General features: G+C 46.6%; 6 protein-coding genes across 12 annotated transcripts; 2 read left to right on the top strand and 4 right to left on the bottom strand.

The window, feature by feature from the left end:
• Positions 1 to 48903: 48903 nt before the first annotated feature.
• Positions 48904 to 54996, bottom strand: LOC126527482 (neprilysin-1-like). The gene is made up of 4 exons (XM_050175313.3): positions 53100 to 54996; positions 51734 to 52008; positions 50905 to 51062; positions 48904 to 50247 (listed from the first exon to the last, which is right to left on the bottom strand). The coding sequence occupies exons 1-4, from the start codon at positions 54896 to 54898 to the stop codon at positions 49882 to 49884; spliced, it is 2598 nt and encodes an 865-aa protein (XP_050031270.1). The 5' UTR covers positions 54899 to 54996; the 3' UTR covers positions 48904 to 49881.
• Positions 54997 to 58678: 3682 nt separating this feature from the next.
• On the bottom strand, positions 58679 to 79409 carry LOC126527165 (trypsin alpha-4-like). Of its 3 annotated transcripts, XM_055068597.2 has the most exons (8): positions 79238 to 79409; positions 79022 to 79119; positions 74441 to 74513; positions 73695 to 73768; positions 71117 to 71214; positions 68190 to 68449; positions 65694 to 65833; positions 58679 to 58908 (listed from the first exon to the last, which is right to left on the bottom strand). In XM_055068597.2, the coding sequence occupies exons 2-8, from the start codon at positions 79115 to 79117 to the stop codon at positions 58723 to 58725; spliced, it is 927 nt and encodes a 308-aa protein (XP_054924572.1). In that variant the 5' UTR covers positions 79118 to 79119; positions 79238 to 79409; the 3' UTR covers positions 58679 to 58722. The 3 variants fall into 3 exon arrangements, with proteins under 3 accessions (XP_054924572.1, XP_054924571.1, XP_054924573.1); XM_055068596.1 differs by lacking the exon at positions 79238 to 79409 and having other exon boundaries at positions 79022 to 79231; XM_055068598.1 differs by lacking the exons at positions 58679 to 58908; positions 79238 to 79409 and adding an exon at positions 62014 to 62299 and having other exon boundaries at positions 79022 to 79231.
• Positions 79410 to 98381: 18972 nt separating this feature from the next.
• Positions 98382 to 176908, top strand: LOC126527166 (complement C3-like). 5 transcript variants are annotated; one of them, XM_055068592.1, is made up of 44 exons: positions 98382 to 99306; positions 111547 to 111707; positions 116637 to 116837; positions 117625 to 117695; positions 118717 to 118860; positions 119946 to 119988; positions 120133 to 120217; positions 121171 to 121273; positions 121630 to 121872; positions 123421 to 123597; positions 124600 to 124728; positions 124864 to 124929; positions 126605 to 126805; positions 128827 to 128976; positions 129863 to 129992; positions 130697 to 130750; positions 131696 to 131887; positions 137139 to 137319; positions 138787 to 139015; positions 139770 to 139979; positions 140940 to 141039; positions 142717 to 142818; positions 143513 to 143701; positions 143768 to 143843; positions 145505 to 145661; positions 146717 to 146839; positions 147550 to 147747; positions 151367 to 151535; positions 152952 to 153118; positions 156036 to 156194; positions 157461 to 157571; positions 157652 to 157760; positions 157848 to 157877; positions 158835 to 158900; positions 159900 to 159971; positions 161872 to 161950; positions 163218 to 163305; positions 164010 to 164081; positions 164248 to 164353; positions 165718 to 165807; positions 170181 to 170285; positions 172016 to 172099; positions 173417 to 173561; positions 174995 to 176908. In XM_055068592.1, the coding sequence occupies exons 1-44, from the start codon at positions 99236 to 99238 to the stop codon at positions 175131 to 175133; spliced, it is 5577 nt and encodes a 1858-aa protein (XP_054924567.1). In that variant the 5' UTR covers positions 98382 to 99235; the 3' UTR covers positions 175134 to 176908. The 5 variants fall into 5 exon arrangements, with proteins under 5 accessions (XP_054924567.1, XP_050030876.1, XP_054924570.1 ...); XM_050174919.2 differs by having other exon boundaries at positions 151355 to 151535; XM_055068595.2 differs by lacking the exon at positions 147550 to 147747.
• A 7833-nt stretch (positions 176909 to 184741) lies between these two features.
• LOC126527164 (uncharacterized) lies at positions 184742 to 213544 on the top strand. Its single transcript, XM_050174916.3, has 8 exons — positions 184742 to 184981; positions 190405 to 190583; positions 191819 to 192044; positions 200390 to 200563; positions 201776 to 202113; positions 205115 to 205306; positions 206798 to 207014; positions 211883 to 213544. Exons 1-8 carry the CDS (start codon positions 184742 to 184744, stop codon positions 212381 to 212383), a joined length of 2067 nt encoding a protein of 688 aa, XP_050030873.2. The 3' UTR covers positions 212384 to 213544.
• A 34418-nt stretch (positions 213545 to 247962) lies between these two features.
• On the bottom strand, positions 247963 to 256499 carry LOC126527162 (uncharacterized). The gene is made up of 5 exons (XM_050174915.2): positions 256029 to 256499; positions 255249 to 255542; positions 254149 to 254475; positions 253030 to 253350; positions 247963 to 249288 (listed from the first exon to the last, which is right to left on the bottom strand). Exons 1-5 carry the CDS (start codon positions 256447 to 256449, stop codon positions 249047 to 249049), a joined length of 1605 nt encoding a protein of 534 aa, XP_050030872.2. The 5' UTR covers positions 256450 to 256499; the 3' UTR covers positions 247963 to 249046.
• A 519-nt stretch (positions 256500 to 257018) lies between these two features.
• On the bottom strand, positions 257019 to 288090 carry LOC129383705 (uncharacterized). Its single transcript, XM_055068377.1, has 3 exons — positions 287663 to 288090; positions 259399 to 259509; positions 257019 to 257901 (listed from the first exon to the last, which is right to left on the bottom strand). Exons 1-3 carry the CDS (start codon positions 288057 to 288059, stop codon positions 257588 to 257590), a joined length of 822 nt encoding a protein of 273 aa, XP_054924352.1. The 5' UTR covers positions 288060 to 288090; the 3' UTR covers positions 257019 to 257587.
• Between the last annotated feature and the right edge of the window lie 268 nt (positions 288091 to 288358).

Below are 288358 nucleotides of genomic sequence, written 5' to 3'. Positions count from 1 at the left end.
ACCGTCTTCCTTTGAACTTTTGCCTTGTTCGGATTTCACATGTACTGTAGTCTGCAGACGCTGTTCCCATTTGCACGCTTCAGATTTCAAGGTTGTCTTCTCTTTACACATAAGTGGGGAAAATATCTGCACTAATTATTTTCTTCGTTAGTTCCTTTCCACTCATTCTGTTTCTTTTTCTTTTTCAGACGCAGTCTCAAGTTCTTCAGCAAATGCTTCATTTTTTTTTCTTGTGATGCTCTCAACTCACCCACCTTGTTTATCAAGCATGCCTACGCGAACATCAGCGCGATCCGCTATGAAGGCGCTGCTGCGATACTTGAAAGACACGGGACTTTCTGACAAATTGTGACTGTACACTGTGTGACGTAGGACTGTACGGTGACACTGCGTAAAACTAGGAACGCCTTTGCGGGCTGCGTGACAGTGCCCACAGAAATAGTTCGTGTGTACGTGCGTGTGCGTGCTTCGGTTTTTTCCTTTTTGTTATCCTTCTTTCTTTCTCACCTATTGCATCCCCTTGCCCCTTCCCCAGTACAAGGTAGCCAACCGGAGATAATCTCTGGTTAACCTCCCTGTCTTTCCTTTGCCTCTCTCTCTCTCTCTCTCTCTCTCTCGCCCATTCGCGAAGCTCGCCATCACAGGCGCTACGAGGCTTTGAATAATGTTCGACGATGTCAGGCGCTGGAAGCGATCCTGGGAATGCGTGCGGTGTGCGCCTTGGGCGCAAATTTAGGCGGTGCGAAAACTCCGGCCGGGGTCGAAACCCTATAGTGTCGCCGAGAGAGAGAGAGAGACGGCCGCGCTCCAAACCGTGGCGACGACCGGCTCAGCGCGTGTCGTAAACAAACTCGGCTGCTTGCTCATCTTCTGGTGGGACAGCGACTCGCCAACTTCCGTGCAGTGCGGTTAAAGCTACGCTCCCGGTCGGTGTTCGGCGACGCCGTTCTCTGCATTCAGCGAAGTGCTTTGCCCTTGCCGCTCATTTGCCTCCTGTGCGGCTTTAGTAAGGCCAAGATAGTTGGGCTATAGTTAATCGAAGTGTATATTAGAAAGGCTGGGAAATGCACACACACACCACATAGAGAAGAAGCTCCGTGTCTCGTGGCCCTTCTCCATTTTATTTCTCTCTGTCGTACTAATAAGAATTCGGCTTCGTAGTGAAAGCTACTGGGATGGACAGCAGCTTCCGCGTGCGGTGATCAAGACCTTCCATGTCAGAAGAGCAGGAGATGGCTGCGTTAGCCAGCCGTCCATTCAATTGAGCGACAACGAGTTGAAGTACCCTGCCAGCAGGATGTAGAAAATGATATGGTTTAACGTGCATGTCCCTGAAAGAAGTATCTGACGAGGTGCTGCGACGTGTATTATTTCTTTTTGTGTGTGTTTTTTATGTCGTATATATGTTATCGGCCTTTCAATACAAATCTCTAATCTTGTAATGCGCTGTGCCGTGCGGCTCCAATGAATATGCGCTGCTGAATGCTATGAATCTGTCGGGTACGAACGAGATATTCATTACAGTTGCGAAGGAAAATATTGCAATAATAATAACAATAATCAAAAATTACGATCGTGAAAGCTAACTGTAAGGCAGGATCACATGATTTTTTTTTTACCGTGCTCAGTGATACCTCATATATTTTGTTTTACGAAGACCGTTTGTTCGCACCTCTCTTGTAACTTTTATGAAGCGACATGCATTTGCATTTATTGTAATGGCGTGAAACTTCACATAGGGATCATGTAAATAATCAAGGTGGAGCAACGCCAGTAAGATCCTTGCAAGAATTATCCCCAGTGTGCTCGCTCGCTCACTCACTCACTCACTCACTCACTCACTCACTCACTCACTCACTCACTCACTCACTCACTCACTCACTCACTCACTCACTCACTCACTCACTCACTCACTCACTCACTCACTCACTCACTCACTCACTCACTCACTCACTCACTCACTCACTCACTCGCTTGCTTAGCCTTTTAATGAGTCACTCGATGACCAAGTCATTCGATCGTCATCACTCGTTGAGTGATTCCATTCACTTGACCACTCGACAGTTATCTTACCTGGTTCGCTCACCACGTCACTCACTGCAACACTCATTCATTCGCTCGCCTACTCACTGAGCTGCATGTCGTGAAGCCGCGGTGTCCCACCACGCGTACAGTGAAGAAATTAAGCCATCTTTCATTCGCAATTGCGCAAATTCATTCCAGTGCAACAAAAGCATCACTGTTGTTGCGAAACACATTACGTCGACATGAAGGATAGCTTTTACAGTAACACGATTCCGCCCTGATGTCCTCGGATCAAAGCGGGTGGCTTAAAGGTCACAATGCATGATCTAGCTGTCAGCGTCAGTCACGACGGGATGATTTATAGCAGCAGAGCCAGGCGCCTAACCCCAGCGCGCCCACTGCACCGGCTGTCCAGGCACCTTTCCTTTTTTCTTCACCACGATGCATGAGTACGCACTGCACCAGTATGATCGGGAACACATAATATGTGTTCTAACAGCGATTCCCGCAGATGTATTGTCAGAACCCCACTATCTGCTGTTTGATGTATGGCTCTGGCTTTGAAAAACACTCCTTGTGGCTCTGTCCTTTTTCCCCTCTATCCATTTTTCTTTATTTGTTTTTAGGCGAGGCTTTCTTTGCGTTCCCTCGACAAACACCGGCTTCGTCCTTGGGACATGGCTGCGTCGATGTCTCGCCTTGTAGTACATCCGCACACTGCAATGACTGCATCGTGTTTGCTTTTCACTGTGTACACTGTGAGCTGCTCTATGAAATAAACATGGTGAACTACATGGTGTTTGCATGTCGGCATGGCCCGAGAACGCATAAGCTTAAACAATGCGTGACGTTAAAGTTGTGACGCGGGCATCGGATGAAAGTAAACACGGCGTGAGATAACACGTTGAATAGCATGCAAATGACGACAAATGTACGCATTGTATTTAGTCGTATAGCATTTAATTATACGTGCTTCCCGAAAACTTCGCTTCACAAGGATCCCAACACATGGTGTGCTATCCTCTGGCTATGTCATTGGTTGCGGTGAAAGGATATAACTCTTGTAAATTGGCGCGTGCTCTATTAATGATGCGACGCTCTTGTTTTAAGCATAATCGGAAAGGATGAAGCCAGCCGCCCAATCTTGCATAGATTCCGTGTCCCTGACGACGTATGCCTGTCCCGGATCCCGCATATAGTTGATGCGTGCACTCGAGCATCGCGCGGATTAGTGCAGCGTAAGCAAGAATGTAATAATACCAACTGACCCAGCAAACCATCCTTCTGTTGTAAGCAAGCTTACGTTTGTTAACTTGAATTAGTCGGTGCCTAATGATGTCAAGGCAGCGATTAGGTTAGCATCTGCAAAGGTGGCGTAAATATGATTCTGCTAGATGCAAACTCTTCTCCTTAGAGAATGATCTTGCCAATCACACGGCTGTGGCCCAACGTGTCAGCTTAGTTGTATAAAACCGTTGCAGAGGAAAACGCTTTTCGAAGAGATATCCCAGCCGCATGTGTGCGAGTTTGAATATTCATCTCTATCCGGCCGCGACCGTGAACGATGGGGAATCTGCCGCACGCGATCCCAGGCGACGTTTGCCTCACGTGCTTCCTTTCTATCACTGTCCACCTTGCTACACGAACCTCAAAGTGGACGTGTCGCGTAATCCGTATAAACAGCAAATGTGATTCGCAAGAAAGATGGTGTAAAAGAAAAAGGAGGAACAAAGCGCCCGATCAGTTTAATCGGCAGCCTTGTTAGGGGCGCCCGTCGGTTGCGCACCCCTCCAGCGCTCGTCCCCGAAAGCCGAGCACAGCGTAATTAACGCACCCCGCGCCTCGCCCAGACCAGCCTGCGCAGCCATTCTCACAAGTATTATCACTTCGCAGTATCTCGGGCGCGCAGGAGACGGAGTGTATAGCGGCGTACGTTAGAGTCGAGAAATCGATGTACCGAAAAGTTCCTCCGCATCATCGCATTTCGTATTTTATTTTTTTCCCTCCTTTTCCTCATTAAAGGTCCCCCACAGGAGAGACAGTCTATAACGATATACCGCGAAGCTTCGCCGGGCACTTCTCGTAATCGCCCCCGGGCCTCAGCTATTCCCGTCCGCCTTCCGGAGAAGCTCTCTTGCAGCGGCGACGAAACGAAGCGGAGCAAGGCGGCGCGCTGTATCGGATTGAGAAATGCGCGCGATGATGAGCGCAGGATCGAGAGAGAGAGAGAGCGTGGCCGTTATGGCAGCACTATACAGGGGACGGCGAGGGGACTGCACCCGTTACTGCAGGATCTAAAGTAACCGTCAGCCAATCAGACGTCGGTTGCGGCTCTGAACTGCTTGGATTAGCTAAACATTATGAAAAAAAAAGAAAGCTCTCTCCGTGTCCCTTCTACGTATCTTAATTCCGCAGATTTTTTTTTTTTACTACATCGTCGGAAGTTCGAACGCAATTGTTGGATTTAACCCTACTTTTTCATTTTAGATTCATAATGAAATAATGAGATTTAACCTGCCAAAACTATGATCTGATTACGAGGCAGGCCGTAGTGGCGGCCACGGGATTATTGCTACCCACTGGGTCTTGTGCTTTCTTTCTTCTTTTTTTCTTTACTGAAATGCAAATAAAAGAAAGAGATTTAGCCACCTTATAATGGTGATGGTTACTCTTTTTCGCATAGCAGAAACAAGAATAGAAAACATATATGTAGTAAGACCCACTGGGACTCTCTGACGTATACCTACATCTAATTGCACGAGGGTTCGTGCGTTTCGACCGATCGGTTCCAAACGAGTTATTAGGGACACTGTGTAAAGGTGATTCGCTGTTTAATTTCTTTTTCTTTCTCCCCCCCCTTCCCCCCCCCCCCCCCCCGAACTGTAGTAGAGAGGAATAGCCTCAACGTACATTTAGTCACGGAAGTTGACTCTGACCAAATGCAGACTCTTCTCGAGGTGTAACTCTCTTATCACTTGCGTGACCAAAGGCTTGCCTTTGTCTCACCTTAAAATGTAAAATATTGATATTTGCGTCGGTATTGACTGTTGTATCGACTTTATATGGACTGAATGTATTATGTATGTTAACACATCTTGTTATATGCTCTGTACCACCCTGCAAAAACGACTACCGTTGGGGTTAACAATATCGTAAATGAATAAAATAAATAAATTTCGACCAACCGGTGTTTAACGTTCACCTAAAGCTAAGCACACGATCGCTCTTGCATGCACCCAAGCCACTGCCTGGTGTCCAAACCACAACGTGGCCCTCGGCGGCGGAAAGCCACAGCCATGCAGTCGCCGCGGCGCGTCCATCGATCCATGATAGAGTGTATATATAAGCGCGACTGAACGAGGACGTAGAAAGAAACAGATATACAGACAGTGCTGTGTCTGCATATCTGTTTCTTTCTACGTCCTCGTTCAGTCGCGCTTATACACTCTACCATGCATCTACCAGCTGGGTCTATCCAGTTGATTTCAGTATGTATGTATGATACATGTTGCTGCGTACGGCCTGCTGCTGAATTGCTGCGGGAGCAGAAGCCTTCGTCAGGCCACATGGCCTTTAGCTTCTGCTTCCTTTCTGTTGTAAACAGGAGAAATAAATTCATTCATCCATTCATTCTAACCAACTAGCCCGCCAACGTGTTTTGACCAAGTTCATCGATCGTTATGAATTGTGCCGTACACGTATGAGTGGCCCAAACTTGTAAGCTCTCGTGTAGAGAACTGCCCACTCGGGGTGTAAGTGTACATTCGTTTCACGTGGCGTGATTGTTGTTTCGTTAATGCAAATAATTTAACGCTGTATCGAAAAATCGATGAAATACGTCTTTCTTTTTTTTCTTAGACAAAAGCGCCATGGAGTCATCGAAATGGTTGTCACATTCAATCGTGATGCGCTTTAGACGCCCTGAGTTTACGCCCTGAGACGGCCTGAGTTTAGACGCCCTAAAAAGCAGAATTTGGGAGTACGATACGAAAGAAAATTCTACAGCTGGGTCTATTATTGAATTTAGGGTCAAAGCCGCAGGGTGACACAACGTAAGTTTGCAATAGCGAAATGCGACACCGGAAAGCGTGCCACGTAACGGCTTCGTAAAAATCACGAGAGCTTCTTTCTCGCGTTTCTCCGACCTAAAAAAAGTCTCTAAAGAGAAATCTGGGTGTCCTTTAGGTGGGGAATCTTGCGTCTAAATGACTGTTTGCCGGTAGGTAATACGGAGGACGACGCACTTTGCCTGGTCGGCTGCCTAAACTTGAGACAGAAGGAAATCGTAGCGGCCGACAGAGAGTACGTAATTGCGACGGTCAGTTTTTTTGTTGTCTTGTTTCGTGGTCTGTGTCGCAGGGACGTAACATAAGGTTTGCCGCTTCGCAGTGCGTTTTGGGCGCTCAGCCAAGGGGCACGGTCGTCGACGACGGGAAGCGTACGTGCCCCAAGGGCACGCTTTGCGTATGCGCTGTCCGTACCATGAGCAACAACAGCAGTGTGACCTGGGATCGAATATTTAACACCAAACGAATTCGCAGTAACAACGTGTCATTATCAAATTGGTATGTGGCCGCCAAAGTGGCATCTATACCAAAGCGCGCCCCCCCCCACCCCCACTCACTCCCTCACCCCTTCCCTACTTCTAACTAGGCTGCCGTCCATATTTATCTATTTACGCGTAATGGGCGAAACAAACACATGATGGAACACCAATACAAAGCAGCACGGGCCAGTGAATAGTTAGTGGTCACATACACAGCGCCGAACACGACTATGTGGTCTTAACGCTAAACAGCCAACTACGCACGCATATACTAATATTTACCCGGAACTGTCGAGAACAACCTTGGACAAAGTTCCAGTGGTCATGGGTCAAGGAAAGTTAAACATTAACCGCGTATCTTCTTGCTTCGCTAATAATGACGTTTATGTGTAGGGGTGCTACGTCAGTGCACGGCATAACAAAAATATAGTCACATCTGTTTGTTTTCTTTCTTTTTTCATGGTTGCCGTAAAGTGGCGCACTGTTTTGACGCTGTTCCATTCTGTTAAGGGAGGTGCGGCACCAATGGTCGTTGCACTTCGAATAAGCTTCCGTGTAATCTTGACACTTTATACTGAATGCAAAGCAACTTCGGACAACAATAAAGTATACACGTGCTGACGTCGTCTTCTAAGAATGCGTATTCACGCAGGAGGCTCGGTCGTTAGCATAACAACTTGCACTGCTACATCACTCCAGCTTGAGTCCCGTGACTTCGATATCTGAGTATTTTAAAACGAGCTTAGGAATAGATTTAAACTACAAAATTTGCAGTCCCTTTGAATAACGCGAACAAAATGTTATCATGACAGAAATTATATTGACAAATTCAACATCCACATTTTGCGACAATCTAGGGAAATCCAGCGATCTTTTTTTTATCCGAGTTAGCGGAAAACTGGCCTCTGAGGTTGGCAGCACTGTTCGGCACCCAAAAGCTGCATTCCACCCAAGTTTTACGCCATCCAGTATTACACGTTTCTGCTGTAACGTTGCTGTCATGCCAAAGCTCTCTTTTGTGCACACCCATACGTACCATGAAAGGTATGATAAGTACATTTTGTGGTACCTATCGCCATTGGTAACGTTTGCGTTTCAGCGTTACTATTGACTGCAGGCGCTTTCTTGTATAAAGAGAGGCATGTATAGCAATGATAGCAATGTTAGCAGCATTTAAATTGGTCCACTCGGGATACCAATAAGGACGAGAGGCGAGAAAAGTAGAAAAATATAGGACTGCATTTATAATTAAGTCTTCGCAACTTGGCTGCGAGGGGAAGTGAAATATATGGTTAAAAAAGTGGTCTAGTGGATATAATTGGTGGTACCTAACATGGTAGCTCAGCGATACGGTAGGCAATGAAGAGAGAGAGAGAGAGAGAGAGAGAGAGAGAGAGATTTCATTCCGGCCCCCTGTCCGGGGCTACTGGAGAAAGAGAGAGAGAGAGCGTTAAAGGGCGAGGAAAGAAAACAACTCGGACAGCTTTAGTTAGGACGATGGCACTAAGGATTACGACACGAAGAGCGAGCTGCCTCATCGCGGTCGCAGAACACACTGATGGGCAGATAAAAGGCACCCACAGGGCCTTCATTACGCTCTAATTTGGCACCGGAGGCAATGGCGAACATTGATTACATCACGCGCATGACGGAATAGACGAATTAACCACGACTCTGGCGCATCCAATAATCGGAACTGGGCAAACGTGGGACAAAAACGAGCAAGGGCAAACGAAAAGGCAAGAAAGGCAAAAGAAATAAAGAAAGAAAGGAAGGAGGGAAGCCAAGAAGGCCAAGAAAATAACGTGCCCGTGACCGAGCCAACACAGGCGGTCGTCGTCGTATGGGACCGACGGTCGATAATTTTTGGCTGTTTCATGGAGGTCAGCCCATTTACCATTTACGTAGAATGGAGCCCTGCAGCACAAACCCTCGCGCACTGCAGTGCAATGTATAATGGCCACATGACAACGACGACGACGACACAGGGGAGGCAAGCGCGCGTTCAGAAGGCTTTTGGGAAAATGACTCGCAACGCCCGGTCTTTCTCGCTTTCTTGGCGGGCGCCTTGCGCGGCTTTATTGCGCTGTCTTTATTTTACTATTTTTGCGCTGCAGAAGCGTTGTGCATCCGCCGGGAGGCAATGGCAGTGCATTCGCCCGGCGTGCTGCAGGCTTGGCTTCTTGGAAAGCCCGGGAACCCAGCCGCTTGCGAACTCGCCGAATGGGCCCGGCTGTTCTCGGGCGACGGTACCTCTGTCGCCCTCTGGTGTTCAGTTTGCGAACGTCGGTCTGTTTTCGCTCGTATGCCGAGTGACTGGGTAGCTTTTTTGGGAGCCGTTTCGGAGGTGTGTTCTTCCTGTTGCATAGCGTTTTGCTGAATATACCTACTGTTGTATAGCTTTCTGCTTTTTGCTGCTTTCGCAGGCTCTTGTCTCTTACGACAGTTTTGCTCGGATTCGTTTCGCCTGCTGTTGCTGGCGGCTGATATGCGCCGTGTTCCTTTGCGAGCGCGTTCAACAAATATTTCCCACTTGTTCAACGTGCGAATCAACAGAATCGAAAAAAGAAAAGAACGACCACCTGCACAATGCCCTAGAATTTTGAAGTTTATCGCAGTTTTGACAATACGTGATTGTCATGGCACCGGAGCAAAACACACTATCTAGACTGCTAATGCCACGAGCGGTACAATTATACATACAATAAATCAATGAAGCACGATAAGTACAAGTGATGCAAATAAACAAATAGATGAAGGAAGAGACAGACGGCACATTAAGCCGTACCTCGAAATCGGACCCATGCCGGCGCTCCATGCAGAAGGGCAGGTTAGTGAGCGGTCTTGGCGATGGCAAGATCGCTTTGAAATTCAAATCAGCCATATCGCACCGTATCCAGTGTCGTACACTGAAACTGCTTTCACAGTCGGCCATTGGCGCGCACGCACCTTTTCCCAAAGGATAGGAGAACCTGACTCATACCCAGAAACGCGAATGCATGTAACGCACGAAAACACAATAAAGAAACCACAGCGTGGAGGCTGGATAAATGTTAATGGACTTTCTTTCTTTCTTTCTCGCGTTAGTTTGGCGGTGTAGTGTGTGAGTGCAAAAAAAAAAGCAAAGAACACTACTAAAAGTAATGTATATGAAACGCTGAAGTGCAAGCAGTGCAAGCTGAAGGGGCTAAGCTTCTAAGTGCGGATACCATGGCGCGCTTTTTTTCTCTCTGTGTCATGAAATCACGTTATACTCGCATTGTGACCTAGTGTTTTGTTTGTAGGTATGTCTTTTTCTTCTTTAATTTCTCGCTGAGTGTGTATGTATGTGTCGCAATATCTATAATAAAAACTGTAGAGGTTTGTCTGACGACACGCCTAGCATGCTAATGCAGGTGAATGTAATGATAAATGAACAAATGATAAACAAATTCGCTCTTCTCTCTCTCTCTCTCTCTCTCTCTCTGTGTGTGTATGTGTGTGTGTGAGCGCAGTTAATATTTTCGTTGATCTAACTTCCTTGTTTTCTTTTCCTAAGCTCGTTATCATCTATAACATCTTTAGTATCGTGCTATAGCCTGTCTCTACAAGCTGACATCTCCAGTTATCATTTAATTCCAGCGCGAGTGCGTTTTGCGACGTAGCGCCTTATGTATATGGTTTCCTTGGAACTTAATATTTCTCTTGGAATATACAAGTTTAACTGTAGGCGATGCGCTACGTGCTGTGAATAACGTGGCTTTTGTGCGAGGTCAGTGGTCTGAAATGACACACCGGAGCCCAGTAGTACGTCTACCCCCCCCCCCCCCCCCCCCACACACACACACACACACATATATATATATATATATATATATATATATATATATATATATATATATATATATATATACATACATACATACATACATACATACATACATACATACATACATACATACATACATACATAGAGAGAGAGAGAGAGAGAGAGAGAGAGGATGGATGGAAACCAGCGTCGTCGGGCGCTCCTCTGCAGAAAACCTGCGAGCAAGATCTGTTCGGAGATGGCGTTCGTTCAGGGTGCTGCTCCCCATGAAGCTCAGAATTGCACCCCTCTAGCTCTGCCTGCTCGGATGCAAGCGCTCTGCAACCGACGCTCAAGCGCCTCCCCACAAATTGCCAGAGCGCACGTACGCGCACGCTACAGCTAAATAATAAAGCGGCTTTATGCACAGCCTGTCCTCCGCGCATTAAAACCGTGCATTGCGCTATAAGGAGCGTGCTGGGGGTTGGCGAGGATCCCTGCTCGCCAGGAGAATCGCCACGACCTTTGGCCGTGCCGTGTGACCTTGATCTATCGACGATAATGTCTGAGTGTGCTTACGTATTTCGTTATTTATTAATGTATTTGATTGCGCATGTATTTGTTGTGCGTGCACCTTTTTGTTCATTTAAGTGATCTTTATCTGATAAAGGGAGAGAGAGAGATTTAGCTAAGGAATCAAGTGCAGAGAATAGAAGCATGTGACCTTAGCTGCTACTCAATTCCGCATATATGTGTGGTAAAGGTTCATTGAATGGTGAAAATTGTTAGAAAAAATAAAGAGCTGATTAACATGAAACTTGGCGTAAGATGCATCGTAATCGAGCTGTGCGCGAATTTTCTACAGTGCTGCCTCCTGGAGATAACTCGAAAGTACACACGCGCACGGCGGTCTTGGCAACTGTGACAAAAGCGTTCATACGGTAAAAAAAGAAACAAGGCAGTCGCCACAGCCGCCGAATGGTAACTGATGGCTTATGGGACCGCGTTCTTGTGTCTGTAGCTTCTTCCCACGGTGCGTCGAATTTCGTTTTCGTAAAAATAACGCTACATTTGGTACTCAACGGCCACCTGTAGCTACGGTTTTTCGGCTACAGTGTTTCTCTGCGTTGTTTTGACAAAGTTGATATTGATACGAGTAGCTTAACATTGTACACTTGTGCAATACGTGTCATTTCGCTTGCACTAAACTAATGGCGATATCAGTGCGTAGATTCTGGAGCGAAAAGGAAAAGGGAGAAAAACTGGGGAGGCGGGGGGCGTACTGTAACATTGCTGCGGATACCACGTACTACCTCGCTCAAGGCAAGCCAGAAGGCAAACGCGGCGGTAGCAGATGGACCACGTGTTCACACGTGATCTCCTTCCAGAGTGACGGCCGGCCGCGTTGCTGTCCAGCTGCACTGATCGCACTGGTACCGGTCACGCGTTTTGCGTAGCATTGCCAATCGACAGCACAGCTCCTAAGCCACTGCACGGTACTACGGGGATGCGCAGCTGTGTCCACGTGCTCGGTGCCAAGGGCCTCGCGCAACTTTCCGCGCGCGAGAGGGAGACGATGGCAGTCATTTCCGTTTTCGAGGGAGAGGAGGAGGAGGACGCGAAGCGAGAGAGAGAAAGAGAAAGAGAGAGAGAGACCTAAGCTCAGAGGCAGGCAGGCCGCTGCACCGGAAAAAAAGGCAGGAGCCGGCGCCAAGTTCGAAAATCACGCCACCGTAGAAGTCGGCGGCGCGCTGACGACATGCGGCTGCCGGTCCACCTTGCCTTTATTAGAAAAGGCAGCTGTGTGACGACTCGCGGCAGCAACGTTTTCTTTGATTCGCCACCTCGCGCGCGAGCGTTCCCTTGAAAGTGTCGGCGGCTGGGTCCCGTTCAAGGCGAGTGGGATATATAAGTGCGCGCGGATTTCGTCACCTCTCACCGCCGTCACAACAACACGGGCGGTCCGCTATTATACGGGCGCGGACAAGGCCTGCCTTCGCGCTCGCATAGTCTTTCTTATCTCCATTTTTTTTTCTTTTATCTCGCGGACAGCTCACTTTCCCCCTGTGTAATCTAGGCGGTCTAAATTAGAACCGGGGTGCGGGTTGTGGCGCGGTGCGAAGAGGAAATTCCTCCGGGATGGCATTATCGTAGTGAAATTTCCGTTTCACTGAGTATGCTTACGAGTTCCTGCCTTTGTCCTACGGCGTTCGGCTCATCTGCAGTGCGGCTGTGGCTCATACGTCTGCCTCGCTAGAGATGTTTGTACGCGTTGCAATACGCGTGTACGTGCGTACGTGTGTTGTGTGCGCGTGTGCGTGTGTGTTGTATGTGTTGTGTGTGTTGTGTACGTGTGGCGTACGCGTGTTATTGTGCCGAAATATGAGTGAACCATCTCTATCGATCGGGGATTTCGACGAAGTGTTTATGTACGCTAGAGCGGGGCGCGTTGGCGACGAAGTAACCTTTGCTTCCTTCCACGTTGAACTGCGTCCGCTAATGAATGTATCAGCTACGAAAATTAAACTTCGACGAAAAAAATAATTAGTCTCGAAATTATATGCCAATTTGTGAATTACCCTCCAGGCCGTTATTAGCGCGCTCCGCAGGTGCTTAAATATGATCGTCGGTGCACACTATAACTCCCTTGTCATTGGCTAAAAGGTGCGATGACGGAAATGGCAAGCAATCTTGTGAAGTTAAATTGGCCCGTCTAATGTCACGGATGGCGTTCTCAAACGCAGCCGGAATTACTTAAATGAGTCACGTACGGTGCCAAGACCGAAATGGTGGCTTAAATTGCACGTTTTCATCTTACTCCATTTCCCCTTCTCTGTTTATTTCTGTTTTCTTCTCCTTTTTTTTTTCTTTTTCGCAAGCGGTACATCGAAGGTTCATAGAATAACCGTAAAAGAAAGTGTGTAGACATCAACGATGTTGCAGGAAATTACGGAGAGAATTATGATTGATGCCGAGCAGCCCTTCCGCTTGAAGTTGGAGCCTTTGTTCGAGCTCGGTCCATCGTGACGAAGCGTTTGGCCGAGAAGGGAGGCCTCCCGGCCTGAGCGTTATGGGTGTAATTATATGACGCCCGCGCACGCGCACACACACGCGAAGACATACGCGAGGTCTCTGTTGAGTAGTTAGTCTATATAGCCCAGAGTATCTCGTCGGGACGTATATATACACCGCACAAAGCACGAGCGAGATAAGAGTGATACATGATCCTCGCGCTAGTTGGCATGCGTAATTGGACGAAAAATGGAAAACAAAAAAAGTGGCTCGCGATTTCTGACCTGCTCGTGGTCTTAATTTCGTGCGAAAGCACCCTTGCGGGCCATACATGGACAGCGCGATAAATAACGGCACCATTGCGCCAATGCAGAGAAGGTCGGGTACGTGCTCGATGGTTGTTAAGGTGTAGAGAGGCCCGTACTTTTCGTCAATTTCTTATAGGGTATCGGGCACGGGTTCGAAAGGAGCCGTTACCTGGGGCACTCAATATTTAATGGAGGAACGCCGCACCGCTGCTGCTCGCCGTATTCTAGAAGGGCACTCGAAGGAAAGCTTTAGCTGCCAAACGAAACAGCTATAGCCGCGCGTGATAACAACTACGACGGCACGATGACAGCATTTGCCACAGCGACGAAAATAACTTCATGGCGACGACTACGAGCTACCGGCAACAACGACGTGATGGAACGGGGTTGACATCGAGGCACCTACCTTAAGGTGACGTCACAGAGACGACAAGGGCATGGTGATAACGTTGGTATAGCAACGAGGACGATGACGGCAGGACCACGACGGTGACGGTACATGAATAACAGTGTGATTTCGAGATTCGAGATTGTATCTACGCTTGGGAGAAATGTAGAGCGAGTTTGCTTTCCTGGAGTATTCTGAGAGCGCAACATGTTGACGATTTCCTGCGACAGACGCAACCAAATCTCGTGATGTAACCAATTCACAACTCTCGCTGTAAAAGAAATAGCGTTCGCGTTAAGCACACTCTCTCCGAACTTTGTTTCGTTATCGACACGTCGGTTGTGAAATCCCGTGAATTCTAACGAAGGAAACACCGTTAACGTAAACTGGTAGTGATTGCGTCTGACCGCATGATGCGTACAGTAAAGAAGGTATATAAGCGCAATAAACGTTTGAAAGTGTTTATAAAGAAATAACGTACATAACTAAGACACAAGTTGACCTAAGAAAAGGCTGTATAGCGGTGCAGTTTAAGAAATGCAGTGCCCTGCGGTTTCGTTACACCGGGGTTTCGTTGTACCCATATCGATACTCCGGGCCGGTATTTTTACTCGCAATACCACTCGCTTTCGGGCGATGATCGAGTCTCGATCGCACTCGTATATACTTCAGCTCGTTCCTCGCGTGATGTGTCACGGACAAGAGTTTTATCAGGTTTTGAGGTTGCATGGCTTCCTGCGCCATCGTGTGCAACCTGTACTCTGAATTCGCAATTATACGCAATTGCGTCGTTGCCACGCTGGCCAGCTGGGAACGCTCGCCAGAATTTTTTTTGTGTTGTTGTTGTTATGACTATTGTTCGGCAAGCGGGGCGGCGCGCCCATTGTTATGGGCGCTAATTACATGCATACCCGCTCGTTTTCTTTCCTCGTGTTCTGTAAACCCAACATGAATATGCGCATTTGTCTCGTGCTGAGAAAGGCACTCATTTCAGAGGTTGTTTTTTTTTGTGTGTGTGGCATATATATACTACGTGGAGTCAATATGCTAAGTAGCACTTGTACTTTCTTGATAATATTCCAATTCTAGCTATGGGTTGTTCTCATCAAAATGAACTATGCCTTCGAAACAGGTAATTGTAAACTATTCTATGGTTATTACGTTTTGTTGCATAAGCTTTTTGCCTTTGAGAAAGCTTGCCACGTTTTGTGATAGAAGTCGTTTGTTGTTTTATACTTACTGTGTGGTTTATACATGAACTCGGCAGTCGTTCGCGCGGATTCTTTAATATCCATGCCACAGCTACCTGGCTCACCTGTACTATTGGTAACCAAGACAAATACTCTCTCTCTCTCTCTCTCTCTCTCTATCTATCTATCTATCTATCTACGCAAAGCCTAACCCTAACTGAACTTAAAGGCCGAGTGCAACGAAATTTCGCTTTGACTAAATTGGTTATCAATGCGTATAGTGTAGAAGCAGTCTTGTCTTCCCGTCTTTGCTTCCCCTTTCCCTTCCCCTAGTGCAAGGGCAACAAACCGGAGGCTTTAACTCTGGTTAACGTCCCCGCCTTTCTCTCATTTGCATCTCTCTCTCTCTCTCTCTTGGCAAAGCTGCAGGGCTGGTACTTGCCTAATTTTCTTATCACAAGCCTTTCAATGGCGCCCAAACAGACGACGTGTGTACCGCATGTGACACCTGTCCCATGGCACGTTGCCTCCGAGACTTTTTCAGCGTGCGCAGCACAGCCATGGGCGCCGCACAATCTCGGAGGTAATGCCGAGGAGCAGCGCTTTATAGGTGATGCGCCACTTCCGGAGATCGGTAATGGCGGCGATCTTTCTTTTCTTTTTCAGTTTTGGTGTCAAAACGACTATTTTTGCGAGCTTATTTCATTCCAGTTGGCCTTTGAATAACCCCTCACCAGGTCTGTCCATTTTGAGCTGGCAAGCGCAGTGCATACAATGGGCGCTAACGATCGTGTCTGCTGAGTATTGCACCGCTACGTACCGCAGAAAGAGCTTAAATTTTAAACCAAACGCCGTTTGCCCTTTTCCTCGCGGTCGCCGCGCTGCCAGCCGGAGAGTCCACGTCAATAGCACAAGTGTGCCATGCCGTGACGCCGTCATTCGCAGTGACACGTGACCTCGATGATTGTTCAATGCAGCATCAGTTATTTGTTTAACGCGTTGCTTCACTAGACAAACTAAAGTTTGGAGTAATAGTAAAGCTTACAAACCGAATGTATGCGTGTTTTTGTTTTACTTCGTACAGTAGCAAGAGACATGCACTTCCGTTTCGTCTGCTTGTTCCCACGTCGTGCAGTCGCGCGCGCAGAGAACGAAACTATCCATTTCTACCGTGTTCCAGCGCCGCGATCGTGCTCTTTCATCCTCTCGCTCCTGCCTCAGTGCTCGGGATTGTGTCATTGACTTATATCGCTAGTTAGGTGTTCTCGTGCGGAGTGCGCAGAACCGTCCGCTGCGCGAAACGAGACAAACGCAACAGGTCACGCGCGAGATCGTAACAGGAAGTGACGGTGTCGAGAGAGAGAGAGAGAGAGAAGGCGGAGCCCGTGACGTATGCGTCACGCGGGCCTCCGGCTCCAGTGCGGGGGAAGGCAGGGGAGGAATTTCGCTTGCTGAGGCTAGACGGGGCAAGTGGAGAGCGTGTCTCTTGGCCGTGCCGCTCTGCTCCTTAAATCATAGGTTCGTGGCACTTCAAATGTTTTAATCTCTGCTATTAATAAGTTAATTTGAAAGATTATCGCCCTAGAACACTCCTTAAAGGACATGTAACAACTTGCAGCGTATAACAAAAATTTTCGTTGTGGCCTGACGAGGGGCCCTTTAATGCAAACCAACCCAACCTAACTTGAAACGGTCTAACCTTACCTAGATTTGGAACAAATGAAATGTCTGCACACACACGAATTCTCCGGTGACAGCACTTTCATTCGATAAGTTTTCGTCAATGCTAACGCTCATTCGTTTTTGTCATAAATGGGATGTTGTGCATATACTGAGGAAGAAAATATGCAGTAGGTACAGCGCAGGCACGCGATGCGGACCGGAGTAGATACACACTCTGCTATACCCTCGTCCTTCTTTAGTTAAACAGGGAGGCAGATCTCTAAGCCCGCTCATGCGCGTACATGATCTTCTTCTAGTCTTCCTTCGCTTTACCTATAGTCATGAAGCACTGGCAAGCCCAACTTAACCTACTAGCTGCGTTTAGAGCACCGCAGGGACCGAATTTTACAGCCAGGGACCAGCCCGAGCACCTCGTACAAAGCCCGAGCCCATGAATATATATGAACGGGCCTGACACGGGCCCGCCTGGGGAACTGTCTACATACATGCCTTAAAACTGTCACAACCCCTACGGTGTGTAAGACGTTACAATAAAACTACATGCAGTGACAATAAAACACTGCCAACACTTTCCTTCTTTTTCCCCCAAAGCACGTGTACAGCTAACCTGAAATGGCTGACACGAAGCAAAACCTGTGTTAAAAACTTGCCGGCAAGGTATTTTATCGTACACAAGTGTACAAAAAACTTGTGCACACTTTAGCTTGTAAAGCCCAAAAACTATGCACGCTATAGTGAAATATGTGACAGTTTCGCCAGGTGGAGATGGCATCGGCAGTGACTACGAGGTTCAGCGATGCGCGCTAGCTTCTCGCACGCTCCTTTAACAATACGCGGAGGTGACATATGACGCTACGCAGCGCTTGAGACTAACTACTACAGCAGCTAAGCACGAGCAGCTCCTGTAAATATTTCTTGTGGAAAACAAAGAAAGAAACAAAGAAAGAAAGTAAGGAAGAAAGAAAGAAAGCCTAAGTTTATTGGTGCAACAGCAGCTGAATGCTCAAACGCGCATATTCTTACTTGGGCACGAGAAAAGTTATGGTAAGAAATGCGCTGTCGCACCAACCGCTTTGAGCCTGTGAAGAGACAATTATTATGCATAAATTTAGGGCTCATGGAGAACGCTGCGAATACTGTTAAGGCGGAAGCTATCTATGCGCACTGCGGTGGCCGTAAAGCAATCACAAGTGTGGTGCAATAAATAAAAATAAAAAGGACGTCAAAATGACGCAGTGGGAATAATATAATTTATCCAGAGCGATAAAATAGCGCAATCGCAGAAAGCGGCGACAGTGAGACCGTATATGAAGAGCGTTTCGTAGCATAAATTTTGCATTGCCATTTGTTGAGCGTGTTGGTAAACTGACTTGGAAAGCATATTTAGCGCCATCAAACAAGGACAGGCGCATTGTGGTGTCGTCTCCCTTCTGTCCTTGTTTGCCGGCGCTAAATATGCTTTCCAAGACATAAATTTTGCTTTCGCGAGATCAAACCTTTTTTTTTTTTTAGCGACAAAGCACCAAAAATAGGTAGAAACCACTTTACACTAATATATCTAACAAAGAGGAATTCGAACTTATTTTTTAATTTTGTTTGCTATGGTAATTAGCAGCCAGTCTTTTTTCAACTTGTCGCTTCACTTTTGTGCAGGATACCTCGAATCAATGCAGAGTGCCCGCGTGTGTTCGAAATTGAGAAAAAAAAAAAAAACGCCAGTGTATTTAATTTAGGTGGGCGCTGAAAAAACCCCCGGTGGTGAAAATTAATCTGGAGTCCCTCCCTACGGCGTGCCTCAGATATTGATCTCCGTTCTGGCGCATGAAGCCCCAGAATTTTTTTTTTCGGAAGCTCAACTTATCATTCTCTTAGAATTAATCTCTCTCTGTTGTACAGAAGAAGAAAAACAAAGAAAAAACGAACCGAGAGAGGTAGATACAAATACAAAAAAAAATATATACATATATTTAGTGTGCTTTCGGCCAATGCGTCAAATAAGGTAATTAAGCTTTCGTCCCGGTAAATCTACGTTGTCTATGAAGCAAAAGAGGTACTTCCATACCGCTACTTTCTCACAGGATAATTATGGCACGGTCACTGAATCCTTCTCGTCGTGGCTGACATCGTCGTCAACTGACAGCATCAGGCACTTTTTCTTGGTGCTAAATGCTTGGTGCTATGGCCACGTCGTTTGGTGAGCATGTTTGAGCACTCTCGAGAACGGCTTACTTTGTTTTACGACATGTTACCTAATGTTGCCTAGTTTTACCCCGATGCGTAATATCGCGTTTCAAGCATGCATGAAAACACCTGAGAAGGTGCTGTACACATGCAAAGGAAACATTATTGTGAATTTATTCTCTGGAACGTAGAAACGATGGTTCGACGCTCGTAACAAAGGCGAATCGAAGAAAAATTGCGCGCGTGATAACCTTCTGTCGTCGGGGCCTTAGATGCTTGTCTCGCATGGATGCTCCTCTTAACAATTTCTCACCTTATATATCGCGCGCGCTTTGGCTGTCACCTCAGGAAGGTGTCCATTCCGTCGCCTCAGGATATCGCCCGTCGCATACGTGCGTGACGAAACACGTAACGACCGTATTCACCGTCCACCCGGCACGACTCTCTAAGACAAAAGGAGGCCAGAAAGAAAAAAAAAGGAAGGAATTCGCGTAACTGCGTAACGACAGGAAACGCTACAGCCTTTGAGAAATGCCGTCCCATTGTCGTTCCTAAATTTTGTCGTAGCTTTCACCCGTCTTGTTTCTCTGCTTTCACCTTTGCAACAACGTTTCTCTTTCCCTATTTCTATCACCTTTCTTTCTTTCTTTCTTTCTTTCTTTCTTTCTTTCTTTCTTTCTTTCTTTCTTTCGTGTCGTTCCTCACCGTAAAGAGCCTCGCTGAGAGCGCTAATAGCCGTCGTGTCGACGTCTTCAAACACTCGACGATAGGCTTAAAGAAAAAAAAAGAAAATACAAAGATAGAAAGAAAAGAATGAAAGACGCATGGCCGATGGGCCTGAAGAGCCAGTCCGGCGCCTTGTCTGAATAGGCTATCTTCTAGCGGTAGTTAAAGAGCGGTGCGAGCTTATTGTTGTCTTCGGTTTTCGTCGGTCCCATGTTACCTTGTTTTTTTTTTTTTGGTTTCCTTCATTGACTTTTCATTTATTTATTGTTTGCCCTCATCATCTTTCCAACACTTTATTTTGCTCATACGAAGCCCTTAAGCACAGCCGGTGGACAAGGCTAAAAAAATAAAGGAAAAGGCACGAAGTCGAGAGATCTGCGCGGGGTTCCGGGAAACGTGGGCGATTTAGGATTTCCGATGAGGCGGCTAACAGAAAGAACTGCCGGGGCTTCCTCAGCGGCTGCCTTTTAATTTCCTTTTTCTTTTTTTTTTCTTTCTTTCTTCTCTACGTAGCTTATTTCTTCACTGTCTGAACTTTATTTCTATACTTCATCGCTTCCTTGTCCTTTCTTTCTTGGTTTACAAGTCCCGTTTCCTCCGCGCTTGGCATACACGTCTCCAAGGTTGCGCATTATGCGTCGTCTTTCGTGCCATGCCGTGCTATTTTCTTCTCTTGCTTTCGTCGAATTTTTCTTCTTCCTTTTCTTTTCTCTCGTGAAAGGAATGCTTTCGGTGACTTGCTTGTATGACGATGACGGTCGTGCGCCGTATATATCAATCGTAATTGACGGGACAACCAACAATCGAAGAGTCTTGTTTTATATAGCTATAGAAGAGGCCACGCATAATTTTTACACATGTTGGTGGGATGGTGATTCTGAAAAGATGCAATGATCAGACTGCAAACGATCGCTATTGGAATCTCCCGATAAAAGGAACTTTTTGGACCGCTGGTTTTTCTATCAGTTTCGATTGGTCTTAAGTGCTGGTGGCTGCGTCGGCATTGGGACGGGACGAAATTCAAGGTGGCTCCTGTACTTGAATTTAGGCGCACGTTACAGAACCCGCGTGGTCAAAATTAATCTGGTGTACCCCCCACCACGGGGTGCCTCACGATGAGATCGCGGTTGTGGCACGTAAAACCCCCGACTAAGAAAAAAGAAGAGCTTCGGTACTCATGTCATTTTGTTTACAAATTCGTGCGTCGAAATTTCCAGGGCCACACATCGCATTCTGAGTGGAGCGCACCAGCTGCTACAATACATATACAAATTGCGCGAACTTCGGGGCACGAGTCCCTGCGCGTCAATCAGCGCATGCGCACCAAGAGCCGCGAGAGGGTCACGCCGAGCAGTTCCAGCCCGAGCCGATGCCATTAACCTACGCACACAGCCTACAACACTATCGCCGTTGGCGAAGAACGCTACCACCGACTCATAATGCTCTCACGCGAGAGGAAGCCTGTAGTATGGCGGAAACTCCAAACAGAAACACCTATCCACATTTCAGCCTCTAAACCACGGCATACATGTGCATCCTAGGCTGTATATTTATAAATGCCCATCCTGCGATCAATGCCCAACGCTTTACCACGTGGTATGGGTTTGCGCAAGCACATCAGAGCTCAGACCCATAACACATTCCATCACACGGCAATGGGAGGCAGCGCCGCTCAGCTCCGACTCGACGAACCACCTCAACCTGGTCAACCCAACGGGAAGGGCAGCTATAAGGCCGCTGGACTCCTGGACTGAGCAGACCACCCACTTCAGGGCGGAGGAACTACCTACGCTCGCGTGCTCTTTTCTATAAAGTTTATTCTCTCTTTGTCTCGGCATCCTAAATAAATGAGTCTTATGTACCTGCCTATATTCTTGTCAATGTTTTTTTCGGTGTGTGTTCTCTTTAGTGGCAAATGCATATTTGCGAATACAAGTCGTCGCTGAGGCACAGAAGCCAAGAGCGAGTGCTTTCTTTTTCGTTTTATTGATTCATTCATTCATCTTAGATTGCCTAAAGAGAACATTAAATATAAACGACAACGAATGCTAACTACACCAAGTAGCAGTTCTTCGAAAGTCGCAATTTCGTTCGTGCTCACTGCTCTCTCTACGGTTCCTCCGACACTACAGAGATAACTTTCCTCAGCGCTCTTCCTTTATTTTTTTTTTCAATTTCTTTTTCTTGTTTCTTCTTTCTGGGACGTACGTCGTGGGGGATCTGCGGCGCGCGCGCAATACCCTCGAATAAGTAGCGAAAAATATTCGATAGACTTCAAACTGCAAGGGGAAAGAGATGGATGAAAGGCGGGAGGGTGTACGTAGTATTAGAGGCAGCTTTCCGAACGTCGTCCTTACAAGATCTGCTCATAAGCCTCCTTCCAAACCGTTTCAGACGAAACACCAATGTTGCTTTCACTGGCGAGTTCATTCACATTGTTCTTCGAACCCTTCTCTTGCCTTTCGAACTCGGGCTTCTGCTTGGTACGGTACGCTTTCCGTTTTCACTCAGTCGTGATAATAAGGTGCTGCTCTGTTCTTTTCTTCTCTTTGCTTTTTTTTTTCGAGAGAGAAAACTGCAGCCATTTTAGCAAGACGGATGACACGGAGAAAAGGCCCGTTGCTGGAGATGGAGGATGCGAACGCCTTCTTCCCGGCGTCTTCCCTCCGCCGGCTATATAGTGGTCTGTCCAAAAGAGATGAAGAAAGAAAGAATAAGAGAGGTGGTACGAGTGACGAATCTTTCGGGGAAGGCGCTCGGTCTTTCTTCGGCCCACCACAAAAGGAGCCGCCCCGGGATAATGCGCGAATCTTTTACAGCCGCCTTCACTGCAAAGGCGGCGGACGACTCAGAAAGACGCTGTTTCTTCTGCGCTGCTTTTGGGACGGGGAGAGGCGAGGTTCCCTGCTGTCCTGGTTATCTCTGCTCGAAATCAGCGAGAGTGTAACCGCCGGCAATGCGAGGGTTGTTAAGAGCGCGGAACACTGACAGTGAGCCTCGGGCGCTGTGGTGTGGTGTGGTAAAGAAGCCGTACGGCGATAAGATATGGTAGGGAGCGGGGCGACGGGCTTTGGTGCTGCGTACATTTCTATGAGACAACCCGTATGCAATTAGCAGGGTAGTGTTCTGAAGCGATGATTACGGATCAGATGACGTGTTTTGTAAGGATCGTTTTCTTCCAGCTCTATTCGTTTCTAATCAAGCATCCTTCCGCGTAGCCAATACCGGCCATAGCTGAGGTGCGGCTTCGTGCCAGTAAATGACGAAAGGCAAAAAGAATGGAAAATGAAAGGAATCATATATACGGGTCCTTATTTTGTGATGATAAATTACATTTGGCCATTCGTCATTGGTTCGCCCGGGCGGTGCCTAGCCGTCTTTATCGACAGGAATTAATTAAATTCTCGGGTTTCAAGTGCCAAAACCACAATTTGATTATGAGACACGCCGTAGTGGGGGAATCCGGCTTAATTTTGACCTCCAGTGGATCTTTAACCTGCCCCAATGCAGGGTACATGGGCGCTTTTTTGCATTTCGCCCCCATGGAAGTGCCTCCTCCGTGGCCGGGATTGTAATCCCGCGATCTCGTGCTTAGCAGCGCAACACCATAGCCGCTAAGCCACTGTGCGGCGCGTTATGGACAGGATACGCACCTCGGCGCGATGAATGATAAAAGATTGAAGGAAAATACGATTGGTCATTAGAAAATACCGCACCTGATTGCACAAGAAATATGCCAACTCCACGGGGTGTTTGAGTGACGCTTGGTATAAGTCCGCTGTTTTTTTTTTGTTTTTTTCTTTCGGTGACTGTTGGTGACTACGGGCAAGGGCGGCCCCGGCAACTTCCGTGACCTGGATCTGCGGTCCAAAGTTTCCTGCTCAAGCATCTACAGCGGGCATTCACCACGCGTCTGCACTCAACGCAGAGACGAGAAGTGGGCTATTCTATAGAGAATTAGGGAATTCTCAGAGCTGCCAAGCTGCGAACTGGACAGGCAGTGATATACTAATACGAGACGGCTTATGAACTGTAAGTCCTCTATGCCACTACTACAAGTTCTAAACGAGTACCAATAACTACGAAGGCATGGTAGCAGTTTCACTAATTGTTGACACTTTAACCGTGCCGTAGGGAAGTGGGGAAGTGGGGAATGGGTGGGGGGGAAACAGTCAAGGAAAGACTGAGAGTACGAGAAATTTGAGTGTGAAGTGGTGTAACTACACTTTCGTAGAAGGTTTTCTACTATTTTCCACCGGTGAGCGTTAACTACACATTACGCCTCGCAGTACAGTCACCGACATCGAAAAGCTAGACACAGGGAGTACGCAATAAGGAAAGAATGCAGGTTAGGCAGCGATTAGCTCAGTTAGCTGCCCTAACCTCTGGCATGCAGAGACTGATTGAAGGTAAGGAGAAGAAAAAAAAAATGCACGGGATGGCCAGTGTGTAGTGGGCTCTGTCGCTATCCACGTGTCTTTCCGCTGATAGGCCTCCTTGGAAACCGTGTTTCATCGCAGCACAATTACGGAACTCCCACAGAGAGTGCGAAATCACAGCACAATTGTTCTTCTTACCCCTTTCTCTATAGGGACAACCCGCTGTGATTTGCAGTTATCTTCAAAACTACAAGCTCGCTTGGACAGCAGTCGCGTGACACGCTTTCGTGACACATCGGTTGTCCACCTCTCGGCAACCACTCGGGAGAGGAGTCTTCTCAGCGGTGGAGGGTGTAATTTAGTCGTCGGAATGACTGTGCTCGACGCCGTCCTGCCCGAATGCTCTTCCAGAGTGTCGAGCGTCTACCCGCTTTGTTGAAGTAAATGCTACCGAGAAATCTTGCTCGACTTTGATGGCCAGAGATTCTCCGGAGAGAGAAGAGTGTGAACATCGAGCGAAATGCCCCCTATTTGCCCACTTGTTTAAGAACAATGAACTTGACCTTGGCGACAATGTAATTTGGTGGTCAACGGTCTCGCGTGTCTTTCTTCAAAGTTGCTTAAAGCACTGTAGGCGGTGGCTAGATTGTCCACTTCACCAGCTCGTTTCTCAAGTCGTGAAGCTCTCGTCGAATAATTATCGAGTTAAGCAAGCAGCGTAAGCCATCTAACACGCACATGGGGCCTAGTTCTAGCTTAAGACTTATTTTAGAGTTTTATTGTTCATATGATTGATTCATGAACTAGGTGCCTGGCTGGTTGATGGATAACTCGAGTGACCGAATGATTTCCGGACTCATTGGCTTATTCATTAATTGTCTGATTTTCCTAATGACCAACTAAACGGCTCGTAGGCTGGCTGGTTCTCATTGATTGGCAGACTCATCCGGAGCCGTATAATAGGCAGCTCCAGATCAGTGCTGATCACCCGAGGTTCTTTAACGTGCACCGCTATCCTTCGCGCCGCAGTTTGTGCCTTAGCCGCTCATAGCCGCTCGCAAACAACTCGAACCTTCCGAGGCTACACCCAAAGTAGCCTCGACAAAGCGAACTCTCACAGAAATTCATCGCAGACTGCCCGACGACTCCGGTCATTACCACCCTGCGGGAGGGACACACCCATGGTCGCGTTCCACGTCATGTGTCAGAGGTGGCAGATCGCTCTCGCCTTGCAATGACCCACTCTTTCCGCAGTATATCGAACTGATCTGTGGCACAGGCACTTCGAAACCGGGTTACAGAGACCGCGCCTTTATAAGAGATGTCAGAGAGAGAAAAGAAAGACAGACAGGAGGAAGGGAGGCATGCGTATACAACACGCATACGCGGGACGACTGATCCACAGGGGAAAATGGACGTGCGCCCACTTCTACTATAGATCCGTTTCGTTCTGACGAATACATATCGACTGCGCAGTGCGACGTTTCGAGCGTCTCGCACTGGCAATTCACGGCCCGCGATGCGTAAACGTTTCGATCAGACGATCACAGTGTTATTCGGTCATAGTCGAGCGACTCTCGGTTATCGCTTGCGGATCCCAGTGTAATCGGTAATTGGAACGTCGGGGTTTCGCGGGACACGCACAAACTCGCGACGACGCGGAAAGCGGCGGTCGCTCAGGCGTGAACGCGAGCCCTTCGCGGCTTCCTCGGAGCGAGCTGCATTCAACGGTCGTCCGCGCGATGCACACAGGTATTGCATGGCTCGCACTCTTATGCGCGAAGTTGCACTAATCCTTGTTACACGCTCTATTATGTTTCTTTTTTTCGTCGGGCTCGCGGTTCTTCCTTTTTTATTTATTTTGATTTTCATGCTTTGGCTGTGCGCACGGATAGCGACTGGCTGTTCTTGTAACGCACGCTTCGACTGAACATTCGCATGTCGCCTGTACAGCGCACTATGACTGTATGCATATTGCGCTGGCGTTTCTAGAACCGATATATCTATAGTAACGTCGTATTGTACGGTAAGCTATGCATGTCTGACTTCGGTGATGTTCTAATCTCCCGCTATTTTCTTTTTTCTTCTGACCCTTTCTTTATATTATTTGTTCCTTTCTTTTCTACATCTAGCCGCTAGAGATCATTTTTATGATGGGAATAACCGTCCCTTTAAATAGACTATTTGCATACTGTCTTATCAATGCATAAACAAAATTATGCTATATTATAGGGCGTTAGGTGCCGAAACCGCGATCCGATTATGAGGCACGTCGTACGAAGTTATACGGGGGCACTCCGTATTAATTTTCAGCATCTGGGGTTCCTTGCTGTGCACCCCGTGCACGGTACACGAACGGGCTGGGTTCGCGCCCGCGACATCGCGCTCTGTAGCGCATTGCAGCCCCCAAGCCGCGCCGATGGGTCATTTAATAAACAACAGCAATTTTTCGCAGGAATCGTGCGTCTTCTTGGAAGCTACGTAGTACCGAAGATATGATTCGCGCAAGTATTACCGAAACACTGGCGTTGGCGTCGCAAACGATCAAAAAAGAAAGGTAGTTAAGAGAAACGCAGTCAGTTTAGAATGGCAGCGTAACTTTTTTTTTGATAAAGTTTTATATTTGAGCAGTGTGGTAGCTTTACTTTAAGGGCTGGTCCAAGAAGATACCAAGACACTAAAGAAGTGGTTGCGCCATCGCAGGAGAGCACTGGGACAACCATTAGACGAATGCAGAAATAAAGCTTTTTCTTTTTCTTTTACGTTCATAAATATCGAGTTCTCTTAGAACTTGTCACCACATTTGTTGGTGTCCCTATGCGAACTTTCATTTTCTATTAAAGCTGCTAGCCTGGAGTTTCAGCTCTGCATGTCATCTGCACATTTAAATATTTTAGATGGCATCTGCAGTAACCGTAAATAACAATAAATAGTCAGCGTTATGCCACCAGAAGAAACTTAAAGACTGCCAGGAATGGGGGGACAAACAATGGAAAACAAGCGATGCAATACCAAGCAATGTGCGATTAGTTAACTCAATTGAAACATAGCTTAGATTTTGGCCTTATCAACGCCAAACTGTATTGTGCAGAACTTATACGGAAATTATATTATTTTTCTCTCAAGGCGCGAGTGCATAAGCTTTCTTTTCTCGCTTTTCCTTTGCTCCTGTATGAAAATTGTCTGCTATTAGCTGATTTTGTAAATGCGAAATATCGTCTTGTTGTCCTCCGATGTTGTTTTATCAAGCGTCAAAGGTGTTTTGTATAAGACATGTGTTATCTGTTGTGAACCACAGTTGCAGAATCCTTTTTAAGGCGTAGAAGGCGCGTTTTGCTTCTGTCCACTCTCTTGTGGATGTATGCAAAGGGGAGGATATATTAAATATACTACTACTACTACTTCTAACTACTACTACTACTACTTCTAACTACTACTACTACTACTACTACTACTACTACTACTACTACTACTACTACTACTACTACTACTACTACTACTACTACTACCACCACTACTACTACTACAACTACTACTGCTATTGTAAACCCTCTGAGAACGCTGAGTGACGTGACCGGACCAGAAATACTGAAACGCGATGGCATCTTGTTTTCCTTAAGAGAAAGCGTTTACACTCTGAATTCGAGTGACCTAGCTAGATCCACTGTGTTATATTCTTAGGGGGGGGGGGGGGGGGGGCGTAACTGATGCTTAAGCAGTACAACGCAGAGCGTCCTCGAAGTGCAAATGGAGAATAAAGAAAGTACAAGAAATGGGCTTCAGTGCTGCGGAGGAACAAATGTCTATAGAGAAAGGCCGAGTGAGCATTTTTATGATCACTCCTTAGCGCCGTTATTTCCACGCAAGCGGCTGAGTGAAACACCGTAATCCAAGAGCGGCCACATTCCGTGGAACAGCGCGCGCGTATTCCGAGAAAATTATAACGCTTAGAACAAGGCGAGAAGGCGTCAAGGAAAACGGGGAGGGTTGTCCGACAGTTTTGTTTGATGCGGGTTTTTTTTCTAGGGTTTTATTTGTATTATTCGGCGTTAAGGATCTGTCTTCTTTCTTTCTAACGCAAGCAACATAGAAACTTGGACACTTATATGGCTACTTTCAGGTGGAAGCGAGATGCGCACCACCAGAGGAGGAGGAGGAGGGACCAGGAAGGAGAAGAAGAAGAAAAATAGTTAAATGTTAATTTAGTAGTTGAATTATATTTTCGATTGTTTACTTTTATTTTTAAATTTCTTGCGGGACAGGAAGGTCCTGGACGAAGCGCAAGAAAGAGGAAATAGTGGCAAGGCTCGCAGTGCCGTAAATAGTTTAATACGATAGCTTTTCTACGAATCGCTTTCTTTCTTTTTTTTTTTCGTTTTCCTGGAGGTTAGTATGCCTTCCTTCGAAAGATGAAGCTCTAACAGGGACAGCACACTAAGAAGGAACAAAGACAAGGCGATACTTGCAACTGTTTATTGAAGTCAAAGCCGGCTGATTATATAGCCATGGGGAGAGAGGGAAGAAAAAAGAGGGAGCACTAATTATGTGAATGCGCACGCGCGAGAACACGGAAGATGTGTACGAAGGGAATCACGGTTAATCAAATCTAAAACTTATCTAAAAACATGCTTTCATTTGTGTAAATATTCAGAGACCGGTTGCTGACACAAGCGTCCCCTCTTTTCTTAATCTGGTTCGCCTCCAACAATTCACGCGCCACAGATTCGTCGCTTTTAAACATTATTGTTGTATTATGAATTATCGCTACATTACTGTGCCGCGATGTCATGACGCACAAGGTGTTCCCGTGGCAGCAGGACATCGCGGGACGTTTTGACACTCTCTCTGGCTATAGCTCGGGTCGGTCGTCTCAGATGCTGCTACATCGGCCCTCGCAACGACAGCATCGCCCAGCGGCGGCGTGTGCTCGTGTGAGGAAGACAACAACGGTGCAGAATCTTGAAGACTATGCTGTCACGTTGCAGGGAGTACCAGCGGTTACACTCGCCATGAAGTTTCCTACAAAAATTACTGTGAGTATGCGACTGTTCAACAACCATTTGTGTGACGGGTACTACGTATGGATTTGTCTAATCTTCATGCTTGTGGCTTCAGACGTCCCATATATATATAGTGGCGTTATTTCATATTAGGCGTTATCTTCGTTATTTCCAAGAAATCGTATTTTATAAATGCAAGAATGCAGTTAGCGTCTGCGCGCACGAATAATCATTGGGCATCGCTGCGTCTATAACACCGTATTCAATGGTCACGGCAACCATATTTCCATGGGCGCGAAATGCGAAAACACCCGCGTATTTAAATTTAGCTGCACGTTAAAGATCCCCAGATGGTCCAAACCATGCCGGAATCCCACACAACTGCGTGCCTCTAAATCTGATCGTGGCTTTGGCACGTAAAACCCCATCATTTAATTTTAACATTGTATTTAATGTATGTGATCTATTTGGAAAGTGACAAAGTCGTTTGAAGGCGCAAAAACAAAGTTTAGGCAAGTACATGTGCTACCCACTGTTATTCCGTAGGCGCTATAGCCGAACCGCATATATTGCAGTTCCCGTGGATCACTGATAGCACCAGAGATCTCATTAGTAACATTTGTAAGAAACTCTATATGGCACCTGCTGCTTGTACAGACGTAAGCTTCGAAGGGTACATGGACTGACTGCAGCCTGCTATTGTGAAATAAAGGCGCACGGACGCCAAGAAAGGACGCCTGCGGCATTGGACGATCGCAAATATCAGCGCGCACATATACTCACTGATTGTGTCAACAGTTGTCAGTCCACCTTCGACCAGTGTCGTCTGCGTCCCCTGTTGGCGTCCTTGCCTCCTTATTTCACAGCAGTGCACTGCCATCAGTCAATATGCACAACCAACTACAGCTCCATCCTCAGCTCTTCTCCAAAGTGCATAGTGGCGTGATGTTGCCACTCGTGGATGAGTCGAAGAACCTTGCAGCTTGCGCGACGATTTCGAAACTTTCGGCAATCCGCCGTATGTGAAGCCGAACTGCGCATGCGCAGCGCCCTAGCGGCTGAGGACCGAAGCAATTTGGCAGGCGCACCTGAGGGCGCACGGCCGGACTCGACTCTCGCCTCCGAGTGAGTCGAGTACGGCCGGGGCAGGCGCTGCACTGGTCAGTGGAATAGGGCGCCAGGCGTTTATCTTAGTCTTACAGACCGCACATATCTGTGTCTCGGCGTTCTACACGGTTTACCCCGACGTATATCGCGACGACGCCTGCCCGTCCAGCGGGCAGACCTACACTCTACAGCACATGCTCCGGCAGTGCGGGTCGAGATACCCCAAGTTCAGCAAGGGAGGGTGGGATTCGCGTCTGCGTGGCCCCGCTCTAGACAAGCAAATCCTGGCTATCCGGCGTGCCCGTGGCCGGGCCGGTGGGTTAGACCTGCCAGTCCCGATAGGGGCTAAACGGGTGAGCGACGAGTTCACGTCCTCGCCGGAACTCAAATAAAGTTATTTCACTCACTTGTCAGACTTGCCATTCTCGCTGCCGCGCGCACGGAACGCCTTTCGAACGGTATTGCCATCGAAATTTGGCGCGCTGCCAAAGTCGTGTCTCCTGTAAGGGTTACACCTACCGCGACCATCACAGAAGGGCAATGCAGATTTTCCGATTTCCATCGGTAAAGCGCGATCGACAGCGCCGAGAAGCCTAGAGTAGTGCTGTACTTTCTGACAGGTATGTATTGGCATATGCAGTTTACCTCTCTCTTTTTGTCGTTACTGACTCGTGCGAATAATCTCGATGAAGACGCAAATGTATGTTTGAGCTAGCGATACAAACGATCTCTGAGCTCGCGCGACCTGGCTGATGAAACTCGAAGTGTTTCTTTTTTTTTTTTTCTCTCTATTGTATATGTACGTCCGTCGCTAGAACGCCGTCATTTCGCAACTTCACCCCGTGCACACTTACAGCTTTATAAATGCTCAGCGAATGCTCGTGATGGTCGGCGTAGTTATCTGTACGAGCTAAGATCACTTGCACTCACGTGGGAAACAGCGTGCAATGTGGAAGTAGCTGATAGTGCTAGTTAGCAATCGTTGCTAGTTGTCGTTTCGTCATTCTTGTCGGCACAAAGTGATACTTACTTGCAGAAGGCTTTTACGTTCGTTTAGCGAATCGGGATGTAGTACAGTATGTAATCAGGCTCATTTTCCTGTGCGGCGTCTTCTGGAGTCGAGTGGCGCGTCTTATTGTGTAACTGACACCTTTCAGGGGCACCTTCGACTTCATACTGAGACGTGCACTTGTTTATCTTTTTCGGGTGATCGCTTTTTACCGCCAAACAAATGTTATCGCTCAGCGCGGAACGCGCCCGCTTGTATCGGACGTTTCTCGAATGTTATAGATCGTTCTATCCGCCGTCTGTTGTCGCCGAACCTTAAGTAATCTGATTGCATGTATGCGCGACGCCAATGGAGTAGAACATTCTGGAAGACACGCGGGTACCAGCGATTACTCTCGAACGTTCGATGGCTCATGTATAAAAGCTGACGCGCTTGACCCGCTGGTCAGATTTGGACGATCGCCGACTGCGCTCGCAGCTATCGTTGTGCTTTAAGTGTAGCTTGTTATTGTGGGCACATGTTCGGCCAATAAAAGTTAGCTTCGTCATTCACAGTATTGCTACTGCGTTCTTTGGCGTCACTACTACGTGACAACACCGACGCTGTTTGTGTACATGCACCAGTTAAAAAAAATGACGCGGTCGACCGCTATGTTCGTACCGCGCCGCGGCGCGTCCTAGAAAGGAAGACAGCCGCCCCACAAACAGGGAGGTATCACGGATTTTGGTCATTCTGACCATTTTTTCGGCATTTTTGTAGATGTACACACACTTTATGAGGGTAAATAACATATCCAACTTGGCATTCTGTTGGCCTCGCCACTGCCTGTGTATGTATATACGCCTAGCACTATGACACACCATAAAGCAAGACATGCAGTAGCGAAACGTGATAGTCACCCTAAGAACTACACCTCATGCCCTATTTGAATCATGCCTTTTTGTGCGTATACTCATACTGTTTTATTACTTGTTCACTTTACGCCACAGCTTCAGCGGTTTCAGGCCAAGGAGGAGCTTGTAAAGCGTTGCCGAAGCTCTTCTTCCAGCCGTTCGTCGCGCTGAAGAAACCTCCGTGTAAACGCATTCACCAGAGGGCTTGATGGCTAGCTGAAGATGACAAAATACCATGGCGCGTGCATGTTGTTTCAGTCTTGTCTCACACGCTGCTTGTTTGGTCGCGAGTCTCGCGTGGCGCGGCTGCCGCGGCGCGCAGCGGCGCCTGCCAGATTGTTTTTCGTGGTCACCGCACGATGGCGCCACAATTCGTCGCAAAAGGCGGATTACCACGCATAATGCTCACAAACGTTGGTAAGATCCTTCATTGTTTTTTGTAGCTGTAGGGTAGAAAAAAAAATAAGAAAGCACTCGGACATGCAGCATACGGCGCGCGGTGACGATGTTATCGCCCTTGAACTTTATACAGAACATCACGCCCACGGCGAAGACGACGGCAGAAATGTGCCTGGAGGGTCCACATAATTGCCATCGTAATAAAAGTGGGGAAAGGAAGCACTACCGCATCGGCCATCCGGTCTCCGATCAGCAGATCAGCGTAGTCTTTCACCTGCGACCCCAGAGCCTGTGGAGCGTGCACGCTCCGGTGCTCTACTGAAGGTGGGTGCAATTCTTCCAATCGTCCACACCGCCAGGGGAGGGTGGAGAAGCGGTAACTGGGGGTTGCGCGCGCACGAACTGGCGTCGAAGCGGCCATTACTGTTTACTGCTCACCAATACCGTGCAGTGCTGTCAAAGCTGCAGACCGCGTCAGACATGGCGGGAGCGTGCATAAGAAGGAAAGGAAGAGAACGCACCGGTTTCGGTGAGTTGGTAACCGAAATTCATACCGGCTGGTTTCTGCGCTCCAATATATTTGAGGGCGAAAGCGCGAGAAGTCACAGACGCAATTCTGTTAGGTAGGCATTGTGAAGTTTATGCACAGTCGGTACATGTCGCAATAGTCGCCCAACCGCTAGTTTGTGGTATCACCTCTAGGGGTGAAGTTCGAGCGCAGAGGTGATGTGACGTGCTCCCTGATATGACGTGATAGTGCCCCAAACCGGAAGTACGTGACGTCATCTCTGTACATAAACTTCACCCTGCCCCGCTAATAAAGTTCGATTGGAAGTTTACGCTTATGTATCTGCTACGCCGTATGTCTTCCCCCCTCAATTTGCGCGCAACAATCAACCGATAGAAATACCTCGACCAGTGTCCTCTGTTAATCCTCCAGTGCCTGACACCGGTTGGATATAAGAATGACGGATGGACGAATGGCGCCCAACGAAACAGTGGCCAATCTCTTTTTCATAGTTCTCGCTCTTCTTGATTGGCCGACGATATCCGTGTAGCCTTGAACGCACTGCTCGGATTTGGTGAGACGTGATCGTTATAGGCCGGCAGGCAGGCAGGCAGGCCTGTAAGAAAAAGGGGGTCAGGGGTCAGCGCATATGCGAGAGCAGTGACCCTAGGCGTGGCCTCCTCGCTGCTTTCTTCCCGGATCACCTTGAGGGCTCCCGAGCTGCCGCTGTTGAATCTGCACCGGACGCGCCCGTCGTTGTCGTGCCTCCCCTCCCTTCTCGTCATTTCGCTCTTCTTTTGTTGGGATCGCCGGGTTCGCTCTCGCTGCTGCAGGATCGGGGCGCGCCTTTCCATTGCCCGGCTCGAAAACGACACAGGCAAAAGTGCTTACCGCGTTTTCTTGCTTCTAAGAGAAGAAGCCGCCTTCTGTGCCCTCTAGCAAACACCGAGCACTGAGTTACAACACTGGCGAGTACTTTATTTTTTTTTTGCAAACGCTCAATAATTTAGCAAACAAAACGAAACAGAGACAGAGGTGGAGGCTTCAGAGCGTTTTCAGTGTATTTGTGTGAGTGATAAATATGTTGTTCCAATTTGCATACGAATTTCGATGTGCGTCGTATTTCAAGTGTATTCATGTGATTTATGAATATGTTACGTTATGCATTGTAGTCCGCATGTTTTCATTTCTGCCTTTTTTGACGGCGTACCTTAGTTTCTACCTGTGCATATTGTATAGCTGCAGCCATGTAACGGTCACCTGTGCCCCGTCAAGCCGTTTTCACGGCTTTTAGCCGAGCGGACCTTCCAACATATTGTCTGGCAAATAAACTTCAACTTGAATTGCGCCACAACCCACCGATAAAAGGAGCATTGCCTTCACCGAAAGATTGTGGTAATGCCAGACAAGAAAGCGAAGACCTCATTGAAACCAAGCTCGTCTCCTAGGACCTGGAACAACAACGACGCCTCGTCGTCAGGGACAAGGAGACAGCGAAGGCCAGATGGTTCGTGGAATCGGAAGACCTCCCACCTACAGTAGAAACGGGGCTTACCCCGGGATACGGCTTCAAAAATAAACGTTTATTCCTCCTCCTCCTCGACCACTGTCCTAGTGTTAATCTTCTAGTGCACGATACTGGTTGGATACTTTGATCAATAAATGAAATAACATTTATATTTGACAACAATGACGACGATAATAGGGACGTTTCCTCATTTCTGTGATGTTAAGGCGGAGGTGAACGTCTTTCTGTACCGGGGTCTTTCGGTACTATCCCCCGTATTCCGAAACGTCCCTTCACCAAACAATCCACCTAAACATAATGGTGACGATGATATAATGGCATTCCTTTTGAAACGGTTTCATCCTATCATTTTTGTATACATCTCCTCATGTTGTTCTCTTCCTAGATAAAAAAAAAAAGCAGATAGTTGCGCCATCTCTGGCCAGAAGTCGTTATTTCGTTTCATCTAGAATTCATGGCAGTTCTTGATTACGACAGCGTCTTCTTCAGTCGAGCGGCAGCGCTGTGCACAGCTCGGTGAGGTGGAGGAGGTGCTTCAAGTCCAAGATCATTTGAGGATACGGGGGTAAGCACTGAAGCGCGGAGAGCACGAGAGTTCTGGTACAGTGCAGGTCTTCTTTTTTTTGTCAGCGAGCTGCACATTGTATACAAGAACTCTGCCACATTGTACGTGGATCTTCACTAATTGATGCGTCCATAATATATATAGGTGACCCCGCTCGGCAAACAGCACGTACTGGCGCCTTAGATAATGTGCCATGGAACGAAAAATCAAGTTCTGAAATTTCGCGTGTCAAACCCACGAACAGAAACCTACAGGCACGCTGTAGTGGATGTCTTTTGATTCTTTTTGACCACCTGGGGTTCTTTACCATGCATATATATAAGAGTACACGAGCGTGTATTTTTTCTTTTGCACTTTTTCTCCAATCGACATGCGCTGCCGCCGCGGCCGGGGTCGCACCCGCGACCTCGGGCTCACTATAGTGTAACGCCATAGCCACTGGCCTGTACCGCGGTTGGTATTGGGCAGTTACCATTACAGCTATACTGCGTTAAGCTTTCTTTTTATTACTAAGTCAATTGTCCTGGACCCTCAAGGCGTCTTAGCGTCGCCACCGTTGGCGTTGTCGTGCTGTTACGGCATAGAAACCAAGTGGACGCACCACGCGCTGCGCTCAGTCGGCTCTGCCGGAGCCAGGGCTGCTTTGTGGCTCCTTCTGCTGGCACGAACACTGTGCTCTTACACACGTACCAGCATTCCTGCCCAGCCACTGTGTGGAATCCATTCCCTACCGCGGCGCACACGCTGGTCTGAGCGGAACCAACGCTAAAAGGCCGACGTAAGTCTATCTAATCCTTTATTTATTTGGGCGCTCATTGACGTTGATGGTATTCCTTCGGTCTCACCACGTGCATCATCGAAATGCGACGCCTGCGGTCGTCGTTGGCGGTGCCCTTCTTCGTGCCAGCGTTCTGAGACGCCTTCAGCGATACGTTAACAAAATCTTGCTTTCGCTTTGAATGCTTCGCCTTGGGGCGAGAACTGCCAATTATTTTTCTCACGCAGAACAGCATTGACGGCGTGCTGTGTTGCTTGATATTTCAAAAATTTTTAAGTGAACTATTTAGCCATTTTTCTAGTCAAGTTTTGCCTTCTTTATTGCTGCTTGTTGTTTTTTAATAACACTGTACCTGTTTGTTGAAGAGCTTGCGGCCCTTTATACGTAATGCCTCCCGAATTCAAGTGTGCCAGTAAGATAGAAGGATACCAACATTATAATAATGCATATTAAGAGAGACGCTAATGAAATGAAGAATTATAGGCTCGTTGGCTTGCTTTCTGTATCGTGCAAACTATTCAGCAAGATTATTTCCAGTAGAATCATGGTAACACTTTACTTCACTGAAGAAATAGAACAAGCTGGCTTAGGAAGGGGTATTTTACAATAAATCACATCCATGCCATCAATCGGGTAAACTAGAAATCTGCCGAGAACAATCAACCTATATTTATGACTCGTATATTATCAAAATGCATTTGATTTAGTAGAGATGCCAACAGTCATGGATGCATTACGTAATCAAAGAGTACAGGAGGCATACGTGAATATCTTGGGAAATATTGTTGAGATATTGACAACATCTACAAATTCCACAGCTGCCTTGCTTCTCCATAAGAAAAGCAGAAAATTATTTACCAAGAAAAGGGCCAGGAAAGGAGGCGCAATATCTCCAATGCTATTCACTGCATGCTCAGAAGAAGTATTCAAGGTATTAGACTGGGAAGACTTAGGAATGAGAATCGACGACGAATATATCGACGACCTTCAGTTTCCCGATGACACTATCCTGTTCATCAACAATGGGGATGAATTGCAACAAGTGATTATCGACCTTAACTGAGAAAGTGGAGTGGGGTTGAAGATTAGTATGCAGAAGACAAGAGAGCGAGAGAGAGAGAAGAGAGGAGAGTCAGGGTGGTTAACCAGGCGGACGTCCGGTTTGCTGCCCTGCACTGGGGGAAGGAGTATAGGAAACAAAAATTCATAAGTGCCAGTCAGCATCTAGAGCCTGTGCAGGAGTACGTTTATCTAAGTCAACCACTCAGCGGCAACCGGACCATGAGAAGAAAACTTACAGAAGGATAAAAATGGGTTGGAGTACACACGGCAGGCATTACAAAACCCCGACTAGAAGCTTACCACTGTCGTTGAAAAGCAAAAGTGTAAAGTCTTTGCATTATGCCAATGCCAAGATATGAGGCCGAAACTTGGAGGTTCACAAAGAAGCTGGAGAACAAGTTAAGGACCGCGCAAAGATCGACTGTACGAAGAATGTTATGCGTAAAGTTACGAGACAGGAAGAGACCAGTGTGGATCAGACAGCAAACGCGGATAGGCGATATTCTAATTGACATAAAGAAAAAGAAAACGGAGCTGGCAGGTTATGTATGACGATGGGTAGATAACCGGTGGACCATCAGAGTTGCAGAATGGGTGGTAAGGGAAGGGAAGCGCCGTCGAGAAGGGCAAGAAATGAGGTGGGGCATTAAAATTAGAAAATTTGCTGGCGCAGATTCGAATCAGCTAGCGTAAGACAGGGGTGATTGCAGAACGCTGGGAGAGACCTTCGTCGTGCAGTGCACATAAAGATGAGATGATGATGTTGATGTTGATTATGGTGATGATGATGACCTACTTGGTCACTATCAACCTGCCCGTGCTATGTCTTGTAAAACACAGCAGTACTCATTAAAGAAAACAACTGATGTGCTAAACTAAATCTAAACTAAACTAAACTAAAACTAAACTAAAAGGAAGAGAAACTAAATCAAGGAGAGGAAAGGTAGAGAGATCAACCAGATAAGTATCCTGTTTGCTACCCATCACTCAGGCCAAAGGGGACCGAGAGGGTTAACAATTTATTAGAGGTGACACTTTGGCCTAATTAGGTAAGGCAGAGGAGGGAAATGGTGAATAGAACAGGGAGAGATTGAGCACTGCGTGCAGCAGGTCGGTGCACAAGACTGAATCGATCACTGAGGCCAGTGATCATTCTGCGCCAGCGATGTAGTGTGTGGCTACGTCCCGTTAAAAGAATTTTCGTCGCAGTAAATGTTCTGTAGTCTATAGCCAGTTTAGTGCAGCCTGTAAACCAATGCTCCAGAAGTAGTACTGAGGGCAGCTTCTCAGGAGGATTTCGATGGTTTCAGCAAATCCCACAAGGGTGGCACGTTGGTTTATTGGGCATTGTAATAATGACCGCCCTCCCATGCCTCTCCTTGATCTCTCTCTCTCTTTCTCTCTCTAATAACTGCGAAAGTAAGCGTTCGTAGCATTCATTCCAAGCCATGAGCTGTAACATTAAACGTTTACTAAGATATTACTTGAGAAACCTCGATACCGCGATCATTTTATGAGGCACGCCGTAGGGGGTGGGGGTGGAGGCGAGACTCCGGATTAATTTCGACCACCTGTGATTGTTTAACGTGCACGAGAGCTTTTGCAAGTCGCCCCAAACGAAACGCGGCCGTCGCGGGATTCGATCCCGTGACCTCGTGTTTATAGCAGCGCTCCGCCACAGCCACGAAGCCACGTACCATGCATGGCTGGTGCCCACACACGCTCAACGGTGTGTGCGCAGGTGATTTGAAGGCGCACGAAGTGTTTAGGGAGCCTGTTTGGGACCTGTCCGCGAAAGTGGATACTCTGCCATGAGAAAAGCAAATCTTGATTATGGACCTAGTTTATTCTACCCGGCGTCGCCCGCGTATCGTGGGATTTCCTATCGAGGGAGAGAGCAGGCTCTTTATTGAAAATGCAATGTGTTTAGCCAGCGTATTTTCGCCTACATGCTACTCTGCAGGGAATGGGACCAAAGAGAAGAAAGGCCCTAGAGGAAGGTGGGCAGAAGAGAAAGGAAGGAAAAAAATCAGGTCGTGTGGTCCTATCAGCAGTAGGGTAGGTTTCTGATACGCGAAGGTACATGGTAGATGCAAAATAAAATAAAATGAGTCTTGATGAGACGACGTTCACGAGTCATAGTTTAGACAGCAAATCAAGTGACTCAGTATATAAAAACAATAAGTCCAGGGCTTTGCCCTGTTTTCATGGGCAAGGCCAGGGACCCAGCATCCGTGTCAATGTCAAGGGGCCTTGGTCGAACTTTTCCACGTTCATTTTATATCGATGTCGCTCGTCTCTGTAAGCGGAGCACTCGAGCAAGATGTGCTCTAGAGATCCACCGTACCACAGTTGTCACAATATGGATTTGTGGTCTGGCCATTGCGAAAAAGAAGTTTGTTCGTATATGCAGCGCTCAGTCGAAGCCGGCGATAGAAGGTCTCCAATCGCCGTGGTAGACATTGTGGTTGCCCTGATTGGAGTTCTGAGTCGATGTTGAACAAAAACTTGTAATTGACTGAAGGTGAAGCCCATTTCTTACGCCGTTCATTGAGTACGTATCGCTTCACCAGAGTTGAAGCGTCACTTTTAGCGAGAAAAAAAAAAGCTGTTTGATAAATTTTATGTGATCACGTCCTTTGCGAGCTGCCTTATCCGTGTTTACATTACCTATTATACCGCAATGTCCTGGAAGCCACTGAAATGCTATCACATGTCCAACGTTAGATGCCAAGTGGTGTAGGTGCGCTATCTCCAGGACCGAAATGTAATTGCTTGATTTAGTGCTTTTCGTGCGGAGACATTGCAATACTGCTTTTGAGTCTGTGAAGATTGTCCTAGTGTTTCCAGTGTGACATTGCAGTCACTCATAATTCCAACCGTGCGCTATGATAAGTGGTAATGATGGACTAGGATACAGTTACCATGTGATGTAACGTCCACGGCAGTCCTTCACTGTAGCAATAAGCGCTCGCTGGCGTCATCCTTAGAATAATAGAAATGTGACCAAGTTGGTGGGTATTTACGATAATGATTGAAAGGCGTGCAAAACACGGATACAAGGAGAACATGGACCACACACAAATGCCATTTGTGTTGTCCTTCCCGTCCATCTGATGTTCCTGTTTTGTACACTTGTCTTTCCTTACCATGACATCACGTTTCTGCTGCACTCATCATATTCGTGATATCGATAAACATGCGGTTTTGACATACCAAGACTTCTGCCAGCCCAAACGTTACGTTCCTCCATCGTAGCCAATCCTGCTACGGGACCTTAAACCCATGATCTGGTCTGATAATAATTTGCCGCGGCCGTTTCTACTCATTTTGCCCGACGCTACACGCGAGTATATGGAGTCTGTGATGCTGAGGTAAGCCTGCAATTTTCGAAAATCGTGGGTGAGCCTTTGGTTCCAGAACAGAACTCTAATCGGACCGGAAATAATAATTTTCATGCTTCGTCTAAAACTGTACCATGCTGTGCATAGGATTACGAACATTGTTTGACTGCTAGCTGAGGCAAGATGCCGGAGTGACTGACCGGTAAGATAGCGGGATGTACCAGTTCGTTAGGGATAATTTTAACGTGTGAAGCACCGTGAAACACCGCGCCACCAGCGCTTTTGTCCGTGTTTGCTCTGTTTCACACGTTAAAATGACTTTGTTGCGTTTGTTGTTTCTGGAGTAATAATTTTCTTGCTGAACAAACAAGAACACTAGGCCGTCACATTTTTCTTTTGTTTTTTTGCCCGTCTAGCAGGATTAGCTTAATATGAGCTAAACCAATTCAATTTTATTTATCCCACAAATTTGGGAGGAAGGCGAAGGCTAGAAAAAGAAGTATCCACGATTAAGGAGCTTCGAAACACGTTTACGTTGGAGACAGTGACAGTATGCAATTATTTTACAAAATCTGGGCATATAGCTAACTAGCAGAGACAGGACGGGATGTTGCTTTTCAGTGGCTTCCAGCCTACTGCGGCATCATGGGCAACGAACATGTCGATGAAGCTGCTAGCATTGCTCACGATGATGTGGCATGCAAGAACTCATCTCGTTGTCAAGAACGCACGCAGCAACAAAGTTTCGCATGCTCGCGCTTGATCTAACATTATCCATGTTGAATACGCCAGGTTTCCGGCATACCCGTCTGCACCGCCTGGACGCATCCCTCCGACTTGGCATTCCATCTGGACTACCCCGACCCGAGACAACTGTTCTCTGCCGACTGTGATTTGGAGTATCTTTCCCAAATACATTTGCTCGCCGCATCGTAATGGCTGACAGTGGCGTGTCTGCGACGAATGCGACAGTGAGAAAATAATCGAACAAGTCCTCTGTCATTGTCCTCGCTGCCGCTTCCAGAGACAGTCTGTCGGGCCAGCAACCTGGCACGCCTCGAAGATCTGCCGCTTTCCGAGCGGACGATATCGGAGTGCCGGTTTACACGGTTTTCAAGCTAGAAGGCGACGAAGGCGCTAAAAATAATGTTCCTCCGGTCAAGCGACATAGTTGAGCGACTCTGACAATCCCGTGTTGTTTTATGAGTGTGTGTGTTCAATTTTTCTCAGCTTGTGCATTCCTTTTTTTTTTTTTATTTAAATCTGTCATCCTTCCTATGCCATTCCTCAGTGCAGGGAAGCAAACTGAATGGCATTGTCTTCCGGTTGACGTCCTCGCCTTTCGCACCCCGTTTATCTCTCTCTTTATCTCTTGGTATATAATGCGTTCTGCAAACAAAGATACATTCCTTCATAACAGAAAGAAAGACAATGTTCTTTTATGCAGTTTTAGTTTTGTAACTTATGCCGCGTGTTTCAGTTCGTGAGTGTGGTTGTTCCCCGCGCTATACAGCAATAATTAAATGGTGGAAGTTTAACAGCTGCGGGCGAGCGAAATCTGATTCTGGGCAGAATTCCTGTTTTGCTGTTCGTTGTTGACACGGAGGTGTCGAGAACACTCGGCTCTCGTCCATATGTGTCCGCGTCATTGTATTCCGTGCTGCAAAAAAAAAAAAAAAAAAAAAAAGGGCGGGGGGGCTTTCTGCCTGTCGAGTTGACCCCACTGCAGGGCGTAAAACACGGTATAGCCCGGGCATGCCCTCCCCCTGCCCCCCAGCGCTGCCGACCTTGGAGCGGGCGCACTCCGACACTCGACGGCTGCTGCTGCGCCCGCAAACTGGTCGACGTCTTGGCTGCTGCTCCTCGCAGAGCTGTTGTAGGCCGCTCGCTCCGCCACTGTTTCCACCTCGCCCTGTCGGCCGGGAAAGCGCTCAGGCCCCCTAGCCCCCCTCTTCCTCCTCGCCAAACGTACACAACGCCCTCCCCTGACGAGCAGCCCACTAGTACCTGCCTGTTTCTTTCTTTTCCGGTAACGATCGGCGAAAAATTTATTGGGATAGTAATTACACGGATGGGGCGACGGATGCAGGAGAGGGCGGGAGGGGTTGCGGAGGCGAGATTCCTCCTGCTGGCCTGCCAGCAACAGCCCGGGGTCTTCGTTGGCGAGTTCTTGCGCGCCGCCTGCGTCGCAGTCTGGGTAACTGGGCTGTCGAGCATACACTTTCGCCTCCGGTTCCGAAAAAAAGAAAGAAAGAAAGAAAGAAAGAAAGGAAAGGACGCGGTGCCCGCACTTTTTACAGAGTGTCTGGAAGCGGAGCGCGCGATTGACGGCAGCAGGTCTGGGCGTGCTTAAAGGGAGCCTCGGGCACGTGTTCCTATTTTTCAAGGCCGTGGCTCGGGCATGCAGGTTCAAAGTGTGCTGTTCAGACGTGATGCACTGTTTGTGAACAAGTGGGTGGGGGAGGAGAAGGGGAAGGGGAGGGGCGGGTTCGCTTTCTTCTTTGAAACGTGACATATCCGCCCTGAATTCTGGGTCCACATAGCTTGCTATACGAGGCCATTCATCGGCATGAAATTTTGTTATTGGGTTCCTACCGATTAGCACTAATAGGGAACACCGGTGGTGGTTAAGTATCACGCAAGTGAACATTCGTCATTGCGGCCTGGGCGCTTAAACATATTTTTTTTCGGTGAATAAGAACAGTAACTATACTTCGGCCTCACCTACTTCTCGACGATCAATCTGGCGAGAGAGCACCGCTGATGGCCTCACGCAGCGTCTACTTGAAGAGTCAAAATTCGTTTCAAGACTTGCCAATACTCGTGAATGGCGTATCGCTGATTCGGCATGATGAAGAATAGAGAATAAAAAAAGACTAGCAGAAAGTGTGGAGAGGTCTGCATCTTTTTCTCTATATATTTATTTTGAGAATGTAACCCTGCTATTTGTACGTCGGAGCACGTGGAAATTTACAATTATTGACTTCGTCTTCAGCAGTTGATGCCGATTGCACAGGCCGGATCAGAACAGAGCTTTCAGCCGTGGTGAATAGGCAATGGTTCCTGTATTATGCATTTTCATATAGTACTTTCGGGCATCGCCATCTTTCTATATTCAATACATATCACCCATGCACCATTTCAGCACTGATATGGCTAATCCCTCTCTGCATGCTATCTACTAATGGATCAAACTACGATTACGAATGGACCATCCCTACAGGAAGCAACCTTTTATGTTGCCTGCAGGAAGCCGTTGCTTTCCCCGATATTGTTTCCTAGCTCTGATAATGGACTGCGCTGACTCCACCGCTTATCCGTGTGAAGACCTTTCATTTGAACCATTGATTACTCGTATTGACATTGCTCTTTTTATCACAATTTCCCAAATTAATTCACACCAGTACGACACCCTCTGTATACGCCTAATCTCGCTCATTGAACTTGGCGCAGACTGCATAACAGCTTTATCTTATCGCACGTGTACGGTGATACTGACGCGTTTAACCTGTTCGCTCTTCCACGCGCTATCCGTTTGTGGAATACTCTTCCGGATAACCTTGTATCAGACCGAGATCACGCAAACTTTTGCGATTATCTCAAAAAATGGATATGCTCCAAAATCTTATGTTCTGCATTTGCCACTTTGCCCATTGCCCTTTCGTACAGTACTGCTGCTGGTATGTCCGCCTTTCTTTATTTTTTATTTTTTACGTGAGAAGAACTTTTGTCAGTTGTTTTTCGTCCTCTGTGTCACTGGTGCCGTTGAGATATAACTTATTTTTGTTCGTTGTTGAGTTTTCCCTTTTATTTGTTCAATTTTGAAAGCTATTGTTACTCCTTTGCTTTTATAGCATATCTTGTTAAGTTATTTGGTTCATTCGCATCTTTCTGCACTAATCGAAGTTCAACTTTCTTAACGTGTTAATGTATTTTGATATTTATGTAATTGCTGTACTGCTCCCCTTGCAAAATGCCCCACGAAGCCCCTGTAAAGTACTTGCACGTAAAATAAATAAAATTAAAAAGAAATTGATCGTACTTTATAAGACTGTCCTTCGTTCGATGGTCGAACGCATGCCCTTCGCAAAGTTCTGAGTGCTTCGATGATAGACGTTTTACAGAGAGCGACCATTTGGGAAAATGTAGTATCGAGCATCAGAGATACGCAAAAAGCCACAATGCCTCTACCGTGTGTCGTGAAGTCTGTCGGTCTATATGTGACGGTTTGTGACGGCGAGACGAACTGTAAAGATTGTGTGCGCGCATTAAATCGTGCCCTCTTCTTCTGCTGATCTTTATTCACATTTCCCCACGCACTCAGTGCTCACTCTCTACCCTTCTTTCTTCTATCTATTCCCCTTTCCCCCACCTCCAGTGTAGGGTAGCAAACCGGATGCTCTTCTGGTTGACCTCCCTGCCTTTCATGTCCTTGCTTTCTCTCTCTCTCTCTCTCCCCGCCACCAGTACAGTGCATTCGAGTGAGGTGAGTCTAACTAACCTTCCTTTGTCGTTTCTCTCTCACGGTGCTTTCTTACCAGTCATGCTCACACCTAGATTTTTGCTGATTAAAGTTCTATCACGTTCTTGCTATAATTTTTTTTTCTGTCTGCGCCTGGTGTATGATGCTACTAAAACGAAAAACAGCTCTTCAGAGGACGCACTTAAGGCAGTTATTTGTCGTCTGCTGACGAACCACCGCGGCAGCATCCGAGTTTTCACCTCTGCAGCTGTCGCCAAAGACGAGAGAAAGACGGAGCGTTGGCAGATCACGTGTCTACAGAGTAACGCAGCAAACAGAAGGCGCGGCCGGCATGCCTCGGCGGTGAACCCCGCCGCGGGTAAAGGCTAATTTTATTCCCAGATGTCAAGCAGGCGGCGCTGATGGCCGACAGCACGCGAAGAACGATGCCAAATGGATGACGACGCTTCCTGCGGGGTTGCTCATTATTGGCCCCGCGCGTGATATCAGCGACTTAAGCAGATGAACGCAGAAGGCAGACGAAAAAAAGTTGCGGTCCTCGCGATATGTCAGCGTTCGTGACATGAGTATCACGATTTCGGAGCAGTCGTCTGTCTCGGTATGCACGATTGCCGAGGAGAGTGAAAGGGAGAGTAGAAAAACGGGGCGAGAAGGAGGCACCTGACGATTTGTTTGGAGCGTGTCCAAAGCAGTTGCAATGCGTCGGCACTGCCCGGTCGTCCAGTTCGCACGCTATAGTCGCGCATTAAGATCGCTCGAATGGGACAATTAAAGGCGCAGCTCTATAACCTGGACGTCGACGCAGAGCGGTTTGAAATCGCGGTATGAATCTGAAAGCTTTGGAATCGCTGCTTGAGCACGTTGAGCACGTCTGCGACTTTGCGAAAGAAGGACAAGGATAGAAAGTTGGGCGAGTTGGTACGGTAACATATTCTTGGATTGTAGCGCGAAGTGACACACACAGACTATAAGAAGACAGGACGAGCGCTACAAGTTCGTCCTGGCTCGTCTTGTCTCGTCCTGTCTTCTTCTAGTCTGCGTGTATCTCGTTTTGCGCTACAATACAAGAAAGAAGCACAGTCTAGCCTTTATAACGAAGTGTTTGGGGCCTCCGAAATAATTGTTGTACAGGCCACTTCGTTGTAAATGTTGGGCAGTGTTCACCTCACTATAGAACCGGGACAGAGTTATTCCTTCGATATACACTTGATTTCGTTGTAGAGGCATTCGACTGTATATAATATGGATTAGACTTCAAATGCGGGCAGTGGTGGTGGGCAGGCCATGCAGTGCGTCCAACAGATAACCTGTGGTCCTTTATAATAACAAAATGGGCGCTAAGTTAACGGGTACTCAATCGAGGTTTGCCAAGATTGAGAAGGGTAGATACGAGACGTATCCACAGATAGAAATTTTCTGACTCGTAAATAAGATGTGAATAGCAGGGAGGATAGTCAGAACATAATTTAGAGATTCTGTGTTTAGGCCGGTCTGGTTAACAGGCACGAGGAACAAAAGTGTACTGACGAATGGGGAGGAGGAGAAGGGAAGGAGTGGATACATATGTACATTACAGTGCACACAACAGTCCTACAAGAGCAGTTAGTCAATTCCCGTGGCGCGCAGGGACTCCGGTAACGCTTTCCTCATCTGCCTCGCATTTAATCGAAAGCGAAGTATACGGCTTTGATACCTAGACCGGGGGAGGGATAAGGGGAGAGAAGAAACTGGAAGGAAAAGAGAGGTCGCAGAAGATTACATGGTGCAGCGAGAGTATGAAATTTGCAAGCATAGGTTGAGTTCCGAAGAAAGGAGGGAAGGAAAACTTTATGTGGTCCTGCAAGTAGTGATAATTAACCACTAAGCGGGCCGCTCCCAAGTCGGGACCGGAAGGCCAAGCCTCACGGCCACGTCGTGAGCCTGCTGGACAGCCCAGAATCGTTAATCCAGGTCCGGGCTGCGAAGTGCAGCCTCTCACCTGGACGCATCCTTGATCGCCGAGTCTTCAATTCTTTCGCAAGACCAGAGCATGTGTTCGAGCGTGGCTAAAGCACCACAATCTTGGCAATAAGGCTCTGTATACGCATCCGGATAAAACATGTTCAGTCTCCGTGGGCAAGGATAAGTAGCAGTCTGTAGTAAGCGTAATGTAAGTGCCTGAGCCCTGTTTAGTTTAGGATGCGGCAAACTGTAAACCCTGCGATTAAGAAGGTAATACGTCGTGATTTCATTGTATGTGGAAGGGGAGTCTGTTCTCGGGGAGTACCGCCACGCCGTTGCGCGGGGCAGAGCGGAGGGTAAGATCTCGCGCTGCCTCATGAGCGGACTCATTGAGATTCGGAGGGGTTCCCTCGATCATCCCAAGGTGAGCAGGGAACCAACATAAGTAGTGTTAAGAGATCTCACATGTCTGCATAATTTTAAAAGCAACCTTAGCCACCGAGCCCTTCTCAAAGGCCCTGACAGCCGACTTTGAATCGCTATATACAAAAGGCCTGCGCCTGTCAACCAGGGCCAGCGCAATAGCCGCTTGCTCCGCGACCTCTGGCCTATCAGTCCGAACGGTAGCAGCGTTAACGACACTGCCCTCATTGTCCACGACAACTATGGTAAACACCTTTCGCTCCTCGTTCTGATTCTCCAACCTTCTGATTCTCATCACGAAGACGCAGGAAATAAGCATTACGATGATGATGATGATGATGATGATGATGATGATTGAAACCAGCAGCAATGCCACATGTGATAATGTGAACCTTTGCTGTCTATTGCGCCACACACTTGATATATCTGCTGGTTGCATTGGACGGTTAGAGGAATTTGTTCGAAAATTGGACCATAACGAAGCACTGGCCGAACAAGGACAAGCAATGAACTTGTAGCAATCCATGTTATATATATATATTTTAAATGTCTTTATTCACCATAAAATCCGGCTTAACGTATTTTGTCGTCACTATGTCGCGTGAGTCGACACTGGTGAATTTTTTTTGTCTGTTTTTCCAATAAACACCCCCATTCCGTGCGACGGAGGCCGTATAAAATTAATTCAGTGAAGTAATTAAATTTTGGGCCCGCAGGGATGTTTGCTGAATCATCGGAGCCAGTGCGCTCTCAACAAACATGCGAACGCAAATCACAGAGAAAGAACCTGCAATTATAATAGGTATGGTGAGCAAAAGTGCTTTTTGTAGATGCAGGTGTTGCCCAAACGAATAGTATAGAAGAAAAAAAAAGAAGAAGAAATCAACGCCTAGGAAAGCGAAGCTAGAACAGAGAGATCAAAACAGTAGCGAAGCGATCTGTGTTGTTTTGGCGCCATCTATGGAATACTACAGAAACCTTTCATTCCGCGTGATGGCGGGAAGCTTGAAACGTTCATTTGGGAATCCCATAACGTCAGCGTGTTAACAGTTAAAAATTAAAATTATATTGTGTGGTTCTGCTTGCCAAAACTACGACATGATTATGCGGCACGCCGTAGTGAGGGACACCGGATTAATTTTGACCGCCTGGCTTTCTTTAACGTGTGCAACGTGTGCGTTTTCGCATTACGCCCCCGTCAGTATGCGGCCGCAGCGGTCGGGATCGAACACGTGACCTCCAGCCCAGTAAAGCGTTGGCGCTGCAAAAAAGCAGTGCTGTATCCCTGTATGCAAAATTGCACAAGCTGTTCCTCTTAGCCCATTCCTTCAACTTCATCGCGGTTTCTCAGAACTCCTACATAATACATATCGCTGCATCTGCCCCTGGTGCGGCGACACACGCCCTACACTCTTTCACGTCTCGTGGTTGTGGGGGGGGGGGGGGGGGCAAACCTCAACACTTAGACTCCTAGCACGTCATTTGAGCGGTGGGAGGTACAGCTGACCGGCGATACCCTGGCGGGACAAGAAGCTCTCGTCCAGCAAGTACGTCGAGCAGCCATGGCCAGTGGAGTCCTGGAATGAGGACACCACCCACTCGACCCCAAGAGTAACCACCTCGATGGCCCGAATAAATGTTTTCTCTCTCTCTCTCTCTCTTTCAGAACTCCTTGAAAATGCAGTTTTTTTGGCACACTAGCCACAACGTGTGTTATCTTTGGAATGTCATGGTCATTTTTATAGTGAGCAGTGCGAACCTAAATAATCTATTCTCTGGCGTTGACGTAAAGGGACCATCTCTGTTTCAGTTGGCTTTTACACTTATGAGCGCTGGAGCGCTAAACATACCGCTGCCACTATGAAGAGGGTCAAGTTTGTTGTGTTCTGTAAGAGGCTGCAATGGTGCCATTTAATAACGCAAACCTCACCGCGGCATACAGCGCCTACACTACAACAGTTCAGTGACCAACAAGTCTTGAAAAGCCCCGTGCATTGACAGCGAGACTTTATGCCTGCCTACGGAAGTGCGAGTCCTGCGCCAGCTTGCTCTTTCTCAAGCCCGCTACGCGTGTAGCAAACCGCTCTCTGCGCGCTTGCTCAACCAATTTTAAGACTGCCGTGTACGATATTGCTTCGCAAGCTTTCATAGCGCGGCAGCCATAATCAGCGACGTTAAAGAACGCACAAAACTCTGCGGTGACTTCGAGCATTCGTTTCTCATGTTGTTCTAAATGAAGTTTCGTTTCGCGATGACATGACAGAAACTGCTGGAATTGTGAAAAATCTGTGGAAGTTGGGAAAAATGTGCATGTACTTTGGTGAAGAAACGTGTCCATGCTACTTTGGCGAGCAAGGCCTCACTGTATACACGCAAATGTCGAAAGCACCATTATGGACTTCGGTACAGCACAGGCGTTTCATCGTGCTGAGACCGCGCAGTGAAGGTTTCGATGTCTCACTCCGTCACAGCGTTGATGACACAGTCCACTTTTCAGCTGGCTCAACGCGGCGAAGTGGAGGTGATGCGTAGAAGCCCGCGCATCTTCTAGGACACCTCGGCATGTCTTGTCGGAACGTCTCGAACGATGATGGGAGGTGGTAAGTGTCCACCGAGTTACCACAACCTGCACTTGGCGCCGGGATTCATGTTGGTTCCTCTGTTGCAGGAGAAAGTTTCGGCGAAGTTGTCGAAGTGGCGCAGGGCGATGTTCACCCGCAGAGCAGACGGCAGTGCGACGCGGTACCGGAGCCTGCGCTTGTCGAGGGCCGTCAGCCCCTGACTGCTGACCGGGTCGCAGTGGGCGGCGGCGTAGTTAACGAAGAAGAGCATCTCGGGCGTCAGGTCGGGCAAGCCCGGGATGCGGAAGTTTCGCTGCATCGAGTGCGGCGCCACCAGGGCGCGCACGTACGCCTCGAACGAGGGTTGAATTGCCGCGATCTCGGCCATGAAGCTGCGTAGGAAGGGCGCCATCGGGGACTCCTGCGCGCAGACGAGACGAAGAACGAAGTCAAAACGGTGTTATCAAATTTTATAATGGAGCGCCATCGCGAAAAATCACTAAGGGTACTTGATTTTGAAGCTCCTATATATACAACGTATTCTACACATGGAGAAACATGTGCCCGTTTTGTCGCTCGCCAACGCTGACGCGATAATTTTTTTCACACAAATACCACTCCTGCGCAGGCAGCAGGGAGGTATATACGACTCCGCTCAAAATACCCGTTTCTTCGTTGACTTTCCGGAAGTTCCCCGTCCGTTTTCGTGTCCAGTCGTGCGTATAGTGATAATCACAATGACCGTTCAAAGGATTTCTCTAGAAGTCGCTTAACAGTGCTGTCCGTAAGGGAAAGAAAGGAAGAATCTCATGATGAAGATGACTTGAGCAGCGCCTTTCATACGAGTGGTGAAATGCGGGAGGCTGTACCAAGGTCGAACGTGAGGACATATCGGCCTCGGTATATGCACGCCGAGATGGGACAGGGCTTCGGGCTGACGTCGGAGGCCCTGCCGATACAAGACTGCGCGGTTGTGTGCGGCGTATGGGGACGGCATGAGTGAAACTTAAGCAGTAGGGAACGCCCTATAGCTCTGAAGATGTGGGGTCATCAACAAGTTGATCGACATGCCACTCGCCTGGAAGGTACCGAACCGCTGAATGCTGTCCAGGTAGTTCTGGGTGAAGCACTTCTGCTGCTGCCGGTAGCGCACCAGAGTCTCGCCGCTCCACCACGTCTCGGGCATGCCGCGCACGTTGATGGTCGAGCCACGCACGTCGATCGCCTCGTACATGCCTGTTCTCGCACGGTGCGAACCGTAGACAAGAGGAGAGAGAGGCATCGAAAGGTGTACACTAAAGGCACATGTTACTAGTTCAGTGCCAGGCTGACTGGTACACCCCGATACTCTGGTTTCTGTTAATACCCCCCCCCCCCCCCCCCGCTGTATATTCTGGCAGCGCTGTTAAAACCAATAAATATATAAATAAATGAACCACATGAAGGATGCATTGCAAAACAGGAAAGCGGTCGTCAGACTGTGAGCGATTGAAAATGAATAAAATGGAGACGAATAAAAAGAGAATTGTTGCGCCTCGCGCTTCCCTAATTGAGCAACAGACGTTCTTCCAAGTAAATGCAACTCGAGCTTTGAAAAATTACTTCAAATAAAACTCTTGCTTGGGCTAGTTGGTTCATGCTTGAAGTAGTAAAGGCAAGGCGCAGAAGACCAGGACTCAAGAAGAAGAAGAAGAAGAAGAAGAAGAAGAAGAAGAAGAAGAAGGAAAATTACTTCACTAGGCTGCCCCATGCAAGTCGACCTTTGAAAAAGTACTTGAGCAGACTACGCTATGAAAATCAAGTCTAGAAAAAAAAAAGAAAGAAAGCACTCGACCAGGACGCACTAAGTGTTGCGCGTGCGTGGCAGTGCCTCTTTAAATTTTAAACGCCAGTGTGGGCGGACGTGCCTTCCACGAGGTAGGGGACGATGAAGGGCAACAGGATGGCCGGGATCGCAGACTGGGCCACGCGCTGCTGCAGGGCGACCACGCCGAACGGCACGTGCAGCACGTTCTTGCCCGCGTTGTACTCGTACCCGGGCCTCAGGCTGGACACGTGGTAGCGCGCGTCGTAGTCGGCGTTGTCCTTGGAGAGCCAGTAGCGCGACATGGTCTCGTTCAGCAGCGCCGTGTAGTCGCGCACCGGCGCGGTGAACGATGCGTCGACCTTGCTCTGGTAATACCTGCGTGCACCATTTCGCAAATTCGTTATGTAGAGGAGATTGTTTGCGTCCGGAGACCGTAGGTGCGGCTTTCCGCGAACGTGTCGAGGACGATCACCGAAACGAACAACTAAATCGAGGTACTTTGTTCACTAGTTCATTGGGCGCCGCCATCAGACCGAGAAACTGGAGGTGTAAAGTTCAGGATATAAAGACACTGAAGTTTTTTTCATAATTATCTCACCTTTTTGCATAATTTCAAAGACTTTGTTGCTTTCCAAATCCTCGGTTTACCGGCTCTCCCCCTCCCATCCCTCCCCTCTCTTTTTTTCTTCGCTCATGAACGCTTTATGCGGTTTGACTTTCATGTGCAAGCTTAAATAAAACGAGCCTCTTGTGTGTCACTTTAGCGATTGTGTGCAGGGATCCGATGTCGTCATAGCATGACAACCGCTCACCATGTGAACATTGATCTCTATAATAGCCGAAAGAGCTCATGGTGGTCACATTGGACCTAAAGGTGGGGTGTACTCAAACATTCCATGACCCGATATATTGGCGTACATGGCGTACATGGCGTACGATACATTGGCGTACATGGGTTCACACTATGGCACACTTACGTGGCGCGACAGAGTAGGTAACTCAAGATCACCTCTGAGTGGCGTAATGGATAACATGTTTGTTACAGTTCAGTAACTTCGTTTGTACAAACAGCGAGCAAGATTCAACATTTAAAATGTGTTTTGCTATAATACACTTTTCGGATGTCAAAGCATGCTTTAAGCCATCATGCGGGAGTGACTAAACCTACCCAATATTCAAAAAAAAAAAAAAGAAAATTGCGAGAGCTCATGTACTCCCTCCCCGATGAAGCGTGTTCACTCACTTTACTCAAATAGCGTGCACTTGCTGCATAAACGTCGGACACATAGCAGAGTGCGGTACAAACAGCACTCGCTCAAAAGAAGTGGCGAATGCTGCATTTGTAGTGAGAGTTGAACATTGCTTTTCTTGTTTCGGGACCGGCCCGTTAAACAAGCAAGCAAGCAAGCAAGCAAGCAAGCAAGCAAGCAAGCAAGCAAGCAAGCAAGCAAGCAAGCAAGGCGTACCCAATTAGGACGTCCATGTGTTCCTTTGCGCCAATGAAGTCCACTTCGAGGCTTTCGATCTTCTGCGTTGCCACGTCTGCTTCGGCCTGTGTCAGCCACGGGGCACGGGCCACGGTCTGAGACACCACTCCCTTGACGCTGCTCACCAGCTTGTCGAGGTTGTGGTCGTACGCGATCTGCTCCATCGTCGTCTTTCCCATTGCGGACCTGGCGATCTTGCGAATCCCGTAAGGAAACAGCCGCTCCACGAGATGTATGCACGCCTGCAGCCTGGCGTTGTACTTGTGGATGTGGTCGTCGTAACTCAGCGGTACGAGAAACTCCGCTTGCTTGGGCAGTAGTGGCGACAGCAGAACGACGATTCGGAAGCCGATGTAGTTCAGCAGTGTGGACAGGGCCGTCGACGTCAGGATGCCGGAGAGCTTGTTGATGAAAGCCGAATTGAGAACGATGACCTTGTCGGATCCCGGCTGTAGGTACGTCAGGTAGGCGTCCCACTCCAGCTTGCCCGCACGCTTCAGGTTCACGATGGACACTGTAGAATTCAGTATGGACACGAATCGCTTGGGTGGAAGGGACGCCTCGTCGAGCTTCCGTTCAAACTCGAGGACGTCGTCGGCGATGTGGTCCGTTTCGACCTTGCTACCGAGGAGCGTAAAGGCGCGCTTTATGCAGTTCTTGTACTCCTGAAATCCCTCGTCGAGGAACGTCAGCTGGTGACGAACCATGGTGAGCTTTGGCGAATCCAGGTGCAGCATGTAGCCTTCGTTCTCGAAGCGCTTCCGTAGGGTCACGTGCACGACGGCCAGCAAGTTCAGCCTCTTGTCGACGAGCCTGAGTACGTCTTGGAACTTGACTGTCGGCGGATCAGTCGTGAACGGCCAGTTTGTAAGGGAATACGACTCGAGCACTTTCTTGATGTCTTCCCAGTCATTATTTGAAGAGCTCGAGTTTCGCACCTGAATGCACGTTTTCAGCAACATGGAAGACTGGGTGATGAAGCTTGTCGAGGGCTGCTCTCTCACCTTTTGCTGCAGCAAGAACTTCGCAATGTCAAGTATAAGCAGGCCCGGCCCGCTGACTACGTAGGGCCTGCTCTGCACTTCGAGCTCGCCGTTGTACCACCGGTTGGAGCACACGTACGCGTAGAAGTCCTCGCACGGGCCAATAGACTGATTGATCTTGTCGTAGATCAACCGGCTCTGCCATAGGCAGGCGTCCGTGCGGCATTCGTACGTGAAAGCAGACTTCCGCGGTGCCGGCTGCGCCGCTTCGGCCGTCGTCGAACTCTTCACTACTGTCGCGAGGTCTCTAATGGCGCTCATGTTGATCTTTTCCATAGGCGGCGTCACTTCGAATAGCGTCGTCGTGTCGGTCTCCTCGACAAGCACGCGACCCGGGATCCTGCGGAGGCCGTGAGAGTGTCCCGAGTGGCTCGGGGTGAAGGCGAACTTCATGAGAACCCCGAGGAAGGCGCTGGCCACCATGACGGCTGCTATGATCATGTAAGCTTGGCTCTGATTGTAGGCATCGCTCATGGACGCTGTTTTATCCTTGTCGCTGTCATCCCACCTGTCGTCGTCACCCAAGGAGTCCTCGTTGTACACCTCCACGATCTCGTACTCGCCGGAGGAGCTGCTGTCGCCATGCGTTGACTCTCTGGATGGGCGACGCGGACGGTCCGAAGGCGTGTCATCGAAGCTCACCGAGGCCGAGCGCGGCGAATGCCGTTCCTCGGACCGGGAACGCCTCCTATCGGCGTGGCGCCTTAGGGAGGACCGGCGTCGCCTGTCTGGCATGGTGACACATGCCTCAGGGACGCCAGGCCGGCGTCCACCGCTGGGAGTCTTGGCTAGAAGGCTCGATACCGCTTCGAGCGCCCATTGCGGACGCGGTGTTTTCTCTTCTTCGTCGTCGATGCCGCCATATATGTCAAACAGCTCGCTGAAACGGAACTGACCAAGAACACTGGATGACCATACGCTTAGCTGATCTCTCTCTCTCTCTCTCTCTCTCTCTCTCTCTTTTTTTATTACGTACCGTTTCTCGTCACTCCCGACCTCTTGAGCCATAATAATGAGAAGGAACACGGAAGAGTGCAGAAAAGAAATAGAGAAAGACGAAGTGCTCTGTCAAGATTATTATGAAAATCTTGATTGACATCTTTGAAAAAAGGGTTGATGAGGTCGGTACCCCTAGTCCGGGACTCCGTTGGTGCTCTGTCAAGGATTCATCTTTATTTCTATTTGCGGGAGGATCTTGAGGTGACGAAGAGTGACCTATAGTATGACGTGTAAGACAAGTAATTCCTCTTTCTAAAATGTATATGTGCTATGTTGCGGGCTTTGGTTTCGGAGCCAGTTTTACTTGTCATCAGGGAGCACTACGATAGTCGGCCGCCTCTATAAAACCGGCCGTCTCAAAAATTGATCAGTTCATCTCCTCGGTACCTAACTGCGTTTTTGCGTGCGTGCCTTCCCCCCCTTTTTTTTCGGCGTCGGCTTCCATGGCGGCCGCGCCGACACCACATTTTGGCGACGAGGATGAACCCTTCCATACTTGCTAAGCACAGTATAGGGACCTCAAATGATGTCGTCTACATTTACCGATGAGCCCTTGTTCTAATTGCGGACACCGGATGCTGCCCGGTCGCTACTGGTGTTGCGTCTGTGTCACGTGGACCATGTGACGGTGACTATTGGTCACCGCCTCGTTTCAAAGGGGATGAAAATAAATGATAGCCATCAACAGCATCGTATCGTAGCACGGGTGAAGGGATGTGACATGGGCGCCGCGTATAGTCTCGATACCTGTGTTTACTCTTCGGCATAAAGTTTCTCACTATAACACCTAGAGGGAAAACTGGCGCCACCGTCTATGGGAGTTTTGTAGGGGCGTCGTACCGTCATGGGAATGACGGCATATGCGTCTGCGAGGCTCGTGTTGACTGATGTTGTAAGAGGCTTCGTTTAAAACGTGGATATGGCTACACAAATAACGCGTTCTTAAAGTAAAATCTTCATCAAATGGTTCCATTCACGGAAATTGCATCTTTACTCACCTACAATGTATGATGAAGGGAAGAAAAGCAAGAACAGACGACAAACTGTTTCAAAGTGAACGCGAATCTTGTCGTCTGTCCTCCAACTTTAGCGGCCCGCTGATACTTTTTTCGCATCATATACATGCAATTTTGTACATGCAATAACACGTTCTTATAGCTAAACAAAACATGGTTTTGCGTAATAATAAAGCTAAAACAGCTTTTTACGTGCAGTTCTAGTAGAAAATGAGTCGATATGACAGACGGAACGTTGCTCAATTGCCTGGCTCTCCGAGAACGATGCCACTCCGAAGTCACAGTATACCGGCATTCCCATGCATACCACAGCGCAGCAGCGCCAGATTTCCCTCTAGGTAATAAAGTAAGAAACTCTATGCTCTTCGGTACGCGTAATGCTCGCAAGGTACGAATCCTCTACGGCGGGCTGCCGAAAACGGAGCTCGAGCGGAGCCGCTCCTACCGTGAGTGTGTCGCGTGTGCCGCACAGGCCTGTGACTCTTTTTTTGGTATTATTGACCCCTATCTCCCACCTACTGATTTCCTGGCCGATCCCCCAAAGTGGCTTGCGCCATTTCACCGAGGGAAAAGAAAAGAATATATGCGTCTCTAACAAAGATACACATCGCTAGCGGTACGTTGATGCTAAAACACCCCGCAAATAAGGTGTGCTACGCCGAGATATACATATGCTGTGCTACCAGTGAGAGAAGAAAAAGAGTTTATTGGTAAGAAAGACAGACAGGTCGGCCTGAGGTACATTCCTCTAGCCATCTCATATGCGCTTAGGGAAGGGGGAGAGGGAAAGGAAGAGGAGCCTGGTGGGTGACAATAATGTCAGAAGAATGATGCAAAACACGTAACGGTTAAGTCTACGCATAGGCTTGAACACAGGACCGTAGTTTTCAAAGAGTCTTCAAGGGCATGGATGAATTGAAAATTAGATTTACATAAAGCCAAGTGCGCACCGATATAGAGTCCCCTGACAGGGGATGACTGTCGAAACTGACAAGAGCATCAATCAACCTCCGCAATCGAAAGTCCATGTTTTGAGGGCAGTGACATAGCAAATGCTTTATAGATTTATGCACATCGTGCATCTTGATCGTAGTCTGAAGGTTTTAGAAGGCAGTTGGAGAGTGATCATCAGTATTGTTGACGTTGTATACTTTATAACACGGCACATACCCACGAAGGGGATTGGCGGGTTCCACCTAGAGGCACGAACGCTACGTTAAAAATACCTTCTTCCGAAATTATTCAAGGTAAGTGCTGATTGAACTCGTGTAAGTACACGCTGCTGTATTGCTAGACAAACAACAAGCAGAAAGGAAAATTTGCGTAATAAGGAACCATCAACAATGTTGCGACATTCAGGAAACCACCCCCATGCCATCACCGCTGCCGTCATCGCGATGATAATAATCATTATCATCGTTCTGTTTTGTCCGTTCGATCTTCTTGCCGTGTGAAGAGTAGCAGCCTGTGCCTTACCTTTGTGTTGTATCACGTCTATTACGCTACTGTTGGTCTCGTACACTCAATGCCAGCTGCAACTAGCCGAATTTTCTGTTCTGATAAGTCTAGTACGCACCTATTTAGTCGGCTGCACCTCTATTCTGGGACAGTTTTACCGCCGAAATTATTTATGGCAAGGTATTTATTTATAGACTTCCCGTTCAATGATGAAAGGGTAATGTCATGTTCAGACATGGCGGCTCGTTCCACGTGCCCGCTTCAGAACAAACACGTTCTAATTTCTGCACCGTTTCCTCCCTTCAAGGGAAGTGAATTGTGTGAATAATGTATTTCCTCCATCTTACATAGGCAGCCCAAATTTGGGCGCTACCTCGTCAGTCTTCTTGACATTGGTTCTAGATATCGAGGGATGGAGGTCAGGCCAGTCATGTGAATATGTTGCTGTGGTAACACATCTCACCGCGTCAATGGGCTGGATTGGCGCGGTTGCAGGCTGCATACATCAGCATAGGTCTCCTCAAGACGTGGCAGCCCGCACCTTGAAACGATTGAAACGCTAAGTATGGTCACCCTTTCGGCTCTCGCACGCTTCTGTGAACTCGACTCTGGATACGCTAAAACGCTCATTGACGCTCAAAAACGCGTCAGAAGGTTTTCTCGATTCCTAATTGATCACACCCACTGCTAACGGCGCACATCACGTGGCAACTACGAAAGCCGGAGTTTCAGTTTCGATCTCGATTTTATAAGTCACAAGAGTCGCCAACTGGATTAGCAGGGTTTCACAGTAGCCTGACGTGAATCCGTATTGAGAAAAGGCTGCATCAACCGAAAAGACGCCTGAGAGGTGGTACAGCCAGAGGAAGTGTCAGGCTGCAGTCTCTTAAAGCCTTTGAAAGGAACGTTGTGACCCTTCTAGTCGTGCAGACTGGAGCCTACACCGATGACGGCGAAGGTTATCGATGCGGGCTGCAGTGAAGTCTGCGATGGTCTACCACAGGCAAAGAAACACCTGCAATCCAAGGATGAACGAACAAGCTAGCCTTGCACAACCGAGGACATGATCGTGCGACTGTTTATTGTTCAGACATGCTCATAACTGCCCATGCCATATATAGAGACAGCAGTCTCAATCCATTCTCGGTAGTTGGATATATTGGTGTAGACTCCCGGCACGCCTTCCAAGTTGCATCTGTTTCCGAAGGAGACGAGGCCTACGATTTCAAAGGCGTCGCCCCGCTTCCGCATCAAAGGTGCGCCGGAATCGCCCTGAAACGCAAGACAGAGGCCGTGTAGTTATCTTACGGCAATAAGTATGCACTTACATATAGCGTATTATGCACACGGTCATCACTGACCATTGGGGTCGAAGCTTCGAGGATCACAAAGGAACCTCAAAGGTACATTAGCTCCTCGCAACGAGCGATGGGATGAAAGATAATGTGCGTTATAAAAATTATAGGCCTCAAACACGGGTAGGTGGTACAGAGAGGAAGGGGAAGACATGTAGTTGGCTAGCCCTGTGAAGCGTATAGAAAGGATACCTGATAGGCTGTTAGAACAACGAGGCACGTGCCAAGGGAAAAGAGCCGTACATACTCGAGGAATAATTACATGAAGAAATTTGCAGCCGCCAGAGTAGTTTACTGTATAACTTCGCAAGGGCGCTTTTCTCCTAAGTTGGCTAAATATGCTGACTGCCTTGATCCCGAGCTGCGATGCAGGATATCGCGCAACATCTAAAGCCACGCAAGCCCCACAGCCCGAACTATAGGTTCGGAAAAATAAAGTTGAAGGGGATTGTATAGAACGAATTTGCTTATCCCGTTTTAAACTTCTGTGTACTTCAAGTACTACATTGATCGCCCATTCTAAAGCACACAGACGCCGAATTATCATGGACGGGCCGCGTTCCTCGCATATCTATGACTTGAGACCGGTGGGGAGCATAGTGCGTGGCAGCCAAACAACTTCGTTCCGCAAAAGAAGCGCATATTGCGGCACCAAAGCCAGATATTCTGTGAATAAGTCGACGTCGGTATTTTGATCGAAGCGATTCGTTTCGGAACTCTTCGCAAACAGCCGCAAGAAAACGGCAGCTTCCGACAGCTGCTGCCACCTCTCGTCCAGCACCAGGAACAGAAGACGACTGACACGTGCTCCTGACACTGTTCACAGGTGGCCCCACGGACACGTAGCAACAGCAACGGGCTATGTGGCGCTTTTTTCAAATAGAGGAGGATCAGGGGTCCTATGGGCGATTGCTCTAGGGTTTGTTTCGTCGGCTCCGGTTTTCGGAAACTGTATCGTTCATTCGGATTTCTGAAAAAATTATTGTTTACTCTACTGTTGCGTGCTTTTATGGAATTCTTTTGTTCTTCTTTCTTTTGCTGTTCCTCTTTGCCGTTACAGCCCGCGGGCAGGCACGGATATTCCTCTCCCTTTCGCTCTCTCCCTTCCCCTAGGACAAATGAAATGGCTAGAGGAATGCACCTCAAGACGACCTGTATGTCATCTAATAAACTCTTTCTTTACTTCTCTCACTGGTAGCACAGCAGATCTATATCGCGGCATAGTACACTTTAATTGCGCACTTTAATTTAATTCTACCATCACCGTAGCGTTAGCGGTGTGTATCTTTGTAAGAGACGCATATATGGGTACCAAGAGAAGGGAAACGCAGTCGAGAACGGTAGAAGACTAGGTGGAGCGATGAAATTAGAAAATTAGCGGGCGCTGGTTGGAATCGGTTGGCGCAGGACAGGGGTAATTGGAGATCTCAGGGAGAGGCCCTTCGTCCTTGCATTGGACATAAAACAGGACGACGACGACGACGACGATGATGATGATGATGATGATGATGATGATGTTCTTTTTGTCCCTCGATGAATTGGCGCAACCAGCTCTGGGGGATCGGCCAGCAAATCGGTAGGTGGGAGGGCTCAATAATACCAAAAAAGTCACAGGCCTTGTGCGGCAGGCGCTGCCCAGTCATAGCGTAAGCTGCAGGAGCGCCTCCATAGGAGCTACATTTTCGGCAGCACGCAGGGTTCGTTCCTTGCGAGGAGGCGCCATAACGCGTACCGAAGAATAAATACAGGTATCGAGACTACGCGGCGCACATGTCGCATCCCTTGACCCTGACGATACGGTGCTGTTGATGACGATGACGATGATGATCATTTGTTTGCATTCCCCTTGAAACGTGGCGGTGACAAATAGTCACCGCCTAGTCACATTGTACACGAATGGCGACAGAACGCACAGTGCAGCTGGACGTGACACAGGCGCAACTCTAGTAGCGTCCGGGCAGGATCCGGCATCCACGGCAGAACAAAGGCTCATCGGTAAATGTATAAGACGTCATTTGAGCTCCCTACTGTGTGTAGGAAGTTCGGGAGGGTTCATCCTCGCCGCCAAAATTTGGTGTAAGTGCGGCCGCCATGGAAGCCGACGTCGCAAATGCAGGAATTGGACATTGAATGAAATGGTATTGAATAAACTGCTACGGGATCGGCGACAAACACCACGAGGCACACTAACACACCTTGAAAGTACTCAACAGTGGTCTTACAAGAGAAGACTGGGCCTACAGCCAGCGTTTCAAAAAGTGGACTTGTCAGGGCACCCTGAAGAAAGCGAGCCCCCTTGTTTGAAGACGCATCCCAGCCTAAGGCATCCCTTGTTTGGCGACTGTCGATAAATTCAAGTCTCCAGCTTCCAGTAAACTTTTGTCTTGCTTGAACTTTGCGAACAGGATCTAAAAACATTTCGTGTGGCAGTCTCCTGACTAGTCTATGCCCATCTCCTGGCAAGCTCACCCAAAGAAGCCATCTGCTTTGTGTTGCGGTGATAGGCATTTCGTCATCGTCATGCCAGCATCAGGCCGCACACGATCACGTGAGCACGGTTCAGCCCTCGCGGCTGAACCGTGGACCATTCAGACTGAAATCCAGGAGTGCAGATTTTTGGGCTAGTTGGTTCCTCGCATCAATTGAAGTCATAGCGCTGGATCGACATGGACAAGAAAGATGCACGTCCTGTCGTCTTTCTTGTCCGTGTCAATCCAGCGCTACGACTTCAATTGATTCATTCAGACTGTGTGCACTCTTTTGTCTGCTGCGATCAGGGCGTGCTGTACGCGCTACTTATCATGACAACATTCGGTTTGTGCTAGGATAGGCACTGCTAGCGGGTCCACACAACGGCTTCGCTGACAAACCCCGTGACCACCGCGTCTGTAGCAGTGGCGGCATGCTACTTATCATGACAGCATCATCCCACCCTTGTCCCTTTCTTTTCTCTTCCTGTCACGACCATGTGCGTTTCGTGCTTGGGCACGCCTTACTCACGGGTTCACAAGAAGAAACACACTCAAACTGTTTCCTTTATTGCACAAGCAACACGTGCAACGGCCTCTCTTTCGTGTGTGTTTGGTCACAAACTTAGTGTGACGTACAATAAATTTTAGTTTATTCGCTCATGTGTGGTCGTAATTTTCCGTTGCCTGGATGGCGTGGCGTATCCAGGGGACGTACGGCTCGATGTTTGTGTAGACTCCCGGCACACCCTCGAGGTTGCAACCGTCTCCGAAAGACACTAGGCCCACAAGCTCATAGGTGTTGTCACGCTTCAGCATCAGCGGTGCACCCGAGTCGCCCTGCAACGTCGTGCACAAGTTCTACACTCGGTTTCGCTGCAGCGCCATGAAGGTAGCGAGAGTTCTCGTTAAAACCTGCGACTACGGACAAGCGAGCCGAGGCCACACGGTTTCCTTTTTCTTTTTTAGGTGGCGACTAGACAGAAAAAAAAAAAAAAGAACGAAGTCCATTTGGATTGATAACATAATATTTCAAACATTGATTTTCGTTAATTTCGCGAAAAGACTTTTTTTCTCTAGAACAGACAACGTATTCCAAACTACGATTTATCTTAACTTCCACGCCGAAAACCCAGCACGTATACGTCGGTGTGAGGTTATGGATTTCAAAGTTTTTTCTCGTATTGGGACTATTCTGGATCAATAACCGTTTTCGAAACTTGCTGAGTTATGTCTTCAGCTTCCTTAGAATCGAATGTAGTCCATCTTTACCAATAAATATTTACTACGCCCGATTAGACGCAGCGGAAATCCATGAATCGGGAGCTTTAGTGTGGTGTCTGTCGCCGTACGTATTTGATTTTTGCTTGTTTTATGGCTTATCGAGTTTTCTTTCGTGATAAGAAGGCCTTTCCGACACTACAGCCTCATGTAGTGTCGTTGAGCGTAAATACGGGCGGCAAGAAACGGAGGGGAGAGGACAGACGCTCACTCACAACTGAAGTTTAATGAAAGGGTTTCCACGGAGCGGAGGGCCGGACATGCGCAGTCAAAAGGCTGGTACAAAGCTCATGCATAATCACATGCAAAAATTGTAAAAAAGAAAGTAAAAAATGCTACCGCCCAATGGAGATAGCCGCTTTTTTTATCCGTCAAGGCAACTGACGGGAAACTGACACACGTGGCAGATTGTGCGTATATCTGGCCAGCCTCAATAATTTCTCTTGCCAGTATTTTATTAGACTTGTTTAAAATGGATGCATTTCTATATAGCGGAGTGCAAACGCAATCTTTGATGTGTGCAGGTAAGTGCATACCACGCGCAACAGCCTTTAAAGACGCCGATTGCTCCCTGAGTCGGTCGTTCATACATCGACCCGTTTTGCCAATGTAAACGTTTACCGCAGCGGAGCTGAATCTGGTAAGCGACCTCAGCGGCGCAAGTCACCATGGGGTTTACGTGTCTCTTCTCACATGAATTTTTTGCACTTTTCGCTCCGATTGCGCATTAGAGAGCACAACTTCGCGAGCTTACAGGGGGCTGTGAAAATTATATCCACCTCATGCTCGCGTTATACTTTCTTCAGGTTGTGCGAAACTGCATGTATCTACGGCGTCACCACACCCTTTCTTGGTTTCCGGTTTTCCTGTGTGGTTGCGGCGGGTGCCATTTTGAGCTTCTTTAAATGTGAATCACCCACGGCCACCAAAAGACTGGAGGGAAAACCCGAGCTTTCGGGACGTGGCAGCTGCAAATTGAAGCTGTGCTCGACTTTGTGCACACGGGACTTTCTCAAAGCCGAATTCAGGCACGACAAAGCAATCCATCGTTTGACGAGCTTAGTGCGTGAGGAGTCGTAAGGTAGAAGGATTTTCTTGGAGCGTGGTAAATATTCCCAACAAACATGGTCGTCCCATTTGAAATACAAAGCGAGGACTAAAAACTGCAACACGCCAATGGCGGGAAGTTCAAGGGTAAAAGACAAAGAACATGAAGTATTATTAAAAAGATCTCACACGCTACTAGCTGCTGATGGGGGCGTTTGGTCACTCGGTACACTTAAAGAAAACAAGAACGTCATCAACGTATCTGTATACTTATAAAACATGCGTTTCTAAAGTTCAGGTTGCAAATGGCGGTCCAACCTTCTCAGATCGTTCCCGTTTTCGCGGAAACGATCTGAGCTGTCTGCCCATTGTCGACGGCGACCTGCGGCTTGTGCTCCTCTCTGCACAGTGGTCTGCTGAGCCCAACGTTGCCTGGTTGCAGTCGCGCGCGTAGCTCTACGAGTCTCTTCTCCAGCATTGTATTTGGAAAGATTGGTTGCGCTTTCTAGACGATCACAAGGAAGAAGACAGGACAGGCCTGTCCTGTCTTCTTCCTTGTGATCGTCTAGAAAGTGCAACCAGTCTTTCCAAATACAATGAACCAACTTGCCCAACAACGCATTCTGCTAATCTTCTCCAGCAGTGGTTCGTACCTTGCGAGGAGGCGCCATAATGTGTAGCGAAGAAGTAACACGGGTAGGTATACCGAGACTACGTGGCGCACGTGTCACGTACCTTGATACGCGGCGCTATACGATGCAAGTGGTACCTGTCGTGACACCTGCTGTAATCATGTTGTCACGGGATCGGAAACTTGAGCGACAAAAGCACTCTGCCAACAGCATCAGTAACAAGAACGGACTTTTTAATACCGCGCGCTAGTGACTTCTTCTTGATCGCTATGTTTTTTTTTCTCTAAATGCCCATATGCCTTCTTATCGTGTTGTCCTACCGCACTACCGACGCGGCATTTGCCCCCATTTCAATGGATGCGTCGTCCCAATGAGAAAGCTAAGCGTGTGCATGCGCGAAACATTAAAAGAATCACTAAATTGGATAGGTACGGCTTTATGCGCTCCACAATTTGTAACTGCAATGTAAAGTGTGCATGTGTGGACGCTACGCGGCGCGCATGTGACGTCGCGTGACTTATCGCGAGTCAATCTCGGCGTTAGCTGCGACGGACACCGAACACCGATGGCAGCGGCGGACACTATCGCCAACCAAAACGGCTATTGGACTGAGCCCATAACAGCTGTGTGAAACTGGTATGCCAGACGGGAATGTCGAACAATTTGCTTCTTCACCATCAGACTTCGGTCAAAAACTATCTGCAGTTGAAAGACTATTACGATCAAAGTAAGTTGAGACCGGACTGGCATCCTTTGCTGAGGAAGTGCTCTTGCATGCCTCCCTTTCGATTTTCTAATATTGAATGCCATGTCTACTTGGGTGGTCGAAGTGTTTACATTATTGATTGCTCTATACTGGATTTCCTTGTGCGTTTAGACGCGGCTGTGCGCCTATTTCTGCTTCTGTGTATGTACTTCATGCATGCATCTCTTCGTAGTAAGTATAACAAAAAAATATACAGGATGCATCGATTTGGTTAACGATGCGCAGCATGACTGGACATGAAATATAGGCGCGCTTGCAGATATAACCCAAGCTGTCCATACCACACTGGCTACAGCGAGGTACAGTGAACAAACGCCGATCCTGTGCATCTCGTTTTCTTCTTCGCGTTTGTACCGTGTTTGCATTGTTTCGTATCGCGTTTGTCCAGTGCCTCTCGCGGTGTCCCGTCAGAAATCGCACCGTAAAATCATTTTTTCACAATGTCCTTAACAGGGTGAACATATAAAGAAACAAACGAAGAATGAGACGAGCTCGTAGTTCGGCGTACCTGACAGGCGTCTGAACCTTTCTTGTAGGCGCATATCTGCTGCGGTTTGAAGAAGGCGATTCCTCCGAGGCCCTGTATGCATTTCTCCAAGCTCCAGACCACCTGGGTTGTGTACCGCAGCATAGGTGAGCCGGTACCATCTGCGAGCATCACGTCAGGTGTAGAATACAACAACAACAACAACAACAACAACAACAACAACAACAACAACAACAACAACAACAACAACAACAACAACAACAACAACAACAACAACAACAACTATGGTGCATCTGCCTGTTGAATTTGAGGGCGTGGTTCATTACTTCACAGTGGTTTATGCTTGCTGTCTTTCTCATGCACTGTGCGTCGAAAGTCAGTTGTGTGACGGTGAACTAACCCACACCGCGTGCTACTGTTTCCAGGTGTCGGTGAAGTGCGGATCTGTGGTTGACTGCACTACAAATGCAGTTGCCATCGTTTTATTGCGCTTCTTTAAATGCTTGTACATCGCGTGAGATATCCACCATTTTTCCTTCATACGTGCTCGGGCACTGTTTTGCTATTTCTGTCGGTGGCTGACACCTGAAAATTTTCCATCACGCTTTCTGCTGCGGCTTAGCTTCGTTTCAAGGTTTCTCTCCTTCGTTTACTTTCGTTTTCTCTATTATTCTTTCTTTATTAGCCTCAAAGTTTCATCGTCTCAGTATATGACACTGGCAGCACACATCTTTTTATATCATACTTTTCAAAAACATCGCAAGCTGTGTGTTCCCGCCAAACACGCTCCACCCGATTTTTGGAGGTTATTTAATGAGCCAGGCTTCCTGTGGCTACTGCAACCAGATAAAATCGCTGACGTTCTAAATGCCAACTAGCAATCGCCAACTGTCGCCCTCTCCGGCCATGATTCTGAACAGTACTTTGTTGTGGCGCATACTAATCTCCCATCCTACCGTTGAGCTTTGCCACGATAAACTTAGTCAAACATTTGTTGCAAATGTTCTCTACAGAAGAAAGTTGAGATTAGGAGAAGGGAACAGACTTGGGCACTTCATCTAATGCGTAGAGCAGGCAGTGGCGCAGCCAGGAATAATTTTCGGTTAAGGAGACGCTGGGCAGGCGGTATCCTGGTGCACTCAATTTCGGGGGAGGAGGGGGGGAGGAGCTGATGTACTCGTTGTGCCTCTCCCCCCTTACGCCGCTGAGAGCAGGTATGCAGCGGTCTGTTGTAGGAGCAAAATGTGTGCGAGTGGAATCTTCAGGAACTCGAGGGTGGCGGAGGATTCGGGGGGTGCGACGAGATCTGGAAACCTGCAGGCACACCGCAGGACTGAGTCAGTCTGCGCAACTGTATGAGGCCGCGATTTTATAGCGACGCCTTTTCCGATGCTTTTCTTTTTTTCCTTATTTCTCCTTTCGCGCTGGGCAGAGCGACCATCCGGCCGCGTTATCAATGAGATCAGCCAGCCGGGAACTACGGGCGTTAAGAGCGGGCGTAGATTTGTGCCGAAGACATCGCTACAAAATCGCGGCCGAGACTTATGGTGCATATGCGAAGTCCTGCAGATGCGCTTCCCCACAGAATTGGTTGTACCTAAAGGTGATGGCGGGTGTGGTCGTGAAAGTAGAAATAAAGTAGGAAAGCACGAGTTGGTGCTGCCATAGTTGCCACAATATTTTCCTCGCTACACCCTCGCTGTTTGCAAGCTTACCATCGGCTCAATGGTGCCGTGAGTGGGAGGTCTTCTACATTGTGCAGGGGCACCCTAATAGTCTGGAAAAAGCCTACTTCCCTCACTTACGGTATTCCCTATTAGAAACCCAAGAACTGCGACATATGTATACTGGCGTTGAAAACACGTTGGACCAGAAAGAGAAGCACGTAATACACACGACGCTAGGCTTTAACTGAACTTTCGTTTCGCTGAAACATAGAATTCGTTGGATGCGTAGAACGTAGCAGGACCCAGACGGAAGGAAGCAGCGTTCATTCTTGTTGTTTTTTCTCTTTAACACAGAAGCGAACTGAACAAGTCGATACGCAGCTTATCTTGCAGATAAGCAGACAATTTTATGGTGTGATCGAGCCAGTCACGGGTCGCACCTATCGCCAGCTTTTTGATGCCTAACGTTTCAAAATGTTTCTCTTGTCAGCCAGCGTATGGAGCCATCCAAATACACGAGTGCCGTGAAACAAAAGGGGCCCAGGTGCACGGACGGAATGGTCAGCCAAATGGCCACCAGCCGCTAAAGCGCCGACTTCTGCTTGGTGCTCTGCGACGTCTCGAGCGAGCACCTATTGAACACTGCTGGGAGACGCCTTCGTCCTGTCGTCTACGAATACACAGGATTATTATTGCCATTGTTGTTCTTGACCGGAAGTGTGCGCATATTATAGCTATTATCACATGCGCCAGTGCCAAGCCGAGAAAAGTTGTTCCTCGGCACGCTGATAAAATTGATTAATTGGTTGAGTGACCGTTACGTAATGATGGAACAAGCAAGCTCGCTCACTCTCGCTGGTGACTCCCCACCCGGCGACGACCACGGTCTCCCCGACGAGGCTTACGGGTGACCGGGGCAGGCAGATGGTGCGCGCTTTGGGGCCCAGCTTGATCGGTGTCTCCAGCAAGAGAACGGCCAGGTCGTTCTTGAACGTCTGGAAGTCGAACTCCTGGTGTCGGTAAAAGTGCTTCACCACTACTTTGGTGCCCGTGGAGAACTTTGATGCGCCGTACAGCATCACGATGCTCGTGGCCTTCTGTCCGTTGGTCCTGCACGCCAAGTGACGGCGGCATCTCGCTAAAGTCACGTGGTGGCATTCCTCGCGTGATCCGACGCACAAGTAGCCGTACCAATAACCGCATCAAACGAGCTTTCAAGATGCTCGAGTAGGACTTGTTGGCCGAGTTGGTACGGGTTAATTTTCAAATAAATTGCACAAAAGAAAACGACACGTAAGACTCGACAACGGGTCAGGTGCCTGACAAGAGAGACAACTGACTCACTTGTCCTGTGGTCTAGTTTGATATGACGCCTTCCTTGGTGCCATTTCTTCCAAGAAGGTTTGAATATGTTTCATTAAGTGCTATAAATCGGAGTAACTAATCTGAAGACACCCTCTGTCAAATGCCTACTGCGTCAAAGTGTATGCGCTTTTCGGGAAATTAACGTAAAATGGATGAAATTTGATTGACGTGGGCTGCCTAGTTTGTTGCTGATACTTGGGAGATTTTAGAGCTACAATTTTAGTGGAACTCCAAGTTGAAAATGCGAACAGCAGCGATGACATTGGTAGCACCATGTCTAAGCCAGAATGAATGAATTCTTTAATATCCTGTCACGCGGAAGTTCTTGGCTTGGAGAGGTCAATATCAGCAAGCTTGCATCACTGCGAGAGCCTTTGTGCCAGAAAATAACGACACACAACCGCGCAGTAACTAATCGGCTTACGCGGTTGCATTGTTCACAGTGTCACCAAATGTCAGCACTGCCATAAGCTGAGAGTTATAATTTTCTCAGGGAGGAAGGGGGGGGGGGTAGTCATTAGCCCATCCACATATCCCATTTTCTCTATTTTCGTTTCCCCCCTCTTATATAATTTACGCACACACACACACGTCTCCACAGTGCCCACTTTCTCACCCCTCTCCCATATATTGAGGAGACGCTGCTTTCTTTTTTGTTCGTTGCTTGGCCCATGGAGGTTGCAAACCCAATATGCAAGAACAAACGAAACTTCACTGCAGGTCGCCTTCGTGCAGATAATCACTTGATGACTTAGCATGGCGCAAGCATAGCCCAATGAATTAAAGACAATTTATTCTTATCGACATAATAAAGGGCATGTGGACAAGTGCACACAATTTCAACAGAATACAAAACAAGCTTTCAACAAAGAAACAAAAATTTTCAGCGACCATTCGGTGCAGCCACATAACTCACCGTTTTTTGGTCTCGTCGTCGATGTCTGCGGTCAACCGTAACTTATAAATTGCCATTTGGCCATCATGCACAATTTTCTTACTATGACGTCCCTTTAGGATTGCTCAGTGATGCGCTCTGACTTCATAAAGCTGCAGAGGAGTGTAGTAGATATGCGGAGGTCATTAGCAGGGCGTCTCACCAGGCTGCCCGAATGTAACAGCCGGCATGAGCTTTCGGGGTAAAATCTTCCCCTTAGGTTTTTCGCTTCGCCAATGTACGCTACCTGACAGCCGGAGCAGTTGGTTTTGTAGACGACCCCTCGAGCCCAAGGACCGTGCACCAAGAGAAAGCTCAAGAGAGAGAGAGCTCAGGCGGTCGTCTACAATACCAACTGTTCCGAGTGTCAGGCAACATACACTGGCGAAACAAAAAACCTAAACCAAAGGATCACACAACACAACACTGTGTCACATCAATGTCAGAACCGTCTCTCGACTGCACAACTGGGCCCCTTGTCGAACGTTCAGAACATGCGGATCACAAAATTGCGTTACAAACAACCAAAATTCAAACGACAGAAACCAACCAACCAAAACGACTGTTATTGAGGTCACGGTGTACTACGAGACCTAACAACCTGACGTAATCTAACCTAACCTAACCTTCAGAATAAAATGATATCGATGTATTTTCCGCTATTTGCTGGCACTATGAATGTAAAGCCACCAGTGGCAAACTTTCTCTCATGCGTTCTGCGGCACGCTGATCTGGCTTTGCACAGTAGTGCAACTGTCCTTGGAATTTTGTGAAACCTTTCTCCTTTAATTTCACTCCTTCCTGCTTAGCATAGCTTCCGAGCTGCCTGTTACATTGTGCCTATCTAGTATGTCGTTACTGCATCTCTGACATTAAGTAATAATTGTTTAAAACCGAGTGGAGCGCAGCGATTCGAGTTGACTGATGAAGGGACTCTGCTTCAAAAATGCTCCATGGGGAATCCTCTAACGAGGAGTTGCTTGGAATGGACACCTTTACTCCGTTACATTAGAGTAGATTCCGAAATCAATTTGCAAAGCTGGTTGCTCAGAAATCAGTCATTGAAGCGCAATAAAATTTGGGTCAAGAGGCGGAAGTGGTGTCACCAACTTTGTCACATGAACAACGGACCAAATCATCATCATCATCATCATCATCATCATCATCATCATCATCATCATCATCATCACCACCACCATCACCACCTTCGTCGTCGTCATCGGCGTCGTCGTCGTCGAGGATGAGGGCAAAGTAGATAAACACTGCATAGGCATTAGGACATCTTCCATGCGTCAACTGAAGCTGCAGTGTGGTGTATACTTTGTAGTAATCTGCTACAGCTCTGCCTTTATGTTTTCGGGCTTGCACACGACAAGGTGACTGAGAACCGCAAGAGCATACTGGCCGTCTACAGGTAATGATGTTCCTGTAGCGAAGGTAACGCTGCTCCTCTGAGCGCACGTGCTAGTAGCGCTTACCAAATGGTGCAGTGGCCGGCCGTGAGGATGTGCCTTGCAGTCAGAATTGATCCGGCACATCGAGTTAGTATGGTCCGGTAGCGGACTTGCAGGAAGACCTGCGCCACCGGGAAAGATACAGCCAATGCAAACATAATAAGAAACCAGTCGTACCGCGTGACAAAGTAGAACACGTGCCGCGATAATGTTTTGATTGTGAAGTGATGGGAAAAGATTTGGCGAGGCCAATGTGCCTCCACAATTGAGAGCTGTGGAAATTGAGCAGCGGGAAGTGTACTTGACCACAAAATCGTTGGATAGGTTCTGTGAACTCTGAATGCATATTTAAACAATAAATCTGAAAAACACGAAAAACTGCAAATTGAAAATGAGGACAACGGAGATGTCCTGGCTATGAGAGGCATGCATTAGAAATTTAACGAGTTGATAGATAGTTTGAAGAGTCTAAACACGTCAAGAACCTGTCAGGGGATGTGCCAAAAAAAAAAAAAGCTTCCCGTAATGCGGCTGGTGAGCGTGCTGATCGACAAGCGGCAGGAATTAATTTTTTTTTTTACTTCTCTCTGTCTCACAACTTTCATAATATCTGATACTGTGCCTTTTGTAAACAAATTCTACAGATTAGGAGAAATAAATTCTGGCAGGCGTTACCATGCGTCACTTGAGGGTTGGCGAGAAAGTGCAGGCGTCGGCCGCGAACCAACGCACCACCATGACTGGACAAAGTTGTTGCCTACCCCATAAATATGCGCATACCATGCAGGAAAAAAAACATAATATCGTCCCGCTGAAGGAACACCGTACGCTGAAGCAGCGCCAACAAATACGTTGTCTTATTTTTTACTTCGAACGCTCCAAAAGAAAAAAAAAACGCGAAAGTTTGTCGAACACGTCATTACCGATTAACGACGTCCCTTGGCGGATATCATTCGCAAGAAAAACCAAAGCAATCGATTCACTTATAAAACTACGTCAAAAGAGGCTTTCACCGCGAGCCGTGCTTCACAGTGCTACATGCGTAATCAGGTAAATTCAACATACTGTCACGTGTTAGTGACGGTGAAGAAAGCACCAATACTGGGAATGACGAAACTAGCGTTTTAGTGGGCGGACTTGCGCCCTCAAAAACAGGCTACACTTAAAGAACGGCGACAGCGGCAAACACAGTCGGCGATCGTCGAAAATCTGATCAGTGGGTCAAGCGCGTCAGCTTTTATACACGAGTCATCGAACGTTCCAGAGGGTGTGTCTTCCAGAAAGTTCTACACGATTCGCGTCGCGCATGCATGCAATCAGATTACAGAAGGTTCGGCGACAACAGACAGCGGATAGAACCATCAATAACATTCTAGAAACTTCCGATACATCCAGGCTTGTCCTGCGCTGTGCGATAACATATGCTAGGTGGTGAAACGTGGCCACCCGATAAACAAGTTCACGTGCCAATCAAGGCCAATTTTGTGGCTTAAATGGACGTTTTCAAATGTTGAAACTTAAAACTTAACTTTGATGACGATTTACTTCAGCTTTGTAAGTTTGTAACTGAGAAGTTGATTAATGTATTTAGTTTAATTCGTGAATCGATTGCTTTGGGTTTTCTTGCAAATGATGTCCACCTGGGCTCACAATTAATCTCTAGTGATGTGATTCGAGTAACATTTGTGAGATGTTTCTAAAAAAGTACTGGAAGTAAAAAAGGCGCCGTATAGGAGCCGAATTTTGCACTTCGCTCGTGTTGCCTAGCTAATTGTGAATTTAATGTGATTAATTGTAAGTTGATTGTGCGCGGCGATTCGCCCGGCAGAGCACGTGGCCAATTGTTTCTATCAATATGTGTAACGTAACCTCACAACTGCAGAGCGGGCCAGGTCGATATATATTTCGTCCATCGTAGTCACGTTTAGCTAATAAATTTTAGTTGTCAGAGTCAAGTAAAGAAACACTAATTGGCTGGGCTGAGTGAGCATTGATTAGATCTGAGACAATACGACTGCACAAAGTGTGTCGCCTCAGCCCGCTGCTTGGAAGGTGCATGTAAACTGAGACAGGCCAAGTCCGAGGCTCGTAGCCAGCAATGAAAAGCCGGATTCGCTCCCTGCACTCTCTGTTAGCTTGCTCCAACGGTTCGACAGGAACAAGTTGACGTAAGCTCTGTTGAGTCTGACAGTCTGACTTGTGACTCGACATGCCTGCGTCGGGTTAAAAAAAATTGTCAAACAATAATCCTCATCTACGTTGCATGAGTTTGCTTCCTCTAACAATCTTCGTTCGCTGCTTTCTTGTAGAGAACGCTCTCCCTCTCGAGATAATCCGCGCATGCCCTTGGGGACCTCAATGCACCCCGAACGCAGCGTTAAAGAGAGGAATGGTGCGCATGTTAGGTCACGATTATTATTTGAGGAGAAAATTACTATCAAACGATGTAAATGTTCAGTTTTACAACTTAACCACGTAAGTAGCCAAAAACAGTATCGTCCCTCCTACGAGCAGCGTCGCAGTTTCCTGATTTCACTTCCCTGCATCAACGCATCAATCTAGTTTAGAAAGAACGAAATATCAGTGACGAACTTGGTCTTACCACCCATGGGAACCTCTCGATGTCAGCTATGAGCCCGTTTACAATTCGGTAGTCGACAGATGCAATGCCGCATGCTGCAAAAAAAAAAAAAAAATTCCGTGCACGCGTGGTAAGTATACGTATGAGGAATAGCAATGAGAAAGCGCAGAAAGATAAGGAATGTTATTTTTGAAACACCTGAAACAATTTTCAAACTTTACAAAACTCACGCTTAATTAAATTTTGAGTTGCTGAACGTAACCCTAATGCTCGTTTGGTATCGTTGCGAATACGTTTCCTTATTATGCACACTTGTTCTTTCTTCAGTTTTACGTAGCTGCCACATTTATTTGGTACGGTATGTTGCTATGTAGGCTCTGTCAAAGTGAAGAAAGAGCACCAAGAACGCACGGCTTTTGCCAAAGGTGCAATGCCAAAGGTGCAGAAGCAACTTCTACATTGACAAGATGTGTCAATGGGCCTCACGACAGGCCTAATTTCGTGCGCGTTGTGCACCAAAGCTCGAAAATGTGCAGAGCTCACTTCCTGATAACCTGTGTGCATTTGCAACGTCACGACACCCCAGCAAGAGACGCGCACTTGCTGGTTACGAAACATGGCAAGTGCTGTACATCCGGGCTAACATTACAATACGCAAGTGTGTAAACAAATTATGCATTCCTAGAGTTTCTTTGTAATTTTTCTTTCACAGTACCGAATTCAAGATTAAACCACATTAGTTGGCTTTGGTACAGGTGGGCACGTACATTTGTGGTTCAGTCCGACTTCTCCAGGGGCAAGACCCTGTAGCGCGTTCGCTTGTTTGGACAGGAACAAACACTGAAAGTATACAGGCAACATTAGTTCTTTGCACTAGAGACCTACATATTCTAGTTGATCATCTCTTAAAAAAACTTCATGGCTTTCGCCAATGATCTCGTTGAGAATACGTTATAGAATTTGGATTTCCTTATATTTTAAATGCGAGAAAATTCATTACAATTGTTGCCCAACGCATCAATATTCAAGTGCTGGTTGAGTCGTTCAGAAAAGAGTTGCAGGGAGCTTAAGCTTCGCCTTTAAGAGTGGAATGCGATTGCGTTATCACGCCCCGTTCGCCTCGCCTTCTCATTCGCTTGCCAAACGCGTCCGATTGTTCATGTACGATGGACTATGGCAATCGCCTTTACTTTCCCGTAATAACCTCACTGATCCGAATCCATCACACGCGTCTCAAGAGCGAGCGTACGCTCCGGCGCTTTATACCCTAGCGCTTACGTCATCGCTCCTGCTGGCTCTTCCAGCTCCCTCATGGCTCGGTTGAGGCGTCCACCGAGAAGCGATACGGTTACTTCGCCTCTCCTTTCCTCCAAAATCGAATTTTTATGCGTTACAAACGCATCCGATTATTCAAGTACAATGAACTATCACAGTCACCATTCATTTCGCATAATTACTTCATTCATAATTAGGATATTCATAATTACTCTTGTACACTTGAGTAAGTGCCTCGAACACGCTTCATTAGGTTGAAGACAGCCACCCACTAACTAGGTCCCCCGAGTATCTACACATAGCGTCCGAGGCCACTGAGACAGACATGAAACGGCAGCTGGAGCAGGGGTTTCTGTTTGAGTTTCCGCGTAACAGAATTATGTTTTCTCGCATATTAAAATTACAGTCCGACGTTATCGTGTCTGTAGGGTGTGTGTAAGTCGTGCTTTACGAATTTTCTGACGCGTGTTACTTTGAGAAATTCAATTAGTTCGGCAACGCCTATGCGCCACGCGGAGGGCCGGCGTGTTTCGGGATGATTTTTTTCCTAAAGGACAACGCCGCTGACGTCGGTGCCGGCACCAGATTTCCTGTGACACGGGGCCCTTAACCCAATCGCACAAAACCGAAAGACTGCGGCCGAGCGTGGCTGGCAGTTGAACGACACCGCACGAGTGTTACCTCAGCAGTTTACCAGATTGCGACCGCGATTAGAGGTTGATTTCAATCAAAAAGCTAATCAAGAAAGAACGCACTGTAATGAAGCGTCAGTATACAATCACAACATGTGTGTTGCAAAACTTGTGCCAGCCTTCGCGAAATTCCGGGTCATAAAATGTCGTCTTCAGTCGCGATGAGGAAATTTCGGACTCGTTTTTGCCAGTGCTCTCCAATGGTATAGAAAGTAAAAAAATTCGGCTGAGACACTTAAGACTGCTTACGTATGAGAATGCGAAAGCATTCCCCTTAAAATTATGAGATTTTACGTGCCAAGACCACGATCCGATTATCAGACACACCACGGTGCAAGATTAATTTGAGAACTGGATTAATTTGACAACCTGGGATTCTTTACCGGGCACCTAAATCTAAGAGCACAGATGTTCTTGCATTTCGCCTGCATAGAAATGCGGCCGCCGTGGCCAGGATTTGATCCGCGGCCTATAGTAGCGCAATTCACCAAAGCCACTAGTCCCTTTGGTGAAATGTTTTTTTTCCGCGCGCTCCTAGATTGCTCAAGTTCTTGCCTGCGTTCAAACAGCGAATCGGTAAGGCTAAATCGAAACGGAGTTCGTAACTCAAAGGACCATTCAGCGGCTCACCACCTCTTCCCCTTTGGCAGCGCCATCACGTGACCAATGACGCACGCACTAGGCCGCACCTTTCGACGTGAATGAATGAACGAATTCTGGGGTTTTACGTGCCAGAACCACCACTTGATTATGAGGCAAGCCGCAGTTGCGGACTCCGGATTAATTCTGACCACCAGGGGATCTCTAACGTTCACCCAATTCATGGGACACGAGCGTTTTTGCATTTCGCCTCCATCGCGATGCGGCCGCCGCGGTGGGGATCTGATCCCGTGACCTCGTGCTTAGCAGCACAACACCGTAGCCGCTAAGCGCCCGCGGGGGGTTACCATACGCCGTGACGTGTGCAATGACGTACGCACGCGCTAGGCGCACCTTCAGTCAACCAGAACCGTGGAGGCGCCGTGGCGTCAAAACCTGACTTAACGTCAGAGGCATCTTCATACCTCGGACAAGCAGTTGTTTTCCATGCAAGGAACCCGAAACAATAGAACACGTATTCCTAGATGGTAGGGACCCGCTTTTTCGCTGGGATTTACTTGAGCGCCCATTGAAAAATCAGTTAACCCTCGACTCATATGGCATAGGGTTCTTTCCGGTAAGTGCATCAGACGAATGCTATGAGACCTCATTATGGTCCTGGGCCTCCGCGCGTTGTGGAAAGCGAGAATGGGATTTGTGCATGCAGACCCAGTTGTTCGTACTGTTCGCGAACCCTTCATTGAAAGTGTTGGGTGTCTGAGAGAGGTATACATCGTGTGCTCTCTGATCCACCAGAGCGAATTTATTTACTTGATGATTTCGCATCGTTCAAAAAATTTTAACTCCGCTTTAGCCAAAGTGTGGCTGGTACGTTTTGTGCCTTGCAACCCGTGGTTTTAATTGTCGGAATCGGCACTAAAGAAGGAAAAAGGAAAGAAAAAGAAAGCGGCAGTGGCGTCAGAGAAGTGCGCCCGCCTCGCATTCCGGAAGCTCGTGTTCGATTCCCACCCCGACCCGAAATTTACCAAAATTTCTTTAAAAGCGAATTATTACTTTGTTTACCGGAACCTCCTTGAGAAGTCTGACGTAAATCCGAGCATTTGTAACGTGTTGTTGCTGATTGCGTCGTCGGCCATTTTTGGTCGGATAGCTCGGTGGCGTCGTGGGCGACGCCAGATTTTCGCGTAATGGGGCATTTAAATGCTTTCGCATCAAAAAAAAAAAAAAAAAACTGGAGATTAAGCATCGATTAAGGTGGACGTTGACTGACGGTCTTTGTTCTATTAGCAATTGTGAATGACAAGTTATTGCGTTCTCGTAGTGCTTGTAGCCAATAATGAACTTGTGCGCGCCCCTTTTGCCGGTGAGTTAATGTTAACGCGATAACGTTAAGGTCCCCATCTTGCAGAAAATCCGGTGTCGGTGTCGGCGTCGCTGTACGTGAGCCAGCCTATCCGTATGTATTTAGGTATATGTATACGCCATGTATTGCTATATGACATTCGGCATATGCGCGGGTTATATTGCCACACCAATCTATCACTAAAGTTGCTCATACGTTGTCTTACATTCTTGACAAAGTTATTCCTCGTAATTTCGAGAACGACAGCCCGCAAAACAAAGCTCGTGCAACAAAACACAGGCACAAGGTGTCTTTTATGTTGAATCTTCTCAGAATTAAATATTAAAAGTGCGAAACAATGACAGAAACCTGATAATTATGTAATTTTCTTGTCGCGGCTGCGCACTCCCTCCGGGATCGGCATACACAAGAGGCCGCGTTTCTACCAGAATGCTCGCCTTCGTTCAGAGAGTTCGCCGCCAGCGTTCCCCGGTAAACATTACGGTTACATAAGCTGCAGTTGTCGGGAAGCGTGAGAAGCAGTCTGGGATCTTCGAATGGTGCCGCGTTGCACTATTAAAGGGCGAAGCTTAAGCGTCCTCCAATTTTAATATGATAAAAACGAAACACACATGAGTGTGAAATAAGTCGGTAGTTAATTATTCTGCAGGGCGGACTCCCTAGAATACGCATAAGACATCATCCTACCACCTTGAGTTTGTGACGATGAGGTATGCAACGCTTTGGAATGAAAGAATGCAACTTTGACATATATCTAATCATTCCGTCATAATTCCTGAATGCCGGGTATATGTATGCCCTCGTACGCAATTTAAGCTAGCGTACATCAAGCGATCGTACGAGATTATCATAAGAACGAAGAAGCAAACGATGATATTAGTAATTTTAATCGCAAAAGAAAGGAGAGATTTCATTCACATAGAAAAACGGGTGTAAGAATGCTTCAGGCAAATATTCCTTCAGGAAAATATTTGTATGGTGCTTGCAAAACGGGAAACAATATGCGATGGGCATGGTCAAATCTACGCTTTCTTATGTGTGTCTGCCTTAAATCTCGTTTATCTCGTACTCTGAAAATGTGGGAGTGAATCATGGGACTGTTAGGCTGTGTCAGGTTACAGTGGTATAAGTAAAAAGAAGGAGAATAAGAAGTCCATTTTACAAATGACATATACAGGACATATAAAAGATGGGAATGAGAGGAAAAATGAAAAATCACATGACTTTCAAAACTGAAATCGCTGCACGGAGCAAGGGCAGTGCAACTGATTTTTGTTATGGAAGTTTGAAGGAGGTCCCTAGTAATCAAATAACGCGCTTCTCCAATTTTACCTAGAAGCATATTTCATGCTTCTGGTTCTCACTCGCTGACTAAATAATAGCAACTATGTTTTTCACTTGACCCCCTTGGCACGTACCTGAGAAAGCAGAAGTAAAAATAAGACCCCTAATCCTGCGCGCTCGACGCAACCGCTCTTGAAGAAAGCCCGAGCCACAAGGCTGCCTGCAGACATGACTGCAATAAATATTACTTCACGTATAAAAAACTTATTACTTTCTCTTCATACACTTTATGCCACATGGCGTGCTCTTCCAGGCCGGCTGGCGTGAGCAGCATACGCGTAAGAACTCACGTGACCGTTGGCGGAGCGTTCACAGCTCAGGTTTCGTTAGCGAACGCGATGACGTGAGTCAAAAAAATCCTCGACGGGAGGCCAACACACAAAAACGTTTTCCTCGCGTTACAAGGCGGCCGTCCTAAAACAAAGCGCATCGCACACTTGCCGGCAGCGCCCGAAGAATACAAAAGTAGAACGGCGATCACGACTGCGCCATCTGGAGTGAGCACGTCATACTTAATACGCGCCGAAGAGCCGCGTCGACTCTTTACGACTTTTCAATTCACCCGAGGAAACACTAACGAGGTCCGCTTTGCATGTCCGCTCGCTACAACCCATTTCTGTAAGCGTTTCGACGGCCTTCTACGGTTCAGCGCATTATTCAGTACGTGCCACGAACTGCTTCGCTTTGTGACGCCCTTCGTGGAGGTTTGAAGGCGAATGCGGCTTCGACCACGCAGCTCGTGGTCGCAGCTGCTTGACGTGCAGACGTGAATTCAAGGAAAGCCGCTATTGTGAGAGATGGCTACAGGTGCAACTTTTTTTGGAAGGCGGGGAAGAGTGCAATTCCTCGATTGGTTATTCCCAGCATGGCGAATGTTATATCAACGGTGTCGCTCGCACATGTGCGCTGTCTGACGAGACCCCCCCCCCCCAAAAAAAAAAAAAAAAAAAAGAAAGAAAAAACGTAGAACACGTAGAGTTCGAAGCAGCTATATCCGACAGACAGGCAAAACCGTGAAACCTGCAGCGAGGACCATTGAGAAACGATTCCAATCGCACTCACTGACCAAGCAAGACAGGACGCAGACTCCGCAACTTAATGCCAACGACTGCGCTAAGCAGCTCCTATATGCCAGGAACACCAGTCGCACGATACACCAACTCCAATATCACGCTTTGTGTCTGACCCTAGGATGAAAGGTTTTACTGGCTGTGAAATTTCTTGGCGTTTCCTTCCCGTATAACTCTCCATTTAAATAACGCCTTCGGTGTGATTCGTAGATAGAAGAGATGGCCGTTATCGTACACCTTTTTATTGTATAGCTAAATTTGTACTATGCTTGCGCATTAATGTACTAGTGGCTTTGTGCAAAGTCCATGACAGTAGTAACTGTGCCTCACGTGCCACGTGCGGTTTTTCTTTCAATTGGGCAGTAAAAATGTAGTTACTGCATTTCATCATTATTCCTGACCAAACAAAGCTATGTCGAACCCTTAATGCTTTCCGTCGATATGATGCGAAATGAGTGCTATTGGAACGTAGTCAATGCCGATAGACCATGGTGGACAAAGGGAGAGAAGAAGGCCTAATAGTAAGTTAGCACGGAATGTTAAGGAAAGTTTGAATGCAAAAGGAAGGAAGCGAACGTTAAGGTTAAAGATATGGGACACGGCGGGCACAATAAATGTAAGTCGGATTTGTGCGCCCGTAGAAATCGGCCTCCATAAAAGGGGTGCAAAAAGAAGAAAAAAAAAAAGAAGCGCTAGAGCGTGCTAGAACATTCCAGTACGCTCTAAAGCACTCTAAGACATGGCATAGCTCATTCGTAACTCCGTCCTTGTTTACGCTGGGCCATCGTTACCCCCTGTTTCTCTTATGCGCGCCTCTCGGCTAAAGTTGTCTCACAAGTTACTTCGCATTGTGCGCATACCTGCAGCAATAATAAGAGAAGAGAGAGAGAGAGAGAGAGAGAGAGAGAGAGAGAGAGAGAGAGAGAGAGCTTTGCTGGGCCGCTTTTGTCGCCAAGGGGCGAGATTGCCACACGTGCGCACGCAACGGACAAACGCGGCGGCAATTTCGCCAGCGACGACGGCTCGCGGGCGAGAGCGAAAAGGGGCGAGAGGTGGAGGACAGAGGCGAGCAAACCTGGCGACGGTCGTCCCTCCTCCGTCCGTCTGGACGGTGGTGTAGGGCCCGCTCGAGAACAATGGCCATTGTTCGGAGTCAAAAGAGGCCCGTAAGCGGAGCTTTAGCGCCTGCTTGCTTTTGAACCACGAGAAGCACGCGCTGCCCTTGCCCGCGCGGGAACCTTCCGCTTGGCGTTCGCCTTCGGATGCAGATTTCGGACGCCCTGACGCGAGGGTGACGTGTCCGCGCAGCTCCTGAAGTAAAATGCCAACGGAGGAAATTATTTTAATACGTTTGTGGAGGCGGGTGAAGGGCTTGGTCGATAGGTTGATGGATACGTAGGTTGGGCTTAAAGTCCCCGAAATTAACACCGATGTAATGAGAGACACCGTAGCGCAGGACTACGGAGTAATTTTGACTACTAGGCATTCCTTCACGTGCGACTAGAGCCCGGCGCAAAGGTGGTTTTTCATTGCGGCCCCGTCGAAATACGGCTTCCGGGTGTGGATCCCACGACCTCGGATCCGCAGAAAACAGCCACAGTCACCGAGCCAACGTGGCGGGCAAAGTGGAGGGGCTTGGGGGTGGAGTGCGTTTAGTTTGTATTGACCCATGCTTACTGAAGAGTCATCATCAGCAACATCGTACTATCATTCTATCTTTATATTCACTTCAGGATGAAGGTCTGTATACCATCGACATCCAATTACTGACTCCATCCTATGCCTGTAAATTTCATAATTTCCTCGCACCACCCAGTTCTCTGGCGTCCTTGATTGATCTTCACTTCTTTCGACACCCACGCGGTAACTCTAGTAGACCGTCGGTTATCTGCACTATGCGTAACACGGCCTGCTCGACAGAATTTCTTGCTCTTATTCTGGACTAGAATGTCGGCTACTGCCGTTTGCTTTCTTATCCACACCGCTGTCTTCCTTTCGTCAATGTACCGTCTATCATTTTCATTGCAAAGCTCGGTGCAACGTCCTTCTTCTCGAGCTTCATTTCAGCCCCATATGCTAGCAGCGATAGGGCGCAATGATTTTACACTTTTCAAGAATAGCGGTATGCCACCCGCTTTTTTTCCTTGGTAATGCCTTCCCGTACGCACTCCAGCTCAATTTCATCCTTCTGCAGATAACAAGGTAAAGAGTTAGTATAATGAGTTACTAACTTTCCCAAGAGGAAGCTTTTCCAGAATGGCGTGCAAGACACAAAGGCGGTGCAAGACACACAGATAGTGCAGTAGAGAGTGACGGAATGCTGCCCAAGGATAGGGCATTGCGGTTGAGGACGGCACAAGGTTATGTTATGGGGTGAGACCAAGACATTTGCGTGTATGGGATAGTTCGGCAGGGGGAAGGCAACATTTTGGAGATCTCCGAAAAAAGGTATTCAATATGCATAAATTAATAAAAAACAAAAACAAAAAACAAGAACAACACAAACATCATAAGTCTGGGAGAAGGAAACCTTGGTGAAGAAGTTGTATGCTGTGGAGACGTGTCGAAGGGCCCGTTTCTAGAAAAACATCACCGGCGGTAGCGTAAAATATAAATCTGCTACGTGATTAGACTGCCAATGACAGTAAATGACAAGCAAAAATTACAGGTTGCCACGTAGGCTCGCGCCACAATATCTAAAAGAAGGCTGGTTGTACCAATTTCGTTTCCGCATTGCTTCAAAAAAATATTCTCGTTCTTTCAGTTCTGATGATGTGCGCTACTTTTTTAGCAGACACAATAGTAACCCTACACTAACATTTGTTTCTTACGAAATATTTGTTAATTTTTTAATATACACCGTATAGGTTCTCTTCGAGTACGAAACAAATAGTTAGGAAGAAATATTCGATTCGTATTCGAAATTTCGAATATTCGCCCATCCCTGATTGTTTTCTGTGTCGTCGAATTCATTTCCAAGTGCGGGGTTTTAGATCGCGTCAGTCTATTCCGTTTCTTGCCCGTAATTCTTTCCTGTAGATATTCTGGAAAATAAATAGAACTGAATTGAATAATGTTGTACTTCTAGTAATATTGTACACATATATTCTTCATAATTTGCACGGTACCTCCGTGCTGTGCAAAATTTTCGCTTTGAAAGGTATACAGTGCGCCGTCCATACACCAGAACACAGCGGAATGAACACACATTGCCCTCCTTTTCTTTTCCTTCGACGGGGACCCTCACGAAACACAAAACAGACTCTAAATTGCTGTAGTTGAACGCAGCGTTATTACTTCTGCTTCTACCGCCTACGTCCTCGATGTACCGGTACTGCGTAAACGGTGATACGCGGGCGGAACGGCAGAAACACTTGTGATAACCTTGAGTACCATTGTTTATGAGGACTCCGCATGCTTGAACGGGGAATGAAAAGTAAAATTTTCAATAATATCCGACTGCTTCGATGCTATCAAACTACCATATGACAAATTATATAGACACTTTTGTCCGGGCTGTGGTAGCAATGCGCTGTGGCCCCTGAAATTTCTGGTACCCGAGTTTGCAAAGAAAAAGAGAGTATTTTGTCCCGTAGTCGACTATGTTTTCATGTCTTCATGTGTTCTTGAGGGATAGAGATCGAGAGAGAGACAGGAAAGGGGAAAGGCAGGAAGGTCAGCCCGAAAAGAAAGAAATTCGGCAGAACACATCTCTCGATCACTGTCGACGGCAATGAGCTTAGCATTGAAGCCCTATTGCGACACAAAGTATTGCCACCGTCGAAATGTCTTATGTATGAGGCGTGTACTGCAGCGGGACTCCACTCTCGGGCTTCCCTGTGTACACCACGCCATCTTGTGCTGCCGTCGCGAAGCCTGCGCGTAGCCTCCGAAATGCATGGCAAGGAAATGAAAATGATCTTTTTTTTTGTCACTAAAGAGCAGCGCATTTCAAGTGGCCCTTACCTAGTTGCCGAAGTTCGTTGAAGACGTTCGTTGAAGAGCAGCACACACCTGACTCGCTTGAATTGGTCCAACGTCGGAGGCGTTGACCTGCGTCAACTGCAGCAACGCTTCATTTTTTTTATTGCCTTCACGACATTTCTTAATGGTGCCCCAAAATCATGATCAATAAACTGATAAAGACAAAGATATCATCCCTAGCTATTTCGGCTCGTACAGTTCTAACATGCTGAAGCATGAGTATTTTTTTTCTTGTTCTGGTTTTCAGCAGTTCTTGCAGCGAAAAATGATGGAATAATTTAAAGAAAATGACTGTTCCATATTATGATACATTTTAACTCTTTCATCTATAAATGCAATAGACCTTATCGAATTATGTGTAGCGAATACCAATGAAAAATATTTCTCCCTTCGCCTGTATTTACATAGTAAGACTCACGTATATTCCACTTAGGACCATATACGATGTTTGAATTTAGATTTCCAGTTTATTTCTTAAACCATAAGTGCATGCAAAGTTTGATAACACAGGTAGAAGAAAATTCTGCACAAAGGTGCCCTTGACTGGCCCTGTACCCCTCCCGAATATTAAGCACCACAGGTGGTTAGTGACTTACGTAAAAGAAGCAAACTCAGCCAATTATTATAGTCGAACGCACGTCTGTGTAACGAAGTTCTTGGTGCCTCCGAAATCATTCGTTATGCAGACCACTTCATTTTAAAGGTCGCGCCCCGCACACTTCACAATGTAACCGGAACAGAAGTATTCCTTCGTTATGCGAGTGATATTACTGTAGATGTGTTAGTCGTAGAGGCGTTCGCCTAACGCACATAAATACAGCGTTCACAAAAAAACTGAGAGTACATGCGAGGTATGTAAACTCAAATGAACAATCAAATGATCACGTTTACTGTACAGAACACGGTCACTGCACTGAAAAATGTAGATTAACAAAGGAGAACGGAATATCCAAAAAGAAAAACAGTTATTGAAGTGTATGATAGAACACCTTTGTCACAGAAGGAGGGATTCATGTTTAGCTAACTGAAATTCGTTAAGTGCGTTAGGAATGGCTTAAGAGGGCACCTGGAGGTCACAATAGGGGCTACGTCGCCACGCAACACACCTGTGCTCGCGACGCCTTGTGCAGCGCGAAGACGTATTCACTTTTAAATGAGTAGTAGATCGCAAGTAGACGTTAAAAGACGGGAAGATAGCGGTGGGTATTAGAGGGTCGATATTCTATTTGAGTTTAAGATGAAGAAATTGAGAAGAATGTACAGGTGGGCCGTCCAGAAAGGGAGTCGGATAGACCATGTAATGCGCAGTGTGGGTAACCGATGGTCTGTTAAGGCTAGGTGCAAAGGAAATAGAAGCGCAGCGGACCATGGCAGAACAATGCTATGTAGAGTGAGGAACTCAGGAAACTTGCGGGCATAGGACGGTGTCAACTGCGGCACGACAGCGGTAATTGGAGATCTCTGGGCGATGCCTTCGTGTTGCAGTGGACGTAAACTAGGCTGATGGCGACGACACCGTAAGTGACCAGATATAAAGTCAAAAGGGAGCTCCTAGAGCTGTGGGACGTCCGAAGCAAGCGACGTTCTTTGTCTTTCGCGCCGTTTACCTTCTGACGCGGGCTCCGACAACTTACTGGGCGCGAGCAGGACGTGCGGCGCGCCGGTATCGACAAGGCGTCGAAAATCGGCACCCGCCCTTCGCCTACAGGAAGTTGACAGGGCGGATATGCGTCGCGCTCGGCTTTAAAGCTGCGAACCTCGCTTCTGCACACAGAGGCCGCATTGCTCGCCCAGACGTATGCACAGACACGCTTCCTTAGTGTCTCGTGCGAGGGGATGTGCTTTACGGCTGTTCGCCGAACGAGCGCAGCGCAGCTATCACGTCAGTGCTGTAGTTGAATGGGCATCGGTGACTCGTGTAGCGGGAAGGTGACGTCATGAAAGGGACGGGCTTTGCGGATACATGTAGCCGACGTCAAGAGCTGCCCATGCTTTTGGCGAATTTTCTAGGCAAATGCGCAGGTGGGCTTTCTTCAATGCTATAGAGCTATGTAAGGGCACTCGCTACCCTTCTTTGTCGCGGTATCGGCAAAAAATGAGGTGTGCCGACCACGGAGGCAGTGTAATAGAAAGTGTGGGTGGATTGTCTCTGATACCACCAAGATATGTGCCTTCGCGTGGACATTAGTGCGGCTTGTAACGAGCGGATCCCAGAGGCTGTGTAATCGAAGGCGTAAATGGGCCGTTCGAAATGGCAGTGCGTGATATCGGTCCACGTAAAAGCTGTGATGCGATTTGTAATGTGCGCCGTTGCTGATAACGCCATCGAAATCAGTCGTCCAGCTGCAGCATGAGGATTAGTGGCTTTTTGTTTGCTTGTGTCATTGTTTGTTGTTGAGCAAGAGGCAGGAGAGTTCGATTATAGGGCAAGGTGACTGAATTCCGCATTCTAAAGAGAGAAAAGGAAAGTACACCCTAAAATGTTTTCGCACAATCTCTCTAGGCAACCAGCACGTAATGACATATAGTGTGTGAATGTTTGTACTGAACCAGCTGGCCACGACTTGTGTGCTACACACCTAAACACATACTTTGCTCCCTTTCTTGCTTTCACCAGCGGTGGCCGTCAATTCCTCATGTTTCCCGAAACGCGACGCTTAATCTAGTAGGTAAATTGTTAGAGCACAGTACTTCAAAAACCATCCTAGCCTACTTTGAGTCCCTAAACTTCTTTTACGCTTATAAACATCGGTTTCATAAGCAACGCTCATGCGACAGTCGACTGGGTGAATTCGCTCACGACATATTAGTCCTGGGAATGTCAAGCTGCACCTTGACTTCATATTTCTGGACATCTAGAAAACATTGAACCTTGTATTACATAGCCATCTGTTATGAAACCTATCAGGCCTCGGTTTCCCTGACTTTGATGTGTTATTATTTATCGTTGGCTGGAACACTTTCTAAAATAGCGCAAGTGACTTATTTCCCCCAACAGCCCAATGCCTCCTCTTACCAGTGTAACGTCTGAAGTTCCTCAACACGCAGCCTTATCACCTCTACTCTTATTACTATATCTAAACAACATTTGCCGCCTGATATAGCGATAAAACCAGCTTGCCTTCGAGTACGTCGTTTACAACTCCACCAAGAGCTTTCAGTACAATAACACCCTGTAACATAAAACATTAGGCGTTTGGCGTATTTTGGCGTTTACGTTGAGAATACCTCTGACCATACTTCCATTCATGGCTGCTCACAATCTTTTTCACTTTATTACGGCCGTCTTTTCTAAATAAGAAAGCATAGCATAGCTGGTTGACAGTTCTCCAGACATACTAATGTTCGGAACAGTACAAGTGTGCTGCGGAATGTTCGGACGCACGATCCTCTATGGTATTGCAACCTACGTTAAGGTATACAAACAGAAACCTTGAGGTATTGAAACGTTGTAGCCTGATAAACCAAATAATTCCTTGAGTCTTTTGAAAGGCAATAGAAATAGCCTATGGAATCGTATCTTTCAGATCAATTAGTTGTTAAGAGAATCCATCTGCGCTAGATCAGAGTTTGACGTTCAGCCTTGATAAGTCGAGTAAAATCGTGAGTGTTCTCATCGAAGGCGACATGAATGGTTCAGAATATCGCATTTCTCAAAACAAATAGGTGTTATGAGAGGCCACCGTATCAGACCCCCCCGATTAGGGTGGCTTTCTACGAATCTCGGTTTTCCCTCCTTCACCATGCGTGGCTGCCAACACCACACCAGCATCATATCCCATCGACAATGACCGATCGATCAAGTTGTAGCTGAAACAAAAAAAAGCAGAGTCGTGGCGCCGCGCAATCGTCCGTTTGCGAACCTTCGCGACCACACGGAAACGAGCAAAACGAACATTGTTATTAAGTCAGGCCCCATGCATCCGGGTATTTGCAGTTTCATTATCTTCGCGGCGTTCTTTCGAGGAACCGGCTCGGCTCGTCACTTACGCGGAAACCGCCCCACAGCTCCTCTGCATCACATATCGCCGTCGAAAGACAACAAGCAGACGACACCTAGACGTCCGTCTGTCTCCAGTTTCGACACTTCCCCGCTTCCTCTCTCTCTCCCTCTTTCGCCTTCTCGTGCTGGCGCACAATCGTAACGCCGGTGCCACTGTGACGTCGACGGCGGGTGACTCAAGTCGGCGACAACGACAAACGGTGAATCCGATCCCGCTCGGCGTTATGCCTCCCCCCGGGGGGTCGCATTCTTCTTCGCGAGCCCCTATTGACGCCAAACTGTCAACGTCTTTATTTTTCCTCTACCAAGTTTTCCTCCTCTCCCACACCGCGTGACCTTCCTGCTTTGTCTCCGCACCGCCCGTGAGAGTCTCACCGCCACCACCGTCTCCGTCAGCGCCGCCGCAGCGACGTCGTGCTTATATCAACCAGTGTTCCGAAGCCCTACGCTTTCTTTTCTTCTACGGCCAGCACGTGTGGGTTGTGTGTATGTGTGCGGCGCCGAGAGCTGACAGCTTGGTTGGGACGAGGGCCAAGATACGCTTCTTGTGCCGACGAGATACCTGGACAGCTGCGGAACGTGCGAGACGTAGTCACCCACCCATGGTACTCACTAAACAGTGATACGAGTTTGAGAATTACGACAAGGAATTATAAGAAGTTTGGAAGTCTTCTTGGCTGTGAAAGCAGTAAGTAAACCGAACTTCTGTGAAGTGCCTTGATTACACTTGTGTTACGTGTACGCTGCCAAATGCTCGCCTACACTCTTGGAAAAGAAGTCTGCGCATCCACTAATTGCTAACAAGCTAGTTGTCGCAAAAAGCATTAGCTTCATAGCAAGTGAAGGTAGCAAGAATAGTGTAGTAAGTAGCACTTGGTATACTTGCTGAAGTTAGTGCAGTGCACTAACTCAATGACACATACTGAGGGGAAAGATGGGTATTCTGTAAGTGTCCACCTAGTGAATTTGTCCATTCCGTCTTCTGCTGAAGTGCTCATTAGCTGGGGGCGCCGATATCCTTCTTCATACGTACCCTTCCAGCACAGACAATTAGACTTCAGCAGCAGACGAAATGGACATGTCCACTACGTGGACAATTTCGAAATACAACTCTGGAGTGGAGTGACGATATTTTCCAGCATCCGATGTAACTTCTGCGATAAGACGAGTGAAACTCTGTCGACGCTAAGGCGTATGCCGAGCAAGGAACTGTGTCGTGAACATAACTTAATGTCATGTGATATCGATGTGTAACTATTGCCTGGCGCACTATACATGTTTATTTCGGAACGTGGGAGTGGCGTCACTCACGATGCCTTCGTTATACGATTTGACAGTTGTTCGAAAGTTTGGTCTATATATCGCCCGAAACGCATGTGAAAGCTTCCGTTCGACAAATTGAGGCCTAAGCGTGTCCGATTTCTCCCGCGAGCCTACTCTGCGGAACGAAACGGAAGCACCCGAGACTTGATAAACGCGCTGTTTTGCACACAATGACTTCGGAACAGGAAGGCATGGAACAAACACCACACAGAGCGCCAACTTTGTCGTAACTTGGAATACAGCGCGTTTGTCCAATCCACTAACTAGCCAACCAACCAATCCCTACGTGCTCACTTTCAAGTTTCCTATGTGTTAGGTGGACACTTTGGTGACTTTCAATCTGCTGAAGCAGAATTGCTAAAAGGGTACTAAAGAGGGATACATTAGGCTATAACTAAGACGAAGTCGATGGGACTGTTAAAATATGTTCGTCTTATCGCAATTTCGTCTTAAGAGATACATAGATAGAATTTATTGACAGGAAAGACAGAGAGGTCGGCCTGAGCTAGTGCGCTCTAATCTGCTACTCTGCACTGGGGAAGAGGCAAGGGGAGGGAAAGTACTGGGATGGGTGATAGATGGTGAAGAGAACGAGCCGCGTTATGGCAAGTAAGACTCCCGAATTTAATATTTTGAAAATGGACCCATAAAACTAAAGATATCCTACTCTTCGTGCCCCGAAATATTATCGATAGAACGAATCAACAAAACAGCATTTAAACAAAACTTACACGATGAAATATATGTTTGTTGCATTTGCCGTGCTATACTGTATTGATTTATGCAATCTAAATTATCATTTAAGTGAGTAGTCATTGCTGCCTGCTGGTGCTGAAAATACCTGTGCGCTGCCACAAATGTTGATATTTAACCTAGCTTGCTCACATAACCTTCAATTTCGTCGTGTTCTTCAATAAGATGCACCAATGTATCTACGGCGTTATCAAGTGCATCATGTGTGAACACAATCGGTTTCTTCGGCTTATGGGCCATATTTATAAGCTTCTTCTCGACTCTGCTAGTGTGAATCGTGTAGTGTCACAACTGTAGTGTCAGTACCGCAGGTTTCCATGTGATCGTCGGTACTGGACTTGTAATTCATGTCCACATAGACAGGAGCTGCCTCTCTTGCAGCTAGCAGAGTCAGTTCCTCCAAATCTTTCGATCCAGACCTCTCGTTAAACTGAGTACCTGATTTCGGGGGGGGGGGGGGGGGGGGGGGGCTGCGAGTGTTCGGCTTAACGGATTTAGCGGTTCGTGTAAACAGTTTCTTTTTTGTTGTTGAATTGGGTCTATGAGAAGCTGAACACCTGTTCTCACATTGTTCCTCGTGTCCTTAAACATTGCTTGTCTGGGTTACTGCCGAAGGGTTCGTACAATAGTCTGGCTTATTCTTAGCGAAAAAATACCCGTTGATAAGGCTGTCAGGCAAAAAAGACACCATATCTCCAACGCTAATCACTGCACGCCTTCCAAATATTTTTAAAATGGCAGATTGGGACGGACTAGATCTGGTGATCAATATGAAATATTTCGCTGACTTCAAGCTTGCCGAATAATAAGTTGCATGCATTATTTGCTCGAAATGTATGTGAAGATTTCACTTGGAGATTACATTGTTCTATTCAGCAATGCTAAAGATCACATGCAAGAAATGATTGCAGTTTTTGAAACTGCACAAGCGTTCACTTACTTAACTCAGGAAAACATTTTCAGACCAATTAATATTGTTTCGAGCACATATGCCAAGTGCTTGCAACTCAGCATCTTTTTACTATTATTGAAGTGAAAAGCTAATGTCGACTTGTGCTGGCCCAGAGACACTCAAATACAATTTAATAACTCATATCTGTCACTTCGCGCGCACAAAAATATTGGCGCAGATCGTGCCTCAGAAGACAATGTGACATAAAGGGACGTGATTGTGACTCAATATGTTCGTGTCGTGTTTTGTTAGAGTAATGTTTTTTTCTAAACACAGAACACTTCTATGATTCATCACAATCATTCTCTACCGAGCCAAGCTTGCCTCACGTTACGCAGGTAACTGTAGTTGAGACTAAATTTTTTTGAAGAGGAGGAGGAGGAAAGAGAAAAGTAGAAGGCAGGGAGGTTAACCAGAATAACGTCCGGTTGGCTACCCTACACCGGGGGAACGGGAAAGGGGGGATACAAAGATCACAGGGAGAGAGAGGAGGGAAGGAAAGAAGGAAATTGCGGCGAGTTCGCTGACGCGAGTGGTCTTACAGAAATCGCGTTAATAGTCACAGATGGTCGCACAAACCCGTCGTCCTTAAGAAACACAAAAGCGCCTTCACCGCTTTATGGGCCGACGGGCGATGGGGGCGGTGTTCTAGCAGCACCTGCACAGAAAGCGGCCGATTGTCCAGTTTTTGGAAAGCTTTGGCGAGTTCTCGTCTCTCTGAGGCATATTTTGGACAGTGGCACAGCAGGTGGTCGGTGTTTTCTTCGGTGCCACAGACCTCGCAAGCTGCACTGTCAGCCATTCCAATTAATGTAGAGTATGCCTTTGTGAAGGCCACTCCTAACCAAAGGCGACAGAGAAGCGTAGCTTCACGTCGAGGAAGTCCGAGTGGAGGTCGGAGTTGCAGGGAGGGGTTTAGTCGATGCAGTCGCGTGAGTCGTAAGTTTGGTGAGTTCCACTCGGTCACTGTGAGACTGCGTGCCAGGTGTCGAAGCTGCTTTGCAGCATCAGTCCTCGAAAGCGGAATCGAAACGCTGTGCTCTCCTTGATGTGCTGTGCGAGCAGCGTTATCGGCGGAATCATTGCCACTGATTCCACAGTGACCAGGTATCCATTGAAAAACGACCTCGTGACCTTTTTGTTGGACATCATGGTAAAGTTTCACAACTTCGTATGTCAATTGGTCATGACATCCGTGTCGGAGAACTGACTGCGTGCCCTGTAGTGCTGGTTTTGAATCGCAGAACACAGCCCATTTTCTAGGTCTTTCAGAATCAATGAATTCCAGTGCTCGACGCAGGGCCGTTAGTTCTGCCGCCGTTGAGGTCGTGACATGCGATGTCTTGAACCGCAGTGTCATTCCTCGCGTTGGTATAACCACGGCACCAGAAGAACTGCACGACGTAGTCGATCCATCGGTATAGATGTGCACGTGGTTGCTGTACTTTTCGTGCAGAAGAAGTAAGCTCAGCTGTTTTAGAGCAGGGGCCGGTAGATCTGTCTTCTTCTGTAGTCCCGGAATCATTAGATGTACTTGTGGACGGCTCAAACACCACGGAGGAAACGCTGGCTTGGCCCCAAAGACGCGGGGCAGCAGCCTACCTGTACCTACGGCGGAGTGGCTGGTAGGAGACAAATTATATTTCGCATTAATAAACAAGCTTTTAGAAATCACACAGAGAGAGAGAGAGAGAGAGAGAGAGCAAAGAGGAAAGGCGGGGAGGTTAACCAGAGGGGAAGATCCGGTTTGCTGCCCTACGCAGGGGAAAGAGGGGAGGGGGAGGTAAAGTGATAACAAAGGGGAGATAAAGAAAGAAAGGAGCACAAACATACAATCACATTTGACTTGCGCATTGTGCCTTTGCACATACGCTCGTAGACGTCTCTGAAAGAAAGAATACACTCTCGAAGGAAATATGCAGAGGGACAATCAAAACTATAACAAAGAAAAAGCCGAATAAGTTGCCGATGGGGACGGGCCGAGAGTACACGCGGAGTCGTGAACTGGAGGCGAAACTAATGCGATGCATATGTTGACGGGCACCTGAGGTGCTCAGCGAAGGTGAATGTCCTAGTCGGGGAGAAGCGAACAGATAACGAAAAAAATTCTGCTTTGGGGGGGACATGACAGGAGGCTCACGAATGGCTTGGAGAAGAAGGCGGCTATGCCTGGGTGCAAGGCATGGACGGCGGAGACGCGGCTTTGGAGAATAGGCGCGGGGAGTCGGCAGACCGTCTGTCTATTTGATCTGTCGTTTGCTATATTTAGACAGTGCCGTAGATGCTGCGCGTCGGCAGAGCGCGCGCGGTCCTCGCGTCACGTGACCAATCGGCCGCGGTCCGGTCTGTCACATCACGGGGATCCAGCTGCGTCGCATCTTCCTCCGACGTTTGGGACTCGTTTCTGGCTCTTACGACTGCCGTGACATGGCTGGCGTCCTTCTTTGTCCATTGAAGACGAGGGCTTCTATCTCCCTTCTCTTTTGAAGGTCAAGACAATGGTGCTTCGATCGCTGGTCAGGCATCTTTACATGTTCAACGAGAGGGGGTCATTGAATGCGGCCGTCCAGACCACATGCAACCGCCGCCACCTACTTTTCAGCTGCCCGCGTCTTCCTCTGTGTCTCCCTGCGTCAGCCTTCCCCAGAGAAAGAAAAGCTTTAAACCGGCCCCGCAGAGACTCACGGGACACCTTTCTCTCCACTACGGCACGGGTTGCCGGCCGCAATGTCAGTGCATTGACCGCTGGTCATAAGTTCGGGAAAACGAGTGAGGGCACAGGGAACACAAGCGCCAAGCTTGTGTTCGATCCCAAGCTTTCCAAGCTTTTTGTTTATCCCAAAGCGATCCCAAGCTTTTTGTTTTATTGCGATAGCCACTATGTGGACACTCCAGGCGCATTTCCACCGTCGTAGTCGCCGTGATATTCCGCATAAATTCTAAGGGCATAACATCGTCGCCGCGCAACGTATATGCTGCATGTGTGAGTGAAAGCGTGCGATGGTGAGTCTACGATGGTGGCTCAATCTCGCGTGCGCAAGGGGGGAAAGCGGAGAAAAAGTGCGCAGTCTTCCGTGGCGTGCAAAGCACCGGAGGGAAGGGAGGGAGAGGCGGGATCGTTCTACTCCGGCGGCAGCTGCGTATGGCGCGGTTGCGCCGCGCGGGCTCTATCTTGAAAGAAAGCGATCTGCGATGGGGACAGGGTGCGCCGGGCGCTGAGATTTGTGGGCGCGGTGTTCTCGCCGCTTAGTTCGCATTGAAGCGAGAGAAAGCACGAAAGTCCATTCGCTCGCTGCTGCCGCGATTCCACGATACACCGTTTTGACAGCGAGTGCGCGCGGTCATCGAGTGAAATGATTCCACACTACAGCGTTTTGACAGCGAGTGTGCGCGGTCATCGAGTGAGATGTATTCATGTTTGCTTGTGCACGCGTGATGACGTGTTTGTTAATGTAGTTGGTAAGCGAACGTTTACAAGTTTATACGGGCGATAAAGCTTCCATCCTTACTTCGTATAGCGGTCTAGTCCTTTGGTATCGCAATCGATGCTTCGCCTTTCGGGCGAAACTGCGACTTTTTCGTTTTTGTTGCCGTGTGTTGAGCAGCGGACGTGTGCACGACACCGGCCTGGACGTCTGTAAAGAGGAGCGAATTCACAATGCTCAATATTGCTAGAACTCTTTTGTGTGAGGGATGAATTTGTTTTTCTTTTAAATGCGAAGTGTTTGTTGCTTCCCGAATGTTCTTCCTCACCTTCCGAACAGCCTCAATCGCACACTCGGCGCCCCGCTCGCGGAAGCTCTTGGGAGCAGGTGCCTGAAAGTGAAGTCTGACGTTTTCTCCATCACCTCCTCTCGTAGGCAGCAGATGCGTAGCAAGTGTTGCGTCTGCTTGTTACCTCAGCGACACGTTGTGCATTTGAGTACTTCCTGAATCGGTTGCCTCCGAGATTTGTCAGTGCGCGCTCTTTCCACGCAATCTTGGAGGTCACGGCTCTGCACTGATCCGATTTTTACGTAACCAATTGCGTGTAATTAATTACTCGTAATCAATTACATTTCTTTGTAGTTTCGTAATTTAGCCATTACTTTATTTGATCGGAAACGCTCACTGTAATTCAACTACGTTATTTAGTAACCAATTAAATATATCTAGTTACTTTATTGACGAGACAAGGTCTAACAAACGACGCAGATATGAGAACCTGAACTTGCTCGAAGCTGCAATAGAACGCCAGAGATCGTGTGCCACGCAGCATTCTCGCTGCGCAAGTTCAGGCAGGCGAGCCAGGGGGCTCTGTAGTTGTTTCTTCATGTTGACGCTACACCAGATTTTGGTCGATCAATTGAACTTGTATTCTCGGTAGCGAAGGCTACTTAGGCCGTAAATCCCAGGAATTCACGTGCTTCATATTTCATATTCGTTTTTTTCAGCTTTAAATTGGCCCACCCGGAAGCGTCTTCTCCAAGACCCAGCAACAATGGAGTGCTGTCCTTCACATAGGACACAGGTGGTGAGTAACTGCAATATTGTGTGCAAGATCCGCATCCGTTAGAACACCGCCTTACACCCTAGCGAGCAAATTGAACGAACTAGTCGACCTTTCCCTCCCTTTTTCTTCCTCGAGCAAGTTTTCAGTGTCGCTGCTGATGTAATCAGAATAAAAACAAGGAGCTATTACCAACGAAAATATTGTTACTGGAATAGCAATTGTTATAGCGCAGATAAGCAACATATGAAGGGCTGCAGGGAACGCACTGAGAAGGCCAGGTCAGCTTCTTCTCTTTACTGTGTCCCTACAACGTTAATAAAAGTTCACAGAAAAGTAATTACCGTAGCAATAATTGATTACTATTGAGCAATTCCTCAATTACTTTCGTGGGGCAGTAATTGGTAACTGTATTCAATTACATTCTTGACTGAAGTAATTGTAATTGCAATCGGTTACTTCTTTTCTGTAACGTGTACAAATCTGGCGCTGATGTATCGTGCTTTCTACTTCAGGTGGCATTACCTGCTCGCAATAATAGTTTTAGGCAGGTGTTTGAGAATGACGTCAGGCGTTATCACTCTCGTTCTCTCTCACACACAGCAGGTCACATGTTAGTTCAGCGCTGCCTTCGTCTGCGGGATTGTGTCGTCGTTATCATTGCACTGGCGTGTCCTACGTTGTACTCGCGATGATGTAACGCTTTCTACTACAAAAAACAAACAAAAAAGAAAAACAAAAATAAGGTACAGGGAAAATTCAAGTCAGAATCGCGTTGTATAAAAGCGCGCGCTTAGGGGCTATACTTCAGTCTGCTTCTGATGGTTCTTAAGCGAGTCCAAACAGCAGAGATGGCAGAAACAGCAGAGCCAGCAAAGTAAGTACACAGAAACGAAAACTATAAAACATTTGACAACGTGCGTTGTGCGGCAAATTAATCGCACTACCACACATTCCAACTGTGCGTGGGATATGCGTAATTTATGTTCCTTGGTACAGCAAGGTGTCGTCACAGACAGTATTTGTTTCGAAAAGGATTCATTACCGTGACAACTATCCCACGATAGTGTCTTCTCATGCGCTTTGCTATGAAGTGATGTAATTTCCACATGAGGGTGAAAGTGCTCGCGCTTGTCACAGGTCATACGCTGCCTATGCATTATGCATGATTTACGTATACATCTGCAATTTATATCAAGTTATCTTTCTATTTGCATAGTGCATGTGAGATTATTTCACGCTAAGCGATTTTGAAAGCTCTTGACTAATTTTTGTTCGTGTTCGTACTGTCGTCCCATGTAGTGTATTGAATATGTGTGTGTTTAGCTATGGTTTTGGGATAGCCGGCTTTTCAGTAGCCAAACTTCCAAACAAAAACTGCAGACAACCCTGCCTCTAGTGATACCTTCTGCACTGTTTGGAAGCGCTTAATATTGCCACCTGTCACCTTGAAAACGATATATTGAGCGGCGTTCTCTGCTGGAAAAGCAAGAGAACGCCAAAGTTCTCGAGCCTTTGCTGTAAAACATTCTGCCATATCACGTTTTCTTCGAGCACTTCTTGAGCTGTAGGCTTGATTCTTACACATTTTCGCTGATAAGATCCCTGTGTTTTGATCCAAGTTTTCCATTCTACATCCCCGCAATGTACCAGTGAATGGTTACAGCTCTAAATGGACATTGTTATTTATGACATAGTGAATCCATTTGCAAACTCTCCCATAGAATATCTCATAACGGCTGCCCTCAATCCGAGCGACCATGTATGACACTTAACACCTTGTGCTGTGACCATTTAAACCGGGCAGTTATTGAGACAGACATTCCATGTTTTCGGGAGTGCAAGATCTTTTTGATTCATTCCCAGAATCATCACCGGTAACCTTCCTGACAGTAGGTTATGTTACTTGAATAGTTGATACATATTCATTGAAACGACGAACTGCGAACGCGAACGGGACACTTTCTTCCTAATGAGAGGCTGGCAGGGTGGTTAGTTTGACGTGATTATGTGTCTTTGCGGCGCGTGCGAATAATGTTATTCCCGCCCTTCGTCAATCGTTCGTACGCGCAGTACAAGAGCGATAAACATTTTTTTCGTTTACCTTGTTGACCTGCGTCGTTACTCGCTTTACCATTCCGAGGGAGCCCCCAGTTCTTTCCTACTGAAACCACGAACGCGAGCACTTCATCGTGCCCTATGAAGAACGCACGCAGTAGGGCCCTAGTTTTTTTCGAGCAACGCGATAAGTAACGATTGCCAGTGCGCTCGGTAATTTGCGCGGGGCTGAGGCGTCGACGGTCTACGGGACGCAAGTTGCAGAAACCGCATCGCACGCCAAAGCGACCGCCCTGCCTCCAGCGCGAAAACAAAACAAAACAAAAGAAAAGAAACAAAACGTCCAACGGGTGGCGGCCGGTGGGAGCCCCATCTAGAAAGGGTCAAGTGTTGTCCTAAGCGTCCGTCCGTTCTCCCTTTCTCAGCGTCCTCCTCTCAGGTCTTCTCTCTCTCCTTCACTCTGTACCCTGCTGGTTGCGGCGGCAGTTTCGACTTGTCCCCTCACCGCCATCACCACAGCGCTGCGACTGGAAAGGGAGCGCGAGAGATTAGTCCTTTTCCTCGGAACGCAGGCAGGCCACGTCGAGAGGCACTGGCTTGTGGCTTCGTCGCTCCCAAACAACTTCCAGAAAGAGCCGGCCGCGCACGCGTCTTGAGAGCCGGCGCCGCGATTTGCTTGTTGGCTAGAGTTTGTTTTCGACTGCACGAAAAGACGCACGTGTCTCCGTTAACGTCAGTGTGCTTTGTGAGAAAGTGACACGCACCTCCTCTGCGCCCCCCCCCCCTTTTCTTTTTTGTCACTGACCTCGCAGTGATGTCGCCGACCACTACCAGGGGACAAAGATTGTTGTGCATCCACAGTGTCTCGTGCTGAACGGTGGGCCCGAGGGTTCCCATATTCTTCGTTCCAGGAGTGCATAAAATCGCCCTTGGAAGTGCCGCCCGCGAGGAAAACGACAGTCTGAAGCGAAGCGTGGGCGTTTTTGTGTGTGCAGAGACCAGGAACGCGCGCTGTCGAACAGCGTGTATGTGTCCAGCGCTGGACCTCTCGCAAAGCGCTGTTTCTTCCAGCTCCGGTCGCTCGTTCTTCAGAGAGCGCCCCCCAGGAACCTAGATTGTGTCCAGCCACATCAGGGGGATGCTGTGCGCGTCATCTCTCTACAGACAGTTTACGACGACGCATTCATGCCATACGGGTGCTACACGAAAGTGAACAAACCACGTGAGAGAGTGAGCGCAACTGACGGAGGGACACTCCGTCGTGGACGTCCGGCCGAAAGACCACAGTGCCTGAACAAACATTTGATATTCACTTTTTCTCAGTGTTTGCGAATTGTTGGCGTTTGAAGTAAGCGCGGTATTTATTTCATCGGGTAACCGTACATCGTCGAGCGAGGAAAGATTCCGTCAACGAGCGAGACAGCCGGCCGACGAGTTGAAACCAACAGCTCGTGCTCTCCGCGAAACACGAGACCCCCCCTGGAGAGATAAGAGGCCGACGCGCAGTACCCGCTACTTTCGTAACGCAGTGCCTGGCCTTATAGCATCAGCGCTTGGTGGAACAAGGAACTGAGCATTACGGCTGGCAACCCAGTTTGCCCCGAAGTGGCTCGCCAACTGTGGTCTTGTGACTGTGTTCGTTGGACATTGGCGAAGATGGAGTTATCCAGCGCCCGAGGGCTCTGTTGGATCTTTTGGATATGCATGGTCATCTGTGTGCCTGGAACGTAAGTACCCTTGATGAATCTTAGAGAGACATAATGTCTGAGCACCTACTTCAATACGACTGGCCACGGATATTCTAACTACTATTAGCAGTAGGTTTTTTTGTTCCTTAAAGTCAAGACTTAGTGTTCGAGAAAGACGACGTGACCTATCCATGTGAATGTTGCCTAAGGAAAATGTATGGGAGGTACCATGATGTATGTGCGGTACTGCCAATTAAGAATGATAACTTTGTTCAGCAATATATGTCGGGAGCGCGTTCAAGACGAATAAGAACTTTATGCGTCCAGCTTAACAGTCAACTTTGACCCTACATGGCGCAGCAGATGTCACCGTAAAAATGTAAGCATAGAGATTTAACTCCGGTCGATCACAATAAATTTGGCCGAGAACATCTGGGCAAATCTTGTGAGTGCTCGCTAAGTGCATCGTGTAAAAATGTACGACGCGCATAGGCGATGAATAGTTTATGGCGAAAAAAGAAAAAAATTTAAATGCTAGTTGGGCCCTCTTTAGTGGCCTCGCCTCTACTTTTATGCGATAGGGTGTCAGTACTTCGTAAAGTAGCAACATGTTTCAGAGATGAAAAGAACGCATTGACAATAACCAAACACATTATGTATCATTATGGCCTCCTTATTATATGGCCGACCTATATGAGTAAGGCGTGCTTTAATAAATCTTGCGAAAATTAATCGCACAGTCTGGCAGTTTCAACGTGGTTCCGGAGAAGGGCAGCTTCTTCGTTGTTTTATAGTTAAGACGTGAGATAAGACTAGTAAGCTCCAAACGGGGGGGGGGGGGGAGGGGGGGCGTAATCAGTATTTGGCGATAACCTTGAAACACGTTGCTCGGGGCCGTGGCGCACTTGGCTTTCGAGACGCTCCGAAAACGTGAGACGTGCGCAGTTCAACAACAACAACAACAACAACAACAAAAAAGTAAAGCAGACACACACGTCCTCGTCTTTAACGCATGCACGTCACAAATAACCACTGACTTCTCCATGCTGATCGGGAATCGAATACGACGGAACAACTTTTTCGCCCATGCTACTATAGAATGAAATTGCTCTGTCTGACAGCGTATTCATGAGTAATTCTGCAAGCGGAATTGAATGTGTCTTACAATGTTTCTTTCATTTTATTTGATTTTCCTTAAAAAGCCCGCTGGGGGTATTACATAAATCTTGTTGCGATGTTACAATATTTGTTCTGATCCCGAGCTATAAAGTCATTAATTTTACGTGTATGACAAGTCAAATGTTTCTTTTACAACATTTCTTGCTGTTAAATACATGACTCCATGCGGCGTTCCACGTTTCCTCTTCCAGTTCTTTCGTGGAGTGCGTAAGGTTGAAATGCTGTGTTTTTGTTTTCCATAGAAAAAGCCATTAGCTAACTATTTCGATAGACGGTGGCCCGCACATACCTGTGTGCAAGGATAATCACTGGCACAGAACTTGTCAAATGTCAACGGTCAACCTTCTCCAGAAATGGTCCTCCTGTCACCTTGGCCGCATCCTGTCGTCGGCTTGAGCCGTCAACAAATTCCTTCGCGATTAGTGATCTCGATTTAACAATTTGAATTGACCTTCGCCATTTACGTTCATACAAACTACCACCTTCGCCCTCATCATCAAGTTTTTTTCTCTTTTCCGAATTCTACTCCCGGTACCCTCCTCCGATGCCGAGTAGACGGTCAGAACGTCAATTTATACTGACCTCTAAACTTGTGCATCGCGATAAAGTTATCTCTCTCTTTCTCTAAAAATAAAATAAAGACTGAATAGAAAAACAGCATCTCCGTTTCAGCGGCAGGCAACTAATTTGCGTTTTCACAACGCCGCTCCACAACGTACGTTGCAATGCACGAACAGAGGAGACAGTTGAGATTAAGCGACGAGGAAGTGGTGGCATACGCACCGGTTCGTGCGTCGAGGCGAATGAATGTTTGCCTTCCTCCTCCTTCTCTTCCTCCTCCTCTTCCTCCTCCTGGCAAGTGTCTCGAGAAAGCGGAACACTCATTCAAGCACACCGCGCTCGCAGGGTGGAGACACACCGCGCGTACAAGGGCGGGTGCCTGCGATGACCGACGCTTCGGGCATTTCGCAGAACGACGGCACGCTACGCAAGCGGGACTCATGCAAGACGCTTATTTTTTTTTTTTTTCAATCAAATCACCGCGCGCACGCCACCATCTCATCGTCGCTTTGTTCGTGGTTCGCGTAAAACCGTGCAGCACAGTGGAGGCGAGAACTTGTAGCCGGATCTCTGCAGCCTTAACGCTCAAGCATATCGGCACTGCGTAAGTGAATCCTGGTGCGTGCGACTATTTAAGAAAAATTGAACCCAACTACGATAATATTCAATACACTGCGTGATCCCATTCGCGTAGGACACATACTTTATTGAACTTTCATCCCAGCCGATTCAGGAGAGCGTCACGGAGCATGCGTCCGTTTGGCTTCCTAACTTTTGCGGCAAACGTGCTGTGCGGTATTGGAATATGAAATATGAAATATGAATATTGAGATATGAAATAGTTAAATGCAGACACACGTATCTGTAACAGTAATCTTAGGTCTGTGCAGTCTATAAGGCAAAAAGTAACGCTATATTCTATTCCATAAGCTGGTTGCAGCACTGTGGAAGCTGCACGAATTCTTAGCCAATAGGAAGGCCGGTTGACCTTCGAGATGTGCTCATCCGCGCCACGTCGTCTGCTCAGCGTCTGTTTGCCATCCTGCTGCAGGTTCTGGGGTTGGTGGATTAATGCCAAAAATGTTTTGACGCCGTAACCGTATATTGCGTTTCGCTTTGCCTTTATTTTCCATGCGGTTACCTTGCAGCTTCCTTAGCCCGGGCGAATGCCCTTACAGATGCTCACCAGTGCCAGAGCGTCTGCTCGGCGTCTACGTAGCGTTTGCTCACTACCGTCATCTCGTACCATGCTAGCGCGGGGTAGCAAATTTATGGCGCAGTGAACAATTAGGCTGTTATAGCGTTCGGCATCGTCAGTGCTTCACCAATGCTAATGCTGTGGCGCCATCTGCTAACTAGAAATCAAACCATTTTTACGACTCGGTGCCATATGGGTCTGTATTATATAGTCCTAAGCAGTGTGAAAACAAACAGCCGATGTCAATTATTACGCCAAAACTTGCCTAATGATTTTATCTCAGCTTGAGATGAGACTTAGCGATGACGGATTTTGGCGTTTGTTTCTCGCTAACAGTGCGGAGAGCCAGTAACAAGCGCGAATTCGAATCGAAGCGGGTGACCGGTGCTGTATGGGCGTTGCCATTTTGCCACGGTTAGGGTGCCTATTACGGTTATTGGCGGTAACTGCCCCAGTAATTCTCGCTGCACGACGTGCATGTGCAAATTTCCTGACATGACACGTGTCACTGCATCATATCATGCAGTGAGCAATAATAAATCTCTCTAGTGTAGCCAATAATCAGCCAGTTACGGCCGGTACTATATACCGCTGCGCAAGGATAGTGCCTGTGTACGCCTCATACCTTCGGCAGTGCTGCAACCAGCTTGTGAGATGGAGTATAACTTTCAGGAACAAGAGGTCAGTTAAACACATGGTCACTAACTGTCACTGAATAAAAATGGCACGAAACCTCTTTAAAGCTTGGTGCCGAACAAGGTTTCCCAGAATGAATCGCTGCTTTATGACTAGCCTTCCAAAGACTTCAAATAAATGGTTGCTGAAGAAAGACCAGAAGTTGTGAAAAAATAAAACAAGACTGGTGAAGAACTTGTGTGTTGAAGGACACCAGCAGAAGGTGGTACGTTGCAGGGAAAACAATGTTTGTCACGTAAACAATAAAACTGCTAGGCGAAATGCGAAAACACCCGTGTGCTTACATTTAGGTGCACGTTAAACAACCCCAGGTGGTCGAAATTTCCGGAGTCCTCCACTACGGCGTGCCTCAGAAAGTGGTTTTGGCACGTAAAACCCCATAATTTTTTTAAAAATAAAACTGCTACATGACTCGAGATGCACTGACAGAATGCAGGCATAGGTTGCCTTGTGCGCATCTACCACCAAATCGAAAGCAGAGCTTGCATTACACTTTTTTTTTTCATTTTCGTTTCATTTATTTACACTCAACGCCGTACATGCATTACAGAGAGGAGTGGCAATAATAAAAAAAATGGCTTAAGTGGCAGCACATGATCACAGATAGCCAACTCTAACACATCGTGATCTGTGGTAGCGACGATGGAGGCGGGAAGGAGATTCCAGGCTTGACTTGTTTTCGGAATGAAAGCTTCTAGGTATGCTTTGCTTTTACACTGGGGCACCCCAACCTTCATTTGATCACCAATACGGGATGACAAATGGCTTGGAGGCGAAAAAAGTGTCATTCTTAGGTCAATATTAGTGTAGTATACTTTATGAAACAGAGATAAGAGGGAAATTTGACGCCTAGTAGAAAGGAGAGGAAGGTCAAGCTGTTGCTCCATGCTAGAAACGCTGGCTAAGCGATAGGAGTTAGATAGGATAAACCTAGCTAAGCGGTTTTGAACTGATTCTGTGGACTGCGTTAGTGAGCTAGCATACGGTTACCATATGCGTGAAGCGTACTCAAGTTTAAAACGCACGAGTGTTTTATATAGTAATAGTTTCAGCGAGGCAAAAATTCTGGCGAAGGAAACCAATGGTACTGTTAGCTTTGTTAGGAACATGGTGGATATGTTTCTGCCAAGACATGTTTTTAATGATATGTTCGCTTAGATACCTGTAGCTGTTCACGAACTTAAGAAGGTAGCCGTTAAGATCATAGCCTTGAGAAGTGGACTGGTTAATTTTTCGAGACACTCTCTTTGAATTAAATTTGTTAATGTTTAGTTTCATAAGCCATGTGTCAGACCAAAAGGAAATATTATTAAGGTAGAATTGAAGAACGGAGTAGTCAGACTCATCAGAAATTACGCGGTTTTGTTGTCGTTATTGTTCCTGCATTGCTTCGAAAACTTTTGTCGTTGTTTCGTTTCCGATAGTTTGGTTGGTTTCGATTGTTCGAAAATACCAAATAGTTCCTCTTCATATATGGATGCGACTCACCAGCGTATATTGTCACGTGGTCGTGACGTTCAAGAACACAGTAGCAATACTGTGAAAGACTAAACTAACTTTGCCCACAATAACAGGCTACACTTATAGCACAACGATAGCGCCGAACACGGTCGGCGATCGTCGAAAATCTGATCAGCGGGTCAAGCGCGTCTGCTTTTATACATCAGTCGTCGAACGTTCCAGAGTAATCGCTGGGACCCGCGCGCCTTCTACAAAGTTCGACATTATTCGCGTCGCGCACACATGCGATCAGATTACTCAAGGCTTGGTCACAGACAGCGGATGGAAGCATCGATAACATTCCAGAAACTTCCGATACATGAAGGCGCGTCCTGCGCTGTACGATAAATTTGTTAGGCGGTGAAACGTGTCGCTCGATAAAGACAAACAAGTACACGTGTCAATATATTGAATTATTATTGGAAACTTTGAATATTCACTCACCTCGAAATACAATACCAACATTAAGATTCATATATCAATGAAAAAATACACACGTTTTACGAACCGTGGGAACCAGTGCTATGCGAAGTATTTTGCAGGTCTAAATGTAAAATCGTTTGGGTTACCGCGAACTGCTACCAGGTGGTGCACACATAAGTTTAAGGCAGACAATTGTGTATGTGTGATGGAAAAGGCAACCTGACATCACAACAACGAGGATGTCTGGACGGGGACCTTCGTTCAAATCCCACCATCGAACGCGTATTTTTTTTTTTTTTTTTACTCAAGTGGCCCGGAACAAAGCTGGACAGGAACCTACAGCAAAGTGCTTGGTATCAAGCATAGAAAGCTTCGCACTAATGAGTGAACGAGCAGATGATGACGGGCAAGTGGCGCATTATACAGGACCATTCGGTCACTGATACAGAAAGCTGGGCTAGTTCGTCATTGAAATTATGAAGCGTGGTTACAGCATCAACGAAGACTTCTCAGGACATGCGATATAGACCAGTGCCTGGCCTGCGAAGTTTGTTTCGTTCCTTAGCGCTGTAACCTTGTTTACAAGAACATCTGGTCACCATCACTAAGCGTACAGAGGTGCGTCCCGGCGTTGATTCGAGGCCTGTTTCGCCGTTATCTCTCGAGGCCATCGCTCTGGGGCAGAGGCGCGCCCCCTTCTTGAAAAAGTTGAAAAACGGATGGCAAAAACGCCCTTCCCCGGTGGCGAAGCAGGGAGCGGCCGGCGCGTAATTTGCAGTAGCCTTGCGCAAGACCGGAAAGCCACTGAGCCGCAGCCTGTTCTTTACTTGGATCTGTGCGTGCCGGTATCAAAAGCGGTGCAGACACACGCGGCTTCGTTAGAGACGGCGCGTCTCGTTCGTTTCGCGCGAAAGAAAACCGCCCCTCTCCGTTTTCCATCCGCCTCGAACATCGCTTGACGTCACTTCTCCACAGACCCGGTGGCAGCTGGAGAGCGCGCTTTTAAGATGGTTGCTTTCGCGAGGGGCGGATGCGCGCGCCGCTATCGGGTGTCGTAGGTGTCAGTCGCTGGTTGTTACGAGAATTGCGTTCGTAGAACGAAAGGGACGAGGGCGTCGTAATTGGCGGCATTGCTTTCGCACGTGGCACAAGCGGGTTAGTCGTCCGATTTTTTTTTTTGCTCCAGATGATCTTAGAAACACGCAATAACACCTTCAAGTCTTTGTAGGGTAATGAGCAGTATGAAATTGGAACTTGAAATGTTAGTAACGTGTATGTATGTATGTATGTATGTATGTATGTATGTATGTATGTATGTATGTATGTATGTATGTATGTATGTATGTATGTATGTATGTATGTATGTATGTATGTATGTATGTATGTATGTATGTATGTATGGGGGTGTAGCCAGTGAAGCACGTGTCCCCCTCTCCGATATACCTGATCGACATATCCTTGTTGCCATCACAAAGAAATAAATGAGTATCTTAGTCACAGAATGAGCGATACGCATGCGAGGTTGTAATGCAGTACATTACCGGGATGGAGAGGGGTGGGGGAGAATATCACGACGTCTTTAGTTTGTCTTGAGCACACGCCTTTCATGGTATATATACATAAGTACCTTATTAACGATGAGTTAGCTTTAGACGCAGCGCACGAGCGACAGCAAACTTGTGAGAGCAGAGACTGATAACCAGCATACTGTTCTGAGATTGACAGCGATTTCGCAGCGACATTGCTGTTGTCGATTTCACCTGCTGTAGGAACGTGTGTCAATGAACTTACTCGAAGCAAGTATCCACCTTGTGTCCTTTCACTGTCGTACGATTTCCAAGAATATATTGAAAGACACGAGAGGAGCTTTTTCACAAATGAACATTTTCGTAAAATTTGGCGCAATATTGGCACCATTCGTGAAATTCTAGAACAAGTGGAAATTCGTAAACGTTACGAAGCATTCGGGAAAGTGAGCAGGTATGATTCTACAATTATTCCTTGTGTAGTAATGTGGTATTTGTGTCATGTCTCATGTGTAGTCATGTGTAGACATGTGATGTCATGTAAATTAAACCCCACAAAGCTCGAACACCATTCCACGTCAAAGAAAATGAAAACAACTTGCTCACACGTACTTCTGGCCACGGAGAGTATATTGGTATGAAAAACGCAGCGAAATTATAATTGAGTAAAAATTAATTAGTATGGAAACTACTTAATTAGTAATTCATTTGCTGAACTATTCACAACTCAACACTCCCTTCAGGCTAGTATGGGCTGTACATTGGGCTTTGTGGGATTAAGTTGTTCCGGAAATTTGTGGGGTCTACGTCCCCCCTTTGTGCCCCATTTCTATGGCGCGCGCACAAAAAATCAAAGCACTTTCCTTAAGGGCGCATTTGTTCAGGGAACCTTCCCTTTCCGCCTCATCTTTCTATTCCCTCGCCGTACTTCTCCTGTCGTATGTTGCCAAGCGGAAGCTGTTCCTGTTAACATGCGCACCTTCAATGAAAGTTCTCTCTTTTACGGCTCCCAATATAGTGTGCCGTGTCCACAGCCACAGCAACCCGCTGCCATGGTTAACATTTCCTTATCTAGTTCACACATGTGCACAGGGTCTTACGTATGGGCATGCGCTGGGCGATTGATACAAAAACGATACGCGCCGGCTGTGTGTCGGACGCCCACCATGTGGCATGCTTGCTGCTACATTATCTTACCCCGTTAGTGATTACAAACAGAGTTAATGCCTTTGTACAATTAGAGACAATTACCTTACTGTAAACTTGCATTGATTTCAGCACCCGTTTGCCTTCTTTATTATTCCTGCGCAAAAGAATAGGGTCTTCGTGGGAGTATTAATTAGAGTATTCGTGGGAGCATTACAGTATGATCTACTACGGCGCTGAATTGAAGCACAGCTTTTCTTTACTTGGTCACAGGTATCGAAAGAACTAATGTGTTTCCTTGTTGATTCTTCACCTGAAGAAGCCTCTTTATAAGCATCGTCGCTTTCGACAGTCATGCCTAAAGATTTAGCATTCGCCACAATTTCGATTTCCGCAGAATGATAGTGGATCAAAAGGACCAAATGTTTCATCTTGCGGAAGGGCATAGAAGAAAAGATCGCGATGGCAGCATTGAAAGGTCAAACTGAACACTTTTCAAATGGGCAGCATGATGACAATCACACACACAAGAAAGAACAAACAAACAAACAAACAAACAAACAAACAAACAAACAAACAAACAAACAAATAAACAAACAAACAAACAAACAAACAAACAAACAAACGAACAAACAATGACAAAGAAGAGAACGTTACCATAAGAAGTCTCAGGCACCGTCAAAATCAACTTTATTGTAATCAAGAAAAACAAGAACAGTAACCCATAATGCAGATCTTTAAGGCGGCGGTCATACCCAACATATCGACTATCTATATAAACATTTAGTAATTACTGTGTGGAGTCTTTATTGCGCAAAGCGTTAACGCCCCACAGGGAGCCCAGTTCGAGCGCACTTGCGCTCGAAGGGCGCTCGAAGTGATCTCGAAGTGTGCATTTAAATTGTTCTTATGGTCAAGATAAAAATAATTGAGAGATGAGATTAGATTTAGAGCGAGTTGGTTAACTGAAGACCTCCTTTACAAAACTGAGCGATTGTGAAGCCAGACGTACACTCGTAATTATCGCTAAATATGTAACGGAAGTATGTGGCTTCAGCCAGCGTGCTCGCGTTTAGTAAGCGCGTCACTTGACGTCCCTGCACCGTCGGAGACCCGGCGACATTCGGATGGCGCGCTGAGAACGCCTGTTTACGAGAAGCGTATGAGTGTGCTCCGTCTCGAGTGTCGCGTGAATCCATCAGCGGCAGTCGCGATACGCTTCCTTCTGCGAATCGAAGCGCCGCGCGAGCGTAATACTATATAGCAGCTCCCGTCTGTGTTGCTGGCTTCACGAGTCGTGGGGATGATGAGCCGTCAAAGATGCGTCATTGCCGATGGCGGCTGGGTCACCACGCGATGAAGCAGCAAGCGATATAGTGGGCCTTGAAGGTGGATATACTGTAGTCCTGGGGGATATTGTGGGAGTACAGCGCAGGAGAACATGATCTTAGTCTTTTAAGAAATTTTTTCAACCCAAAACACCGCGGTGGCCCAGTGGATATAGCATTCTTAGCGCTGAGCACAAGGTCGTCGATTCGATTCCCGGCCCCGGCGGCCACATTACAATGGGGGCAGAATAAAAGAACGATTGTATACCTAAATTTAGGTGCGCGTTAGAGGACCTTAGGTGGTCGAAATAGACCTTCAACCCTCCACAACGGCATCTCTCATAGCCTCAGCGTTGGTTTAGAACCTTAAAATCAAGCAATCAATCAATGAAATCACGCTGGTGGTCGACATTGGAACGCTTCTACCAATGCGTACCCACGACCGAAGCCTTAGCGCTGGACCCCGAATAATTTTTGACCGTCTGGGGTTCTTTAACGTGCGTGGCAAAGCACGGCACAGGAACAGCTTTGCAATCAGATGCATCGACTTGGTATCGAACCTGCGACATCGCGCGCAGTAGCAGAACGCGATTGCCACTGAGCCACGACGCCGAATTTCTCTACAACGTACAGCAACTTGCCAGAGACCACGAAAGCCCTGTTTGCCGTCGGAGCAGGGAGGAAGGCTCCGAAACAGATATTTCATGGGCGCGCGCGACCATCGTATTTCGGAGGCCACAATCCGACTTTCCTTTGGCTAGGCAGCGCTGCTCTAGAATTGCGGAGCGAATTCAGGCAGAACCGGGATCCTGCAGGGCTGCCGTCTTCGATGCTCGCTATTTCTGGGCTGTCGGCTTTCAGGGACGCTTGCTATACGGGTACTAACAAAGCACACTGGATCAGCAAGGAAGTAAAAGAAAAGGAAGGAAGGTAAACAAGCCGAAGAATGTGAAACACGGGGAAAGGAAGACACAGAACTGCTGTATCGCTAACACTGTCCCTCCGTTAGCGGCGTTTGCAAGTGAATGACTATTTGAGAGACACGGGCTCTTTAATATCGAAGAGATTTGTCATGGCGCACGTCAGCACGCTACATGAAGAGAATTCGATTATAAACGAAATAATAACGCGGTACATGCGATGCTTAACACACGCACAACAAATACGTAGCACAGCATGGAGACACTATAAACTTTTATGCAGTAAGAGAGAGAAGGCTTATGGGGTGGGAGGGGTGGAACGGTAATCTTGACTTTTCTCTGTCCTCACTGTGCGTGCATATCTGGAAGATGACTTACGTGTCGTTTATGAGATCTTTATTTTTTTGTTATCATTATTTTTCTCGCGGCCTTTATTTTGTCCTGCGCCGCCTTGTGCAACGCATAGGCGCGCATTTTTTCATGATTGTGTACTAAATTTATATGAAAATGGGTAGACAGCTCCACATTATGCGTCAACGTCTCCTAGCAAATACGTACTTAAAAAAAAAAAGAATGTGTGGCAGAGCGGTCTGTATCAACCGGTTTGGTCTTCGCGGATACTCTCACCTCAGGAAAGGTACAACGACGGCGGTAATGAAGGATGAAGAAGAGGAGGTGTAAATGGGAACACGTCTACACAACGCTGAGTGATTGCGGAAGCCAAAAGTGCAATTCGCTGCCACGCACAAAAAAAAAATGTCAAAAGCTGCTCTTTTCCACAGCTTGGGTGAGACTGAGGAAATAGAAGTTACGCCCTGACGAGCAGTCAAATTTGCTTCGTGGTTTCGAGGCCGACGACAATGTGACTCATGTCGTTCAATCTGCGTAATTTCTACACGCGGTCTAGCTTCTTACACCCCGATGTCTCATGAGAGAGTAATGTAATGACGTGCATATCTTTACGAGCGTTCCTCCGCTGCAGTGATCCAGCGATGGCGTTTTATTTTTTGGTCCAATGCACCAATCGGGCCCTTCGTTCGGTTTCGACAGGGAAGCACTTCTGCGAGCGAGCCCGCTTACGTCACTCGAAAGAAGCGGTGCAACCGGTGAGGTCATATTCCGGCCTTCGGCGACGTTTCGGGTCTAGGGAGAGCAAATAGAGCGTGAAGAATCTGTGCCTCTGACCGCAGACAGTAAACGCTGACTCACTACAAGGTGTTGAGGGAAGATTGCAACGACGACGTGAAAACTATACGACAAACGCTTCGTGGTGCGTGGCGTCACTCTGCAAGTTTATTCCAAGTGAATACGCTTTCCAGTCTCACCAGCTAGAATTCGTAAATCGCAATATGTTCTGTAAAGTATTTATTTCAAAATATAATTACTGAATTTCTGCAAATTAGTTGATTACGTGTTTTTATTTCTCGTGAAAGTTATGTAGGCTCCCCTGAATAATCCATTTCAAGCGCTGGAATTATGTTATCTGCAACAGGTTATTCTTGAGAATTCCGTAAAACTTAAAAATTATTAACCTGTAATTTACAGCAAGAAGTAACGCTTGCCTATGAAACTAAAATTTAAGAATGTGCACTTTCTACAAGTTCTTTTATAAGAGAGCCTTTCAGAACGCGAGTTCCAGGTATACTGGTTGTTAACAATTTAGTCTTAACTGAGAATGTTGTGAGAGCTAGAAATGTACCTTTGTTACAAAATCAGATATCGATATCAGGATATTATTTGTGGCCCTGCTATTGCGCAGTCTTTTAGAAAACACACATGTTAAAAAAAAAATTGTCTTGCAGGCACAGCTGTATTGTCACGGCACCCAACGTTGTTCGGCTAGGTACCGAGGAAACTGCAGTGGTCTTCAACCGGGGATCACCGCGGGACGTCACGTTAATCCTCCAGGATTATCCCGCTCGAATACACACCCTTTTCCGAGACACCATCAGCCTCGGCACAGGTGAGATTGCGCGCGCAAATACCGCACCAGTTGTCGTATTAGACGTGCGTATTTTCACGTTCCTGCAGAAAGGAGTCCAGTTGTGGCCATTACTGCATCACTGCAAACATCAAATGAGCACCACACGTGATCGAATGAGCACCTCCCTCACCACCGCCTCTCATTCGATACGTTATTCAGACACGGCACGACAACCGTATTTGCTTACCGCAGCACTCTTATACTGGGTCTCTGTAGGGAAGGCACGTTTGTGCTTTCTTAGAACGTCTGGTTTTGACAGAACGGCTTTGACTCAATGACTGTCTGTGCACGCCTTTATACCCTCTCTCTCCCTTCTCTCTTCCCCTTTTCGCTTCCCCCAGCGTAGGGTAGCCAACCAGACTTTTGACTGGTTAACATCCCTGCCTTCCTTATATCCCTCTCTCTCTCTCTCCCGCTCGCTCGCCTTCTGTAGTTTGTACGGAGAGACGCCGTGTGGATGCCTGTTATCGAAACATATCACTTCTAAATTTATCGCTGTTGGTTATGAGAGAATAATAAAAAAAATGTTTAAGCATGCATTTTTGTCTCACCTTTTTTGTTGAAAGTTGGGACTGTGTGACTGCGTCATCTGCAGGAGTATGACCGTTACGCACGAGTTGATACGGTACTTCTCTGCTTGAGTGCATAGTTAACTTCGCACTTTCAGACTTTTCAAATGACAGCATCCCTGACTAGGCTAGATTCTACCCTGTCACACCATGAAAACAGCAACGGTGAACCAGGAGAGTAAATAGGAGTGACCAACAAGATCTGGCCGATCTACGATAATGAGGCCCCGGCGGGGTTTTTCGGCAGACAAGTTTATCCTGTCCGGTCGTCACACGAATAAGGCCACCTGCCGACCGAAGAAATGGTTCCCCATAGGCGTTAGGCGACGTCAGGCTTCTCACTTGTCTATCAGGCTTCTCACTCACAGGGTAAAAAGAGATTAACGTATCGCGTTTGGTGCAAATTTGGGGCGGGAAGTTGACCTTTCGCCATTCGGTGGCGTGCCGAAACGCCCCGGTTCCCGACCTCATCCTTGCGGCGGCGCTTAACTCGGCGGACACCTGACAGTTCCAACTTAACGTGCGCTCTGCCATGCTTTAAATTTGTAGACAAGAACACGCGCGTTGGCTCGCGACAGAGAAACGTTGTGCAACTGAATCAAGCGGAACATCTCTTGCTCATGTAAGGCTCTACACCGATGACGTTCTATTTTGTAAGCAGAACACATTAAATAAATACAGAAAGATAGGGCAATAATGTCCGTTCAAACGTTGAACGCGATTCATGTCAGTACAATTGACTAAATATTTAAGATATATTCGCAATATATTTTGCTAATTGCGACTTATATCGAAGTTAATGTATTAGGAACCGAGTTGCGGGTGAGACAACAAGGTAAACGTTCTTAAACATGCGCTCGCCAGGCTAATTCTAACGAACTATGGGCTTTGGAAGCGCTGCTAAGCACGAGGTCGCGGGATTATATCCTGGCCGCGGCAGCCGCATTTCAGTGGGGGGCGAAATGCAAAACACGACCGTCTCCCGTGCATCGGGGGCACGTTAAAGATCCCCTGGTGGTCAAAATTCTTCCAGGGTCCCCCAACATGGCGTGCCTCATATCGAAATCGTGGTTTTGCGGCGTGAAGCCCCAGAATTAAAGAAAAATGAACTAACTACGCGCTTTGGTCTTCAGCAACGAGTTTCTGGCTAGAGATTATGATTAGAGCAGGTTCATATGGGTCACTAGAGGAACCCTTATCGACTGTCTGACGGTCTTCTGGGAGGCGATAGAGCGAGCTGGTGCGACTTGGGAACCCGATGCCTCAACCACTGCACGTTTAGAGATAAGCCTCGCGCGCATGTGTCCGCTGAGCGAAGCAGCAGCTCGGCGAGCTTCCGCGACGGTTAGCCCCGCTTGTGCTTGTCGTCAGAGTCCGAAGGCGTTGCACGCATTTGCGTAAGTAACGTGATTAGTTTTGGCGTGGCGTAGCTTGCTTGGCAATGTCGATCACGCAGGAGTGGCCCCGAAACGCGATACCAGCTTGATATTCGCTTGTTAAAACTCTCTGCCTGTGGCGTTGGAATCACCGGCGAACCTAACGGAAGGACAACCGTTGTGACGTATTATGTGTTTCCCCGCTGAGCATTGAACGTGCGATCGCGACGACAACATGAGGCCCTGGAGATATGATAGCACACGGCTCCGTTTCAGAAACGAAGTTGCTGACGGTGACATTTCAGCATCCCGAAGAATGATCACGAGTAGTCCTGTGACGCGCTCGCGTCAAAGACGCAGTATGGTGTGGAAAGAATCTGAAGACGCATCATGGCGGACGGATGCGTAAAGATAACCTTGCTTCGCTCGTACCTGCCGTCGCAATCCCAGGCCCTTGCACGTCGCAGCTTGTGTAGCTTAATTGGTGGAATTGTGACGTAGATTGTCTGAAATCCTGGCGAGAAAACAATACACCTTGACATGGGATCGCTTGTCTGGAAGACTCTGCGGGAGTAAACAGCATTTGAGGTCCACTGCGTAAAGACCGTGACAGCGTCCTATGGTGGTCAATATGGTTCGGAAGATATTCAGTACCTTTTGTTGCTGTGCAATAATTATGGGTTAATGCGCACGCGCGGGCGCACGCACGCACGCACGCACGCACAAACGCACACACACACACACACACACACACACACACACACACACACACACACACACACACACAGACACACACAAACACACACACACACACACGCACACGCACACGCACGCACGCGCGCACACACACACACACACACACACACACACACACACACACACACACGCACACGCACACGCACACACACACACACACACGCACGCACGCACGCACGCACAGGGGGGCTTGTCTGTTGCAGTCGGCTTCATCATAGAAGTCACGTCTGTATACAGAACAAGCAAACTGTGCTCGTGCACTTGGAATACAAACATGACTCCAACGCTTTTAGTTTGGCAAGCTCTCTCGTGGAAAGGCTATAGCTTTGCTGTTATGCTAACTTTTCATTGAACTGCAAAGGCGTGCTGCTAGCAATTTAAAGAAATTACGAGAAATATCAAGAATGTCTTCAGTTGTGTATGTTCTAAATGAACTGTTTCACACACGCTGGTGCGTGTGACAGTGCAACGTTTCTGTATAGTATAACTGAGTAAAAAGAATCAGAGGAACTGAGGGGTTCAATTTCTTGTTAATACCGGCCACACAATGTCCAATGACAACGAAGGATAGAAAAGCATAACGGAACTTACCTGTCATTTGTTAAAATTACGAACAGTAAGATAAGGGTAAATGAAAGTGGAAGAAAAGACAAATTGCCGCTGGTGGAAGCCGAAGCCACAACCTCCGCGTCACTCTTGCGAGGCTTTCTTGAATTACCGATTTCTCGAGTATTGGTGTGCACGTGTCTACTAAGCCTAGTTAGTGCTCCAGCGCCGCTCACACCCTGGGGTGACTGTGAAACATGCTTTCAACCGTATACGTCGCATATAGTACTTGGCGCCTGTTGTTGAAAGGATATGATTACGAGCTTACAAAGCCAACAGACTTCATGAGTTTAATTTTATGTCCACTGATGGGACAGAGGCCTCTGCCGGAGATATCTAATTGTCACTGTATTTCGTCACGTGACATTGTTCTATGCCTGCAGATTTCGTAAGTTCATCACCCCGCACTTCTGCCATTTGGACCGCGTTTCTTAGCGCACGTATATATACTGCTACTATAACGGACCACCGGTTATTGGCTCTGCGCATCACATACCCAGCTCAGCTGATAACAGCTGTAACGCGCATACACTGAGGTATCGTGCGCGTGCTGTAACTGTATAATGCCCCTTTGTATATTGTTTGCGCGACCCAAGGAAGTTAAAGAAGAACTGCCGAGAAACAGTCTTTCTTTAACCCCCTTGACGCGATCCCCGATATGCTCAAGCTATTCTCCTGTTGCATTTTGCCTGTGGTTCATTTCTAAAGGTGTTGGGACGAATGAATGCATTCATTCGGTCATTATATTGCGGAATTGATCAAGGAAATCAATGGTGCTTTAATGCTTACAGTTACACTAATTTCATGACAAAAAAAAAGAAAACTAGAATAAAAGTACGATGGACAGAAAACGCGACCAGCTTTTCTGCTCCCGCGGATGCTTCGAGCACGACTACTTTTCTATCCGTTTAGTGCAAAAGAACGTCGGTATTTGTCTACAGTCCTTGCAGTTGCCTCAGGCTTCGAATGCAGTTCTTCTAGCAATTCTAGCAAGCTGGGCGAGTTGGTACGGTAACATAACCTTGGATTGTAGCGCGGGAAAACTTACATTGGACAGAGTGGCAGGTGCCTTAATATTAGACTAAACGAACACAGACAATCACTTAACAGCCCTAATGCTTCACATCTAGCGTCACATTGCTTCAATTGTGGTTGTAAACCTTTGTTTGAATACATAAAAGTTCTCTCAAGACACGAATGCCAAACCACACGGGAAATAATCGAGGCATTTCACATCAAAAGATTAGGAGAGACTTGCGTTAGCCACGCATCTTTGGCTCTGTTAGGATGCGAATTTCAGTATCTTCACAGCAGGTGTGTTAATCTCAAGTAGTATCTTTTTTTGGCTTCCCGACCTCTTGATATGTTTTACCGATGTCTTTAGGCCTTGTCATGTTCATATGCTGCGGTGTTTGCAATCACATATATATATGTTGTCAGTATCAACAAAAATTTTAGTTGAGAGTCAGCGCTCGTCCTGTCTGCTTCTAGTCTCTGTCCGTGTCACTCCGCGCTACAATGCAAGATCGGGATCGAGTGAATGGCGCAGGCTGTTTGACTCTGTGCCGGTGAAAAGAAACGGGCACTCTTTCTTGCCGCAGGGGAGTCCCGCACGGTGCGCATGCCGATCGACCCCCACAAGTTGAGCGCCGACGAGATCCGATCGGGCCAGCGGCGCTATGTGTCTCTGGTCGTCGAGTGCTACGGTCTGTACAGGAAGGAGGCCCGGTTACTCGTCAGCGACAAGAGCGGCTATCTGCTCCTCCAGAGCGACAAGCCCATCTACACGCCCAAGCAGACCGGTGAGGCCAATGCGTAAGCCGGCGAATCAACCAAAAGAGGAAAGGAGTATAGGCGAGGATCGACTTCCGTTTTTGTTTAATTTGATATAAAACGTGGAAAGTTTGGCCACAGTAAGACGCGGCTTTCCCAATATCATAGTTACAAAAAATAACATGAAGAGATGACGTAGAATATATAAAACGTCCCGAATATAACAAATAGAAAAACCGTCCGTGGATCATGGAGAGAAAAAAAAAATGTTATGGGGTTGCAAGAACAAGACATGCGTGACAGATAATTGGAACACAGTAGAAATTAGAGATGGATTTCATGATACATGATTCGCTACAACAACCACTGCCGTAAAAAGATGCCGGTAGTGTGCGGATGGAACAGCAACTGTAGTCACGCAAACACTAGATATTTCTGTTGTTGCGTTTTTTTTTTTCGCCCTTATATTTTACCCTGGCGCACCGATTAAACTGTTAAGATGAAGGCGATGGTAATTAAGCATAAAGAACATTCTACTGTTGCAGCAGGAAACCAGATAACTTTTCACACTTAACCGACCGCTTAACTCTTCCGAAGGGAATAGGTTTGGGCGTGTTGGTTATTCATCGTAATGCAAGTAACAAATCCCAACAAGGAAAAAGGACAGGTCGAGACAGGACAGGTGCTTGTCCTGTCTCGACTTGTCCCTCTTCCTTGCGGCGCTATGTTGCTCGCATTACGCTTAACTCTATCATCTCCCCCCAAGTGCATTTTTTGAACTGCTTTGACCTGAATTATTAAAACTTATCTTTGCAGTTAATTTGCGAATGATTGCCGTCGGCGAAGACTTGGTGCCATCCATCGGGGACCTAAAGCTGGAGATTAAGGTATTCAGTACACTCTTTCATCGCATAAGCGAAAAATATCTTTTCGTTGCGTCCTGTATTACATTACAGAAATCACAAACTGCGCGCTTTGCGCGTAGTCTCTTTTGAGACCTGTCAACTTTCCGGGGAAAACACGGGGAAGGCGGGACATGGAAATTCAAGACGATGAGCAAAACGAGAACAAGGTGAAAGCAGGAGCCAACTTTTCGGCAAGTGGACTTGAAGAAGACAAGTCCACTTGTCAAAACTTTGGCTCCTGCTTTCACCTTGTTCTCGTATTGCTCGTCGTCAACTTTCCGGCAGCATTAAGCGCTTATCAATCTGCCGGTCCGTAATACTCGCTCCAGAAACATGCAACATTCCTGTTATGTGATCTTTCGCCGAACCCTGCTGGGCGAGTTCGTCAGAAAAGAAAAAGAAAGACAGGAAATCTATATAGATGTTCCAGCACTTCCAGAAAAACAAGTGCTCCCAAGGTTGACTGAGCTCTTATATCGCGCGAAAAGTTTCCAGATCAATTTGTTGGTTATTTGTGAACCTCCGGCAGCCAACCTCACACATTTGCGAAAGCTTTCCCGAGAATGTTGTAAAAAAAATTGAATTCTGCCAACCCGGCGGGTTGGCTCAGCTGCTATGGCGCAGCGCTGCTTAGCACAAGGTCGTGGGTTCGATTCCAGGTCGCGGGCACCGCATTCCGATGGAGGCAGAATACGATAACGCTGATGTACTGTGCTTTGGATGCATGCTAAATGTCAAAACTAATCCAAATCCACTCACAACGGCATCCATCGTAACCCACTGTGAATTTTCAGGACGTTAACAGTTAAATTGGAATTTGAATTCTACTGAAGCTATATTTATCTGGGGGAAAAAACAGCTGCCACATTATTTGTTGACGCTGATCCAGCAATAAACGCATAATAAATTGATTCTTTATCCACGTTGGACATGGCCAAGGCGATTGTCCATCCCTTTGCAACTGATTTCATGCGCGTTGCGGTGCAACTCTTTTTTTTTTCAGAACCCGCAGAACATCGTCACGTACCAGACGGTGCTTAGTGCGAAGGACAACGCCTCGTCGACGGGGATGTTCAGCCATTCGTACACTTTCCCGGAATCGCCGATCCTCGGCCAATGGAAGGCCGTCGTCACGTACGGATCATACGTGAGACCCATGCATGTTTTTTTTTTGTATTCCTTGTTTTCGAAACGTTGCCTACTTTAAGAGCCCCGCGAGTTACCTTGTGGTGCCAACGACACCCAGTTTCCGGTCGCGATGTCTGTCGTTTCGCGGTCAGCTCGCAAATAGTGCGCGTCTGCTTAGAACAGCAGAGGGGCTGAAAGAGTGGGTATCAAAAATTCAACAGGCTAACTTTTTTTCAAGGACTCTTTGCTAACTGGCTATTGGTATACATATCATGACGGCTGTGTAAAAAAAAAAAAAACAATGTGCCTATATATTCAACGTGCCTGGTGGACATCAAACGTTTCCTGCACAATTGCGCTAAGGAGCTTATATTTTTTCGCGCTTGTGGCGTGGCTTATACTTTTGACAGCTGTGCACATAACATCACGTGATTATACTGACACGTGTACTTATCTTTATCGGGCGACCACGTTTCGCCACCTAAGAAATGTAATCGCACAGCGCGGGACGCGCCTGCATGTATCCGAAGTTTCTGGAAAGTTATCGATACTTCTACCCGGCTATCTGTTGTCGCCGAACGTTGTGTTATCTGACTTCATCGTGTGACGCGAATGGTGTAGAACTTTGTGGAAGGTACGCGGGTCCGAACGATGAGTCTGGAACATTCGACGACTGCTGTATAAAAGCCGACGCGCTTGACTCGCTGATCAGATTTCCGACGATCGCCGACCTTGTTCGCCGCTATCGTTGTGCTATAAGTGTAGCCTGTTTTTGTGGGCACAGGTTCGCCCAATAAAAGCTAGTTTTGTATTCCACCGTATTGCTGCTTTTCTTCACCGTCACTACCACATGACAATACTGTATTTACATTTGCGACGCTATATGGATGATAGGCGAACGAAACATGCTATGAGGGACGAGAACGAGCCACTCGATGACTCTTGATGCTGCTTGCTTATTATTGTGAATATTAAAATTCTTATTACATTCGAAAACACTCAGTAAAAGGTCACGGACCATCTCTTAAAGATGTTCACCGACTCACTCAAAAATAAAGTGGCATCAGCCTAGCAAGCTTTGTTTGTTTTTCTTTCTTTATCCAGTTCACCCAAGAAACCGAGATCACTTTCGAGCTTCAAGAATATGGTAAGTTTTGTGTTCTTCCTTTTAACTGACTTTATATGGTCAGTGATTCTACGGTGGAACTCATCTCAGACACGTCCGTGGTTTGTGAATTCTTCAGGTTGACTCGGATGTGTTTTGCCTTATTTTTTTCTCTCGTGCATCCAGTGTTGCCCACATTCTCGGTCACGCTTACCGTTCCCAGCGTCATCCTCACGGAGCAAGACTACGTGGAAGGCAAAGTTGAGGCCAAGTGAGTGTGGATGCCTTGCTAAAAAAAAAAGGGGGGGGGGGGGTGGAAGGCTGGAAGTTACATGGCGTTGGCGTGAATTGGCCCGCTAGATTGTTACAGGTATTTGGCTTTCAAGCTGTATGTCTAAATTGCATGTTCCGAGCATCGATGATTAATTATAACAATAAATTAGGCCTGAGCTATCTACAATATGTTAAAGAAGGATAGAAGGTGGAATAATCACTTACTTAGCTCTCTGTTATCTACACATATATCTGTTCTCATAAATATTTATTGATCCATTAGACAATTGTTGTTGACGAATCTATATGGCAAAGTGCACACTGTGAGAAATGGGGGTGTAGTTCTAGGTTAGCGAGAGCCTGTTAAATAAGGTAAGCTAAGGTAAGCTGCTAGAAAGGCTGGCACTTGGCTCTGTTCTGGGATGGGGTAATGTAGCCCTTCCCAAAACAGGTCACATAATAAAGGCTCCATAATAACGAGTTAATAAAGTAACTGTTAATGCCTATTGGGAATTAAGAATATTTTTAGCCCTACCTTGTGCGGTCGCAAATTATAAGTTTCTTAGGGACTGCGTCAACAGGCTACTAGCTGTCTTCGTACATACGCGCGTAGATTGAATCTCTGCAGTATTCGTACATTGTGAGCGAATACTTAAAGGACAATTCAATAAGATAACTTTTCGTTCTACTATGTAAGCAAACATTATCAATGTCATGTGCACTGTTATGACTATAGTCCTTATTTCAGACAACAAATAAGATAGGAAGGAATTGCAGTTTTATTGCAGGACGTGGCTTTTATTTCTTTTTTTGTACAGTACTAGCTGAATATTGAAATTATATCGTACAGTTCAATATTGAAAACGCAATATTATTTGGCCAAAGTAAACGTTTCCCTTATAAACTAGAGAAATGCATTTGAAAAAATTTTTTTCATTTTTCTCCGCAAAGATACGTCTACGGAAAACCCGTCGAAGGCTCAGCAACTTTCCGTTTCAAGGTCAGAAACGAAGGTGGCAAAGACCGAGAAATCGGCTCAACAAACTTCAAGGACGTAAGTGTCTACGCTGTCTTCGTAAGATGACATGCGAGTTATGCACGCATACTTCACGAGACGTGTTTTACTTTACGTAGCGGATATTTCTGTCTCGGCTATTAATGAGCCTATTTAAAAAGAAATTTTGCGGCAGAACGCTCCCTAGAGGACACGTTACAACTTCCGGCGTATTACCAAAATATTCTATGGGGCCCGTCGTTCTTCGAGTATAACTCTATTAGCCTGTTTGAAATTCGAACCACATGCACTGTTGCGCTTATTATGTATCCCTACACTGCAGTTTATGAACCTGTTATCTCGCGTCACCGTGCTGATAATGACTTGCGCGCTCCTGCACTAATAAATGAACGCAGCTGTTTCGTGGCGAAGCGACCTTCCGCATAGCGACCGAGGAGCTCAAGATGCCTCGGCGCAAGCGGTGGAGTCCTCTCGTGCACGGCAACCGGCTCGTCGTGGAAGTCGACGTGCTCGACAAGGCGACCAGCAAGCGTGTCACGGCCGTGGACGACTCCGCCGTCTTTGCAGCCTCTCCGTACCTGGTGGGCTTCCGGAACACACCCAAGGACTTCAAGCCGGGCACCATGACGGTCATTGTGGTACGCACAAGTTCACATGCCACTGCGTGCATGACAAAAGCTGTCTTGGGTCTGTGCTCTGGGACTTTTGTAGAACTTTTGCCCATACGATACCTTAGAGAAGTATTATTCGGTATCTCCTCGCCGTCCTGAGGTTCAGACTACAAGAAACTTGAAATACAGCGCAGCGACGGACATTGCCGCCGGAAAAAGTCTCGATCAACCAAACATTACCCTTATTTCTGCCTTTGCATTTGCACAAATCTCATTTCGTAACTTCGACTTCATCTTGTACCTGTTATTCCTTCGTTTCAACGCCTATGTTCGACTGATTTACCTTTAGCGACGGAATGATGGATGTTCCCCAACAGCCTTCATATAATCAATGCGCTAATTTCTATTCATGCTATCGCTCTTCAATCACTAACTGCTTTGTAGTTGTGGAGAAGCTGGCCAAAAGCGAGTTGCGAATATCTTCAAGGTCGACCGGGCAATAAATAAATAAATAAATAAATAAATAAATAAATAAATAAATAAATAAATAAATTCATATCGGTATAAAAAGCTTCTGAGAAGAACTGTGCTTAGGAGCGATGCACTTTCTTGCGTCATGCATCCCATCCATTTCAGCGCTTCCCAATTTAAGCGTGACGATCAGGCACCATCGGTACCGTTGCGACAGTTAGTGCGGCAGCTCTTGCACTCGCCTGGCATCGAGACCCGCGCCGTGCGCATGACCGCCTTGTACTTAAATAGCATGAACGGTCACTTTCTGCAGTGCCTCCGAGTGCAGATTTCGAGGTTCTATGGAAGCCGCCGCTGCCTGCAAAGTATAGTTTCAGTAATGGTTCAAAAGAGCGGCCGAGCAACGTCAACGAACGCGTTACGTCAGCGTGGGTTTCCCTAAAACCCCTTAAACTTCGTATCCGCTCTGGGCAAAGCCAACGCTGCGTCGCTATTGGCCTAGTAGCATCACGTGGGCCTTCGCGCCGTGCATCAGCGCCATCTTTGCTCGAGAGGCGTCTACGGAGTGGCGAGGAGCGCATGTTGGCGCCGTTGCTACGCTCGAGCAGTGTAGGCGGCGCCACGGTCGAGGAGGGAGCGTGAAAGAGAGGAGAAACGAGGAGTGAAGGCGGAGGAGGAGAGTGTCGCTACTTTGCGAAGTTTAAGGGGCTTTAATGCAGTTAAGGGAGTCTACATGCATGCTTGCATGTATAGGCTCCGTAATACAGTTCGTCACGCGCACGCAGGAGCCTGTATATTTTGCCGAGAACAGCGCATGAAAGCAATAAGGTGCTTGAAACGGCAGCAGAATATCCCTTATAGCATGCGCACGTGCGCGTGCATGAGCACTTAATGCGATCAGAATGAAGTAGTACAAAAAATTCAAATATTAAGAAGACATTTTTGTAGATTATCACTGCGTAAGTTAACCGTCCTAATCACATTTCATTGGAATTTGTGTTTTCGATGGTTTTGTTTTTTGGATATGTCGATGGGTGTTGAGTATATGTGGTGGCGTCTCATATCCTCGAGTGTTTCGCTACCCTGCGTTTTCGTTAATTCCAGGCTGATGTGAAGACCCTGAACGGCAAGCCCGCTGTTGGGATCCCATGTGAGATCACTGTTCTGGATGACCAGGAACTCGATGTTCCGGTTCAGCCAACCCAATCCATCACAGACGCCTCGGGAAGGGCCGCCTTCCTGGTGCAGACTGAACGGCACCACTCTACGATTAAAGCCAAGGTAAAGACAGCTAGGGGTACTCATGTTCCAGTGGGATGCTGAGCACGAGGTTGCGGGATCGAATCCGGGCCATGGCGGCGGCATTTCGATGGGGGCGAAATGCGAAAGCACCCGTGTGCTAAGATTTAGGTGCACGTTAAAGAAGCCCAGGTGGTCGAAATTTCCGGAGTCCTCCACTACGGCGTGCCTCATAATCAGAAAGTGGTTTTGGCACGTAAAACCCCATAATTTGACTCTTGTTCCAGAGCACGAAAGAAATCACGCGTATGTTTTGTGAGCGTTCAGCTCTGACACGTTAGATTAGGAGGGCATTGTGCATCGACTTGTGCATCGCGTTTCCTGCCTGTGGCTGGCGCTCGCGTGTGGTATCAGCAGCGATCACAACAGAGCGAGTCGGTGCATCATGACGTCATGACGCATCCAACATCTGGGTACCTGAACCAAAACTGGCTTGTGGAAAGAGGTATTGTAGTAGATTATTTAGGGAACCCTGGCTCTTGCCAGTATTTCTCCTAAGGCCTAGAAAGCTTGGACATTGATCTAACGCAAAAAAAAAATAAATAATAAGAATGTCGAGCGGACAATATCATTTCAGTATTACTTTAAACATGATCTTTGGGTTGATGTTAAATCTATCGTAAGAAGCAGACGACAGGACATAAAAACGTTTTACCATTGCGGGAACCGAGAAGACATGCCCATAACAATCGAGAGCCATAAAAATTGTGCGGTAAAACATTGATGCCAGTAATTGATTACCGAGTAGCAATTAGCCTTGATAGCGCCTCCAGAAGCGTCAGAAGAGGCCTTCCAACGGTTTTCGTATAAGCTGTGGCCAGGGACGAGTATAATCACAGCGGAGACTCCGCATCAGCTAAAAAAAATCACATTTGGGAATTCTTGTGGGCACTTCGAGGGTTTCGCTTTCAGCTGGTGCCGTCTCTTAATGCGCTTGTAGTAATAGGATATACATGTTAAGACTTTTGCACTGTGCTTCCGCAGGTCCAAACAAGGGACTCTAAATACAGGCCTCACCAGCAGTCGGAAGGAAACATTGCAGTTGAGGCGTTCAATTCACCCTCGCACGCTTTCGTGGCGTTGAAGCGCATTGACACAAGAAAATCGTTCAAGGTGCGTTGATTTTACCTTTACATGCATTTTTATATGAACTTTTATTTCAAATTTATGTTACCATCTTTCTCTGTGTAACGCCCTTGTTAGAATTTTGCTTAGCCTGAGCTCCCATCACTCGTTTACTATGTGCAGGTTGGCGAATACTTCGATACTCGCGTGACAACCGAGCCGGCGGACATCTCACCAGTTTATTATCTCGTGAGTACAGAGCAGTGAAGGCCAGTTTACATATATGATACGAGCGCTTCCTAGAGTTAAACAACGATAGAACGTTTCTTTTATTGCGCAGTTGCGTGATCCTGAACTCCCTGGTTACGTGATCGTTGCCTCACTACCACACCTCACCATCCCCCTTTTGAATATTCTGATTTCCCTCGCCGTATACTCTGCGCCACCGCTTGTTCAGCTCTAAGGTCCCAAACTCGTTCAAGTCGCATGACATTCCGCACGCCTTCCGCACGCCTTCCGCACGCCTTCCGCACGCCTTCCGCACGCCTTCCGCACGCCTTCCGCATGTGTTGTGACGCGTGAAGAACTTGTCATATCGCGCACAGGCTCAGAAATTATGGCTTACGTATTGTGTCCGCGAGTAGTGTAAACCGAAATTTGTTGCACCTGGGCACGACGTGTTAACTTTTCCGCGCGTCCCCGCACGTGCGGAAGGCGTGCGGATTGAGCGAGTTCGGGCTCTAACCCACGGGGGGAGGTGTGTTAGAGAGAGAGAGAGAGAGAGAGAGTGAGAGAGAGAGAGATCTTTGTAAACCGCACTCCCAAGGAGACCAGTTATTGGCGTGATGGTGGCGAGTCCCCTTGTCTAAACATTGACTCCCTCCAGAGACACCCCTTTCTTGACCACTGTTAATCACTCCGTCTCCATCCTCCTGTGAGCCTCTGTATTGGTTGGAAATCTACTCCTATGGTATACACTAGAACGTTGCGTTTTCCTTTCAAGGCCTTGAGGGTTCAGCAGCTTATGGCAGAACAGAGCTGCCAGCTCCGAGCGCTTGCCTCCTTCCCGTGCTCGCGGGCAACTCTCTGTGGCAATGAAGCGAAATTTGCGCCTGCACTTGTGTTACTGCGCCAAGTAGTTCGGCAGTATTTGACAGCACTTGTGGTTTCCGGTACGGATAGTGAATTGGGGTCGCTTACACGTGCGAGAGTTTCGCATTTGCTCTGACACGGAAGATAAGAACAGGAAAAAAAGTCGAATTTGACACTCAGCGGTGTGCATTGTCTCATTTTGCTGTTCTAAATACCAAGTTTTTGTATTGTTTTATTTGCCAGCTGAAACAATAAGGCGAATGAAAACGTGGGACCTTTATTTTTGCGGTATCCCTGTTAGTTGTGTGCTCCTTGTCTCTCCAGCTTTCCTTTCATTGCTGCAGAGTTGTTCGCGAATATCTCTTTCATCTTTCAGTCCCATTTTCTCCTTTGCCATACTGCTGTCCGATGTTCAGGTGTCAGCCACGCGCTAGACAGTTAAGGGAGCGGTCACCAAGCTTTCATCTCCTCAGTCAATCAATCTTCCGTTCTTTCTCTCTCTTTCCGACCAAACAGCTCTATTTCAAAAAATTTCTCGGAGATTTGAGAGCGGGCTTGCTCCTATTCCACGACTAACAAACTTTACGCGCAAGGGCCACAACAGTGACGGCCGGACAGACACGGACAAGCGTTCGTCCTTGCCCGTGCCTCCTTTGCGGCGACAGTTTATTAGACATTTCTGTGGTTGCGCTCCTCACGCTGTGTGACTGGTTATGCTGCAGTTGGTCCAGAGTTATAGCTTATGCACTCTGGAGACGGCGGGCACAACAGATGCCGCTCGCCGCGAGTGGCCTGGGCGCGAACTCGAGCTCCTCATCCGTGAATTTCGCAGGTAACGAACCGCGGCCAGACGAAGCAGCACGGCATTCTGGAAGGCAGCGGCAGCTCGTGGCCGCGTCGATCCGTGAACTTTGCGGTGACACGGGACATGAGCCCCACAATTCGGGTTCTCGTGTACGCCTTCCACCGGGGCCACCTGCTCGCCGACTCACTCACCATCCAGGTCGAGGAAGTTTGCTCGGAGTCGTCCACCGTAAGCGCAGTGCTATCGCTCATTATTAAAAAAAAAAAAAAAACAAATAAAAAGGAAGGACTTAGGTCTGTACTAAGAGGCTGAGCTCAAACTGAGCTGCGCGAGCTTTCCATGCATGCGTGCGCGTTCGTAGGGGGACTGGTTTGCCGACGGCTAAAAATCGAAAAAAGAAAATGTGTCACGCATTAGTGTAGCGCTGTGGAGAGACGTCGGATGTTAGTCGAGTTTTCAGCCGAGGAATCATTGTCTGTTTATTACTTTCATTATCACTTTATTTTTAATAGTTATTTGCAAATACTGCTCCCTTCAATTTGAGGTGTTGGAGGATCGGGGACAGAGAACGAAGAAAAGAAAAATTCAAAATAACAACAAATAACGTGGTGAAGCAAATCTTCCGCAAACTCCGCCTTCCGTAAAGTAATTTGGGTGGAACTTCTACGGTGACTATCCATGCATGCGAATAGCATTCTTTTGAGACGAAAATGATCCCGGAGGAATCTGAAGAGATGCCTTTTTTTTTCATTGAAGGGCGCCGTCAACAACGTTGGGTTCACGTTTTGACAACGCACTATATGCAGGATCAGACCATATATTTAGGCTGCACAGTATCGCTATCAACCCACGGAAATGGTCTGATAGATAGCCGGAAAGAAAACTGGTCTGGAAATGCCAGGAACGCTAGTCGCTATAAAAGAAGGTTGGATGGAAGCACATATTTATAAAGCACTCTCTTCGGAATCGACCCAGGAACTTGGTTAGGTAGATAACTGCTAAGAAAACTGGTCTTACAACACCGAGAATGCTATTCAGATTAGCATTATTCTAGGTGGTTCCATATTCCAAGTGCAACCGAAAGAAAAATAAGAAGAACACCATAAAGCAAAAATTAAGTTACATATTATTATCGCTTATTTTTCGCTGTCGAATAGACAGAAATGGTAATTGACGCGGTACTTTATAACTCAATCTCTCTACAGCGACTGACCTATAACAGAGGAGACAGCGTGTTAAAAGCGAATATACTAAGTCAAGGCCTGACAAGCAAACGGGGCTCTCACAGATGGAAGTAATTTAATTCGGCGCTTCAAAATTTATGGCCTCACCTTTGATACCAACGTTAAGAACCACCCTAACTTCATTTTACGATGCTTTTTTCGACGTTTGTGGAATATGTTAACTTTTTTTTTGTGTATATTATATGCAGTTGATTCTCTTGCGCTTATCAATTCAATTCAGTTGATTTGCATTGAGTTATCAAAAACGTCATTATGGTGAGAGCCTCTTCAACATAACATCAGTTTGTGTTTGAAGCTGTTTTTTGTGTAGTAATTGATGTACATGGAATGTGTTTCTGTAATTTCGTACTGCTCTTCAGTTGTCAGTTTTCAGTTTATTTCAGTGGGTGCTAATGTGGACGTTTATATATGTACAAGTTATACCTTAAGTCCAGTCTGCAAAGTAGTCTGGCATTGAATAAGTAGGAATCCGTTCTCCCTGCGCTCGAATTTCGCTCAGGAATGGTACTTCTCAGTGCATTGCGTGCGTAGTGGCGCGTTCCGATGCCGAGCTTGCCTGTTTCACAAGCACATAACAAGTACACGGCATCTGCGATGGTACCGATCAAAAAAATTAATTTAAAAATATTCAGCAGAGGAAACCATGGCGCTGCCTGTTGCTGTAGAAAGGCAGCAGGCATTGCGTCCCCTTCGAGGCAGTAGCGCTGCTTTCGCACTGAGAAAATTTCTGCTTCTTTCAGTGTGCTGTAACCACAGGCCACGTGTACTTCGGATTTATTCTCTACAAAAGTGAAGCACTGATAGCAAACAAGGTATTGAGCGAAAGCAACGTACTACGTCACTGAACGTAATTTGTGCGCTAACGGAACTACTTGCTACCGCCTAGCCCACATGTCAACGCCATACAATCTACTCAACTTTCCTTGTAGCTGCTTTTTAGTATACCTAGTATTGCGAAGCTAACATGGCAATGCACGCCCTTTTAATCTGCCTACCTGCTCACAGATAAACATTGAACCCAACTTCAACAACGACGAGCCGGGCAGCAACGGCTCCTTGAAGATCCTGGGAAAGAGCGGGACGCGGGTCGGTATTCTTGGCGTAGACAAGGCCGTGTACGTCCTCAACAACAAGGGTCTGCTCACGCGGGAGAAGGTACGCCTTACCGTACTTACTCGACTTTAATGCGCTGTCAAGTGTAACGCACTCGAAATTTTGCAACCAGAAATGAAAAGCACGATATCTTCACTTGTAAGACGTACCTCGATTGTCATATTTAAAGAAATGTGGAATGCAACGTCCTTCACTGTACGTTTACGACATTTCAATTGTAAAAGCAATAATAATGAAGATCTGTTCTCAGTTGGAAAAACATATATTACATCCACTTCACGGTGGACCGGGAATCATGCATCGTCGATGTCGGAGACCTTTAAGGTCTCCGACAGCGACGACAATGACCTAATCCCCGAAGATGCAATGTCGGAGACCTTTAAAGTCTCTGACATTGCATCTGCGTTTGAAGTACTTGAGATACTGCATTGTTAATCGCCTTCCACACCATGACGACCTAGCAAACTTAAGTAACGGGCAGAGGTAATGTTGCGGCAGTATCCGCTAAAATAAATGTTGAGTCATTTGGTGGTGAATATTTTAGTCATTTGGTGAACAAGAAGCAACTTATGAATAGGGGTGTGTCATCGCACGATTACACGGGTGATTCTTCTTATTGGGAAGATGGTACATGCAGAACAGTGACAGGAGGTCTATGAGTGGCAAAGTATGGAACGCAGAGGGGAACTTCGATTGCTTTAATACCTCCTGCAAACACCTTATCCACTTGGGCCCCACGATCTAGATGCGACGGCCGCACGGGCATAGCGCTGGTGCTAGCCGTAACAACGGTCTCCCGCCCACGCGAGGTACATGCCCATTGGCACCTACCCAGCTGACGAACGGCCAAAGAAAAAAAACCCACAAATAAATAATAAAGAGAAAGCATAAAAGCGTAACGCTCCATGTATGCGTGATTCTATCGCAGCTATTCTCGACTCTGAAGTCGCACGAGCTTGGGTGTGGGCCTGGAGGCGGGCTGTCGTCCGAGGAAGTCATCTCCAACTTTGGCGCTGTCATTATATCCGAGGAAGGAACAGAGAACGTCGTCAGGACAGGTATTTGGGGCACTTTTGCTTCTTTGCTCGGGCCCAAGGTTGTACACTCGATCGGTATTACTCGAGACATTTCTGGCAGTTTGGCCTGTTCGACTTTGCCAACAGAAAGCGTATACAAGCAAATATTATTTTCAGCTGGAGTGTCTGAATGCGCTTATTGATTACCAAATATGTCAGTCTTACGCGATAACGAAAAGACGGGTGGCGGCTTCACTTTCCCATTCATGTATCAGCCTCCCGTGACGCAAAATATTACGACAGCTAGCTTTTGCTAGGGGATGGTTAAACGTTACACGAATAAGACACACACAGCTGTGAAGCATAGATAGAATAAGGATAGATAGCTATAAAGCAAGCAGTGAATCAACTTAGGAAGTCAATGAAGCTTTTCTTGCGTAAAAACAGCCTAAACACTGCTAAGTGGCCCTCACTTTGTGACGTCGCGCTTACGTCATGATGGCGGCGACGGCTTGGGCCGTGAAATGAAGAAAACGAAACATAACTGTGGCTTTATTTTCACTCATATAAGCGTCTCATTCGCGCAATAAAAGTGTGAATAAAAAAAAGTGAAGAGATACTCTGCCAGCCTAAACTGATTCAGGGTCCCTGGCGTTCACTTAGAGCTCACTCACCTGGAAGATTGATGGTAAGTATCTACTGACAATAAGTTTCTATTCTTTCTTTTTTTTTTGCAACCATCGCAGAAGGCAGCTGCGAAGCTCGAGTTCGTCATCGCAGGAGTGTCCATCAGAGAGCGCGTGAGTAACTTTTCGTCACGCATGTTTACGAAAATTACACGAGCTCGTCTCGAAGTGAAGCCGAGAATTTAGACCACCTGCGGCCTTCTAAAGTGCATCTAAAGGCGAAACGCGAATGTTTCTGCATTCTTCTTGCATCGGAACGTGGTCGCCGTGGCCAGGAATCGAGCTTCCCGCTGCAACCGTCCCAGAAACGCTGCTCTGGTCGCAGCGTCCCATTTCATGTCATTGCATAGCCTCTGTGAATTTTTGCTTATACTCCGTTTCACACTTGGTTGCGGCGCTGTGTAAGCTACACAGGAAGCTCGGTCATCAAGAAGTACCACTTGGTTCGTTCTGTGGCCAAGTTGGTTAGACACACGCAGCTGTGAATCAAAAGGGCGCGGCCGGGTTTGACACGTCCCCACCTGGACAATTTCTTCTACTTGCTTTTTTTATGGCTGCTTGAAAATTTGCCTCACGTGAATTTCTCCCGGTGCCTTTTGAGCGTCATACCAAATTTGTAAGATTCCACGCAACACCGCGAAGCAGGTGCCGCTACAGGCCAGCCTTCGCTTCACTGCGCGCCAACAACGTATCATCGCGCGATCTCTCACGTGGGACTGCTGCGACGTGTTGCAGAGGATAAGCCGGAAAACGAAAAGAACGAAAAGCAAATAAATTGAAAACGACCTGTTAGCAGCCGCGTACTACAGCTTCTAGTGCTTAGAAATTAAAATATTTTTGTCATTCAATGCTGAGTCTATATATATATATATATATAAATATATAGAAAAGAGTTTCACATATTTGTTGTCAAGAAACACCGCCCTACTTCCGAGTGCGAATGCGGCGACTGCAAAAAAGTCACTGTAGCATCTGGAATCGTTTCACACAGTGTATGAAGAGGTGTGAAGTGCTCTCTCCCAATCCATAACTGGGGATTTCCTCCTCTCCCGTTCGCAGAGCGAAAGTACAGCCGCGACCCGTTCCTGAAGGAGTGTTGCTCGCTGGGCCTGAAGCGCGACAGGGTGGGCCGTCGGTGCCGTACGCGGGCCCACATCGTGCGGCGCTACATCGAGGGAACCAAGGGCGAGCAGTGCGCCCAGGCCTTCGAGGACTGCTGCCTCAGCGCCACCAGCAGGCCCACTGGCGCCGGTGAGAGCCCGGTGGGACGGGATGGGGGGGCGGGGGGAGGGGGGGGGGGAGTGGTAGGAGGATCTGAGTGCACGCGCCGTTCGAATCCACGCCACAAACGCTATGCGCTGTGAAGTTATGGACATCCGCACGCACTCACACCGATAGTACCTTCTTTCCTCCCTCTTCCTTCTTTTATTCCCTTGAACCCCTTCCCCTGTGTAGGGTAGCAAACCGGACGTGCGTCTGGTTGACCTCCCTACCTTTCCTTCCTTCTTTTTCGCCCTCCACCCTTCAAACAAACACGTGGACTATGGTATACATGTAGAGAAAGGGTAATTAATGGGTGCTGGGGATGTCTGCCTGACCATTCGCTTGACACGCTACGCCATGTGGAGACTGTGGCAGATGAAGTGACCCGCTCATACGCGGTACACACGCCTATACATATGGGCTCAAGTATACCTTTGCGGAATACCATTCAGGTGCCTGCCGCTCGAGCCAGGCGAGTTAAAATGCGGCCCCCAGCAGCAATTTCCTTCTTTCATAAAAGTTTAGTGAGGCCAATTCTTGAGTATGGTAGCATAGTGTGGGACCCGTACCCGAAAGGTCTCTCTCAAAAATGAGAAAGTAATCAAAATAAAGCGTTGCGATTTATATACTCAAAGTATTCTCGACACGAAAGCGTAGGTACTCTTAGAAACAAAGCAGCACTAACTACTCTTGTTTATCGGCGTCGTGTGGCTGTCATGAAGTTTCTTTTTATGCTCTGTAATGACAACATTAATATAAATATAAACTGAAACTCATTCACTTCCACCAGACTGGCGCAATGCAATAGTAATCCCTGTTTTTAAAGATGGCAACCGTACGCAAGTGAACAATTACCGACCCATATACTTGACGTCAGTTTGCTGCAAGGCCCTAGAACACGTTATTGCAAAACATATCATTAGTTTTCTTGACACTAAGGAGTTACTTCCCACAATCCAGCATGGATTTAGGAGCGGTCTTTCTACGGTGACACAGTTAACAGAAACACTCCATGATTTCTACTTGAACATGGATGCACACCTACAAACAGACGTAATAAGTGTGGATTTTAGGAAAGCTTTCGATAAGGTTTCTCACCGTAAATTGCTTTTTAAGCTCGATAAAATAGGAATAGGTAAATAAGTAATACAATGGATAGAGGCCTATTTATCTATGCGTCAACAGTCTGTAAGGATTGAGGATTGCATTTCAAATCCATTGCGTGTGTACTCTGGGGTTCCCCAAGGTTCCGTTTTGGGACCAATACTGTTTTTGGAATTTGTTAATGATATCGGTGCACTAATTGAACCGCCTGTTAAAATGAAACTTTTTGCCGATGCCTGTTTGATTTATTCCCAATAAGTTGTGTAGGTGACCAAATTAATCTGAATAGACGTTTACAGGCATTAGATGAGTGGTGTTTAAAATGGGACATGGAAATAAACTATAGCAAAACAACATTTACGCATATTCGCTCAAGTAGGAGCGAACTTTCCTTCATATACCACATCGGAAACCATCCTCTGAATTATGCAGCTTCTTTCAAATATTTAGGGGTCAGTATTATGCACACATTGCAATGGCACTCGCACATTGATAATATATGTTCCAAGGCAAGCCAAAAACTATACTTTTTAAAGAAAAAAACTGGAATACGCTACACGGGACGTGAAATTAACAGCCTGCAAAACTTTTGTACGACCAGTCTTGGAGTACGCTTGTGTTGTGTTGTGTGGTCCCCTCATCAGAACGTCCTGAAAGCAAAAATAGAAAGAATACAAAGATTGGAAGTCCGTTTCATATGCGGTAAACACCCACGCATGGAGTGTGTTACAGCCTTTTAAAAATCTTGTGAACTAGAGCCTCTGGAGGAACGCAGACGTAAGCATAGGCTAAAGTTTCTTTTTAAAATAATGAGTGGGCGAACAAAAATAAACAAGGATCTATATCTACAACCTCCAGGAAGGAGATGCGATCGTCTAAACAACAGCAGACCTATTCAACTCTATTTAACACGTACTGATGCTTTTCGTTTCTCCTTTTTTCCTGACACGATTGAAATGTGGAACAGATTGCCTAATGCAGTTGTGAGCACCGAGGGCTCTGCCGAATTTGGAAATGCGTTAGGTACTTTCTTTTTCAAGGATGTGTACTAAATTTTTGCTACGGGCATTTTTGTTGGCTTTTCTTTGTGTAACTACTGATCATTGCTGCTTTTTTTTCTCGTTGTTGCTGTCGTTAACTACCAAGAGTGCCAGTGAAATTGTATGGTACATAGAAATAAAATTATGTATCAGGTATTCTTGACACATCACCCTTCCTGTAATGACCCCAAGAACGGGGTTGACAGTATCAAATAAATAAAATAAAATAATGTAAGCGAGATTACGTGCAGCCACCACACCGACACTCCAATAGAACCTGTCGTAATGAACACATCAGGCAGTATCCCACACACTGCGACACGTTTAGATATTCATATTTCCCGCGGGCAATCGAAATCTGGAATGCGTTGCCAAAGGAAATTGTAGAATCAGATTCTGTGGATGGCTTTATCGCAAAATTGGAGCCATATTATGGTTGCGCATGAAAGTATGTGAGCGCGTATAGTTTAAAGATAACGAGTTGGTTGAATGCTTGGACACCAGTGCACGTGTGCATGTATACTGCCTTATGGTTTCAAATGTAATTATTGCAATGCCCTGAATAGTGATGTTTTATTCAGCCCCGATAACTACAATAATGTTATACGACTAACATTGCAATTGTTTTGAGCACCTTTTGTTATTCCTTGATTCATAAGAAACAAAGAGAGTGTCTTGTGTTGAATGTCAGTGTTGTTGTATGGCAGTTTTCTTTTCCTTTCTATATTTTTCTTCCTGTTTTCCCATGCTCATGTGTATTCTTACAATCCACTTCCTGTTTGGGCGTGTGCAAAGGCCTACAGTATAGTTAAATAAAAACAAATAAAATAAAATATTCTATAATTTCAGTAAACAAGCGCTTACTACTAACTGGTTCCTTATTGACGTATAAGCTTTCGACAGCACAGAAGACTGGCATGTCGACACAGGTGAACGCACATTGTCGATAGCCTCGTTTTCTGCGCTGCCTAAAGGTTCTGTGTTAATACGGGGAAGAGACGCGAGTACTGCCTGCGAAATTGTACCCTCGCACGCTGGACGAAATGCACATCCATTTATTTTCATTTATTTTGCTTAAAGACCTCACGAAGGGGCATTACATAAAAGGTGATGGAGATATGGTCTAAGTGTTATAACTTATGAACACCAGCGTGCCTGCGACGACGCTTGTTCAAGTATCTTTCGTAATCGATCGCGATCTATTGCATAAATCACGTTCAAAACATCTGATTGCGAGTAGACGAATTTTTAGGAACGAATTTTTGGGAGTGGTCGTTACCTTGCTCAAAACTGCGTCTTCCAGTAAAAGGAAAAATGTGACTTGTTCTGTGCACAAGATATTACACAAATAACAACTTAGAATTGTCTATATTGCTTTAGTGGCGACATAGACAATTACAGTATGGTAGAGGTACGCAGTCGGAATTGCCGTGTTTTATGTACAGTGAAAGAAAAACTGGGTGAAGGTGCTGCTTGCGGCAAATCCTCCCGCTAAAGAAAAAAAAAATAGAAAGGACTAGATGGAATGAAACAAGGCAGTGCGGCTTTGTGTCGAGTATAAGGCATTCAAGAACGCCTAATAAGGCGGGTCTCAGAAACCACCGCAATTTTGAAAACGGGTGTCCGACACACCGATATGTGACTCGTGCAACTGTGAAGAGACGATTGAGCACGTGTTGTGTTTTTCTGATCTCTATGACAACGAACACGACATTCTTCAGAGGGTGTTAAACCGATTAGATAACAGACCATTTTCAGAGACTAAGAATTTCGGACCATGGCCCCATGCATCGCAGGCTTACAAAGCGACGCGGGCACTGCTACATTTCATGAAAGCGACTGGCCTCAGCGATCGATTGTAGGCGTGAAGTTATGGACATCAACCTGTACGTACAGCAGGTGATACCTTCTTCCCTCCCTCTCCTTTCTTTTCTTCCTTAAACACCTTCCCCTGTGTAGAGTAGCAAACCGGAAGTCCGTACAGCAAGGTTGCTTCGCCGCGGAAAAGGCTAGATGGCAGTTGTAGCCGTAGCGTGGGGTCCAGTTTATATAATCGGCAGTTGAAGGCACCTGAACTCCAGAGATCTTGCGACTTTTTGCGTGCATGTAGGCGAAGTTCCCTGGCAGCCTCCTACCTCGCCAAATGTATTGAACGCGTCTGGGTATCTTCGTGGGCAGACTGGGCAGCTTTGTCAGCTAGGTTGTTGCCGACGATGCCACAGTGAGCAGGAATCTATTGAAATACAATGGTGGGCCCTCTTTACAGAGCATGGTGGTGCACTTCCATGATGTCAGATATCATCTGCTCGTAAGTTCTGCGACGTAATGCTGACTTGATGCTGTGAAGGGCTGCCTTAGAGTCACAAAATACGACCCATTTCTCTGTTGGCTCTTCGGTGACGTACATCAAAGCGGCATGGAGAGCTGCAATTTCTGCCGAGTTAGATGCAGTCGTGTGCGACAATATGTAGTCGTGTGCGACGAACGCATATTTCTATCGTTTGGGAATGACCGAGAGACCGATGTGCGATTCCTGTGGGTGCGAGGAGACCATCGAGCACCTATTGTGTACCTGCCCCCGCTACGATGTACAACGTCTCTCTCTGCGGGAAAATTTACACCGACTGGACTTAAGACCGTTCACCGAGTCAAAGATGCTCGGACCGTGGCCAAACCAGTCACTGGCACGAAAAGCGATTCGTGCATTAGTGCAATACTTGAAGTGCACCGGCTTAAGAGACCGTTTATACTGTCCCTGTGCATAGTGTCCCGCCCACACGCACTCAGTGCTCACTCTCTCCCTTTTCCCACTTTCTATTCCCCTTTCCCCCACCCCCAGTGTAGGGTAGCAAACCGGATGCTCTTCTGGTTGATCTCCCTGCCTTTCCTGTCCTTGCTCTCTCTCTCTCTCTCTCGGACGTCCGTCTTTTTGACCTCCCTACCTTTCCTTCCATCCTTTTCATCCTCTTCCTTAAGAATGGGTCGCACAATGGGGCGACACGAAATTTACTCTATAATTCTACGTACACCATTCAAACTTCGCCTCGTAGAAAGTTATTTCATCTGTTTTATCCGCCCGTTTTGCACGTCGGCAGCAAGTACGGACTTCGAGCCGCCGTTCAGCTTCCCAGACCCGGACGACCCCGACAGGACGAGGTCGGGCGTCGAGTTCACCGTGGACGAGACCTTCGACGAAGTGGACGGCGACGAATCTCCTGAAACATTGATACGCAGGGACTTCAGGGAGACGTGGCTGTTCGACGAGCAGGTCATAGGGTAAGGGACGCCACACTGGGAGAGCGACCTCTTAGCCTTCATTTCTGATCACGCAGAGCACACCTGTGGAAAAAAAAAAATGAAATGTTACTTGAGCTATAACTTAATCTGTATAGTGATTAACTGTCTACAACTAAAAGCTCCATCTAGAAAACATTAAAAAAAGCCGCTATAAGACATGTGCTAAGTCTCCCGTGCTTAAGTCAAAATTTTTAGCCATCAAAGCGGCGTAGTATAATCGCTACGTTTGGCATTACAGGGTTAAAGTAACCGTGTTTATAACCCAGGCCCCTGAGCAACTTAGTTATCTCAAGCTCCTGGCATGAAGAGATCGAGAGATAGGTGCATTTTACAGAAGAATAGTGTTTTCATTATTGCATCGTGCGATGTGTAATACCATAATATCCCGGCGCCCAATGCCCGCAGGTTGCAGTATAGATACACCAGATAGTGTGGGATTCAGAAGAAAAATTTTGCTCGTTCCTCAAGCCTATACCAGGATCGTATAAAAGTATTAAATATAGTGGATATGAGGGCATTATGCTTCACTTGAAGGGGTTGTAATTTCAGACAAAGCTGAATGGCGTGACGTGAAACGAAATTTTACAAATGAGGTACGCACTGGATTTCAGAACCAAAACGGTCAGTGCAGAGGGAACATTATGAATGTTGTTAGCTGCAGGCTGACCTGGCGTTGCATATATTGCGGAGCTCGGTGTTTGATGAGCATTCTTGAAGCACCTTCTCGCAAGTATAGTGCGAAGCTCAAGAGGAGCATAACCCCTTAATATATTTGCCAGAGCTGACGGAAGTTCTGTAAAAATTGCACCGGATTCTAGCATGTTGGTAGAACGAACGTAAAGATAGAGCCGTGCTTTCTGAAATCGACTTTGCGGGAGTGTCGTCGACTGAGGGGAGCGACTACTATGACACCCTTACTCCAGCATTCCAGGTTACGGCACAATATATTTGCGCCTTGTGGTGTCGTTGTATTTCCGTCTCCAACGATCGTACTTTCCAGGTGCTTTAAGCAGGAAATCATTACCACCTCATAAGGTGCCTAAAGTGCTTAATCATACAAAACCGCATGAAGCTTTATAGAGGATCCCATATGGATAACGCAGGATTATCGCATGCAGAGATTATGTGGAGCTAGGGAAATGTATGTGGGAATGTATGTGGATGGTCATTAAGAAAATGCTGGTAAATGACGAAGCGTCGTTAGTAATGAACTTGAACAAGGAGTACGAGCGAAACACAAAGGACGCGCAACAAAAGGTCCGTTGTGTCTAATGCCTTTTCCTTGCGTGCGCGTCCTTTGTGTTTCGCTGGTACTCCCTTTTCAAGTTCATCATGTGCACCAACTGGCCGAAAAGCGTGCGCTAATGTCGTTAGTAATGTTTTTTTTTTTTTTGCATAACGCAGAGGTGTTTGTAGCTAACGTCTCCGTACCTTCCTCCCTCTCAGGCCGAACGGCGTGGCTGATTTCGCGGTCAGCCTACCGCACAGCATCACCACGTGGTCGGTTCAGGCGGTCAGCGTCTCCCCGGCCGGGGGTGTTTGCGTGCCTAAAGCTCAGGAGGTGCGCGTCTTCCAGCCCATCTTCCTGCAGGTGGCACTCCCGTACAAGGTGGTTCGCAACGAGCAAATTGAGGTGCTTGTCACGGTCTACAATTACGGCGCTGAATCGCTGAGGGTGAGTGCTTGGGACTCTTGTCTATTAAAAGAAAAAATCGGTGGATCCCAAGTATGTGCGAGAATTCGTTATAAGCGAATGTTCTTGCTTTTGTACCGGAATGTATTCACCTCTTTACTTCTATTCGCACTCTGGTCCCATTTTCTTGCCGACTACTTCATTTCTGTGTGGCGGACTTCATCTTTTTTTGCTGCCGACTGGTATATTGCTGGTAGTGAATTCGTATATGTGCCAGTGGCACATATGCCAATTCTGGTATAATCAGTGGCACATACCGATTTTTGGCGGGTTAGCCAAGAATGTTCCAGATGATGTTACTAAATTGGATAATGGACAACAAATAGCCTTGCTCATTGCTGCAGTACCTGCATCCCACAGATCTGCATGCTTTAATTTGTTTCCTTTTTCTTAATTCTTTTACCATAAATGCCTTGCGGTGAATCCCCCGTATACGATTACAAAAACAACAATAACAAATAAAAGAATGACGAAAAAGCAAAATCAGATCGCTTGAAGGTAAATATCAGTTAAGTAAGAATGAACACATTGCCGATTAGATTGATTCAGAACTTGCTAGCGGCACTCAGGCGCCATGCCGTAAATAACAGGCAGGTTTTTCTTTTTTCGGGTAACCGCTTTGGCTTCGGTTAGTTCACTGCCGTCATTTGGAGCGCGCAACTCGCTCATTTTTGTGTCCTCGTTTGTACAAGTGCATGCGTTTGTCGCGTGCGTTCCTCTTCTTCACACTCAACAGGGCAACGTCTACATCTACGGCGTAGAAGGTCTGTGCACGGGGGCACTGCCGGGAGAGCGTTCGGAGCGTCGTCCCGTGGTGGTGGAAGCCAACTCCGCGTCCAGCGTCACCTTTCCCGTCGTCCCGCTCAAGGAAGGGCTGTTCACCATCAAGATCTACGTGAAAAGTTCGAGGGGCGAGGATGTCGTCGAGAAGGAGCTGAACGTTGTGGTAAGCCACACGATGGTCGTTGGAAAGAAAACTGCTGCATACGGCTTAGCTCACGCCAATTGAGCGCGGTACATATCGATATAGGTGAATGCCGAAGTACATAGTGTGCCGGTCAATAGGTTCTAGTTCTTTCTTTTTTGTGAGCGTGCCCGGCTATTCGAACAAAACTGAGGGCAGAAGCTTCCGATGTTTTATTTTTCGTTTATTTCTTTATTTCGTGTTCTTTTTTCGCGGATGTTCAAATAGTGCATCCGGGTCGAACGAAAAAAAAGGCAACGCAAGGTACTTGGTGTCGCGCTCCATATAGAAGCACCACTGATCAAAAAGTGAAATAAAAAGAACGGAGCGGATATTTCATGGCTTTGGACAATCAATTGTGACGGAAGGAGCTTACCTGAGCAGCTGTGACTTAAAAGTGTATAATGGGGTAATTTCTCTAACGCCGTTCGTAATGGCTGGCAGTGGTGATACCAGCATTTTGTTATACCGCATATAGCAGAAGATACAGATGAATTGTTCTGCATCATGCAACTTCGATGAAGACCACACAAAGCACGGAAGCCTAGCGTACTGCGCAGCGTCTTTACAAACCGCGTTCGAAGAGCTATGGCGAATGCCCTAAATATTCTTTCTGGAAGAACAACGGCGGTCGGAAACGTGACGAAAAATTCTGCAGCTTTCTCGGTGTTAGTTTTGTTCCTAACAATGCCAGGGCTATGACTTCGACGGCGCCAAAAGCTCTGATTTACGATGACGACGGTACAATAAAGCAATTCCAGCAGAACTTTTTGTTGGGCTAGTTGGTGCATATTTACTGAAGTACTATAGCGTCAAACAGACGACACAAGAAGAAGAGACACGGACGAGCGCTTACTCAGCGCTCGTCCGTGTCTCTTCTTCTTGTGTCGTCTGTTTGGCGCTATAGTACTTCAGACAATAAAGCAACCCTTGTATTTGCAGCCGGAAGGGGTGACGGTGGAGAAAAGCGTCTCCGTGCCAATCGACCCTGCGAACGTTCGCAGAAGAAGAACGCGGAGCGTCCGGGGCGAGCTTTACCAAGGCAGGTGTGATTTTGGAAGTTTCCCACATTTTGTGCTCTTACAACAAATCGCTTTCGGTGCTTCGCTATCAACATTTTCTTTTTCTAAGCGAGTTGTGTTGGCCACGCGGCTGAGCAACCTCGCTGCGCATTAGGGATTCGAAGCGCTTTCCTCCGCGTGGGAGATGGGCATTAATTCCACAGTGATGACAACGCTGCAGGTTCTGAAGCGCCAGCATGAGTTACTAAACATAGCCGCGACATGACCACCATGATCTCCATGACCTCCATGATCTCCCCCTCTGTGTATCTCAGAGGCGCATGTCTGTTGGGGAGTGAGTCACGCCGTCGTCACTGGATGTCACTTGGAGCTACACGTTGTAAGATTTGTCGGATGATCCCGCCACTGGCATACATATAGAACTACAGCTCCTACAACTCCTACAACTGGCGTACAGTTGTAGAAGTTGTCGGACGATCTCGCCGCTGCCACCATTTGTAGGGATTGAAGGTCGAAGAGAGGAACTTGGGAGGAACTAGGTGAACAGGGTTTATTTGCAGTATTTACATTTTAAACAATAGATACATCGACAGTCTAGCGTGGCTCTCAAATGGAGCACGCAAGACGAGCATACAGCACACAGCTTACGAGCACACAGCTCACGAGTACATTGACGAGCACAGAGCACGACGACGAGCACGAGCACTCGAGCACACTCTAGCAGCCGACAACAGCCGCTTATAAGCACTTCGTGTTCCCTAGATCCCTAGCTGAGGCAAAACTTTCGATGTCATCGCAGCCGGCCCCCTTTTGAGGGAAGGGGGGAGGGGGTTTACACACACACGTACGCACAGCTTTCACTGCCGATTCGCAGCGTCAAACGTCAACGCAGTCGACCCGCCGCTTGCCCATTATCTTGACTCTTGAAAGGCGCGTTAGTTCCCCGAGCTGACCCCCGCAGCGTGGCCGCCGGTTGTCCCTTGTCCGGCGCCTCTAAATTCCAGAGCTGCCTTTCTCCTGTAGTCGCCACGAGTGTCAGCAGATCATGACGAATCCTGGGTTCCACGTAGCGCAAAGCACCCTATTGATAGGGACGCTCTTCTTGCTGCAGAGAGACCATGAAGACCCGGCAAATTAACCAACAATACACGGGGCGCCAAATGTGGCCAGCCCTGTTGCCGTAGTCTCCAGTTCTCCGAAGGGAGTTCATGGTCGGTTAGCGCTGTCCTCCACGCTGGTTCTCTGAAGGACGCCACCACCGCGGATCTATCGGAGCACCTGTAGCGGGCTGAGATAGCTTTGCAGAGCAGTACCCCTAAAGGCCGATCCTAACAAAGTGATACAGCCGAGCAAAAAGACACCCGAGCCGCGGCTTGTCCGTCATATTCGCGAATGTAGTTATTATGGCTTATAGAAATTAAACCATTCAGAACAAGCCAACGAACGACAAGATATGCGGGAAAACAAGAGACCAACTGTTGCTTAAGATGTGCGTTTTGCTAAAGTTTTGCGCAGTTGTTTGCATTCGTTTTTTTAGAAGTTGATCGAAAGCAATCTTCGCTGATGAGCATAAGGCAAACATGCACGTAACAGGCGCTTAGGTGACGACGTGAAACGCTGGGCAAAGATGATATAATATGCTACTCAGTATGCATTGCCTCTTCACCATTCTCAAATGCACGTGTTGACGTCAACAGATTCCTTGGATCCTGGCGCAAACCTGCAAGTTATCTCCGTTAACACGCGGTTGCCCCCGGACGCTATTCCGGATACGAAGACCTGTTCGTTGTCTGTCATAGGTAGGATACTCAAGCCGTTTGCTTCCAATATGGGTTTATTTTGCTATTTCTGGTCTGTAAAGGAAGGCAAAGAAGTGCTGCCTAATAAAACAAGTAACAGTGCAAGACGTAGGGCATGAGAAGTAGATAGACAAAGCCCTTCTTCCATTTCCTTCTAATGTCCTGTGTGTTGCACCATTGCTCGTTTTTTATTTATGCAACACGTGCCAACCCTCCCAACTTCGCACTTTATTGCAAAGAAGTGTGTTCCTTGCTCGAACAACCTATGCCTCGCTCTGTAGAGATCAAGAGGAGATGAAATGAAAAACTTGTCATCCACCCGAACGCAGCGGGAAGCTCGTGCAGCTTCGTGCTACATTCGGATGGATGACAATTTTTCCCTTTCATGATGCTTCCTCCACCTTGCGGGTTTCCGTAGAATCGATTTGCCATATCAAGAGAAGATATTCGAGCTTCACAGTTTGCCTTTTCTCTCACTGCTCCATAGGCAAAGCCTTGTGCGCCACAGGTCGAAATCACCTGCAGTATTGCATTGGTGGTCATCTGAGAGGCAACCGGACACACTCCTACTTTTCGTGAAACAATGAGATAACTAGCACAAGTCGTAGTTTTAAATAATAAGCAAAGCAAGCATCAACTTTATGGTAGAATATAGTGTAACACTGTTGCTTCGATCAACCGCTTTATGTTCCAGGGAATCAGATGGGGCCCTCTGTTCAGACGACGCTTGAGAACATCGAGACTCTTATCACGATGCCCACGGGATGTGGCGAGCAGAACATGATGCTCATGGCACCGACGCTGTACGCCCTCGAGTACCTGAAGCAGAACAACTTGGTCGACGAACCGCTGGAAGAGAAGGGATACCGCTACATCCGAGAAGGTGACACCTAATCCGTTGGAAAGGAAGAAAACGTGCCATAACACATCTTACTGCGATTTCATGCAGGTTACCAGCGGGAACTTTCATTCCGCAAGATGGATGGATCGTTTTCCGCTTTCACGCACAGAAAAAGCAGCGTCTGGTGAGTTTCGCGGTTCTTCTCTCTATGGCGCATTTTCGCGCTAATAACCCGCACCTGCACTAACCAGCGCCACTAATGATCCTGTTTCATAAACTCCAAGGTAGTTTTCTCGTCACATCTCTTGCCCAAGACATGCCGGTCAACATATTTTAACTGTCAAACGTGTGCGTACTATTACATTTTTCTTCCCACGATGTGTGTGCGCATCGTCTAAAACTGCTTGGTTTGAAGGAACATTCACCTGACCCGTAACATTCGGTTGAAGAAGGAGCAGTGCCACCGCAATGTGGCTGTTCAGCTGCGAAAGAATATCAACCTGATAGTTTTGAGAAAGGTCTACAAAGCCCTCGGAAACGAAAAAAAAAAAATTCTCTGGCACAAACCGCGCAAACAAAGGTACGCAAGGTTGAAATATCTATATAGTGACGACTTAACGCAAATGTTGGCAAAAAGCAAAGCTGCACAAACAGTCTTTGTTTTCTTCTTTCTATCACGACATTCAACGCTTCTCACTCTTGACGCGCAGTGTGGCTTCACGGCAAAGCAAAACAAATACGCAAATTTTACTTTTGTTTTTGGCTTCGCCACATGATGGATCATACTGCAGTGAAGCTTTCTTTAACGGCAACATTTACAAGAAAAATGCAACTCCGCCTTCACTACGGCAGCAGTTGAGAGCACAAAACAAGCTTTTCTTTGTTTGCGTGTCTATTTTTTCGAGCTGCACCATGCGTCATTGCGTCATGCTCGATGCATCGCACGTATGTGTGGATATCATACATAATATTTACTTCATGCTTTGTTCTGACTGTAGACTACAGTTCATTGAATTTGTAGAGAATTCATTCAATTTGAAAAAAAAAAAAATAGGGAATGTTAAGGGTGGTCAGGTGAGTAAGTGGCTGTCGCAGTAAATGAATTGCAGTGACTTAGTTCAGAATCGCGAGAGCCGTTGATGTGAGGTGGTCTTCGTTGTGCGGGTTCTACCGGCGAAAATACGCAATGCTCTCTGAATTCGGGGAGATTGAGACAAATTTTGTTTTTGCAAGGATGAGGTACTAATGATTTACACAGGAAATGCATTAGCGAAAGCAAAAGCCGCAATATTGCTAGCAGGCTGGTTCTTACCACCGCATTGGACGCATAGCTCAATAAATCCTTCTTTACTGCTTCGCGAGCAAACATAACCGCCATAATATATATATATATATATATATATATATATATATATATATATATATATATATATATATATATATATATATATATATATATATAGTGGTAGGTATCGTGTGAAGGAAGTGACGGTACGGGAGGAGCTTAATTCTCATGCAATGTTTTTTTTTTGCCAGCTGTCCGGATAGTCATTTAGAACTTAGCTTCAACTTTTTCGTTTTTTTTTTCGGACGATATGTTACTGCGAATTCTGGGGTTTTACGTGCAAAAACAACGATCTGATTATGAGGCACACCTTTAAGGGGGACTCCGGATTATTTTTGACCGCCAGGGGATGTCTAACGTGCCCCCAACGAACGGGACACGGACGTTATTGATTCGATCCTGCGACCTCGTGCTTTAGCAGCTCAACGGAACATCCGCTAAGCCACCGCGGCGGGTGCGATATCGTCCTCAGATCCACGCCACTCTCACTGCTTCTGCAGGTTAACCGCATTCGTCATGCGCATCTTCTGCAAGGCGAGGCGATACGCAAGCATCGATCCCACCGTCATTGAGAGCGGCATGCTCTGGCTGGCGGCGGCGCAGAAGTTAGACGGCAGCTTCGTGGAACAGAAGCCCATCATGCACAAGGTCATGCTGGTACGTGATGGATTGAGACTCTGTCTTTGGAAACTGTGTACGCTGTTCTAAGCAAACAGTATACGTCGTTTAGGTGAAGGGGCCGTAGATTTCACACTGCTGGAATGTTTGAGTGGTTGATGGATTTACTGATTTACACCTAATAATCGCTTAATTGGTTGAATGTCGCGTGAGCCAGTAAGGAAGCCAAAAGCATGTATTAAAAATATTCCAGCACCTTTTCGGTTTCGTCTTACAGTTAGGCAATATGGTTGCTTTCTGTTGCAAGGTAATGCCAAAAACGATTACCAACTTTTCGCCTGTACCCCTCTTAAAAAAACAAGATGACGGACGACGTAGGCGTAAGGAGCTAGCAAACAAGAACGAGAAGCTTAATAATAAATAATCGAATGGCTGTACTGTGTTCGTCTTGCTGTCTCCTTGTGTTCTCATGCAGCCGGGCACTGTTGACACTCCAGAAGTTCATAGCTGTTTATGTCAATGCTGTCAAAAAGTGCTCATAACAATCCATAACAATCCATAATGCAAAATGCATGGCTTCTCTTCATCTCGTATGCGCAGGTAAATAGATTTAATGGGCTAAACATGTTAGTGACGCCAAATGCTAATTGCTTAAGATTAATGTGCTCCTTTCGGAACTACTTTATCGAAGCGTCGTGCATGCGCCAAGATCCGGAAAGTCTGCGCTTGAGATACCAATTTCTTCTTACTTTTAACACACCCGCACACGCACACGCGCACGCACACGCACACGCGCACGCACACGCGCACACGCACACACGCGCACACGCGCACACGCGCACACGCGCACACGCTTTGAGGGGTTTGTGCCCCATTGAACTGTGACGTCTGCGTTCTAGGATCTTGTCTGTAGGCAAAGGCCGGTCGTCCTATTGGGATAATCTGTGGACGGTCCACCTGGAAGACGATGATGAAAGCTGTTTCTTTCACACCACTCCTCCCTGCGCCCGTAATTCCGCTTCCCACTAACGAAACATGGGTGTCTTTTTCTTTCTTGATGTAAACATTTAATAATTCTTTCATTTCTTTCCCAGGGTGGTGTTCGTGGTTCCGTGCCCATGACTGCGTTTGTGTTGCTCCCTTTCTTCGAGTGCATGCATCCTCCCAGCGGTGTAGCACAGGACAAGCACAACGTCTTCTCTTCCAACTCTAAAACGGTAATTACCACGACAATTTGCTCCCCGTTTATTGCTGTTATTCGCTAAAAGGGTTCATAGTGGTCGGCAGAGAAATTACGTTTAAATAAATACACATAAGTTAGATCAGTTATTTATTGTTTTGCTGTGGTTCTTTTTATTTTGTCTAATAAAAGAAATGTTTTCTTTTTAATATGGCAGCGGTGTATGTCGTACAATTTTTTCTGATGAAGAAAAAATTACTTCCTTGCTTAATATAATTTTGTCAGACGATACTGACATACAATTCATTTCAATTTAATTCTTTTTATTTTTGTTCCCATACCAACCTTGCAATATTTTCTTAGGCAATAATCTGCAGTATGCAGCTTGACAGAGGCCCAGTAAACCAGACATGACACATATATAGCACAACTTCGATGTATATATCAGTGTAAGCTATACTGAAAGATAGCATTGGATAACATAGCAGTAAATACGACAGCGTTAAATAGCATAGCAATTATAGCATGAACACAGTATGTCATAAAAATACGTAAATTTAAAAAGTATAATACACTAATGGGGGGGGGGGGCTGTATCATAAGCAATACAAGAAGTTGAAAGAGAATACAAGATAATTGAATTTTGCTACTACCGCCAAAAAGAACAGGAGTGGTACAAAATTTGGTATCAAGAAATCGGACGCTGATACTGAGACGTCTGCTTCGTCCGTCCAAACATGTTGTCAGATGTGGCGGCGTTCAATTTCAAACTACACAAGCGACCTATCCACCATGGCTGGCCTTCCTGGACTACCAACAATGTTTGAAATGGAAGGCGTGCCGGAGTTTGACATGAGCGATGATAACGTGTGGCCCGATTGGATGGATGCTGTCGAAGACGACTCGCCCGAGCCCGTCATGGACGAGACGGGTCACGAGTCTCAAGTAAGGGCTCTCTTACAATGCATGGCGAGGAGAGTTTGACAGAGTCTTGGAACATTAATATGTTCAAAGAGAGATCGCATTGTTATAGGTCGAAGCATGACGGTATAAAACAGAGTGGTTGCTGGCATTGTCAACGAGTTCTCGTCAATTCCGGACGTGACAACTTCAGCTAGTGACTACAGAGTTACGATGGTCTTTCTCGAACGAGAATGCTTTACTGTAGATACTTGGAACAAGATTATGCTTGAACTACTGGCGTCATATGTGAGCATCATACCGAAAACTCCAACAAGAAAAGCGAGATTTCAACGCGGCTTTAGAAACCAACAAGTAATGCTACATCACAGACGCCCTTTTCGGCACTCTGACACCAAATCTGTGACGCCAGCTGAACGGAAGAAAAGATCACGGGGAGAGAGCGGAACGAGACATTGCAATAAACCGCGGCCTTCCAACAGGCACTCGAAGATTAGGTAGTCCACGAGGTGGGTCACAAACGCGGAAATCGTCATCACCGCCAGCCTTTTCCATCTCTCAGAGCAGAACCATGGAAATCACTCTCGTCTTGCGGTTGCCGACTTGATTTTATGCTCGCGGATTTCACCCCTCGTCAAAACACCTAATTTTCTGCCGTCCTTGGCTGCACTTGTCGATTCCCTTGGCAATCATGCTACAACTCTAATCATCCGCCGGTTATCTGCATGCATAATGTTGCTCGAATAGATCGCTGCCTGCCTGCTGTGCACAATAAATCTCCTGCTGAGCTCCGTAGAAAGAAAAATAAGGGAAATACCAATATAGGAAAGGACGAACGTGTTTGCCCTTCCTGTCATTAACTGAGCACATGTGTCATGTGTTCCGTGGAATGTAGATGAGCCGAAGGAAAGGCTGGTTTTGTTGACTTTGCAGTTCGGCGACTATTTATGAAACAGCAGCAACGTCAACAACTGACGTGAATTCCTGAGCAGCTATCCGAGGCTAGAAGGAATCAGGCATCGGGAATCAATATCAGAAGCACACGAGAGTAAGGGAAGAAACCGAAAAGAAAGAAAAGACGTGAGTGACAGACGCTGGAACTGTCTACAGAACGCTGTGCATATTCTGGATGGAAAAAACAGGAAACCTGAGTCCAGATGACTAGAATGGCTTGTTGTGCCTGACAAAGAAGAGAAAGAAGAACGCAAGAAAGAGGAAATCATGACTGCATTCGGCAGTCAAGGAACCCGCTAGTAAAAAGACAAATTAATAAACGAAAGTAATGCAATTGCTTAATTTTTAATCTACCGGCTTTCCTAGTGATGTAAGTTGGGGTTAACATTAACCAGAATTATATCAATGGGCTGATACACCTTTGATATCGATATCGTTAACACTATACGAGCTTTGCACTTCTCATAATGACGCCCACAAAAAAGTAAATATCCAGTTTATTCTTTTTTTTTGAAATTCCGGGCTTGCCGCAAGGCATTCGCCAAAAACTAACAAAATGCATCAAATAAATGCGTGAAGTACGGTTTTCCGCAGGGACTGCCGGCCTAGTGTCCTCAATGCAGCGATTTAACGATGGTCCACCAACTAGTTCTTTTCAATTGAAAAAAAAAATCACTGCCCAATCACTCCGTACATGTGGTTAACGAGCGACGCTGAAACGTGCGGTCCCGGTGTTTATCATTGGGTTGATCACGACGGTTTATTAAACGACGGCTTGTTAGGCTGCTGGATACTCGGTACGCAGTTGCTGCTTGCCCTCGGCTGGACGAGCCTGTTCTTGTGCCCACGCTGCAGCATCGGCACGGCTTAGACGAGCTCGTTTCCGCTCCTGCTCACGGCGTTGCTGGTCGAAAGCTGCTTGCTCCTTTGGAGTACGTATGACGCATGGCCTACCCGTTTCGGAGCCAGAGAGAAACTGCTGCGCGCGCGCTCGTCTGCGACAGAAAGCAAAGACGTCACTACTAGCGCAGCCAATCGCGCGCTTCTGTTTCTATTTTTTTTCACGAATGCGCGTGGGTCTGCGCCGGAGGAGTTTTGGGCGTACAGGCGACGAATCGGCTAGCCATATACAGCTTCACTGTAAAACAAAGTGATAATACCTTCTGATATATCAAGGGACCGCAAACGCAAGACTTGTATTGTGTTTCATTTTTCTAAAGACAGCAAAAAGCAATTAATACCGGGTTGCCCCATCAGAACATTTTTTCGTTTTATGTGTTCCAAAGGGGGATAAGAGTTTCCGTTTCTCGCGAAGGTTGCAAAAATTTCTTGATTTTTTGTTGTTGTGGACGCATGGGGCCACCATGTAGGGGTTGGACATCAACAATATCAGAAATATCATTTTTTTTTTGTACAAACGAATAGCAACCTTATTAGACTTTTCAAACATGATTGAACGGGCTGATACTAAGTGGCACTTCTTGTGCGATAACTGCAAATAATACAGCATTATACCACGTGCTAAGGCTAGCTAGGCAAAACACAGCTGGAAGCCTTGGAGCTCGCAGCTAATGCAAAATCGTTCTTGGAGCTTCATGACAGTTAAAGTGAAAGTCGCACTATCGATCGTGACGGTCACATGGGAAGCTACTATTGCAAGATGCGATCTTTAGAAGGGTTTCGCGGAACGAAATAAGCAAACAAACCACTGGTCTGCCACGCGGTGTCCTCATAGATTAATGGGCCGAGGTTTCTTCAGAGACCATTATGCGAACGCGCTGCAACGGTAAATATTAGAATGGGCAAGAGCGCCTCATTGCCGGCACGCAAAACAAATAATGTAACATGCGTACGAACGACGCTTCTTTTTTTTTTTTTGGCACAGAAAGATGGCTAAAGGATAGCTAAGCAGGAATGTTAGTCTAAGTTGTAGTCTTAAGTTATGCTACCGAAATAATAAAAAAAGTCAGTTTTAACAATACAGGAATCCTGGTAAGCCAGAAAGAAGGTCAATAATACGCATTGGAAGCTCTTTAGCTCGTTCCTTGTGACGCCGTAAGATATGAACAACCGTCTGCTCGTGACCGTTTAATATAGTTTATGATATGGCTAATCATTTCTACGGAAGCCATCAAGGTGGAAGAGGGTTCGCGAAAGCGAACCTATTCTTTGATCAGACTGTACCATAAAACAGCAAAAGAAACTCAATACGCATTTCTCAGAGAGAAAGCTTCGCATTTGAAACATTCGTATTTATCTCGGGCTTGGGTATCGGGTTGATTTTGTATTTTGGTGACACAGTGCGATGAATGACTATTTTTCCTTTCCCAGTTCATCAATAAGCAAAGATCACACGCTTTATGCTAAAGGAACAGAGCAGCCAATTGAGTTTTGTGAACTTCACCGCGAAGCAAATACATGAATAACCAAAAATACGTCGTCGAAATTGGGAGTTTCTTACCAACATGACGGCGCTGCGGTAATTGTCACAACGATCGAAAAATGAGAATACTGCCTTTCATATTCTGCCCGAAAAAAAGATGTTTCTTTTTACCCGCAAACACATAAAACCCTAACCACACGCACATATAGAGATGAAAGTTTATCCAGACTGTAATGCAGCTTACTGGCTGCTATTTAGTGTCTGTGTAAGTGTTCGTTTTTGAACCTCCCTAAGGCTTACTTCCAGATACTGGCGCGGACCGTAGAGCTGGCCGTCAAGTACCTCCGGGAGAACGCGTTCGACAACGACGAGCCCTACGTTGCGGCCGTTGTGGCGTACGCGCTCAGCCAAGCCAACGACACAGAGAAGCACGCCGCCCTGTCGGCCCTCAAGGACAGGCTCGTCTACGATCCCAGTGAGTAGCCATTCCGCATCTCTCCGGCAAGCCGGCTTCAAATCCACGTTGCTAAATTTGCCGCAGCTGATGCGGCTGCTCTTGATCATGTTGGTGACATTTAGAGTACCATTTGAGACAGTGGGGCCTAGCACATTCCGCCAGGTTCTCTGTTTCGTATTCGTTAAATACTTTCTTTCTTTAGAGTAAGTTTAATTATTGGTGTTAGAAAACTTGCTCAACGCTCCGTATTTCTTTCCCTTGCGTCTCCGAATTTCCACGCGTACTTCACTTATCTCCACCGAAGATGTGATTTTACGAGCATCCCCTCTAAAACATGTCGGTGCTAAGTTCATTATACTTAGCTTTCTTCTGCGCTTACTATCGGCCCCTTAGGATACGTTGCTTCTATTAACAAGCCATCAACTCTTAACATTACTGCCATAAAATACGATGTCTTTTGATTCGATGTGTTCTTTACATTCGCACCACCAGCACCAACGCTTCAGCCGTCCTTTACTACTCGGGCACCAAGGATTAATTCACCTTTTCAATATTATCTGCGAAGCACAAGGCCTCGGGTAAGGGTAAATTACGTGCATATTTACCTACCGGGTACGTATCAGCGCGACGTGGAAACAAAGGCTTAGAAGAAGTGAGTTCGAAAAAACGGAGCGAGCACTATTTGTAGGAGAGAGTAAGAAAAGCAACATTGTATTGATTTATATCTGGACGGATAGTGGGATATTCTAATAGGCCCAATGATTTCTGCACTATTTATGCGCGCTGTTTATGCATGGTCATCAAAAAATTTTCTGTAACACCGCGTTTCCAGATATCCAGTTATGGTTTCTAAATTGCGTCTAGCAATTGTGCTCGCACTTTATGTCGAACAACGTATTCCATGTCGCTTGTCCACGTCGTTAGTCTAATCCTTGCTAGTGTGTTTCCTGGTTCTTTTTCTATGCTTTCAGTCAGTTGTACATTAATGCCCTAGCCATCCGAGTGTACTGCTTCATAATATTCATTCGTCTGCCAGGGGAAACTGTTGCTGGAAAGTACTTGTTCGCGAATATTGAGCCACAGAGAGGTAATAGACTATGTAATAGTAGCATTTATTGTTTTCCGAGTGCAAAAGAAAAAAAAATCCCCCGATATCGCAGCTGTCTCGCGTATGCGGGGACACCCGGTTCGAAACTAACAAACCGGAGTTTGTTCGCGCGAACGGATTCTGTAAGCCTAGCAACACATCGCGCACATGGGGCTGTGCTCATTTCTATTTGTGTTGAAAGGTGGGCGAGGTTTTCAAGTCCGTTGATTGGCAATGTAGAGCAGTGCATCATGACCGAGGTCAGATGGCACAGTGTGAAGGTTGATGACCGGTTGGCGACCGGTTGATAACTAGTTGATGACCGGTTGATTCCATTGCTCTTGCAGTGCTGAGCACGAGGAGTACGGGCACCGAGGCGAGCCCGCTCGTCGTGGAAGGCACCAGCTACGCGCTGCTGGCCATGCTCGCCCACAACGAGCTCGAGACGGCCAAGACGATAGTCAACTGGCTCAACACGCACCGTTCGGCGTCCGGGTCGTTCGCCTCGACGCAGGTCAGTTCGCGGAAAGCCTTTCGGGCTTGCTTTGCAGGGAAGAGTACTCCTCTGAGCAAGGGCGTTCGAACAGCCAAGTTTTCGAATCGAGCACGAGCGTAGAAAAACGAAAAAAGCTCCGAATATGAAATAAGAAAGCTAATTAAGTTATTTACCGTTCCCTGGAGGAGACATGTAAAGCAGTCGTAGTGTATTAGCCCTTTAACGTTCAAGCCCGAGCTGTACTCGTTCTACTAGTTCGTACCAATATTGCAAAGGTCCTACTAGCGCACTTCACAAAAGTAAAGCGAAATTTAAATTTTTTGAGTAGAACTTTCTGTTGGGCGAGTTGGTTGAGATCTTATGAATACATTGTTGCGCCAAAAGGAAAATAAAGAGTTAGGAGGGCAAGTAAGGAACAATAGGTCGAGCGCTGAACTTCAACTGATTTTATTGTTACAGCAGAACAAGGAGAATCAACAAATACACATGCGCGCACCAGCGTTGTCTAGAGCGAGTACAGTAACGTTTTAACAGCTGCATCTCATTGTCAAACAGAAAAACAAACTTATCACTAATACAACTCGTGTCTCTCTCTTTTATGTGATGTGCCTCCAAAGCTTCTCTTGCTAACATATCATCATTCCCGCCAACTATCTTAATCTCACGCAGTAGTGGCTAGCATCTTCCTGCCATGCAAACCATGCAATGCGCAGGTAAATGCGCATTACTTTTCTTAATTATAAACAATTCATGCTCCCGGGCACAGTCATTGACACTGCTTACTTGCGCTCCTAAGTCTTTATTTTCCTTTTGGTGCAACGATGTATTCATTCATTTTTTTTCTTGCCGTCTTTCAGGATAGGTATCGCGAGTTAAAAAGATCAGTCAGCCTGACGACAAACAGCGCAGAAATCTAACGCACAGGGTATCAACACACACCATGAAACACTGATTACCACGTGGAGGTTATTTTCAACAAAGCAACAATTAGCGCTAACACCCTACACGTGAAAACATAGGACCGTTATCTGATAAGGTGACCACAACAGCGCGTGGGAACGACTAAGGAAGGAATGTTGCTCAACAAATTATACACAGCTATCAGCGCTATGATTTTCCAACGCACCGTCAAAGTATGCCGTGGCTTTTAAGTGCGTAAGCATTCTTAAGCCTACCCAACGAAGAACCCTGTCCGTCACGTAAGACGAATCGCTATAAAGAAAATAATATATGAAACAACAGCTTCTATGAAGGCTTTGTTGAAAGACTTGGTGATGGTGGAATAAAAGACATCTCTGGAACCACATGCAGAACTGACTTGGTACATTGTAGACATCAAGACAATTCCGATTTTGCAAAAATTTAATGTCAAACACGCCACATCCCCGTTACGTTTCGGTGGCCGATGGTTGCTCCTGCCGTCGGGGCGTTCCTTTACCGACCGAAATGCCACCGATCTGTGAGGGCTCATGCGCTTCACGTCGCGCAACACAGACAGATAAGCAGTCAACGACTTGATAAGGGTGATAAGGAGTGATGAGGGTTTGTATGGATCTCATCACTGTTCATAATGGTTCGACGCGGATGGATAAGTTGCTAAAGCGCAATAAGGGCTTATAAGGGTGGGATAAATTCTGAGAGTGTTAATAAGCACTGATAACCGTTGGGAAGGGTCGGATCAAATCCGATAATGTTGATAAGGACAGAGAAGTATCGAATCGAGTTCGATAAGGTTGATAACCAGTAAGGGCTGATAAGGGCCGGATGTAGTCCAATAAGCTTGATAACGACTGCTAAGGGTTGATAAGCTATAAGGTGCTCGGAGCTAGTTTCATAACATCGAGAATGACACCGGGCGGCACGGATATGAGCAAGTGGCACAATGCTTACGCATACCTAGACAACTCCCAGAGAATTTTGTGCGTGTATTTTTTTTAGTTAGTGCTAAAGATGCAGATCTGTGATAAAAGAAATATATCCACTGCAGCAGTGTTGTGCTGTGCTTCACGCATGCGCAGACGCAGTGGATGTGCTGAGTGATTTCTTGTTTTCTGGTACAAAACGGTGCGTAGTGAGCGCTTGCATTGTCTTATTCACTCTGTGTCTCTGTCTATGTCGATCAAGGGTGGTCGAACAAGGAACGTCTCTTGTGCCAACGTGGCTACAGGGCACTCGTCCTTGCCCCGATGAAGACGAGTTCCCATGTAAAAACATTGGAAATGGAGACGTCTCTTGTTCTACCACTGTTAGTCCTTTAAAGACTAATTTCCTTTGAACAGTTGTCCTGTTTGGATGTACGTGTCTATACTTTTCACATTCGTGTGTTAATGACAGTCACTTGTACTGTTAATTGAGTAGCCCAACGTAAAGTTCGTGAGGAACACCAGATTTAAATTTTTTCTATGTAAAAGCTTACATGAATTGTACACTTGATTCTGAAAAGGTACCAGTAATTGGTGACAATTTTCAGATGGGAGCTGTAATATCTATATTTATGATGGCCTGTTATTGAGGTGGCGGAGGGCAGGCAATATATAGTGAAGCACTGCAAAGATTGCGGCAACATTTGGTACAGACTTGTCACTCGTTTCCGAAATATTTGCTGTGTCCTTGTTTAGTGCTTATCACGGAAGAAAAAAATATGTCATTACGTTGCGTTCAATAATTACAGTCAGCAATGTTTTGTAAAATCGCTCTTCATGGCGTCGCCGCGATGTATTTGGCCTTCCGTCGTTGGTTCGACGATTCGGATGAGGGAAAGAGGAAAAATGAAGTCAACCACAGAGCTGGCATTACTCTCAACTGTCAACATAAGAAGGTACCTGCTGAGAAAACTGTGATAGTGTCATTCCACATGGTGAAATTTGCCGCTGAAACATGATATAGTGCTTGAGTAGGGTGCCCCTCGAAATAAATTATTTTTTTATTCTTTCAGGACACCGTAGTTGCACTTCAGGCGTTGACGGAATTTTCACTGAAATCCCGTGAACCGAATGTCGACCTCACGTGCAATGTCACGCTTAGCAGCCAGCGAAACTTCCAGAGAAGCCTCCGGCTCAAGCGGGACAACGCTGCCATACTCCAACAGCTCGACGTAAGCGTTACTGCTGATGACAATGCCTCACTTTAAACGCTGAGCAAAAGCATCAGCAAAAGTTCCTGGAATTTTTTCAGTTTCACATCTATCGCTATACAACGCGGATAACAGCTTATTAGCCACCATTACGTTAGGAGTGGTATACAGATCTCATTCGCTGGGTTATATCCTTTTATCGTTAACCGATAACCAGTTTCCCACCCTGCTGATAATGTGGAGGCAGTGCTGCTAGAACTACTGTAGAAGCGTGAATAGGAAAATAATTGGAATAGAATCATTACATCTACCCATCCATAGACATATTGTTCAAACTTTTCGACTGGTTTCTAAAATATCGGAACACATTACTATGGCTTCTGAAATCTGCCAAGAAAATGCGGCTCGCTTTAAGAAGCTTTTAAAATCGGTGAAGCTCACCCTTTTAAACATGCGGCTACCAGGCACGTACTCTGGGGGGGGGGGGTGCAGAAACTAAGCAGCATGCCCTTCCCTCCCCCCTACCCACGCCATGCACCGCTCCTCACACACATTGCTTGAGACTTGACAGCTATTCGGCGGTCAACATCTTGCTGCCTTTTTCACTCTTTAGCGTCAGCGAACAAGGACAGAAGAAAGACAACACCACAATGCGCAAACTTCCACAACTTGAAGTTATGCGCATTGTAGCGTCGCCTCCCTTCTGTCCTTGTTCCCTGGCGCTAAATATGCTTTCCGAGTGAGTTTACCAACACCCCAAACAAATGGCAATGCTGCAATTTTTTTACTCATTTCGGATGGCGGTAGTTACCAGCATCTCCTGGTGTGTGAAGGCCAGTTTTCATATCGATTCGGTGCCCGCGCGATTAACTCGAGATGTGCTCTGCTATCACCATCTATTCCAACGGTCACGTGCATCTCTGTTGCTTCGTTAGTTCAACCTTTGTTTAGACACCCCCCCTCACCCCCACCCCCCCTCATTTGCACAGGAAAGTTACCTTGGGTTGGGCACTCCGCGAAAAAAAGTCCTGGGTACGTGCTTGGCCGCTACCATTTCTTTTTGTTGTTGTTGATGATAGTCCTCCATTATCGGGTGTCATGCTTTGTAGATTAGAACCAGGAGCTTCATGTTGGCTCCGGTATCTTGTTACTAATTGTTATCTGTCCACATTGAAAAAAAATTTTAACGACAGCATATAACCTTCAGGGTTGTGCTATAGCGGGGTGAGGTGCTTAGGCTGCTCGATGCTGCTCCTAGCAATCACTGCTGTCTCGCTCTCATCACAGATTCGTGATGTCACTGGAAAAATGTTCGTAAAAGCCAGTGGCACCGGTAGTGGGCTGCTTTCCGTCAAACTGAAGTACAACGTACTGGTGCCGCCGGAGTTACTGTGCAAGGTAAGCTTCCCGTTCCATGAGAGGTCTAAGAGAGGCAATGTGAACATGCCACTTATTTTCTTTTCCTTGATTCGTTTTAGTTCAACATAACGGTTCACGCTGACATCCACAAATCAAGGGAGAGCAGCGCCAAGACGATTGACGATTTCCCCCCAGACCTGATCAACGATTTGCTAGGCGGCGATAGGAGTGAGTTCCCGTAGCTTGTGTCTCATGGCGTCCTGCGGCGTTACGTTTCAAAATTTCATCGTGCGTTTCTTTTCTTTCGGATGGCAGGACGCCGGTCAATCTCGTCTTGGTTCCGAGGTGAGTACAACGCCCCTCGCTGATGCACTTACTCCCTCATTACCTCACTCGCTCACTCGCCTTGTTGGTTACTTAATCACGAGTTAACTTTCACAAGTTCACGATCTTTTGCGAGTTCACTGCCGTGTTCAATCGCTCACGCCTATTCAATGGCTTGCAAATTTCAGTCAGTCACTTGCGGTAACTTACCCACTTGGCACACAGTTCAGACGCACACGACACTGATGCGATGCATGGTCGTCCGTTCGCTCGACCTCGTTAAGTCCGAACCCCACATGAGCGATTTCGCGCGCAACAAGCGACGGCTTCGAGCGACGAAAGGGGCTGTCGCGCGAGGAGATCGCTCGTTCTTGTCGCTCGATCGCTCGGTTGCAAAATGTTTTGAATTGATTGTTTCAGGAAGCTCTAATACGAGGAAGACTCCGTGCGGTTAGTTGTGCCAGGCGTGGTGTTTCGGCTGCTCTGTACAGTGCGGTCGCTCGGTCCAAGAAATCGCGCTGCTTCAGAAAAGGCCGTGGCACAACTGTCGGCCATAGGGTCCGAACTCACGGGTAAAATGCGATAGAAAGGGCGAGCCCACCGTTAATTAATGGTGCCGTTTACTATCTAATCGAAGCAGACGGGAAAGCGTACCGCGCTGCCTCCTCGTCGCATCGCCTGCAGCTTCCACTAGTATGAGGTTTGACTGGCAAGCGACAGACTTTAATAAGAGGCGACAGTGACCTTCGTCATGTCGCTTCTCGCCGCCATGCGCAAGCCCGCTTAGATGGGGTTTATGCTCTTTATGGTGTTATTGATTGATTCAATCAGTAATTATCGGACAAGGCGCTAGCAACATAAACGTGAGGAGGTGTTGTTTAGTAGTAATGTTATTCGCACATGATTCTCCTAAAGTACAAGTTACAATGTCGTAAACCACAGGGAGCAACCATTTTTATTTCTTGCCGTTCGCTGCAGGTTGGAGCGGGAAACCGTCTACGCCGTCTCCGTTTCACTTCGAGCCGCTGCCAGTCAGGTCGTCATGTATGTACTAAGCGTGTACTTGGTGCAGTGGACCCTTTGGTTAAGCGTTATGTTAAGCGCGATGACAGCTGTTACGAAATACAAGTGGGCAAGTTGGCGCGCTTTATCAGAACGCGTAGTGGTTTCAGCGATTACGCCCAAGGAGCAAGGAGGAGAGTAGACGGAACAATTGCTGGTCATTTCTGCCCTTCTCGTCTGTTGGGCCTTAAAGCTTAATCCACTATGTCAAGTGATAGCTGCCTCAGTAGTTCACTTATCTCACAAGGAGAGGCGTCATGAGGCCAACCATAATGAAACGCGAATGGCGTACTTGGGACGCATTCACAAGTCATCACTTCAACAACCAATCGCCAGCTGTAGAGGTAGCCAACCGAACTCGATCTTGGTTAACATACCTGCCTATTCTTCTTATGAGTCTTTCGCTCTCTTCGCGATTGGTTAGGTCAGATTAAGACCATGCCTGTTCAGTACATGTAAGTTGATTGGCTAAGCTATTGGCATTGCGTCCTTGTCTTCAAGGAGGCGACGTGGTGCGTGTCAGGTAGCTCGAAATTCATGACTACCCCTAAAAGCGACTGACCAAAAGCTCTGAATAATCGAGTGGCAGACCCTGAAAAAAGTAGAGTTGACTCAATTTTCAAGTGCACTGATTTCGATAGCCCACGAGGGCTATCGGTTGCTACAACGTTAAAGAATTTGCTTTGCTTCGACAGACAGACTCGTGCTCCCATTTTTTTTTTCAAATCGATGATAATAAAAACGTGCGCGGACCATTGTATATGTTCTTATGGGTAGGCAAGGAAAGCTTGGCTTAAAAAATACACTTAAGCATTTAAATGTATTTATGTCCCTGCCTGGACCTGAAGCACGGTCTTCAGTATTGTGTTAAAGAAAAAGTAAACCTCGCAGGAAGTTTTTGTTGTATCAAAAACGTTCTTTCTTGCGCATTCATCGATAAACACGTGTGACTGAGTACAGAAACCGTCCGCTTTCCTTTAGATCCCGACTCTCGAAGCAGAGACTCCCCGGCGAGCCCCTTCTTCCCTGAAGAGACCGGAGGGTTCTTGGGTGGTACGTTGAACACAGAACAATTTTCTTATCTCGTTTTCGAAACTTGCGCTGCATTTCTTTCTGTTGGCATTGTACAGCCAAAGCAATCCGCTCCGAAGCTTAGACGAAACGCAGAAGTTTGATCAGTATACTTACGTTTTGAAGCAAGTAGCTCACGGAAGTCCTATCTGAGTGAAAACGCCGAATACGGGTACTGATTGATAGATGAATAGGTTATCTTGGTTTGTACTAGAGGGGCTCTGACGTTTTGCTGCTTGGTACTATAAGGTCGAAGGTTCGTTTCCCGGCAGTAGTAACTCGTGCAGCGAACTTTGATACACGTGCTTGTGTAGGCTCATGCACCGAACTTCGTTCTCAATTTGGAGTGACTCGGGTGGTCAAAATAACTTGGGAGGTTCTCAACACGCTGTCTCATTGTCCCTCTGTTGCTCTCGGTAAACGTCCTAAGTAAATTGTTGGTTGACTTTAACGCCTGAAAGCTGCTCGGGTCATGCGAGAAAATAATACATTAGGTGTCAGCTCTGCACTATAATAAGGAAAGCAGGGTGTCGCTGAAATTTTTATTTAACTTTGGAGCGCACGGGTGCCTTTGAATCGACTTGCAGCTACTATAGCACAGCAAAGCTTAGGGTGAAGTCCATGACCTGCTCGGATATAGAGCGCCACTTATGCTCGCGGCAGCCTCAATGACTATTGTTTGAACAAGATGTTTTTCAGTAACGAAAGAAATATCAATTTGGCTGTACAAATGAAAAATTTTCAGCCTAACTGGGTGAATTTCGTGAGGACGACAGCTCCTCAAACCTTTAAGCACATGCGGATGCTGTTAGAATATTTGTTTAATCGCCACCTTAGACGTAGCACTACAAAAAAGAAAGCAAAGCCAGTCATTTTCTGATGCAAAAAAAAAAACAAGTAAAGAAAAAAATTGTAGGTGGAGTGTGGGTGCTGTGGAGGAGAAGGAGAACTCCGAGGTAACGTGGGGACTCTGAGACTGGGTTGGGTTGCTATAATTGTAAATAATTGATGAAACACACTGGTGCATGCCGTGCTTCTGTAGGACATAGCCTTGCGGCTAAGACATGGTTTGGTGCAGTCAGGAACGTAATAGCACTCGCTGTAATGGTGTGCTACTTAGTGCTCACATTTTTGAACATCTTTGTACTCTCAGTAGTTTCAGGGACGTTTTGCCATTAGGTTTACGGAACGCAATCATCAGGAATTATATATGTTTTCCTCGCTGTCAGCACTGAGCGCATTATGAACGGAAACCTACTTGCCCAACTCATTACTGCAATGTGACGTTGTTTAGTAAGGCACCAACGAAAATTAATGTGCATCAGATATGCAGTGCTTTATGTGACAGTGCGATTCAGTCTTGATTGGAGCGTTGGTATTTAAGCTTAAGTATTTCTTCATTGAAAATTAAGCTTCATGGGACTCATTAGGTAGATACGTATAGGTAAAAACTATGCTTTCAAGAAATTTGTGCCGAAACTTGGACGTAATCAGAGATTAAAGAGTAATGCGACAACCATTTTAAGATTGGTTCACGTCGCACACACTTTAGTATGTTTCTTTATTATTAGGTGCAGATTATAGGAAGTTCGGCCAGTTGGGGACCGGGTATGCCGTAAAGGTAATGCAAGTAAAAGTTAAACTGCTTTTCGATTGCTCTAGCCAAATTGAGGTTCATATTATCACAGCTCGGTGTCTGGAGCTTACAGTGCCAATGGCAGAGCCACTAAAAAAAAAGTGCGTATGCCTATAGCTCACCGTTGCGAAACGCACTCAGGAAATTGAGGCGGCCAATACAGCTAGAGTGGTTTGAAAAGTATGGGCGAACTGGCGCTTACTGGTTTTTTGTTTTCTTCCTGTGAACGTTTCTTTCCGCCAACAGGAAACAGCGACACCGCCACTCTCCCCGTGGATGGACCACCGCAAAGCAAGCTTACGTACGACATAGAAGTTTGCTCCCGGTAATTTCATTTGACCCTTCGTGATTTTAAAAAAAAGAAATGAATTCGGCAACGACATTTACGACTGGGAATGCGAAAGCATTATAATCACGTTGAGACGGGTAGGCGTCTCAACGTGCTTGTTTGGCCGCGAGGAGCTCGTAGCTCCAAGGACCGCTCAGCGGCTTTCAATTGGACATTAATTCTTGTTAATTTTGTGCACTTATCTGATACGCTCACGGCGTGGCGCCACCTCCCCCCCCACCCCCCCGTTGCCTGCGTTGTCACGTGCCCAATGACGCATGCACTAGGATACACGCTTAGCCAGCCACATGACGTGTGCAATGACGCACGGTGTAGGGACACCTTTCGACAGCCAGAACAGTGGAGCCGCCGGCGAACCGTGCTGGTCTCGCAACCCGGAGGCCCGGAATCGATTGCCACCCCGGCCGAAATGTACCGAATTTTCTATACAAAGTCATTAATATCCTCTGTTTACAGAAACTTTCCTGAGAAATTTGACGTCAGTCCGAGCATTCTTTGACGTGTTTACTCTGTGCCATCGGCCATTTTGGTACCATCTCTCGGTCTCGCCGCCGCCGACGACGCCGGACTTTGCCGTAATGAGGCATATAATGCATTCGCATTAAAGATGTAACAGCCGCAACAACGTTTCTTGGAAAGCATTTGCTTTTTTACACGTTTCTGACTTCATTATCTAGAAGAGCGAGTAGCCCGTAGTAGTAGTTAGTAGTAGTGATAGTTAGGTTGGGCCTGTCCGTATGCGTACTGCAGTTTACAAAATACGGGAACGCTGGAGACATGAAGACAGGCTACCGGCAGCAGCAGTGCATGTGTGGGCATCTTGTGTGGCTGGTTTAGCCACAAAGCGTGATAAATTTTGTTTTGTGTCATGCTGTTGCTGTTGAAAGAAGATAATATGGCCACTATGCATTCACGATTACGCTGAAGCCTACATTCTTTCGCGAGCTGCTAAATTGCACATAACCTGTCGTTGCAACAATAGTTTTATCCCCGTTGGTTGTACTTAACAACGCAGAATGGTACTACAAGCAGTCCTGTATACCAGTATTTATTTAGTATTATTTTATTTATGCGAATGCTTGCAGCGACACAAGGGAATTGTAGCAGGGGGCACTACAGAGATATATTAAGTGCACTACAGAGATCGCGTAGATGGCGTAACCCGACGCGTGAACTGGCTACAACGCTCTCATATGAAGCACCAGTGGTATGCACCAAAATCAACTGTGAACTTTTCTTCCAGCTACATCGGCGGAGATGATTCCAACATGGCAGTAATCGAAGTGGGCCTCTTCAGCGGATTCGAGCCGATTGAAAAAGACTTGGAAGCGGTAAGCCCGTGCTTTCTCCGTATCTTCAACATGAAATATACCAGGACGTTGTAAATGTTATCCATAGTATTCGATTTCATCTCAGCAGAACGTGTAATAAAAGAACTCTAGCTAATTAGCCCGTATGTCACTGAAGAGCGATGACAAAGGACACCATGGTTCCTACTTTCTTCTTTATTTGTACTTCTTTATTACGTTTGTACGCTCTTTTGTTGTATCTCTGAACTCATGCGTTGGCTTGCTTATATTTCGCGTTTATTATTCTTTTATTTCCTATCGTTGTTCGACTGGCGTAGGAGTGGCTGCGTTTGTTCATCGCCATTTTGTTTATTTCTGAAACTATCTATCTGCTTCTTTTTGTTTGTTTTGTCTACAAGTGTGTGTATTTCATATCCGTTGTGCTCGAATGTTTCTATATTACGTTGCATATGCGAATATTGTTGATGTTTTAAAATTTAAATTTATTTCTCATTGCGAAGCTTTCCTTACTCAATGCCTCGTACGAGGCCTGTTAGGAAATTTCAAATAGGTAAATAAATTATATATACTACGTTGAAGCACAACAGAGTGTCTATGACGAATTTTCAAGGAAAAAGCTTGCCTTCGTCGGCACGGGCTGAAAGACATGAAAAAAAAAAAAGCCGACCTGCAGCGTGAAGCGAAGGTGTAACTTTGACTAAACCTGTCTTATTTCTTTTCCGTAGGCCAGGAATGAAAACCCACTTTTCGCAAAGTACGAAATGACCGAGAAAAACGTCATACTCTACTTCGACAAGGTGAGACAACACCGCAGTGATCTGATTCCGAGAATATCGGAAGCGACCTCCACCTTGCGGATTTGTTGAAATTCGGGCCTCGCTCGGGGCACTGTTTCGTATAATGAACATTTATTTCTCTCTCTCCCTCTCTCTCTCTCTCTATCTCTCTCTCTCGTCCCTGCAGATACTGTGGCAATCGCCGACGTGCGTGAAATTCAGGATAGTGCGCCAGCATATCGTGTACAACGTTCAATCGGCAGTTGTCAAAGTCTACGACTACTACAACCCAAGTGAGTCGCAAGGTGGCTTCACTAAACTACTTACTGCAAGCTTCGCTCTCATGCTGACGCGTGCGCGAGTGAAACTGTCGCAAAGAACAGGAACCCCAACTTGACGCTGTAAGCACGGATACACCTCGCGTTTGAGCGACGACGCTCTAAAATGATTAAGCGTGTAATATGCTGCAGATAAAACGCACGTTTATGACGACACCTTTTCGTAGCAGAGGCGCCAATCGGAATTTGCGCAACACTTGCAAATTTTTATTAACTTTAACACTTGTTTTTGATGAGTATCGGAACATTGTAACAGGTGAACTGAAGTCAGCCAGTACTCAAAGCATAACATTTCGCAAATATTAGGCGTGTTCAAATAGCGAAATTCCGGAATCGAATTAAAGGAAGGACGAATATTCGTTGAAAAAACGACCTTGGAATACCAAATAAAAAATGGAATGCTTACTTTTAGAGCAAACCAAAATATAAAGTTTACGCAGAGAATCCTTGCTGACAAAATGAGCCTTGTTTACATTATATTGTGCATACATGTAATGCCATTAACACGAGGACGTCCAGTCAACCGAGAAGCTTGTAGAAGAGAAATAACTGTTTTCTGTTATCTCTTTGTTGTTATAAGCTTTCCTGCAGCATAGCCATTAGGAACAGCTCTCGCTTGCACTGACCTCTCTAGCTGGAGTCTCCAATAAGTGTTATCGTATCCCTCATGTTCGGACGGAAACTAATAATCTGCAGTTTCGAATAGGGGAATTTCGTGTGAAATGGGCATCGAATAGCATGATCTATTGAAATTGAAATTAAGAATTTCGATTCTTCTCACACCCCCACTTAAACTTGGTTCCTCGCAATATTTTTGAGAAATGAGTGGGAATGTGCAATGGGATGCATGGCTGCTCCTTGTAAAATGTTTTCGTGCTGCAACAGCAACTTTGTCTAGGCTAGTTGGTTCATATTACTGTAGCGAGACCATTAATTCACAGAGAGGTGAAAGAGGAGACGATACTGCACACGACTGACTCGCAACAGAAATCGTCGAGGCAAAGGATGTATACCGGCTGTTGCTTCTTTCCACAAAACATTTCTTTAAAATTGCCTTCGGCAAACAGCATATGCCTAGTGCTTGATCTGTATTACTCAAAGAGGCGGACATTACTTCCACAAGAAATCGAAATGCACAATTGAATGTGTACCAAAATATGACGGGGTTAACTTTTTTACAATTTATTTTACGGCCCGTATTCAACTTTGCGAATTGCAGACAGTGCGTTGTCAAAGTACGCGAACATAATAATCAAAGCGGCAACGAATGCAGCTGTAGAGTTTGAGTACGTGACGCACTATGTTTGCACTCTTTGCAGTGCACTCCTGCACGCAATTCTACGGCCCCGGTTCGACAAGCCCTCTGCTCAAGCTCGTATGCGAAGGAAAACACTGCGAATGCACCGCAGGTGAGACCCCTTTCAGGCAGTGTTGTGAGTATTACTGCAGAAAAAAAAAAAAATAACAACGAAACGTATTACTCGTTAGCTCAAATAAAAGGAACGCGTCACCACCCTACGTTGCCTGGAAATGGTAGGTAACGTTCTACCGTTATCACTACCAAACTGAAAAGAAGAAGTAACGCACGTTGCTTTGTCGTTACTTCATGCTCAAAATTTTTAGACTGTGGGTCTTCGTTGCTGGAAACCAGAACAAAAAAAAAAAATTATAAAGGCCGTATTTTACATACAGCAAGTTTGTACCCTTATTACTGATTTTACGAGAGGACTTTGTACTAACCTTAAGAAATTGAGTACTTTTAGAGGTTAAAAAAGCTCTGCTTATACAGTGGCGTCTGATGGCTTCCACCTTTGCGGCACGTGGTGGACCCATTTGAAAATCAAATGTTAACTATTAACGTGACCATCTACATCACTCAAAAATGTTACCGTAAGTACGTTCCCGTTACCCTATAAAAAAGTTACCTAAGTTAGAAAAATAAGTTACGCGTTGCCGGTAACAGCCGGTAACCGCGGTAATAGCACTGCTTACCTGTCATTTCTACTGTCTTTTGGTACTCGGATAGTTATCTTGCTTTCATTCCTTTTCAATCTTGACTCGGGAGGTATTGCGTAACGTAATCATCCCCGATTTATAAAAGTCAGGCGCGTGTCGAACTGCGCGGAATTGGTTTATAGGCAAAATATTTCTGTAAGATTTTTTTGAAAATGCCGCAGATTTGCCCTAGACCGTCATGTCGTTGCAGACCATGAAAAACATCCACGAAGTGGCTTTGAAATTCCACGTGTTAGCGCAGTGACTATGGCATTGCACCTGCTTGAGCTATACGCTAACCGTGCACAATATATCGCGGCAGCAGACGGCTCTCTAAAGTCTATCATCACAAAAATTATTTTTTTCATTTCTTATCTTTTTTTTTAAAAAACTTAGGCAGGACATTAGGCAATATGATGCCAAGTTCTTAGTGGCGCAACCCACCGTCCCATTCGAAAGGGGACGCTCATAGCGTCCATCCATCCATCCATGAAGGCCTGTACATAGAGTTTCTCACTACATTACCTAGAGGGAAATCTGGCGCTGCTGCGCTGTGGTATGCATGGGAATGCCGGTATATTGTGGATTCGGATTGGCATCGTTCTCGTAGAGACAGGACACCTTGAAGACGCGCTTGGCAAGTACCGTTCCGTCTGTCACAATGATTCATTTTCTACTAGAACAGCACGTGAAAAGCTGTTTTAGCTTTATTATTACGCGAGAACATGTTTTGTTTAACTATGAGAACTTGTTATTGTGTGTACGACTACATGTTACGTAAAAAGTATCAGCGGGCCGCTAAAGTTGGAGGACAGACGACAAGGTTCGCGCTCGCTTTGAAACAGTTGGTCGTCTGTTCTTGCCTGTCTTCGCTTGGTCATGCATCGTGGGTGAGTAAAGATGTAATATGCGTGAATGGAAACATTTTATGAAGATTTTACTTTGAGAACGCGTTATTTGCGTAGCCATATCCACGTTTTAGACGAAGCCTCTTACAACACCAGCCAACACGAGCCTCGCAGACACATATACCGTCATTCCCATGACGGCACGGTGCCCCCTTAAGAAACTCCCATAGACGGTGGCGCCAGATTACCCTCTAGGTGTTATAGTGAGAAACTCTATGGGCCTGTACACCTCAGGAACCTGAGTAGCGTGACTAAAGCCTTCTGCGCGGAGTTTCTTTGGGAGCACTGGACTAGACATTCTCATTCTAATAGGGAACGACTGTCCAGTTGCTCCAGCACTGCGCGTCACTTGCCTCTCGGCACTGTAGCGCGGGCAGACGCAGATAATGTGGGCGTGTGCGTCGTCGCAGCTGCATGTGTCGCAAGTGGGGCTGTTGGCTTTTCCAATGAGGAAAGCACAGAAGTTGGGGAAACGCGAAGCCGAGTAACAGAAGATACGAAATGATCTGCTCGCATCGGGGTAACCCAGGCGGTAGGTGTAGCCGTATATCCGGAAACAACGCGTGCAAACGAGACACGACGAAAACGATCAAGTCGCACAGGGGCCACGTGTACATTCACAGGACATCGAGCGAAGCCCAACCTCAGCGGCAGTTCGCAAAAAGCGGAATCGAAACACATCGACCTCTCTCACGGGCATATCGGGCGCATTAATCGGTGTAGCCATTCCCACCGATGTTGCAGTGTCCTAGAAGTCACTGAAGAAGTATGTCGTCTCCCCTGCCGTCGCTGCGATGATATGTCTGTCAAATCTTCGAAACTAGTATACTTCATTGAGTCCGTGGCGCATTTCGTTTGTGTGCTTTGGAGAGCTGCATCGCTGTCACAGAAAACTGTCCGTTGTTGCTGTGGATCGCGACTAATGGATTCAACTGCAGCAAGCTCAGTACCTGTCGATGCGGCTGTAGATGTCCTTAACTTTATTTCTTCAGATATAACCGAGATGATGATTGCGGCTGCAGGGCTGTTGAGTTTCACCGAAACATCAGCTGCTTCCCGGCGGTTCACCATATCTGTCGCTGCCCTGATGCACACACTTTCCCTGAACTTGGAGAGCACGTGACATCACCTCCTCCTGCCGAAGGGACAAGCTTTTCATTATCGGTTTTATCTGTAGCGTCGCAGGCAAAACAATAATACTAAGTAACGTGGTGATTTGTCGAAAGCCCACTGCGCCTGCAGTTGTCCTGTGGGTCTATTCTAGTAGCGAGAACAATTCGATTGGCAATTCAGGTAGCAAGACGGCAACACTTTAACGATCCATGTGGTTCTGTAACCATGGAAACGACCACAGCTATTATAATTTTCTTGTTCAGGATCCTGTAAAGAAGTGACACGTTCGGTGGTAACAAGCGGGGGGCAATTTGTTTTTGTCTGCTTGTGTTTGTTTTACCTGTGTTCCGGAAGCTTAGAAGCAGTTTAAATCAGAGCACTTGCTCTGATCTTCTATTATTATAACTTAGTGAGCTTTCACTTGCAGAACTGTCAAACTAACTTTAACAATCCTGCACGTTGAAAGGAAAATTTCCATAGTGAAACAATGGCCAAGGGTTACTCCAGAAACCTGCGCCTGGCGCTCTCAAGAGTATTTGGAAGTCACTCAGTGCGAAGTATCGATACCAGCATAAGAAGTTCACTTTTCCCTTTTCCTAGTGAAACTGACATTATCTATATATTTATGCCTCAAGGATCTCCCGGGAAGCGGCCCGCATTCTCCAAACTCACGACGGCAATACTTGCCCCAAAAACGACAGTTTCCTCGTGTGGACCCCACCCACACGGTGGACCCTCCGCTCCCGGGCAACGATACGGCCCACGCCGCGGCTCGAGGACATTGCATGCCGAGGACAATGGCTCGAGAACATTGCATGCCGAGGACAATGGCTCGAGAACATTGCATGCCCAGTCGCCGCGTCCGCCGGCAATCCCGACATCTCGCCCACCGCGAGAGCGATACGGGAATGGACGAGAGCGGGGCATCGCATGACCACTTTCAGAGACGTCACGCAACACTACCGATTGAACAGATGCAAATACCCACCACTACACGCCAAACTAAGCGAGAAACGGGCGGGTGCCTGGTGGCAAGTGAGCAGACACACACGTATCCGAACCGGGCTACCCCTCGCCTCTGCTACCCTGATCTTTAAATACATATTGTCATCATCATTCATCCGACGAGTGTGAAGCGTGCGGAGCCAGTGCGACACTGCAGCACATGCTGTGGGAATGCATCGGTAGTGAGTAGCAGGAGCCCTCGAAGGACGGGGTATACACATGGCAGTCTCGAACCGCAAGACGCGACTCAGCCACGACCTCACCGATGAACTGTGGGCCGTCTGGAACGCCGAGGATGCCACCTGTGTCCAAGGACTCGAGGCCGTTACCTAGGCTGGGGTGCTTATGGCCCCACCCCGCCCAAATCACCGGACATTTTGAATAAAGTTTTCACCCAAGGGTCAGCAAAGGACATCACAGGAGGGATGTTGTATGAGATTATGCATATACCATGTACACCGTATGAATTTTTTGCTCCTGACGGTTTATACATTTTTGGTTCATCTGTAAGAGTTTGTGACAACTTAGGCTGCATTTCTCTGTGGTCACATTTTGTGCTGTTGGGAATTATTGTAATTTCATTTTACAAATTGTCTTCCATATCTTTATGGTGTTGCGTGACTCGCAATGTGTTACCATGTTTCTCATGTGAAAAAAAAAAAAGAAAAAAAAACATTAGCTGGCACCCTCTATCGTGCCGGCAACTTATTAATGCACGTTTATAACAGAGAAATAACGAAGGCACTCGCATTGCTCTTCAGCTCACTGCCCGAGGAAAGAGCCCTTTATGGACGTCGAAAGGGCCGGGACAATATTCAAGAAGCGAGAGAAGTTGCGAGAACTCGTCTGCCAGCAACATGATTTCGGTAACGGACAACTTTTCTCACTATTAACTACGACAAAGCGAGCATGATGAATAACAGTAGGCGAAGAGTTTGTCAGCTCAAAGGGGCACGGCAACGCGCCCTTGTTGGGAAGTACCGATAGCTTGTTGGCCGGCACGATAGCACGTCGTGCAACTGGCACGACGTCGATCGGCGCAGTATGATAATTGGTTAAAGAAAAATAAAATAATGTGCGAGTTGCGTTCGCACGGTTTTGTGATTACTTCGAAAAAAGAAAAGAACTAGGATAGTGCCTTTCACAACCGCCTTAATTTTTGCCTAATTACCACGACAGCCACGCGGAAGGCGTTATAACGATGAAAGTGACGCCGCGTAACACTCCCAACACGAGGCGAAGTATATGGCGGGCCAAGCTCCAAGGTATGACATCAGAAACGCCGTAATCAACGACAAGATCAGCATGGTTGGCAACCATGGCGCGTTGACGTGTCATACGCTAGATTGAATTGCCCGCTTTCCCATTGGGTGCCGCAGTTCCACGTCATAGCACAGCGAAATGTCACATTCATAGCCATGAAAATTCGAATTGAAGGTGACTCATTTTGTATTTCGAAGCTTCTGCCAGTGATAACTTTAGATCGATAACAATACTACGATAACATTGATTTGGAGGCGCTAATTATCAGAAATAATTTTACTCCAACTTCTTTGGCACCCTGATTACAGAGCTAGAGCAAGAGTGGCGGCTTAACAAAGTATTGCAGGGCCCCTTATAAAAACGCGGATTATCAGTCGTGCATAGTCCTGTAATGTCCTGATTTCGGAGTAACATTCTTACTTTTGTACTTGTTCATTTAGTTTTTTACCTGCATCTTCCAGTGCGTAAGTGACTCGTCTTTGGTGCACCATTTTTTTAATCATTGAGGACGTCATTCAACGTTCCTTTGCAGTCGTGCTTGTAGCTTAATTACTTTGTATTTCCGTTGTTTTGTTCGCTTGCTTATTGTGTTTGGGCTGCACACTCACGCGCACGTGGTTTCAAATGCATTGTCACATCCACCACATTGCTCGTAGATTCAAACCTGGCGACACCGTAGTGGTTGTCATTGTGTGCCCGTGTGTTTATTTGCTAATTTGCTCAAGTAATTTATGTCTATTCATTTATTTATCAATCGTCCTAGAAAAGCCGGCGGCAAAATTTGTTAGCTTTTCCAATATCACCCAATCAATGAAACAAGATATTATAGGCTTAAAGCGAAAACCACAGTCACTTTATTAGTTTAACGAAATGGAGGTGACCCTGCCTGTCAGTCCTCCGTAGCCATCCATTCACTTCTGCCTACTCGCTCACTGCCTCCAGTTTTGATTTTCAAGCAGTCGCGAGAGTACCTTTTCTTTGTTTTTTTTATTTACGATTTTCTTTTTTTGCTGGACAGCTGCGGAGCCATGTAAGTGTTATTATATCTTTGACAAGTGGTGCAGGGTAGATAAGCGGCAGTTCTGCCTCAATAAAACAGTGAGAAAGGACAAAAAAGAAAAAGAACGACAGGTCCGAAGCGGAAGATTTTGGACTCCAACCAGTTAAGGCAATCGACATGTTTCAAGTGTACCACATATTTTGCTGGCTACTGGCATTTCAAAATACTGTGGCCTGCAATTCGAGCGGTCTACGCCGTAATTTACTTTTTTCGAGTACCGTATCTTCCCGTATGAAATGCTATAATGAAATTCGTTCTTTTTTTTTTTCGCAGTGTGGATTGGAACAGTGTTCTCGAACACCGTCATCAACGGCTACAGGCACATCACCTTTCGCGTGGACACGGTTATCAAGGAAGGTACTGAACAGCACGTTCGATGGTTTTCTTCGGTAGCAATAGACTGCATGCGGAATTCTGTAAACAACTGTGGCAACTTAGAGACAATGGAGCACATATTACTAGAAGGCCCCGCGTACCGCGACGAGAGACAATTTTTTGAGCAACAAATGGACATGATTTGCCACGTTCCATTACCATTATCCAGCATCTTAGGTCCAAAGCCCGGCCCTTCAAAACAGCGGCGGGTTTTGGATTTATCGTTCAAATACCTGTCAGAAATTGGTCTAATAGGAAAGCTTTAAAGATTCTACATTTCATATACAAAAGTCTAAATTTACCCGCCATGTCACCTGTAACTATCAGTATCAAGTCCACTTGCGTATTTCATATTTATATTTATTCTCTTTTTCTTCCACTCTCTTCTGAAATATTTTCATCCCATTCCCCATCCCTATAAAGAGTAGCATGCCAGCGGTTGTATACGCGCCGGCAAAATTTTCTGCTTTTCTAATAAAGAGTCTCTCTCTCTCTCTCTCTCTCTCTGTAAGCAGGCTTTCCGATACATATAACTTACCATAGCCAAATTCACCAATGCTCGCGTTACTAGCACTGTTAAACCTAAGACGTCCGTATTTAAAAACCTGGGTTGTGTGGACGACGAATGGCGGCAGGTATGACGTCACCTGCACGCATGCCGACAGCAAAATTACGATTCTACGCCAAAATTTAGTATCCCTTTTAGGCCAAAGTGTGTGCAAGTTCTACCTGTCGTATATCGGTCTAAAATAAAAAAAAGAGTTCCGCCATCGTAATTAGTTTGAAATTTGTCTCGCTTTTAAGGTGGACCATTATTTATTCAGAAATAATAAACTAGTTATAACCAGACTTTGCCTAAAATGATGACGGTATCGCGTAGAGTTGACGATGGCAGCATCGCAGGTCCTTCTGTCGGCATCCTCGGCATCGGCGGAAACAAAATAATATGGACCGATCTCGGGGGCAGTGTAATCAAATAAGTGGTTGGGCCGGGCGGATCCTGATAACGCTCAGTCTAATCGCTCAGTCGTACCGTGAGAATGTCAGTAACTTTTTTTTTTAATTATTTGTCTTTTATGGCTTGCAAAGCTCTGATTACGATAACACAGGACTAATTGAAGCTTGGAGGGCATTCTTTCGTCCTAGAGGGGCGTTTACGACTCGCGGTCGCGAAGATGCGTCACCACGGGTCCGTCTGCTCATTTTCTTCCGGGAACGTGAGCAGACGACACGAAGTGGCGCTGGAGGCTCTAAAAGGAAACAACGAAACTGACGTCATCAATCCTAATAACCTCGCAGGTGCGGAGAACAGTGCGTCGGCCATGACGGGCACCAAGCTGTTCGTGGCGAGAGCGCTGTGCACCTCGGCGGACCTCATCGAGGGAGTGCGCTACTTCGTGTTCGGCCGAGACAGCGAGCCGTTCGAGAAAGACGGCGAGACAGTGTAAGACTTGACTCGCGGGGTTTGGTTCGTCTTGCGGTATTGCGAGGGAACGCGGAAAGGAATAAGCACCGATATAGAAAACAAGCACAGCTGGACGAGCCTCGACTGTCGACTAAATAATACGGAGCTTTGGCTTGTCCGCGAACTGATTGCCAGTTAAGTATTACCAGAGCCGTAGACCGCGGTGGCATGTTGAATTGCAACGAATTTATTTGCAACAATGTCACCGGAGATCATGCAGAAAAGGCTGATTAAACAGCTGCGGAGTACCGCGCCACCTCGTGACGCTTTGGCCAACTACAATGCGTTCGAAAATCTTTTTTTGATGTCGCGTGAGTGTTATCGTATAAGGAAAATCGCAAAAGCAGTGCACGTTGGCAAATATGTCGCTACCAAAGCTTCGAAATGCAAATTAATTAAATTCTAGAATTTTACGTGCCAAAACCCCGATCTGATGGTGAACTATGCCGGATAAACTTTGGCCGCCCGGGGTTATTTAACGCGCACCTAAATATAGGTTCACGAGAGTCTTTTGCGTTTCGACCTAATCGAAATGCGGCCTCCGCCGCGACCGGGGTTCGGTCCCGTGAACTCGAGATCTGCAGCGGAAGGCCCTCGCCACTAAGCTACCGCCCCGAGTGCTACCAACGCTTTAAACCAGCGGTTAAGTAGGATGCGGCAGGTCACTGCAGTGTTGACAAGTTTTGTGTCGCGTCAAGGTAAGGCACTGAATCACAAGATGTCACTACCAGTGTTGCGGCCATACGCCTCTATGGTAACCCAGTATTTCGCAAACGCTAATAATTTATTGATGAGCTAGAGCCCTCTGTTATTGGAATTGAACAAGTAAAGACAAATACAAGCATTAAATCAGTCTATTGATAAGCAGTTGCTTTAAACCACTGTTCTCGTTGACGGTGCGGTAAAAGGTTTGTCTATTGGAAGAGAAAGTGAAGGTCAAAGTTCATCCTCGGAATATGACACTTGAACCCTAACGCCGATACGTCAATCTGACGTCAGGATTTTCTTACAATTATTTTCCCCATTTAAGCAGTCGTGGCTCAGCAAGAGTTCTTCCAACTTGCTAAGGTTAGCCTATGGCTCTTTTACAATACAACGTATTCTATCTTAACGAATAAAGTATTAACAAGGCGCGAGCAGGTGCCGTCGTAATATATGACGTCATGGTAAGTATATGACGTCACGAATTGCCGATTGCGGAGTGAAGCAATCGGCGACTCGTAGGATGGGGGCAGTTAATATGGCCTATGTTTGCATGGAATCTATAATGCATGAGAATCGTTTCGTAGGAGGGCTCACATACATTGAGCCACATTTAGAACCAACAGAATAATAATTTGTTGGGTTCCGCGGTAGCATTCGTGTGTTTTCATGAATTCGTGCGCATTTATCTGAACTTTTTTTCTTTTCAGGATGAAGTACACCTTCGACAAGGATGTGCGCGTCTTCAGCATTCACGGATACTCGTCGTCAACGAGGGCAACGAAAATGTACTCCGTTCTCCAGTGGCTCACGTCGGGATTTGAGAGACAAGGGGGCTGTCATGCGTAGCCAAGCCGTGTCCTTGAATCGCACGCTATACTGCCTCCTACCTACGACGAGGATTTGGCGATGGCGCTCATGCGATTACTGTGCAAAACCACTCGGAAAGATTGCGGAGGTCAGCTATGTCCTCAGCCAGCATCGTAATTGTTAGTGAATACTCAGTGCCATTTTGTGTCACAGCGAGAAATGTCTAGTAATTTCAGGGCCTTCCTACTTAATGTGCGATACTTAAGCATAGTAAGACGCGGCACGCGATACCATGGCCTGCTTTTCCAGACACTGTCGCTCCGACTTTTGGAACTCGTTGAATGCTGTTTGTGATTATCAGTATAAGTAGCTGTGTGACAGATCGTTCAAAGAATCGTACCTTGTTTCAAACCACTGCTTACCAGTATAGATAAAGCGGAGCAGTTCTGCAAAATGTACGGAAGAACAAAAGAGGGAAGAGAACGTATCAATCAAACTAACTTGCACATCTCAGCTGATTTCATAAACTGATGTGGCCGATAAGAAACATTAGGTGGACAATCTATAAAACAGGTCCACTTGACAGGTCTTGTCTAATTCGGGCCTTAATGAGTACCGTCAAATGCTAATAACGCCCCCTTTGTTCCTTACGCACACCATGATGTACTAGATGTGTGATGAATGTCACGCTCGAAAGTGCGCACAAATTGCAGTCTATGGTAATTAGCTTCCGTAATTCTGCTGCTGCAGTAAACAAAAATCGCCGAGATTACATGTTTGTAGGCATCAGAAAAAGAAAGCTAGTCGAAAGGTTTTCATATTCGATCATAAACACACTGATGAAATTCTGTCTTCATAGCTTTCACAAAAGTCACCTTTGTGCCAACACGATGCGCTGGTAAAAGTCTTAGACGCTTATTACATATGTACGATGAACTCTTTTGGTTCAGTTTTCTTGTAGCATTCAAAATACGAAAAGTTCTCTTAATTGATATAACGTGCACCTGACTAAATACTCTTAACACAAATACTTCAGTCTTAGCACGCATTTATCAGTGCTAAACTACGCACTCGAAACTGGCACCTGTTCTTGCTGAAGTGGCTTCATTTGCACTTAACTTGCTGTTACCAAGAGTTAAGAGTGTAATGCAGTGGTAAAGAATAACTGAGTAATAAGGGAGGGCAAAAAACAATGCTGCATTGCACAGTAATAGAGAACCTAATAAGCATTCACCTGATCACGGTGCCATTTTCGCAAATTCGGCGGGTCGAATGTGCAGAACTGTTTACAAACAGGTCAACGCTGATTTAATTTAAGCATTACAGTAAAGTACCACACGCAGGAAACGGGTTTTCAACCTTCCACTAACGTGACTCGTAGAGCATGAATGCACGTATTCTGCAGGGAGCAGGTCGAAAGAAATGCTACAATAAGTCGGCTAAAATTTGTCATTGCGCCAGATACATGTGTGGGTAGTAGTAGGTGAAACTGTCAGTTGCCAGTCCCTATGTGTAAATTAGCAAGTTCATACGAATTTTTGGAGTTACTTGATCAAGTGACCTGCGTAGTGGGGCCAACGCTGTGTTTTCACGGCATCATATATACCTCGCGGAGTTACTTAATGAAGTTGCCATCGTGGCGTAGCCAATATAGTGAAGTGCTTTCAGGTCAAAAGACTGGTCACATAGTCAGCGAAGTGCAGCTACATTCACCAAAATAAAGCATGTACGTCTGTGCTTTGCCAGAAAAAATACTTTTTTTTTCGGCCACTGTACAAATGAAGAGATAATAAATATGAAATTGTAAGTTATGATGGACGTGTGCTTTGTGCTGGTGAATTCCCTTGGATGTGAAGCGCTATACAACCGAAAGGTACCCCTGAAATCTATGAGTTGACGTGCATACCAACTCAAGTACACACAATACCCACAAATCGTGCTAACCTTTTTCTGGGAGTCAGTTTCAAAACCATAGTTACAATATGTCGCCGAAGTGCCGATATACGCATGTGCTTGTCAAGAAGAAACACTTACAAGAATAGAGGCTAAGTGGTTCTCAACTAGAAGGTGTAACTTCATTGTGACATGCAAATGAATTTTCTGGTTCATGCGTGTACCCGAGAAATACTAGAAAACCGCACCATGTGTCCAATAACTGGACAAAGAAAGCCATAAAAGTGAGCAGAAAAGTGCGCATTTACCTTCTCAGACCTACCCTGTATGTGCACGAAAAATTGCTGAGCACTCGCCCACGTGCACGAAAGCTGCCCGAAATATGCCTGGGAACTGCCCGAATACTACCCTGGGGATGGCAGTTAGGAACTCGTGATCTGCCATAGAAGTGCCTGCGAATAATTACCCGAAAACTGCCCGAGGTGTGCCCTAGAATTTCCCTAGGGCTGAGCGTTTAAAACCAAGAAATGGCAGTTTTTCTTTTGTAGTTTCACACATTCTTCAATAGGGCCATGGTAGGAGCTAGTTGGCGGCTGTCCATGCTTTCTTGTTGCGCTATGCATGAAACGACGAGAACAAGAAGACCGAATGGTGCGCAGACTTGCTGTAGTCGTCTTTTCGTACATAACGCAATAAGCACGAAATACATTTTTAATTTCTAACAAATGCAGTTTTCAGAGTCGTGATAGTGGTTTTCATTGCCGAGTTCCGGATTTGTAAACGTAATGCTCCAATATTAACAAAACTTTTGATGAGCATGTACTAAAATATAACTCCACATCCCACACTCAGCCGGCTTCGTCTCAATGGAAGAACACAAGTTACTTATACACAGTCTTAATACTCATATTTACGAGCAACTTGATAGCTCACACCTAGTCAGGTTTCCGGCTCATCAGACCCACTCGGTCAGCCCAAATGGCTGCAATCCTAGCGAGCTCTGCTGTGCTCACTCTGCTGTGCTCAGTCTGCTGTGCAAGATCTCACATGCCGTGCATCAGATCAGTAACTGCTCCAGGATGACTGCGGCTCCTACAAAGACCCACTTAGTACTTTTCACGAGATCACCTCACACCATAGGGACGGCAGGAGGTTTTTTCCTCCCCCCCCATCAGAAGCTCAACCGAGCTCAGGCAGTCACATTAAGAATGATTCAAACTACATCTTATCCCACACCTTTTGTACTAAACAAAATTGACCAGGATTTTCCCGCGGAATGTAAAAGTTGTGGACACACTCCGTATCCATTTAATCATATGTTCTGGCTGTGCCCCAACCAAAGGGCTTCGGATCTCAACAGTGAGGAGGACTGGAGTCGGCGCATATCCAGCGAAGTCCTCCAAGATCAACTCCTGCCCGTCCGGACAGCTCACGACATCGGGAAAGCCTTTGGCCTACCGGTGCCTACGTGGGCGGAGCCACCGACATAGCCTGGGGTCTTTTGCCCTCTGGCCCTAGTTTCTCTGGGCCAAAATAAAGTTCTTGCCATGCCATGCCATACCATCCCACGCACGATGGGAGTCGGGTTAAAACAAGTTGGCGGGCTAGTTGGTTAGAATCCCTGCTAGTGTGTATAAGCGCGACTGGACTTCATGCGGAAGAACGTATATTGGTGAAACCGGCAGATGCATCAACGAGAGATTAAGAGAGCATCAATATAACGTCACTAAGGTAATCTCGGGTCATTTGGGTATTCACTGCCGAAATTGTTCCTGCAAGCCCATGTTTGAAAGCACTTCCATTCTGTATAAGGCTCATAGCAGGATGACGAGGGAGATTGTAGAGGCCTACGAGATAGCAAAATTAGAGCAAAAGTGCGTAAGCAAGCCTTCGGTGTCACTATCGGAAAAGGAGATACGATTCCTTGGTTTATCTTTGTGACCATTGTAGTACATGTTTTTTTTCCCTTGCCTTGCACACGTGTTCGGTTCAACGAAATGCACCACTCGATGTTCTTTTTTGCTGTTACGTTTGTTTCCGCTCGCACGGTATATATTTATCGATGCGTGCGAAAATAAAATCTATAGTTGAAAGTGAAGCGCTGTGTCTGTGTATCTGTTTCTTTCTTCGTCCTCGTCCAGTCGCGCTTATACACACTACCATGGAGTCGGGTGTTATGCGAACCATTGCGCAGGTTCATGGGGCAACGTTTGGGGCTGTGCAAAGCGCTATCAGGTGAGCCAAGGTTAGCAGTTGTGGATGTGACGGGAGGGTGTCGGCGACTACAGCAACGAGACCATGCCTATGGCATCAAGGCTGATTTATTGTACCCAGGATAACAAAAGTTATACATTTCAATGTCGTAACATTATTGGAAGTTTGAAACCACTTCGAAGGTGTCTCGCAGAAAGCGTGGGCCGATTCCGAGCGCATTGCAGCCTAACACAGTGTCTTCAAAGTGCTACCTCTCGCGAGGAAAGAATGTGCGAAACTGGCACCTGGCTCACACGCCACGTGTTTCAAAGAGCTACTTTGTCACGACTGAAGCATGCGTGCGATTTTGGCCTAATGGTTAGAGCAGTGTGCCAGTGTGCCCGAAGGCAGAGGTTCGATACTGCCATCGGTGGCGCGTTTCTTTACAGCATTGGAGGTGGACTTCTCCCGCCTTGAAAGTACCTAACATAAAATTCGGGGGGTGCTGAGCGAACGCGCCACAGTGTGCACGAAATCGCAAGTTTTCAAGAAATAGGAGGTATAGAAACGTCTCCTTCATAAATGAGTGTGCAAGGTTTTGCGCGACCCACGCCGGTGTAGCTGTCGAGACGTTACAATAATCACGATCTAAGTATGGCATGGCAAACTTATGGAGTTAGCGGTGCTAAGTTGTGGCCTGGTATTTTTTGGTATACAATGTCACGCAGACTGGCGAAAGTGGGTCTATGTCGAAGGTAGTGTACACTGCATCTGGCTGGTCGAAGGACGGGAGAAACTGGCATGCCCTCGCTTTGGCAACCAACTTGCTGCTATGTGATGGGACGCGCGCGTTAATCATTCCGGGGAGCTATGCCAACACCACCTAGATAGCACTAGGCCTGTTCACTCCGATCCGTGACGTCATGTTACGTGGCCTGAAATTTCTATTTTCAAGGCTGGCGTGACAAAAGCGGTGAGGTGAAAATCACCACGGCTTACTCGGGAGCATCCCCCTTATAATATGTAGATTATATGGTTGTCAGGCCGTAGCATGACGTCATGGATCGGAGTGAACAGACCTTGTGCTATCCAAGTGGTGTTGGCTATACTCGCGGACAACCTTCTGTGGCAAAGGAATTCGCGACAGCTGCGGGGGCGGATCCTCTGCGCATGCGTTACTGTACAAGTTGTCCGGCAGCATCTTACAGCGCTTTTTGTTTCTCGAAACAGCTGCTGCATCAGCCAAGCTTCCAAGGGTTTCGGTTTAGCCCAGACTCGGAAGAGAAAAGGAGATAAGTAAAACGTAACACTCGGTGCGGGGCAATTTGTCTTGTTATGCTAAGTTTTCTTACCGTGCCTGTTTTGCATCATAAAACACAGAACATGACATTGGCAGGAACGCGGTTGATGTTTTTATTGTAGTTTGCTATTGCAAATAACAGGTTTGTGTTTTCTCTTTTACAGCTTAAGCTACCGCGTGTGAGAATAGGGGAGTGTAGTGTTCACGACAAGGTAACCACACTGTCAGAATGATATCGTTTATTACATGATACTGCGAACAGAAGTGAGCCTGTGGGCTTGCGCGAAATGCGTTCTTTCGAGCCACCTAATCTACAAGGGCAAAAGTGACAGGGGAGGGTGCATGAGCAAGAGCGCGGCTATCGCCGTGCTATAGGGGACGCTATGCAACAGGAATTCCTTTTCAGGAGTGCGCGTTTACATGTGCGTGCTTTACCACTATAGCTTTTTCTTCACTGCCGCCGAAAGTTGTCCGCCAGCGTACCTAGCTAGCGTTGGCACGAAAAGCGTATGCATGCGTCTGTGGCGTAATGGGCAGAGCATTGGGATTCTGTGCTGGGAAACCCTGGTTTAAGCCCAGCACGAGTCACGCAAAATTTTTAATTGAACAGGCCAAGAACGTGGCGCAGGAAAGCACTGCAGTGTCTAGTGTGTAGCAATATATACATCACATTATATTACCAATAATTATCGGATAAATAAAAGATGACCCCCCTAGCGTTCAGTAAAACTGGCCATCTTTATTTGAACAAAGAACTGCGTTAGCTTCTGCGAGGTCTGTGAACTATTCTTGCTATTGAACTGGGAAGTACCCAACGAGAAACACAGCTAGCCACAAGATTCACGAGTGGTTTACTTGCAAGAAAAATGATTTCCGTAAAGATGCGCGAGAAAATGTAGCGGCGTTCGCTGAACAAAAACAAGGCGCTACTTCTAAAGAGTGGGACCAGGAACCTCGACAACGGGAGCAGCGCGCAGCTGCAGACGTGAAAAATGATTCGTACTCTTCCGACAACCACCACCACTCACGACACATGCGCAGAAAAGTGACACCGGCAACTTTGCTGTAAACGCTAGGAAAACATAGGGGTGGTTACGAGGCGCGATGTCACAGCAAAACACCCTCAGTGTGTGGTGTATACCCACCCTGTTTGTTTAGTGGCTTTTGGCGTTCCGTCGTAAGAACGAGGTTGCGGGTTCAAATCCCGGTCGCGGTGGCCGCATTTCGATGGGGGCGAATTGCAAAGGCACCTGTGTACCATGTATTGGACGCCCGTTAGAGAACCACAGGAGATCTAAATTAAACTGGAGTGCCTCCCCACTACGGCGAGCCTCATAATGAGATCGTGGTTTTGGCATGTAAAACCCAGCAATTTAATTTTTAACTAAAATTATTACGTTATTATTTAGTAATTCATATTTATTATACAGGCGAATCCCGTATAGTGGGCACATGCAATGTTCGAAGCTCAAGCACAGTACTGCTGACTTCGTCAGCGCCATCCCCAGCCTATTGATGACATAATAGCGCCGTGCAAGGTTGTAAGGCAGCAAGCGAACCACTTAGTGCATCTAAGCTGAGCACCGCAGGCGTTTCACACTGCAGTCTGTCGGCCACTTGGCAGGCTCAGGCAGTGTTCCACGTTACATACGTAAGTACGTCTGAGGAAGCGAAGCGTATGTACAGTACACGCAAAGTAAGTGCTGCCTTGCCAATCCAGAATTATGAGTAGGCACTTTCTGACGCTCAATAAATGAAACATAAAAGGCGAAAGAAGCCCAAGACTGAACAGTATGACGAAGACCAAACAAGTTGTTTGCTTAAGCAACAAACGAAAAGCAACCCGAAAAAAAAAATATGGAAAGAAAGGAAAAAAATAACAATAAGGTTGAGGCTGTACTGCAGGAGTCACAATGAAATTTTTTTTTACGGCAATACATTCGTCTGGTGGGTGTGTCTCTGAATATATTCTGCGAAAGAATACAGGACAGGAATATCCGAAGGCAGGACAAGTTGGCGCATACGATTTTTCAAAGTCCTGCTCGTCAGTTACGACAGACAACGGCAAGCCAGAAATGGTTAATTTACGGAGTTTCGCAGCACAACAGACATAGTGGAAAGAGCACAATTCTAGAGCAGCGCACGTAAACGTTTAGGTTTGGGATAGGACAAGCGCGTCAGCGTTGCTTCAATCTGAAATGTTTTACGGAATTTGCTGCTCTAAGGAAACAGTTGTAGATGTACATATATATGTAGATCCTTTGATTTAATGGCATGTACCTACTCTGGGGGATTATCCAAGTAATTTTTTTAATGCGAGGGTTAATGCATCAGGGCATACAAAGGTATGGGATGCGAGCGAATATGGATAATTAAATGAGCGAAAAAAGATTTGCGGATCTAATAAAGTACAGGCGGGATCGATAATGTGGTCCCTCCTGGACTTTATTCAATTATTTATTGTTGGAATAGGTGGGTTAAAATCAAAACGGATAGATTTGAGAGCATGAGTTTATGAAAATGTAGGAATAACCGAGAAACGTGAATATACAGCATTCCTAAATCAGTTTGATTGAAAGAAAATGGATTGGCTTTAGCCGTTCCTTTGTCGTTTTTATCTTCGTTCTGTTCATCTTCATTGCTCCCCAATATAGTGGGCATGACCCATATATCTCTTGGTTGAAACCGAGTCGAATCTTCATCTCCAAAAAGAATCAACATCAGCAATGCTCAGCTAGCACTGAGGCGAGAACAGGCTGCCTTCTGCCCAAATTAGCATCTACGGAGTTCACGGGCAAGGGATGCGACAAGGTGAGTGCACGGCTTGCAAACCTCCATCGGCGACATAGCGAATGCGCTGGTTGCCGTCAGTTCACCCACGATGCGCAGGGTCAAACTCGCCCCGTTCTTGGGATGTAGAACCACCTAAGAACGTCGAATGCTGTTGGTGCACGAGACGAGACCGACTGGCGAAGCCGTCGGCCTTTGTGGAGATGATTAGATAGCTCTCTCTAGACATTTACTATTCGTTCCGCTCAGACCCGTGTGTGCACCTCGCTGTGGTATGTCCACAGCTGATGGACAGGAACCCTATGGTGGACGTGCGGACAACGCTCGTGCCAGAAGGCACACCGCTGCCCATGGTTCCGCTGAGGCGCCTAGCGGAACGTGACGGTGCTTCCACTTGGCATCGTTCTTTTTTTGTTTTTTTTTTCAGTCAAACCGCACTGTACGTCGCTCACACCTCTGGAGACCTTCTAACCTTCCGCGCTGAGGCAGCGCATGTGCAGCCGATAGCCTGACAGCACAAGTGCGGCAGCGGGAACGCAACTTCAGTGTGCCCATCATTGGGGTCGCAATGAATGGGCGCTTTCACATCGAAACTACTACTCCTTGAAGATAGCCTATTTACAAGGGCGCTGGTCACTGGTGTCCCCTGCTTGAAGTTATATTGAAGTTAACGCGCTACCTACTCGTTAAATGATAACCATAATCTTGGTTTGAGCTTGCTGGTGCGTGATACTTCAGAAAATCAACGGCGCAACGTGCACGCGTGCACAGGACACGTGAGACAGGGAGCTGTCCTGTCACGTGTGTTCTGCGCCCGCGTCTATTTTGCGCCATCGATTTACTGAAGAAATCGGGAGACTTGGGCTTGGTATACTGGAGTTCAGTTAAGAGTTTATTGATAAACAAAAATACGCACATCATTCCAAAGGACACAAAGGTACAACTACAGTAAATGTTAAATTGTAATGCGATAGCATAACAGGCAAACTGCACCCAATTTGCACATATCTAACCGAGAATATCCGCCGATTCCAAAGGCAGCGCAGCCTAACAGCGTCTCAATGCGCTAGCTGGCACGAGGGACGAATGCGAGAACGTGGCACGTGACACGTTCGTGCGCAAAATACCAAAAGTGAAACCGCGCCCTTCCCTTTCGCCGCTGATGACCCACTTTCTTCAGCGAGATAAATGCAAACCAAGTCGTCGAAGAATCTACTGCCGGGCTTGTTAGAAACGAGCTAATTCGTGGGACAGGCAGTACCGCAGACAAATGTGTGTGTCACTCTTTGGTACACTCGGCATCCCGCCTAATTGGCTCGCTTACAGGTGAAGCTCTCCTTCAGGCATGCATACTGGGTATTTGCATAGATCTACCGATACTGTTTCTTTTTGTTTCGTACTAGCATGCCAGAAATTTTCGACGTCGTTTTTCTTCTAACGAGTTTCGTTCCTTCGTCACCGGACAGCCAACATGGACTTTCGTTTGACGGAGCCTCATCTGAGCCCTCATCAGCAGACCCTTCTGGCCCGTTTGGGACTGGTCCTGCTGACAGCCATCGTCGTGCTGGCCACCCTCACCCTGGTGCTGACGCGCAGTCGCCGGACAGTTTCTTTACCCCCGATGCTGCTGTCCCCTGGCGGACGGAGGCTACGTGCTCCGGCGCAGCTTTGCAACGCGACCACCTGCCGGCTGGCCGCAAAGCTGCTCAAGGCCAGTTCAGTTCCTTGCAGATACGCATGTTGCCCCGCGTGTAACTGTTTGTAAGGCTCTTTTACTGCGAAGCACTTGCAAGATGAATCCCCTAGTCCCCTGGTTTGCGTGTATTGTATAGAAGTCGAAAAGAGAAAGGCGTGAGCGCCTGATGTTCCCGCTGAAATGTGCTTCCAGGCGGTTGCCGTCGATGAAGTTGGGTTATTTTTCATTGCTCTCGTCACCTTGTAAACGTTATCAGTGTTACACGACTTTGTCACCTGCGCTCACTCTGTCACAACGCTTCCTAGATTGTAGGCATGTGCACTCTGCTTTATGATCTCATGTTGCTTGCACCTAAATTTCCATTGCCAAGCCCGGCGTGACGAAAGCGGGGACGTCAAAATTACAGCGGCTTACGTGGGAGCATTTCTACTATATTCTACGGCAGTCGGGCGAGAACTGTTCGAACAGAACTGTTAGAACACGATATAGCATGACGTCATGGATCAAAGTGCAAGGGCCTTGTGTTATCTAGGAGGCGTTGCTCTGTCAGTTGACATGACGAGGAGAATTATGCCACTAGTTTTGTTGCTAGTTTGATGGGGAACCTGCTCTTCACAGATTGCCGCTACACTATCACAATGTTTTGGAAGTGTTGTACAGGTTCATCACGCATATATGATTATCCCTATAGCAGCGTCAACGTCATTAGACGTGATTACCGTCACCCTGAAGCCCCGTTCACACTGGGAGATTTCCGTCGTATGGCGACAAGATCGCCGACTGGTAAATAAGTCGTACAACAGAAAAAAAAGACAGAAAAGAAAAGACGTCGTGGCGATCCGTCTAAGACCAACTTTCGTCAACAGACAAAAATCATTGCTGAGTAGAGCATAAATGCACATATGTCGGCCAGACTGGGCGATGCGTAAATGAGCGTGCGCGCGAACATGAGCTGCCGCTGAAAGGTAAAGACGGAGCACATTTGCCTAAGCACTGCACTTCACATCAGTGTGGGCCACGGCTGGAGAAGATACGGATTCTTGGAAGAAGCAGGGACACCATGGCACGTGCATTGTTAGAGGCGTTTCATATTAAAGAGCGAGGTTTATCTTGCATTAGCGACACATCAGTTTTACTTTTGCATGCCGAGAGAAGGTTTTTTGATAGCCGGCTGTGATTGGGGTGTTGCGTGGTTGAAGCTGTTTTGATATGTTCCGCGTTCGCCTGCGTGTACATATTGCATGCTATACAGTAGAGAATAAACAGTCGAAAGTTGGCGCTCCCCTTGTTCCCTTCCGTCCTTCCTTATTTGCGCCAAAGCGATCATATTTATGGCCTACTCATCAGTATGAACCGACTATAGCCCAACAACATGTACTGCTGGACAAAAATCATTGTTTGTCGCAAGCCAATCAGAACGATGGTTTACGTGAGAACAGAGGGATTAAGGGCGGCAGTTGCTCTCGGCTGTAAACATCCGGTCAGCCATTTTGCAAAATTGCACAGGCATGGCGGGCCGTTGTCATTCATTGCAGGTATTTTTGCTGGTGTTCTGTAAGTTGATGCCGTGCTTCGTGCGAAAAGAAGCCTGAAGAGCAAGTGTACTGAGTACTACACGAACGTCACGTGCATTGAAATAACTCTGCATTAAGCGTGCGTGTGTGTTTCCAGTGTTGGTGCGAGTGGAATCGGGCTTTCGACGTGAGTACGTTGCAACTTCTTTTTTTTTTTGTGTCTTCAATCCAGCCCGTTGCATCGTTCATTGATTTGCCAATAAGAACGTTGTTTATACGGCGCCGTGCGTATAGAGATGTGGTGAGATGCAACTGTTGAGCGCGACTGTGTTTTGGCGCAGTCGTGTCTGCGCTGTTGCTGAGAGTTCGCGGTCGATGCGGCGTTGTTCGCTAGCAAACCGTCGTTGTATGGCTGCAGCGCGAGTGTTTGCGATGCTCAAGCTGCACGGAGTGGAACGAGTCGCAGCATGTGATTCGCGTATTTTATGAAAGTTTGTCACGGTTGCTTCACTTCTTCACTTCACTTTATTACCCTAAAAAGCCCCCATTGGATCGAGGGGTATTACATAAGGGGTGGTTAATAAGATATTCATTAGAAACAGGCGTTCATTTTGAGATATGGGTGACAACAGCTTCGGTAAAAGCAGATGGGCTTTTGATGGCTGCGATGGCGTGTGGAAGGCCGTTCCAGTCCCTTGATGCTCGAATAAAAAATGATGCTTGAAAAGTGGTGGTCCGGGCGCGTGCGCGTGCAACTTGAAGCGGATGACCGGTGCGATGCAGTTACAATATTTGTAACCGTGACATGCTGTTTGTTGTGCGTGCAGCGTACTTCACCTTTTTGTAGTAGACCACATGTCAAATACCCTTGAATTTACTATATATATGCGACAAAAAGAAGGTATACCCGCCACGCGGTAGCCCAGTGGCTACTGCACTGCGTTACTGAGCTCGAGGTCGCGGGTTCGATCCCGTCGTATTGCGAAAACGCGTGTGTACCATGCATTCGGTGCACGTTACACAATCCCAGACGGTCGAAATAATCCGCGAAGCCACCCATTATGGCGTGCTTCACAATCAGATCGAGGTTCTGCCGAGAAAACACTGGAAACACTGGAGCTTATTCTATGCATGTACAGCCTTAGGTCCGAAAGGTAAACGAATCTCACTCGCACAGTATTTTACAGTGAAGCTGTTAACAGGGCTAGAAGAGCTCAAACTTGTTCTATATAAGTTCTGATGGTTCGCTAACACACACAAAAAAAAGAAAAACTATATCACTCGCGGAGTTCATATTTTAGGTGAATGTGGGAAAGCTTAGCGGTGATATGCAGCGAAAATCTGAAGCGGGAGAATCTATTAGTGGTTGAATGAACATTGCTGAACCTTCGTTATGGGCCGGTTTAGAGGCGTGATATGAAATGCTTAAGAAGTTTTCTTCCCTTTCTGGGAGGACCAAAAATGCAGACTTCTTATAGTTAGATGTTATGGCGGCTCCTTCCATTGGAAGCTATGGTCGAGTCGTTTAATCGCTCACACCTATTATGGCAGCCCCTTTATAGGTGACGTGTAACGCAAGATTGAATTGTAATGGTTAGGTATGTGCTATTTATGCGTTGTATGAGGCATCACGAAATAAAAGGTAAAATTATTCATCCCTAACTCCCATTTCACACTGAGGACAAGATGGTAAATCCTATTTTGTCGCAATTATAGGAGTCATTTTACGCTACTATGAAGATCGGTTGTTCGTTTTGACGCTGCTAGACCTACAGAGGGACGGTATAGACGCGGAAAAGTGTGCCGGTTTCCGTCTAATAAATGGCGCTGATTCAACGTTGATTAACGCTGCACAGTCATGTGATGTCGTCGGTTAGGTGGAAGTCGACATACTTTTCCGCATCGATGCGATTCCTATAGGCCTAGCAGTCTCAAAACAAACAACGGATCTGAATAAATAACAGCGACAAAATAGGGTTTATAAGTGTGGCAGATTGGACTATAGTTGGTTATCGATAGTGACAAATCGCGTAACGCGAAAGAGAAGCGAATTAAGGACGGGAGTGTTTTAACATATAGCGTTACCGAAAGCGGCTGCCACGACAACGCATTCGCGGACGCTGCGTCCTTTCCTCGTCCTTGCGGCCTATATCGCGCTGCACCACTTATCAGTAGGGTTTATACCTTGTCCGCATGCAACACAAAACGAGGCTTAGCGATGACTGATTTTATCATTCATTTCTTGCTGTCGTGAAGGAGAGCAAGCAGTACGGATGCATTGGGATCGAAGCAGGCAGCCGGGGGGGGGGGGGGGCTGTCATGTTACGCAAGTACGGTATACGGCGGGAACTCTCCGGGTAATTTACCGGAGTTTGGTAAACTCCACGCGCCAGGGGCCTTGCTTTGTGGCAATTTTTTACTCCCTTCTATTTTTTAAGCCTTCCCCATAGGCTCGCATGTAGCCCAACTCCGGATATCGCCGTGATCGGTCACTGAGAGGATGAATGTTAAAAGGAGCATAGAATCGGACGAACCGAAGAATAATTACGTGGAGTTAGGTAATTTCCGCTCAATAAACAATATTGTGATTACCATAAAAAATAATTTCGAAATACTGGGCGCAGAAAAGTACAAGGTATCATGGACATAAAACACAAACACCCAAGCAAAGATGGTGCAATGCATTTATGCGAAGACGAGAAAAGTGAAAATAAAGCAACATAAGAACAAAATTGTGCGAGAGCTCAATAAATCATGTGGTACTTCTTGGCTTCAGCTAGGAGGGGAAGATATGGCCGATATGACATTTAACGCAGATATGTGGACGAAATGATAGTCATGCACGTCACCAATAACTGCAGACTTTGCGCATTCCCGCAGATAATTTTGTAGTTACTTATTTTGGGTCATGCGCGTAGAGATGATCGCAGGCTTCGAAAAAAAACAAGTTTCTGGCGTCTTAATCAATGTTTTCGTCTAGTACAAGAGATAGCCCATACATTAGGTATGTTTTTGCATACGTATATTGTGGGTGATAAATTTCCTAGGTGAAAAAGAACGAGAAATTTCACGCAAGGTTTTTTTTTTCGGAAATGCCAAGGTAGAACATTTTAAGATATTTAACGCAGCCATATGCAAAGTACACCAAGTGCACCACACTTTTGAAATGTAAGAGAAAATGTTTTCAGCAAATTTTTCTTGTTAGAACTGTGAATAACCCGCCGTGGTTGCTCAGTGGCTATGGTGTTGGGCTGCTGAGCACGAGGTCGCGGGATAGAATCCCGGCCACGGCGGCCGCATTTCGATGGGGGCGAAATGCGAAAACACCCGTGTACTTAGATTTAGGTGCACGGTAAAGAACCCCAGGGGGTCGAAATTTCCGGAGTCCTCCACTACGGCGTGCCTCATAATCAGAAAGTGGTTTTGGCACGTAAAACCCTATAATTAAAGAACTGTGAATACGTAGAACAGACTGCCCACACTATGTCTTAATGCATAAGAATGTAAGAAAATTCGAAGCTTACCTGTCGCATGTAATATTGTAAAATTACGCGAGTAAAGCTATTCCTGTAAAAATGCTCTCAAAATGTCTTGCTGTGGTAGGTTTGCTGTGCATGAATGCACTGTCACGTTCATTTGCAATAACGCTCTTGTGAACATATTGGTGCGCGTTAGTCTTTGATGTTCCGAAGCTGTACTAATACGCTTGATATTTCTTACTGCGATAACTTTGCTATTGTTATTTCCCCTTGTGCCCAACAACGTCAAATCCTGTTCCGACATGTAAACTGGCAGTATAAAATAAATAAAGAAAGAGATAACTGAATAAAAGATCTTGGGAGTGAAAAGGTTAAAACGGACGACGTTCCACGCACGAGTTTTGCTTCGCAGTATTGGTCATTTCAGTCTTTCTGTTCTCGGTAGGAGACGACGGGCTATGGCGACCCGTGCGACGACTTCTACGCATACGTCTGCTCGGGGTGGCTGCAACGGCCGTCCTTTGTCAGCGCCGGCCACTCCCAGGTGGCGCTGTTGTCGGCGCATGCGCGCTCCCTTCTCCGGAGCATGGCGAAGAACCCTGTTGCGCTAGGCGCCCCCGCAAGGTGCGGTGTGATTCAGTGGCTGCACTTCTATAGCCCTGTCAAGCGGGCAAGTTAAGTGCACTTGCGGAGAGTGCACTCGGTTTTAAGTGCACTTGCCCAAATTTAAACGTCGCAAGCGGAGTGTACTCGCAGAAGAGTGCACTAGAACAGCTTTTAACAAAATAATTGGAACAGAACTCGCTGATATTCTGTTCTAGCAGGATCAAATGCCGCCTCGTCGCACGCCACCATCTTTTTCTGGATTGACTATAGGCATTCAACTTGGTCAGCCTTCACTTATAACACTCTTATGATAAAAGTATTTTAGTTTTTTGTTGAGTAAATATAGATTGCGATTGTTTTTTATTTGTAATGCAACTAAAGCCATCGCTTTTTAGAAGTTTCTTTATTGTAATCGGCATCATCAAAAAACATTGCTTTAGTCCGTCGCCATTTTTTTTTAGTGCGAGTGCGCTCTGGTTTCCCGTTTAGCACCGCGTAGCCTAAAGTGTCACTCAAGGTTCCGAAGGGCACTCCTCGTAAGTGCACTTAACTTGCCCGCTTGACTGGGGTACTACTTTCCGTTTTCTGTGCCTGATCGGAGGCTGTGTACTTAGGCATACGATTTGCGACGTGTGGCGCAGCGCAACCGATAAACCGCGATAAAGGAAGGTTTCTTGAGATATAATTTTCGTGTTGCCTTGACCTCAGAGAGCAGACGGTACGCGGCGAATTTCGGCGATATCGGGAGGCCATGGTGTTGCAAACGGGCTTGCTATGCACTTACTGGGAGGGCCCTCAACGCCAACTCGTAACAACCCTCAGTGATTTGTGTACGTGTTGTTAAAGGCCAAGTGCCTTCATGTTGGCTAACTTCGTTAAAGACAGGTAGTATATATGTGCGAATCTTGGTGAAACTGCAAGCGTAGCTGAAAATTCTCCAATTTCTTTATTCCCCCCCCCCCCCCCACCCCATTTGTTTGCTGTCAAAAACGTCTGCTCCTGCAAGTTTCATGGCGTGTCCGCTCCTATCTGAAACGCAAAATTTTTCACGACTGCTCCTTCATATCTATGATATCTCAAATTATACAGGCTTTCCACGCACTCCAATATCTTGTGTGCGCTATGCACACCACTGAGTTCTTTTTTTTACTACTTTTCTCTTGTTGAGCTCACAATAGATTACATATTCGATTTGAGGTTACATCGACTTGCATTGCCGCTGTTTTTACTCAGATGCGCATTTTGTAACGCAGGCCGGAGGTTTCACCATTTCGCGGAGGCGTAGTCAACGGCACGCCTGCCTTGTCCAGCTCGGTGATGAAGGCAGCCGTTCTGTACGACGAGTGCCTCAAAGCTTCCATGGACTACCGCGCCGACGCCTTGGTCGCTTTTCTGAAGGACGTGGGTCTTGGATTCGCCGAAGGTGCCGATCACCCGGTGACGAGGGCTCTCGAACTGGACTTGTACTACAACGTCAAAGCAAGTGAAAGCTTTCATTGCGCTCGTAATTGTCGCCTCCTTTTACCCCCAAAATTCTTCCTTGATGCCTACAGTCGGTGAAAACTTCAGACGCAGATGTGTCAGGTTCATATATAATTGCTATAGTTGGAAAAAATCCCCATTAGCCCTTTTGCAAACAGCCAATTTAGAGACCCTGCAGGTAAGACGACACCAGGAAAGACTAAAAATGTTCTACTTAATTTACCATAACCAACTTGGAATAAACAAAAATGCATATTTTCATTCAAAGAAGGTGAGCGAGTTCTTGTGTAGAACAAATGTGTTCAAAGCATCATTTTTCCCGAGCACAATTCGCACATGGAATAACCTACCTGCCAATGTGGTTGAGTGTTCAACGGTGTTTTTTTTCTTGAGTGCATTCCGCAATAGCTAACGATGCTTCGCATTGTCGTGGCATATTGTTAGTACTGTTGTAATCGCACCGCTGGCCCGAGTTGTTGGGGTCTCGGTGCTGACGCCCGTTATTGCCAATGGGTCGCAAGCCCCAAGGGTAGCGTTGGCCTGGCGGCCTGGGGCACTGGAAGCATCCGAAGGTCCCGGCAAAGCATGAGAAGACTGGTAACAGAACAACTTGTTTATTCTAACATAGCAAAAGAGCGGCCGGTCAGGTCGACCGAAGTGGAGAGACGGGAGAGCACGTAACTCAACAGTACAAATCGGAGCCTCTCTTCCTGGCGTCCGGGGGCAGCTGCTCTTATACTCCCGGCGTCGCGGTCCAAAAGGGAAGGAGGGAAGGTCACGGGATGAAGGTCACGGGACGGCGCAGCAGGAGCCCACGACGGCGCGAACTGTCGGGCCGAGAGACCTGCTGAACCGAGTGTAGTGACGCATTGCCAACCTTCACCCACACGACGGCGTGAACAGTTGAGCCGAGAGACGTCCAGGCTCCTCATTCGGGGAACTCCGCTCCCCGGCTGCCGCGCTTTGACAAGCGAGGGCACACACACACACACGCACACACGAAGACACGTGGCACTGAAACACGCCTGGACACGCTTGGCGGGTAGGCGTCGCGGCGGCGTCGGACGGGCCAAAATGTCCGCCGCTTTGAACAAAGCCCCGGCGTCCGTTGCATCCGCGCCGGCATTACCGCGCGTTGTAGGCGAAACGTAACAGACCGCCCCGCCAGGGGAAGGAGATCCCGATGGTCAGGGGACTGCATCCGCTGTCCGGAGGGATGTCGCTCGATGATGCTCATAACCGAAGTTGGGCGTCCCTGGGCGTTTCTTGAGCGCAGCGCACAGAGAAGGCCTCGTTCTCACGTTCAGGTGCACACAGGACACTGCAAAGTGACTTCGGGAGAGTTGACATTTTTGTTCTCGTTTCCGGCAAGCGTTAGAACCACGCCAAAAGTCAACCGCTCAGTCAGCAAGCACGGCACAACCCTCACTAAGCCCTGCCAGGCTCTTTCCCCTTTTTTACTGCTGCCTAGTTCCTTACAGTAGTTTAGCAGCACTCAGAACGCGTCCACAAATCGGAAAATTGCACTAGAAAGCACATCATCACTTTGAAACACTACACAAAAGCAATAGGTTAAAAATCCTGCCTCAGGAAGAAAAACATCAGTAACAAGTAATTTTGAGGCTGATTCCCACGTTAGGGGCTTCGACTTAAGCCATCGGCGTTACCGTTGAGACTCCCCTTTTTGTAACGCACCTCAAAGGAATATTGTTGCAAAGCGAGGCTCCAGCGCAGGAGGCGGCCATTTTTGGGAGAGATGGTCTGCAGCCATTGGAGAGGGCAGTGATCCGTTTCAATGGTAAACCTCGAGCCGGCTAGGTAACATGACAATTTCTGAACGGCCCACACGATACACGCACACTCTTTCTCGGTGGCGCTATACGCCTGCTCACGACTCGTCAGCTTACGACTAGCATACAGGACGGGGTGTTCTACTTCTCCATTTTCCCGTTGGCACAGTACAACGCCCATGCCTCGCTCACTAGCATCACACTGAACAACGAACCCTTTTGTGTAGTCGGGCGATCGTAGCACAGGCTGGCTTGTTAGGGCGCTCTTTAGGGCGCTAAAAGCTCTTTCCTTCGTCTCATCCCAGACGACTGTTTGCGGCTCTGTCTTTCTTAGAGCATCCGTCAAGGGAGCCGCGATATCAGAGTACCTGGGGATGTACCTCTGATAGTAGCCGGCGACACCTAAGAACGACCGAATATCGGTCTTCGTACGCGGTTGCGGGAAGTCTCGCACAGCGGCCACCTTTATTTCAGAGGGGCGGCGACGACCCCGACCAATCACGTGTCCGAGGTAGACAACCTCGGCCTGTGCTAACTGGCACTTGGGAGCCTTGACTGTCAAGCCCGCATCGCGCAGGCGGGTTAGCACTGCCCGCAAGTGCGCCATATGCTCAGGCCAGGATGCGGAGAATATCGCTACGTCGTCTAGATACGGTAAAGCGAATTCTTGCTGTCCCCGCAACACTTTATCCATGAGGCTTGAAAAGCAGTATGGCGCGTTCTTCAAACCAAAACTCAAAACTTTAGGACGGAATGTCCCCATTGGTGAAATGAACGCCGCATACCTACTAGCCTCTTCTGTAAGTGGAACCTGCCAATAACCCCTGACAAGATCTAGGGTGGAAATAAACTGAGCGCTACTCACTCTCTCAAGGCGCTCCTCGATGTTAGGGATCGGATAAATTTGATCCTTAGTGATGGAATTAAGCCTGCGGTAGTCGACGCAAGGACGAGGTTCCTTGCCCGGTACCTCAACTAAAATCAAAGGGGAGGTATAATCACTCTCACCCGCATCAATAACACCGAGCTGTAGCATTTTCTTTACCTCAGCCTCCATAATATCGCTCTGGCGGGGTGACACCCGGTACGCCTTGGATCGTACTGGCTCTGGGGAGGTAAGTTCTATGTCATGAGTAAGGACAGAAGTCCTACCAGGCCTCTCAGAGAACAGACCTTGAAACTCTTGTAAGAGCTGGTGTAGTTCGGTTTTCTGCTCAGGCGACAGCGATGCTTTACTTATTAAGTCACTAATGACTTGATCGGTGTCTTTCCTGTTCGTCACTGAGCCTAGTCCCGGAAGCTCGACCGGAAGCTCTTCTAACTTTCCCGCATCGGGAATTTCCTCTCCAGTATCTGGTGCCTTTAACGCTACAGGCTCAATTTTATCCCGTTCGGGCGTGCTCTGAATACCAGCTTGCTGCGCCTCTGACCCTTTTTCATCGTTCAACAACGTCGGTCCCGCATCTACCGCCTTTGCAGCGAGCTCCCGAACCTTCGATCTGGTTAAGGCCTGAACGCTAGCCTCACCAAACAAAAGCCCCTTCTCGCGCAGGAGGTGATCGGACCTGTTCGAAAATAGGTACGGGTACTGGGGGGGCAGCATAGATGACACTGCGGCCTCCGTCTCAAGTGCTCCGAAAGGTCCTTCAATAAGCACTTTTGCTACCGGCAGACACACGCTATGAGCTTCCACTGCTTGCTTGATCCATGCGCACTCGCCCGTGAACATATCGGGTTCTACGTAAGAGGGGTGAACGACATCCATCGTAGCTGCGGTATCGCGAAGCACTCGGCACTCTTTCCCGTTCACGAGGAGGTCTCGCATGTAAGGCTCGAGAAGCTTCATGTTCTCGTCAGTGCTGCCTAATGAAAAAAACACGACTTTTGGTTTTGTTTCTGGGCACTGCGCCGAAAAGTGACCCGGCTTCTGGCACGTATAACACAGGCGCGCTTGCCTCGCCTCGAACCGCTTTCTGCGTTCGGCTTCGGCTGCCGCCGTCTCCTTACGTTCGGTCGGACACTGCGCCGAAAAGTGACCCGGCTTCTGGCACGTATAACAAACGCGCGCTTGCCTCATCTCGAACCGCTTTCTGCGTTCGGCTTCGGTTGCCGCCGTCTCCTTACGTTCGGTCGGACTGCTTTCACTCGCATCCGCACTACGTGTGTCCCCCTTTGCTCTCATGGGCGTGAACTTTGGCCTCTCAAACTTGGAGCCAAATTCACCCTTTTGACCGTCCTTAGCTCCGCGAGCCCGACGCGTCACAAACTCCTCGGCTAACTCAGCGGCTCTAGCCACCGTACTAACGTCTGGCCTATCCAAGACCCAGTACCGCACGTTCTCAGGTAACCGACTATAAAACTGTTCTAGCCCGAAACACTGCAGAACTTTCTCGTGGTCACCAAACGCTTTCTCTTCTTTGAGCCACTCCTGCATGTTTGACATAAGCCTGTAGGCAAACTCTGTATATGACTCACTTTTGCCTTTCTCATTTTCCCGAAACTTCCGACGGAACGCCTCCGCTGACAGCCGGTACTTTTTTAGCAGACTCGATTTCACTTTGTCGAAATCCTCTGCCTCCTCTCTCTCCAAGCGAGCGACTACGTCGGCCGCCTCGCCGGGTAGCAAAGTGAGCAAGCGCTGTGGCCACGTTTCCCGAGAGAACCCCTGCTTCTCGCACGTTCGCTCAAAGTTAACCAGGAACAAACCAATGTCCTCTCCAAGCTTAAACGGCCGCATCAGGTCAGTCATTTTGAACAATACTCGTTCTCCTGCACCGTGTGCCTGACTTCCATTACGAGCGCGTTCCATCTCTAACTCGAGACGCTTCATTTCCAAAGCGTGTTCACGCTCTTCTTTTTCTTTCTGTTCTATTCGTTCACGCTCATCTTTCTCTTTCTGTTCTTTTCGTTCACGCTCATCTTTCTCTTTCTGTTCTTTTCGTTCACGCTCATCTTTCTCTTTCTGTTCTTTAAGTTCACGCTCCTGTCTTTTTGCCGTCTCCCTCTCCTCAATGGTCTCAAAGCATTCCGACAGCTCGTCATCCTCAGCTTCTAACTCAAGAATAGCCCTTAGCAGTTCTGGTTTTCTGAGTTTGTCTGAGACATCCAGACCCAACTCTCTCGCAAGCTCCAACAATTTCGGTTTGCGCAACGACTTCAAATCCATGGCTGCTCTGAATGCTGCTTTCTCTACTGCCTACTATTGTCTTGCCGCAAACTAACCCGGTAGCAACGACAACCACAATTACCAGCTCTGTTTCTAACACTAACAAAAGCCTGGCAAAACTCAGAAGAAGAAAGTCCCGCACTCACCAAACCTCGCAGCCAAGAATTCCGCGCAGTCGTTCCGCTGCAGGCAACCAGTCATCACACAGGGCTCGTTGCACTGCTCCCGGATGGTCGTTGTGCTGCTCAGCATACAGTCAACCGCATCTCTTCGCTGCTGGCCTCCGTTGTCGCGATCTCACCGCTGGCAACCAGATGTTGGAATCGCACCGCTGGCCCGAGTTGTTGGGGTCTCGGTGCTGACGCCCGTTATTGCCAATGGGTCGCAAGCCCCAAGGGTAGCGTTGGCCTGGCGGCCTGGGGCACTGGAAGCATCCGAAGGTCCCGGCAAAGCATGAGAAGACTGGTAACAGAACAACTTGTTTATTCTAACATAGCAAAAGAGCGGCCGGTCAGGTCGACCGAAGTGGAGAGACGGGAGAGCACGTAACTCAACAGTACAAATCGGAGCCTCTCTTCCTGGCGTCCGGGGGCAGCTGCTCTTATACTCCCGGCGTCGCGGTCCAAAAGGGAAGGAGGGAAGGTCACGGGATGAAGGTCACGGGACGGCGCAGCAGGAGCCCACGACGGCGCGAACTGTCGGGCCGAGAGACCTGCTGAACCGAGTGTAGTGACGCATTGCCAACCTTCACCCACACGACGGCGTGAACAGTTGAGCCGAGAGACGTCCAGGCTCCTCATTCGGGGAACTCCGCTCCCCGGCTGCCGCGCTTTGACAAGCGAGGGCACACACACACACACGCACACACGAAGACACGTGGCACTGAAACACGCCTGGACACGCTTGGCGGGTAGGCGTCACGGCGGCGTCGGACGGGCCAAAATGTCCGCCGCTTTGAACAAAGCCCCGGCGTCCGTTGCATCCGCGCCGGCATTACCGCGCGTTGTAGGCGAAACGTAACAGTACTTCGCGTTGTATGTCTTATGTGGGTTCTTCTAATGCCGTACTTGCTCGACCAAATGTACATTGTATTCCTATATACTGTATGTTATGTATACCCCACTCCTGCCTAAAGCATGACATCCAGGCTGGCGGTATGTTATAAATAAATAAATAGAAGTGCGCCACTGCTCAACGCAGTGATAATTTGTATTTTCGAGTCAGCCAGTTACGATCGCTAACTTCCGTGGCGTCATTGCGGAGACGAAGATCACTAAATGTCGCCACCAGTTAGGAACTATACGTCTCGCAGTGCGGAGAGGCGGAGCACATTTGCGGTGTGGTTTTGCGGACGAAGCCTGAACGGAACTCTCAGGCTGTTACTGAGCATAGTTCCCACTTATCACTCGGGCCAGCGATAAGCCTCGTCGTAGGCTTTGGGTTATCCATATTTATCGCGTCTCCCGGCGGTTGCGCACTCGCGACAATCCGCCTTTGTCGGCGAGCCGAGTGTCGCGCACACGGACGTAACTGCGGTTCAATACGATGGCCCTTGTAGCTGCGCCCCAACGCAGCTACGCCCGCTATACGTGCACACACATCTCGCCGACGAACGAGAACGGAATATGGGCCTGTAGCAGCTGTAGCGTGAACGGCCAATGGGCCGAAGCACTTAGCGAGCTATATCGCTCGCTCACCCGAGCGACAGTCCAAGTACTAAGTTCAATACGAAGCCTCGTCTGCCAGCTACCATAAAGCTTCCGGTAGGTAGGCTTCTGTCCAACCTCATTAGGGATTTATAGGAGAGAGAAAAGAAAATCTGCAGTTTGTATTGAGAGCAGTGTCCGCCTGTGATGTGGATATGTGCTTTATACCCAAGGCGTCACAGGAGCAAGAATTAAAACTTGCAAAATGTTGGCAAAATGGCCGCTCTGTTTCTTTATGGCTGTCATATACTTTGACGGTGCGTGCGCGGCTTCGCTGGGCAACTATTTGATTTGAGTGAGAGCGAGAGCGAGCGGCTGTGAAGCACGTGGGGGTTGCAAAACATAGTGCTTCTTCATCTTCATAATTTCTCTCTCTCTTCGTTTCTCTACTGTAACTTATGATTCCTCTCGCTGGCGGACGGTTGAAACAAAAACTGCCTCCGCAAGAACTTCGGCGGTACGTCGGGAAGCTATTCTCTTCATGGCCCGGTGCATTGATGGTAGCTTTTCGGCCCAGATCGCTACATTTATGGGAACACTGTCAAATCATTTACATCCTTAACTTTAAACAAAGGTGTATATCAGTCTGTAACTCGCACCTTTCTTTGAGCGTAACAGTGTGAGTTATATGCTGATTTACACCTTTATTTATTTTTAAGGGTGTACAATATTTTGCAGTTAAGAGCTACGGTGCAAGCGATGACAACCGTGCAGAATCTGGCCAGATTGCAGATTGCCGGCGTCCCAGCGCCTCGGTACTTATTGAGCGAAGCTTCCGGCACTTCCCACTTTAAGTGGTCGCACTAAATTCAAACGCGTAAAAATGACGTAGCAACTTTTTTTCAGAATCAGCCTAACCTGGATAGTTCTAGGTACACAGCTAACAGAGAAACCAGACGGTACCCGTTGAAACATGGGTCATATTTCTGGCCTTTGCGCGAATAAACACTACACATCATCAGCCCTTCAAACATCGCCAAACTTTAAATCAATGTCGTTTGATAACTGTCTTGTAAATACTCGTTCTTTCCAATGGAGATCTGGGAATATAGTAGTTTGCCTACACATATAACTAGTAACAATTTAGATAATTTTTCATCGTTACCTGAAAACTAATTACGTGTCTTCCAGAGATAAACTGTAAGCATCTCTTGTAGGCTGCGCTTAAGCATTACATTTTATTAAGTTTTCTGCTACTGTTTCATACATTTTCTTCTGAGTTTACCTTAGGTACTTCGCTTCGGTTAAGTTCAACTAATATTGTGCTATAAATTTGATTCCCTTTGCGCTAACTCGCTGACTCGCTTTTCTTTTTTTTTTTTGTTCACCCGCCGTGGTTGCTCAGTGGCTATGGTGCTGGGCTGCTGAGCACGAGGTCGCGGGATCGAATCCCGGCCACGGCGGCCGCATTTCGATGGGGGCGAAATGCGAAAACACCCGTGTACTTAGATTTAGGTGCACGTTAAAGAACCCCAGGTGGTCGAAATTTCCGGAGTCCTCCACTACGGCGTGCCTCATAATCAGAAAGTGGTTTTGGCACGTAAAACCCCATAATTACATTACATTTCTTTTTGTAATGTGTTGGTTATGTTCGTGTTCTTCCTACCGTAATTCCTGTTACCATTGGCACTAGGTGTGAAAAAACTGACGAGCAAAACTGCATGATCACTCGACATGCAGGCACTGTTCAACCTCCGACGTCACCCGACGTGGACGCTGCCGGACGGCCGTCCCGTGGTGTCCCTAAGCGCACGCCAGGACTTGCAAAAGTGGCATCACGACAGAGATCACATGATCCACCACCAGACTTACGCCGCATTTATCCGGAGATACGTCGTCGTCATGCTTACTCACGTACGTGAACTGAATGCATTCCCGCGTTCCGCAGAACCGAGACAGATGTACAGGGAGAACTTTGGAATGATCTCGCACGAATGGGCGACCAAGAATTTGTACCCTACGCGCTTCGTAATCAGTTGGCGCGGTTACAATAGAGTATCGCGATATCTGGGGATAGAAAATTGGACAAGTGGTGAAAGCACGCGTTGGTTCCGTATGCGCGAAGTTGTGAGTCATGCATTCTTAAGAGGAAGCTTTGCTAATGGCACGTGCTAATGTGTGGGACCAGGTACGTCAACATCCCTAAGCGTCACGTATCTGTTCACCTCCGTGAGGTGCAGCGAACAAATTGCTCTCGAAATGCATGTGGGCCATTCCGTATGTCTGCTTCGTATTTTTCTAACGAGTCAACCCTGTTAATGCCTGAATAATTAGTTTTTGTACATTTCTCGTGAATATGAATTGTGTAACTTAATACATAATTAGAGTAAGTCAACAGTGCCTTATGCAAGTTTTAATAGCACCGACTATATAGAGAAATGCGTAATAGGTTTTTGCGAACTGTATGCGAAAATGCGGCATTCATGCCTTTAGTCCTCGCCTCCCATTTGAACATTAAAAGAAACAATTATCAATAATTTCTATCAACCTCCCAATCAGCTGCTGCGCCTACAGACAGCGGATAGAAGCATCGATAACATTCTAGAAACTTCCAATACATGTAGGCGCGTCCTGCGCTGAGCGATAACATTTCTTAGACGGTAAAAGCGCTCACCCGTAAAAGATAAGCGAGTTCAGTTCGCGTGTCAGTATTCATTATCTTTATGACATTCATACACATTCACTGTGACGTGCTGAATGACTAGCTTTATAGAACGTGTTTGGTAACATTTAGCTAGGTCAGGTTTCAAAGGTTTGGCATAACAACTGCTTTTCAAGCAGTGCTTGTACCAGATATGGTTTGTAAATCGCTGCTTGAAGAGGAAATGAAACACGCTGCTCCGGAGGTGCTGTAAATGCGCCAAAGGAAGAGTAGAGTAGAGGGAAATGGCCCAGGGGACAGCAAACCGGACATAGACAACGTGTCCCTGGTGTAATTTTGTCATTAAACTCTACTCATGGATTGCCAGCCAGCCCGCTCCCCAAGCCTTGCAAAAGAACAGAAAGCTACTTAGTCCGCGATGCTGCGGTGAAACGTGTCGTTGAGTGCTCTTTTATTCTTCGCAGGAGAACGTGACGGACGCGAGTGCGAAGGGCTTCCGCAGCGTGGACAACATCGTGCAACGTGTCGTGACCGCGGAGGAGACCGTACTCGCGCTTTCGTCGGCGCTGCCCGAAGAGGACCCGGACCGGTATTACGCCATCGTCGACCTTTCGCCGCAGAACGGCTCATTTCTGTCGACGATTGCATCGCCGGAAGCGGATGTCATTCGCGAGACAGCGGTCGGACATCCTGCCATGCTGGCGTACAAGGACTTCTTGGAAACCAGGATGTCTGCACCGGAGCTCTCCGGCTACGTCACGTGGGAGGTTGTGCGACAGCTTGGTCCGTTGGCGGATCAAAAGTGAGCTTCCTTCTGTTTTCCATGTTATGCACAGCTCTTCTTCATGCAGTCGGTCGAGCCTAGCTGTTTGCTTGGATCCGACGCCAAGGAGAACTTACGATAATGTTAAACAAAGGTATTCCACAGCGTCCAATGAATAAATAATTTCTGCACAAGCCTGCGGGGCGGAGCTTGACTGATGAGAGCGAAAGTTGCCACTCACCTTAATGTAGCGGTAAGCAGCGCACAGAGCACCTGCCGCTTACAGGAAGCAAATAGCAAAAGTTAGTTATGCAGTGTTTAATGGCACAAGCAAAGGCAACTGAAGTTATGATTGGCCAACGACAAGTAAATAGCAAAAACAAAACGCGAGAGCTGGAAAGGAAATACGAAAACATGAACTATCTCGGCTTTCAAGATTACGGACGTTTGATGCCATAAAGAAGCAAAATAAGGGGTTATATGCTAGACCAGCAAACTCTCGACAAAAATCGCAGAGCGACTCGTATCCATGTCAGTGAAGAAGTAAATTGGCACAAAACTTGTAGCGTCTTCCTGCCGCATAGAACGAATGTGTGCTCACCAAGATTACATACAGCGACCGTCTCTCTATAGCGTGGGCGTAGCTCGATAATTCACATGCTTGCTCGTGAGAGATCAGCATGTTATGGCTAAAAATAGACAGGCGGTATTACTGGTAACTGCGCAAGGCCTCCCGGCCTAGCACGGGAGGACGTGGCGTCGTCCCGTGCTAGGCCTGTGAGGATGGCAAGAAACCTTTGCTAATTGGGGACCTAATGCAGCGCGCCACCAACTAACAAAGGTAAGAGCAACATAGACACTCGTCATAGGCGCCAGGGACAGTGTATTTTTTCTTTGGGGTTGTGTCATCGCACTACGTTTATTCGTTAGCAAGCACCAATCGGCCAAGATATCTCTCCCTGAAGAAAGCCATAGTCGTAAAGAGTGACTACGATAGACAAAGTACTTTGTCGAGGGGAACAGGGGGGGGGGGGCAGTATACAGAGGAATTAGGTTTCAGTTTACGCATAGCATTTACAGAGCATCAAAACGTGAGCAAGTTTGCCCACGTAGGATGGAGCTTGCCGTGCATAGTTGCATTTGGTAGGCTGCTCTGCACTAAGAGTACATGTGACCTACTTCATGATGATGAGTACCCAGGTAGGCCACTGCTCTTATTGGCTGGGACATCACCCCCGAACACTTATGCCGCAGAGTACAGGCAACTTGCTTCCGACAGCGGTAACATCAGCACCGCAGTATGCGGCGGCTGCGCGTCTACAAAGCCAGCTAGTACAACTAAGAAATGCAAAGTGACGTGCGACACCAGTTTCAAGGCTTTGTGAAATGTTGTGTGAGACAACCTTACCTACAGGGACAGCTACTGCATAATCATGGACAGCCGACAACCGGATTTGCCCTCTCAAGTGAAGGATTTTCATTGGCAACATCAGTGGGGCATTCTACCGACAAAAGACAGGCTTTAATGCCTGGGATATGGTAGCGAATAATAAATGCATACATCGTGCACAGAGACCAACACACATGTTGTAAAGGAGTGCGTTATAATACGCACCTTCTGGAAGCTGGTTGCAATAATGTTTGGAATATCCATCGCGCGGCCAGCACAGTGGTGAGATAGGCGTGCCACTCTCGCCTACTACAGCATTTGTGGTGCTACAGCAGGTTTTGTGGTGCTTCCGCAACATTTCAGGACGATGTCGGCAGTCAAATAGAGCAATGTACCCCAGAGTGCGCAAACTACGGGTTATAGTATGGGGTCATATTGAAGAACAGCTGTTCACACTCGGTGAAGCCGAGCTTGTTCACCGCTGGTCTACGCGGTACCTAACCGTCTCTCGAAGCAAAGTCTCCCTGCAGCGAGAATGATGCCGAAATTCTGTTTGCCTGAGTAGAGACTTTATACTTCTATACATCACTTACAGCTCGTACATAGAAAGGGACCAAAAGAACGACGAAGACAAGCGCTGAGTTCCAACTGGTTTTTAAGTTGAGTAACACGCATAATACCGAGACACCAAGGCAAAAGACCCCCCCCCCCCCCCCATATAACTTTTTTCTTGGTGTCTCGGTATATATGCGTGTTACTCAAAATAAATATCAGTTGGAAGTCAGCGCTTGTCTTCGTCGTTCTTTTGGTCCCTGTCTGTGTACGCGCTGTAAGTGATGTTTGCAATGGAATACTAACTAGCCCGTACCCAAACACTACTTTATACTTGTGTGCGCTCCGGGTGTCGTTAATGAATTCGAGGCCGACAATACTTTTTCTGTATGTACGCTGTAATGAGCGTTTCTTCTTTCTATAGGGGGGGGGGGGAGGGGGGTGGTTGGCAAAGCCAGTGGGAAGCAGGCGCCATTTACTGTTTGATTTGCTTATCGGTTTTATTTATATAAAGTATGATGTATTACATGTGCCATACGTTAGATTGCACGTAACGTTCATACCACAGTTGTACGCGTGCTTACGGGTGCATAAATGTTCTTGTCAGCTTGCCCGGATGTTTTCGTTTGTGTACGCGGATACTGGCTCTGGCTTTTGGCTCAAGGCCACTGGCACGTCGCAGAAAACGGGAGCTAAAAACATTTCATGCTTAAATCCAAAGTTTCTAACGCTTAGCTGTAGAACAATAAGTCACAAGATGTCACTATTTTTACTGCTGCTGCCGTCAACATATCTGGTGTGTCGGTATTCCGTAAATTGCGTGCGTCTAACTGACTCTTTAAAACTTTCTGGAAATTGGGTAATATTGTGCATTGAATTGCTATGGAATATGCGGTGATATGGGGGAATTACATTTACGACAGCCTGCAACCAGGAGACAACTGACTGCAAAAGCGTGAATGTTGCAAGTGTGCAGTACAAAAAGACTCCCCTTCCACGAAAGACAGTTTCAATTCGAAACTTTGAGGGCGTGTTCGCTACAAACACCTATCCAAGGCTGGACGCTGTTTACATTAGCCTATTTGACTTTCGTGACAGGCTTTCGCACGGCACCGTGGATGGCAAATGCTTTGACGCCATCTACCACTTGATGCCTTACCCTAGCGTGCTGCCCTACCTGGAGCAACTGGATTCGTCCAAGGGATGGGAAGAGGCCGATCTTGTGTACCGCGACGTCACCGAGACTCTCATTCGCTTCATGAGGCGGCGTGGCTTCGAGCTTCCGTACTCGTGAGTAGATTATCGATACCAAAAGTTGATGTTGCGCACCTGTAACTTTCGTGTATATCGATAGTACTGAGATATAACGGGACAATGGATGACAACTGTAACTTGAAAATGTGCTGGAGAGAAAAGATCTGAGGCTGCCGTATACTTCTGCAGAATTTGCACGCAAGCGAAACTAACACTGCGATAGCAATTATATGGACACTCCAGGCGCGTTTCTGCCATCTCTGTCGGCGTCGCCGTGATGTTTCGTATAAAGTCCAAGGGCAACAAAATCGTCGCCGCGCGCCATATGCTGTATGTGCGAGTGAAAGAGGGCGGGAAGCGCGCCGTCTTCCGTTGCGTGCAAGGCACCAGGAGAAGGGGAAGGCGGGTGTTCTACACTGGCGGCTTCTGCGTATGGCGCGGCCGCGCGGGCCCTATCTTAAATACGATCTGCAATGAGTGTAAGTGCGCCGAGTGCTCATAGCTTCGTGTGCTCTGTGTTTTCGCCTCTTAGTTCGCGGTGAAGCGAGACCTAGCACGAAGGTCAAGTCGCTCGCTGCTGCTTCCTCACTCCAGCGTTTTGACAGCGAGTTTCCATGGTGATCGAGGGGGATGTGTTCATGTTTGTGCGTGCGTGACGCCATGCTTATTAATTTAGTTGGTAGTCGAATGGTTACAAGCTCATAGGGCCGATAAAACTACTATTCCTACTTCGTATTGCTGTTTACTAATTTGCTGTCGCAATCGATGCTTCGCCTTTCGGGCGAAACTGCGACTTTCTTTAAAACCGATCTTCTGACATTTGAAGGGAAGCCGATCACCGCGAGAAAATAGACCTCGTACCAAGCATTTTGCAAAGAAAGTAAGAAGTAGAAAAAGAAGAAAAAGAAGGCGATCGGGATTGAGAAAGCGCTTCGTTTTTAAGAAACTTTCTTACCCACCAGCGCACATCGCTCACACCCTTGCCATCGCAATTGGTCAGTCTTATTTCTGAGTACTGCTTTAGCCTATGAGCACAGCGCACGCGTCATATAGAAGATGTCAAATGTGTTGGTTCGCTCTGGCATTTTGTCCACTATCAGGGACCTGTACGGTAATCTCCCGCTGTACTTTCAGAGTATGAAAACTTGGACAGGTTGTTACTCTGCGTGAGGACAGAGCGACAACGTACGTGGACAAAGAAAAGAAACTGGCATGAGGAGCATTGGTTTCAAACCAATATTTATTAGTCTGTCTACTTGTGTGCACAGGCTGTCGCGTCCATTTTGCAAAATATTTCGAATGTTTGGCGGTTCTCGTAAAGAAAAGATCGAAGGCCGAAAAAAAAAAGTCTTCTCCCAACAGCCAGTCACCGCTTATGAATTTTCCTTTAGATGCAACAGCCCTCATGAAGATTGGTTCTCTGGATGACGATCATAACTATTTGTCCGTATAATATATTTATTTATATAAGACTTCCCGTAGCTAAACAACGTTCTGAATTATTGCGTGGTGATGCGGCCGGTGCAGCAATGCCAGCTTCAGCCTGGACCTTCCCAAGGGGAGCAAGTTAGACGCCTTCTATGGTGAACTCCCGCTGCACGAGTCATCGCTAAAACAACAGCCTTTCCTTGAGACGTACCTGGCCACACTGTCCCGGATCCGAAGCAAGGAGATCTTCAGCATCGCCCACGGAGACACCGTGTTTAGCTACCCTATGCCGCCTCCGCAAAGCGGAAAAGCGCAGGTCAGTAAAAGCATGGCATCCGAAATATTTAACGCGCACCTCACGCCATCCAGTCTCGAAAGAGATGAATAAAGAAGTACAGTTTGATTAAGGTGAATAGAAGGAGATCTGACACTGGAAATCATGAGTACCGTTGACAAGCACTTGTTGGTCTAGTGGGTGATTCGTTACACAGTGTGTCCCTAAAATCATGGCGCACTTTTGACCAGTTACAAGAAATCAACGTATTCCTATGTGGTGGCGCTTCGTTGTACACGCGACGATATTCACGTTGCACTTTAGTCACGGATTCGAATTTAGCAAGACAGAACAAACTGAACTTTCCTCTGTACCGGCCACGTCTCGACTGGCGTGGGCTGATCCGCTGCTGCGCAGTTCGTGGTGCTGCGTCATCGCCTGTGTGCGCACACCCTTGCACGTCACACTACAGTAATTTGGAGAGTTTCACTTTTATTTGGCGAAGGTTTCACATTTCTGTCTTGTTTTGTTGCTTTTCTGTGACCGATCAAAAGCGCACCATGACTTTACAGACAACTTGTATACAGCGCATAAGCGGCGCGCAGGCCAAGCAGCAGTTACGAGAGAAAGACAGCTATGTGTCTGTCACGTGCATCCTTTCTGAGCTGGACAGCTAGGGGAGCTTTTTTTTAAAATTCATACTATGTCTACAAACAGACACGACAGAAATGCAAACAGAACTGGACACAGCCCAAATACTGTATCGCCTGTCCTTATCTATTTGTGTTTACTACGTTTTCTATGGTGTTATACTAACTTTTTGTTTTATGCTCACCGGCAAGGCCGCCATGCTAGCCACACACACAGACACTAGCGCCAGATTCCCTTGCGGTATTCTCAGCTATGAACTTCCTGGTTGGGATGACTGGGATGTAGCTTCCCGCGTTTTCTCAATGACTGTCTAGTGATGCCAGAACCCGGAGCCACATAGAGGGTGACACTTTCCCAGTAGTTAGTCATAGATCATGGTTAAGGTCACGCCAACTTTCTTTCTTCGAATATCGTGTGACAACAAAGAAGCGGTAGCTGTGCACGATGAAATTGTCCACGCTCTAGCAACAAGAGACATTTCCAGTGTCGGTAGTGCAGTGCCGCCAAGGAGGTTAAAGAAAATTGTTTTTTTATATCCTCCTTGAGTGCCGCCGCAGTGCCCCCCCCCCCCCCCCGCTCCATTCTCATGCACTGGGGAGCAACTTAAAAGGCAGTGTAAAAATAAAGAAGGCTATGGTTGAAATCATGCGCAAAAGTTATTAGTGGGAACTCTGCCGCTATAGCGTCGGCGGTAGCTGAAAGTAAGGTGGTTCAGCCAGCATGGAACGTAGAGTAGAACACGAAGGTGCTTAAAATTTGTCGCTCTGGCTTCAAACGACTTTGTCGCTTGGGAAATCGATAGTTTTCAACAAAAAGTTGCACGATAGATGCAACGATTTGCAGTGATTATGCTTGTGCAAAGAAACTTAGTGCCTAATGCGCCTAGGGACATATAACTTCTTGAATTTTTTAAAACATCTTCATAATCATCAGCCTATTTTATGTCCACCGCAAGACGAAGGTCTCTCCCTGGGATCTCCAATCACCGTGCCCTGTGCCAACCGATTCCAACTTGCGCCTGCAAATTTCTTAATTTCGTCACCTCATCTAGTCTCCTGCCGTCCTCGATGGCAGTTCCCTTCTTTTGGTGCCCATTATGTAACCCCAATGGTCCACCGGTTATCTACCCAACGCATTACATGACCTGCCCAGCACCATTTATTTATCTTGATGTCAATTAGAATATCGGCTATCCCTGCTTGCGCTCTGATCCACGCTGCCCTATTGCTGTCTCTTATCGTTACGCCTATCACTCTTCCTTCCATCGCACTTTGCGCGGTCCTTAACTTGTTCTCGAGCTCATTTGACAATCGCCAAGTTTCTGCCCCATATGTTAGTAGCGGTAGAACGCACTGAGTATGCACCTTTCTTTTTAATGATAATGTAAAGTTTCCAGTCGGGATCTCACAATGTCGGCCGCATGTACTCCAACCCCTTTTTATCTTCTGTAAACTTCCTTGTCATGGTCAGGGTCCGCTGTGAGTAATCAAATTAGGTAAACGTATTCCTTCACAGACTCTAGAGGTTGATTGGCAATCTTGAACTCTTGTTCTCTTACCCGGCAATTGATAATTATCTTTGTATTCTGCATAATTAATCGTCAAACCCCACGCTTACACTCTCTATGTTAAAGTCCTCAATCATTTGTTGTAATTAGTCGCCAGTGTTGCTGAACAGGACAATGTCATCTGCAAACCGAAGGTTGTTGAAATATTCGCTGCGGATCCTTACTGCTCAGCCTTCCCAGTTTAATAGCTTGAATACTTCTTCCAAACATGCAGTGAAAAGCACTGGAGAGATTGCGGCTCTTTGTCTGACCCCTTTCTTTATAGATATCTTTTTACTTTTCTTGTGGAGAATAAAGGTAGCTGTGGAATCTCTGTAGATATTTTCCATGATATTTACGTAAGCCTCCTCTACTCCTTGACCACGCATTGCCTATGTGACTGCTGGTATCTCTGTTGAATCAAATGCCTTTTCGTAACCTATGAAAGCCATATAGAGAGGCTGATTGTACTCTGGAGATTTCTCGATTGCCTGATTGATTACCATGCATGTGATCCATTGTACAGCATCCCTTCCTAAAGCCAACCTGTTCTCTTGGATGTCTGAAGTCAAGTGTTGCTCTTATTCTATTGGAAAATATCTTGGTGAATATTTCATACAATACTAGAAGTAAGCTAACGGGCCTATAATTTTTCAATTCTTTAATGTTTCCCTTTTTGTGGGTTAGTATAATGTTGGCATTCTTCCAGTTCTCTGGGATCCATGAAGTCGTGAGACATTTCGTATAAAGGGCAGCAAGCTTTTCAAGCTTGATGTTGCCTGTATCTTTGATTAAATCGACTGTTATTCCATCTTGTCCTTCCACTTTTCCCCATTTCATGTCTTGCAAGTCCCTTCTAACTTCATCGCTAGTTATAGAAGGAGCCTCTGTGACCTGTTCACTACTACTTCGAATGGAGGTATCGTGGCTGCTCTGAGTATTGTACAGATCAGTATCACCTTCTGTTACTATATCTTTGAAATTGCTGATGATACTACCCTGCTTATCTTTCAGTGCGTACATCTTGCCTTGTCCTATGCCAGGTTTTGTTCTCGCTGATTTCATGCTGCGTCCAGTCTAAAACATCTTTTTTAGAGCGCAGCTCTTTGGCGTCCGTTCCTGGGTTTCGCGTCGTCGTCGGCGTTGTCGTCGGCCTCGTAACCAGCTCCGCCCCCCTTTCATCCCCCCAGCGCTAGCAGCGACCGACTGATACCGCTGGATGCCGCTGACGCCGCTAGAGAGTCAAGATAACGTGACTGCATAGAACACCGTCGCCGCCATGCAGAAAGAGGAGGAAAGGGTCCCCCCCCCCCTGTTCTTGTGTGGCGGATAGGGTGCTCTTCAGTTGCCGACGCGCCGGTTATTTCACGTAGGCCCCGGCACGTCGACGAATACGTGACCACCTTCCCACGGCTAGACCTGGTTCTTAGCGCTGCGGAAGCGAGGGTATCATATTGTTTGTGTCGGCATCGGCGGCGTTGTCCCTGAAACCAACTCCGCAGCTGGGGTTGACTCACTATCGGCGTCAGCGGCATCAGTCAGTCGCTGCTATCTCTTCCCTCCTCCCTTTATCGTGTTGTCCGCTTGCTGCGCGCGCTTCTGCCCCCATCGTTTGCCGCTGGGTGTACACGCCGCCCCCCTCCCCCCTCTTCCTGCGAGTCTCCGGTTGTCAAAGCGCCGGCTCGAACTTAATTCCTTTCTTCGCTCCTCCTCCAATGCAACCCCTGTGCGGTGGCAATCAGAGAGCCAGATCGGTGGGACGTCGTGCACTTCCTGCAACTCGCATTAACCGTCCATCGATCCACACCGATGTTAGTAGTGGGGGACTTTAATGTTGACATAAAGACAAACAGCAATTTCCTAACACTTATGCGGGAGAACATCCCGTTCCTCTCGCTCGTAACGCGTCCCACGGCTGTGACAACCTCGCGAGGCACTTGTATAGATCTCGTCTTTGAGAATCAAGCATTGGTGTACCAAGTCGAACATATATCAGTCTATTTCTCCGACCACAAAGCTTCCTTCATGACTGTCAAGAACTGTTAGTGGAGTCTTTGTTAAAGGAATACGTGTGAAAAATAAACAAAAAAATTCTGTGATAGCGCATACATGTGTTGCTCGATTTCTTTGCCTCAATCTATCGAAAAGGTGAAACAGCTTATTTGCTGCGCTCAAATTTCGCATTAGGAAGTAACGTAATCATCGGTAATTTTTTTTTTAATTCCGCGGTATTACCTACCAGAGCCCCCATCTGATTATGACGCACGCCTCCGGAATATACTTGACTACCGGGGAGTTCTTTACCGTGGGCCCCCAATGCACGGTACACGAGGGTTTTCTGCATTTCACCCTGATCGAAATGCTGGCGCAACGGCCAGGTACCTAGCCCACGACCTCGCGCTTAGCAGCGCGACACTGTAGCCGCTAAGCCAGCTCGCCGGCGGCTTGGAAACTCGGTAAAGTAAAGTGCAATAAATAAAGCCGCATGAAAGTCCGAAGCCACAAACGCGATTAGGCAAATCCAAGTACTGGTCATCATTCCCACGGCAGCTGAAGACTTTCAGCGCCAGAGTTTCGTCAGGTAAATTTGGTAGGAAACTTCATGGTTGGGGGCTGGCCCTTAGAAATTTCCAGCACTTGCTTCAACATCTTGGAAGCTACGTTGTGATGGCTGGATTGTTCTTTATTTTATTTTTCTTTGTGCTCTCTAAAGGTCAGCAGAAACGGGAGAAGTCGCGTGCCGCTAACCTGGTTGCTACCGCCGCTGTTCGGCGCCGACATGCCTCCCGCGCTCAACGACGGAGGGCTGGGCATCAACCTAGCGGCGGCGCTGGCCAAGTCGTCCCACCTGGACCGCTCGTGGCTGGGCTGCCTCGCGAACTTCGAGCCTCGAGCTGACCTGCGCGGCCAGGAATTCGCCCTGGCTCGCCTTACGCTCGTCGCCGAGGTCGTGGAAGAGTTCGTCGACCTGCACTCCGAGCTGGCGAGGCCTCTGGTGTTGCCGGCCTTGGAGTCCATGAGCGAGGACAAGCTCTTCTTCGTCGGCGCCTGCGTCGGGCTCTGTGCCAAGGGAGACCCCCAGGCGCCCTACAGGTGCAACGTGCCGGCGAGGAACCTGCCTCATTTCGCGGCCACCTTCGAATGTCCAGCGGGGTCTTACATGAACCCCCAACAACGTTGCCCGTACCCCAACAAGACTCTGAGGGAACACTAAGAACGTCTAATTTAGAACTTCACCCTTACCTGTGTGTTGTAATACTGCAAATGCTTCAAGTATGTTTTTTTATGTCTGCTTATTCCTAATGTTTATTTTGCAAGGACGCTTTATCAAGGACGCGCCACTCCTAGGACGGCTCTGAACACGCCTCCCCCCTCCTCTTCCTATTCCCCATCATAGGCCTTCGAGCCATCCCTCAATAAATACACCTTGCCATCATCATCATCATCATCATCATCATCATCATCATCATCATCATCATCATCATCATCGATGGGCCGGAATAGTAACAACATTGTCCCTACCACAACAGGATCCTGAGGGGACACTAACCGAGATAACTGCAACTGTTTAAGGTCTGTTTTTTGGCATTCAATTATTTATTTAGTTTACCCTTCTTGTAAGGTATTCTTGAACCCTCTGATATTATTTAATTGGTGGCTGATGGATGATTACTACGGGGTAGGAACTGAAGGCACGACTTCTATTTTCATCAGCAGTCCCGGTGACGTCACGAATTTCACTCTTTTCCATTCTTTGAGCCTTTCTCCCTTTTTTTTCACAGAAGCTGTCGAACGTTGTGAGTGCGAGTGCCAGGCTGCTTTAGGAGGAAATATAATCCTTGTTTACCGATAAACGAACAAACAGCCTTGAGCAGATGCTCTGAAAACCTATGACGTCATCGAGGGCGATTTCGGGTGCTCCGAGAAGGTGGCGCTAACATAATTTAATTTCTTGCGTCATTTGTGACCTCGCGGAGCCTCCAGTCATTACAGGACCAAACATTTAGGACGATGAAAAATAATAGTGCAAAACGGACGCTTTATCCCATGTCAGCACTTTCACATACTTGCCAGAGAAAATAAGTAAAAGGTAGCACAACGAAGTGAGCGTTTTCTTCATAAAATCATCTCTACTACTGTTGAACACGCATACGCACTAATGGACAGGTCTCGCGGCAACAAAACCCGCAATTTCAAGGCCAGTAAACAGCCATGGACAAATATAGCATTGGACGAGTTCTGCACAATGTTGGGGCGTGATGTCGAAGGAGTCACTGCTGTTTCAATAATTGAGATCACAACCGCGGAAGTCGCTGAAGCTTGATTTTTTTTCTTCTGACACTTTAACAGTATTACTAAAAAGGTGCGGGCTCAAATCGAGGCTCTGTTCCTTGCAGTCGGTACATTTTTAAACTGAACAAACGTAATCAAATTCGGTGATCTGCGAATGAAGAGCGAACCAATTTCACCGTTCCCCTCTGCTTAGGTAGGGGCTCCGATTTCATGGAAAGATTGGGGCTCAGTTGTTTGTGAAACGACCGTAAGACAACGAACCTTTGCAAAACTAAGGCGAAATTTACTTGTATACGAACAGAAGTGAACTGGAATCTCGCTGCGAGGTTTTAGCGCTGAGAAAGTGAGTAATCAACTCAAAAAGGCATACTGGTGGCTGGAGATGTGCCAACGAAACGTCCTGTACTAAGGGTTTAGCGCCCCTGTAAAGAAATCGTCGTCGTCGTCGTCGTCGTCGTCGTCGTCGTCGTCGTCGTCGTCATTGGAATAAATAGGTACGTAGGACACCTGAGTCGACGCAGCTGTGACGCACCCACCACGGTAAGACGAATGAGAGAATCCCACACGAAACTGTGGAGCCCCTAAGAAAGGAAAAAAAAAAATATCATGGCAACACAGGAATTCAGTACAAGCTCCACCCACAAAACCGCATCTTATCTCCTCCTCTGCCTCCGCTCTCCGATACGCAGTTCCCGACGGACGTCGGCATTGAAAGGAGTTTGTCATCCCCACGGCGGCAGGAAAGTGAGCGAAGGTAATTGCAATTTAAAAAACTGCGCGGAAGATGGAACACAAGTAAAAGAAGAACACAGACATGGCGCTGCCTGGTGTTCCGTCTTTCGCGCTGTCTTAAAGCCCAGGTAGTCTTACCAATACGCCCAAGCATCTACTTTAGAAGGTAATTGGTCGGCGCATCGATAAAAAATTCTGTTTTAATTGGACAGTTGTGTATATGCTACTGCATTTTTCGCTTGCGACTGACTTCAGCAGAGAGTGCGGCGAATCGAAGTTGAAGACCGATCGTGAAAGCTGTAAACAAATGCCCCTGAAAAACAAATCCGTAAAAAAAAAACGCCACGTCACCGGCTCGCTGTAGCTCCTAGCCGCTTCGAGCGTTCGAGAGAACGCGGAGAGAGAGGCAGAGGGCGGGACTGAGCGTCGCTATGTGGCTATTGGATACCAAGAACCATAACCATTAAGAGAGAAAGAGAGATTGCAAAGAGAAAGAGGCGCTATTTTCTGCAACACTTTAGGCAAGCAAAATTTGTACAATCATCCATAGTTTCTATTATTTCATTTCTTTACGTTAAATTATTTTATCAATATTTTTAACAATGTTTTCATTGCAAGTCTAAATTACAGTTCTATCGTCCCACGCTAGTTTCTCTATGCTTCTAACCTTACGGAAAACAGCCTGCTTCTTGGCCAATCCCCCATAGTGGGTACGCGCCACCGTCTGGGACACAACACAACACAAGACAAGGCTCAGCCCCTAATTAAAGGGCCCTGAACAACTTCTTGTCGAACTGGAGAAAGGCATTCGAAGTTAAAATGGGCTATTTCAAAAATACGTTTCCGCAAGAAGTACAATTCGTTAAGCAGAAGCGTAGTTATTGGCAATCAAACACGGCCTCCGCGGTGCTCCCATTCCTCCTTCAATGCCTTGTACTGCCACGGCCGGTCTCGACGCGCGCGCGCTCTCTCGAGAGCGCGCGTCGAGACCGGCCGTGGTACTGCGAAGGCTACGGCGTAGTGGGGCGTGCCCACAACGCTCCGCCTTCTAGATGTGACCGTGGCGCGAAGTTCAAATTTCATTTTGGATGTTCATGTAGACGATACGACTTCCCCCTTTGGTGCCTGCGACGGGCTAAAGATAAGCCCAACGCGGTTCTCCTCAGCAAGCCGCAGTGCGCTTAGCCAGTGCACTCGTGGCGGCACCCAACGGCGGCCGCGGTAACTACGCCATGTAGCCGACCGCAGCCTAATGTCAGTTATTGGCCAATAGCAGTCGTGTAAGGGAATGACGAAATAAAGCAACCATAAGAGAGTGAGGACAGGGTCTTGTGTTGAAAAAAGAAGAGCGCTTGCGAGAAAGGCGTCTTCGTCATGCGCTTGTGAGCTCCACGCACCGCGTACGAAAGCAAAACTTGGCTGACATCTTCACAGCAGCGTATGCTACCCGCTGGCCAAGGGTTGGTTGAGGAACCCCTTAAGTATCCTACAAAACATACTAGAAAGAAAGAGCGATGCATAGAAAGGCAGGAAGGCTAACCAGAAGTAGCACCATCTGGCTTCCTTGCCAGGGGAGAAGGGATTTAAAAGCAGAGCAGCATTCCGGGCAAGTTGGTGATCCATTACTCAAATGATATTGCGCAACAAAAAATGACACGGACGTAAGAGACGACGACACACCAAGTGCAAGATGTGTCGCTTGGTGTGTAGTACTCTCTTACGTCCGTGTCATTTTTTGTTGCGCAATATCATTTGAGTGATTGAAAAGAAATAGAGCGGAAGGGGAGAGAAAGAAAGAGACGAGCAGACGGTAGAGAGACGATAGCAGAAGGCGTTCTTAAAGCCTATCTTGGGGGCCCATAGACCTAAGGAACCTGATTAGCATGACTAAAGCCTCCTGGGCGAATTTCTTTTAGGAGCATGGGCCTAGAAAATTTTGTTCTGAGAGTGAACGATTCTCCACTACGATTGTCTACGAGAGTTGCAAGCAATGTGGCCCAGACAGCACGGGAATGATAGATAGTTTTTGCCCAACCACCAACCATGGCTCCGAGTGGCGCTTGCTAACACTACCAGGGCTAGATACAGCAAACATAAATACCCAAGTTAGTGCACGGATCTACAGCTGTCGCCGGAGCACAATTGGCAGTGCAAAGCACCTATAAGGCGGAGGTAGTGGGCTCGGCTCCCATCGGCGGCAAGTTATCTTCTCGTAAACTTTCATTTCTCTTTTCTTAATCCTTTTCAAAATTCAAAATTCAATTTCAAGCACAGCTAATTTCCCCGATACTCTCCTCGGTGTCATTTTCTGTTGGCCATATCGTCATAATCAGCCTATTTTATGTTCACTCTAAAGACGAAGGCCTCTCCCTGGGATCTCCAATTACCCCTGTCCTGTGCCAACCGATCCTACTTTGCGCCTACGAATTTCCTAATTTCATTGCCGCAACTAGTTTTTTGCCTTCCTCGACTGCGCTTCCCTTCTGTTGGCACCCATTCTGTAACCCGAATGGTCCACCAGTTATCTAATCTACGAATTGCATGACCTGCCCAGCTCCATTTTTTCTCTTAATGTCAATTCGAATATCGGCTGTCCCCGTTTGCTCTCTCATGCACACCGTTCTCTTCCTATCGTTTAACGTTACGCCTAACATTCTTCATTCCATCGTTCTTTGCGCGGTCCTTAACATGTTCTCGAGCTTTCTAGTAACCTCTAAGTTTCTGCCCCATATGTTAGCACCGGTAAATGCATTGATCGTGCGCATTTCTTTTCAATAACAGTGATAAGCTTCCAGTGTCGATCTGAAAGTCTGTCCTATGCACTCAAACCCATTCGTATTTTGCTGTAAATTTCCTGATAATGATCATCTTCTTCTGTGAGCAATTGGCCTAGCAAAACGTGCTCCTTCACAGACTCTACAAGTTGACTGGCGAGCTCAATCATAGCGACTGTCTCTAATCTGCTAGTCTTTATATCACTAGGTAGCATACGAGGGATATGTAGCCACGCGCCTTATCTGTAAGATCACGTGTTACGTCACGCTATCGGGCAAAAAACGGATGTTCCACGTCCGCCCACCCTGACTCCGAGTGGCACTGGCTAACATTCCAAGAACTTCCTCTAATAAGCACAATTACCCAAGTTAAAGAACGGATTCATAGCCGTCGCTGTAGCACACTTGGAAGTGCAACGTGCGCGTAGAGATGAGGTTGTGGGTTCGTCTCCCATCGGTGACAAGTATTCGTTCCGCCCACTTTCATTTCCCTTCATTCTTTCCAACTTTTAAATTTCACCCAAACCTAATTTTCCCGATGCTCTGTTTCGCTTCAGTGTCTGCTGGCTGTACATGCTTCGGATCCATAATTAATTGAGCGCATCGGTTTCACTTCTGTCATTCATGGATATGCAATGATGAAAAAAATATTCACATATCGCTAACAAAAGCAGAAATACTAGGGTTTTACTACTCGTACTTCCATATTGAAATAAAGAGATTATATATTAATGGAACTGAAAGTGGATGGAAAAACAACTTGCCGCAGGTAGCAAACGATCCCACGTCTACGCGTTACACGTGCAATGAACTCGACCGCGTGGTAACAAAAAAAAAAAAAAAAAAATCTGTCCTTCAATCGAGCTTCCGGCTGTCCAAAGCGCCTGCGACAGTGCTGAAGATCACGGTCTTCCGCCCCCGCCGCGGGTGCGGCACGAAACTACGACAACGTAGCCCCTTAAGAACAAATAAAGTTTCTTGTCTGTCTGTCGAAATCGTTGGTTCTTTGCATATATCCTTCCCCGGTCACGCACGGATGCCGATTTACGCGATATGTACACAAATACGCAAAGATTATTCTTTCGAAACAATGAAAATACACTAAGCAATGAAAATAATGCGATAAATAAACGATTAGGCCGAGAATAATATTCCCCGAAAAAGTGAAAATACGGTAAGCCTTTGAAAATATCATCTTTCCGACGAAAAATAAAGTGTCCCGTAAGCGCTCGTTCTCGGCATATATGAGTCCCCGGGCTCGCACGGATGCCGTTTAACGCGATAAATAAACGATTAGGCGCAGAATAATTTTCCCCGAAAAATTGAAAAAATGGTAAGCCCAGGAAAATATCATTTTTCCGACGAAAAATAAAGTGTCTCGAAAGCGCTCGTTCTCGGCATATATGAGTCACCGGGCTCGCGCGGATGCCGTTTAACGCGATAAATAAAGGAATAGGCAAAGAATAATTTTTCCCCGAAAATTGAAAAAAACACTAAGCCTATAGCCCATGAAAATATCATTTTTCCGACGAAAAATAAAGTGTCTCGAAAGCGCTAGTTCTCCGCATATATCGGTTCTCCGGCACGCGTAGACGCCGTTTAACGCGATAAATAAACGACTAGGCAAACAATAATTTTTCCCCGAAAACTGAAAAAACACTAAGCCTATAGCCCATGAAAATATTGTTTTTCCGACGAAAAATAAAGTGTCTCGAAAGCGCTAGTTCTCCGTATATATCGGTTCTCCGGCACGCGTAGACACCGTTTAACGCGATAAATAAACGACTAGGCAAACAATAATTTTTCCCCGAAAATTGAAAAAACACTAAGCCTATAGCCCATGAAAATATCGTTTTTCCGTCGGAAAATAAAGTGTCTCGAAAGCGCTAGTTCTCCGCATATATCGGTTCTCCGGCCCGCGGAGACGCCGTTTAATGCGATAAATAAACGAATAGGCAAAGAATAATTTTTCCCCGAAAATTGAAAAAACACTAAGCCTATAGCCCATGAAAATATCGTTTTTCCGACGAAAAATAAAGTGTCTCGAAAGCGCTAGTTCTCCGCATATATCGGTTCTCCGGCACGCGTAGACGCCGTTTAACGCGATAAATAAACGACTAGGCAAAGAATAATTTTTCCCCGAAAATTGAAAAAACACTAAGCCTATAGCCCATGAAAATATCGTTTTTCCGACGAAAAATAAAGTGTCTCGAAAGCGCTAGTTCTCCGCATATATCGGTTCTCCGGCACGCGTAGACGCCGTTTAACGCGATAAATAAACGACTAGGCAAAGAATAATTTTTCCCCGAAAATTGAAAAAACACTAAGCCTATAGCCCATGAAAATATCGTTTTTCCGACGAAAAATAAAGTGTCTCGAAAGCGCTAGTTCTCCGCATATATCGGTTCTCCGGCACGCGTAGACGCCGTTTAACGCGATAAATAAACGACTAGGCAAACAATAATTTTTCCCCGAAAATTGAAAAAAACACTAAGCCTATAACCCATGAAAATATCGTTTTTCCGACGAAAAATAAAGTGTCTCGAAAGCGCTAGTTCTCCGCATATATCGGTTCTCCGGCACGCGTAGACGCTGTTTAACGCGATAAATAAAGGAATAGGCAAAGAATAATTTTTTCCCGAAAATTGAAAAAACACTAAGCCTATAGCCCATGAAAATATCGTTTTTCCGACGAAAAATAAAGTGTCTCGAAAGCGCTAGTTCTCCGCATATATCGGTTCTCCGGCACGCGTAGACGCCGTTTGATGCGATAAATAAACGAATAGGCAAAGAATAATTTTTCCCCGAAAATTGAAAAAACACTAAGCCTATAGCCCATGAAAATATCGTTTTTCCGACGAAAAATAAAGTGTCTCGAAAGCGCTAGTTCTCCGCATATATCGGTTCTCCGGCACGCGTAGACGCCGTTTAACGCGATAAATAAACGACTAGGCAAAGAATAATTTTTCCCCGAAAATTGAAAAAACACTAAGCCTATATAGCCCATGAAAATATCATTTTTCCGACGAAAAATAAAGTGTCTCGAAAGCGCTAGTTCTCCGCATATATCGGTTCTCCGGCACGCGTAGACGCCGTTTAACGCGATAAATAAACGACTAGGCAAACAATAATTTTTCCCCCAACATTGAAAAAACACTAAGCCTATAGCCCATGAAAATATCGTTTTTCCGACGAAAAATAAAGTGTCTCGAAAGCGCTAGTTCTCCGCATATATCGGTTCTCCGGCACGCGTAGACGCCGTTTGATGCGATAAATAAACGAATAGGCAAAGAATAATTTTTCCCCGAAAATTGAAAAAACACTAAGCCTATAGCCCATGAAAATATCGTTTTTCCGACGAAAAATAAAGTGTCTCGAAAGCGCTAGTTCTCCGCATATATCGGTTCTCCGGCACGCGTAGACGCCGTTTGATGCGATAAATAAACGAATAGGCAAAGAATAATTTTTCCCCGAAAATTGAAAAAACACTAAGCCTATAGCCCATGAAAATATCGTTTTTCCGACGAAAAATAAAGTGTCTCGAAAGCGCTACTTCTCCGCATATATCGGTTCTCCGGCACGCGTAGACGCCGTTTAACGCGATAAATAAACGACTAGGCAAACAATAATTTTTCCCCGAAAATTGAAAAAAACACTAAGCCTATAGCCCATGAAAATATCGTTTTTCCGACGAAAAATAAAGTGTCTCGAAAGCGCTAGTTCTCCGCATATATCGGTTCTCCGGCACGCGTAGACGCTGTTTAACGCGATAAATAAAGGAATAGGCAAAGAATAATTTTTCCCCGAAAATTGAAAAAACACTAAGCCTATAGCCCATGAAAATATCGTTTTTCCGACGAAAAATAAAGTGTCTCGAAAGCGCTAGTTCTCCGCATATATCGGTTCTCCGGCACGCGTAGACGCCGTTTGATGCGATAAATAAACGAATAGGCAAAGAATAATTTTTCCCCGAAAATTGAAAAAACACTAAGCCTATAGCCCTTGAAAATATCGTTTTTCCGACGAAAAATAAAGTGTCTCGAAAGCGCTAGTTCTCCGCATATATCGGTTCTCCGGCACGCGTAGACGCCGTTTAACGCGATAAATAAACGACTAGGCAAAGAATAATTTTTCCCCGAAAATTGAAAAAACACTAAGCCTATATAGCCCATGAAAATATCATTTTTCCGACGAAAAATAAAGTGTCTCGAAAGCGCTAGTTCTCCGCATATATCGGTTCTCCGGCACGCGTAGACGCCGTTTAACGCGATAAATAAACGACTAGGCAAACAATAATTTTTCCCCCAACATTGAAAAAACACTAAGCCTATAGCCCATGAAAATATCGTTTTTCCGACGAAAAATAAAGTGTCTCGAAAGCGCTAGTTCTCCGCATATATCGGTTCTCCGGCACGCGTAGACGCCGTTTGATGCGATAAACGAATAGGCAAAGAATAATTTTTGCCCGAAAATTGAAAAAACACTAAGCCTATAGCCCATGAAAATATCGTTTTTCCGACGAAAAATAAAGTGTCTCGAAAGCGCTTGTTCTCCGCATATATCGGTTCTCCGGCACGCGTAGACGCCGTTTAACGCGATAAATAAACGACTAGGCAAACAATAATTTTTCCCCGAAAATTGAAAAAACACTAAGCCTATAGCCCATGAAAATATCGTTTTTCCGACGAAAAATAAAGTGTCTCGAAAGCGCTAGTTCTCCGCATATATCGGTTCTCCGGCACGCGTAGACGCCGTTTAACGCGATAAATAAACGACTAGGCAAACAATAATTTTTCCCCGAAAATTGAAAAAAACACTAAGCCTATAGCCCATGAAAATATCGTTTTTCCGACGAAAAATAAAGTGTCTCGAAAGCGCTAGTTCTCCGCATATATCGGTTCTCCGGCACGCGTAGACGCTGTTTAACGCGATAAATAAAGGAATAGGCAAAGAATAATTTTTCCCCGAAAATTGAAAAAACACTAAGCCTATAGCCCATGAAAATATCGTTTTTCCGACGAAAAATAAAGTGTCTCGAAAGCGCTAGTTCTCCGCATATATCGGTTCTCCGGCACGCGTAGACGCCGTTTGATGCGATAAATAAACGAATAGGCAAAGAATAATTTTTCCCCGAAAATTGAAAAAACACAAAGCCTATAGCCCATGAAAATATCGTTTTTCCGACGAAAAATAAAGTGTCTCGAAAGCGCTTGTTCTCCGCATATATCGGTTCTCCGGCACGCGTAGACGCCGTTTAACGCGATAAATAAACGACTAGGCAAACAATAATTTTTCCCCGAAAAGTGAAAAAACACTAAGCCTATAGCCCATGAAAATATCGTTTTTCCGACGAAAAATAAAGTGTCTCGAAAGCGCTAGTTCTCCGCATATATCGGTTCTCCGGCACGCGTAGACGCCGTTTAACGCGATAAATAAACGACTAGGCAAACAATAATTTTTCCCCGAAAATTGAAAAAAACACTAAGCCTATAGCCCATGAAAATATCGTTTTTCCGACGAAAAATAAAGTGTCTCGAAAGCGCTAGTTCTCCGCATATATCGGTTCTCCGGCACGCGTAGACGCTGTTTAACGCGATAAATAAAGGAATAGGCAAAGAATAATTTTTCCCCGAAAATTGAAAAAACACTAAGCCTATAGCCCATGAAAATATCGTTTTTCCGACGAAAAATAAAGTGTCTCGAAAGCGCTAGTTCTCCGCATATATCGGTTCTCCGGCACGCGTAGACGCCGTTTAACGCGATAAATAAACGAATAGGCAAACAATAATTTTTCGCCGAAAACTGAAAAAACACTAAGCCTATAGCCCATGAAAATATCGTTTTTCCTACGAAAAATAAAGTGTCTCGAAAGCGCTAGTTCTCCGCATATATCGGTTCTCCGGCACGCGTAGACGCCGTTTAACGCGATAAATAAATGACTAGGCAAACAATAATTTTTCCCCGAAAATTGAAAAAACACTAAGCCTATAGCCCATGAAAATATCGTTTTTCCTACGAAAAATAAAGTGTCTCGAAAGCGCTAGTTCTCCGCACATATCTGTTCTCCGGCACGCGTAGACGCCGTTTAACGCGATAAATAAATGACTAGGCCAACAATAATTTTTCCCCGAAAATTGAAAAAACACTAAGCCTATAGCCCATGAAAATATCGTTTTTCCTACGAAAAATAAAGTGTCTCGAAAGCGCTAGTTCTCCGCATATATCGGTTCTCCGGCACGCGTAGACGCCGTTTAACGCGATAAATAAACGAATAGGCAAAGAATAATTTTTCCCCGAAAATTGAAAAAACACTAAGCCTATAGCCCATGAAAATATCGTTTTTCCGACGAAAAATAAAGTGTCTTGAAAGCGCTAGTTCTCCGCATATATCGGTTCTCCGGCACGCGTAGACGCCGTTTAACGCGATAAATAAATGACTAGGCAAACAATAATTTTTCCCCGAAAATTGAAAAAACACTAAGCCTATAGCCCATGAAAATATCGTTTTTCCGACGAAAAATAAAGTGTCTCGAAAGCGCTAGTTCACCGCATATATCGGTTCTCCGGCACGCGTAGACGCCGTTTAACGCGATAAATAAATGACTAGGCCAACAATAATTTTTCCCCGAAAACTGAAAAAACACTAAGCCCATAGCCCATTAAAATATCGTTTTCCCGACGAAAAATAAAGTGTCTCGAAAGCGCTAGTTCTCCGCATATATCGGTTCTCCGGCACGCGTAGACGCCGTTTAATGCGATAAATAAACGAATAGGCAAAGAATAATTTTTCCCCGAAAATTGAAAAAACACTAAGCCTATAGCCCATGAAAATATCGTTTTTCCGACGAAAAATAAAGTGTCTCGAAAGCGCTAGTTCTCCGCATATATCGGTTCTCCGGCACGCGTAGACGCCGTTTAACGCGATAAATAAACGACTAGGCAAACAATAATTTTTCCCCGAAAATTGAAAAAACACTAAGCCTATAGCCCATGAAAATATCGTTTTTCCGACGAAAAATAAAGTGTCTCGAAAGCGCTAGTTCTCCGCATATATCGGTTCTCCGGCAAGCGTAGACGCCGTTTAACGCGATAAATAAACGACTAGGCAAACAATAATTTTTCCCCGAAAATTGAAAAAACACTAAGCCTATAGCCAATGAAAATATCGTTTTTCCTACGAAAAATAAAGTGTCTTGAAAGCGCTAGTTCTCCGCATATATCGGTTCTCCGGCACGCGTAGACGCCGTTTAACGCGATAAATAAACGAATAGGCAAACAATAATTTTTCCCCGAAAACTGAAAAAACACTAAGCCTATAGCCCATGAAAATATCGTTTTTCCGACGAAAAATAAAGTGTCTCGAAAGCGCTAGTTCTCCGCATATATCGGTTCTCCGGCACGCGTAGACGCCGTTTAACGCGATAAATAAACGACTAGGCAAAGAATAATTTTTCCCCGAAAATTGAAAAAAACACTAAGCCTATAGCCCATGAAAATATCGTTTTTCCGACGAAAAATAAAGTGTCTCGAAAGCGCTAGTTCTCCGCATATATCGGTTCTCCGGCACGCGTAGACGCTGTTTAACGCGATAAATAAAGGAATAGGCAAAGAATAATTTTTCCCCGAAAATTGAAAAAACACTAAGCCTATAGCCCATGAAAATATCGTTTTTCCGACGAAAAATAAAGTGTCTCGAAAGCGCTAGTTCTCCGCATATATCGGTTCTCCGGCACGCGTAGACGCCGTTTGATGCGATAAATAAACGAATAGGCAAAGAATAATTTTTCCCCGAAAATTGAAAAAACACTAAGCCTATAGCCCATGAAAATATCGTTTTTCCGACGAAAAATAAAGTGTCTCGAAAGCGCTAGTTCTCCGCATATATCGGTTCTCCGGCACGCGTAGACGCTGTTTAACGCGATAAATAAACGACTAGGCAAAGAATAATTTTTCCCCGAAAATTGAAAAAAACACTAAGCCTATAGCCCATGAAAATATCGTTTTTCCGACGAAAAATAAAGTGTCTCGAAAGCGCTAGTTCTCCGCATATATCGGTTCTCCGGCACGCGTAGACGCTGTTTAACGCGATAAATAAAGGAATAGGCAAACAATAATTTTTCCCCGAAAACTGAAAAAACACTAAGCCTATAGCCCATGAAAATATCGTTTTTCCGACGAAAAATAAAGTGTCTCGAAAGCGCTAGTTCTCCGCATATATCGGTTCTCCGGCACGCGTAGACGCCGTTTGATGCGATAAATAAACGAATAGGCAAAGAATAATTTTTCCCCGAAAATTGAAAAAACACTAAGCCTATAGCCCATGAAAATATCGTTTTTCCGACGAAAAATAAAGTGTCTCGAAAGCGCTAGTTCTCCGCATATATCGGTTCTCCGGCACGCGTAGACGCCGTTTAACGCGATAAATAAACGACTAGGCAAAGAATAATTTTTCCCCGAAAATTGAAAAAACACTAAGCCTATATAGCCCATGAAAATATCATTTTTCCGACGAAAAATAAAGTGTCTCGAAAGCGCTAGTTCTCCGCATATATCGGTTCTCCGGCACGCGTAGACGCCGTTTAACGCGATAAATAAACGACTAGGCAAACAATAATTTTTCCCCCAACATTGAAAAAACACTAAGCCTATAGCCCATGAAAATATCGTTTTTCCGACGAAAAATAAAGTGTCTCGAAAGCGCTAGTTCTCCGCATATATCGGTTCTCCGGCACGCGTAGACGCCGTTTGATGCGATAAACGAATAGGCAAAGAATAATTTTTCCCCGAAAATTGAAAAAACACTAAGCCTATAGCCCATGAAAATATCGTTTTTCCGACGAAAAATAAAGTGTCTCGAAAGCGCTTGTTCTCCGCATATATCGGTTCTCCGGCACGCGTAGACGCCGTTTAACGCGATAAATAAACGACTAGGCAAACAATAATTTTTCCCCGAAAATTGAAAAAACACTAAGCCTATAGCCCATGAAAATATCGTTTTTCCGACGAAAAATAAAGTGTCTCGAAAGCGCTAGTTCTCCGCATATATCGGTTCTCCGGCACGCGTAGACGCCGTTTAACGCGATAAATAAACGACTAGGCAAACAATAATTTTTCCCCGAAAATTGAAAAAAACACTAAGCCTATAGCCCATGAAAATATCGTTTTTCCGACGAAAAATAAAGTGTCTCGAAAGCGCTAGTTCTCCGCATATATCGGTTCTCCGGCACGCGTAGACGCTGTTTAACGCGATAAATAAAGGAATAGGCAAAGAATAATTTTTCCCCGAAAATTGAAAAAACACTAAGCCTATAGCCCATGAAAATATCGTTTTTCCGACGAAAAATAAAGTGTCTCGAAAACGCTAGTTCTCCGCATATATCGGTTCTCCGGCACGCGTAGACGCCGTTTGATGCGATAAATAAACGAATAGGCAAAGAATAATTTTTCCCCGAAAATTGAAAAAACACAAAGCCTATAGCCCATGAAAATATCGTTTTTCCGACGAAAAATAAAGTGTCTCGAAAGCGCTTGTTCTCCGCATATATCGGTTCTCCGGCACGCGTAGACGCCGTTTAACGCGATAAATAAACGACTAGGCAAACAATAATTTTTCCCCGAAAAGTGAAAAAACACTAAGCCTATAGCCCATGAAAATATCGTTTTTCCGACGAAAAATAAAGTGTCTCGAAAGCGCTAGTTCTCCGCATATATCGGTTCTCCGGCACGCGTAGACGCCGTTTAACGCGATAAATAAACGACTAGGCAAACAATAATTTTTCCCCGAAAATTGAAAAAAACACTAAGCCTATAGCCCATGAAAATATCGTTTTTCCGACGAAAAATAAAGTGTCTCGAAAGCGCTAGTTCTCCGCATATATCGGTTCTCCGGCACGCGTAGACGCTGTTTAACGCGATAAATAAAGGAATAGGCAAAGAATAATTTTTCCCCGAAAATTGAAAAAACACTAAGCCTATAGCCCATGAAAATATCGTTTTTCCGACGAAAAATAAAGTGTCTCGAAAGCGCTAGTTCTCCGCATATATCGGTTCTCCGGCACGCGTAGACGCCGTTTAACGCGATAAATAAACGAATAGGCAAACAATAATTTTTCGCCGAAAACTGAAAAAACACTAAGCCTATAGCCCATGAAAATATCGTTTTTCCTACGAAAAATAAAGTGTCTCGAAAGCGCTAGTTCTCCGCATATATCGGTTCTCCGGCACGCGTAGACGCCGTTTAACGCGATAAATAAATGACTAGGCAAACAATAATTTTTCCCCGAAAATTGAAAAAACACTAAGCCTATAGCCCATAAAAATATCGTTTTTCCTACGAAAAATAAAGTGTCTCGAAAGCGCTAGTTCTCCGCACATATCTGTTCTCCGGCACGCGTAGACGCCGTTTAATGCGATAAATAAACGACCTGGCAAAGAATAATATTTCCCCGAAAATTGAAAAAACACTAAGCCTATAGCCCATGAAAATATCGTTTTTCCGACGAAAAATAAAGTGTCTTGAAAGCGCTAGTTCTCCGCATATATCGGTTCTCCGGCACGCGTAGACGCCGTTTAACGCGATAAATAAACGACTAGGCAAAGAATAATTTTTCCCCGAAAATTGAAAAAACACTAAGCCTATAGCCCATGAAAATATCGTTTTTCCGACGAAAAATAAAGTGTCTCGAAAGCGCTAGTTCTCCGCATATATCGGTTCTCCGGCACGCGTAGACGCCGTTTAACGCGATAAATAAACGAATAGGCAAAGAATAATTTTTCCCCGAAAATTGAAAAAACACTAAGCCTATAGCCCATGAAAATATCGTTTTTCCGACGAAAAATAAAGTGTCTCGAAAGCGCTAGTTCTCCGCATATATCGGTTCTCCGGCACGCGCAGACGCCATTTAACGCGATAAATAAACGACTAGGCAAAGAATAATTTCCCCCCGAAAATTGAAAAAACACTAAGCCTATAGCCCATGAAAATATCGTTTTTCCGACGAAAAATAAAGTGTCTTGAAAGCGCTAGTTCTCCGCATATATCGGTTCTCCGGCACGCGTAGACGCCGTTTAACGCGATAAATAAACGACTAGGCAAAGAATAATTTTTCCCCGAAAATTGAAAAAACACTAAGCCTATAGCCAATGAAAATATCGTTTTTCCTACGAAAAATAAAGTGTCTCGAAATCGCTAGTTCTCCGCATATATTGGTTCTCCGGCACGCGTAGACGCCGTTTAACGCGATAAATAAATGACTAGGCAAACAATAATTTTTCCCCGAAAATTGAAAAAACACTAAGCCTATAGCCCATGAAAATATCGTTTCTCCTACGAAAAATAAAGTGTCTTGAAAGCGCTAGTTCTCCGCATATATCGGTTTTCCGGCACGCGTAGACGCCGTTTAACGCGATAAATAAACGAATAGGCAAAGAATAATTTTTCCCCGAAAATTGAAAAAACACTAAGCCTATAGCCCATGAAAATATCGTTTTTCCGACGAAAAATAAAGTGTCTTGAAAGCGCTAGTTCTCCGCATATATCGGTTCTCCGGCACGCGTAGACGCCGTTTAACGCGATAAATAAACGACTAGGCAAAGAATAATTTTTCCCCGAAAATTGAAAAAACACTAAGCCTATAGCCCATGAAAATATCGTTTTTCCGACGAAAAATAAAGTGTCTCGAAAGCGCTAGTTCTCCGCATATATCGGTTCTCCGGCACGCGTAGACGCCGTTTAACGCGATAAATAAACGAATAGGCAAAGAATAATTTTTCCCCGAAAATTGAAAAAACACTAAGCCTATAGCCCATAAAAATATCGTTTTTCCTACGAAAAATAAAGTGTCTCGAAAGCGCTAGTTCTCCGCATATATCGGTTCTCCGGCACGCGTAGACGCCGTTTAACGCGATAAATAAACGAATAGGCAAACAATAATTTTTCGCCGAAAACTGAAAAAACACTAAGCCTATAGCCCATGAAAATATCGTTTTTCCTACGAAAAATAAAGTGTCTCGAAAGCGCTAGTTCTCCGCATATATCGGTTCTCCGGCACGCGTAGACGCCGTTTAACGCGATAAATAAATGACTAGGCAAACAATAATTTTTCCCCGAAAATTGAAAAAACACTAAGCCTATAGCCCATGAAAATATCGTTTTTCCTACGAAAAATAAAGTGTCTCGAAAGCGCTAGTTCTCCGCACATATCTGTTCTCCGGCACGCGTAGACGCCGTTTAACGCGATAAATAAATGACTAGGCCAACAATAATTTTTCCCCGAAAATTGAAAAAACACTAAGCCTATAGCCCATGAAAATATCGTTTTTCCTACGAAAAATAAAGTGTCTCGAAAGCGCTAGTTCTCCGCATATATCGGTTCTCCGGCACGCGTAGACGCCGTTTAACGCGATAAATAAACGAATAGGCAAAGAATAATTTTTCCCCAAAAATTGAAATAACACTAAGCCTATAGCCCATGAAAATATCGTTTTTCCGACGAAAAATAAAGTGTCTTGAAAGCGCTAGTTCTCCGCATATATCGGTTCTCCGGCACGCGTAGACGCCGTTTAACGCGATAAATAAATGACTAGGCAAACAATAATTTTTCCCCGAAAATTGAAAAAACACTAAGCCTATAGCCCATGAAAATATCGTTTTTCCGACGAAAAATAAAGTGTCTCGAAAGCGCTAGTTCACCGCATATATCGGTTCTCCGGCACGCGTAGACGCCGTTTAACGCGATAAATAAATGACTAGGCCAACAATAATTTTTCCCCGAAAACTGAAAAAACACTAAGCCTATATAGCCCATGAAAATATCGTTTTTCCGACGAAAAATAAAGTGTCTCGAAAGCGCTAGTTCTCCGCATATATCGGTTCTCCGGCACGCGTAGACGCCGTTTAACGCGATAAATAAACGACTAGGCAAAGAATAATTTTTCCCCCAACATTGAAAAAACACTAAGCCTATAGCCCATGAAAATATCGTTTTTCCGACGAAAAATAAAGTGTCTCGAAAGCGCTAGTTCTCCGCATATATCGGTTCTCCGGCACGCGTAGACGCCGTTTAACGCGATAAATAAACGACTAGGCAAACAATAATTTTTCCGCGAATATTGAAAAAACACTAAGCCTATAGCCCATTAAAATATCGTTTTCCCGACGAAAAATAAAGTGTCTCGAAAGCGCTAGTTCTCCGCATATATCGGTTCTCCGGCACGCGTAGACGCCGTTTAATGCGATAAATAAACGAATAGGCAAAGAATAATTTTTCCCCGAAAATTGAAAAAACACTAAGCCTATAGCCCATGAAAATATCGTTTTTCCGACGAAAAATAAAGTGTCTCGAAAGCGCTAGTTCTCCGCATATATCGGTTCTCCGGCACGCGTAGACGCCGTTTAACGCGATAAATAAACGACTAGGCAAACAATAATTTTTCCCCGAAAATTGAAAAAACACTAAGCCTATAGCCCATGAAAATATCGTTTTTCCGACGAAAAATAAAGTGTCTCGAAAGCGCTAGTTCTCCGCATATATCGGTTCTCCGGCAAGCGTAGACGCCGTTTAACGCGATAAATAAACGACTAGGCAAACAATAATTTTTCCCCGAAAATTGAAAAAACACTAAGCCTATAGCCAATGAAAATATCGTTTTTCCTACGAAAAATAAAGTGTCTCGAAAGCGCTAGTTCTCCGCATATATCGGTTCTCCGGCACGCGTAGACGCCGTTTAACGCGATAAATAAATGACTAGGCAAACAATAATTTTTCCCCGAAAATTGAAAAAACACTAAGCCTATAGCCCATGAAAATATCGTTTCTCCTACGAAAAATAAAGTGTCTCGAAAGCGCTAGTTCTCCGCACAAATCTGTTCTCTGGCACGCGTAGACGCCGTTTAACGCGATAAATAAATGACTAGGCCAACAATAATTTTTCCCCGAAAATTGAAAAAACACTAAGCCTATAGCCCATGAAAATATCGTTTTTCCTACGAAAAATAAAGTGTCTTGAAAGCGCTAGTTCTCCGCATATATCGGTTTTCCGGCACGCGTAGACGCCGTTTAACGCGATAAATAAACGAATAGGCAAAGAATAATTTTTCCCCGAAAATTGAAAAAACACTAAGCCTATAGCCCATGAAAATATCGTTTTTCCGACGAAAAATAAAGTGTCTTGAAAGCGCTAGTTCTCCGCATATATCGGTTCTCCGGCACGCGTAGACGCCGTTTAACGCGATAAATAAACGACTAGGCAAAGAATAATTTTTCCCCGAAAATTGAAAAAACACTAAGCCTATAGCCCATGAAAATATCGTTTTTCCGACGAAAAATAAAGTGTCTCGAAAGCGCTAGTTCTCCGCATATATCGGTTCTCCGGCACGCGTAGACGCCGTTTAACGCGATAAATAAACGAATAGGCAAAGAATAATTTTTCCCCGAAAATTGAAAAAACACTAAGCCTATAGCCCATGAAAATATCGTTTTTCCGACGAAAAATAAAGTGTCTCGAAAGCGCTAGTTCTCCGCATATATCGGTTCTCCGGCACGCGCAGACGCCATTTAACGCGATAAATAAACGACTAGGCAAAGAATAATTTCCCCCCGAAAATTGAAAAAACACTAAGCCTATAGCCCATAAAAATATCGTTTTTCCTACGAAAAATAAAGTGTCTCGAAAGCGCTAGTTCTCCGCATATATCGGTTCTCCGGCACGCGTAGACGCCGTTTAACGCGATAAATAAACGACTAGGCAAAGAATAATATTTCCCCGAAAATTGAAAAAACACTAAGCCTATAGCCCATGAAAATATCGTTTTTCCGACGAAAAATAAAGTGTCTCGAAAGCGCTAGTTCTCCGCATATATCGGTTCTCCGGCACGCGTAGACGCCGTTTAACGCGATAAATAAACGACTAGGCAAACAATAATTTTTCCCCGAAAACTGAAAAAACACTAAGCCTATAGCCCATGAAAATATCGTTTTTCCGACGAAAAATAAAGTGTCTCGAAAGCGCTAGTTCTCCGCATATATCGGTTCTCCGGCACGCGTAGACGCCGTTTAACGCGATAAATAAACGACTAGGCAAACAATAATTTTTCCCCGAAAACTGAAAAAACACTAAGCCTATAGCCCATGAAAATATCGTTTTTCCGACGAAAAATAAAGTGTCTCGAAAGCGCTAGTTCTCCGCATATATCGGTTCTCCGGCACGCGTAGACGCCGTTTAACGCGATAAATAAACGACTAGGCAAAGAATAATTTTTCCCCGAAAATCGAAAAAACACTAAGCCTATAGCCCATGAAAATATCGTTTTTCCGACGAAAAATAGTGTCTCGAAAGCGCTAGTTCTCCGCATATATCGGTTCTCCGGCACGCGTAGACGCCGTTTAACGCGATAAATAAACGACCTGGCAAAGAATAATTTTTCCCGGAAAATTGAAAAAAACACTGCACAGGTGCACAGGTGCCTTTCGCGCTTGTTCATGTGATTACATATCGAGGACAACTTACACGGGGCACTGAAAACCAAATTAATATTGACACGTGTACTTATCTTTATCGGGTGACCACGTGAAAGAAGAGGTGCACCGATCGCTTGGAGTTCCCGAGCTGCAACCACAATTACCGCAGCCCCAACCAGAAGCGATGACATACGCCGCCGTCGCACGCCGTCAAGGTCCCCCTCCACGACCACGCCAGGGCCCTGCAACGACGCAATTCCGCCGTCCGCCGCCACCGCCGCCGCCAGCACGCCCACCCGTCGCCCAGCGCACCTACGCGAGGAAGACGGACATTTGGCGAGCCCCCGACCACCGCCCGCTCTGCTATCACTGCGGAGAAGCCGGCCATGTGTATCGCCGATGCCCATACCGCGACTTGGGACTGAGAGGTTTCGCCGTCAACGCTCCGCGCCCGCAGCAAGGTGAACGCCCTCGCGATATCGCCGACTACCTCGCCGCTACTCAGTGGAGCCCTCGACGACCGTCCCGTTCGCCGTCACCAGGCCGTTACCTGTCGCCGCAGCGCCGACCATACACTGGCCCAGCCCGGGGCCGGTCGGCGAGCCCATATCCGGAAAACTAAAAGCAGCAACCGATGGAGGTGCGGTTGCTGTTCGTCGAACTGACGAAGATCCTCCGACGCCGACGGAGACGCCGAAGAGACCATCTCCACGACATAATAATGACACGCCGCCGTCCCGACGAAGTCAGAAAGCCAAGACTACACCGACAAAAGACTACGTGACGACGCGACGTTCCAGCTTCAGTTTAACGCGACGCAGCCGTGATCCGACGCCAAGACCCAACTGCAACGCCAGACAAAGAACCACCGACCTGGACGTACTTCTCGACGGCCACGCAGTCACTGCCTTAGTCGACACAGGGGCCGATTACTCCGTAATGAGTGGACACATCGCCGCCCAGTTGAAGAAGGTTAAGACTGCATGGGAGGGCCCTCAAATTCGAACTGCTGGAGGACACCTCATTACGCCAACTGGAATCTGCACTTCAAGAATTACCGTTCATGACCGGACTTACCCTGCCACCTTCGTTATCCTCCAACAGTGTTCACGAGACGTCATTCTCGGCATGGACTTCCTGAATCAACATGGCGCAGTCATCGACCTGAAGTCGAAATCGATAACACTGTCGGAAGATCAAGCGATACCGCCGGAGAGCCCTCGTAGTCACCACGCCTTGAGTGTGCTCGAAGATCATGTGAGCATCCCGCCTCGCTCCAGCATTGTCATTTTGGTCGGCACCGAAACACCCGCTGACGTAGAAGGCGTCATCGAAGGCGACAGACGTCTACTGCTCGACCGTGAAATTTGCGTCGCAAGAGGGATCGCTCGACTGAACCGAGGAAACACAAAGGTGTTGCTGACAAACTTCAGCCAGGAGTTCAAGCACATCAGCAAGGGCACGACGATCGCATACATCGAGGAAATTCAGGAAACCAGCGATGCGTTTGTCCTCTCGGATTCTGTCGCATCTACCCCGATGACCGTCGTTCCCGAGCCAGACTTCGACATAAATCCAAGTCTCCCCGCGATTAAGCAGCAACAGCTCAGAAGTCTGCTTCGACGATACAAAGACTGCTTTTCGACGTCATCGAGGATTCGACAAACACCAGTCGCAAAGCATCGCATAATAACCGACGAGTGCGCTCGACCACTCCGCCAGAGCCCTTACAGAGTTTCGACGCGAGAACGCGAAGCTATAAGACACCAAGTCGACGAAATGCTGCGCGACGACATCATCCAGCCGTCGAAAAGCCCGTGGGCGTCTCCAGTTGTTTTAGTGAAGAAAAAGGACGGAACGCTACGTTTCTGCGTCGATTATCGTCGATTGAACAAAATCACGAAGAAAGACGTATACCCCCTCCCACGGATAGACGACGCATTGGATCGGCTCTGCAATGCTAAGTACTTCTCATCGATGGACCTCAAGTCTGGCTACTGGCAAATAGAAGTCGACGAAAGGGATCGCGAAAAGACCGCCTTCATCACCCCAGACGGCCTCTACGAGTTCAAGGTTATGCCATTCGGACTGTGCTCGGCGCCTGCAACGTTCCAGCGCGTCATGGACACGGTATTAGCAGGATTGAAGTGGCAGACCTGTCTCGTTTACTTGGATGACGTCGTCGTCTTCGCCGGAAATTTCGACGATCACCTCAAGCGGCTTGCGACAGTACTAGAGGCCATCAAGTCGTCAGGGCTTACTCTGAAGCCGGAAAAATGCCGCTTCGCTTACGACGAGCTTCTCTTCCTAGGCCACGTAATCAGCAAATCTGGTGTCCGTCCAGACCCGCAAAAGACAGCTGCAATCGCACAGTTCCCGCAACCCATCAACAAGAAGGCAGTGCGTAGATTCCTTGGCATGTGTGCGTACTACAGGCGCTTTGTCAAGGACTTTTCACGCATCGCCGAGCCGTTGACCCGTCTAACTAAATGTGATGTTGAGTTCAAGTGGGAAACGCCGCAGGCCGATGCATTTGAAGAACTCAAACGACGCATGCAGTCACCGCCGGTACTTGCGCACTTCGACGAGTACGCCGATACAGAAATCCATACTGACGCCAGTAGCCTAGGCCTCGGTGCCGTTCTAGTCCAGAGGAGAAACGGAGTCGAACAGGTGATAGCTTACGCTAGCCGGTCGCTGTCAAAAGCGGAAGGCAACTATTCTACGACCGAAAAGGAATGCCTCGCCATCGTTTGGGCTACAGCTAAATTTCGCCCTTATCTTTATGGCAGGCCATTCAAAGTCGTCAGTGACCATCACGCGTTGTGTTGGCTAGCGAATATAAAGGATCCTTCAGGACGACTGGCGCGATGGAGCCTCAGACTACAAGAATACGACATCACTGTAACCTACAAGTCCGGGCGAAAACACTCCGATGCCGATTGCCTATCACGCGCCCCCATTGACCCGCCGCCGCAAGACGACGACAATGACGACGCCTTCCTTGGGATGATAAGCGCGGAAGACTTCGCTGAACAGCAACGGGCAGACCCGGAGCTAAAAGGCCTCGTCGAATATTTGGAAGGGCACACCGACGTTGTCCCCAGGGCATTTAGGCGCGGATTATCTTCCTTCACGCTTCAAAACAATCTACTCGTGAAGAAGAACTTCTCACCAGTCCGCGCCAACTACCTTCTTGTTGTCCCGTCAGGACTTCGTCCAGAAGTATTGCACGCCCTACATGACGATCCGACCGCTGGACACCTCGGATTTTCCCGGACACTATCGAGGATACAAGAAAAGTATTATTGGCCGCACCTGACCGCCGACGTCGCCCGTTATGTCAGAACATGTCGAGATTGTCAGCGACGCAAGACACCGCCGACAAGGCCAGCCGGATTACTACAGCCAATCGAGCCTCCTTGCCGACCATTCCAGCAGATCGGGATGGACTTGCTGGGACCCTTTCCGACGTCAACAACTGGAAATAAGTGGATCGTCGTGGCGACGGACTACCTCACCCGCTTCGCCGAAACTAAAGCATTGCCGAAAGGTAGCGCAGCCGAAGTTGCGAAATTCTTTGTCGAAAACATCCTGCTACGACATGGCGCCCCAGAAGTCCTCATCACTGACAGAGGAACGGCCTTTACAGCGGAGCTCACTCAAGCCATTCTGAAATACAGTCAGACAAGGCACAGGAGGACAACGGCCTACCACCCACAGACGAATGGTCTTACGGAGCGCCTGAATAAGACCCTCGCCGACATGCTAGCGATGTACGTCGACGTCGAACACAAGACCTGGGATGCCGTCCTGCCGTACGTAACATTCGCTTACAACACGGCGGTGCAAGAAACCACACAGATCACGCCGTTCAAGCTGGTCTACGGCAGGAACCCGACGACAACACTCGACGCCATGCTGCCGCACGTCACTGACGAGGAGAACCTTGATGTCGCTACCTTTCTCCAGCGCGCCGAAGAAGCCCGACAGCTCGCCCGCCTGCGGATAAAGAACCAGCAGAGGACCGACAGCCGACACTACAACCTCCGACGACGCTTCGTCGAGTACCAGCCCGGCGACCGTGTTTGGGTATGGACCCCGATACGCCGACGAGGACTCAGTGAGAAACTACTGCGACGCTATTTCGGACCCTACAAGGTCATCCGACGTATTGGCGCACTGGACTATGAGGTCATGCCAGACGGCATTTCGCATTCACAGCGGCGCCGCGCACGATCTGAAGTCGTCCACGTGGTGCGCCTCAAACCCTTTTATGGACGCTGACGAACTTCCTTACTTTGTTGTTTTTTTCGCTACGAGTGCTTCTTTTTTTTACTTTCGTTTGTTTGCAGCATCGGGTCGATGCTTTTTAAGAGGGGGGTAATGACACGTGTACTTATCTTTATCGGGTGACCACGTTTGGCCACCTAACAAATGTTATCGCACAGCGCGGGACGCGCCTGCCTGTATCCGAAGTTTCTGGAAAGTTATCGATGCTTCTATCCACTGTCTGTTGTCGCCGAACCTTGTGTTGTCTGATTTCATCGCTTGACACGAATGGTGTAGAACTTTGTAGAAGGCATGCGGGTCCCAACGATTAGTCTGGAACATTCGATGACTGCTGTATAAAAGCCGACGCGCTTGACCCGCTGATCAGATTCTCGACGATCGCCGACTGTGTTCGCCGCTTTCGTTGTGCTATAAGTGTAGCCTGTTTTGTGGGCACAGGTTCGCCCAATAAAATCGAGTTTTGCCTTTCACAGTATTGCTACTGTGTTCTTAACGTCACCGCCACGTGACAATATTGTGTCTATTGGAAACCTTCTTCAGATTGTGTGACAACTTGCGTAGGTATGGTACCACGTGCCCTTGTCTTTTCTCTTTGTTTTCGTTTTGGGAAACATCGGAACTTCTTTTCTCTTTCTGCGAAATGGCTTCGCATACTGAAGTGATCACAGAACTTGGAAAGCCTGCGTTCTGTGCACCACAAATCAGAAAACTCGTTTCACTGAGTGCAGGCGCAACGTCATCTATCAAATACCGCTCAGCCGTGGAAAATCTTATGTAGGTGAAACGGGACAGTGACTATGGGAGTCATTTAGCTGGACACTGTAACAAGTGTCAATGCACCCCCATATTTGAAAAGACAAAATTCATAGGGAAAGGAAAGGGAAAGAAGGAAAGGGAAATAGTAGAGGCCTTTCATATAAGAAAGGAAGGAGATAAATGTATAAGCACTCCCTCTCTTGCCTGTCGGAAAAAGAAGTCACATTTTTGGAAGAAAGATTAAAATGTTGTTGATTTGCAGATGTTTTTACGACTGATGTGCGCATGCCTATGATGAAAAAGGTATAAATGTCCGGTGAATTTCAAATAAACTTCCAGTTGGCGGTCAGCGCTTGTCTTTGGTATTTGTTTCCCTGTGTCCTCGTCTTTCTCGCGCTGTTTCACCTCAATTCTAAGTATGAACCAACTTGCCCTCATCAAGATGTTACTAATAGTATCGTCCCCTTGGGACGCGGGGTAGGCACATTGAATGTATGGCCCACGGAAAATGTTTATTGATAGTACGAGTGGCTACTAGTTGGGAAGGAGCGGAACTTCAGCCCAATTTCCTGATCAAGAAAATAAAAAAAAAGATGAATGCTAGGAGGGAATACGACGTCAGGCAGCTAGCTTCCACAAGCCAACCTTTGGTGACAACATACCTCCATTTGCCTCCCATTGGCGCGTTGAATCTTGGGAAGTACGCCTTCCGCACGGTTGCAAGCCATAGTGCAGTGTTTGGCGCGGGCATAGCGTTTCCTACTAAAACTGCTAGATGTAACCTTGTTGCTGTGAATATTGATCTAACGCGTGCATGATCGGTTTCTGTAATCTTCGTTTGGGCCGTCGCCGAACGTTATTGCGCCTTTGTTTATTACCAGCTTTATCCAGGTTCCTTGTCCCAAATTTCCAAACAATCATATGTTTCCAAACACTTAGTGACAGTAAGACCCTGCGCACGTGCACGATCGTGTAATGCAATTTTTTTTGTCAGATATGATGATTTCGCCAAGTTTCAAAGCCGTTTAGATCTTCAAGGACGAAGATCAGGCGAATTCACGCAGTAGCTGTCATTTCCAGGCGACTCGGGTAGTTTTTGTAAGAAATTTTATGGTTCGTGAAGCAGTCAAGTTGCGCGTAGCGCACTGGCTTGTACTGTCATTGTTGGTGTGTGCAATCCACAGACTCAACTGCACTGCTTAAAGACATATGAACGATGCGCGACGCCCTAAAGCGGCGCTTGGGAGCGAATATATTTGAGCTGTGTTAGCCCTTTAGCCTTCTACAAAGAAACAAAGACAATCTTATCGAGAGAAGAGGGTTGTTAAGCCGGAAAGAAGTACAGGCGAAAACGACGCCTTTAGGAAGAATCACTATTCCGGGGGTTCCTGTTTAAAGACATGGGGAAGGAGAAATCGTTTTTTTTTTTTTGTAACACTGCACGAAACTTGATAAAGTGTGCTTCATTTAAAAGAAAGAATTAAAATATATTGACGGGATGTACCGAAATCTTTATTTAGGTTGTCAATTTTTTAATAAATATCAACTTTACAGCGATGTAACCCTGCAATGATCATTGACATCACAGTTCTGTATATTACATCTAATAGTACATATTGAGCGAACATAGTTGATGCAATATATTTGGCTCTCAAACACACGACTAACATGCGAGTAGGACTTCTGCGAGAGCCTTTTAAACAGTGTAACCAATTTATGTAAAATCTAAATTCATACATCAAATTTGTCAGTTTGGATGCTCTAATGGATGCAGTTTGTAGAAGAGAGATATCTGCTCTTGGAGCAGGGCTACGTATTTGTAAATTTCTCGCTTCTATTTTTTTAAGCTTGACATCTTTTGACAATTTATTTTAAAACATTCAGGCCATAAATCAAAACTACGTTGCAAGAGTCACTAGAATTTAACCTTTTCTCTAAAATGAAACAAATTAAACTCGGCCCAGCAGTTACCTCAGAAAAACGTTTCTGCGTTTTAGATGTATTTGAATACACGACGTCGCAGTTGGGCCCGAGCTAAAGCTTCCTCTTCAGTCCCCGCACGAGCTTTCCGGGACGTCATGAATTTGAGCGGCATCGGCTGAGACCTAGTTAACTTTCTGACGGTAAAAATCGACAGCAGCATTTTTCTTAAATTTTTCGAATTTTCTCTCGTTTGTGGTTTTACTAATACATTCTTGGCAAATTTCCCAGTGCATCTCGGGCACAAGGGAGTGTTACTATTAGTGACTTATCACTGTCGTAGGTTGCATGGTCGTTTATTAGTCGGTTTTGATCTGGGTCCTGCGTCAGAAGATGTTTTGCTTGGGGTCCCATGCTCCCTCCAGGTTTTCTATACAAATGAGGGTGAAATGCAGAAATTATTTTCTTTGATCATCTTTGATCAGATTAGAAGAATGTTTGCTGCACTTTAATGGTTGGATGGATGCAAAACTTTAATGAAGGTCCTGAGGTACGCGACTCGGCGCGCTGCGGGCCGCTCCCACGTTGGGACAGTCAGGCCATGCCCGACCGCCGCATCGTGGGCCCTCTGGACAGCCCATAGTTGCGCCCCGGCATCGGCACTTTAATGAAAAAATTATGTTATGCCGAACAGAACAGGATGTTAACCTTGTCTTTTAAATTTTTGCAGAAGTTGCAGCAAGTTGCGAAGTCATAAAGTGAAGCATGAAGCTTACGAATATACTTTAAGATTTTAGACAGATATTACGAAACAGTGGACTCCATCTGTAAGGATGTCCGAAAAAAAAAAGATAAAGTTTATGCGAGATGCACCACTCTGAAATATGCCATTCATGTTTCGAATTACTTATTCGAAACTGTACGAAAGTTAGTAATGATTTCGTACATACAGCAAACAAAGATGTAACATTTCTCCATTTAACAATTGTAATTATTGAAATATGTGTAATTACCATACCTGCATTTGTAAGGAGCTAAGGGGCTGTAAGTTGAATGGCTTCAATCGTAGATTTTTGTGAATCTTTGTTCGACAGTTAACGCTATCAATCAAAATTAATCTTCAATGGTTTCCATAAAGTGCCTTAACAAAATTAAATGGGTTTAGCGATCACACAAAGATAGAGTTTGTCTCTATCAAGTCACGATCGCTCGGAATAAGGACAAGTTGATTTGTAGCACAGAGGGTGGACTGCTACCCCATCTCCCATTTATTTCATTATTTTTTAGAAGTATAATGCACCGGCCAATGACACAAAACTTTTTTACCCACGAAGTGTGAAATTTTTATTTTGTTTCCGAGTTGCTCTGTAGTATCACGGGATGGGCACAATGTGCCTTAATCACTCGCGTATATCCTACGGAGAAGCATTATTTCGATGGGGTCCAAGTCGGCACCAAATCGTGCACGTTGTCTTCCCTTGTAGCATCTACCATTTTTTTCTGTGTAGAGCATCTTAGACGTTCCCCTGGTCTTCCTTATGAGAAGAGGCGGCACCTGAGGAACTGGAGGGCGTTTCACCGCTGAGCGCGTCTTCAGCGAGGCTGCCTCTATCCTTGCCTACATCCCGATCCTTGTCTTCGCTTTCTGACGCGGCTGTCCTTTTCCTGAAAACGACTGCCATGGCGAACTTGAGTTTTTCTCCGCGGACAATCCGGCACTCGGGATTCTTCACCGCTGCGATGAGCTCTTCGGTCGACGGAAACTTCACCTTGGCATGCCCTGTGTTCGTGACCAAGAGCACCTGGCCCTTCGGGAAGATGGCGGCCACCTTTTCCGCTGTCCTGTACCTTCTGGGCAATCTCTGGACATCCAGCGTGTCAGACAGATACTGGGGGCGCCATGCCCGGCTGCTCCATCGCTCGCCGCAGTAGGAAGCCTTGAGGTGGACCCCGTTCAACAGCGTGCCGTGCAGAGCCTGCGCGGCGGTGACCGCCTCCTTTTGACTGGCGTACTGCGCGAATGCCCAAGCCAGACGCTTGCCGCTGTAGCCCGAGCGGATCTGGACGGCGTCTTTGCAGATGTCCGCCACGTCCGCAAACTTGGTGCTCTCGGCGAATGATGTCAGCTTCACCTCGTACCGGTCGCGTAGCTCGTAGTCGATGACCTGCGACGCCGGAATGAATTCTTCTAGTCTGATTTTCTTCAAAGGCGAACCGCAAGGAGTGCCCATGGCTGGGCGCTTGGAACCGGTCGGTTTTTGTCCCGTCGACATTTCTCTTCCGAGTTCCGTGGCAGGCTCCTGGCGCTAGGCTTAACCGTCGACGTCGACTGCGCCTTGACTCGAAGGATCGGCCCAGTCTTTCGGCAGGGAGTTGGCCTTGCGTTGCTCGTCGTTATTCCTGTGCGGCTACGCGAGGATTGACATGTTGCGGCCAACTTTGCCGTCGTCTATCTGCTGCGACTCGTACGCCTAAAGAGCCATCCTTCCTGCTAGGCTTGACAGTGATGATGGATCTCCTTTATGGCTCGTACCCACTAAGGGCCAAGAACTGGGTGGCAGGAGGTAGCTCAAGAAAATTCTTATTTGAAAAGATCGCGATGTCGCCCTGATGACGATGATGACTTTCTTCCAAACTTGCACAAACCAACAGTCGCTGATAGGCCAGCACTCCGGTAGTATTACAATAACTGATCGTCGAATCATCCCAAATAATTTGACCATTATATTATCAGTTGGAAACAGATTTGGACAGATAGACTAAGTAAAAATACATTTTTTTATGCTGCGCCGATGTTGGTCCAGCATTTAGCACATCCTCCAGCTGCCTGATACCAGCGTTACCGAAGAACTGCAGCAACAGTTATCTGGGCTTGGCTTTTAGCCCTTAACTCAGGTTAAAAAGGTAGCCAGTAGCAGAATAAGAAGACAAAGAAAAAGCAGGAGCAGCCGTGAGCAGAAACTTCCAAGTTGATTAGTCTAAATTTTCGTAGAGGGTACAGTTAACCACGATATTTAACGAGAGCTATAGCGCCAACTAAAGGAAGAGTACTCAACGTGAAAGAGGATGACAAGCGCTAATTATGACATACCAACTAGCCCAAACCGATACAATTTTACCCTGGTATATACTTTCTTTTCAAATTTTGTCTCCTCTTTTTGACAGAGCCGCCCGCTTCTTGGGCAATGTCTCGTAGATGGTACGCGCCATGGTGTAGGGAGCAAGCAAGCAACTTCCAACTACATTTTTTTCAGATTGACATTGAACATAGCCCCAAGACACATTGAGAAACCGCATCTCTTCCGCTTGTTTATGAACAAACGAGCTACATTTTCGTAATGCGACGCGTGAAAGTCATCACTTTGATGCAGGTACTCTATGAATTTTGTTTTCCCGATTTCTGTGACTCTGGTCCTTGTATCAGTTTTTTTTTTCACATTTTTTCACGCTTGTGCAGATATCTACAAGGTCGACATAAAGGACAGGAAAGACAAGCGAGAAAATCACAAAGTAATCCGAAATAACCTTTCTCCGTCGTTTGAGTTTTATTATTCATTATGACCAAGCAATGGGGCCTCCGATGGGATCAGAAATGGAGAACTGTCAATGATGACGATGATATGTGGTTCAACCCTTTGCCTCGGTCATGCAACTTAGGAATGCCCTAGCCGAGGAAATGAAAACAAAATTTCGGCAGAAACCATCTAAAGATGACTGTGGGTGTTAATCCTTTAATGCCCATGCACGGTTGCCCTGGAGCAACAGCTCGAAAAGAATTTTTTTTCTTGTATGCTGCCTCCTCCGTGATACAGCTGGTGCCGTGTGTGGCAAGAGACTAAGCATCTTGAGCGTCAAACAAATATGTATACATGGCAGCACCCCTTCTTTGTGTTCAAAAGTAGTGCGTTCTTGGATATGCTGAGATGTGGCCACGGAGTTCAGCATACGTGAGTAAATTTCTTGAACTACAGTGGAATAGAACACTACTATGGCAACTGTTAGAGTTAAAACATCTCAGAAGACGTTGTAGGACATTCACGATGATGCTAAACGGTATGGCTGTAGTTTGCACAACATGAGGAGGAGGAAAAACATTTATAAGAAAAATAAAGAAAGGACAAGCAGATGTCCTTCTGCTTGCGCAGGAGGCGCCCTTAGTGCAGGGTTCCTGCGGCTCTTGCTGTCTCCCGGGCCCGCCGCACCAGTTGCTGCTGGTTACGAGGGTCCAAACTAGTCAGCACGGCATCATACTGCTCGGGTGTGGGGTTGGGCATTTGCGCGGCTGCTTTCACGTTGGGGCATACCCATGCGGTGTGATAGAGGGAGGCGTAGTCATTACAAAGGGGACATTTGTATGAGTATAGTGTTGGGTGTATCGCACAACAGAATTTTACCCGCCAGAAGTGGTGTTGCTGATGAGCAACAACGGACATGTGCCGAGGAGCGACGAGTTATCGGCAGATACTGCTTGCAGTATTTTCCCGCTCAGCTGAAGCTAAAACAAACCAATAACATAGAGTTCACTCCACGGAATGGAATAAACTTTAGTCATGGGGTAATATTTCTTGTCTTTTATAAATAAATGGCGACGTCATAAGAAAGTGTCCGACTGAGGAAGAAATTCAGGAGCTAATCTTCCTTCCGGAAGGTGAATTGTCCGATGTTGACTTCGACAGTGACCCGGATGACCCTGACTATGATCCTAGAGATAATCGAAGATTGCTTGATTGATTCCTGTCCACTTTAAATGGCGAGCAACGTTCGCGATGAACAGCCTTGCGAAGAGAAAGACGCAGAAATACCAAGCGATCCTTGTCGAAGCTTTGCCGGGAGCTTCTCGAGCTCACGCGGCGGCTCAGCGCAGCAAGAAGAAAGAAAACGTTCTTAAAACATGGCCTGCTTCAAAACTGTGATTGTTTCAGAGCCCACAATGTAAAGTAGCACCATTGGTGCCCAATGTAGCTCTGGAGGAACACCTCATTGTTCAGCAATGAATAAATATTTTTTTTTCTGGCAGCATTTTCGGGATGTTTTGTCAGTCGGGATGTTTTGTCAGTCCTTTATGCATGACAAGTTTTCCGTGATGCTGCATATTGAAATAAAGTTTTAGGCACCAAAGGGTTAATCCGATTAGCATTGAATCAATACAGCGACAGATGGCATTGCCATCACCGAAGCGCGTGAGATCTGAGGCGTACATTGCAGCCTGGTTCCTTCTATTCCTTGTGGACACGGGGCGCCATCTTGTGGCGACATCGCAAAGTCCGCACGTGTTGCCTGTGTGAATATATATTAAGACAAGATTGACAAATTGTCTCAATACGTACGATACAGTTTCGATTCTGCCCAGTAACGGAGAAATATTGAAGATTTTGATGCGAAAGCATCACATGGCCCACTGAGCGATAAAGCCGACGCCTGTTTCAGCGAAACGGCCCCCAATTTCCCATTGGCTGCGACGCCACGTCACGAGCGCGCCTGGACGGAGCATAGCGGGCGAATCGAAAGAAGCTGTGAGACCGGGCTAGTTGGTATTCCATGATGATACAACCAGAGCGAGAGTCGATATAAGACACAAAGAGAAGGGACAACGGCAAGCGCTGGCTTTATACATATATATATATATGTATATATATATATATATATATATATATATATATATATATATATATATATATATATAGGGGGGTTTCTTCAAAGTTTAGCACGCAGGACCCGACGTAATCTGACGAAGGCTGGTCCACTAGCCGAAAACGTTTAGTAAATAAGGAACTTCTTTGAACTTCTTCCAAGAAGTTCGTCGTCTCCTTCCTGCGTGTATATATATATATATATATATATATATATATATATATATATATATATATATATATATATATATATGTATTCTGTATAATGACGAGCGCAAGGTTATATATTCCTGCGTCTTTGTAGTAAACGCCATTTGGAAGTCAGCGCTCGTCCTTGTCACTTCTTTTTGTGTTTTTGTGTTCCGTGTCAACCCTCGCGGTGGTTATATCATCACCGAATCGGAACACCTGCTGGTCGCTAGCGCGCCAGGTGTTGCATGAAGGGAGAGGGCATCGCCGTGGTGACACGTCCCCAGCGTGTCTCGGCGGAGCGGATATGGCGACACGATGCCGCGGGGCGAGACGGGCCGTCGTCGGCAAGGCATTGGTGCAACGTGCACGTGCGGGTGCCCGCATTTCACTCTCGGAAGCCGGCACGGGGTCCCTATCCTAAAACCCCTTAAAATTCGTAAAGTAGCGACACTCTCCTCCTCCGCCTTCACTCCTCGTTTCTCCTCTCTTTCACGCTCCCTCCTCGGCCGTGGCGCCGCCTACACCGCTCGAGCGTAGCAACGGCGCCAACATGCGCTCCTCGACCAAAAATGGCGCTGTAGCAAGGCGCGAGGGCCCACGTGATGCTATTAGGCCAATAACGACGCGGCGACGGCCTCTGTCAGAGCGCGCGAGGAGGAGGCGGCACTCTTCAAAGCGTGGCACTACTTTACGAGATTTAAGGGGTTTTACCCCCATCCCTTTTTCACCCTCACTGGGCTTAGCTGATGCGCCCACCTACCGGCGTTGGTGGCAGCTGCTGCTTCTTCGGATCTCCCGTCGCGCATGACGTTGGTGGCATGCAGCGTTGGCACCGCAGGCTGATGCAGCTGCTGCGTGCTGGTCCGGGCAGCAGGCACCGCTGTGACATTACTCGCAGCGCAAAACTTGAGGCACCGTTAGCAGTGTGTTCAATGGGGCTGGTTGGTTCATCTTTAGAATAAAAACATGAACAGCGCAACACAGGACAGAGCGCTGGTCCCGTTTTTATTCTTGAGGCACCACTCAGCGGTGTTCAACTGGACATTACGAGTAAGCTTTAGCTCGAGCACAACTCCGACGCGGCCTATTAAAATACATGTAAAACGCAAAAATGCTTTACTGAGATAAGCCCTGGACCGATTTTAAGGAAATGTGTTGCATTTGAGAGAGAAAGTTAAATTCTAGAGACTGTTGGAAGCATAATTTCCATTTAGGGCCTGAATTTTGTTAAGATTTTCAAAAATTCCATAGCTTGAACAAAGAAATAGTAGCATGAAGTTGACAAGTTAATAGCTCTGCATCAAAAACAGATATCGCGGTTCTGTAAACAGAATCCGTTAGATCATTTAAAGCGCACAAATTAGACATATCAACTTACATCGTACGTAAATTTGTTACGTCGTATACAAGGGTTCTGCAAAATCTGTATTTCCATATTACTAAATTTATTGAGATTCATTTGTGGCATATCAATTTTGTCCGCTTTAGATGTACTATTAGATGCAATTCACAGAATGGTGGTATCACTTTTCATTGCTGAGTTACAGAGTTTTATGCTTGATAGTATCGTTTTTTTGAAAATTTTCAACTTTTGCCCATATTTGGTAAACAATTGATGACGTAAATCAGAAATTCGAAACCAACAGCTAGCAGATTTTAAGTTTTTCTTTCAAATGCAACACGCCTCGCCAAATTTGGTGCAGTGGTTGCCGAGGAAAACGAATTCTCCTCTTACATGTATTGGGTAGGAGCACCCGAGCTAAAGCGTCCTCTTAATACTGTTGCATCCACAACTCATAAGAAGTGCTTAGGTGTCCTCGGACTTTTTTGTTAAATGAGTAGCGGCACATAACCCGTGACGCATATCCAGTAACCCAAGTTGGCGTCAAACAGGTTCATTTAAGAGCGGCACATGAAGTCCACACAACCAGTGACCCAAGTTCCCATCAAAGAGGTTCATTGAAAGCTGGCACACACCCAGCTATTCCAGTTGACGTGATGCAGGTCAGATACAAGCACAGATACTGCTAACTTATTGAAGTTCCGTAAAGTGAAGTTGCTTGTGTCTCTTTCTTTTGTGCGGAAAGCCGCGAAAGAAACCGAATAGTGGCTTCCTCTTAGGTGTACTCTAAACGTAAATTCCATATAAGTTATGTGCTATATGTCAGCATGCCTAGGTATTGAACTATATATTTCTATAATTACTAAGAGAAACAGAGAAAGAGAATAAGTAAGGAGTTAAACGAAACGGTACACTGGGGGTGAGAGGAAGTTGTAAGGAGGCGGCTATCCAGTCAAAATTTACACTTAGCCAGCTTCACCCAATTTAACGCAACTGCGATTTTATCACGAATATACATCCCTCGACGTGGTGGCTATCCAGGGAGTCTCCACCAAAATTAAGCACCAAAGCCAGCACTGTTAGGGCGCATCAGTGGGAGCGCCAATCAGTGCGAACTTCATAAACAGCCAATTTCCTAACCTGACGTCACTCTGAACGCGAAGTGAAAGACGGAAACTTACCTTGCGCCTTTGTTGGCTTTGCCTCATAGCTAGGTTATTCGTTCGTCAGTCTTCGGTTGGTTCCATTTGAATCGGTGTTCCGGCATCTCCGCCGAGTACGGAGAGCAAGATGTAGCCAAAAACGGCTGGAGCTCGTCTCAAGCATTGCAGCCATTTACATGTCGCTGAGCTCAATCTGTTCGCAGCGCAGCGAAATGAAGACAGATGCAGAACTGGTTGACTGGCCATACACGTCTTTATTATACTGTTCGTACATACGCTGGTCGTGACCACGGCCGGAGCTTATCGGTGCTAGTGTAGACAGCTCAGCATTGTGGTTCAATGTCATTCTGTGTGGCGCAAAGCATCCGGATCACAGACGTGCCATGGATGCCTGTGCCTGCTATTTGCTTCGGTGTGATGTAATAATTTGTTTCCATCTGCTTCTTTTCCAGCCATTACCATAAATACTACATGCAATATGCGTGGCTGTATCACAGACGACGAACTCACTCATGAGGGGACTCATTCAGTCTCTTCTCTGCCAGTGAGTGTGAGCGTGTCAGAGTGAGTCTGCTTTTGGTGAGTTAGCAAGAGCAACCCTCGCTAGGTCTGATTTGGGAGAGCATGAGTCCGGGTGAGCCTGATGAGTTATATGTCTAGTGAGCTTGCGTCTGGATTTATTCATCTAAGTCTGCTTTTGGCGAGTTTGAGTACGAGTAAGCCTGATGAGTCGGATTTCTGGTTAATCTAACTGAGAGTGAGGCCACTTGAGTGATTTCAGCAAGTCTGAATCAGATTGAACCTTCACATAAGTATATATTTTGTGAGTCAGTATTTATTTTGGCTACCTATGCGCGGGACATAACAGGGCATGTGTTTCTTTTGGGACAATGAATCTGGCGAGCCAAAATCAAAGCAATCGGCCACACTTTCTCCAGCTACCGAAGGGAACCACATTTTATATTGGGCAGTTCTGGCGTTTCAGCTTTTTATTGTGCATCTGAACCCTGATTTGCCAAGTCGCTTACCCGCCGTGGTTGCTTAGTGGCTTTGGTGTTGTGCTTAAGCAGCACAATACAACGAGGTCGCTGCATCCAATCCCGGCTACGGCGACCGCATTTCGATGGAGGTGAAATGCAAAGACACCCGTGCACTTGGATTTAAGTGCACGATAAACAACCCCAGGTGGTACAAATTAATCTCCAACGCCCCACTACCCCACTACCGCACGCCCCACTACCGCGTGCCTTATAATCAGATCGCGGTTTGGGCGCCTAAAACCCCATAATTTAATGTTTTTTTACCATGTTTCCTACCATGATTGTCAGCAATGTTCGGCTGTGGCGACATACGACGTCTGGTCACGAATGTACCTTGAATCCCTGCTCCCTGGCCTGACGTTGACACTGTCTTGACGTGTCACTCGTGGTGACTTCCACCGTTTCTTGTAGGCGTGCACAACACAGATTCCCAGGAATGCCACCGACACTGAAACCAGTGCGCAGGTGATCAGCACGACTCGCAGCGCTGGACTCCATTGGTCATGCCGCGCAGTCCTCTTCGTGTCTGCAAAGGCGTTGCCAAATTTCTAAGCACATGCTCGAAACTTAGCAGAATAAGTACGAGCTAAGACGTGGGCTTATCTGCCAGTTATTAAAATGAAATTCGTCCACACGGTCTCGAGTTACTATTACACTATTAAAGGAACAAATCAGAGACTACAAACTGTTTCATTCCTGTTTTTGTCGTGACTGTATACATGGTGAGAAGCGCAGGACAAGTGACCTCTTAACCATAATTTTAAGTTACAAAAGAAGGAAGACCAGAAATTTACTGCAACAAAAGGACAGAAACAAAAAACAAGGTTCAGACTCGTGGAAGAATCAATGAAAGGACAAGACTGCTCTGTTGACCTCCAGCAGTATTTTTTCCGTTCCTACGTGTTCGTATCGCTTTTTTTTGTTTCTTCTTTGTTTCCGGTTTTGGCTTAAGAGGAAGCTTTAGCTCGGGCCTAACTCTGACGCGGCCTATTGAAGAACATGTAAAACGCAAAAACGTTTTTCTGAGGTAACCCCTGGACCGATTTTGATGAAATTTGTTGTATTTGAGAGAGAACGTTAATTTCTAGTGACTGCTGGAAGCGGAATTTCTATTTAAGGCCCAAATTTTGTTAAAAGGTTTTCAAATGTTCGAAAGTGTGAAAAGAATAGAAGCGTGAAGTTTATAAATTAATAGCTCTGCATCAAGTATAGCTATCGCGGTTTTGTAAACGGCATCCACTAGATCAATGGAAGCGGACAAATATAGCCTGTCATTATATATCTCACGTTAATTTTTTACGTTGTGTACAAGGGTTTTGCAAAAGCTGTATTTCCACATTACTAAATTTTTTTTGAGATTAATGGGTGAGATCAATTTTGTCCTGTACTAAGAGATACAATTCACATTTCTGTCATGTCATTTTTCATTGCTGAGTTAGAGTTTTCAACTTAATAGTTTCGTTTCCTGAAAATATGCGATTTTTGCCAGTTTTCAATAGAAACTTCACGACCTATATCAAAAATTCAAAACAAGCAGTCACTAAATTTTGAGATTTTCATTTGAATGCAGGAAACCTCGTCAAATTTGGTGCAGTGGTTGCAGAGAAAAACGAATTCTCCTTTTACATGCATTTAGACAGGAGTGCCCGAGCTAAAGCTTCCTCTTAATGTTCATCTGTACCGAATCCTTCACTTAGCGCAATGTATGCCTGCACGATGTGCACAGCAATACCAACTCGTAATTTCTTGTCCGAATCTTTTACCAGTATGCCATAAAGAGCGCGAGACTGTAGGAATGTGCACCAACCAGCCTCGTTTATCGCACCCATAAAAATTCGCAGGTTAATGTCTCCTTTAATGAAATCAGCACACCAAGTTGTAACGTCATTTGAGGCGTTTGTCCCGATCAATAAGTTCGCAAAAAGTAACTACAACACCTCGGGAGGAAAGCGCGGGTAGGTTACCATTAGAGTTACCATACTGTATGCTCCCCCAGTTAAAATCTTCCTCAGATGAAGTCGTAGCATGCAAATTTAGAAGAAAATAGGCCGTAACACGCGAAGAGACATGATGCACGTAAGCTTAAGAGCTTACCTAGGCGACAGAATAAGAGCGCGCGCAAGTCAGACAAAGAAAACGATAGGACAGCGCTCGTTCGGTCATTTTCTGTCTTTTCTTTCTTCCTTGCTCTTTCATTGGCTACCCTGGTTTAGGAACTATAGTTCAAACCAACACTGAGCTTAAAAAAAGCAACATATTAGCCTCATGTTCACCGTGTATCAAGCAGATATACCAGATGCCTTATTTTAAACCATGCAAAACTTTAAAAAATAACCTGTGGCACATAATTCTAGTCATTAACTAGATTACACAAGAAAGTGGACACTGCTCTCACGAGAAATCAGAATTGATAATTAGCTAATTAATAAAACATACTAATGCTATTTTTTAATTATTACTTTGTGACACATACTACAAGTTACGAATTGCAGCCATTGAGTTCGCAAGGCCTATCTGCTTGGAACCGATTTCCAGGAAAGAACTAATTTCGAAATGTTTATTCTCATAGTTTGAGACCAAATGCATCGGCTTTTAGTTAGCCTTCGTCAACGCAAAAAAAAAGAAGAAAAGTGTTTTGTTAAGGAAAGTAAATGAAACAACAGTGCATTTTTACTGAAAGCTTCAAGATGGATATCTCAAAATCCATGCGAGGCCTCAGAATTCGTTCGATAAGTGCATTGGCCTTGCAAGCTCACCAGTTACAATTCGCAAATTGCAATATGTGCCGTGAAGTAATTAGTGAACCAATTAATTAGTAGGTTTTGGTTAATCAGACGACTGTGCATTTAGATTTATCGTGCGAGTAATGTCCAGCTCAAGCACTGCAATCACGCTATCTGCCACGGGCAATTTTTAATAATTCTATATAGTCCCCCCCAAAAAATCCCTGGTATTTTTCACTAATAACCTGGTTGAACAAGAACAACTTAACTGTTAGAACATAGCAAATAGGGATATCTTCGTCTGCTTCATGTCATGATTATGTCATGGCCCAGCGAATCAGATAATGGCCGCGCAATCGCAGGTGCCTGGTCACGTGCACTCTTTCTCATTGGTGTACCAGAGGTGTACAGGGTGGTCCCACGTATGTTGTTCACCTGTGCGGTGCGATTACCGTGGCTCTTCTGACACCCAACACCACTGGAGATTGAGAACGAGTTTTTTTTCTGTTTACAAGTGTTGGAAGTTATGGCATACCACAACTCCCTTAAACAGCTTGCTCTCGGACAGGCGGTCTCGAGCATCGTATCCCCTATACTTTTGACGAAGAGTGTACGTCTTCCCTTGTGTTGCCGAACGATTTCCTTCTGTGTACAACTATGGGGAAATTTTTTTTTCACACAAGCCAACCAAGTACACCGTTGTTCAAAGAGGATTAACAAATCGAAAACAAAACGCCGATGCTATATGTTTCTAGGACTTAAGAATATATATCGTTAGAAATTTTGCACACCATATATATAATAACGATTCTGAGAAAGTTATAAGTTGCGTTGTGGATGTTGGCATCCAGTACAGTAAACTTTTGCAGTACAAGCTTGTTTCTGTATAGTCGTAGCAGGCTTCAGCATTGAAGACGTGAAAGCTATTATTATAACTCCCGAACTGCAGCCCTCAAGAACATTTTCTTGCTCTTAGGGCAAGGTAAGCTATTAAACAAGCAATAAACTGAATGCCGTTCATTTCATGGCTTGAAAGCAAGTTAAAAAAGTGTAGGCTGACAATATGCAATTGAGGCGAAATCGTGCAAACGCTACGTGGATGCTTCTAGTGACTGGTCTTCGTTAGTGTCCTGTCTTCTGCGATCTTCGCTACAATTTTCACAGAACAGCTGACCCAGTTTCAAGTTTCTTCGCACAGTGTTATGCTGCTGAAAAAAATTTAATTACTTTTCCTTCAGATCTTGATTCAAATCTTTGGTTACAAAACGAAGGTCCGGATTGCCGAAGCATTTCGTTCATCTGTTCTCTTCGTAGTTGACCGGTGATTTCAGTGGCATTGAACTGCTGACTGATTTTACGAAATGTCCTCACGCGTGGATGGCTGTGTAGATTTTACTGTGATAGACTTTCTAGCCTACCACATGGTGCGCGCAGCCTGTCCTTAAATGATCACTGACAACTAGAAGGGGGTTGGGGGAGAGGGATGTCAACTGCACAACAAGACATTAGGACGAGTTAGCAAGATGACCGTTAAAGCATCTCACCTTCCCGTTCCTTCAGCGTCTGGGCCGGACTAAGCGTGCGGACGTAAGTCCGGAAGCTGGACTCAGGTGTCATTCGAACCACGACCAAGTAATCCGTAGAAGGGCGCAGTCCAGTGACGAACATTGGAGCGCTCCAATCGGCGCTCCAGAAGCTTCGTTCGGAGTGGTTCCTCTTCTCGGAGTCAAACACCTCCACCAAAACTCGCCGGTACTGCTTTGAAGTCGTCTCGTTCTCTCCAATAGGCGCAGAGCAGACCAGTGAAAATGACGTGTCCGTGTAATTACCCACGACGCACATGAGGCCGGACGACGAAGCTTCACCTGCAAGCACGACATTTTGGGGCCGAGTTAGTAAATCTTGCTCAATGCTCACTAACCTGACTATGAATTGAGACAAAAAATATGTTGTCCAAGTTTCTTTGTCACACTCTCAGTTGTGGTACTGGTTACCTAACAGGCCGCATGTACGCTTTCTACTAACTGGGGCCGCGTGTTTTGGGCGTAATACGGGGATTTTCAAGGTCTGGCACGCACGCACGCACGCACGCACGCGAAAAGAAAGGTTTTATTGCTCATGGTTCTTCGGCGCGCTGTTAATTTGCGTTTTGTTTAGCGTGCAGCCGCTGGTTATGGGCGTGATAATGGGTTCGTCGAGGTCTGTCTGGCTCACACTCACACGCACAGTCGAAAAAGAAGTGGCGTGTACCTGTTCCTCACTGTCATCTGTTCGCTTCAGAAATTAATTTGTAAGTTATTATAAGAATAAATACGATAGTGCGCACTTCTGATAATTAATGTGTTTTACCTAACAAAGCGGCATAGCGACCAGTGAAAGACATCGTAGTGTGTTGCCTGAATTTACTTTGGTTGCGTCAAGTTCTTAACGTGCATCTGTTTTTATTTTATATGTTTTGACTTGCTATTATATTTTAATTTTTGGTTCCGCCCTCGCAACGTTCTTCTCAAGAAAATACGTGTCGACACAGCCTCATACTGAACCAATAAAATGAATCGCAAACGTTGCGCTCCTGTATTGATTATGGAATGATGCCGCTGTTGAAGTTATACATCGAGAGTAGTCTGACAATGTATTTGATTAATTAAAAAATGCATATATACCTAGAGGCACAAACTTGAAGCGGCATCGCCTTCTCTGTATTCCTACGGAGTTCTCGGACCAGCATGCGAGGGCAGCGTTGAATATCGAGGCGTTGGCGATGATTTCCAGGCGATCTGATTTCGTCACTTGCGGATTCGGTACGTGCTTTTTGTCTGCTGTCGGCAGATCTTGCTTCACGTGCTTCGCAGCTTCGCTGGCGTTTTCGATGAGCCAAAAATAGCGCAGGTCATCACGCGGGTTTGCTCGAACGTTGCAGGTAAGGTTGACGGTCGCGTTCCTTTCCAGTTGTATCGTCTGCTCTGCATCTGGATCACATCTCGGCGAGTCTGAAATTGCGAAACGAAGTTGCTCAACAAATAAAGTACAGTTGTTTCTAACACCAGACTTCCGTGCCTAACCCTATGACTAATGAATGCCCCCTCTCCACATCTCTTGAATACTCTTATAATAACCAATCCAAGCCAACTGTGTGGCTTAAAGACTCAAAGCAGCACACAGGCTATGAGACACTCTTCCACAGTTGAAGTATCTGGATTAATTTTGACAACCCACGGTTCTTGAACATGCACCGAAATATAAGCAGGCGAACGTTTTTGTGTTCTGCGCCCACCGATGTATAGGCATGTGTGTGACCGGGCTAGTCGGCAATTCAATTTAAAAACAGCGCGATAGTGGACGAAGGATTGAAGGCACGAATGAACAAACACGGCGCTCGTGTTTTTTCGTTTGTTCTTTCAGTCCTGCGTTCGCTGTTGCGCTGCTTTCGTAACGTCATATGGCCCCTGCGCTATGGAACCGAACCCACAAACTAGTGCTGAGCAGCACAATGCCATGCATATAACGTGCTATTAAAAACTATGTATTCTGGACGGGTAGAAAGGCCGTTCGCCGCAAAATTCACGTTGAATAGAACGCACAATCTGCATCTGTACATCTAAGCACACATACAATCTAGCATGCAAGATTTCTTGCTTCTTTTCCATACGCTCTCTCTCTTGTCCAAATGGCTTACTCTTAAGCAGCTGACACGCGGAACCACGAAACCGTGTTGAAATGCGAACGATGCACAAACATCTTCATTCACCATGCGAGTGCTTACATTGAAGACGTAGATGAAACGGTGCGCTTTCGACGTAGTCCTCCCCTGTTTTAGAGATTCTGCACGTGTAGCTTCCAGCGTGACTCGGAGTCACGCGCCGGATGACGAGATACCTCGACGTTATCAGCATGCCTTCAGCAGGAGCAGATTCTAGTTCACGCCCTTGGTGACGCCAGGTGACTTCGCCGACTTTAGATGCTGCCAGGACAGAACACTCCATGTAGACGTCGGTGCCCTCAGTAATATGGCTGGCGTTGAGCCCGGCTCCTAGCTTGAGGTTGACTTCCGGTTTATCTGCGTTGGTATGTTCACATACGAAAGAAGGATCGTAAAAGGAGTGACGGGCTAACGTCCCATCAACGTTGAAAGAATGAAACAATCATCATACTGAAAGAAGGAAAGAGAAAGCACAACAGGTTGCCGTGGCTCGTAATTTTTAAAGGATTTGCAGGAAACAAAAGACTTCCACACAGCAGTCCGCAATGAACTAGAACTACTACTCCGTTCCGTCTGAAAAAAAAAAAAGATACACGTCACAAAATTATGTGTTTTCGGAACAGTTTGTAAGGAAATGATGCGGAATTTATAATGTACCCGTGAACTTCTGTGGGAATGACACAGAAAATGTACTGAATTCTCAGAATGTACAAATAAGTACTAGATTACAGACATGCTCGCGGCAGGATGCAACAGAAGAAAAGATGCTTGAAAGAAATGGCACACATTTCTGCCATTGAGTAAGGCTGTTTTATCTGAATCGAAATCTGACGTCTCGCTCACCGGATAAATTAACGGCCAAGTAGCGACTTAAGATGGCACGGCCGCGCTGCAGACGATCGTTGGTAGCACGACACTCGAGCAGCTTCCCTGCGTGCTTTAGAGGTGGCAGGAGAAGCACGCTTGTCGTTACGTTGCCGTCAATGCGAGTGGTGCTGAGGTGCTCGCTCAATGGACTACCATCCAGGAGCCACGTGACGTTGGCATGTGGACGGCTCCCGGTCACCGCGCACTCGAAGCTACGAGGTGCGTAGAAATCGGGTATCAAATTATCTTGCGAATTCTTCGTATATAATGGAACAGATGCTTCGAGGCCGTTGGAATCGGCTGCGTCAAGGGGCCTAGTCGATAACGGAGACGAAGGTCTGCTTGAAGAGGTAGTCGTAGCCATAGCCGGAGCTACCATGAACCAACCGGAGGCCATTCTCTCGTCGTAAGGCCAGCTCCACAAAGCAACCTTTGTAGGAGACACTGAAAAGACCGACGTAAGAGTACGAATATAGGCAGCGTTTGTGAGACGTCATGGCTTCTTTGTCATTCGTTTGTTAACAGTTTCATCAGTGGAATTAACAGTGAGTCAATGTTATGCAAGAAATTTTAAGGTAATGTTGAAGAGGCACTAGAAGGGCTAAGCAGAGAAAGTTGGGTGTCGTGTTTTGTAAATGAATTGAACATTGTAATGGAACGTGTCGAACAAGACAAGTAACATAACTAAAGAAAGGAGGGAGGTCACAAACCTTACAAAATTCTTCAGCAAGGGACATGTGATAGTGGCACTGCCTCCTTTGATGGATTTAGTCTTAGTGGTGCTAAACACAAATCACTGAAATGAAATGATAAAAATCATTCTGCCCTATCATGGAAGAGATACACGAAGAGGAAGTCGAACGTGTTATTTGCCTGACATTTCAGTTCTTAGCATGTTTGCCACGAACCATCTATACCGACTTGGTCCTACTTTCATGCAGTATAATTAAACTAGAGCATAAAACGCCAATTTTTACAGCGATGGGCTAGGGCTTTGTTTGGCGTATCAATTTAGTGAGCCTTTGTCTTTCTCGAGTAAGTTACGATGAAACAGCGCACTGATGCTCACTGTTAATTCGAACACTCAAAAGGACAGCGGTGGAACATATGGAAATACAACGCTGTACTATCATAGTAAGCAAGTGGGAAAAGTAATTTCCCCTGACACCAACACAGAAAGACTGATTCCTGGCGGTGCTCAAGCCTGCCTGTTTAATGCATTGTGCTTCTAATATATTTTCTGCGAAATACATGCAACTATATATTCGCAGGTCGCAATGAGCCGATCGTTACGTGAGAACGTTTCAAAGGCACAAACAAAAAATAAATATATGAAGGGTGTATGCTACAAATCTTGTAAAGCTGCAATGACGGAGTACATGGTAAACAGGGGGGACGAACACACATAAAGAAGCGAAGAAAATGTCAAATAAATAAATAAATAAATAAATAAATAAATAAATAAATAAATACACGTTGCACGATCATTATTACCTTAACGAACAAGTCCTGTATAAATATCTTGAAACGATCAATTATCTCAGTGTGAGTAATATGCAACAGTTCCACGAAGCTAAATATCTAGAAAGCGGCTGAAATGTGCGCATCACACGAATAGCTTTCGGCATCCACACGTACTTACGATACATGTCCAAGAGCACCCAACTCTCGGCGGGCATTGAGACGTCGCTCGTTGCCAGGCAGCTGATGTTCGACAACAAGTGCTCTCGGCGCAGTGGGCCCAGAGTCAGCACAGTCATCCTTCGCCCTCCAGGCGTTGACACGGTACCGAGTGGCGAGTCCAGCGGTACACCGTCGCGTTGCCAAGCCAGGGTCACCTTGTGGTCGGCTGCGAAGATAGTCGCAAGCCTACAATGCACGTCGAACTACGCAGATCACTCCTCGTACATCTGTGAAGCTGAGTGGACGTGAAATGGATTTTCCAAGCACTGAGCTCTTCGGACTTGTTTCATTAGACATGTGAACAAATGTAGCAAAATAAGGTTACGAAGAGATTCAACAGTTTAAATTATGGGGTTTTACGTGCCAAAACCATTTTCTGATTATGAGGCACGCCGTAAGTGGAGGACTCCGGAAATTTCGACCACCTGGAGTTCCTAAATGTGCACCTAAATCTAAGTACACGGGTGTTTTCGCATGTCGCCCCCATCGAAATGCGGCCGCCGTGGCCGGGATTCGATCCCACGACCTTGTGCTCAGCAGCCTAGCACCATAGCCACTGAGCAACGATGGTGGGTAGATTCAACAGTTATGTAGACAAAGCCATAAATTGCTGCATCTCCTGAGTAAGGTCCCGCCACGTTGCTAACTTCTGTTTACCTCTGACTGACGCTCCGATAGTGGTAATTTTATGGTTTCCGTCTCTAATGTTCCAATATACATATACAGAAATTTGTAATCCACGAATAAAAATATTTCCGTGTATTGTCACCTTGAAGAACGACATTGCGTAGAATTGCAAGCTAGTTTACTTCGGCGGCTTCTGTTCACGCGAGGTGTTATGTTTATCGTTAGGTTATTTTTTATCCTGAAATGTTATACTTCAGCGGAAAAAGATCACGTTCAATTGACATCAGCGGCATGTAAGGGGCAACGTGAAAGTACTAAAAGATACTGCAATTTGCGCACGATTGCACTCGTTACGTGCGTTAACCTTTACTTCTTTTGGAACCTGTGAATAAATGAAGAAAGTTGCTGAAGGAATTCTATAGAGATTTTGAGCTGGATTAGCTCTTTAAGCCTTCTAATCCTTCGCAGTAATTATATATGTGAGGTCGGAACTCTTTGCCTTGAAAGAATAGTAGCTCAGAAACTTCTACAATATCTCATAGAATGCATTGCGTTTATGCTCAAAATATTGAAGCAGCGTATCGGTCCGCCTAAGGCTTTGTTCTTATGAAAATGAAAATTGGGTCACATTCTGAGCAAAGACGATTTTATGGAATTGCCTGAGCGACATGACGTCTCACTGTACTTCTAATGCTGATAAGCGTGGAATGCTTGCATGACCCTCTGGTAAAGTAAAAAATAAAATAAATTATGGGGCTTTAAGTGCCAAAACCACTTTCTGATTATGAGGCACGCCGTAGTGGAGGACTCCGGAAATTTCGACCACCTGGGGTTCTTTAACGTGCACCTAAATCTAAGTACACGGGTGTTTTCGCATTTCGCCCCCATCAAAATGCGGCCGCCGAGGCCGGGATTCGATCCCGCGACCTCGTGCTCAGCAGCCCAACACCATAGCCACTGAGCAACCACGGCGGGTACTCTGGTAAAGTAAGCATCGCTAAGCTTTGAGAGGTAAAGTCAGAGAGATAGCACTTACTAGCTGGCACAGCACACGTCAGGCGTACGATGTCGCCCTCCGCGTATGGTCCCGCCGTTGAGTTTAAAATGACGCCTCTTGAGTCCACCAGGACTGGCGGTTCTTGGGGAACTGAGAGAAAGCAAAAAAAAAAAAAAGAAAATTATAAGTGAAATAATGACAGAATGAGACTTTCCTTTTTATGAGCGAAGCTCCTTTGTGAATGCGTGAGTATCCACCATAAGGGACAGGTTATTCAGGTAGACACTGAACGGTCAGTATGAAGTGAACCCCAAACTGAATGCAAACCAAGAAGGCTTAGTTCATCAGCTTTTTTTTTTTTTAGAACCTAGTTCTTAGGTGCTCGTTTTTGCGGCGCGCGAGGGTGTTGTCCCTCGTAACCAAGCGAATGAGCACAGTGAAGGATGAAAGCGAACGCGGAGCGTAGGAGGAGATGCAAGACGGCGATAGCGAAAAGAGCGCGGGTACGAAAGCGGAGGAGAAGGGTATGGCGAGAGCCTGAGAAGAAATCGTAGCGGCGCGCAAGACGGGGCTTTGCGGCGAAGATGGCTACGAGATGGCACCAGAGTAGCGCGCCTGGTCTGTATGGAAACGAAGCGCTGCATGAGCGGAAGTCTGTCTGCGGCGGCTGCTATAGAACGCGCCCACCCGTCAGCCCCGCGCTGCCTCCCGCGATCTCCTGATTGATTAGCGAGGCAGTCCCGCCGCACTTCCCTTCGTTTCCGACGTGCCGCACGAGACTGCGCCCGCACATATATAGCGAAATGAAAACACGTATAGAGCTGCGCTCAAATTTCGCATTAGGCAATATCGTAATCGTCAGTGAATTGTTTTTCCTCGCAATGACAAACTTGAAGTTAAACGTGATATCGGAAAAATGGGTGATCGAATTGAAAAAGCTGTTCGAACTGCGGACCTGTTCATGATCGTACAATAATTTGGCCGTGGCTAAGGAAGCAATAATTGATGGCTAGCTGGTGTGCGATATTCCTTGCAAAAACCTTGCGATATTCTAAGTATATCGACTTTTTTTTCAGAGACGGCACTTACACACTATTTCCTTTGCTTTTATAGGGCTTTGCATAGTTAATATATCAGAAATCTTGCACAAGAAGCATGCGAAATATTTTCAGGTGTCTGTGCAAGCGCTGTACCTCAAAGCAACCACAGCCTCATTCACACCACCTAAACGGCCCGTAGTGAGCAGGACAGAGACAGATATAAGCTTTAATAATACGCTGAAGATGTAGTGAAAGAAAATTCATTGGGAAAAACACAAGTGCCATTTATAGAATTCAATACCAGGCAATGGTTCACAGGAAAATCAAAACTTGAACTGATGAACAATTATTGGACAAGGAATGTCGTTGTTCTACTATTGGTAATCACATAAATAGAAGTTAATGTTTGCTGTTATATTTGTTTGCTCGAAAGCCATGCTCTGCAGACTTCATCTTGCTCCTGCAGCCGCTCCGACAGCGTCCTGCGCTGCAACTTCGAGGCATGTTACGTCAGTACCATTGCGCACACAAATCATCGTCGCTTTTACCTTGGCACATTTCACTTACGTCCTGACGTCCCTAAATAACGTACCGGAAGTCACAGGCACTTCGTTACAATACATACATGATGCTGAACGCAACTCACCATCAACATTTTTTCTTCTTTATCTGCGGCCTCTGCGATTCCGTGCAGACAATAATAAAATAATCAAGCCAACATAACCATGGCCTTAACCCGAGGTCAACAGCGACAAATACCGCCATCTTGTCAGGGAGTTACAGGCACGACACGAAGAGCGCAAGAAACGTTTACACACAGTGATGCCTGGTTTTATGGATCATTATGGGCTCGCCCGTCCTCTTTCTGATCATTATCACCATGGAAGCTTTCTAACTACTGCGTATTTCATGCGCAAGCATGAAATGCACCCCCAAATGGCCAAAGCTATTCATGCTGCAGATTTCCGTTACGACTACAACTACGTTACAATACGTAGCGAGTGCTTGCCGTAATCTTTTGTTCAGAGGCCAGCCTGTGTCGATGTTACTCCCTTCCAAATAGGCACGAGTAGACTGGTTATAGTATTTGCATTGCTTATTTCTCCAATACTGTAATCTGCAAAAGAATAGAAGAACGAAGAACGACATCGACCGGCATATACGCTTACTTACCGCGGCATCAGTAAAGAACACGGCAAATAATATTTGCTGCGATGTGCATTTATTGACCGTCGACCTGCTTTGAGGCCAGGCGGCCATAAACAAGGGCGTATGTTTATAGCGGTCACGGTCGGAGGAATAGTCGCTGCGGTATGTTCATTGCCAAAAAACAAAAAAAAAACAACAACATACTAATCGGTGCGGACCGACTTAAGTTAACTGCACCACTTGCTGACTCGGCTAGCTGCGATAAACAATCCTACGCAAGAAATGCAACAATTATACGGGCACAGCGTATAACGCGACCCACAATTGAAACGCTTTTGACGTCTATGAAGCAATATAGCGGAAGGATTAGGATTGTAACGTAGCAATATGAATTTAGGGTGCATATATAGTGCGCCATAGTGCGGGCGCGCGCCGCGCACGGCGTACACTGTTAAACAAATATACACCCTTTGGGGTGTACATTGCCTCACAACGATAATCGTCATCCGCCCTGCTTGCGTTTCCTATCTTGAAAATGCCGCGCTCGCTACTTTCTTGCCGAGAATGCTCTGTCTTGTTGATAACGCGCATGCCGTTCTGGACTTGGAAGTACCGGGCTCGCAGCGTTAAAGAAAGGAAATTGCGGGCAAGACAGATGACGACTATTGTTGTGCGGCAAGATACGACCCAAAGGGTGTAATTTTGCTTAAGAGTGTACACTATTAAGCAAAATTACACCTATTTGCCACACAACAATAATCGTCATCTGTCTTGCCCGCATTTCCTTGAACGCGGCGAGCCCGGTACTTCCTAGTAACGAACGGCATGCGCGTTATCAACATGACAGCATTCCCGACAGGAAAGTAGCGGGCGCGGCGTTTTCAAGAAAGGAAATGCAAGCAGGGCAGATGAGGATTATTGTTGCGTGGCAGAGATACGACCAAAAGGGTGTAATTTTGCTTAAGAGTGTACAGTACCACACTCGGCCAGCGCCAAGCAGATGCTCTACAGTGTAGCGTCATCGCACAGCCAGCTCAATTATGCATAGCGTGCGTGGCGGCATTCTGCGCTGTTTGGCGTGACGATTGCGGGAAGGGAGCACGTCCTATCTCGCACCAGAGCACCTCACGCGCTATGTTGGCTCGCGGGCCGCATGCTGGCCCACGTTTCGAGCGCATTGAAAAGATTGCGCCGAGTTTGCACCTTCGCCAAACAAGAACGCGCACGTTGCCATGCACTTGTGCGTATGCGCTGCGGGAACAGCTCAGCACTGAGCTTCTTCGAGTCGCGTTCAACGCGCCCAACTATATAGGGGGCCATATTTCGGCGATCCCAAAGCGTCGCCCGCGTAACGAGTCCGACTTCGCCGCCAGCCGTCAGGCACGCTGGCAACGCCGGACTATATCACAACGACCGCGACGAAAGCAACGTTAGCAGCAAGCAGTGACAAAGGAACAAACCCGGAAGCAATATATCTGCCTTTTCAATGTGTTTCAATGTGTTTTCAATATATCTGCCTTTTCAAAGTAAAGAAATCGGTGTTCGTCCAGAGCTAAATCCTCCTCCTGGAGTGTTGGGGTAATCCTTATAATTTTGGAAAGAGCTGCACACCGGAGACTGTGCCCCTTATGCATCTTAGATGAGAAGACAGAAATGTCTAGACTTAATTACACGAAGAAACCAGACTGCGTTTTTCAGCAGACTGAGCATTGTTTGAAAGTGTGAGAATACATGCACCGAACTGACTTTCTTATAGTGTATGTTTTTTTCTCCAAAACGCAATTCAGCCGGGAGCTTTCCGGAAATAATCGTTACAGTGCCGCCACTGTGTGTTATGTTTTTTTGTGTGTGTTCTCTACTAAAAACATTATGGGGTTTTACGTGCCAAAACCACTTTCTGATTATGAGGCACGCCGTAGTGCGGGACTCCGGAAATTTCGACCACCTGGGGTTCTTTAACGTGCACCTAAATCTAAGTACACGGGTGTTCTTGCATTTCGCCCCCAGCGAAATGCTGCCGCCATGACCGGGATTCGACCCCGTGTGTGTTCTTTACTGTAAATATCTATACGTAAAGAAATGTTTATATTGTTTTTCAGCGCAAATTATTTTGCTGCTCAGAGTCCCTTTCAACTTGGCAGTTGTCGACGTTATTCGCGTTGTCACCGCTGCCGAAGATGCGTGCATGTCGCCGGGCCACGAAATCAAGGTGAAGTACATAAACAGCTTTCTGTATAAAATACCTTTTGCTGTACTTCTCGCAGTTTTATCATTCAACAGTTCTACTTGCAGGATTTGCAGACACTGCATTCATTTCTTGTAGATGTGGACCAACTATACAGCAATCAATCGGCGCGTCCTTGGATGTTGTCACTATATGGAACACACTGCGATTATCTCATTACTGAATAAAGCACACACATATAAAATAAAAGTAAATTTTTACGTAGCTACTCTGAAATAATTTTAACCTTATTTATGTGTATATGTGAGATACGTCGCTGCTTTTTTTGTCTTGTTTGGACTTCGACGTTTTTCTGTAATTGAAATTTTAGGCTTAATGATCTTCCTTATAACTTACTATTGCAAAGATTCATTGATCCTCGATTATGCGTTGCAATGTGACCACTTGTTTACAGAATTTCGTTTGCTGACAATAATTAATACCACTCCATATTTACAAGTTTTACGCATCACTTGATTTCTCTCTTCTTTTTTTTTGATCATGCGCAGGAAATCCAAATTCAGTTTAGAACAACGGAACATTTCTTCCATGTGCACATGTTTTACATTGTATTCCCAATATCGACAGGAGTAACTATATTCTGATTTTGTCACCAGGACTGTGCACACGTTGATAGTTTCAGCATGGCTTTGCTGACCACATTCGTCCCGACTGCCCCATAAAGCATACCAGCGCAAACACTGCTCTGCCCTGATGGTTAACATTAAAGCTGCGAGCAGAACTTTAAGCCAACGCCGCAAACGTTGGAAAAGTAAAGTTCGCGACTTAGTATACACGCGACATATTAACTTGTTCCCCCGCAACGGCGTGAAATCCGTTCGTTCGGAATGCCATTCGAACGCTCGCCTGTGGAACTCGAAATCCGGCAATAAACGGTTCTTCTTGCGTTGCGCGGAAGCGGAACGCTAGGTGCAGTGAAGCGTAACCCAAAACGAGGTCGAGCGTCGGTTTTAGTTTTCTTGCTTTTACGACTTCGCCAGGGCGTGGGTTATGGCTCCGAAATTAGAACGCCGCGCGTAGCTGCAATTAGCCAGAATGATGCAGATTCGGAGCATCACTTAACTATGATCTTATCTATTTTAAAAGAAATTCATGACGGAAGTGATTTCAATGGATTATATCGGCTTACGATAACGTTCGTTCGCACCGTTGCGAAAGCGTCATTATCTGGTCGTCGTGTAGAAGAGGTCGTTTTTTGTTTTAGTTTTGTTTTCAGAGGACTTGCCGGAAAGCATATTGCGAGAACGAAATAAGTGCAAGTGCAAGGAACATATAAGTGCATGCAACTCGCGCGACAACTGCAGCAATATCTCTAAACACATTACTATCACCCAATTGTTGTTGTTCGGTAAGTCTTGCTTCAATCCGGCCTTTCGGAGCATCTTCAGCCTTATTGAACGCAATTCAGGGTGCAGGCAAAGCAGATTTCGAGCATCTACCGTTGCCGGAAAATCCAGGCAGTGGGCACGTTTCTTGGTCGGAAACTGGCAGAAAATAAATCTGAACTCGTTCCCACTGACCTCCGAAGCCTACAAAATCTGCAAATTGACTAACCAGAGTAAACGTTGTCTTCGATATCGTGCGAATCGATGACGACGGCTTCCAATCGGGTATTTCCTTCGAGTAATCATCTAGGGGTTGCTCGCCAGCTTTTATAACCTCTTGGTTAATATACTCTTGCTTAATAGGGCAACCTTTACGTACGCTTTAGGCTTAAGAAATATCACGCAACATACCTTCCAGGGAATTCTTAAGGATCAACGCGATCGACAATTCGTGCCCAGAGAAAGTGCTGCGCATGCATAAAAATGAGAGGCCCGGCTGCGGGAACTACCGTGATACTCAATAATTTCACTGTGTAGGGACGGTGAAGAAGCAGGAGGATTACTAGGAGGAGTGACTAAAGAATCTAACTCTTTACTTGGTGAAGTTGCACCCAGAATAAAAAATTTGCAATAAAAAAAATTAAATTCCGACATTTTACGTGCCACAATGACACTTATGATGCACGTTGTAATGAGCGACTTCGGATGAAGTACGTTTCCCCACCCGCAGTTCTACACCATGCACTTTAATTTAGGTACAAGAGTGCCGCGGCCGGGGTCGAACACCCGACCTCGAGCTCAGCAGGGCGACGCCAAAGCCACTGGGCAACGGCGTCGGGTCAAAAGCGACACGCAAATGACAAGGCTAGCAGCGGGACTTGCGTGTCGAATCTAATCTCACAGCGGTTCAGTATTCGTACGAGCATCACCGTAACATTCCAAAGCAATGGCTAATGCTCATGCAGACGTGACGTCATGTAGGCGATATTGTCCTATATTCACCGCTTCCACTGTGCTGTTCTAGATAGGCGGATCGAGATAGAACGCAGCTTTGCACCATGCTGGCTGTAAAACACTATGGTGGACCACGATTATGTTAGTGCAATAACACTATAACACCTTTCGCGTCTCGCGTAGTACAATTCATTAAACACGCCACCTTGCCATGGAGCTGGGGAGAATGTTTATGACGTTTCGAACACAGAAAGCCTGCCGTGTGCATTAGCGATAAACCGATAATAGCGTCCAAATGATTCAAAGTGGCCATCGGCAAAAAAGCAGGGCGTCTACCAAGTTGACATCTTTCGTTGTTTTCTCTCTCTCTCCAAATTCCCTGAGTTTTCCAGGTTTTCGCTGAGCGCCTTTGCAAAATTCCCTGTGTGACACAGTACTGTTTCATGTCAAGACGGGCTGACACCATGTCGCCTAATGCTGTCACTCTCTAGAAAGCATGTTAAAAATAATAAGAAAACGACGAGCTAGTTTGACTATTAAGATGTAGTACTTATCTTATTAAAAAATAAAACGGAATGGAGGGTTTAGTAAAATGCGCAGCGAATAAGATATCTTCGTAAAAAGGGAAAGTCCATTGCAAATCGAGTAGAACAGTTTCAAATACAAATAAAGAGTCGCACACAGAAGCAAATATTTTCGAATATGATCCATTTCTATCAACTCATACCAAGTACATTGGTATGAGGTACGAAACTTGTCTCCAGTGAGATTCTCTCTCAGCAGCTAGAAAGTCAACCTCAGCTGTCCTGGCATACTACCAGCCTGCACGCAACGCCCTAGTGTTGCGTTTCACTGCTTTAAAAGGGCACTGAACCACTTTTCATCGCAGTCGAGAAAGGCATTTGAAGTGAAAATAGGCTATTTCAGAAATGCTTACCAAATAAAGTACTTCAATACGTTCAGTAGAAGCACAGCTACTGGCAATCAAATACGGCCTCCGCTGTGCTCCTTCTTCAATGCCTTGCATTGCGGAGGCTACGGCCCAGTGGGGCGTGCCCACGACGCTCCGCCTTCTAAATGTCACCGTGGCGCACAGCTTAAATGCCATTTTGGATGTTAACCTAGACGCCACGACTTCCGCCTTTGGTGCCTCGACGCGCTAAACGTAAGCCAGGCCGGTATTTTTACCGATGCGTTATGCTTTATTCTAAACTAGTCTTATCATCCACCGCTCACGGCCGGCTGATCCCGTCGATAACGAGAGCGGACCGTCGCTCTAACCACTGACCAAGCGCGAAAAGCACGAAAAGGCATTATCATCGGAAAGGCATCGCTACAAAATGCCGGCCCCAAATGCGGTTGTCCTCAGCAAACCGCAGTACGCTTAGCCAGCGTGGCGGCACCCCGCGGCGGCCACGGTATCCACACCATGTAGCCGACCGCAGCTTGATGCCAGCTATCGGCCAATAAGCAGCCGATTAAGGGAATGACGAAACAGTGCGTCCATAAGAGAGCGGGGACAGGGCCTTGTGTTGAAAAGAGCGTTTGAGAGAAAGGTGACTTTGCGATCCACCTGCGAGCTACACGCACCGCGTACGACAACAAAACTTGGCTAACATGTTCACAGCAGCATATGCTACCCGCGGACTATGTTATTTCACTAAGCCAGAGGGGTGGTTCAGGGCTCTTTTAAAGTCTATATTTTGGTATGGAGGAGGTACACTTGCATCTCGGCGTCAGCTAACACTGCGCATATTGAGCTCAGGCTCAATATGCCTGAGCAATATGTCGGGCTTTCCCATGCCTCTGTTTCAACATTGAGCTGTAATTCATCCTAAAGTATGGTAATATGGTTCTCTAACAATAGATCGTGCTGTCACCTGTATTTTTCCGAAATGCGCAATCGCACAGCACTTTTCATCGTAGTTAGGTCAGAAAATATGTTTCACTTCCCGAAAACGTCCGAGTTAATCTTCTAAAAAATTGCTGGCTCTTCGATAATCGAGAGTACATGTAAGCGTGAAATGGCAACCGGCAAAGCAGATTCGTTGTACATGGTACTACCAACAATATTAAAAGGCGTTGTGCTGCATGTTCGCAACGGCACACTCCTCCACGCTACACCACACACCACACCACGCCATACTGTGCACTGGTCCATATGGATGCTGCCCAGCTAGAACAAGAAAATCGGCTGAAGGCGACATGACAGGCAGCGAAAGACGCTAGGAAGACACAGCGCACTGCCCAGCTAGACGAATGAAATTAACTTTGGGGATGTTACGGGACAAAACCACGATTTGATTATGGACCACACCGTAGTGGGGGGACTCCGGATTAGTTTGACCACCAGGGGATCTTTAACGTGCCCCGAATGCACGGGGCAGGGGTGTTTTTTGCATTTGGCATCCATCGAAACGCGGCCGCTATGGCCGGAATTTGACCCCGCGACCTCGTGCTCAGCAGCGCCACACTATAACCGCTAAGCCACCGCGGCGGATGGAAACGCTTGACGGAGACGCCACGCACCGTGGCACTATCTATCGAGGCGACGCAAAACCCACGTCGCAGAACTCACGGACCACTGGCATTAAAAAGGGCACAGGCAGGCAAACATGTATAAGAGACAAACGATTACAAAGAACTATATGGTGCCCTGTATCTGCCTTTTCGAGGTCGCTATTGAAAATTAGAAATAAAACCTCAGCGTATTAGAAGTTACAACTTGAGTGAGATTGTGAACAAACATTAGGGAAGAAGTCGGAAGTAATATCTTTCCTAACTTGTATGGGCAGTAAATAGAGTATGTAATGCGGTCTCGTACAAACGGTTAGGGGCCAGAGACCAGTTTCTCAAATTTTGACTGGTTACCGGGATGACCTCGTTTTGTTCTCGCAAGAGCGGTGCGAGGCGAGATATCGAAAGAATTTTTTGGAACTGGTTCTCAGACGCATTTTCATCGGAAAAGACTTATAATGCAGAGCAATTGAGTGAAGAAAGTTCAGACTTTTGCGCTAACCTACCTCAAGTAGAAGATACAGAAGGCCAGAATTTATTGTCTCCAACAAATCTGCAAGAAGTTTTTGATGTTATACGATCGATGAACAGCGGATCAACACTCGGTCCAGATGGCTTACCAGTCGAATTTTACCGATCTTGCTGGGAGGAAGTAGGCACTGCCTTAGTGTCGCTCCTTAACGGCATTCTTGCACGGGAAGGTATTCCTAAATCGTTTAATCGGGGCCGCGTAATGCTCTTGCCAAAGCCGGACTCCAACCTTGCAGAACCCTCATCCTGGCGGCCTATAACGCTGCTCAACACAGACTATAAAATATTGACGACCCTTCTTGTAAATCGCATGAAGATATTATTGCCGAAAATAGTCAGTGTACATCAAACATGTTCCGTGCCGGGTCGGAGTATATTTTCGTCTCTCAACTTAACACGTGATATCATACAATACACAACAGCGCGTGAAGCTTCAGGAGTATTAGTAAGCTTGGACCAAGCCAAAGCGTTCGACCGCTTAGAACACCAGTACTTATTTGAGGTTTTACGATGCTATAACTTCCCTGAAGAGTTTGTAGGCATCCTGCGGATGTTGTATTCGCGAACAACAGCTGAGCTACTGCTTAACAGCATTTTAACACCTAGATTTGATGTGACAAGGGGAGTGCGGCAGGGTTGTCCTTTGTCACCCATATTGTTTGTGCTTGCGATTGACCCGTTGTTAAGGCGGTTTAGCGAGAGCCCGCTCATAAGAGGTCTTCCTATGCCGGGATCCGGGTGCATAAAAGTATCGGCGTATGCGGATGACATCACTGTTTTTACGGGATGGGGACAGTCTTGTAGAGGTATTTCGTATTTATAATCAATATGCTTCAATGTCAGGGGGCAAAATAAATATGAGAAAATGTGAAGCATTAAATTTAGGTCGCGGCGAAATAACGCTACCAGGGGACATTAAACAGACCGAGCATATGCAAATACTAGGTATCAAATTTTGTACAAGTGGTGTTTCACCTCACACGTGGCGAGACATTGTCAGCTCCATTAAAGAACAGTCAGAAGCAGTGACTGCGTCGCCACTGCCACTGGCAGAAAGGGCTTTCTTCATTAAGAACGTATTGTGCAGTAAACTGTGGTTTGCTGCAAGGGTAGCTCTCCCGCCGTCACCAACAGTACGAGTAGTAAACTCACTTATTTTCTCATGGTTCTGGCTAAACAAGTCGCAATACGCAGCGCAGCAATTTTTGCGTCTGCCAAAATCCAGCGGAGGATGGAGCTTGCCGGGCATAGTTACCTTCGGTAGGCTGTTGTGCACTAAGAGTACATGTGATCTACTTGATGATGATGAGTACCCTGGTAGGCCACTGCTCCTTTATTGGCTGGGCCATTACCGTCGAACGCTTACGCCGCAGAGCACAGGCAACTTGCTTCCGACGGCGGTAACGCCAGCACCGCAGTATGCGGCGGCTGCGCGCTTGCAAAGCCAGCTTGTACAACTAAGAATTACAAAGTGGCGTGCGACACCAGTTTCCAGGCTTTGTGAAATGTTGTGTGAGACAGCTGTACCTCCACGGACAGCTACTATACAAACATGGACAGCTGTGCTTTCACCTGATTTGCCCTCTCAAGTGAAGGATTTTCATTGGCAATATCAGTAGGGCATTCTACCTACAAGAGACAGGCTTGAACGCTGGCATATGGTAGCGAACGATAAATTCATATATTGCGCACAAACAGAGACCAACGCGCATGTAGTAAAGGACTGCGTTGTAGCACGCACCTTCTGGAAGCTCGTTGCAAGAATGTTCGGAATATCCATCGTGCGGCCACCACAGCGCCGAGATCGGTTTGCGAGTCTCGTCTACTACAGCGCTAGGTACATTTTGTGGTGCTTCCGTAACATCGCAGAACGATCTCGGCAGTCAAATAGAGCAATGTACCCCAGATTGCGGAAACTACGGGTGATAATATGGGGTCATCTTGAAGAACAGTTGTTCAAACTCGGTGAAGCCGAGTTTCTTCGCCGCTGGTCTACGCGGTACATAACCGTCTCCCGAGGCAAAGTCTTTCTACAGCCAGAATAATGCTCAATTCTGTTGCCTGAGTGCAGACTGTATCTGTATGTGCCCCGGGTACCTTTCATAAATTCGAGGCTGACAATAATGCTTTTGCGTGGATGCGGTAATGAGTTTTGTTGTTGTAGTTGTGTGTGGCAAAGCCAGTGTCAAGTAGACACCATTTATTATTTCATTTGTTAATCTGTTTTGTTTACATCAAGTATGATGTATTACATGGGATGTACTTTATATTGTACCTTTCTTTCATACCCCAGTTGTAAGCGTGCCTACGGGTGAATAAATTTCCTTGTCAGCAACTTGCCCGGATAACGGCTTAGGCTGTAGTCTCAAGGTCGCTTGAAGGTCACCGACAACGGGAGCTAAAAGCATGACATGCCTAAAATCTTCATTAATTCACGTCAATGTCACCCTTTATCCCGCACATGACGTATGCAGCTTGCGCTCAAGAACACGCCTGCAGCAGCTGCTGTTGGAGCTAACTATGCTCTCCTGCTAGCGAAGCGATCAATAAGAACGAGGCGAGCCGAGAACTAGCGTCCGGCGAGAGCTCCAAGATCAATATGGAAATGCCTTGCACGTCCACGCTAGGTGTTGTCCAGATAGGGCTCCCGTAGCAAGAACACATCGCAGAGCCAGTCCGTGTATGCAAAACTGGTGGCTTCGGCATCCGACCAGAGATGCCACCGACACCCAGTAGCTTCGCAATCTCGCGGGAGCTGGGCAGTTGCTGTAATAAAGGAAGCTGCAGCACTCGTGGCCGTCCTTACGGTGACGGGCACTTAATAAGCCGGCTGGCCCGACCGCTGCTGTGAGCTCCATGTCTCTCTGAAATGCCTCGAGGATAGGAAGGAACTTATTAGGAAGGCGCCACGAATTTTGCGCACTCAGCGCATGCAGTTGTTTATTGAGACGACTGAGACAGGGTCAACCCTGTAATGCGAAAAGTATATTAAAAATTTAGTTACGCAATTATACTTGCAAAACCACGATATTCACATGAAAGCAGTTATACTTGCCCCCCCCCCACCCCCCCCCCCCAAAAAAAAAAAAAAACAGACGAACGTTCGCGTGTCGAACTTTAGGCACACGTTAAAGGACCTCAGTTGGTCAAAATACATTGGAAGCCCTGCACCCCTGCGTGCCCCATTACGCATGAGCTATAGCGCATGAACGTGGCGACGTGGTTTTATTTCATATTCCACGGGCTTTCTTTGAAAACGCCGAAAAAAATCACGACGCAGCATGTACGTTGCCACAAAAAATTGGATCGGTCGTTTCTGAAAACCATTTGCAACGTAATGAAACGCACTTGACCTGAAAGTGTATATTAAAGATATTCCAAGAGTAATCTTAATTATTTAGCTAGTTAAACGGTATATAAGATATACCCCAAGGACTGCTACACGACGGGAAACCGTATGTCGCTGGTTTGATTCAACTGCAGCTAACATAAAAAAAAAATCCATGGTTAAAGTTACGTGAAACCCTCCGAGTGTGTGTGAGTATATATATGTAATCAAGGAGTACAGGAAGCATACGTAAATATCTCGGAAAATATCTACAACCGATCCACAACTACCTTGGTTCTGCACAAGTAGAAGTTTACCTGTCAAGAAAGCGGTCAGGCAAGGAGACAAATCTCTCCAATGCTACTCATTGCATGCTTGGAAGAAGTATACAAGCTATTAAAATGGACAGCAACCTTCTATTAGCTATTAAAACAGCCTTCGGTTTGTAGATTACATTGTCCTGTTCAGGAACCCCAGGGACGAATTACAAGAAACGATTGACGACCTTAACAGACAGACTGTAAGAGTGGGATTGAAGATATATGAAGTCGACAAAGATAATTCTTAACAGCCTGGCAAGGGAACAAGAATTCATGATTTCCAGTCTGTATCGAGAGTCTGCAGGAGTACGTTTATTAGGTCATTTACTCACAGGGGACCCTCATTGTAAGGTCGCTCCGATTGTTCGTGTTCTTAAGTGTCACGAATCGGCCACGTGCTTTGTGTATAGAGAGGGGGTTCACTTCCCCCCCCCATGTCAGCGGGGCAACCGTTTCTGTGTTATGTGGGGTCACAGGGACCGCGCGGTGTTGGGTGACGCGTCGCGGCAGGCGCCAGGAGGGCGAGTGCCGATTCCGGGAAGTCGGTATTGTGCGCACGGTGTTGGCAGTCCGCCGACGATCACACGAGTCCACACAGACCAGCCTTGAAAGGGACCGCTGTACATGGTATTGTGGGTCTGGCTCCCGAGTACCTGACTAATTGGAGGCGCCGCCGAGGTTAAGAAGGGCTTAGCAACCTTGACCCCATGCCGCATATACGGAGCAGGGATCTATTCTTCTACGCATCCGGAACGCAATCGCCAGCCTTGTTGTTGGGTGCGACTGCCTGTGTGGTGTCGAAGGCCAGCTTACAGTGTACGCTGTAGGGATGCGGTACACACGTGAAGAGTGCATTCGGACGGCTGCGTCTTGTAAACACGCACTCGGAGAACTTTGTCTTGTAGACAATAAGTTTGAAGGACAAGGAGGGCCATCAGTCTCCCATACGGACAAACTTTGAGTACAGCTGCACTACGTGGTGTCGATGCCCCTGCTTCCGAGACATTTGCGGCCTAGAGACGCCCTTGGGATTTGAGGAGGCCTAGCGATAACTTGTTCGGGCCTGGCATGTTTTGCTGAGCCCGTCACTAACTACGGAGAAATGAGAGGGCAGCGGAGTTTTAGGGAAGGAAAAGAGCTTTGTTTTCCTATATGTTTATTTTTAAGAGTAAGCCCATCCCTGTGGGTTGTGGCTTAACAAACGGTTGACTCGGATTGGCAACTGAACCTGTGGGACGGGCCAACGGCCCTACCGCCCTTTTTCCTTTGTATATTTTGGGCTATAAAAATCGGGACGACATGCTGTCCCTCAGACTTGGCTGAAATCAGGATTGCTGATAGATCAGTGAGCCTCCGTACCATGTACGTTAAAACGAGTCTGGGCTCTAACAGTCATTGAGACAGTCGAAGAGTGAGACTTTGTTTCTCAATTGTTCAAGTTTGTAATGTATTTGTTTTACCTGCCATGTATATAGAAAAGTTTAACTATAAAGATTTCTTGTACATCTGATCTCCATGGCTGCTTGTCTGCATTTGATCAACAACTGCCGATCATCGTCCGAGAAGCTTCAAGTCTAACGGAGAAGCGAGGACAACAGAGAACGAACGAAACTTTACTGGTGCAGCACGACAGGATCGGCAAGCCCCACAACGAGCAGCGAGCCAGGCGCAAGGCATCAGAGGGCCACCAGCCAATTCCGCAAGGGTTGCACTTCATCTGGACGAGGACGTCGGGCAGCGCCCCCAGCAGCAACGGGTGAGCGGGATTCCTTGCGTTTTGTCTAGGTTGGCATGGCTGTTGTTCAGTGAGGTTAATGGTGTTCACGCGCAGAACAGCAAATGCGATTGAGGCTAACGTAAACATTGATACGGCATCTGAACAAAGAGAGGGTCAGAGATGGCAGGAACTGCAACGCGTCGGAGAGACCGAGTCTGAGACGTCGGATACTGAAATGGATAGTGAGACGCAAGGCGCTTCGCAGGCTCCGAACACGACAGATCCAGAGGCCATGGCGGTGAGACGCCTGGAGCTGGAGCTGGAAAAGGTGCGCCTACAGCTAGAGTGCGAGCGCATTGCTCTACGGAGAGTGGAGCTTGAGCAGTCGGGCAGGCCGCCTTCGGTGTCGGAAGGAAGCGATCTCCGCCTTGCCAGCACGGATGGAATATCACAATGTGCTAAAGTGCTTAAGGCATACCGGTTGCCGTGTGACGCTGACGTTCGGATATGGTTTGATGAGGTTGAAAAGTTATTTTCATCTTTTCAAGTACCAGAACACAGTCGTATACATTTGATCATGCCTGCGCTGGCCGAGCGGGTCCGTTATCTGTTGCGTGGCCTCAATGACGAGGAATGTAGAGATTATGAGACTGTAAAGAAGGCGGTATTAGATGAACTTAAGCTCACGCCAGCTAAATACTTGGAGAGGTTTGAAAAGGCATCTAAACGAAAGGAGGAAACTTGGGCTCAGTTCGCGTCCCGCGCTAGAACTTATTTGGCATATTACCTTCAATCTCGCAATGCAAACACAAAAGAAGCTATGACGGAGCTTATGGTCGCTGACCGTATGAAACCGCAATCATGTGCACTTACAAGCAGTATTTTTTATGACGTAATATTAAGAATTTGTTTTTATTTGGTAGACATTTTAGTTATTGCGTGACTCTCCGATATGTCAATTAAGAAGTTGTAGACTGCGTCAGATCTCGTTGGATGCAAGCATTTCTTCTAGTTCTAAAATTTGCCTGCTTGGCTTTTTTTTATGAGAAAAAAGTCGCAGTTTCGCCCGAAAGGTGAACCATCGATTACGATAGAAAATGGGTAGACAGCAATGCGAAGTAAAGAGAGTAAATTTAATGGGCACATAAAATTGCAAACGTCCGCTCACTATTTAAATTAACAAACATGGTGTCAGCGCGCACAGTCAAACATGAACGCATCACACTCGATGACCGCAGACACTCGCTGTGAATACGCTGGCGTGAGGAAGTGCGGCAGCTGCAGCAAGCGAAGGTACCTTCAGGCTGTGCATCGCTTCAACGCAAACTAGCACAGCACGCACAAAGGTATGAACCGCTGTCACACCTTGACTCAGCCCCCGACGCAGATCGCTTTCAAGACAGGGCGTGCGCGGCTTCGCAATGCGCAATTACTGCATGACGGCGTAATGGCATGCTACTAGCCAAACGCTGAGGAAGCGATAAAGCGTCCAAGATTTGTAAAAACAAAGGGACAACTTTTTATTCTGTTTCAAGCAAGGAAAGGGTGAAGTGTGCGAGAACCATGGAAGGCGATGACTGCTACAGTAATTTGCCCGTTGGATAAAAATAACCTCATCAGTTCCTACGTCGGGCGAACTCATCCGAGGGAGAGGGAGAGTGAATTTTCACAGTTGGACCTTTGTACTGCGTAATGAAAAGCAAATTGCGACGTAATACCTGATCATATAATCTTGGCTCATAGGAATCTACACATCCCACCAATCTCTTAATGAAATACTTCATTGTGTTCAACCGATTTGTTTTATTTATTTAATATTTTCTGCTTTAGCCATTCGGTATGTGCTATTTGGTGCATGCCCAAGCTTGGTTAATCCCCCACAATGGTTGTGCGCCACTGCGAAACACGAGAGACAGAATAATAATGCCACGCATTCTCCTCTGAGTGGAGCCACCTTGTTTGCAGACGGGAGGTGTATCTCGGCGGTCAAGTGGGCGGATCCCAAAGATGGCGCAGCCGATATCGCCGACAGGATGGTCCAAAATTATGTGACACTGAGGTGGTGCAACAACATCGAAATCAGTGGCTAGGCTGGTTATCTTATATACAAAAGTCTAGGGACGTCGCACCCTTCGTCGCAAGCTGGAGTCACCGCGGGAGCTTGCGCAACAGTAATTTTTACCGGAAAGCGTATGCGGGGAGCGCTACGTGCTTCGCGTTGCTATCACAAGTGCCTCATCATGAATTATGTGGTTAGGATGCTTGCTGCGAGCTCGTTCTTTATTGAAACGTACGCTGTTTTGTATGTTGTATGCGTGATTCCAAAGAATCCATGCGCTGTTCGCTTTACTTTGCTCAATGCTTGTAGCCTTTGCCTTACAAGGGTATCAGCCGTTGCATTTTTGGCTTGATTACAGAGATACGATTTCTTAGTGCTTATGGGGGTATGTGCCATTGACGATGGTAGTTTTCTGTCGACGAACGCGAAAGTGTCCCGGGATCCCAGCAACACCCAGCTTCGCTGTAATGTTATGTGCCCTAGGGGCGGCTGGGCAAGTGCCACTGAGTACTAGTTTGCTTTCAATATTTTGTCATGCCGTTACAAACATTCTGTCTGGCGTAATGTAAAAAAGAACACTATGGCATAGAAGCTCTGCATAACTATTTGTTACACAATAGTTATGTTATTTACACAGCCGTTATCTGCAAATCACGATACCTTCTAATTACGTAGATGTTCACTATAGCTGAGTCTGCGAAATTTTTTAATGTATCCAGATGCGTTGCGTACTTCCCGGTGCATAAACGTCCCTTCATAAATCATGAAACTTAGAGTAGTGGCACACACACCTAAAATGAATAATTCGTAAGGATTCTTGTTCTCATGGAGCAGCGATGCCGCACCCTGCACCCGTTCTTCCCTGTAAGATGGTATGGATTTCTATAGGAAACTACAGAGTTACTGATCGAAGCTGCTGCTATTTTTATCGGGACAGGTAAAGAATTAAGAGCAGGTGTGCAGTGCAGATATGTTATAGCAGTAAGAGAATCTTTGCACTACTCTCCGCTGCTATACTGAATAGACTTTCTTTTACTGACGTTTTTGATAATCTACGTCCTATAAGAAGGACACGATGGAGGCCGCTTCTCTGATGCGAAATTTGTGCTGGCATTAGCAAGGTGCCTGTTGAAGACAGGAGGATAAATATCTACCCCTCACGTACTCCTTTTTCCTCTTTGATTTATCCCTCAAACCTAAGAATGGAAACCTTCTTTCGCAATGCTTCACGTCCACGTGCAAAGCTCTAACTTCTACACGATGTTTTCGCGCTGCTCTATCGAACGCTGAAGTAGTTATTTGGTCCACGCTTACGGCTTTTTATTTAGAGGCCTTCGCCAGATGGTCGCAGTATGCCGTGGCTGCAGGAAGTAGAACCTGAAATAAATCGCATGGTTTCTGGCATTGCGCGGTGCACCCGAGCTGCTTCTGCAGCACATCGGCAAGGCTCGTTTGCGACGAACGCCGCAAACACCTTGCGATCGGCATGGTACTGGCGATCGCATGAGCTTTATATTTAGAACGGGCCGCTGGGCGAACAACAACCTGAAGCGCTAAGTGTGCGCCTCTGTAACAATACTGAACACTGCAGCGATGGAGGTGAAATGCAAACATGCGCTTGTACCGTGCTTTCGTCGAACGTGAAAGGAGTGCATGCATTTAAAATTATTCCGGACCCCTTGGCCTACGGCGTAATTCATACGCCACCCTTCATTTTCAGGGGGTGGTGCACTATAATGCTTTTTTTTTGTTTTGCTGTTATATCGTAAGCGTTCGCGCACTTCGCATGTTGAAAGTAGGCTCCTTGTCCACGAAATGAAAGCGCCTCATAAGGAACGAGTTGAACCCACATATACTTGTGCCGCGCGATTGCACAAGGGTACCAAAAGGTGGCGTAATCAAGTTTTCGCGCGAAGGACGTTCCTAAGCACACTAATTTATTTATTATCTTATGAGTTATTCCGCAGAATGCACTGATAAGGCATTATCTAAGCGTCTACTGGGCGTTATTGCACGGGAAGGCAACCAAAGGCGCACTGAACACCGTCGTCAGTAACCGAGTCGTCAGGACGGGCACGCATGTTTTGGTAATACGACTGATCCAGCTGAGATAGCAATGAGTGTAGTGATAGTGACAGAAATAAGGAGAATGTAGACGCCAAAGGCAAAACTAGAATAAATTTCTTTGTTTTTACGCCGGGACGTCAACTGGGACGTTAGCTAAAGATGTGAGGTAGGTTCCCTGATGAGCCGTCTCTTGCTATGACGCTAACGAGTTCAAAGACGAGTACAGCCGCTATAAGACCTAATCCGAACAGCGAAAACACATTTAATGTGGCCGCTACACTTTAACGCGCAACGGATCGTAAGGAGCAAACATTCAATGCTTTGGAAGGACTGGACACAAAGTTAACACATTAGGCGCACTCTCACGAGAAACATCTACCACCTTCTGTGGTGGAATAAAAATAAAGGCGCTTGAGGTGTCCTCGAATGATGGCGGTGACTAACATCTCACACGTTCGGAAACACCAAATCACCAAGCGTGAATAAACGTCCTTGCTTTCTTGCTCTAGTTTATCCCACGGCACCAAACGTTGGAGGTCCATGAAAGAGTGGTGTTGAGGTCGTGTGTCCAACCGTGCAAGTCTGGCGGCTGGCTAAGATTAAGACTGACAGGACGCAGATTACATCGACAGACCATTTTCTAGGCCGGGAAGTGCAGGTAGGAAGTGACGCAGCTAATTCCACTTCACGCACTAACATACTAAAACACACTAACATGCCTTCGTTTATTATGGCAAGTGAATAGATCGGCTGGAATTCGTAACGATCTTCACGCACATTCGAATTAAAGCCATTTTGAGAAATGGAATGCCTTTGAAGAGTGGTGGTGTTCAACTATCTGTGAAGCAATGCTTCAAAAACTGCTTGAATGCCTTGGTCTGTCTTGGCCATTAGTATAAGACACGTTGCTGTTTTTTGGTCACTTTTATCCTAAGATCATGTAATTTACTTCCGACTGTCTTCCGAGACAAATCAAGTTCATTTGAATTGATAAACGTGTGCATTGAAATGTGTTTTTTAGCCAGTTGATCATTAGGATTTTTCATCTAAGTTTAGTTTATCCGTCCAGCATGGCTGTCTCATGAATGCGAATTATGAATATGTTCTACAGGCGTACTTTTAAAATAGATAATCTTTATGGAACAGCAAGTGATGTTTGAACCCATGGCTGCAGGTAAGCTTGCTTGCGCAGGAGTTATGGAAGGCTGAAAAGTCGTCTCTCTTTCAGTCTAAAGGAAATGCTGCAGCATTGATAAAGTTCTTAAAGCATGAAAGTGGCATTTGGTGCTTGAGAACAGCATCAACTGAGATGGCGAGAGCCGCAGAGGACCGGCCCTGAATGTCACCGCCACGAGAGATCGATTGAGTTATAAGGACGCCGCGTCGCTTGCCCACGACGTGCGGCTTAATTAGCGACCGGGCAACATTCTATATATGCAGCCTGCTATCGACAGCGACTTCATCAAACGTCTTTGCGCAATGCCGTGTGCCTTGTCACGACAGCAAGAACACTGTGCTAACGCGTTTGCATTAGCGCGGAATCGCCGTGGTGTCCTTGATTAAGAGAAGGACGAGTGATTAGTTACAGGAGTCGTAGAAGAAGATGAAATTCAGCATTACGATTCGCCATAGAAAAAAGTTCAATTTCTTTCGTAACATATGCGTGCAAGTGAATCCCTAAAGGGGCAAATGTGCTTGCGAATGATAGGGAATAGAATAGTGCTCGTGCGGTAATTTGTCGTCGTGACGTCATCAGAGTATATGTGGCATGGGGTACGCCTCAGCTAGTCATTACAGACATCTTTATCACCAGTTCATATCTTACGTAATGATTAAAAGCAACGGCTGCCTTTCCCACTGTTCATGTTGCTCAACGTGCACGAAATAAAGGACATTAAATAGCACCGCACCGCCATACAAGACATAGCACAGCACAACACAGTACAATAGAACACAGCACAGCTAACCATCAGGATTGATCTAATAAAGTGCTAAAAATTAGGCGTCCAAGTCATACTTCAGGAATCGTTAAAAAGCAAGCCTGCATAATACGTCAATCACAGGCACCCTCAGGAAGGAATGAAAGTCACCGTAGTACATCCATTACAAAGAAGTCAAAATAAATCATGCTTAGAAACCACGAATATGTGAATATGCAAAAGCGGAACTTAGTCCTATCTTATATGACTGCAGTTGTGAGGAAGGAATGACAGGTGTTGTCGCGACCACGACCCAGTAGAAGTAAAGAAACAAGTAAAGAGAAAGGAAGAAAGAATATTGTGAATATTCTTGCATGGGTACACTTAAGTAAAGGCTCAAAGGTTTGATTAAGAGAAGGTGTCAGCCTAAGTAGTATGGAAATTACAGTTAAGAACTTCGTGCACTGCGCTAGCTGCAATAACGTGGCCCCCTATCGTACCGTGCTGACACGCGGATTCATGCGCCACCTGAATCCGCTTTCAGTGATTGCGAAGTGCCATTTCCCTGTGCTAAGGTGATTCGAGGGAAAATATTAGACGCTGCTAAACAACAGAAATGGCATTGACAAAGAAATAATATTGACATCAGCCTTTCTATTCACCGTGATATTTCGAACACTTATACTTGTCCGTCGCTTGTTTCACTTGTGTGAAACAACAATATGTGGCGCCGCTGATCGAATACAAGAACGAAGCGCGTGTCCGTATTATCAGTGTCTGTGGTTAATGATTATATCTAAGCGGCATTTCTTTTCATAGACGTGCCTGTGTTTGATGGCCCCTCCTGCAATACACCAGTGAGGTCGACCATGTGACATCTATAGTTAGATTGTCCTGGATTCACAGCAGCCGCGAGAAGCGCGCAGTAATAATACTGACAGTAATAATAACGACTCCTTGGCCTGATATGTTATGATTTAATTGCCATGTCACATCCCTTTTCCATTCCCACTTTCTTACTTACCTCCTTCTATATGGTTCTGTCACGACCGTCACTTCTTAAAATAAGCTGTATTCATCAATGAATACAATTACGTAATTAATATGATTATATGATTAATAATAAATTATTAAATAAATTCCTTCTAACAAATACCTTCCCTTGTGATAATTGTGGTTGGCTACGCCGCGCTAGTACTAATAACGCGGCGGTGCATCCTTTACAGGAGAAGACAGCAACTGGTCGAGTAGCCGTGCGTGCCGAGTTCGTAAACTGTTCTACGGATGCCTTGACCGCTTTTAGAATAACGCCCCTACTCTGTTTTGCAGTGGAGGTCTGCTAAGCCAAAATAAATGTTTTACATGGGGAGCACACGGTGTATCTACGCATATTTCTAAAGACTGTCTCTATCTTTTTGTGCGCTTTTTTTTTAATGCTGAGACCAACTTAACGAATTGCCTATACTACACGACATAAGTCTGCGCATGCTGTTTCGTTGCACTGAGAAGTGCCATCTTCGCTCTAATAAGAGATTCCACAAAATTTTAAAAATCAATTAGGCATCTTTAATTTCTGAATCAAACTATGCGACCGCAGAAGCTCAGAATAGTCAGTGCTACAGGACCACTGAAGTTAATTAATTGATGTCTGTCAATCACTTATTTACCGTGCCCAGAAACAACCCTGAGTGCTGCCGCAAACATGAATAAAAAATCGAAAAGAAGAAATGAACAAACAAATAAAAAACCGGACCTGCATAAGTAAAATAAGTCTATAGGTAAAAAACACTGAACTACCAATCATGAAAAGAAGAAACAACAACAACAACAACAACAACAACAACACCAACGACAAGAAAAAGGAGTGGCAGTAGGCACAGTTTTCTATGAAGTAGTTTATGTTCAATTCTGGTACCAAAAGCTGAGTAGCCATAAATTGATTCTATGGTAAAAAAGAAAGTACTTACAGAAAATAAAAAAACCATGCAACCCAATCATCAAATGTGCTCTAACTTAGTATTAATGGCCTGAAGAATCCGTTACAATTCAGAATTGATGAGTATGTGGCTGTGACATAATAAATGCGGATATGACAATGCAATAAATCACGCCCAGGCGGTCGACCTGAGACGGTTGCAGACGGGCACTTTCAGCAACCCCTACCCCCTGCACTGCCTGTGGCCCGCGCTGCACCCGTCGCCCAGCTGCCCGTGGTGCGAGCACGAACGGGCCGACATGGCCCATGTGCTTTGTGAATGCCAACGCCATGAGGAAGAAGGACAAGGAGGAAGGGGGAAGACAACAGCAGGACCTTCTGAAGCGGGGCGCCTCGCTGAGAGATGGCAAGCCGCCCTCCTAAGCGAGGCACCCGAAGACCAGGAGTGGGCCGTCCAGCGGGCCAGGGCCGTTGCCGATGATCTTGGAAGATTTTCCTCGGGCGATGGACCCCTAGCAGCATAGCCCCGGGCACCAACATCAATAACCTTTGGACAAATAAAGTTTATTCCCATCCTATCCTACCACGCCCTTGATGCGAGGAAATTTCCCCGTCTTCCACTTCGTAAGAGATTTCGCGAAAACCAACACGAATGCACTGAGGTTGTGTTTCGTTCTTGTTTCGATACGCGTCCAGTTTTTTTTATTTCTCTGGCACGAGATGTTTCGCAAGCGAGGCGTGCCGTGGACACGATGGCTCACGTCAGGAAATGCTGAATGAGAGCGCAAGGTCCGTGGAAGTGCCAATACCTTTCGTATTGATAGAATCTTTGCTCCGTCTTCAGCATCCCGCGCAATACATTTCCCGGACGCAGTCGTAGGCAACGCAGAGGGATATTGCTCGGCGCTCGAGGGATACGTGGTACCAGAATTCGGGTTTATATTGCGCGGGGCCAGCCGACAACTTTAGCTTGGGATAAAGCGAGCGGGAAGCAGATGTAAAAGCAGAAGTAAAAGCAGAAGCAGAAGTGTGTGTGCGTGTGTGTCGGCGAGCGGGGGGGGGGGGGAGGGGTAGTACGAGAAGTGGTGAAGAAATGGTTCCTAAGAACAGCCTTGACGTGGGGATCACGAAATTTTTTGCAAGTTACATTACGTTGAGTATTAATGACGCTTTGCGAGCAAGAGTGGGAAATGCGCGCGCGTAGGCGAAGGTGTAGCAACATGACTAAAGCCACTTGTATTGTGAATAGCAGCATATTGTCACGTAGTAGTGACGGTGAAGAAAAAAGAAAAACTGACTGACGAAACAACTTATTGGGCGAACGTGTGTCTACGAAAGCAAGTTACGCTCAAATCACAGCAATAGCGGCGAACGTGGTCGGCGATCGTCGAAAACTGATCTGCCGGTCAAGCGCGTCGGCTCGTATACAAGAGCCATCGAAGGTTCCAGAGTAATCGCTGGTGCCCCTGTGTCTTCCAGAAAGTTCTACACAATTCGCGTCGCACATACAATTAGGTTGCACAAGCTTCGGTGACGACAGACAGTAGAAAGAACCATCGATAGCATTTGAGAAACTTCCGATACATGCGGGTGCGACCCGCACTGAGCGATAACATTTGTTAGACGGTGAAAAGTGGTCACCCGAAAAAGATAAACAAGTACACGTAACAATGTCTGGCTTATCGATTGTTTGTACGTCGTGTACTACCTATAAATATCTTTATTTTTTCATTTCTTGCGTACCAAAATACGGGACCGTTGCAAATATCATTGCACGCCTCCTGCCTTTGCTGTTAACGTATTCCATGAAGACGGAGAACGTTCTGGGATGATGCAGCCAAAGCTGCAGAGCCGCAGTGCATGTCTGGCAGCGTCGCTCGGTATAGTCCCCCGTTTCAATAAACTTAGGGCATTGCAATTACAAATCTGGAACAGAGCTTTCATATAAAAAAATTCAAGTAAACCTAACTCCTCTTTCGGCACGCGCCCTCAGGAGTCTTTTTATGCTGGAGCACACACGGCACCGCTCCCCGGAAGGCGTCACAAAGCACTGTTGAGCTTGAAAGCACTACTTGCGCAGTGATGCAAGTGCAGTTGCTCTGCTCCCATAGCTATCCCTTCAAAGTCACCGAACGTTATCTGTCAGTGCAGAAGTGCAAGCAGAAACAACGACTTTACAAAACACAAATACATACATGTGATGCTAACTTCCAACAATAGTTCATTTTAGGAAACTAGCCTCGCTTGTACCATTCTCCAAACGCCTGTGCGCACACCGGGGAAAACGTTCGCCAACAAACTGCTAGAAACAACAGGTAGCGATAGTTGAGATCAGCGCATGTGTATAAAATCACTCCTCTGACAAATACTATAGGAGTTATGACGCGGTGATTGTGGGCGAAAAGTAAGTGCGAGCAGCCGCGTTTGATAATCGGAGTTGAAAAGATTGCGCACTTTGTGGGGCCCCGTGTACGAGCAAACCTCCAGTACAGCTCTGTCAGAGAAGGAGTTAGATGCCAAGTCTTGATAAGCATAATTTCTAACGATCTTTCGCGTATGTTTTCATGGGCCCCTGCACGTAGTTGTTACTTGGCTGGCCGACGGTGTAGATGAGACTGGTTTCCGAAAATGGTGGAAGTCTGTGCCGCCTCTGTGCTTTGTGTTCGTGTTCTTGCTCGCAAAACTCAAGTGCCTCACGTTGCCACTCTAACAAGCCCACACTGCAACTTTAGTTTGCTCTCAAGTTAGCGTTATCTGGAAGCATTATCTTACGGTGAATATATTTGTGACGAAGAAGACAAATTGTATTATTTTATCAGATTAAACGATGGTGTGGCAGCTCACGGACTACCCGTTTGGGTGTACTGCTGAATGATCTATAGCAGTGTAGACATATTCAAAGAGCAGGCAAAAAATCTAGTAGAGGAGTGAGCGAGAAAGTGATTCACTGAGAATAAATAAGGTTATCTGGAACAGTAACGCATGGAGAAAAGAACATAAGGAAATGTAATAGTTTGGCCTTACCCTAGGCACAGTCACTGTTATCGTATCATAAGCGTTTACTATGAATTTTAGTTGGAGTAGCATGGAAGGCCTTTCGCAAGGCTTACATCCCTGTATCTCACTAAGGCAGTGAGATCAAATGTTAAATTTCATCAAAACATCCACTGCAATGTGCGGCACCTAACAAAACGCGGAGCGAACAATAATAACAATAAGGCTGATAGGTCTCGACAAAATTTCGAAACACATTATCACTTTCTCTTGTAGAGCGCCGTGTGCTATGATTTCCAGAGTATTCCTAGCTTACAGAATAGCCCGCATTGATCCAAATTACTTATATCGTGGTGAAAAGAAGAGAAGGTGGTCACAGACACATAGTTGAATTCATTGGACTGGTCGAACAAGTGATGCCTTTCCCTGGAGCCAATTTTCCGAGAACGGGAATGGTCTTCATTAGCTTGCTTACGAAGAGAGCTGTTTTGATACACAAGTCTTCCTCTCTTCAAAACTGCTCGCTTTTTGCGAATTATTACGATATAAGCTCCCATGTATCAGCTTCCTTACCGTAACCTTAACCAGGCACAGGAACGTTTCTTTTTTTAGCTTCAGGAACGTCTGTCCTGGAACCCCCCATCATCTGGGCCTGGACACCAATAAGGTGTGCGAAAGGTGTCCTAATTTCTCGGCTCCTGCAATTAACGATCTATGGTTTATGATGGACGCTTGCTTTGGCCATTCCCTGATGGGCATGCCATAAGGCTAAATGCGCAATACCGCTTTTATGCTCGATTTTGCAGGAGGCTGCAACCATTCTTTGACAGATAAGCTCGCAAAGAGGTTGTTGCACTTGCAACACCGTGCATAGCTGTGCATTTTCGTAGTCGCTTCTTATTATGCTTGAGGGCAAATACTTCTAATTAAGAAACGAATAAGACTTGTTAAATGCAGTGTCGTTCTGACAATAAAGTACATCGTCGCGCAGACTTCGAGAATTCAGGCGGCCTGTGGTTTACGCATAATCATATGATATGACATTCTTTATTTAGACAAGAAGCAGCAACCCTACAGTTGTCCAACAAATTCACTCATCAACGGCATGCCAATAACCTCGTTTATTAAACTCCCCACCAGAACAATGCGATTGAATACGTATAAATTATTCTTTTCAATTTAGTCTCCATTTTCGAAAATTGGAAATAAAAAGAAATTGAGCAAGAAATTGCGCCAATCCTTTAGCATTACGTTGGCAGTGAGGCGCCAGCAATTATACTTCATATTTCAGATTACATTCAATTAAATATCTGTTAGTCCATTTTTGCTGTAAGCCCTCATAGCCTCCGTGACAAAGCTGCACCCTTCGCCAAGCGCATTAAGTCGAAGCACGCTAGAAGGCCTGCATACGGCCTACATTGACGTGCTCCCACTAAATTACTGAATGCCAGCGAGCGCCTAGATTCGATTTGCTTGCTTTTCAACGAGGTCAAACGGTCCGAGCAAAACGTCAGAGCACACGAATAGGGAACAGTACAGTTGGGCTATGGATTGATCTTGCATCTGTAGTAGCCGTTCAATAAATGACCATAATAAAGCTGGCGGCAATGTTCTCGATCGATGACTGCACCGGCCAGAAAGAGATGAGATACATATTTCGAAAAATAGGGCTATGAGCAAGCTTGTCTGCAAACACATTGTAGCGAAACTTGCAATCATATTTGACAAGTAATGCCAGTATTATGTGATAGATGGCCGGAAACGTTTAGGCAGTATATTTGTGCACTTCTCAGCAGTCTACCTTTTGGCTTCTGTTGATATTCTTATTTAAGCTAATCTGCAAACAAAAACTTGTTATGACGCAGCAATTATCAAGGAAGTCCGACATATCGTCGTGTTTAGAGCCTCCCACCAAAAACGAATTCTTAGAGTATATGCAAATATTCACGCAGCTCCAGTTATGTTTCGCAGGGTGAAAATCTTCAAATGGATTAGTAGGTATCGAAAACTTATTTTGCCTCCGTAAGTTGAACATAAAAATTCGTTCTTTCGTTTTTCACCCTGTTACAAGCCCTTTTCCCGCATCCCCACCAAGGTGACAATTAACAGCTGGCAAGGCTCTTCTTAAGAAAGAAACAGCCGCTACAACAACAGAAACGTAAGGGATTCATGCTTTGGGAAAGAAAAAGAGTGACCACTCACCGGCGACGAACAGTGCGAAGCGGGCCTCAGTAACGGTAACAATGCTGGCGTTGTCATCGCGGTACGTGACATTGCACACGTAATTTCCGGTGTCGGCCCGCTCCAGGCGGTTGAGTCGCAGCGCCGGTGGCTCGCTGAGCAGTGAAAAGAACGCCCGGTGCTTCCACCGGGGCTGCTTCCAGTGGCTGCCGTCTACCAGGGTGGCGCTTCCCGCCAGCACCCTTTGCGACGAGACAGGTGCCACCAGGGCGTACACTTTCCTCGGTTCTTTCTTTGTGCCGTTCGGCGCATTTGATTTGCGAGTCGCCACAGCGCTGAACTGGAACCAGACGGCGGACAGAGGCTCACGCGAAGACATGTCGATGGGGCAGGGAAGTGACGTCTGCTCGCCTTCCATGACGTTCAGGCTTAGCTGCACTTTCGAGGCGCCGCCTGCAAGCGAAACAGACGGCCCTAAGCGTCATCCCGCATCACCGTAGGCGTAGAACTTGAGTTTCGGATATTGTACTAGCTGATACGCTCGCGACATGCCCCGTGCTTCAAAGCGTTGTTTCAACATATGCACAGACTCTGCCACAGCTATCAAGAGTGCGCTTCCAAGACACTTGGCGCCGCCTGCCGGATGAAGATGTAACGAATACTTCTAAGCATGCGTTGCGAGCTAGATAGGGCGTCATCACTTACGATTACAGCCAT

This window comes from Dermacentor andersoni, chromosome 9 (genome assembly GCF_023375885.2).
Source record: "Dermacentor andersoni chromosome 9, qqDerAnde1_hic_scaffold, whole genome shotgun sequence".
In the NCBI taxonomy this organism is placed as follows: Eukaryota; Metazoa; Arthropoda; class Arachnida; order Ixodida; family Ixodidae; genus Dermacentor; species Dermacentor andersoni.
Note: the sequence above shows the minus strand (reverse complement) of the source record. Positions and strands in the feature narration are given on the sequence as shown.

What these genes read in the sequence shown, in the direction of transcription:
- LOC126527162 (XM_050174915.2), bottom strand. Translation starts at nt 256,449, where the DNA reads ATGGCCTCCGGTTGGTTCATGGTAGCTCCGGCTATGGCTACGACTACC. An exon ending in CTTGGCCGTTAATTTATCCG is followed by an intron (nt 255,543 to 256,028) that starts GTGAGCGAGACG and finishes ATACCAACGCAG; the next exon opens with ATAAACCGGAAGTCAACCTC. An exon ending in CTTCAAGTTTGTGCCTCTAG is followed by an intron (nt 253,351 to 254,148) that starts GTATATATGCAT and finishes TCGTGCTTGCAG; the next exon opens with GTGAAGCTTCGTCGTCCGGC.
- LOC126527482 (XM_050175313.3), bottom strand. Translation starts at nt 54,898, where the DNA reads ATGCCAGACAGGCGACGCCGGTCCTCCCTAAGGCGCCACGCCGATAGG. An exon ending in CACATGGACGTCCTAATTGG is followed by an intron (nt 52,009 to 53,099) that starts GTACGCCTTGCT and finishes TGGTGCACGCAG; the next exon opens with GTATTACCAGAGCAAGGTCG. An exon ending in CGTCCCCTACCTCGTGGAAG is followed by an intron (nt 51,063 to 51,733) that starts GCACGTCCGCCC and finishes GTGCGAGAACAG; the next exon opens with GCATGTACGAGGCGATCGAC.
- LOC126527166 (XM_050174919.2), top strand. Translation starts at nt 99,236, where the DNA reads ATGGAGTTATCCAGCGCCCGAGGGCTCTGTTGGATCTTTTGGATATGC. An exon ending in TCATGCACAAGGTCATGCTG is followed by an intron (nt 145,662 to 146,716) that starts GTACGTGATGGA and finishes TTTCTTTCCCAG; the next exon opens with GGTGGTGTTCGTGGTTCCGT. An exon ending in CAGGCTCGTCTACGATCCCA is followed by an intron (nt 151,536 to 152,951) that starts GTGAGTAGCCAT and finishes TTGCTCTTGCAG; the next exon opens with TGCTGAGCACGAGGAGTACG.
- LOC126527164 (XM_050174916.3), top strand. Translation starts at nt 184,742, where the DNA reads ATGGACTTTCGTTTGACGGAGCCTCATCTGAGCCCTCATCAGCAGACC. An exon ending in TGGCCGCAAAGCTGCTCAAG is followed by an intron (nt 184,982 to 190,404) that starts GCCAGTTCAGTT and finishes TGTTCTCGGTAG; the next exon opens with GAGACGACGGGCTATGGCGA. An exon ending in TCGTCGTCATGCTTACTCAC is followed by an intron (nt 200,564 to 201,775) that starts GTACGTGAACTG and finishes TATTCTTCGCAG; the next exon opens with GAGAACGTGACGGACGCGAG.
- LOC126527165 (XM_055068597.2), bottom strand. Translation starts at nt 79,117, where the DNA reads ATGTCTGCAGGCAGCCTTGTGGCTCGGGCTTTCTTCAAGAGCGGTTGC. An exon ending in GTGGGGAGTCACCAGCGAGA is followed by an intron (nt 65,834 to 68,189) that starts GTGAGCGAGCTT and finishes TGATGCTCGCAG; the next exon opens with ATGGTACCGGCTCACCTATG. An exon ending in AAGGTTCAGACGCCTGTCAG is followed by an intron (nt 58,909 to 65,693) that starts GTACGCCGAACT and finishes CTTGCGTTTCAG; the next exon opens with GGCGATTCCGGCGCACCTTT.
- LOC129383705 (XM_055068377.1), bottom strand. Translation starts at nt 288,059, where the DNA reads ATGGAAGGCGAGCAGACGTCACTTCCCTGCCCCATCGACATGTCTTCG. An exon ending in CTTCGCACTGTTCGTCGCCG is followed by an intron (nt 259,510 to 287,662) that starts GTGAGTGGTCAC and finishes GCTTTCTCTCAG; the next exon opens with TTCCCCAAGAACCGCCAGTC. An exon ending in GACGTGTGCTGTGCCAGCTA is followed by an intron (nt 257,902 to 259,398) that starts GTAAGTGCTATC and finishes CTATCTTCGCAG; the next exon opens with CCGACCACAAGGTGACCCTG.